General features: G+C 42.4%; 1 protein-coding gene across 1 annotated transcript; it reads left to right on the top strand.

Annotated features, from left to right (window-relative positions):
* The first annotated feature begins 8598 nt into the window (after nucleotides 1-8598).
* On the top strand, nucleotides 8599-189943 carry LOC126456739 (molybdenum cofactor biosynthesis protein 1-like). The gene is made up of 7 exons (XM_050092484.1): nucleotides 8599-8606; nucleotides 58447-58673; nucleotides 70381-70605; nucleotides 81746-81891; nucleotides 95180-95265; nucleotides 120713-120770; nucleotides 189870-189943. Exons 2-6 carry the CDS (start codon nucleotides 58485-58487, stop codon nucleotides 120766-120768), a joined length of 702 nt encoding a protein of 233 aa, XP_049948441.1. The 5' UTR covers nucleotides 8599-8606; nucleotides 58447-58484; the 3' UTR covers nucleotides 120769-120770; nucleotides 189870-189943.
* The last annotated feature ends 98415 nt before the right edge of the window (nucleotides 189944-288358 follow it).

A 288358-nucleotide genomic window follows, 5' to 3' on the forward strand; every position in this document is an offset into this window, starting at 1 on the left:
CGTCTCCGTGCTCAGGCACGGCGGCTCATCAAGAGGCGGAAACAGAAGTGCTGGGAGAGGTACGTTTCCACCATTGGTTCCCGTACTTCACCCTCCCAGGTGTGGATGAAGATTCGGCGCATCTTTGGAGTGCAGCACTCTACAGGTGTCCCAGGGCTTACCATCAAGGGGGCGGTATCCACCGATGCTGATGCAATCGCCGAGCATTTCGCACAGCACTATGTTCGGGCCTCTGCGTCGGGGAATTACCCGCCTGCGTTTCGCGCGCTTAAACGCCGGGAGGAAGGCAAACGGCTTTCTTTAGCTTCTCACCACCCTGAGACGTATAACGCCCCATTTAGTTTGTGGGAACTCCAAAGCGTCCTGGCACAGTGCCCCGATACAGCCTCTGGGCCAGATGGCGTCAACAATCAGATGCTCAAACACCTGTCCCCGGTCTGTCAGCGATGTGTTCTTGCCATCTTCAACCGCATATGGGGCGATGGTGTCTTTCCGTCGCAGTGGCGAGAAAGTACCATCATTCCGGTGCTGAAGCCTGGTAAGGACCCGCTTACTGTGGATAGCTATCGACCCATCAGCTTGACAAATACTCTGTGCAAGCTACTGGAACGTATGGTGTGTCGATGGCTGTGTTGGCTGCTCGAGTCTCGGGGTCTTCTGGCTCAGTGCTAGAGCGGCTTCCGTCAGGGCCGTTTCACCGCCGATACTTTGGTCTTTCTTGAGTCTGCAATCCGCACTGCTTTTTCCAGGCGCCAACACCTTGTCTCCGTCTTTTTCGACCTCTCCAGAGCATATGACACGACGTGGCGGCACCATATACTCGCCACGTTGCACGGGTGGGGTCTCCGGGGCTCTCTCCCCATTTTTATTCAGAATTTTTTATCTGTTCAGACATTCCGCGTTTTAATTGGCACATCCCATAGTTCACTTCATATCCAGGAGAACGGCGTTCCACAGGGCTCAGTATTGAGCGTGCCCCTTTTCCTTGTGGCCATTAATGGCCTTGCAGCAGCAGTTGGGTCGTCTGTCTCACCCACGTTATATGCTGACGATTTCTGCATCTTGTTCAGCTCCTCCACCATTAGTGTTGCAGAACGTAGGTTGCAGGGGGCCATACGCAAGGCGCAGGCATGGGCCCTAGCTCATGGGTTTCAATTTTCTCCTGCGAAGACTTTTTTTATGCACTTTTGTCGGTGTCGAACTGTCCATCCCCACCCTGAGCTCTATCTTCAGGATGCCATGCTCAGGGTTGTTGACACTTACCGTTTTCTGGGATTGCTGTTCGATGCCCGGCTTACTTGGCTTCCACATATTCGTCAACTCAAGCGTCAGTGCTGGCAGCATCTGAATGCCCTTCGCTGCCTCAGCAACACAACTTGGGGTGCCAATCGTAATACGCTGCTGCAGCTCTACAAAGCCCTTGTGCTGTCCCGGCTTGATTATGGGAGTGTGGCGTATGGCTCAGCGTCGCCCTCAGCGTTGCAACTGCTGGACCCCGTTCACCACTGTGGGGTTCGACAGGTGACAGGAGCATTCCGCACCAGCCCTGTGGACAGCATACTTGTGGAGGCAGGTGTCCCTCCACTGCGATTGAGGCGCCAACATTTACTGGCCGCTTATGCTGCCCATGTTTTTAGCTTGCCCGGGCATCCAAACTATCGTCTCCTGTTCCCGCAATCGGTCGTCCATCTTCCTGAACGTCGGCCCCGGTCAGGTTGTACGATCGCAGTCCACGTCAAAGGGCTTCTCTCCGGGCTTAGGGTTTTTACAGTTCCACCTCCTTTCCGGGCCACTTTGCGACACCCCCATGGTGTGTTCCTCAGCCTTGCCTTCGGCTCGACTTGGCACAGGGCCCGAAGGACTCCGTCCCTCCAGAGGCCTTCCGCTGCCGTTTTTATTCCATCTTGGCCACGTATCAGGGATCTGGCGTTGTATACACTGACGGTTCGATGGTTGCTGGTCGTGCCGGATATGCGCTTACTCTAGGGGACCATTCTGAACAACGTTCCTTGCTGGATGGCTGCAGCGTTTACACAGCTGAGCTGGTCGCCATCTTTTGTGCCCTAGAGTATATCCACTCCTGCTCAGGTGAGTCCTTTGTTATCTGTAGCAATTCCCGGAGCAGTTTACGAGCTCTCGACCAGTATTTCCCTCGTTCTCATCTGGTGATGGCTGTCCATGAGTCCCTGCATACTCTTGCACGTAGCGGCCGCTCTGTGGTCTTTGTGTGGACCCCAGGCCATGTTGGGATCCCCAGCAATGAGAATGTTGACCGCCTGGTGAAAGAGGCCATCAGTAAACCACCTCTGGAGATTGGCCTCCCGGCGACTGATTTGCGGGCACTATTACGCCGCAAAGTTTTCGATTTCTGGGACACTGAATGGCGCAACCTGCCCGTGCCAAACAAACTCCGTCATATCAAGGAGACGACGACTGTTTGGCGGTCATCCCTGCGAGCCACCCGCAGGGACTCAGTCGTCGTTTGTTGGCTCCGCATTGGTCACACCCGACTGACGCACAGTTATTTACTGTGTCGTGAGGATCCTCTTATTATGCGTTCAGTTAACTAAGTAGAAATTAGTATTATCTTATCTCAGTGAGGAACTTGAAACTTTCAGGACAGGTCAGGAGCATGTAGAGGTGCTCTTCCTCTACTTGAAAAGAACAGTTGACCATGCACTGAGTAGATAGGTTCCTAGTAGAACAGTTCATAATGGGATGGAACCTCCGTGGTATACAGTCACTGTAAAGAAAACGTCTAAAGGAACAGAGATTACTGCATAATAGGTGTAAAACAAAGTGTAGGATTATAGATTGAGAGACGCTGGATGAAACATGTTTGGCTGTCAAGAGAGCAATGCATGAAGCCTTCAATGGCTACTGTAGCAGAATACTGTCAAATGACATTTCACAAAATCCAAATAAATTCTGGTCGTATGTAAGGCCTGTTAGTGGCACAAAAGTTAGTGTCCAGTCCCTAGCAAGTGAGACAGGAACTGATATTGAGGGTAGCAAAGTAAAAGCTGAAATTATGAACTCGATTTTCAAATGTTCCTTTGCAAATAAAAACCCAGGAGAACTGCCCCAATTCAATCCTAGTACACTGAAAAAATGAATGAAATAGGTATTAGTGTCAGTTGTGTTGAGAAACAGTTGAAATCATTAAACAAAGCTCCAGACCCCGATGGAATCGCCGTCAGATTCTATATTGAATTTGTGGCTGAGTTATCCTCTCTTCTCACTGTAATCTATCCAAAAAACCTTATCCAGTTTTTGGAAAAAATTACAGATCACACCCGTCTACAAGAAGGGTTGTAGGAGTGACAAAACTACCATCCAGTAGCCTTGACATCGATTTGTTGTAGATTCTTAGAAAATATTTTGAGCTCAAACATAATGAGGTATTTCGAACGGAACTACCTTCTCAATATCAACCAGCATGGTTTTCAAAAACATAGATGATATGAAATCCAACTGTCACTTTTCTCACATAACTTGCTGAAAGCGTTGGATCAAGGCAACAGGTAGATAGTGTTTCTTGATTTCCTAACAGTATTTGATTCTGTTCCACACCTACACTGACTGTGAAAAGTACGATCATATGGGGTATCAAGTGAAATTCGTGACTGGATTGAGGACTTTTTGATAGGAAGGACACAGCATGTTACCTTGGATGGAGAGTCATCATCAGATGTAGAAGTAACTTCAGGTGTGCCCCAGGGAAGTGTGTTGGGGCCCTTGCAGTTCTTGTCCATTAATGACCTTGCTGTAAATCAGGATTTTTGCAGATGATGCAGTTATCTGTAATGAAGTGCTATTTCAGAGAAGCTGCATAAATATTCAGTCAGATCTTGATGAGATTTCAACATAGTGCAGTGATTGGCAACTTGCTGTGAATGTTTAGAAATGTATAAACTTAGTATCCTGTGACTATAATATGGGTGAGTCACTGTCGGAATCTGCCAACTCGTACAAATACCTGTGTGTAACACTTTGTAGGAATATGAAATGGCATGATCACATAGGTTCAGTTGTGGGTAAAGCAGGTTGTAGACTTTGGTTCATTGGTATAATAATGGGGAAGTGCAATCAGTCTACTAGAGAGATGCTTAAAAGTCATTCGTGTGACCCCCCCCCCCCCCCCCCCCCCACCATAGACTATTGCTAAAGTGTGTGGGACTTGTACCACATAAGACTAGGAGGAGACATTGAATGTATACAAAGAAAGGCAGCATGGTCAGAGGTTTGCTTAATCCATGGGAGAGTGTCGCAGAGATACTGAAGGAACTGAAATGGCAGACTGTTGAAGACAGGTGTAAACTATCCCAAGAAAGTGTATTAGCAAAGTTTCAAGAACTGTCTTTAAATGATTACTCTAGGGATATACTACAACCCCCCCACATATTGCTCTCACAGGGGTCGTGAAGATAAGATTAGAATGATTACTGCTCACACAGAGGCATTCAGACAAATTCAGACAATCATTCTTCCACGCTCCATACATGAATGAAACAGCAAGAAACCCTGATAACTGGTACAATGGGACTTACCCTGTACCATGCACCTCCTGGTGGATTGCAGATTATAAACGTAGATGTGAACTGACAGTCTCTTACATGTGCATGAGGGAAACAGCTAATCACCTTTATTTTACCAAGACAAAAATTATGATTTACTAAAGTTTCAAACCTTGACAGGAAATAATGGATTAGGCTGTCCATAAATTATAAACTAACATTATTGTGATGATGGAAAATCTCATATAAAGACGTGAAACAAATACTAACAAAGAGATAGAGGGGCTGGCCAGTACAGCCAATAGATACACAAAACATAACAGAAAATTTACGTATCCTAGCTTTTGGAACTTTGTTCCTTCATCAGGGAGGAGAGAGGGGAAAGAAGGGGAAGAAGAGAAAGTGGATTCAGTTACTCACAACCCAGGTTACGAAGCAACAGGGTAGAGGTAAACAGGGAGGGTAGCAAAGATGGAGGCATGGGTGTATACTCTACAGTACGTCAACATGTTGCCTTGACCTGTTTGATCACCAGGTCTGGCTCCAATTCAGTGCACACGGGACATCGTTGAACAACTCCAGTGTCTCCCAAAAACAGCATTAACCATCCCTGTTTCGATGACAATGTGAAACAGGCATGGAACTTCATCCCACAAACTCATATCCAGCACAATGCATGCACGTTTGCATGCTTACATTCGGGCAGTTACACTGGATTTCAATGTATTACTGTATCACATTTGCAATGGTGTATCTCGCACTTATATTATCCTGTGATCTTGCAACGTTAATCACTTAAATAAGTTACTTAGACATATATATTCCTGAAATTTCATTACTCTACGTTAATTACTTTTTGGTGTTGCAATTTTTTTTTTTTTTTTTTTTTTTTTTTTTTTTTTTTTTTTTTTTCAGTGTACATGATGACTACAATAATACATTATAATGTTTCTCCAGTGGTTTCAACATTAACTTTTTAACAGAAAAGATTTTGCTTACAGTTCATTTTTAAGTTAACATTTCTAAACTTTTTAACAATCCATATTAAAGCTAGCAATAGTAACTATATTAATAATTGCTACTGTAAACAGTTACACATATGGACATCAGTTTTGAATAATGGGTTTTGAGTGTAAATAATGTTTTATGTAAGTGTTTGTATTGATACTTAAAATTAAATGTCATGTAATGAATGTCGAGATACTCATATAAAAAGTTTTGTTGGATCAAGTTATTTACGAACGCGATGTACTGTGTTCTTCCATTAGAGAATGTGACTGTATTGTTTATCGGTTTCATTACAAAATGCTAATAAGCTTTTAGTTAGAAAACCTTCTATAACTAGAATTATTAATATGAGAAAAATAGGAACAATGAAAGAACGGAAGATCAGTTGCAGAAACAAGAGTAGCTCTGAATTGCAACAGTGGTTGCTTTTCCCACACATGTAATTAACTGGCATTATCGCCACTATTAACTTACCATGGTTTCACATCTCATCTGTTCATTGTTCCCCATGTCCTGCCCTTCTGTTCCCCCTTCCTATTAGATCATATATGCCTCTGTTACTGTAATCGATATGTAAACTATATTTATCACATGACCTTTTTTTGTTACAGGTTGTAATATTTGACATTGCAGCTTTTGAAAATGGAGCTGATGTTGTGCCCTCTTTCCTATTGGAGTGTTTCTCTGTGATCAGAATTGGAGGCAGACAATTCACTTGAACGTCCATTGCTGTTGTTGATGTCTTTGAATCATGTTGTTTCTTTGTGATTAATAAAAAAGTTATACAATCCAATGGTTTCTTCGCCTTGTCTTTAAAAATTCCAGACCTATTGTTCAAACACATATTTTGAGAGTTATGCATCTGAGCCTTTTTGTGGAAAGTGCGTTTCACACATACTTTCAAGATAAAATGAATAATGACCCCCATTTTGTGTGTTGGGGAAGATAATTTGATACAGCTAAATGCATATACGGGTACACACATTTGCTCGCGCCTGAGACTAAGTGAGAGTGATTCAAAGGAAGAATTCACTACTTTTTACCTACTTTCTGAATAACTCGTACTCTCGTCAGAAATCTCACACTGCAAAGTTGATTAGATAAAGGGACAAAAATGAGATTAAAATATAATTTGAAAATCAGAAAAAATAACCACTTAGTGTTTGTGTAATACTTTACGGCAAGTGTAAAATTAATTTTTAAACATTGGGAAATCTGGGATGGAATAACAATAATATGAAATAGGATAGCTTTCTGCTCCCCACCTAGAGGAGACACTGAGTGGCAGACTGGCACATTGAAGGAAGATTTTTAGATATTAGAAAGTATGGGACAGTCCTCATCAAGCAGGTGTGGTGGTGTGAGGCTGGGGTGGGAGCAGGTAAAGGCCTAGATATGTGAGACAGAGAGACTAGCAAAGGTTTAGGTAACGGGGTTTACAGGAGTGAAGAATATGTCGCAGCTAAAGTTTCTAGGCTTCGTTCCTGTGGCCCCACACCTCAATGCCCTCCACTGCTCCCATTCCAATCTCACACACTGTTACTGTCCCCCTAGTACACCTCTCTCTGTCTGTCCACCTCCACACTCCCAACCAGCAGAGACTCCCTATGCTGAGGTGGACTCTGTCCATTAGATTACACTCGTAAGATAAAAATAAACATTATGCAGCATGAAAGAATTATCTGTGTGGGATGGAAATATGTAGATGTGATGTACGTGCACAGACAAAAAAAAAAAAAAAAAAAAAAAAAAAATTACAATGTCAGAAAAATTGATTGATTTATTCAAGAGAAAGAGCTTCACAAATTGAGCAAGTTGGTCCACCTCTGACTCTTGAGCAAGCTTGGCATTGATAGATTTGTTGGATGTCCTACTGAGGGACATCAAGCCAAATTCTATCCAAGTGGCACATTGTATTGTCTAAATCATGAGCTGGTTGGGTGGCCCTGCCCATAATGCCCCAGACATACTCAGTTGGGGAGAGATCCCGTGACCTTGCTGGCAAAGATAAGGTGTGGCAAGTATGAAGACGAATTGTGTGTGGGCAGGCATTATCTTGCTGAAATGTAAGCAAATGATGGCTTGTCATGAAGAGAAACAAAATGGGGTTTATAATATCGTCAACAGATGTCTGTGTTGTAATGGTGACACAGATGACAACCAAAGGGGTCCTGTTATGAAAAGAAATGGCACAGTAGACCATCAGTCCTCGTTTGGCTGTATGGCAGCCAGCAGCCAGGTTGGTATCGCACTGCTATCTGGTGTGTCCCCAGGCACGTCCCTGGTCTGGAATTGCATTGACTGGAATATAATTGGCTTCAGTGATGAATCCCACTATGAACTGAGCCCCAATGATCAGCACAGATGTGTCTGAAGACCCCCCAGATGGTGGGATACCACCGTGAATGTCACATCCCATACGGTCCAACTACCAGGACTGATGATCTGGGGTGCGATTTCTTTTCATAACAGATCCCTTTTGGTCAACAGACGACTATGCTGTAGGGGTGACATGGATGTCACCCCTACAGCATAGTTGTCTGTTGACAATACTGCACATCCTATTTTGTTTCCCTTCTTGGCAAGGCATACATTGCTTACATTTCAGCAAGATAATACCTGTCCGCACACAGCTTGTCCTCATGCTTGTCAAACCCTACCTTGGCCAGCAAAGTTGCTGTATCTCTCCCCAATTGAGAATGTAAGGAGCATTATGGGCAGGCCGTTAGACCACCTCGGGATTTTGACTATCTACAGTGACATTTGAATAGAATTTGGCATGATGTCCCTCTGTTGGACATCCAACAACTCTATCAGCCAGAGCCAAGCTTGTATAAGGGCCAGAGGTGGACCATCTCATCCAATTTGTGATGCTCTTTCTCTTGAATAAATCATCCAGTTTTTTCTGAAACTGTAATTATTTTTCTGTCTTCACATGTATGTCACATTTACTGATTTCAGCCCTATTTGGTATTTGGATAATTCCTTCAGTACCTAAGTGTTTTTTTGAGTATATAATATCTGACAGTTTCTTTTTTTTTTTCAGTATGCTTGTCTGCTGCACATTGCCTGCTCTAACTGGTGAGTAGCAATCTGTCCTATTTCATATTGTTAGAATTAACTTTTGACACTCAATATTTATGATGCAAGCAAACTGTTATTGCCACTTGACATGATGGTGAATGGTACTCTGTTAGCCATTGGCACAAATGGATTGACATGATAAAACAAGGGTCCACAGCTTTTACAAACTTTTTGGATGTGATAAATACTGCTTACTGCTGACAATACTTTTGTTAATTACAATATTGATCGTTTGTTATTTTCAAGCATACGTGTCAGGTGCTACGACACCTTTGAACTACTGCAAATGGACAAAGATGACCAGACTCATTTCTCTTCAGTAGAAACAACTATCGACAAGAGAAGAAACTTGATGTCATTCAAATCTACTTTTTCATTGGTAGAGATCTTTCACTCATGGGATTAGCAGCAGAGATTAAAAAGAAGCAGCAGCAAACAGATCCAAGGCATCCATTGTTTGGAACTCATGTTCTTCCATCACAACTCCTTATAATAGTATCAGCTCTGGAGAACTAAGTCCCGATTCATTTTCTTGTAACAAAATAGACTGTCATTACCTAGCAGTTAAAAATGGGAAGCTTTACATGAATGTCCTACATGCAGTTTTTTTATACTTGTGCTCTTTGAGTTCCTGTCCTAGAATACATTAAAATAAAATATTAAAAAATGTGTAAATTAATCTTTGAAACAATCCAAACCTTTCAATGGAAACCAGGAAAGACTTAGAAACATTATAATTTAAAAAAAAAAAAAAAAAAAAAAAAAAATCAAGGAAAGGTAATGTAAGGAACAATCAGGGAAAGTCTGCTGTACCCTTCCTGTTGTGTACTGTGTTATTGTTATTCTTAATTTTTTAAAATTTGATAATGGCCATTAAAGACCACGCAGAATAGCAATTGCACATTACTAGAAGCTGCCTTTGCATTCTTCCTCCAACAGCCCGTTGTATTTGCTCAGTGTAGAAGCCTTTAAAGTTGTAACTCTGGTCGGTCTGAGATGCCGCTTAGATTTAATCTAGTCTGCCAAAGATCCCTTTGTCATTCCCCTGTAGTACGTCAGAAACTTTAGGGTTGTTTCCAAGAGTATTAAAAATCTGTTTTGTCAACCTGACCTTAAAACTTTAGTCTTCCTGACTCGACAGGTGCAGGCAGTATTTCTCGATTTCTGAACAGCTTTTGACTTAGTGCCAGATCGATGCTTATTATCAAAATTGCTACCGTGAGGGGTATCGAGTGAAATTTGTCACTGGAATTGAGGATATTTTGGTAGGAATGACTTAAATGTTATCTTGGCTGGGGAGTCATCATCTGATGTAGAAATAACCTCAGATGTGTCACAGAGAGGTATGTTCATGTACATTAATGACTTTGCAGACAATATTAATAGTAAAGCACTCTTTTCACAGATAGTGCATTTATCTAGAATAAAGTACAGTCTGAAAGAAATTGTACAAACATTCGTCAGATCTTGATAATTTCAAACTTTCTTTTAAATGTTCAGACATGGAAAATCGTGCATTTTGCAAAATGAAGAAAACGCAGTGTGGTATGACTACAGTATCAGGATGTCTTGCTTGGATTAAGTCTATTCGTACAATTACCTGGGTGAAGCACTTTGTAGGGATATGAAATGAACAGTCATATGGGCCTACTCAGGGGTAAGGCAGGCGAAAGAGTGAGATTTTTTTTTGTAGAATACCATAGAAATGCAGTCATTCTACAAATCGTTTGTGTGATCCATCCTAGAATATTGCTCAAATGTGTGGGACCTGTATCAAAATGGATTAATGGGGAATTGAATGCATGCAGAGAAGGGCAGATCAAATGGTCACAGGTTTGTTTGACCCAAGGGAGAGTGTCACAGAGATGCTGAAATAACTGAATTGGCAGACGCTTCAGGATAAGATGTACACTATCCTAAGAAAGTATGCTTACCAAAAGACGACTCTAGGAATATGTTACAACCTTGTAACTATTGCTCCCATAGGAACCGTGAGGACAATATTAGATTAATTACAGCATGCAGAGAAAGATTTAAATGGTCTTGAAACATGAACAAGCTTTAATATCTGGTACAGTGAGATGTACCCTCTGTCATACTCTTCATAGTGGTTTTCAGAGTGTGGATGAACATGTAGATAGCATCATCAAGAACGCAATCAATGTGTATCTGAAACTTGAGCTTCTCCTAGTGTGTAGTGTCACAAACGTTTTGACATTATTATACATACTTCTGCCACTGGGGCAATCATAGGTAATGACTAATTTGGCAGTAATATGCAGTGCTAGATTTGTTAAAAGAAAAAAAATAGACTTCTTAACATGTATTTATGGTAAGTAGCACTCTATCATTTCCTATATTTCTAAGTTCCTACCGAGAGTTACCATAGTTTGATTTAGACTTCTGAAAAAGTTATAACACTTTTCTGAGCTTTTTAAAAGTGTGAATACAACATTTGCATCTTACCGCTTCAACTAGAGCAAAAGTTCTATTGTACCACATCTCAAAATCTTTGGGTCCAATTTTTTTCGTCATCAGCGGTAGTATACTGTCACAAATCAAGCCTTGGTTATGTGTATTGTTAGATTTTGTTTATTATTATTTATGTGGGGTGCATGAGCAATGCAGCTGACTGGGATTCACCTGCTGCAAGTCATAGACTGACCGCTGCTGTGTTCACTGCCTGGGTCAAAGGTGCTGAAAGGATGTTCTCATTGATGCTATGGAGACACTGTTCTGTGTTTTATTTTAACAACAATTATTGTCAGTTTTTTCTTGTTTTGTTTATAAGAAAGGAATGAGGACATCATTAGATCTTTTGAAGAGTACACAACATAAATCACAAAATGTTATTTCTGTATTAGCAAAAAATTGGACTACATTGTATGATAGAGATGAAAAAGAAACCGTGATTAAATTCTTTCTGTGTTAGATTCCTGAACCTGCCGATCTTTGAGAGAGAGGGGGGGAGAGAGAGAGAGAGAGAGAGAGAGAGAGAGAGAGAGAGAGAGAGAGAGAGAGAGAGAGGGGGGGGGGGATGGGATTTAATTGTATCTCCCCATGCAGCCGTAGCATTTTGGCATGTCGTACATTGGTCAGATCATCAGTAGCTTGGAGGACTCGTATGTAGGGCATAAGCGACACACACACACACACACACACACACACACACACACACACACACTTAATAATAGTCAAGAAAATTTGCAACCGCAAAATATTGCCTTGGTACAGGTCATAGAATCTAATATACAACACAGATATTTCAATATGCATATCCAGTTACTGGAATAGTGTTATTAAGAAAGCTGTTGAGAGACAGAAGTTTTTGCTTAAATTCTTATAATTTACACCAGATGATGTACAAAATAAACTCCAAATTACTGTAACAACATAGTGCACAAGGCACACATTCATTTTCTAATTACAACAATCATACCCCAAACTATAACAATTAAAATATTGAAGACCAGCATTTAATTTTAGCTGCTACAAAATTATGTCACAGGTAACAATTATTTAATTCACTTCTTAAACATAACAATTTAATTTAAAAAAGACAACAAATAACATTTTTAAGTACAATATTCAAGTTTAGCTGCTGCAAAGATGCATAACAATCATCTATATTTCAACATTCTTATAAAAAATACAACATAAAAAGGAAGACCTGATTGTAGATCATGGGTGGGCTACGTAAAATAAATGACAAAAATCAGCAGCTGTAAAAGGCAGATTTTTTTTTTCAACTACAACCAATTCCTCCATTTTACAACAGCATAAATGAATGCAGCTCTTTTTCCCAAATTTGCTGCTTCAGAGTATTAGTGTCATAATGAAGTCTTTTAAGAATTAGGGGCACAAACAGATTAATAAATACAAACAAAATCAGGAATATTCAATTTGCTCGCGGCTACCAAATGAAAGAAGAAAGGGGGCTAGGGAGGAGAAAAAAGATCACGTAAGAAAGAAATAAACTGCTGATTGTTTGCATCATTCCTAGACTCAAAACCCTAAGCAAAAGAAACAGTGATGATAGCATTGATTTAAAATCATGTCAGAAAAGACGGCAGCTAATTCTAGGTGATGCTCCATAAAGCCATGGTCTCACGTTGTCAAACCCCTGCAGGATTGTTTGAGGGACAATGATTTGACACTGATTGTTAAGTCAAAAAGGCAATGCATCTTTGACTGAAGTAACAATCAAAAATATATTCTTTTAATGGAATATTTACATTGCAGTGTACTGATCTGAGAAACATACTGAAAAGAAACATGACTATGTTGAGAAATTTTCATTTTGTATTTTCTTATATTTGTAACCGCAGTACATGAAAAAAGTGACACTCGACATTTGAGTTAACTGAAAGATGAAAGATTAGGGTTTCATGCCCTGCCGATCCTTGTCCCAAACAGGGACAGCCCGCAAACAGAATTCTACCAGCCAGCTTGGACTGAAAACATAACACACAAGGATCGTGCCCGTGAGTGTAGATGGCTCTCGGAATATCACGCAACACGGATACCCGAGGATGGTGTCTGTCAGAGCAGATTGCAGATGAAGCAGGAAGGCAGAGGGAACAAATTACAGACCTGCTCCATTTGACGATCAGTCTCAAGTAGCACTTTGTAAAAGCAACGACTAATGTCACCGAAATATGCGAGGAAGACAATGATGTCCGACTGTGCAAAGGACAACTCGGGAATTTCAGCAAACTTCTGGAAAAACCTGAAGAATTAAATTGACAGAAACCTGTTCTGGATTGGTAACTTACAAAATAAAACATTTTCAATCTCTGGACAAGTCACACACAAGAAAGATAATAGGCCTTTAAAAAAGAGGATACCATACAGTGTAAAGCTGAAACATGTAAATTAGTCTGGCCAATATGCTCTACACCTGAGCAAAAGTGTCAATGAAGTGGTGCACATTTTAGGAACTGTTAAAAAAGTGTCATTTTACTTCAATGAACACAGCAATGACAACCTGATCCTAGGAGAAAAGAGCTGATACACACTATTTATTTAAGAATGAACACTTCACCTCAACTTTTCACAGCACGGGACCATCAAAAATTGAAACAATAGAGCAACACAGAGGACACTACCACACAGCTGGGGGAGGGCACAGAGAGAGAGAGAGAGTTTAATGACCTACTTACTCACTTTTTACTGGCAACAAGATAAGAGTGCAGGTGGTGTCATATCAAAATTGTAGAAAACATACACGAGATAAAGTTTTAACAATAGCAAATTAACGTACTTGCTAGTGCTTATTTTTTGTTTTAAATATCTCTCTCAAATTGATCAGGTATTGGAAAAAGAAAGATAAATATTTTGAATTAAGACTTAAAACAGGATGGAAACAGGTACCATACTGGCCTGAATATAAGATACACCATTTCTACAAAAAATCTCCAAAAAAATTAGAGTATACAGCACACCCCATAAAAACTGGGACTTTTATGAATCATAGAAACCTCAACTGTAGTGCTTCTTCTTAAGTATGAAATGAAACAAAAATATCACTACAGTTTGTAAATCAATTGTTGTGTATGAGGTAGCAATGCAAACATTCTCTTTGTTGATATCCCATTTAGGTAGTGACTACAGAGGGATCCAGAAAAATGTAGACATTCTCTGATAGTTATTACCTTTGGAACAATGTGTTATATGGCTGCAATTTTGAGTGGTAGCATAAACCACTGTTTTCCCAACAGATCTTGTCATGTAGGTTTCCAGCAGATGACAATGCAGCACTGAATGAAGTACAACTATTGTTTGAGCAATGCAAGGCTGTACTGAAACAACAATTTATTGTATTTGGTATAAATTTTAAGCCGACAATACTGTTTAAAATGTGCACAAGGAAAGGTCCTCCGAACAAGAACATCAACCTCCAGGTTCCAGCACTGCTGTATTGCAACATTTTTGTAGATCATCTCAAAAATCTATGAAGCAGGATGTATGGGGAAGTGGGGTAAGCTGATCAAGTGCATGATAAATTCTGAAGACTGCAAAGTGGAAAGCGTACATTCCAAGATTATTTCACACTATGAATGAGGACAACTCGAATCGAAGGATGGAGCACTACGAGTGGTCTGAAGGCATGCTTCACGAAGATGAATGGTTTGCAGGGAAGGTTATCTGGCCTAATGAGGCACAATTCAACCTGAATGGTAATGTAAACTGTCATAGCTGCGTGTATTGGGCTGCTGAAAATCCTCATGTTCACATGGACAAACATGTTACTTCACTTGGTGTTAATGTGTGGTGTGGTCCGTCATAGTATTGTTTCTCTGACCCATTCTTCTTTGAAGGTACATAACTGGTGAGGTGTATCATATGCTGCAAACATTGATTTTATTAGCCATCCAAGAGGTGTTTGGAAACAAAAGATTTTTACCTACAAGACTACTCCGCCTCACCACCACAGAGATATCAGATTCTACTTAGATGAAAATTTACCTGGACGACGGATAAGTCGAAGAGGAGCTGTCAAGTGCCCACCAAGGTTACGGGACCTTACAATTCTCGACTTCTACCAATGGGGGACCTCAACAAACAAAGTTTACCAACAGAACCCAGCTACACTGAATGAGATATGAGAAACCATCAAGACATCCTGTGCAGCTACCACACTGGCAACACTGACAGCTGTACTTCAGTCAACAATTCAGCAACATTGATGTTGCTTGGCTGCTAACAGGTGTCACTTTGAACACACAAAATGATCTTCCTCCCATGCAAGAATTTTTACACTATGCCATTTTGTTCCATCAATATTGACTATCAAAGAGAGTCTACATTTTTCTGGACCCCTCTGTATTACCATTCTCACAGTTTCACTATTTTAGACAATGGGACAGGCACAATTTTTCTCTAACTAAAGAATATAATTTATTCTTCACCAATGAAGCACAACATTGAGAGAAAATTTTGGAATTCGGTACAGTTACGTTGCAAATTTCAAACTCACAGTTCTTCATCTAACAGATGTGCTTTTTAAAGGTACGGTTCAAGAAATGCTGCACATGCAATGCCCGGGATTGTAGTGACGGCACTGTACTTTGGGAGGAGAGTGACAAAAATACTGACAGTGATAAAAGAATGAATGTTAGTGAAGTTAAGAGTGTCTTACATGATAACTGCAACTGAAAGGTTTGTTTTTGTGTGTAATTTATCTACAGTGTACTACAAAAAAAGTGGTTAAGGGTAAATCACATGTTGAAAAGCTTTTGTAAATGGGCAACTTGACAAATTATTTTTAATTAAGTTTCTCTCTTTTTCGAAATTAAAGGTGCAACTTATATTCAGTCCAATTCGATGTGTATATAATTTATGATAACTACGAACAGACTTTGAAATTTGCCTACATCACACCAGGTATACTTAACTTATTTCACTGACCCACACAGATGCTCATGTCCGGTGGAAGTCTCCTCTAGTTCCCCCACTTTTGGCCAGAAGCATTATTTCAGATATCACAATGTCATGACTCACAGCTTTGCACATATCGTACACTGTTAAGGCAGACACCGATACAGCAGTGAGAGCTTCCATCTCCACGCCCGTCTGCCCTCTACACTTTGCCGTGCCAGTTATAATCACACAGTTGAGAGCAGAGTCCAGTTCAATGTCCACAGCCTCAGAGGATAAAGATATATTATGACACAGAGGGATAAGGCTGGACGTCTGCTTGGCCCCCACAATTCCCGCCAGGCGAGCAACGCTAAGTACGTCACCTTTCTCGTACGAGTTTCATCAGTTCGGGTCCCACAAAAACCTTTGCTCGTGCTGTAGCAGTCTGTTCTGTCACCAGCTTCGAACCCACGTTGACCATTTTCGCCCTGCCGGTCCGGTCAACATGAGTCAGACTTCCGGACTGTGCTCCTGAACTGCAGAAACTGCAAGAGAAGACAGAGGGCTGTGCTCTGGGTGTTTGGCTTGTTAGGAGTCCTGCATTGCACATAATTCTTGGGGTACATGGAAGCAAAAGAAACTGTTTTCTAGATTCAGTCACTACACTCAAATTATGTGATAACAACTGAGACATCTGTGTATCCGACACAAACAGGGGCAAAATATTGGTATCTGAGAAGAAGTACTTTTGAAAATCTTGTTTCTGAAGGTTTAACAACTTCCAACTTTGTGCCTTCATGACATCACTACAGCCATCAAGTTCAGTGCCACCTGGAACAAAAATACAAGCTGTAACAAAGAACTCTTCATAATCTGAAAATAGGTTAACTACAAAAGAATTTTTAAGCATTCGTGTTGAAACATCCCTGATTAATTCCTTTACTGGATTTTGGGTAATTTACCGAAGCCACCAAACAGTTAATTATTATGATATATGACGGTATACTTAATGGATGAAAGGCTATTGGTTGTTCTGCGAATGCGGCTGTTCTGAGACAGAATAGCTAATGATTGAAAGTTTGTCTATTATTAAGTATCACAAAGGTTGCGATGTACAACTGATATATATTTCCTACTAACACACAAATTCTGAGGCAGTTGCTACCTTTGCCTTACACGTCTAATTGCGGTTATTTCTTTTTATTGATTGCTTATTTTCAGTACTTTGTCACACGCAATGCTGATGGTTAACATTCACAACAATCCTCACTGCAATCCATGGTTGTTGCTGGCCGATGCGGTTGATGCGAAACACGTAATTCGGCACTTGTCACTTTCTGTTTCATATCACTCGCGAATCGGCATTAGTGAGAGTCAACCCCACGATGATCAGGGGGACGTGCTCACTCGTCATACTCCAGTGAGTTTTACCGTTTACAACTCACTCGACCACCATTCTTGCCTGTCATTCCCGCACTACTTCTCACTCGACACTCTACCATACTACTGCGCACTCAGCACTAGTCTCACTGCCTACTACAGTGCTCGACAATCGACTCCTGTCCGCTATCGACCTGGGCGTCAGATACTAGCATCTATGTTTGTGGGATCACGGATCCCTTACAGTGTTCAAGACAAGTTCTTTGAACCTTAATGATCTGTGATGATTCTTTTCTTTCCTAAGCTAAGGTCGAAAATCTGTTTTGTCTGCAGAAGTGTGCAATATGAATATTACACAAAGTTGATAGGAACATCTCACATAAATCTCCTCAGTGGCTGTAGATTTCACAATCTTGCAGGAGTGGATACAAGGGGAGGTCGTGGCAATGGTGATAACTACCACCCACTTCCCAAACAACATATTATACTGGGGTGCACTTAAGAAGGCAGCAGTGTGGTGCATTCTGTGCAGAAAGAGATGGGGAATGCTTTATGGTGCTGTCTGTGTGTTCTCTCTCTCTCTCTCTCTCTCTCTCTTTCTCTCTGTCCCACGACTCACATTTCAGCCACTTCCAACCCTCGTATCTGGCACAGGCCACTGTGTCTGCTTCTGACTCTGCCTAGTAGAAATTATGCGGTCGGAAAGCTATCGCTGTTGCTTTCTAATGTAATACTTGTCATGTTTCCTTTATGCCAGCCGTTGTGAACACTAATTACTAAGTAACCTCACCATACCTAAATGCCTTGTATCGTACACGCACCCCAAAATGCACACTACAGACAGATGTGGCAGAATGACACGATGTCTTTATATTTTTTACTTCACCAATTTCCAAATGCACACATAACTTTTGGAGAAGGAGGTAGCGTGGAAACAGAAGTGTGTCAAAAATGCCAAGTTCTTCCAGCAATGACAAGCTACATTTAATAAACGACACTTTTCAGTTGCTCGTGCTAGGGTCTGCCCACAAGGACATGCTTTTGGTCTGATTGACAACATTCCAGCCGGGTAAAGCTGCACACCACTGGGTTGAACATACCAGCTGTCAACAGATCCGATACAACAACAACAGAAAGAATGACTTCCCGAACACAGTTGGAAATCACTGATAGAAACAGTATTCCCCTCATTCACATGTGTTTGCAGACCGCTGTTCAGTCATAATGTTTATTGAAATAATGATGGTGAGCACACACTCTGACAGAGTTCAACTTGGTTGGTACGTGATTGTTCAGCTTTTTCCTTCTTTCCTCCTCCCTTTTCTCTTCCCAAAATCTTTTCATTCTTAGACTGTGTTCTTGTTTCCTTTGATATGTACATATTTTCTCTGTTTTCTTCCTTCCCTTTACTTCAAGTTTTATGTTCATAATTTTGTTTCTGAATTTGTCTCTTTCATTCATCATTTCCATTCTGATTCCTGCTTGTTTGTAGCCTTCTTCTATTTCTTGAAACCAACTGGTTTTTTTTGATTAAGGCATTTACTACATCCTAAATCCCTTTGTGAATCTGTCGCTATTCATTGTGTGTATGTGTCCACAGAATGTTAGTCGGTGTTTTCTGATTGTGACTGAGTCTGCCTCTGTGTTCATATAATTCTCTGGTTGATCTCTTCATCCATCTCTGTGCACTGCTCCAAAAAATTTTCTGAGGATTTTGCATTGTATTCTTTCTGCTTTGTGGTGCCTGGTCCTCAGATTGTGGTCATTTCTGATGCGAAGAGTTCTTCTGATACTATAACTGTATTGTAGTGCATGTGTTTGCCTTGTACTGAAATGTTTCTTTTATTATAGTGTGTCCATGTCAGTTTGTACACTTTCTGAAGTTCTTTTGTTTGTTCTATGTTTTCTTCCTTCTTTGATCCACCTATTTGTATTGTTACTATTATATTGAATAATTTAATATATTTTTGTGTATTTATTATTGTTATTAAAATTGTAGATGTCTGTCGTATGCTAACAGCGAGGTTGCTAGCGAGTTGCATTTTTGAGGGAAGCTGGGCGAGGGGGGGTGGAAACAATAACAAACCGTCACTCCCCCCCCCCCCCCCCCCCCCCCCCAAATAACTAAACCCTGGATGCCAATACATTTGCTCTGTATAGGTGTTTGTGTCCAGAAGTAAGAGTCAATTTAGCAAAAAAAAAAAAAGCAAAGGAAAGCTTCATGTTCTGGCCCACGTCAAAACCATATGACCAACCACAGTGTAATCCTCTGCAATGGCATCACTGAAAGCAGAAAGGAGGGGGGGGGGGGGGGGGGGGCGTCAGCACACCCTGTTCTGGTCACTGCCAGCTTTCTTGACCTCAGAGTCACTACACCTCAGTCCAACAGTTCCTCAATGGGCATCACAAGGCTTGGTGCACCTCGTTCCAGTCCTCCCACCAAGGAAAACCACAGGCAGTACTACGGGTGAGTCACAGCTGAGCAGCTGCCTTCCCCCTGTACCTGCAGTAGCTGCGAGCGAGAGGAAATTTGTGTTACACATATGCTAAAACTGGCGTAGATGCCACAGGACACTGTTTGGAGTGTCACTAACAAGCACACGCTGCTACACACTTGACAGTGCTAGGTGGCCAATAGTTCTGGCTCAAAGTTCCTGCAACTGTGGTTGGAACTTCCCCAGTGTGACTCTCCCATTCTTTAATAGGGTATTTCAGTGTCCGGGGCACGTTCACATTGGACAACACTGTCCAGTACAGGCTGCTGTCTTCCACCCGTGCTCTCTTGCACTGTGCATTGCATCTTGCACAAGTGAGTCATAAGGACTCCCCTCTTCTTTATGTACACTAAAAAAGCAAAATTGTCGTTTCAGACGAAAAAGTAAAATTGTCTCATATCCACATTCTATCCTTAAAAGTATCCTTATGTCTGGGAGATGGCAGATCCACCGAGCAGATCCCACCCGACGACCCGTAGCAAGACTGCAGCACAAGAGGCAGGAGTGCCATCTGTTCCCTTCAACGTCTTGCTTTGCCACCTATCAGTAAGTGATGAACCAGCTAAATCTGAACTTCGCTGCCACAAATCAAGAAGCAATGGCTCGGAGACAGCATGAGCTCATTGTCCAACTGACGGGTGGAAGCAACACAACAGCAACAGCAACACCAACACCAGTCACACCACCAGTGAATACACTAGAGGCCCTCAATATCACCGCAGTAGTCGTCGAGCTGGAAGTGAGAGCTCCGTGGAACAAAGATGGACCTTGGAAGCTGGTGGGTCCAAAATGCAATCAGGAGCAACATACATGAACAACTGAGCCTACTGACTCACACGGCAAATGCAGCGTGCTTTTACCAACACCAGTTCCGAGCATCGGTAATATGAGGGACCATACAAACAATTCTGCAGCACCTCAACTACATAACACTACCCCAGCCGCTACGCAGAACACTACACCGACTGGCTTACGACTGGTCATAATACACAATTACACTTGCCTCGGCAAGCTAAACAAGACATTTGTAGAATGTCACTCCCCACCATATACCAAACACAAAACTCACAAGGGACCATGTATCACTGTATGTATGCAACAAAACAGATTGCACAAATCTCCTGAAATTCGTCAAAGCTGGGGGAATTGAGTATCATAAATATAGCACCCAAGGGGGGAAAACTCGAATGTACATCGTGAAAGGAGTTGACACCACAACCCTCAATGACATTCTTCATGGTATAATCACAGCTCTCAGCTGGGACTGTGAGAGCATGAGATGAATTCTGGGATTTGTGACACACAGACTGCAGCCAAACTATTTAGTGGAGTTGGATGACACAGCTTACTCCTGCAACTTTCTGACGCAGATGCTCCTGCTTCACATGGTCATAGTAGAAATATACACACCTCCGTGTGTCCCCCAACAGTGCCACCACTGCCAGCAGTTTGGCCGTGCGGCACCCGATGTGATCTGGCACACGGTGCCGCAAATGCACTGGTAACCGTGTAGCATGACACTTTAAACTTGGTACAACTATCAAATGTACCAAATGTGGAGGGGTCCATGTGCAAACTACAGATGGTGTGCAGCATACAAAGAAGCTCTAAGGTGCAAAAGTGCCAAAGACAGACAAGTGGTAACCAGAACAGCTCCAAGACACTTCCCACCCCCCAACCAGTAAGGTGTGGAATCTCTTTTACTGGCATTGTCAGTGGAAGTGGATGAACTGAGGATGCACAGAGCTCCACAAACTCATGGCACACTCCCACAACAACAGAACCACAACCCACACATGCAATGCTAGAAACTGCCCCTATACTGATGACAACACTGCCGGTCTCAGACAACACCAAGTCAACTCTGTCTGGGCCAGATTGTGACACTCGTGATATCACAGAAGACACACCCAAACTAGGGCAACCACAAACACACGAAATGAAACGGAGGTACCCAAAAAACAAAAGAGGGGACACTATCACACCACAACAAATACACCAACAACAGACCAGACAAACATAGGAACACATTCAAAGGAATAATGTAACCGTAACTCACACTCTTGCCCCCCTCACCACAGCAATAACACAGGTGACCCCAGATGAAATACGAACCATGAATAACACACAAGCCAGCCCATCCAGTACACCAACATAAGGACCAGCAGCCACCAACACCACCGCCAACACTTTGGCTGACATAACAAACATTCTCACCACAATCAGAGGCATAGTGGAGACACTATTCCCCACTCACGTGGCTTAAGATCCTCTTGAGGCTCTTCATCGTAACACATGCACAAACTCAAGACGGCTACACCCAGCCATTGCATGGCTGCTATACAAACTGCTATCACCACACTGCCCACACTCTTCCATAGATAATGCACCACAAAACACAAACAACAGTACTTTGACCCAGATGCTATTCTGGAATGCAGATGGGATTGGCAACAAAAGGGCAGAGGTAGCTGCATTTATGGAGGAGAAGGGAATCTGGATTGCTCTCATGAACGAAGCTGAGCTCCAGTCACACAAACAACTACTCTTTCCAAGATATTACATTTACTGTACTGACCACCTGAAGGCACAACTGTGGGTGGAACAGCAATCATCATATATTGAGACAAAGAATACACAAATATTAAGATCCCTGAACCTGAAAGACTAGAAGCCACAGCTGTTAGGGTCAAGTCAGCTGAGTGAACACTTCATTGATATCGATATACAATTGATGTGGTAACATCATAACAAGCGATATCAGCACAATACTCAACATAGCATAGTGACCAATAGCCACTGGTGATCTTAATGCTAAACACTCTGCTTGGAACTAACAAAGATCAAACACCAATAGCAAAAAAACTATGCGAACATGCACTGCGCCCAAACTACATTACACTAGTGCCAGCTGAGGTGACACTTAAAACAGGGAACAGAGACTAGATGTGATAGACATTAGATGTGATAGGCATTATAGTCACAATCAACATTGAAATTATACATGATTTGGCCTCACCAAACACCTGTAATACTTTACTCGGAAGAAACACAGCAGTATGATGAATCTCACAGGATACTGAGCTACAAGCGTGTGAATTGGGCATTGTTCAAGGAAATGCTTGAAAAGTCGTATCCCACAAATTCCCAAAATTACACAAAGCAGGAATCTTGTTGAAGCTGTCAAAGCCCTTACCACCGTAGTTCAGGATGCAATAGCATTTACCATTACAGTACTTATACCACAAGAATGCTCATTGGCCCTGCTCCCAGAAATACAGGGGCCGATGTCAATGAGAGATCATCTCGGGAGATACTGGCTGTACAAACAGCATATTAGCAGGCTCCAGGGGATCATACAGGCTAAATTAAAACTTTTAAAACCACAAACTGGGACAATACACTCGCAGGGCTGCACACCACATGACCTGGAGTGTGGCAAATAGCTGTCCACTCCACCAAGAAGAAATACTACACACCAAGTTTACAAATACCTTACAGACCAGCATACTCCATGGAGGAGAAGCATGAGCCGATGACCAGAACACTAGCAACATCATTCACACTGAATCAGGCTCCTTCCAATCCAGCACTGCTACTTGAAATGGACCAGGAGGTTACATGGCTTGTAACCCAGCCCAAGTGCAATGTAACAATACATACTGCTACACATGAAATTACACAGGCTATTAAGCACAAAACAGCTAGAAAAGCTCGTGGTCCCAATCACTTTCAAAACCGTGTCACCAAGGAGTTCACGAATAAAGCTATAGAGCATCTCACACACATGACGAATACCATTCTACAACATCAACACTTCCCTGTCCTGATGTTCAGGAAGCCAGGGAAATACCACTCCCTACCACAAAATTACGGAGCCGTTAGCCTGCTGAGCTCCCTGAATAAGATTGTTGAGAAGATGATTCTCAAACATCTTACTATGCACTGCATCACCAATGACTCGCTGAGACTGGAGCAATTTGGATTCAGCAATCACCACTCCACAACACAACAACTCCTCCGTGTAGTAGAACATATTACACACACCCCCAACACCAACAAAGCTACAGGAGCACTGTTCCTGGTCTTCAGTCATCAACGGCACAATCGTCTCATTCGCAAAATCTGCACTGCTAGTCTCTCCGATGAGCTCATACATCTTACACACTCATATCTCACCCACAGAAGCTTCAACACCGATGTTCAGGGCAAACAGTCAACACAACACAGTATACAAGTGGGAGTACCCCAAGGCAGCATCCAAGGGCCCCTCTTGTTTAATCTCTACGTCAATGACTTTCCAACTGAACAAAACACAATGGCAACCATCTACGCAGATGACACTACCATCCTAGTGCAAGACTGGAAACCATCAGGCATAGTTCGCAACGGCAAACAAAACTGCCTAGCTGGAACGACAGTGTGTTAAAGCAAATGCTGACAAGTGTGAAGCAGTTCTGTTCACTGACAAACCATAACAACTGCACAAACATTACGTGTTCTGGCATACCCACAAGCTCTGGAATGAAAATTAAGATCGCAGGAGCAAAGAAGGCAGTGAACACACCGTCAGCCAATAGCCCACTGGCAAGGACCACACCACGACGGAAGCAGGCCCCTAGACAAAGAGAATATAAGTGCCGCTCCTGCCAGCCTCGGCCACTCAGTATTTGGACAGGATTAGGACAGTATACGGACAGGCCTAGCGCAGAATGCTACAATAACAGTTATTAGTGATCCACAAGCTGTGTGTCAAACTTGCACGAACATTGTATATAGCAAAGGACTCGCATTTATACTGCATGTCGCCTGTTGCTTGCGACACCATTGTAAATTCCAGGTTAAGCATTGTCAAGCTTCTTATTTGTAATAAAATCTATGAATGTTGTTTGCTTGAATTGTTGTATAGCATTTTGAGAATGCAGCATCCTTTAGGCACCCTATATGAGATGAGTGGGTAGGACCCCACGTTAAGACTGCAGACAAATAACACTACACACATGCCCAATATGTTTCAGTGTGAAAGCCAAATACTTCAGTGACAGGCCAACTGAGCAAATGCAAGGCTCAAACAGTGTTACTCTAAGCTCAACAGGTAAAGCACACAAAATGGGAGTGTATCGAGGTCCGTGTACATGATACTGATTAGACCCATGATGATACATGCAGCTGCAGTCTGGGGTTACGTGGCTCTGACCGCCTGTGCCGCCTACAGGTGATACAGAACGAAGTGCACCACAGTCCACACACACTGTCGACCTTCACAGAGAATGCTGCCTTGAGACTCACACACAGATATTCAAAAAACTCACCACACGACTGTACAGGAACTTGAGACACTCTGACAATCACTTCATTCTTAACCTGGGAAACTATGACCACAACCACGGGTGAAAACACAACTGCTGAAAAACGCTTCTATCTAGGGACAATTAATCACCTGTGGACAGCACAAGCTCACAGACAAAATAAACACTGGTGAATCCCTGCATTACAGCAAAACTAAATGGCATTGCCAGCTGCAAATATCTAGCTGACCAACTGACAATACGGGAAAGCAGTATTGCACACTAAACATAAACATATCCAACCAAACCTCTTTATGGCCAATTGACCACTCGTATAACGACCTTGGCATGTTACAAGTACAGATGCTGCAGGTGGCCCCGGAGACACTCAGGTGCACAGCCCACTCCTCAATAGGACTGACACTCGTAAAGAGTGTTTTAAGCTGCGACAATGGTATCGAGCATCGCACGATACCCAAAACTAATGACAACCTCACCCTTGCAGACAGAAAGAAACTGCTACTGCTCTTACTATCTGTCCAGACTATTGCAGAAGTTCTTTGCCTTTGGTGCTTGCCTCGTCACTTTTCTCCCTCTGCCCTTAAAACTGCTACCTTCTGCTCACTTCTCGACCACTTCTATCGCCTCAAAGTGCCTGTAGTAGTGGGTAATCCTACGGACAACATCATGACCCCACATCCTGTGCACTTCTCAATTGTAACAAAGCAAACAGAGGTGATGGTAGAACTTCGGTGATGGTCACCATGTCAGTGTGGGTGTGGAGTAGCTTCGCTCTTTAAAGAAAAAGGCATTACCACGAATTGGACCTGGGTCCTCCACATAGCAGCAAGATATACTGACCTCTGAGCTGCTCAAATGGACAAGAGAGAATTTAGCATTAATTGCAATGCTTGCAACCATAACAATCACAATATAAATAATTTCCATAGAGAATATGCATTGAAGCTTAGGGTTAAGAAAACTGTTTTATATTCAGGTGCAACACCCTTTTAACATCTGCCAGCCAACATTAGGAGCAATCTGGAAATCCCCAAATATTCAAAATTGAAGTAAAAAATGTTTTATTAGCCAGTCCACCAATAATTTACCTGGATATGTGAATTTACCTACCTGTCCCACCTCAGATACACAACGCACAAACACTTTCTAACAGAAAACCATATTTAGCCATGCAACATATTCTCTAGGAGCAGACAGGAATGGTAGATGGTTTACTCCACGGAGGGAAGCTGGCAGCAGCTTTGGAATGCCTTTTGAAGTGGTGATTCCATCATAATAATAGCCTATGTGCAGGTACGGTTGGTTCTCCACGGAACAGAAACTACTGTACCGGTCCCAACGTGGCATTGACAGCATAAAGGGCATTGCACAGGAAGGAAGTATATGAATTTATCAGAATAAGTTTAGATGACAGTGTCCTGTGTAAAATTAAATGCCCATTTAGCATGAAGTATTAAATCAAGATAGTGGCAGAGCAGTTTAAGTAGCAGGGCATTGGCTTTTTGCAAGTAGTTGCTTCTCTGTATATTTATAAAAATAAAATGATGTAGAACTGATCCCCTTGAATAATGATTAATGTTAGCAGATTAGTAGTAGATGAAAATGGTTGTTAGTAGTTCAGTGGCACTTCTCACTTACTCGTTTTACACCCCTGAAGGCTCTCATCGATGATGGAGCTGTTGGAATATTACATGTGAATGAATGGCTGAACTCGATAATTTTCAAGGTATTCAGTATTCTTGTACAGTGCATTCAAAACAAAGTTATATAAAAATGAAGAGGGATGTGTACTTCATAAACTGGCTTGACAACAAGCACACAACAAAGCAGTGTGATGTAGCTTACTCAAGCACCTCAGTTTCGCAGGAGACCCTGAGGCAACAAGTACACACATCATGTTTGCTCACTGTTTTTTATTGCTTGTGCTCGAGCACAGTATGAAATGTATTAATTTTTATGGAGTCAGCTATCCGTCCAATTTCCTTCTCCAATCTTGGGCTGCTTCGCATCTCTAATTAATTTGTCATTAACAGGATGTTAATTGTAATATTCCCTTTAATGAACTCATTTTCAGCAAATTGCTAAGCTGGTAATCTTCCTTTCTGTATTGAATAATAATAGTAACTCTGACATTTACATGAAGAGGCATACCAGCAGCAGCAGTTAGCTGTCTTTTAAACTTCATTTGATGCATCCAGAACATTGGAGATATACTGCAACGTCAGTAGGACATATTTACTAAGAAAAATCATACACGACACACTTGCCTCCACTGAACGCATCCACACCCATTAATGTACAGGCAAAAATCCACAAAACCTAACATTCTAGAAGTGGAACAAAATGAATAATATTTTTCAAATACAGTGCTTAAAAAGTTTCACACTGCCCCCACAGCTTGCATACTTTGTTTTTAACCCATTTGTGGGCACATTTTTTGTAGCAGCCCTGTAAAGTTAATTGTTTTGGTATCATTTTAGAAGTGTCAACTACATTTAATTTTTGATTATTTTATTTTTGTGATTTAGGAGCAAAAAACTATAGTGGTAAGTATACTTGCCACTGTCTTTAGTAAGCTGTTATGAGTTACTACTACATGTGAAAAAAAGGAATTTTCTGTTTTTATTTGACTATCTATTTTACAATCCTAGAAACTTCATTTAACACTACATAAAGAAACCAGCTGAGACAAGTCACAATAGCATATATTGCAGAATGAAACAATGTGTTCTGTTGTAACAAGTGACAACAGCACTGATGTCATGACAAACAGACACCAGTTGTTTAGCATATTATCACAAAAGGTCAACCACATCCAGAGGAGGTAAAACATTTTCCCAAGAGCATAGTAAAACAACTAAATTAGTGGTAAGTATGGTCAGTTGGTGGTAAGTATCCTTTCTGCAGTCCAAAAAAGAAATTAATTTTGTGGTAAGTATATTCCCCTTGTATCATGGAAAAATTACTTTGGTAGTAAGCATACTTCCCAGTGGCCTTCAAAACAACATTATTTGGTGGCACATATATTTGCAACTGCTTCTGAAAGGAACAAGTGACATTTAATGACAATTAAAAGCTACATTTCATAACAGACAGAAAGTTCAGCTGGTGCAGCAAACTAACATCAGGTGCCAGGTGCATACAGAGCTCGTATGTTGTGTTCTCAGGAATACAGTAAAGAAATACAGTTGATGGTAAGTATACTCCCCACATCCTGTGAAATGGTTAAATCAGGAACTTCTCTCACAATATATCGAGTGAGGTGGCACAGTGGTGAGCTCACTGGACTCACATTCAGGGCGACTAACAGTTAAAGTCCATGCATTACTCTCCTGTGGCAACCTGTTCATCTCAGAGTAGCCCTTTCAACCTACAGCCTCAATTATCTGCTGGATGTATTCCAATCTCTGTTTTCCTCTACAGTTTTTGCTCTCTACAGCTCCATCAAGTCCACCCAGACTTGGGTTTCCTGACCTTTCTTTAAATCAGTACAGGCAAATGCCGAGATGGTTTCTCTGAAAGGGCACAATAAATAGCCTTCCCATCCTTGAAACAATCAGAGTTTGTGCTCAGACACTAAAGACCTCAATGTTTATGGGACATTAAACACTTATCTTCCTTCATTTCTCCTTTCTCAATATTCTTTTGTCTACCAGAAATCACTAAGTACAACTGACTGTGTAATGTAGGTGAAAGCGAATCTGCACTCTCATTTACCTTAGCAGAGTGCACTGTGTCTCCATTCGTTAATGGGACAGTGTGACTCACGTGGGCAGTACAGTCTGTCGACCTGCTGCAAAGAGTTACTTAAGGCTTTTACTGGTCATGAGAGATATACTTAGCAGTAGCTGTGTTTCTTTACTGCATTTATGGGAATACATTGAACTACTTCTGCATGCTCCTGGCATCCAGTGATAGTCCGCTGCACCAGTTTACTTTCTTTTTGTTATGAAATATAGCTTTTAGGGCTGTGAGAAGTATACAGCCCACCAAATAACAGTGTTTTAATGGCTCTTGGAAAATATGCTTTCCATCAAAATAGTTTCTCAAAATGGTTTGGGAAGTACACTTACTGTATTTACCCGAATCTAAGCCGCACTCAAATCTAAGCCGCACCTGAAAAATGAGACTCGAAATCAAGGAAAAAAATTTTCTCGAATCTAAGCCGCACTTGAAATTTGTGCCTCGAAATTCAAGGGGGAGAAACGTTTTAGACCACATCTCCAAACCGAAACAAAGTTGGTCCATTGTAATATGAGACAATTTAGGTCGAATGAATGATGATGCAGCTACAGTAGTTTGGTGCGTGTGGTAAACTTAGCAGTTAAGCTTTACCACGTAGTCATTGCTATGCGTCAGGCTCTCTGTCCGTATTTATACTAGAGAGCCTTTTTCACGTGCTTCGTCTGGTTTGAATTGATTGCTTATTTTTCTTTGATCTGATAAGTGCCGTTCTCTTTGTTATAGGTGTTTCCGTCACTCTAAGCTCAAAATGCATTATCATACTGTGCCATGCATTGTTTGTCGCATTCTGATTATGCGTGTTTACAGCCTGTCACTGCTCGTGGGATGGCTTGCTTTTGCGCACGCTACCGCTGCTTACAATTAAAAAAAAAAAAGAGAGAGAGGAATCGTCTCATCAGCGAAACAATGGCAAGAGACTGCTATTTGTTGTTTCTTACACTGCCGCTTTCTTTGATAATGATCAACAAGAACCATATAATGGACTGCATATGATAGATGTTCCAAACGAAAGTTTAGCGAAAAATTTTCTCCGTTTGAAAATTTTTGCAGACGCCTCTTTAGTGCATTACATTCTGCACAGAAATTAGAGCCATCTTAGGTTTAAAAATCTAGTCAGTTGCCGTGCTTCATTTCTGACTGTATCACTATTCAGCATAGGAATAATACCAATATAAACATGATATATATATTCTTCTGCGTTTGCTGTTGTCTCACTATAGTTTCGTAGTTTATTAGGAAGACAGGATTTACATGAGATAGCAGGAAAGACGTAGGAATACATGGCAAAATGTTTACATTCGTATTATTCTTATGGTGAAGAGAATACTGCATGTGATTCACAATTCATAAAAGTTGGTAATAACAACCATCTCTTGTCACAGGTAGGACAAAAATTCAGAATGTAGACTTGGCCATATTGACAAACATCCCAAACAGTCTTCCAGTCGGATTTTCGTAGCACATTGAAAGGCTGCAACATTCGGAGATGAAGAATATGGAATTTGTATTTACTTCGTTGGATAAAGTATGAAAATGCAGTGGTCGAAACTTGGGGCAGAGAAAAAAGCTCATCTTCCACCCCCCAGACCCGTTTTTTTTTAATTTGTTTACTGACGCAGAGGTTTTGGCGCCAGTATTTATCTATGTGCCTGCAAAGCATGCCTGTGTAGTGCTACATATATTCAATGGCAGAAGTTAGTTGTGGCAGCACCTACCAACATTTTTCAGAACTTCCGCTTACTTTGCACTTGATTCTAAGCCGCAGGTGATGTTTTGGATTACAAAAACCGGAAAATAGTGCAGCTTAGATTTGAGTAAATACGGTATTACACAATTATGTCTTTTGTGAATCTCGGGAAGCATACTTGCCAACCACTTAGTGGTTTTACAAAGCTTTTGGGAATATATATTACCATCTGTAGATGTACCTGGTATCTTGTGATAGTACACTGTACCAGATGCATAAAAATTGCTACATCAAACAGTTTGTGGCTATTCTAACAGATATACATAAGGCACTACATTCTAAAATATTTGCATCTTTAACTGAAAAGAAAGCAACTAGAGGTAAAGTTCTCTTGCCATTTGTAAAAACAGTCGCAGATCGCAACCTCCGAGTGCTATGAAGAGAAGGTATTGACGCAGTGCTTAAACCAAACTGAAGACCACAACAGCAGCCATACCCAAGTAAATTGCTATGCACTAGTTTCAGTGAATTTGACAATGATGTGGCTGCTTTCATGGTGGCCCAGTCATATTGTGGGGTAAAAATACGTTTTGTTTATAACAAGTTGTATACCAATAAAAACATCACACACAGATACTCTTTATAAAATTATTTAATTGTATAGATAAAAAATCTACTCACCAAGCAGTGGCAGAACACACACATAAAAGACTGTTGTGATAGGGAAGCGTTTGGAGCCAGTGACTCCTTCTTCAGGCTGAAGGGTTGCAGGGGAAGCAAGAAGGGTGAAGGAAAAGGACTGGAGAGGTCTAAGAAAAGGGGTAGATTTTGGGAAAGTTACCCAGAACCGTGGGTCATGGGTGACTAACCGTACAGGATGAGAAGGAAAGACTAATTGTTGGGGACTGCATCGGGCAAGATTCGGAAACCTGAGAGCTTAAAGGTGGAAGACAGGGTAATATGCAAGACAGAGATTACTACTAAAACTGTACGTGAGTTAATAAGAGTGAGAAGCTAAGTGTATTGTATGCAACAGCTGTTGGAGGGGGCAGTGAAAATAGATGGGAAAGACAATGAAAGATGTAGAAAGCTAAAACGGAGTGAAGCACAGAGTAATTACAGTGAAGAAAGGCTGAGACAGGAGAAATTAACGTAAATTAAGGCGAGGTGGGTGGTGAGAGCCAAGGACACGTTGTAGTGCTAGTTCCCACCTGCGGAGTTCTGAGAAACTGGTGTCTGGCAGAAGAATCCAGGTGGCATGTGTGGTGAAACAAGTGTCGAGGTCACGTATGCCATGTTGTAGAGCGTGCTCTGCAACAGGATATTGTGAGTTTCCAGTATATACACTATGCCTATGCCCACTTCTCCTAACTGATAATTTGGTGGTAGTCATGCAGATGTAGAAAGCTGAACAGTGTTTACATAATAGCTGGTATATGACATGTGTCGTTTCTATTTTTCGCCTGATCCGCAGTTCTGGGTGACTTTCCCAAAATCTACACCTTTTCCTGGAACTCTCCAGGCTTTTTCCATTACCCTTCTTCGTTCCCCTTCAATGCTTCTATCTGGAGGAGCCACTGGCTCCGAAAGCTTGCCAATCACAACAGTGTTTTATGTGTATGTTCTGCTGCCACTTGGTGAGTAAATTTTTTATCTATTCAATTAAATAATTTCAATATAATAGAAGGAAACATTCCACGTGGGAAAAATTATATATAAAAACAAAGATGAGGTGACTTACCGAACAAAAGCGCTGGCAGGTCGATAGACACACAAACAAACACAAACATACACACAAACAAACACAACCATACACACAAAATTCAATACATCACGTACCCTCCTCTCCACAATTCTTCGAACACATAGTTTTGCCTTTTGTAAAAAATCACTGCGTTTCTGTATAACATACTTGGAGTCAAAGTGTCCAACATCTATTACAATCATAAACAGAAGAAAGAAAGTCATTGTATTTATTGGCAGTATTACCCAATCAAATATTTTGAAAGAGTTCCAGTGGTATAAATTTACAAAATCTTACAAATAAATATATACGTTTATTCTTTAAATCAATTCTTAGCAATAACATAATAGTATAAATTGCAGAATCAATATAGCCAATTTTAATGTAATGACTGCAATACAAATACAAAATAACAGCGGTAAGTTATAACAAATGAGAGAGAGGCATTTAGACAATGTTTCATTACAGTGTGAAACTTATTAGAATTAAAATGAAGCCATAGTGAATTATTACATTCCAAAAATAATAATTATTGTGCTCTTTCACCCCAAAATAATACATTCATTAGGTAATATATACTTTTAATTTCAGAAATTTTTACAACAGCTCTGGACTTCACTGCCTCGATGAATTTATTACATGTGTCAATGAATGAGGGTTGATAACACTGCTTTAGTCATTCAGTTGTTCGTCATGTGATATTCGCAATGTTCTTAATAACTTCTTATGTAAAGTTCTATCATCAAAAAGATAATCTACGTAAGTTTTAAAAGTCGCGAATCTTTAAACAACAACTTGAAAATGGGTATATCAGTATTTTGTATACATTCTAGCATTGCTAGATTTACTTTTAAATTTTAAAGTATATGAGCAGATTGAGCTACTTTCCATCCAGAAAATTTGCTGTTGGCAAGACCTCACTACAACAAAAAATGGTCTTTCCGGAGTCAAATGCTAAAGAATTCATAAATACCAGCATTGTAAGTGATACAAACAGGTATTAAGCAACGGGCATAAATATCGTTCTGCTTGATGAGAAAAAAAGGTAGGTAGATGAAAGAGTAAATTGGGTGCAAGGATTGAACATAAACTCACCCAAATTGCAAAGGTTTTTTTTTTTAAAAAAAGAGAATTACAGATAAAGAGTTTTCTAGAATGAGATTTTCACTCTGCAGCATAGCGTGCACTGATATGAAACTTCCTGGCAGATTAAAACTGTGTGCTGGACCAAGACTCAAACTTGGTGATCGTAATGCCAGACCTGTGTTGCCATTTTTGGAGGTAAATCTCGTATCTGGAAAGAGATGACAGTTAGGGTACTATGGGCGAGCAGCTGCCATCAATTTTTGATGGTGCAGAACCCACAATAGTGCAACTGCTGCCTAGTCCAAAGGCACCTGTTACCAGTCTTACCCCACAATAGTGTATCGAATCCAGGCGTAATGTCGAAGCTATAAAAAGTCATATGAGAGATTCCTGTAATCTAGGTGTGACTGCACCAATGCTGCATACAGGCATATCAAACTAGAGTGGACCACACCGCGGTTGGTGTCGCTGAGGCATAGAAGAGCATTCAGGTGCGACCTACATGTCTGCTTTAGTTGACAAAGACGGGGAAGCCATGTCAACTAGGCATCAAAGACCGGTCCTAAAAAACACAATGACAGAAATGCATAACGTAAGTCATGGCAGCCAAAAAATGGATGCTATGAGTGAAAGCCCAGGATTGTGCTTGGTGTATTGCTCCGTGCATTCTGCCTCCAGCAATAGCCGTCGCGGACGAACAGAAAAGATGGGGACACCATATGTCATGCAGCTGCCGCCAGATCATTGATAGCCACAAAAAGGAGAGCGACACTCAAAACAGAACCTTGTTCAAGCCCCTTCTTCTGCAGGGGGGGATGCTACAGGAGGCACCAACATTTACCCAAAAAGTGAGACATGGAAGAAAGTTCTGGATACAAATCAGGAGTGGGCCATGGAGGCCCCACTCCTTTAAGGTGGCAAGGACGTTATGGCACCATGTGGTATCATAAGATATATACGCAGATCAATGAAAACTGCAACAAGGAACTGATGCTGAGCAAAAGCTGTTCAGATAGCACACTTCAAGTGGACTAAATTATCTTCAGTAGAGCGCCCTTGGCGAAAAGCACCCTGGATCGAAGCCAAAAGATCCGGGGATTCAAGGACACAATACAGCCTTCGACTAACCATATGTTCAAATAACTTGCAGGACACTGAGTAAACAATCTGGACGACAGCTGTCCGTTTGAAGAGGCAATTTATCTGATTTCAAAATTGGAATAACAGCATTTTCTCGCTACTGGGGAGAGAATTCTGCATTGCACCAGGAATGGTTAAAGAAAGGCCAGGTACACTGATGGAAAATTTTGCAACGCCAAAAAATAATTAATGTAGAGTAATGAAATACCAGGAATATATTTGTTGAGACAACGTATGTAAAGTGATTAATGTTGCAGCATCAGAGATCAATGTAAGTGTGAGATAAGCCACTGCAAATGTAAAAGTAAATGCTGGTATGCTGTTGTACTCGTGTCATGTGTCAGTTTGTGGGATGGAGTTCCATGCTTGTTGCACTTGGTTGGCCAATATAAGGACAGTTAATGATGTTTGTGGCTGGGTTGAAGCTGTCATCAGATAATGTCCAATATGTGCTCGATTGGAGGTAGAGCTGGTTAGTGTTGACACACTATAGCATGTTGGCTTACAACAGCAGTATGTGAGCAAGTGTTATCCTGTAGGAAAACACCTCCTGGAATGCTGTTTGTGAATGGCAGCACAACAGGTCAAATAACCAGACGGACATACAATTTTGCAGTCAGCGTTCGTGGGATTCATACAGACAGTTTTGTCAGTGGAAAAGCGAAAGCCATTGTCGATGCTCCAGGAGTAAAGACAATCAAGACATTGCTGAAGATGCCACTAAGTGAGACAGGTTCATAGAGAACTGCAATAGAATGCAAAATCGTCAAAAAAAGGGAGCGGGAGATGTCCAAGGAGGCAGACCCCATACGTACTTCGAAAACTCGTCTTTTAAAAGTTCCTCAAGGAGATGGGGCAGTTGGCCCCATGTGTAGAGAGTACAAACGATACTAGTCCTCCAACAAATGTCATAGACTTTCTCCAAATTGAAAAACACAGCCAGTCTGGGATTTCCACAGAAAACCATTCATGACATGGGTAAACAAAGTGGGTGATGGCCAGAAGGAAGTTGTTTGTCCTTACTGGGCTTAGGTGTGGGTATGACAGTGGCTTCATGACAGTGGCTGGAAAACATGCCCTCTGCCCAGGTCCGGTTGTATGTATTAAGCAAAAAGTGCTTGCCCACAAGAGAAAGGTGCTGCAACATTTGAAAGTTAACAGTGTCTGGTCCAGGGCGGAGGATTGAGATGAAGTGAGAGCGTGATCTAGCTTCCTCATAGTAAAGGCAGCACAGTAACACTCATGATTCTGAGAACAGAAGGGTATTGCCCGAGTCTTCTCTGCTCATTTCCAATAGAGGTAGGCAGGACAATAGTGGGAGGAGCTCAAAATTTCTGCAAAATGGCGACCCAAGGTGTTGGAGATAGCAATAGGGTACACGATGATATTGTCTGCTACTGTCAGGCCGAAAATTGGGGAATGGATCTTGCTCCCAGAGAACCGTCGGAGGTTGGTGCACACGAAGGTAGAGGGGGGGGTGAAACTGTTAAAAGAACTAGTGAATGAAGTTCAGCTACCTTTTTGGTTATCCTGAAGAATGCGAATTGCATCGCAGCAGGCTTCAGTCCACCACAGGACTGGGACACAGCATGGTAAAGAGGAAGTGTGAGGAATGGAATGTTCTGCGACGGTAAGGATAATGTTTGTAAGAAATTCCACCTGGTCTTGACAACTGCGGAAATCGTGTTCGTTGAAGGTCGCCAGGGAGGAGTAAAGTCTCCAGTCAGCCTTAGTGGGCTGCCATTTCGATGTGCACAGAGGTGGGGTAGGAGTCAGCAAATGGATAGCACACAGGAAATGGTCGCTCGAGTAGGTGTCAGAGAGTACGGACCGTTCAAGATGATGTGCAGGACGGGCAGTGAAGAAGGAAAGGTCCAAATGGGAATAGGTGTGTGACGAGTCTGAAAGCAACATGGGTGCTTCTGTGTTAAAGAAGACAAAGTTAAGTTGATTAAGAATGGCAGCGAAGAGTGCACCTCTCGGATAGGTTCTGGAAGAGCCCCAAATGGGATGGTGTGCATTAAAGTCCCCAAGCAGCAGAAATCGGCGAGGAAGCTGCCCAATAAGCTGGAGGAAGTCGAACCTGGTGACATCGAATGACGGAGGGATGTAAATGGTAGAAAGGGAAAAGCTCAAGTGAGGAAGGAAAAGACAAACTGCAACAGCTTGATGACTGGTAGTCAGGGAGATGGATGGGTTGACTATGAATGTCATCCCATATGAGCAGCATGACTCCCCCATGAGACAGAATGCCAACCTCGAACAGAAGGTCAAAACAGACCAGGAAGAAATGCGAAAGCTCAAAGCAGTCGTGAGGATGCAATTTTGTTTCCTGAAGGCAGAGTACAAGTAGAAGCTGCGATTCTAAAAGCAGTCATAAATCCTCTTTGTTGGATCAAAGGCTGCAAAAGTTCCATTGGAGGACAGTCACGATGAGGACAATACGAAGGGGTGTCACCTCGGCAGCTGCCGAGTGCCAGTCTGCAAAAACTCGCTGCTACAGGGCACAGAGGCAAGAGGATCCTGCTCCATGAGGTCCTACAGAAGTGTCGGCTTTCTTCTGCTGTTGAAATGAGGAATCCAGGGCATGTTGTCTGTAGTTCAACAATGTCTAGATGATCAATACTGCAGTTCGATTGCATCTGCGTTATTACTTTGTGCCAAGAAGGGCTCTCAGCAAGGGTAGTGTCCAGGCATCGTGGCGTGAACCGTGGCAATGTTGTTCGGACATGGAGGAGATACAGAGAGACAGGAACTGTCGGTGACATACCTTGCTCATGCCACCCGAGGGCTACTAATGCAGGGGGTGACTGCTACCAATGGATTATGGCTCTGAGGAACCCTGACAGCAATGCCACTGTGTCGAATAATGCTTTTCGTGCAGCCACCGGACGTCACGTTACGACTCAAACTGTGTGCAATACGCTGCATTATGTGCAGTTTCACTCCACACATCCATGGCGAGGTCCATCTTTGCAACTGCAACACCGTGCAGCACGGTACAGATGAACCCAATAACAAGCTGTATTGGACTGCTCAGGATTGGCATCATGTTCTCTGCACCAATGAGTGTCACATATGCCTTCCGACGATTGTCAGAGATGTGTTTGGAGGCAACCCCGTCACGTTGAACTCTTAGACACACTGTCAAATGAGTGAAGCAAGGTGGAGGTTCCCTGCTGTTTTGGGTGGGATTATGGGGGGCTGATGCACACTGTTGGTGGTCATGGTAGGCACCATGACAGCTGTGCTATAAGTGAATACCATCCTTATATTAGAACAAATAAGCCCTCGGTCACAAATATTAAGTCAAAATTGACCAGGTTTCGATGCTACTATGAGCGTCATCTTCAGAATAAGACTAACTGTTCTAAAATATATTAGGTATATAATACATTAATAAAATTAAAGTTTGTACTGACTGGAAAAGATGCAGTACAAACTTTAATTTTATTAATGTATTATATACTTAATATGTTTTAGAACAGTTAGTCTAATTCTGAAGACGACGCTCATAGTAGCGTCGAAACCTGGTCAATTTTGACTTAATATTTCTGACAGAGGGCTTATTTGTTCTAATATAATTCTGACATGGGCACTGAACCTTAGCAGCTATGTTCAAAGTTTTATGAATGCCATCCTCCGACCAATAGTGCAGTCATATTGGCAACATATTGGCGAGGCATTCGTCTTCGTGGATGACATTTCGCATCCCCATTGTGCACATCTTGTGAATGACTTCCTTCAAGATAATGACATCACTCGACTAGAGTGGCCAGCATGTTCTCCAGACATGAACCCTATCAAACATGCCTGGGATAAATTGAAAAGGGCTGTTTATGGGCAATGTGACTTGCCAACCACTCTGAGGGATCTACGCCGAATCGCCGTTGAGGAGTGGGACGATCTGGACTGACAGTGCCTTGATGAACTTGTGGATAGTATGGTACGACGAACACAGCCATGCATCAATCCAAGAGGACGTGCTACTGGGTATCAGAGGTACCCGTGTGTACAGCAGTCTGGACCAACACCTCTGAGAGTCTCGCTGTATGGTGGTACAACATGCACTGTGTGGTTTTCATGATCAATAGAAAGGGCGGAAACGATGTTGATCTCTATTGCAAATTTCTGCACAGGTTCAGGAACCGAGGAGATGCAAAACGTTTTTTGAAGTGTGTGTGTATGTATGGGATAGGCATCAGTTGTTTGGTAAGTGGTGCTTAGGTGTGTGTGTGTGTGTGTGTGTGTGTGTGTGTGTGTGTGTGTGTGTGTGTGTGAGAGAGAGAGAGAGAGAGAGAGAGAGAGAGAGAGAGAGAGAGAGAGTGGAGGGGGGGAAACCGTGGTTGGTAAGACCTTTTCCCTTTTTGTAAGAGTGTAGTGGATTTGTTTACGGTTCATTGAGGTAATTTATGTTTGATTAATTTGGTATTATTTTTTGGGGGTATTTATTTGCTTATATCGGTGGGTTTTATGGAGTGTGGTCTGGTGTTGTTGATTTGTGGCAGTTGGTAGTATTGTGCACCTTGGTTGAGCTATATAGGTCAAGTGAAATTTGCAGTACCAGGTTTTTGTGTCTGGTTTCATGGTATCTCTGGCTATGTTTGAGCGGTATAGACCAAGTGAAAGTTTCAGTGTATGTGTGGGTTTCTAGTATCACTGTCTTCATTGGAGCTGTTTAGTTCAGGCAAAATGTATGACACCAATAGCTGTTTTTTGCAGTTTTGGGGTGGGATGATTGTTGAGGGTTTGTTGAGGATTTTGTGTGCATAATTTTTGGTTTGATATTTATTTTGGAATGGTGTCATGATACTTATTGTTGTGTGTGCTGATTGACACTGCCCAAAACCCCTACTTCGAGCGGTTCCCCCATTAGTTTCACTTTATTTCTGGTGTTAAATATTCCACTTGTTAGGGCCTGTTTATGTTTGTTCATGGGTGTAGTGACAGATGTCGTGGTCTCCATATTGAAAATGCTTGAAATAGGAGTGTCAGCATCTTGAAGATGCCACGGGTTAAAGCAAATAAGAGAACAAGAACTTTTGGTAATCCCCTGCTGCCTATGTCTGTAAAATATGCTAACAACAAATTATGGCTAGTGCTTCTCTGCTCGAATTGATAATTATGAAATTACTTGTAGATTTGTTATGTCAGGGGTAAAACAGCGATTTTGAAAATATCCACTGCTTGTCCTATACTATTTAGCTGCTATTTTTATATAATACTTCAAACAAAACATTCATGTAATGGGACACAGACTACTGTCAGCTCTCTATATATGGTTAAAGTCAGGATCTATATAATAGTATTAGTATGCAGAATTTACCTTCTGGAGCCCAGGTATTCTTATAAATTATGGACACCTTGTCTCATGGGGTATTTTTTTACTTCATTTTTAAGGATTTGGGGATTTTTGTTTGCCTGTCCGTCTCTTGTCATACAGTTACACTTTTGTAGCAGAATATAAAGCTGTAATCTGAACCGTACGGAGAGGTGCACAGTCTACATGGAAATATGCCATTGGTACTTGAGGGAACATAGATATATTAATGCTTAAATTCACATCATTGATTTTCCACAATAGTATTTGTTTTATAGTCTGTTATAAACCAGCGTTTGGCATTCTGTGTCATCCTCAGACAATTTCTGATGATGTCCTAAAAAGCCAAAATCTGATTCATAACGAACTGTAAAATAAATGACTTTGATCATGCTGAGCACCACAGCTGAGACCAATATTAATGATTATATGTGTTATTACATATTTATCATGTTGCAGTTGGTTTCACTGATTGAACATCTTCAAATTGCCCATTTGTGTCATGACTTTACACATGTAGGCCACCTGAATATGTTCAGTGAACAAATCTGGTCATAACACAATAAATGTGTAATAATACAGCTTAGATGGTTATTAATATGAAATACATATTATTGTGGCACATCAATCATGTATATTTCCAGGGTTGCCGCATGTTCTGGAAATCAGGGAATTTCAAATGTATCAGGGAAATTTGAAAAGAGCACTGGAAAAATCTTGTTTTTGTCTCAGTAGATGAAATGGTTTATTTACTGAGATGTCATGTGTCATCACTGGCTGCATGCAGCTGAGTACGTGCGTAACTTCCCTACTCCCTTATTCTTACTGCTTTTCCCCTTTATACCACTCCCCTCGAATTGCAGTCAGTACCGCCACCACTTCTTGCCACTAGCCTAGCAGCTATCGATGAGAGACAGGGAGACAGGAGGAGTGGTTATTTGAATCTGATTCTCAGAGATTGTTGACGCATCAGCCAGAGGTGGTGATCACGTATACATGAGTTGTGTCTGGGTGAGTGTCTGAATATCTGTGTGCTCCTGTTTTGTGACAAAGGGTATGGCGGAAGTTTAGTTGTGAGAATGTTATTGTCTTTTTTACATGCCTGGATGTGGCTCAGCAATCATCTTTAGCGTGAGTTGCTACTATCCTCATTAGTGTTGATTCTCAGAGTATTTGTGCAACTCACCAGCTATACAACCGGCAGGCCGGAAAGGACAGAAGGAAGACTCCCTTGAAGACTTGCTACATCCCTCCAGCCAATCAACACATGAGTCTCCCTCTGCCAACTGGAAAGGCTCGAAAAAGTCCAACAAAGGCAAATGGTCTTCTCTTTCGCTGACCCAAAGATCCTCTTTGACGGTGTCGCCATGTGATACCTTCTCCTGGCCGGCCTCCATGTCGCCAGTGTGCCCCACCAACCTTTCTTGTGCCCTGGATTCCTCATGTCGACAGCAGAAGAAAGCCGACACTTCTGTAGGACCTCATGGAGCAGGATCCTCTTGCCTCTGTGCCCTGTAGCAGCGAGTTTTTGCAGACTGGCACTCGGCAGCTGCCGAGGTGACACCCCTTCGTATTGTCCTCATCGTGACTGTCCTCCAATGGAACTTTTGCAGCCTTTGAACCAACAAAGAGGATTTATGACTGCTTTTAGAATCGCAGCTTCTACTTGTACTCTGCCTTCAGGAAACAAAATTGCATCCTCGCGACTGCTTTGAGCTTTTGCATTTCTTCCTGGTCTGTTTTGACCTTCCGCTCGAGGTTGGCATTCTGTCTCATGGGGGAGTCATATGGGATGACATTCATAGTCAACCCATCCATCTCCCTGACTACCTGTCATCGAGCTGTTGCAGTTTGTCTTTTCCTTCCTCACTTGAGCTTTTCCCTTTCTACCATTTACATCCCTCCGTCATTCGATGTCACCAGGTTCGACTTCCTCCAGCTTATTGGACAGCTTCCTCGCCGATTTCTGCTGCTTGGGGACTTTAATGCACACCATCCCATTTGGGGCTCTTCCAGAACCTTTCCGAGAGGTGCCCTCTTCGCTGCCATTCTTAATCAACTTAACCTTGTCTTCTTTAACACAGAAGCACCCATGTTGCTTTCAGACTCGTCACACACCTATTCCCATTTGGACCTTTCCTTCTTCACTGCCCGTCCTGCACATCATCTTGAACGAACCGTTCTTTCTGACACCTACTCGAGCGACCATTTCCTGTGTGCTATCCATTTGCTGACTCCTACCCCACCTCCGTGCACATCGAAATGGCAGCTCACTAAGGCTGACTGGAGACTTTACTCCTCCCTGGCGACCTTCAACGAACACGATTTCCGCAGTTGTCATGACCAGGTGGAATTTCTTACAAACATTATCCTTACTGTCGCAGAACATTCCATTCCTCACACTTCCTCTTTACCATGCTGTGTCCCAGTCCTTTGGTGGACTGAAGCGTGCTGCGATGCAATTCGCATTCTTCGGGATAACCAAAAAGGTAGCTGAACTTCATTCACTAGTTCTTTTAACAGTTTCACCCCCCCTCTACCATCGTGTGCACCAACCTCCGACGGTTCTCTGGGAGCAAGATCCATTCGCCAATTTTCGGCCTGACAGTAGCAGACAATATCATCGTGTACCCTACTGCTATGTCCAACACCTTGGGTCGCTATTTTGCAGAAATTTTGAGCTCCTCCCACTATTGTCCTGCCTACCTCTATTGGAAATGAGCAGAGAAGACTCGGGCAATACCCTTCTGTTCTCAGAATCATGAGTGTTACTGTGCTGCCTTTACTATGAGGAAGCTAGATCACGCTCTCACTTCATCTCAATCCTCCGTCCTGGACCAGACACTGTTAACTTTCAAATGTTGCAGCACCTTTCTCTTGTGGGCAAGCACTTTTTGCTTAATACGTACAACCGGACCTGGGCAGTGGGCATGTTTTCCAGCCACTGTCATGAAGCCACTGTCATACCCACACCTAAGCCCGGTAAGGACAAACAACTTCCTTCTGGCTATTACCCACTTTGTTTACCCATGTCATGAATGGTTTTCTGTGGAAATCCCAGACTGGCTGTGTTTTTCAATTTGGAGAAAGCCTACGACATTTGTTGGAGGACTAGTATCGTTTGTACTCTCTGCACATGGGGCCAACTGCCCCATCTCCTTGAGGAACTTTTAAAAGACGAGTTTTCGAAGTATGTATGGGGTCTGCCTCCTCGGACACCTTTATCAAGGAAAATGGTGTACCTCAGGGTTCTGTCCTGAGTGTCGTCGTCTTTGCTGTCGCCATTAACCCTACAATGGCCTGTCTCCTGCTGGGCATCTCTGGCTCTCTTGTTGTTGACAATTTTGCTATCTACTGCTGCTCTCCATGAACCTGTTTCATTGATTGGTGTCTTCAGCAATGTCTCGATCATCTTTACTCACGGAGCATCGACAGTGGCTTCCGTTTTTGTACTGACAAAAACATTTGTATGAATTTCTGGCAGCACAGCTGGTTTCTCCCACCATTTTTACATCTTCGGCCTGTTGCTCTTCCATTCATTGAAACTACAAAATTCCTGAGGCTCCTGCTTTATACAAAACTATCTTGGTCCTCCCATTTCATGCTCCCTGCAGCTTTTTCGATGGGTGTGAACCCTTCACCATCTTGGCTTCGTGCGGCAGTCCATCTTCACCTTGACCTTCATTCACTTTCTAAAGACACTGCACCAGGCTCGCTCTATTGCCTTCAGTTTCACGACCTATGCATGGAATTTTGCAATAGTATCATTGTGTACACTGATGGCTCTTTGACTGACCATGGTGTCGGGTGTGCCTTCAACGTCAACCAACATTTTTTGGTACTGACTTCTGGCACATTGCTCAGTATTTACAGCAGAGCTCTTCACCCTGTATCAGATCATGGAGTACATCTGGTGACATACTCTTTTCAACTGTGTCACTGCTCAGACTCTCTCGGCACCCTTCAAAGCCTCTGTGCACTGTGGACTGTCCATCCCTTAATGCACCGGTTCCAGGAAAGCTTCCACTTGCTCACTTTTTATGGAGCCACTGTGATGTTTATGTGGGTTCCAGGTAATATCGGTCCAAGAGGTTGCTGACACTGCTGCCAAAGCTGCATTCCTCGTACTTCAGCCCAATAATTCTTGCATTCCCTCTGATGATCTCTTGTAGCTTTCTGTCAGGAGGTGGTGTCACTTTGACATCGACACTGGTCCTCCATTCATAGGAATAAGCTCTTGGCTATTAAGCCTCTCCCAGTGGCTTGGACAACCTCCTCTCAGTCCTCCTGCGGCGAGGTCATTTTAACTAGGTTGCATATTGGGCACTGCCTTTTTAGCCATCACCATTTGTTAATTGGTGCTCCCCCACTACTTTGTGCACATTGCACCCAACTTTTAACTGTCTGCCGTTTCCTGAGGGGATGCCCTTTTTTTTTTACCGTTTACGTTCCCGTTTGGGTTTGCCATCTGAGTTATTGGCCGTTTTAGTGAACAATGCGTGGGCTGTCGACCGTGTTTTACTTTTTATCAGTTGTAGCAATATGGTGAAGGCCATTTAATTTTTAGTTCGGGGCCTCCATTTCCCTATTGCGTACTTCGTAGACCTTTCTCCACGTCCCTGTTTATAGCTGTCCTCTCTTCTGTCATTAAACGTTGACATGTAATCATTTTTAACTCCTCTCTTCATCTTTGTGTTTCACAGTTTTGGCATGGACACATATGACCCTAGTTGTTTTTGCGCCCTAAAACAAAATGGGGGAGAAATACAAAGCCCTTACATTCTTTTGTTGACTTATGTCTTTACCTCTCCTCGAGACCTCAAAATTTGTCGGGGAAAAATTCTAAAATGTGTCTGTGGAATCAGAGAAATATCAGGGAATTTCACTTGGAGAAACTTGTGGCAACCCTGATTTTAGGTTTTTATATATGGAAATTATTTTTGCTTCTAGTATTGCAGTTCTGAATTGCTGAGTTCATCTTAAACCAACTCTTGTTATTAATCACAAATACCATTAGGGAATATAACTTCTATAGGCATGTAAGTGTGAGAATCCATGGGTCCCTGAAGAAGCTTTTTCAAGATGTAGAATAAATATTTTTTTCCGCTTAGCTGAAGTACCTCAGAAGATTATGCCATATGAGTAAACTGAGTGAAAGTGTGTTAGCAATCCTTTGTCCAGTTTCATACAGTAAGAGATTTCTAAGCACAAAATGGGCGGAACTGAGCTTCTCGGTTAACTGACCCACATGCTGGTCTCACACGTGATTGGTATCTGCATACCCAGGAACTTAGAACACGGGAGCCTAATTGCCCATTTATCCCCCCCCCATGAACCATGGACCTTGCCGTTGGTGGGGAGGCTTGCGTGCCTCAGCGATACAGATAGCCGTACCGTAGGTGCAACCACAACGGAGGGGTATCTGTTGAGAGGCCAGACAAACGTGTGGTTCCTGAAGAGGGGCAGCAGCCTTTTCAGTAGTTGCAAGGGCAACAGTCTGGATGATTGACTGATCTGGCCTTGTAACATTAACCAAAACGGCCTTGCTGTGCTGGTACTGCGAACGGCTGAAAGCAAGGGGAAACTACAGCCGTAATTTTTCCCGAGGGCATGCAGCTTTACTGTATGATTACATGATGATGGCGTCCTCTTGGGTAAAATATTCCGGAGGTAAAATAGTCCCCCATTCGGATCTCCGGGCGGGGACTACTCAAGAGGATGTCGTTATCAGGAGAAAGAAAACTGGTGTTCTACGGATCGGAGCGTGGAATGTCAGATCCCTTAATCGGGCAGGTAGGTTAGAAAATTTAAAAAGGGAAATGGATATGTTGAAGTTAGATATAGTGGGAATTAGTGAAGTTCGGTGGCAGGAGGAACAAGACTTCTGGTCAGGTGACTACAGGGTTATAAACACAAAATCAAATAGGGGGAATGCAGGAGTAGGTTTAATAATGAATAGGAAAATAGGAATGCGGGTAAGCTACTACAAACAGCATAATGAACGCATTATTGTGGCCAAGATAGATACGAAGCCCACACCTACTACAGTAGTACAAGTTTATATGCCAACTAGCTCTGCAGATGACGAAGAAATTGAAGAAATGTATGATGAAATAAAAGAAATTATTCAGATTGTGAAGGGAGACGAAAATTTAATAGTCATGGGTGACTGGAATTCGAGTGTAGGAAAAGGGAGAGAAGGAAACATAGTAGGTGAATATGGATTGGGGGACAGAAATGAAAGAGGAAGCCGCCTGGTCGAATTTTGCACAGAGCACAACATAATCATAACTAACACTTGGTTTAAGAATCATGAAAGAAGGTTGTATACATGGAAGAACCCTGGAGATACTAAAAGGTATCAGATAGATTATATAATGGTAAGACAGAGATTTATGAACCAGGTTTTAAATTGTAAGACATTTCCAGGGGCAGATGTGGACTCTGACCACAATCTATTGGTTATGACCTGTAGATTAAAACTGAAGAAACTGCAAAAAGGTGGGAATTTAAGGAGATGGGACCTGGATAAACTAAAAGAACCAGAGGTTGTACAGAGATTCAGGGAGAGCATAAGGGAGCAATTGACAGGAATGGGGGAAATAAATACAGTAGAAGAAGAATGGGTAGCTTTGAGGGATGAAGTAGTGAAGGCAGCAGAGGATCAAGTAGGTAAAAAGACGAGGGCTAGTAGAAATCCTTGGGTAACAGAAGAAATATTGAATTTAATTGATGAAAGGAGAAAATATAAAAATGCAGTAAGTGAAACAGGCAAAAAGGAATACAAACGTCTCAAAAATGAGATCGACAGGAAGTGCAAAATGGCTAAGGAGGGATGGCTAGAGGACAAATGTAAGGATGTAGAGGCCTATCTCACTAGGGGTAAGATAGATACCGCCTACAGGAAAATCAAAGAGACCTTTGGAGATAAGAGAACGACTTGTATGAATATCAAGAGCTCAGATGGAAACCCAGTGCTAAGCAAAGAAGGGAAAGCAGAAAGGTGGAAGGAGTATATAGAGGGTCTATACAAGGGCGATGTACTTGAGGACAATATTATGTAAATGGAAGAGGATGTAGATGAAGATGAAATGGGAGATACGATACTGCGTGAAGAGTTTGGCAGAGCACTGAAAGACCTGAGTCGAAACAAGGCCCCCGGAGTAGACAATATTCCATTGGAACTACTGACGGCCGTGGGAGAGCCAGTCCTGACAAAACTCTACCATCTGGTGAGCAAGATGTATGAAACAAGCGAAATACCCTCAGACTTCAAGAAGAATATAATAATTCCAATCCCAAAGAAAGCAGGTGTTGACAGATGTGAAAATTACCGAACTATCAGCTTAATAAGTCACAGCTGCAAAATACTAACACGAATTCTTTACAGACGAATGGAAAAACTAGTAGAAGCCAACCTCGGGGAAGATCAGTTTGGATTCTGTAGAAACACTGGAACACGTGAGGCAATACTGACCTTACGACTTATCTTAGAAGAAAGATTAAGGAAAGGCAAACCTACGTTTCTAGCATTTGTAGACTTAGAGAAAGCTTTTGACAATGTTGACTGGAATACTCTCTTTCAAATTCTAAAGGTGGCAGGGGTAAAATACAGGGAGCGAAAGGCTATTTACAATTTGTACAGAAACCAGATGGCAGTTATAAGAGTCGAGGGACATGAAAGGGAAGCAGTGGTTGGGAAGGGAGTAAGACAGGGTTGTAGCCTCTCCCCGATGTTGTTCAATCTGTATATTGAGCAAGCAGTAAAGGAAACAAAAGAAAAATTCGGAGTAGGTATTAAAATTCATGGAGAAGAAATAAAAACTTTGAGGTTCGCCGATGACATTGTAATTCTGTCAGAGACAGCAAAGGACTTGGAAGAGCAGTTGAATGGAATGGACAGTGTCTTGAAAGGAGGATATAAGATGAACATCAACAAAAGCAAAACAAGGATAATGGAATGTAGTCTAATTAAGTCGGGTGATGCTGAGGGAATTAGATTAGGAAATGAGGCACTTAAAGTAGTAAAGGAGTTTTGCTATTTGGGGAGCAAAATAACTAATGATGGTCGAAGTAGAGAGGATATAAAATGTAGACTGGCAATGGCAAGGAAAGCGTTTCTGAAGAAGAGAAATTTGTTAACATCCAGTATTGATTTAAGTGTCAGGAAGTCATTTCTGAAAGTATTCGTATGGAGTGTATCCATGTATGGAAGTGAAACATGGACGATAAATAGTTTAGACAAGAAGAGAATAGAAGCTTTCGAAATATGGTGCTACAGAAGAATGCTGAAGATTAGATGGGTAGATCATGTAACTAATGAGGAAGTATTGAATAGGATTGGGGAGAAGAGAAGTTTGTGGCACAACTTGACCAGAAGAAGGGATCGGTTGGTAGGGCATGTTCTGAGGCATCAAGGGATCACCAATTTAGTATTGGAGGGGAGCGTGGAGGGTAAAAATCGTAGAGGGAGACCACGAGATGAATACACTAAGCAGATTCAGAAGGATGTAGGTTGCAGTAGGTACTGGGAGATGAAAAAGCTTGCACAGGATAGAGTAGCATGGAGAGCTGCATCAAACCAGTCTCAGGACTGAAGACCACAACAACAACAACATCCCTACTTTTGATATTCGTATCTGTAAGTCGCTTTTATTTCTTTAGAACTGCACAATACAAGTTTTTAGGCCTTAAGCTGGTACCTGTGGATCAGTACAAGCCTGTTCTGTTATTCTCCTGAATGTTTCTGGTATGGATGAGTTTAGATCTTGCATCAATAAGTTTGTGACACTGCAAAACATTAGAGTTTTTCCAAAGCCCTCCAGTGCCCCAAGTAAATCATTTTTGTGGACTTGGCAGCAAACACTGTGTGCCACACCATATTTTATGTTTTCCCTTTTTGAGTTTAATCTTATTACTGTCTTATCATTTGTTAATGTGACCTTCCATTTTCTGTAGTTAAAGTACAACTCAATCCATGCAAGGGGAAGACTTTTAATGCCATACTATTTTAGCTCCCCCTCACAGAATTTTTTAATCTAAACAGTCAAAGGCTTTGGCAAGATGACAGGGGGGATAATTTCCACTATTTAATTCTACTGGAATTGAATTTTTGAGATATTATGTTGGATTCTCAGTATAGAACCTTTACAGAAGTCAAACTGTGTTGTTAAAAAGTTACTCTCTGAATGGTGGTTCACCATTCTAAGTGGATTTAGGTTGAAATACTATGCAGAGATGAAGAGGCTTACAAAGGCTGGAATAGGCTGGTGAGATGCACCAAAGCAGTAGTTGGATGAAGACCACAACAGCAGACTTCAACTCAGTTTATTGATGGAAATCCAGCTCTTGCCGAAATTAGCTCTCTCTCTCTCTCTCTCTCTCTCTCTCTCTCTCTTTCTCTCTCTCTCTGTCTCTCTCTCTCTCTCTCTCTCTCTCTCTCTGACACACACACACACACACACACACACACACACACACACTTCCTTCTAGCTACCACTCCATCTCTCTTACCAGTGTGTTCGCAAGGTGATGGGACATATGATTCATGCCCGGATGATATGGTGGCTCGAGTCTCACAATTTTTGATGAATGCACAGTGTGGCTTTCAACACGGCATTCTGCAGTTGACCGTCTCATTATTTTGCCCACCCATGTCATGAATGGTTTTCTGCAGAAATCCCAGACTGTCGCCGTGTTTTTCAATTTGGAGAAGGCCTATGACACCTGCTAGAGAGCTAGTACCCTCCATACTCTTCACATGTGGGGCTTCCGTGGCCACCTACCCTGTTTCCTTCAGACATTTTTAAAAGACTGAGTTTTCGAGGTGCATGAAGGGTCTCCCTTGTTGGACACCTTTATCCAGGAAAATGGTGTGTCTCAGGGTTCCATTCTGAGTGTCATTCTCTTTGCTATCACCATAAACCCTATAATGGCCTGTCTCCCACTGGGCATCTCCGGCTCCCTTTTTTTTGACGATTTTGCCTTCTATTGCAATTCTCTATGAACCTGTCTCACTTAGTGGCATCTTCAGCAATGTCTTGATTGTCTTTACTCCTGGAGCATCGACAATGGCTTTCGCTTTTCCACTGACAAAACTGTCTGTATGAATCCCACGAACGCTGACTGCAAATTTGTATGTCCGTCTGGTTATTTCACCTGTTGTGCTGCCATTCACAAACAGCATTCCAGGAGGTGTTTTCCTACAGGATAACACTTGCTCACATACTGCTGTTGTAAGCCAACATGCTATAGTGTGTCAACATATTGCCTTGGCTTGCTCGATAACCAGCTCTACCTCCAATCGAGCACATATTGGACATCATCTGATGACAGCTTCAACCGATCCACAAACATCATTAACTGTCCTTATATTGGCCAACCAAGTGCAACAGGCATGGAACTCCATCCCACAAACTGACACATGACACGTGTACAACAGCGTACCAGCATTTACATTTATATTTGCAGTGGCTTATCTCACACTCACATTGATCTCTGATCCTGCAACGTTAATCACTTTACATATGTTGTCTCAACAAATATATTCCTGGTATTTCATTACTCTACATTAATTATTTTTTGGTGTTGCAAATTTTTCCGTCAGTGTACCTGGCCTTTCTTTAACCACCCCTGGTGCAATGCAGAATTTTCTTCCCAGTAGCGAGAAAATGCTGTTATTCCAATTTTGAAATCAGATAAATTGCCTCTTCAAACGGACAGCTGTCGTCCAGATTGTTTACTCAGTGTCCTGAAAGTTACTTGAACATATGGTTAGTCAAAGGCTGTATTGTGTCCTTGAATCCTCGGATCTTTTGGCTTCGATCCAGGGTGCTTTTCGCCAAGGGCGCTCTACTGAAGATAATTTAGTCCACTTGAAGTGTGCTATCTGAACAGCTTTTGCTCAGCATCAGTTCCTTGTTGCAGTTTTCATTGACCTGTGTATATATCTTATGATACCACATGGTGCCATAACGTCCTTGCCACCTTAAAGGAGTGGGGCCTCCATGGCCCACTACAGATTTTTATCCAGAACTTTCTTCCATGTCACACTTTTTGGGTACAGGTTGGTGCCTCCTGTAGCATCCCCCCCTGCAGGAGAAGGGGCTTGCACAAGGTTCTGTTTTGAGTGCCGCTCTCCTTTATGCGGCTATCAATGATCTGGCGGCAGCTGCATGACATATGGTGTCCCCATCTTTTTTGTTCGTCCGCGACGGCTATTGCTGGAGGCAGAATGCAGGGAGCAATACACTAAGCACAATCCTGCGCTTTCACTCATAGCATCCATTTTTTGGCTGCCATGACCTACGTTATGCATTTCTGTCATTGTGTTTTTTAGGACTGGTCTTTGATGCCTAGTTGACATGGCTTCCCCGTCTTTGTCAACTAAAGCAGGCATGTAGGTCGCACCTGAATGCTCTTCTATGCCTCAGCGACACCGACCGCGGTGTGGTCCACTCTACTTTAATATGGCTGTGCAGTCACACCTAGATTACAGGAATCTCTCATATGACTTTTTATCAGCTTCAACATTACGTCTGGATTCGATACACTATTGTGGGGTAAGACTGGTAACAGGTGCCTTTTGACTAGGCAGCAGTTGCACTATTGTGTGTTCTGCACCATCAAAAATTGATGGCAGCTGCTCGCCCATAGTACCCTAACTGTCATCTCCTCTTTCCAGATACGAGATCTACCTCCGAAAATGGCAACACAGGTCTGGGGTTATGATCACCAAGTCTGAGTCTTGGTCCAGCACACAGTTTTAATCTGCCAGGAAGTTTCATATCAGTGCACACTATGCTGCAGAGTGAAAATCTCATTCTAGAAAACTCTTTAACTGGAATTCTCTTTACATATTGGCTATTTTCTTCACATATGTGGGACATGGTCTCATCTGAAAAGTGAAAGCAAGCCTGTAAAAGAAAGGGTGGGTAGTTCTCAATTCTTGAGCAGTGACCCTCTTTTTTTTTCTTTTTCTTTTTTTAAAAAAAAAAGATCCTTTGTAATTTGGGTGAGTTTATGTTCAATCCTTGCACCCAATTTACTCTTTCATCTACCTACTTTTTTTCTCGTCAAGCAGAACGATATTTATGCCCGTTGCTTAATACCTGTTTTGTATCACTTACAATGCTGGTATTTATGAATTTTTCTTTGTAGTGAGGTCTTGCCAACAGCAAATTTTCTGGATGAAAAGTTGCCCAATCTGCTCATATACTTTAAAATTTAAAAGTAAATCTAGCAATGCTAGAATGTATACAAAATACTGATATACCCATTTTCAAGTTGTTGTTTAAAGATTCGCGACTTTTAAAACTTATGTAGATTATCTTTTTGATGATAGAACTTTACATAAGAAGTTATTAAGAACATTGCGAATATCACATGACGAACAATTGAATGACTAAAGCAGTGTTATCAACCCTCATTCATTGACACATGTAATAAATTCATCGAGTCAGTGAAGTCCAGAGCTGTTGTAAAAATTTCTGAAATTAAAAGTATATATTACCTAATGAATGTAGTATTTTGGGGTGAAAGAGCACAATAATTATTATTTTTGGAATGTAATAATTCACTATGGCTTCATTTTAATTCTAATAAGTTTCACACTGTAATGAAACAATGTCTAAATGCCTCTCTCTCTCTCTCTCTCTCATTTGTTATAACTTACCGCTGTTATTTTGTATTTGTACTGCAGTCATTACATTAAAATTGGCTATATTGATTCTGCAATTTATACTATTATGTTATTGCTAAGAATTGATTTAAAGAATAAACGTATATATTTATTTGTAAGATTTTGTAAATTTATACCACTGGAACTCTTTCAAAATATTTGATTGGGTAATACTGCCAATAAATACAATGACTTTCTTTCTTCTGTTTATGATTGTAATAGATGTTGGACACTTTGACTCCAAGTATGTTATACAGAAACGCAGTGATTTTTTACAAAAGGCAAAACTATGTGTTCGAAGAATTGTGGAGAGGAGGGTACGTGATGTATTTTAAGTAGGTTATAAAGAGTAACTATAACAACAAAAACAATAAATTATTGATAAAATTATTTAATTGAATAGATAAAAAATCTACTCACCAAGTGGCAGCAGAACATACACATAAAACACTGTTGTGATTGGCAAGCTTTCGGAGCCAGTGGCTCCTCCAGATAGAAGCATTGAAGGGGAAGGAAGAAGGGTAATGGAAAAGGCCTGGAGAGTTCCAGGAAAAGGTGTAGATTTTGGGAAAGTCACCCAGAACTGCGGATCAGGCGAAAAATAGAAACGACACATGTCATATACCAGCTATTATGTAAACACAGTTCAGCTTTCTACATCTGCATGACTACCACCAAATTATCAGTTAGGATAAATGGGCATAGGCATAGTGTATATACTGGAAACTCACAATATCCTGTTGCAGAGCACGCTCTACAACATGGCATACGTGACCTCGACACTTGTTTCACCACACATGCCACCTGGATTCTTCTGCCAGACACCAGTTTCTCAGAACTCCGCAGGTGGGAACTAGCACTACAACGTGTCCTTGGCTCTCACTACCCACCTTGCCTTAATTTACGTTAATTTCTCCTGTCTCAGCCTTTCTTCACTGTAATTACTCTTTGCTTCACTCCGTTTTAGCTTTCTACATCTTTCATTGTCTTTCCCGTCTATTTTCACTGCCCCCTCCCACAGCTGTTGTATACAATACGCTTAGCTTCTCACTCTTATTAAGTCATGTACAGTTTTAGTAGTAATCTCTGTCTTGCATATTACCCTGTCTTCCACCTTTAAGCTCTCAGGTTTCCAAATCTTGCCTGATGCAGTCCCCAACAATTAGTCTTTCCTTCTCATCCTGTACGGTAAGTCACCCATGACCCACGGTTCTGGGTAACTTTCCCAAAATCTACCCCTTTTCTTAGACCTCTCCAGTCCTTTTCCTTCACCCTTCTTGCTTCCCCTGCAACCCTTCAGCCTGAAGAAGGAGTCACTGACTCCAAACGCTTCCCTATCACAACAGTCTTTTATGTGTGTGTTCTGCCACTGCTTGGTGAGTAGATTTTTTATCTATCCAATTAAATAATTTTATAAAGAGTATCTGTGTGTGATGTTTTTATTGGTATACAACTTGTTATAAACATAACTTATTTTTACCATTTAATATGTTTCCAGATATTTACCAGTGGTAAAGATGAAATTGGGTTGATTGTACTTGGTTCTGACAAGACACAGACTCCACTTGATTACCCAAATGTGAGTGTGGAATTTCCTCTTGCACTGCCTACATGGCAGATGATATCCATTGTGGAGAAATCTTTACATGAAAGAGAAATAAAAACAGATTGGATAGATGGTGTTGTTGTTGGCATGCAAGTCTTGAAAGATGAGCTAGATTAAGTATTTAAAGCTGTCTGTTTCATGACATTCCTGGAACATGTTCCAGAATGTGTGTTACACAAATCACAGTGACATAGTTGTGACTTTATAAACTTGAATCAATATGTTTTTGTAATGAAAAAGAAACAGAAGGCACAATACCTGCAGAAATAGGAAATTTGTTTGTGTGATCTTACTGTATGAATGTTTTTTACAGTTTTTCAGCTCAATAATTAAGGAGGTATTGATACAAGGCTTTGCCAAAAATCCATCTGTCACCTACAATTCCAGCCCTGTCACTGGCATTCCCTACCCCACAATATGACTGGGCCACCATGAAAGCAGCTACATCATTGTCAAATTCACTGAAACTACTGCATAGCAATTTACTTGAGTATGGCTGCTGTTGTGGTCTTCAGTTTGGTTTAAGCACTGCGTCAATACCTTCTCTTCATAGCACTCGGAGGTCGCGATCTGCGACTGTTTTTACAAATGGCAAGAGAACTTTTCCTCTAGTTGCTTGTTTTTCAGTGAAAGATTCAAATATTTTAGAATGTAGTGCCTTATGTATATCTGTTAGAATAGCCACAAGGTCTGAAAGTTATTTTCAAATGATTGAGCTCTTCTACACAGTATTGAAATTCACAGATTCTTCCAACCTGGTCCACCAATGTCTTACATACTCCTCTTCCTCCATGAATTGTTTCCAGCATTTGGAGATGAAACATTAGGCAGCAAAACGTGCCTTATAACCAAAATCTAATGAACATATAATTAAATTAACCAAAGATGTAATGTTGCACTCTCAGGTAAGACTGATCTTGAATGCAAAGCCAAAGTGGAAATTAAATGTACGCTGCAACATTCATCACACTTTTTGTTATTGAATTTATTCACAGTGCCATAAGGAGAACTGAGTTTATGTGTTTTATAGAGTCAGATACACGCTGTGGCACAGGGTGCTGTCCGTTATTCTCCTGACTATGATGTGCAGGAATGGTAGTCTTCCTTCTTCTTTGGTCTCCATAGTGAATTTGATTTTGTGGCGTGTGGAGTTCACATGTACAAAGAAGTCAAGAAGTTTGTCTCTTCCATGAGGCCAGATGACAAGTGTGTTATTTACATAACAGAAGAAGAAGAAGATGGATTTCCATTTGGATGACATCAGGGCCTCTTCCTCGAAGTGCACCGTAAACATATTCACAATCTCTGGTCAGAGTGGCCTGCCTATTGTGACTCCATCTGTTTGCGGGAGGGGGGTGTGCCACAAGTCAGTGAAGTGGGAAAGCTGACCAAGTAATATGCGTGACGTGTCATACCTCGACCGATATTGAGAACAGAATAAAAAATTCAGAGGCATTACTTTTCAGCACTCCCATGCATATTCTGTATGCAAGAAAAGCTTATGGAGCAGGTTTCTCATTCAGAAATTCTATTTCAGTGTTGGTTGTTTACACGAAGACCGTGTTAAGCATAATGGAAGAAGGAGAAATGTTTATCAGCATTCCAGATTTGGCAGTGGCAGGCTCATGGTCTGCTGAGACTCTGGTTTATTGTTTCACTATATTGCTGCTTGCATTGCTCAGAATCTCATTTTGTGCGAACATTGAATTGGTAGGTTCAGATGGGCCATGCTAAATGCCTTGCAGGGCCTCAGTAGTGCCACCCAACTAGCACCTGAGAGGGCAGACAAGTGTTCGCTCATGCGTACATGATCCTGCAGTGAAGTTGTGTACATTTAGTCAGGAAGTGGGCTTGTATACAGTGAGACAAGTATCCACACAGACAATGTGATGGCATCTGGAGCAGCACAGACTGTCAAGCCCTTAATGCAGCTCTAGAGAGAGGTGAACTGACAGCGGTGCAACTAACAACAATGCCAGACACAGGAATGGCACTGTGTCATCGTATCAGATGAGTCTCGGTTCTGCAACATCGTCACAATTGATGTACTTGTGTGTGGAGGCTCTGATGCCAACAGACCTGGCCAGATTGTACCTGTCATTCCCATGCGGGTCCAGCATGTGATGTGATGGTATGGGGTGCAACTGGATACATGTCACAACCTCTGGTTCGCATCGCCAATAATTTGGACAGCAGCCATTGCATTTGTGTTTTGTTAAGGCCTATCGCTGTGCCCTATTTTCAAGGGCTCCATGATGTTATCTTTTAACAAGATAATGCAAGACTACACATCACCTGAGCTGTACTGAGCTACCTCGATACAGAGAGTGTTCCACTGTTGCCATATCCAGCATTTTCTTCAAATCTGTCAAGTGTGGAGAACGTCTGTTCACAGAATGCCAAGAGATGGGTATGCCACCAGTCGCCAGCCACCAGTCGCCAACCACTACAGTTGATGAACTCTGACATATGACATACAGTTGAGTAGCATGAATTAATGTACCCATGGCTGTAATCCAACCTCGATTTGATATCCAGTGTGATGAGAGCTGTTCTGCTGTTCCAGTTTCAATACTGAAATTCATATATTATTTTTATGCTATCCTTACCAGATTGGACTGTGGTGTCATACAGCATAAAATATCTTACAACGTGTTGAATCAGTGATGAGAAGTGTAGAACAGCCAGCAGGGGAAAGATGTTGGCAATGAGACAGCTTTTATGTAGAACAGCAGTACAGTGTTTTACAGTGCATAATACTTCCACTGATTGAGAACAAAATGTGCAGTTTGCTGTCATCCATTTTCACAAACATAGCCTTGAAAAATAATGTTGACATTACTGTGCATTTCACTCTGAGGCATATTGCACTCTGAGAATGTTCATCGAATTCAGTTACTTTGTATTATATTTCAGTAACAGTGACATAATAGCAAATTGGACTGTATGAGTTTTTATTGATTTTTTTTCCAGAGACACACTACCATTTCTTCAGATTTATTTAATTTGGGTATAAATCCTTTCCAGCATATATGCTGTACACAAAATGTTGAACATAAAATATAGCTATCTGCTGATTTAACATCTTGCTGTTGTAACACATAGTTCAATGTATTTTACACACTTATAAACTTATTTATACAGTTATAGTAATTTATACCATTACATTAATGTTGTACCTTAATGTTCTGGAAGATGATATTATAAGGAACCTCATACTTTTCCTGGATGATAGAGTTGTCTATAATGAATTATTGCCTGAAAAAGATCTGCACAAATTTGAGTCAGATCATAACATTTCAAATTGGTCCAAAGATAGGCAACTGAGTTTAAGTTTTCAGAAATGTAAATTGGAGCACATCACAAAACAAATAAAAGACAGTATTGTATGACTACATTATCAAATAATCACAGTTTTAACTGGTCAACTCATACAAATATCTGGATGAAATGAAATGGTGACATAGACTCACTTGTAGGCAAAGCAGAATGCAGACTTCAATTCGTTGGTAAGATACTGGAAAATGCAATCAGTCTATAGAGGACATTGCTTACAAAATACTTGTGTGGCCCATTCTAGAATATTGCTTAAGTATGACCCATAACAAATAAGGCTAATGGCAGACATTGAATGTATACAAAATAGTGTAGCATGATTGATCATAGATTTATTTGATGCTTGGGAGAGCATCAAGAAGCTACTAAAAATTGGAAATGCCAGACAAGTGAAGATAGACGCCAAATATATGACAAAACCCAACTTATGAAATTTCAGGGACCTGTATTAAGCGAGGTATTTGGGGATTATACAATAACCACATATGTATCACTCCTATAGGGACCATGAAGGCAAGATTAATTACAGCATGCACAGAACCATTTAAAGAATCATTCTTCCCACACTCCACATGAGCATTGAATGGGGAAAAACCATAATAGGTGGTACAACAATGTACTGTGTCGGACAAACCCACAGTGGTTTATACAGTGTGCATGGAGACATGGAATCAGTTGACAGTAGCTGGGTAATGGTTCATATTGATTCCCATTTCCCTGTTGCAGTAGGTGATCTTATGCCTCTAATTATTTTTTCATTGCTATCTTAACTTGCATTCTTCAATTCAGTTTATTAACCCTTCTTATCTCTTTGTATTAGGGCAAATGTACAGTTAACTTTTAAGGAATTTGTATTTTCAATTTATCAACTGGAGTTTTGTTTCATATGCAACAGCAATGTTACAAATTATTTGTTTCAGTTTGTTTAGAATAATTTGCTGTTTCACAGGTGCCTTGAAGAAAATAAAAGATCTCGAAAGTGTCTTAATGACAACCGATGGCCTCATATTGACAAGACAGCTGGTTGCCTTGCAGAGGGCAGGCCTTGACGGTCTGAACATCAGCTTAGACACCCTGCAGTCCCAACGCTACAACCAGATCACGAGGAGGAAAGGCTGGGAGCGTGTCATGGCTGGCATAGATCTAGCCTTGCAACTTGAATACGACCCTGTGAAGGTATTACTAGTGCAGCTGTCATCGCATGCAGACTTTCATAAGCAAAAGATATAAATCTGTTGTTAAGAATATCAATACAAGAATCACCATTTTAAAGCAGTACGCCCTCACCCTCGCCCCCATCCCTGCTCCCACCCTCACCCCTGTCTCCACACTGCAGCTGTAAGTGAAGGAAGGTATATTAAGACAGAAGAAGTAAATTTTAGCTGACGATGCTAACAGTTTCGTAGTTTATACAACATAAAAAGTATGCCTTGCAAGTTTACCAATTAAATGTCTTATATTTTCCTCCAAAGAGAGTCTTATGAGACTCAAGATCTTTATAGTTTCTCTTTTTTTCTTTTGTGTCTTTAGTTTAAAGTAAGTTTCCTCTATTGTGGTGTTGTTTTGAAAAAAATACTCAATTGTTTGGAAAAATTATTCTTAATTCTATAGTCACACTTTTGTTGTGTCTAAGTACTACTGGTTTCAGTAGCAAGTACCAGCATCAGTTCATCTTATTATCAAAAATTTCTTTGCAAAATAAAAGCTGACCACTGTGGCCGAGCGGTTCTAGGCACTTCAATCCGGAACCGTGCTGCTGCTATGGTCGCGGGTTCGAATCCTGCCTCAGGCAGAGATGTCCTTATGTTAGTTAGGTTTAAGTAGTTCTAAGTCTGGGGGACTGATGACCTCAGATGTTAAGTCCCATAGTGCTTAGAGCCATTTGAACCATTTTGCAAAATAAAAAGCTTCTGTACAACTGCAAACTAGACATACCATTTTCAGGGTGCAGTTCACATCTATTGAAAGCACAACAGTGACCTTTACTTTTAGTAGATAAGACACCTACTGGGGTAAGTGACTTGATGAATGCACACAAGAAGTTGTCATTTATTCCACATGTAGCTGCCATGCAGAATCATATTTTGTATTAGTTTGTCCTTACTCTTCCAAAAGGTTAAACCTTGTCTCTGCAGCCACAGCTTCCTCTCTTCAGCAGTTGTCTTCATCTCCATGTGTGAAGAAAATCCCATTCATTGATCATATTGTTTAAGTAGGATGTTCTCAGTCATCCCCTTGTTTTCTTACCTACGATCTTGCCTTCAGAAATGTTTTTTAAAAGATTATCATCTCCCGTTAAGCGTCCAGTGTATTTTGCTTTCCTCTGGCCTATAACTTTCAGTGGTTCTTTCTTCTCTCCTATTTCCTTTAATTTTTCTGTCAATGCAGCTAGTTCTTGTACTTCTCCTCCAGAACCACATTTCAACAGGTTTGATGTGAGCTTCCTTTGGCTTTTCTAATGTACAGATTTTGCATCTGTGTGTCAGAACACTCCACACAAAGGTCTTTACAAATATTTTCTTAATGTGGGAGCTGATATGTTTATTCAGTTGCAGCTTCTTCTTATTTTGGAAGGAACTCTTCACCTGTGCTATTCTTTTCTTGAATGCCTTGAAATATTGGTTGTTTTCTTGCAAAATGCTACTGAGATAGTGAATTTCAGTTCCTTTCTTGAGTTGCTCATTGCCTGTTCTTGTGTCAGTCCTACCTCCACCTCCTTTCTTGTCTGTAGCCATAACTTTTGTCTTCTTTGTATTCATTTTTAGCTTTAGTTTTACCATTTCTTGATTTAAGGCCTGAAACATTTTATTTAGTTCCTACTCTGATTTACTATTGCGATGTCGTCAATCTGCAGTGTATATGCATGCAATTAAGTCTCCATATCGACATCATGCTCCAAAAACCACCTAACTGTGTGTGGCAGGGGGTACGTCTCATGCTACCAACTGATCCCCTCTGCCTTGTTCCATTTGTGAACAGTGCTTCGGAAGAATGACTGTCAGTACGCTTCTGTATTATCTCTAACTTCTCAAATTTCCTTCTCGTGATCATTTCGTGAATTTTATATGAGAGAAACTATTATGTTGTCAGACTCTTCTCGGAAACTACTCTCTCAAAATTTGGGTAGTAAATCTTTCCGTGATGCACAACTGCTATCTTATGGCATCTACCACTGGAGTTGCTGAGCATCTCTGTAATGATCTCACAGTGACTAAATGATCCTGTGACAAAACACTCCGCACTTCATTGGATCTTCTTTCTCTCTTCTGTCAGTCGTACTGGGTAAGGACACAGGGGTAATTTACATTCACTTAAGATTCTTCCTGTGAATCTTAGTCTGGCATCTGCTTTTCTATTGCTGTCTTATGTGGTCATTCCACTTTAAGTTTGCTCTGGATAGTTACTTCTAGATATTTTACGGTAGATTCTGTTTCCAGCAATTTGTCATTAATAGTGTAGTTGTACAGTATTGGATTTCTTTTCCTGTGTGTGTGTGTGTGTGTGTGTGTGTGTGTGTGTGTGTGTATGTGATATGTTACATTTATTTATGTGCAGGGTCAACTGCCAGAGCCTGCATCATTCACCAATCCTCTGCAGGTCATTGTGCAAATTGATGCTGTCTTCTGTTGTTGATACTTTCTTATGGACAAGTGTAATACCTGTGAACGATATTAAGGAGCCTCTGACACTTTCTACTGGATCATTTATATACATTGTAAATGTAATGGTCCTATCACATTTCCTTGGAGTATTCCAGAAATTACCTTTTGATTCTTGTCATCTTTTCTTTGTTGTTGTTATCACTTCCTTGATGAACATATTAAGGAAGTAAGGTGATAGAAGGCGCCCTTCTCTCACTGCCCTTCTGGTTTTCCTTCTTTCATATCCGGTTCAGTACTCTGACTTTTGTATATACTCAAAATTAATCATCTGTCCTTCCACTTTGGACATTACTTTAAGGAATGATGATATAATGGTAATCTGTTTATTAAACAATATTTTAATGATACACGATGCTTTCTGATCATATAGTGGCTTGATGATGGAATTTGATACTGAAATTAGTAATCATTAGACAAAATAAAAGTGAAGCTATAATAAAAGAAAGTAATATTTTGGATCATGTCAGTTGTTGTTCCAAACAACAGCACGTCAGGAATAGGTTCAAATTGCTCTGAGCACTATGCAACTTAACTTTGAGGTCATCAGTCACCTAGAACTTAGAACTAATTAAACCTAACTAACCTAAGGACATCACACACATCCATGCCCGAGGCAGGATTCGAACCTGCGAACGTAGCGGTCACTCGGCTCCAGACTGTAGCGCCTAGAACTGCACGGCCACTCCGGCTGTCCAGGAATAGGTACTAAATTATTTGTCCGCTGATGACCTCACAGCTTAGAACACTAAAACACAAATGTTAATTGTTTGTTATGTGCCCTGGTAGAGTGTACAACTGTTTACAGTTCACGATTGGTTGTTGGAGATTGGGCGTTACTCACATAGTGTATTTGGTGCACAGTGCAGAAAAAGGCAGTGTCCAGAAAAGTAAACAAGTGTAAAGGCAAAAGTTTCATGACAGGATGTTGTGTCACCATACTTGGAAGACAATTATAGCCAAAGACAGAAATTTAAAAGAAACTGGCTCATTTGAGCTGCGGAGACCTAGTCGAGGAATCTCAGTAGATAATTGTTAGCACAGTAGAATTTATAAAGAGACAATGTCAGTTCGTGTGAGGGAAGGTTGATTGGTAAGTACCTATCAGCTTTCTCATAAAACTCACAATTTGAAGAATACACATCAAGGAAAAGGTAGAAGTCCAACAGTGTCAAATCTAGACAATAATATCGATCATCCAACAGTTTTGCAAAATCCCCAGTTGTACTTACTTTACTTACTTACTACTAACTTACTCAGATTTGCTGTGTACCATACAAGGAACTGCTTTCAACTAGTTCACTCGATCAGCTGCCAAGTTCTCACCTTCCTCCAAGTTTGTGTCCGTGCATTGAAGATTCATTGCAAAAGTTCCAGGTGTTAAAAGGTCTTCCTGTACATCTGTATCTGTCCATTGATTTCAACAACAGTGGTGATTTTGGGATTCTTCCACCTTACATGCGTAGAACATAACGTGCAATCTTCAGTCTTCTTTCAACAATAATTTTGTGCAGGCTGTGTAGACCTCGTATTCTCAGCACTTCATCGTTTGTAACTTGGTTGGGTTAACATCTTCAGAATTCATCTCTAGCATTGTTGGTGAAAAATATGGAGACTGTGTGCTGATTTTACTGACATTTTCCAAGTCTCACACATATAAACGATAAAGGAGTACAGTCAAAGCTTTGTTGACATATTACAGACCTAATTGCCATATGGACTGATTTTCCAGTTCTGCTGGTGATTTCTGTATCTGTGACCTCATTATTACATATAAAGCTACCGAGATATGGCATCTGTCAACATCTTGTAGTATCTTCTATTGCAATGTAATCGGGGAAGAGACGAGTAATTTCCACTTACTTTGCACATTCTGTTTGCCTTATCTCTATTAATTTTTAGCCCTACACAATAGGGCATTTAATGAGAAAGCAGATAAAAATTAACTTGATGCCTTCAAAGGAGATGGTCTCTACTAAGTCTCTACTCCTTCAAGTCTGACTATGTAAGTGTAGACCAGAGATGGTTTGAATTCAGAGAAATAGTATCGACATCAATTAAGAGATATATACCAAATAAATTGAAAGGATACAAAATAAATTAAAAGGGTGGTGCACAAAATATGTCAAAACTCAGCTGCAGAAGCAATGAAAAAAAGCATGTCAAAATTTAAAAGAATGCAAAATCTCCAAGATTAGCGATGTTTTACTGAAGCTCGAAACTTAGGGTGGGTTTCAGTGCAAGATGTGTTTAATAGTTCCCATAGTGAAACTTCATTTTGAAATCTGGAAGAAAATCCAAAGAGGTTCTGGTTGCATGTATAGTACACCAATGGCAAGACACAACCAATACCTTCACTGCGCAATAGCTGTGGTAATGTTACTGATGACAGTGCTACTAAAGCAGGGTTACTAAACACGGATTTCTGAAATTTCTTCACCAAAGACAACAAAGTAAATATTGCAGTATTCAAATCAAGAACAACTGCAACTGTGAGTAACTTAGTAGTAGCTCTCCTCAGTGTCATAAACCATTTATGTTTCTTTCAGAGAATGTTGATACAATAGCTCCATTAGAAATCATATATAGCTGCTCATTTGATAAAGATCCATACCTAGAGACTGAAAAGTTGCTCAGGTCACACCAATGCTCAAGAAAGAAAAGAGGAGTAATCTACTAAATAACAGACTCATATCACTAATGTTGATTTGCATTAGGATTTTGGAACATAAATTGTGTTTGAATATTATGAATTATCTCAAAGATAATGATTCATTGATAAATAGCCAAGATAGAGTCAGAAATATTGACCTTTTAAAACACAGCTAGCTCTTTAGTCACACAAAGTAATAAGTGCTGTTGACTGGGGATCTCAAATTGATTCCATATTTGTAGATTTCCAGAAGACTTTTTGAAACAGTTCCTCACAAGCATTTTCTAATCATATTGTGTGCCTATGGAGTATTGTCTGAGTTGTACAACTGGATGTGTGGTTTCCTGTCAGAAAGGTCACAGTTCATAGTAATTGATGGAAAATCGTCAAGTAAAAGAGAAGTGATATCTGACATTCCTCAAGGAAGTGTTATAGACCACCTGCTGTTGCCGATCTACATTAACAATTTAAGAGAGAATCTGAGCAGTCCTCTTAGATGATGCTATCATTTACAGTCTTGCAAATCATTTACTGTCTTTTAAAGTGATCAGATGATCAAAATGAACTGCAAAATGATTTAGGCTACCTATCCATATGATGCAAAAAGTGGTAACTGACCTTAAATAATAAAAATTGTTATGTCTTCTGCATGAGTAGTAAAAGGCATCTACTAAATTTTGTTTACATGATAATTCACACAGATCTAAAGGCTGTGAAGTCTACTGAATACTTAGGAATTACATTTACAAATAACTTAAATTGGAATGCTCACATAGATAATGCGGTGGGAAAGCAAACAAAAGACTGTGATTTAATAGTAAAACATTTAGAAGATTAGGATTACTAAAGAGACTATCTACAACTATACCTGTCTGTCCGCTTTTGGAGTATTCTGCATGGTGTGGGATCCGTACCAGATAGGACTGACAGAGGACATCATTTAAAAGTTCAAAGAAAGGCAGCTCATTTTGTATTATTGGGAAACAGGAAAGTGCATGCCACAGATATCACATGTGAATTGGGGTGGCAGTCATTAAAGCAAAAGCATTTTGCTGGAGCAGGTTCTTAAAATTTCAATCATCAACTTTCTCCTCCGAATGTGAAAATATTTTGTTAGAGCCCTCTTACATAGGGAAAAATGATCATTGTAATAAAATAAGAGAAATGAGAGCTTGTATGGAAATATTGAAGTGTTTGTTTTTCCGCAAATGCTGTAGGGGAGTGTAATGGTAGATAAATAGGTTGAGGGTGGTTCTCTGAACCCTCTGCCAGCATTTAATTGTGAATTACAGACTAGTCATGCAGATATAGATAATGTAGATAGGCTTTCAATATTGTGCACCGATTCTCTAATTTTATACATTGCTCAAATACTTTCGTGGCGCTTTGGAGTGACCCCTTTAAAATAACAATTTACCAGTCTTCTTAATATGTATTTTGGTCACGAGGTTGATAAGAAGTTACAACAATACTCTCTTATTACTCCCCAGTTTTGGTTTTTATTAATGAACAAAATCGCCGCAGTGTTCCATAACAATTACGGGCTGAAGTTTCCTGCTGATGGAACCAATATGATTTTCTGTGTTTCTGAGCATACAGGTTGTGTACGCTGTTTGGAGTCTGGTGTATGCTGAATCAAATGTTTTTATTGTTTTGATCTTCCATCTGAAGATTGGTTTCATGGAGTTGCCCATGCTAGCCTATCCTGTGTGACCCTCTTCACCTCTGCGTAACTACTGCAGCGTACAAAAACTTGAACTTGCCTACTGCAGTCAGTTTTTGGTCTCCTACACTTGTTACCCCCATTATATTCACAGATGACCACATATTGTGGAAATTGCATATTGTAATGTAGGATGCAATAATAACGTACGGAAAGTTTCTGTTGAAAATTACGAATTATTTAGGAATAAAGCAGATGGCTCACCAAAAGGCAGAAGCACTGTCTCATCGATAGGCACACGAACAAAAGGTATGTAGAATGAGATTTTCACTGTGCAGTGGAGTGTGCACTGATATGAAACTTCCTGGCGGATTAAAAGTGTGTGCCGGACTAAGAGTCAAACTTGGGACCTTTGCCTTTTGTGGGCAAGTGCTCTACCATCTGAGCCATCCATGCACGACTCACGACCCGTCCTCACAGCTTTACTTCCACCAGTACCTCGTCTTCTACCTTCCAAACTAAAAGGTACGTTGCTTGGCGAGCTTCCAGAATGCACTTTCTTTTTCTAGCTGTAGGGAAAACATGCGCGCGCGCACACACACACACACACACACACACACACACACACACACACACACACACACACACACACACACGCATGCATGTCTCCTTATGTTGTGGTCGCTCAACTGCCAGCTCTTTACTGGCCCATGGTGAGTGTTCTGTAGTGAGGTGGGGCTTTAGAGTGGGGTAGGATGGGGTGGGTTGAGGCAATGTGAGGGATGGAGAGAGATGGAAGGGGTTTGGAGGGAAGCATTTAGTGGCTCGTGGGAGAGTGGGGAGCCATCTGTGGGCTAGCTAGGGGTGCAGGTAGAGGGGTCAGGCGACAGACAGCTGGGCACTCATAGACTAGGGTGTGACGTAAGATAACAGCACACAACTAGCTGATTGGTGGGGGGGGGGGGGAGGGGAGAGGGGTGGGGGAGTGGCATGTGTGTGGGGGGGGGGGGGTAGGGGGGCTGGTAGTTAACTTGGATTTAGGTCAGGAAGCAAAGGATGTGCTGTAAGTATGGCTACGAAAGTTGAGTATTCTTAAATAAGATCAGCTGGTGGCAATGTATTGGAAAGTAACTGGCACACAAAGTGCAATTGTGGCTCCTTTTTGTCTTTGTGAATTTTAAATAGTCTGCAGAGCAAATTGAATTAGGAGGATCAGGCATTTGTGTGGGTCTAGGAAAGTAAATTGTAGAGCCAGATAAAAGGCGCGCAAGACAGGAGGGGTACTACTGCTTATCACTGCTGTATCGTGCTACTAGTACGTGTCAGTGTGAGTGCACCGAGAGTGGTGTTGCCGTACATGCGTCTTTAAATTGGTCACCCACTGATCACTGCAGGCTGGCTGCTGGATGCCGTCTCTGGAAGCCAAGCATGTGGCGCGGTCCCTGCCGTGCCATCTGCTGGCGACTCGCACATATATAGGTGTGGAACAGTGCTGACTGTCTCTCTGTGTGATTCTAGTTTGTAATGTGCACATCAGTGTTCTGTCTTGTTGAGTCCTTAGAGGCATATTGTTCGGAGGTTATTATTAAAGCCATATTTGTGCGACTTGGATCACACTTCAGTATTACTTGGTTATTACATCACCACAAACATATGGACCGGGAATGTACATGCTTTGACAGTTTGCTACGTCTCTCTCTTCTAGGACTGACATGGTAGCTGCCTTGCATTTGTTAATGACTCTGACCTTGTCAACCAAAAACCAAATCTTAGTACAGTCATGATTTCCCTGAAGAGATTACATGACAGCAGAGACTTGTAAAATTGTGTTACCCATTTCTCTAGCCAGTGAAGATTCATTCTATACCTACAGATACAGTGTCATGTAGGAGTAGAACAGCAAGAAATACGTAGCTCCTCTAACCGTAATGACAGTTTATCACCTCCCAACACTACATGTGCCAATGTTTCAGTGCATTTTTGAATATGTTTGTTAACAGATTCATCAACACAACAAAAATTTACGATCTCAGTAGCATCTTATTTCTTAACTCATACTTTACTATTCATCAGAATCTTCATCGCTGCTCTTTGATTCGTCAGAGCTCCCTGCTGTACTTTGTTTTATTTCATAGTCAGAATTAGTTGAAATACCACCTACCGTATTTACTCAAATCTAAGCTGCACTCAAACCTGAAAAATGAGACTCGAAATAAAGGAAGGAAAAAAAAAAAATTCCCGAATCTAAGCCGCACCTGAAATTTGAGACTCAAAGTTCAAGGGGAGAGAAAAGTTTTAGGCCGCACCTCCAAATCGAAACAAAGTCAGTCCATTGTAATATGATACAAAATTTAGGTCGAATGAATGACGATACAGCTACAGTAGTTTGGTTCGAGTCGAAAGCTTAGCACTTAAGCTTTACCAGGTAGCCTTTGCTATGTGTCAGGCGCTCCGTCCGTATTTATACTGGTACCCTTCCTTTTTCACGTGCTTCGTCTGGTTTGAATCAATTGCTTATTTTGCTTTGATCTGATAAGTGCTGTTTTCCTTGTTATAGGCGTTTATGTCACTCTAAGCTGTAAATACATTACTGTACTGTGTCATGCATTGTTTGTCGCATTCTGATAGTGCGTGTTTGCGGCCTGTCGTCGCTCGCGGCATGGCTTGCTTTTATGCACGCTACCACCGTCTACAATTAAAAAAAAAAAAAAAAAGAGAGGGAAATCGTCTCATTAGCGAAACAATGGCAAGAGACTATTTGTTGTCACTTACATTGCTGCTTTCTTTGATAATGATCAACAAGAACCAAATAATAGACTGCGTATGATAGAACATGTTCTGAACGAGAGTTAGGCGAAAATTTATCTCCATTTGAAAATCTTTGCGGCCGCTTCTTTAGTACATCAAATTCTGCACAGAAATTAGAGTCATCTTGGATATAAAAATCTAGTCAGTTGCCGTGCTTCATTTCTGACTGTATCACTATTAGGCATAAGAATAATACGAATATAAACATGACACGATACGTATATTCTTCCGCATTTGCTGTTGTCTCACTCTAGTTTCGTAGTTTATTAGGCAGACAGGATTTAAATAAGATAGCAGCAAACACGAAAGAATACGTGGCAACATGTTTATATTCGTATTACTCTTATGATGAAGAGAATACTGCATGTGATTCACATTTCATCAGGTTCCTATAAGCAACCATCTCTTCTCACAGGTAGGAAAAAATTCAGAACGTAGAGTTGGCCATATTGGCAAACATCCGAAACAGTCTTGCCAGTCGGATTTTCGTAATACATTGAAGTTCTGCTACATTCGAAGATGAACAATACGGAATTTATATTTACTTCGTTGGATAATGTATGAAAATTGTCTTCCACCTTTTTTTTTAATCTATTTACTGACGCAGAGGTTTTGGCGCCAGTATTTATCTTTGTGCCTACGAAGCATGCCTGTGTAGCGCTACATATATTCGATGGCAAAAGTTAGTTGTGGCAGCACCTACCAAAATTTTTCAGAACTTCCACTTGCTTTGCACTCGATTCTAAGCCGCAGGCAGTTTTTTGGATTACAAAAACCGGAAAAAATGCGGCTTAGATTTGAGTAAATATGGTACATCCTCTCCTTTGGATTCAACTTCTTAAGTATTATCTTTCAAGTCAACACCTGCTAATCTGTGAGACCGAAATGATGAGCCATACTACTCTATTTCACTGTGCCTGTTTGTTTCATTTATATAACATTTTATTCCATCATAGACGCTGCACTTACAGTTTCATATATGCATTGCAGCAGCAGACACAATAAAAGTAGCAATCAGCAGTGCTTAGTTTGTTGAATGGGTAAAATATATGCCATTGTCCCAGTTCCACATATCCCCAAAATTTGATTCTCCCAAATTCTGTACTCTCTGAAATCGAATGTTTAATCCAAAGATGAAAGTGAACAAGTTTGATGCAGTATCACTAATATTGTTTATTACTCATCTTGCTAAATGAAGTGCATACTGTGTCTTTTCTGAAAGGTAAGTAGAAGTAATGCACATACCAGTTTTCTAAAAACTTACATTGAGATTGTGCTCTCCTTCCTCTTGTACAAATTAGTAGAGCCCTTCGGATTACTCCACGATATACCTCTTGGCAAGGTGGTAACGACAGTATTATGAAAAGGATAGATAGGCACTCACTGTATAGTGTAGATGTTGTGTTGCAGGCAGGGGGGGGGGGGGGGGGGGGGGAATACACCACCCATTAAACACGTAAGCTTTTGGTGCGTTGGAGTGGGGAAAAAGATTGGAGATGTATGTAGTTTAATTTTCGTAAGTTGTTAAGATGGTTAACAGCTTGGCATGCTAAGATAAATTCCCACATTCTCTAAAAAGAGAGAAAAAGATTAATTTTACAGAATCAGTGAGGTATACAAATATAACAGCAGACTTGTAGAACCATTATTTTGTAGGTTAGATTAGATTAGATTCAGCTTTTGTTCCAAGACCCAAAAAATGAGATGATTCTCGTAGGTGAGTAACATGCCAGAAAGTATAACATAAAAAATATAAAACATTTGAATACCCTGATCATTTGTCAGGAGATTGTCAAACTAGGTGAATACAATACAAACTGGAACAGCTAATATTTTCAGAATTGATACACTGTCAAACTGAAACATTGTTATGCACTATTAATAAATTTATCAAACAAAAAGTACATAATCTTGACTGTTATGACAAGGTGCTCTCAGAACTGAAATCTAACAGACATTCTTATTTAAGCTGGCCCAACAGCCACTGTTAAGATATTCATCTATAGAGTAGGATGAGTTGCCTATCAAAAAGTCTTTCAAACTCTGTTTAAATCATGCTTTATCTGATATCAAGTTTTTAATGGTGTCTTTCTTCCACAGATAAATTGTGTTGTAATGCGAGGTTTTAATGAAGATGAAGTGTGCAGTTTTGTGGAGTTAACAAAAGAGAAAAATGTTGATGTAAGATTTATCGAGTACATGCCTTCCAGCGGCAACAAATGGAATGATGGGAAGATGGTCTCATTTAGTGAAATGCTCCAAATAATTAGAAAGCAGTGGCCTGATTTTGATCCTCTTCCCAATGGGCCCAATGATACCTCAAAGGTACGTGCAGTATTACATATGAACATACATTGAAAATAATTTAATGTTTATGACTTACTACCAATCACAAGAATACTTCACATCTGCTGGTGGTATGAGAGATAGACTGGTTTAATTACATATTTCTCATCCCATTCAGTAAGTCTGTCCTGGCCTGGGTTTCTCTGCAGCTTTTCTGCAACTCTCCCCATTTCCTAAACCTTGACAATCCTTTTCTTTCTTCCCTTTTCCTTCCCCTTCATTGTTTCTGCCAGAAGAAGAAGCCACTGGCTCCGAAAGCTTGCACATTTCCATAACTTTAAGGGGAGTTAGAAGGGGAAAACATTCTTTTTCACTTTTTCGTGTTTTTATCTGATTATAAAATTTGCAATTTTCCAAATAAAATGATATGTATATTACTTATAAACTTGCGTGGGAAGTATTTTATTTTATTTTCTAAAATATAATCTACACCAGTTGAAAATGTTAAAATTTTTACATGCATTACTTCAAGACCTAATAAAATCGGTAATTTTTTATATAAGGGTAGTCCATTGATCGTGACCGGGCCAAATATCTCACGAAATAAGTGTCAAATGAAAAAACTACAAAGAACGAAATTTGTCTAGCTCGAAGGGGGAAACCAGCTGGTCCAATGGTTGGCCTGCTATAAGGCGCTGCCATTGCTCAAACTGATATCAACTGTGTTTTTTAAAATAGGAACCCCATTTTTTATTACATATTCATGTAATACGTAAAGAAATATGAATGTTTTAGTTGGACCACTTTTTTCGGTTTGTGATAGATGGCGCTGTAATAGTCACAAACATATGTCTCATAATTTTAGACAAACAGTTGGTAACAGGTAGGTTTTTTAAATTAAAATACAGAACGTAGGTACATTTGAACATTTTATTTCGGTTGTTCCAATGTGATACATGTACCTTTGTGAACTTATCATTTCTGAGAACGCATGCTGTTACGGCGTGATTACCTGTGAATACCACATTAATGCAATAAATGCTCAAAATGATGTCTGTCAACCTCAATGCCTTTGGCAATACGTGTAACGACATTCCTCTCAACAGTGAGTAGTTCGCCTTACGTAATGTTCGCACATGCATTGACAATGTACTGACGCATGTTGTCAGGCATTGTCGGTGGATCACGATAGCAAATATCTTTCAACTTTCCCCACAGAAAGAAATCCGGGGACGTCAGATCCGGTGAACGTGCGGGCCATGGTATGGTGCTTTGACGACCAATCCACCTGTCATGAAATGTGCTGTTCAATACTGCTTCAACCACATGCAAACTATGTGCCGGACATCCATCATGTTGGAAGTACATCGCCATTCTGTCATGCAGTGAAACATCTTGTAGTAACATTGGTAGAACATTACGCAGGAAATCAGCATACATTGCACCATTTAGATTGCCATGGATAAAATGGGGGATAAATAAACTTCCTCCCTTAATGCCACACCATACATTAACCTGCCAAGGTCGCTGCTGTTCCACTTGTCGCTGCCATCGTAGATTTTCCGTTGCCCAATAGTGCATATTATGGCGGTTTAGGTTACCGCTGTTGGTGAATGATGCTTCATCGCTAAATAGAAGACATGCAAAAAATCTTTCATCGTCTCGTAATTTCTCTTGTGCCCAGTGGCAGAACTGTACATGACATTCAAAGTCATCGGCATGCAATTCCTGGTGCATAGAAATATGGTACGGGTGCAATCGATGTTGATGTAGCATTCTCAACACCGACGTTTTTGAGATTCCCAATTCTCGCGCAATTTGTCTGCTACTGATGTGTGGATTAGCTGCCCCAGCAGCTAAAACACCTACTAGGGCATCATCATTTGTTGCAGGTCGTGGTTGATGTTTCACATGTGACTGGACACTTCCTGTTTCCTTAAATAATGTAACTATCCGGCGAATGGTCCCGACACTTCAATGATGTTGTCCAGGATACCGAGCAGCATACATAGCACACGCCCCTTGGGCATTTTGATCACAATAGCCATACATCAACACGATATTGACCTTTTCCGCAATTGGTAAACTGTCCATTTTAAAACGGGTAATGTATCACGAAGCAAATACCGTCCACACTGGCGGAATGTTATGTGATACCACATACTTATATGTTTGTGACTATTACAGCAGATGACCGGAGTGGCTGAGCGGTGCTAGGCACTACAGTCTGGAAACGCGCGACCGCTACGGTCACAGGTTCGAATCCTGCCTTGGGCATGGATGTGTGTAATGTCCTTAGGTTAGTTAGGTTTAAGTAGTTCTAAGTTCTAGGGGACTGATGACCTCAGAAGTTAAGTCCCATAGTGCTCAGAGCCATTTGAACCATTTTTGACTATTACAGCCCCATCTATCACAAAGTGAAAAAGTGGTCCAGCTAAAACATTCACATTTCTTTACGTACTACATGAATATGTAATAAAAAATGGGGTTCCTATTTTTTAAAAATGCAGTTGATATGAGTTTGACCTATGGCAGTGCCATCTAGCAGGCCAACCATAGCGCCATCTGGTTTCTCCCTTCAAGCTAGACGAATTTCGTTCTTTGTAGTTTTTTCATTTCATGCTTATTTCGTGAGATATTTGGCCCGGTCACTATCAATGGACTACCCTGTAGAAAGCTGTGGATTGCTGTGTTATAAAGGTTAAATTATGTGTTTGTATTGGTAGCACTGTCAAAAATAGTATCGTATCTTTTCATAGTATAAACATGCTTTGTATATCGAAGTGCTAACGTTTTTCCGAGGAAAAGTGACGAATAGACTGGTAAATCTCTCAAAAAGTATGACTCCAAAATGAAGTGTTTTTAAGAAATGTGGGTTTCATGGTAATAAATTTTTGAATAAAGAGAAACATTGTGTTCAGCATGTGGTGTGTGAAGTTACAGACAATGAAATACTGGCAAACTCATGAGTATCTAGAGAAACACCCATTAGTGCTTCGAAGATTAAAATAAAACATAGTGATAACACAGTTATCTCAAAACAAAACTCATGTAAACGGTAGGTTAGGTTATATTCTGATACATTTACACATCCTAACAGGGGTGTTATGTGAATGTGTATGCTGTATGTATGTGGAGGGCCAGTTAGTTTACATGAAGACATTAAGGTATCAAATGGACTAGCCAGGAAACTTATCATTAATTCTGCCAGTTGTAAATACACTCATTCATTTTGGAATTCTGATAAGTGTAAAGATAATTATTTTGACATAAATGTTAGGTGGTTTTATGGATTGAGAGCTATTGGCAAAGGACACACTGCAGCAGAAACAATGTGTTTCGTGATGTATATGCCACACCCACTTTGTAAAATGGACAAGTATGCAGGATTTATTGGAGCTGCTGTGAAATCCACTGCATGTGAGTCAATTAAGGGTGCTGCAAATGAAGCTGCTGAAATAAACGATGGTATGATTGACATAGCTTTTGGGGCACTTGGTAGAAGCGCAGCTGCAGTTCTAAGAATTCTGTTGCTACAGTGACCAGTGTGGATACTGGAAAGCTAATAGATTTCCAGATTTTAACCAAACATTGTTATAAGTATAAATCAGGGAATGAAGAAGGGCATATCTGTGACAGAAATTATGAAGGACAACTAGTCGTACGGAGGCCTGTGCAGCTGTTGAAATTTATAATCGATCTGTAAACTAAAGGGGAGTGTGTTACACTAAGTTCTTAGGTTATGCAGACTCAAATTCGTATAACAGTGTAGTAGCCACTCAGCCTTATGGTGAGAAGTTTATCACAGAACTGGAATGAGTTGGTCATGTCCAGAAGAGGATGGGTACCAGATTGAGGAAGTTGAAACAAAGTTTGAGAGACAAGAAACTTTCAGGTGGTAAGACCATAAGAAGCAGGCTGACAGACAAAATGATTGATGAAGTACAACAGTATTATGAGATTGCCATTAGAAATAATACTGAGGATTTGTTGAAAATGAAGCAGGCAGTATGGGCTACCTTCTTCCAGAGACTGTCAGCTGATGATAAACCACTACACCATCTTTGCCCTCCTAGATCTGGTTCATGGTGCAATTACCGCAATGCCCAGTACTCAAACAGGTCATACAGCCATAAACATTCTATCCCAGCAGCAGTTGTGGATATCATAAAACCTGTTTACAGAGACCTGGCAATCCTGAATTATTGAAGAAGTGTCTGCATTGTCAGACTCAAAATCCCAATGAGTCGTTCAATAATCTTATTGTGTCATGACAGAAGGTTGTATACATGGAAGAACCCTGGAGATACTAAAAGGTATCAGATAGATTATATAATGGTAAGACAGAGATTTAGGAACCAGGTTTTAAATTGTAAGACATTTCCAGGGGCAGATGTGGACTCTGACCACAATCTATTGGTTATGACCTGTAGATTAAAACTGAAGAAACTGCAAAAAGGTGGGAATTTAAGGAGATGGGACCTGGATAAACTAAAAGAACCAGAGGTTGTACAGAGATTCAGGGAGAGCATAAGGGAGCAATTGACAGGAATGGGGGAAATAAATACAGTAGAAGAAGAATGGGTAGCTTTGAGGGATGAAGTAGTGAAGGCAGCAGAGGATCAAGTAGGTAAAAAGACGAGGGCTAGTAGAAATCCTTGGGTAACAGAAGAAATATTGAATTTAATTGATGAAAGGAGAAAATATAAAAATGCAGTAAGTGAAACAGGCAAAAAGGAATACAAACGTCTCAAAAATGAGATCGACAGGAAGTGCAAAATGGCTAAGCAGGGATGGCTAGAGGACAAATGTAAGGATGTAGAGGCCTATCTCACTAGGGGTAAGATAGATACCGCCTACAGGAAAATTAAAGAGACCTTTGGAGATAAGAGAACGACTTGTATGAATATCAAGAGCTCAGATGGAAACCCAGTTGTAAGCAAAGAAGGGAAAGCAGAAAGGTGGAAGGAGTATATAGAGGGTCTATACAAGGGCGATGTACTTGAGGACAATATTATGGAAATGGAAGAGGATGTAGATGAAGATGAAATTGGAGATATGATACTGCGTGAAGAGTTTGACAGAGCGCTGAAAGACCTGAGTCGAAACAAGGCCCCCGGAGTAGACAATATTCCATTGGAACTACTGACGGCCGTGGGAGAGCCAGTCCTGACAAAACTCTATCATCTGGTGAGCAAGATGTATGAAACAGGCGAAATACCATCAGATTTCAAGAAGAATATAATAATTCCAATCCCAAAGAAAGCAGGTGTTGACAGATGTGAAAATTACCGAACTATCAGCTTAATAAGTCACAGCTGCAAAATACTAACACGAATTCTTTGCAGACGAATGGAAAAACTAGTAGAAACCAACCTCGGGGAAGATCAGTTTGGATTCCGTAGAAACACTGGAACACGTGAGGCAATACTGACTTTACGACTTATCTTAGAAGAAAGATTAAGGAAAGGCAAACCTACGTTTCTAGCATTTGTAGACTTAGAGAAAGCTTTTGACAATGTTGACTGGAATACTCTCTTTCAAATTCTAAAGGTGGCAGGGGTAAAATACAGGGAGCGAAAGGCTGTTTACAATTTGTACAGAAACCAGATGGCAGTTATAAGAGTCGAGGGACATGAAAGGGAAGCAGTGGTGGGGAAGGGAGTAAGACAGGGTTGTAGCCTCTCCCCGATGTTGTTCAATCTGTATATTGAGCAAGCAGTAAAGGAAACAAAAGAAAAATTTGGAGTAGGTATTAAAATTCATGGAGAAGAAATAAAAACTTTGAGGTTCGCCGATGACATTGTAATTCTGTCGGAGACAGCAAAGGACTTGGAAGAGCAGTTGAATGGAATGGACAGTGTCTTGAAAGAAGGATATAAGATGAACATCAACAGAAGCAAAACAAGGATAATGGAATGTAGTCTAATTAAGTCGGGTGATGCTGAGGGAATTAGATTAGGAAATGAGGCACTTAAAGTAGTAAAGGAGTTTTGCTATTTGGGGAGCAAAATAACTGATGATGGTCAAAGTAGAGAGGATATAAAATGTAGGCTGGCAATGGCAAGGAAAGCGTTTCTGAAGAAGAGAAATTTGTTAACATCCAGTATAGATTTAAGTGTCAGGAAGTCACTTCTGAAAGTATTCATATGGAGTGTCGCCATGTATGGAAGTGAAACATGGACGATAAATAGTTTGGACGAGAAGAGAATAGAAGCTTTCGAAATGTGGTGCTACAGAAGAATGCTGAAGATTAGATGGGTAGATCACATAACTAATGAGGAAGTATTGAATAGGATTGGGGAGAAGAGAAGTTTGTGGCACAACTTGACCAGAAGAAGGGATCGGTTGGTAGGACATGTTCTGAGGCATGAAGGGATCACCAATTTAGTATTGGAGGGCAGCGTGGAGGGTAAAAATCGTAGAGGGAGACCAAGAGATGAATACACTAAGCAGATTCAGAAGGATGTAGGTTGCAGTAGGTACTGGGAGATGAAAAAGCTTGCACAGGATAGAGTAGCATGGAGAGCTGCATCAAACCAGTCTCAGGACTGAAGACCACAACAACAACAACATTGTGTCAGTGTCATCGTAACTGCCATCTGGGTCACGTCTGCTGTGCAGCGAGCTATGCTAATTTAAGTATTAACTCTATTTTTCTTACTTGTCACTTCTTTTTCCGTGTGTTTTTGCTTTTAGGAAGCTTTAATTGTCGGGTGCTAGTAATAGTGTTCCATGGATTTCGTGTTCGTTTTGAATACAGTCAGAGAGAGTCCGTTTAGTCAGCCATAGTGCCAGTAGTGCTAGTGTTTGTTTTCAATACAGTCCAGAGACAGGTAGTGCTATTTTCATTGTTTTCTACAGGAAGTGTCTAGTAACCACAGTTTAGTCAACTATCAGCCGCCTTTAGTGAATTAGCAGTCTAGTTATAAGTTGATTAACTCTCTACAGTAAATTGATTTCTTAGGATGGATAGGATGTGTGACTGCTGTGTACGGACACAGGAGGAGCTGGCCACTGTTCGCGAACAGCTGAATGTATTGAAGCCGCGGTTAGCCATCTTCAGGCTGCTGCCTCAGAGTGTAGCAGCAGTGGGGAGTCTGGTGCATTGCATGGTACACCCCAGGTGTTACATGCTTCACCCACTGACCCTGCTGTCAAGACATCTTTGCGGGTACCGGGCGCAGTTGGGCCACCCTCTTCCCAAGGGGAGTGGCGGGTTCAGCGGCATTCGTGGCGCATGAGGCGGAGGGTCAGTGTGGAGGCTGGCCGTGTGGCATCGCCCGTTCTGCCTGTGAGTGGACATGTGGCCACTCCTTCAGCAAGGTCCGAGCAGGCACATGGGGGGAGGGGTATATTAGTTATTGGGAGCTCCAATGTTAGGCGGGTGATGGAGCCCCTTAGGGAAATAGCGGAAAGGTCGGGGAAGAAGGTCAGTGTTCACTCTGTCTGCTTGCCAGGGGTCTCATCCGAGATGTGGAGGAGGCCGTGCTGGCAGTGATAGAGAGCACTGGGTGCACCCGACTGCAAATTGTTGCTCATGTCGGCACCAATGACTCCTGCCGTCTGGGTTCAGAGGTCATCCTCAGTTCGTACAGGCGGTTAGAGGAGTTGGTGAAGGCGGAAAGCCTCGTGGGGTGGAATCTGAGCTAGCTATTTGTTGTATCATTCCCAGAACCGATAGTGGTCCTCTGGTTTTGAGCCGAGTGGAAGGCTTAAACCAGGGGCTCAGACAATTCTGCGGAGATCTGGGGTGCAAATTTCTCGACCTCCGCTATCTGGTGGAGAAATGTAGGGTCCCCCTGAATAGGTCACGTGTGCACTACATGCAGGAAGCGGCTACAAGTGTAGCGGAGTATGTGTGGAGTGCAGATGTGGGTCTTTTAGGTTAGAGAACTCCCTCCCTAGGCCCGACAAGACACCTCCTGAGATGCGGCAAGGTAGGAATAGACAAAATGCAGCAGGGAATAACAATATTAATGTGCTAATAGTAAACTGCAGGAGGGTCTATAGAAAGGTCCCAGAACTGCTCTCATTAATAAACGGTCACAATGCCCACATAGTACTAGGGACAGAAAGTAGGCTGAAACCAGATGTAAACAGTAATGAAATTCTAAACTCAGATTGGAATGTATACCGCAGAGACAGGCTGGACAGTGAAGGGGGAGGCATGTTTAAAGCGATAAGAAGTGCAATAGTATCAAAGGAAATTGACGGAGATCCGAAATGTAAAATAATTTGGGCGAAGGTCATGGTTAAAGCAGGCTCAGACATGGTAATTGGATGTCTCTATAGGCCCCCTGGCTCAGCAGCTGTTGTGGCTGAGCACCTGAAGGATAATTTGGAAAATATTTCAAGTAGATTTGCCCACCATGTTATAGTTCTGGGTGGAGATTTTAATTTGCCGGATATAGACTGGGAGACTCAAACTTTCATAACGGGTGGCAGGGACAAAGAATCCAGTGAAATTTTTTAAGAGCTTTATCTGAAAACTACCTTGAGCAGTTAAACAGAGAACTGACTTGTGGTGATAACATATTAGACCTTCTAGTGACAAACAGACCTGAACTATTTGAAACAGTTAACGCAGAACAGGTAATCAGCGATCATAAAGCGGTTACTGCATCGATGATTTCAGCCGTAAATAGAAATATTAAAAAAATGTACGAAGATTTTTCTGGTTAGCAAAAGTGACAAAAATCAGATATCAGAGTACCTAACGGCTCAACACAAAAGTTTTGTTTTAAATACAGATAGTGTTGAGGATCAGTGGACAAAGTTCAAAACCATCGTACAATATGCGTTAGATGAGTATGTGCCAAGCAAGATCGTAAGAGATGGAAAAGAGCCAGCGTAGTACAACAACCGAGTTAGAAAACTGCTGCGGAAGCAAAGGGAACTTCACAGCAAACATAAACATAGCCAACACCTTGCAGACAAACAAAAATTACGCGAAGCGAAATGTAATGTGAGGAGGGCCATGTGAGAGGCGTTAAATGAATTCGAAAGTAAAGTTCTATGTACTGACTTGGCAGAAAATCCTAAGAAATTTTGCTCTTATGTCAAAGTGGTAGGTGGATCAAAACAAAATGTCCAGACACTCTGTGACCAAAAAGATACTGAAACAGAGGATGATGGACTGAAGGCCGAAATACTAAATGTCTTTTTCCAAAGCTGTTTCACAGAGGAAGATTGCACTGTAGTTCCTTCTCTAGATTGTCGCACAGACGACAAAATGGTAGATGTTGAAATAGATGACAGAGGGATAGAGAAACAATTAAAATCACTCAAAAGTGGAAAGGCCGCTGACCTGATGGGATACCAGTTCAATTTTACACAGAGTATGCGAAGGAACTTGCCCCCCTTCTTGCAGCAGTGTACCGTAGGTCTCTACAAGAGCGTAGCGTTCCAAAGAATTGGAAAAGGGCACAGGTCATCCCCGTTTTCAAGAAGGGACGTCGAACAGATGTGCAGAACTACAGACCTATATTTCTAACGTCGATCAGTTGTAGAATTTTAGAACATGTATTATGTTTGAGTATTAAGACTTTTCTGTAAACTAGAAATCTACTCTGTAGGAATCAGCATGGGTTTCGAAAAAGACGATCGTGTGAAACCCAGCTCGCGCTATTCGTCCACGAGACTCAGAGGGCCATAGACACGGGTTCCCAGGTAGATGCTGTGTTTCTTGACTTCCGCAAGGCGTTCAATACAGTTCCCCGCAATCATTTAATGAACAAAGTAAGAGCATATGGACTATCAGACCAATTATGTGATTGGATTGAAGAGTTGCTAGATAACAGAACGCAGCCTGTCATTCTCAATGGAGAGAAGTCTTCCGAAGTAAGAGTGATTTCAGGTGTGCTGCAGGGGAGTGTCGTAGGACCGTTGCTATTCACAATATACATAAATGACCTTGTGAATGACATCAGAAGTTCACTGAGGCTTTTTGCGGATGATGCTGTGGTATATCGAGAGGTTGCAACAATGGAAAATTGCACTGAAATGCAGGATGATCTGCAGCGAATTGATGCATGGTGCAGGGAATGGCAATTGATTCTCAATGTAGACAAGTGTAATGTGCTGCGAATACATAGAAAGAAAGATCCCATATCATTTAGCTACAATATAGCAGGTCAGCAATTGGAAGCAGTTAATTCCATAAATTATCTGGGAGTATGCATTAGGAGTGATTTAAAATGGAATGATCATATAAAGTTGATCGTCGGTAAATCAGATGCCAGACTGAGATTCATTGGAAGAATCCTAAGGAAATGCAATCCCAAAACAAAGGAATTTCGTTACAGTACACTTGTTCGCCCACTGTTTGAATACTGCTCAGCAGTGTGGGATCCGTACCAGATAGGGTTGATAGAAGAGATAGAGAAGATCCAACAGAGAGCAGCATGCTTCGTTATAGGATCATTTAGTAATCATGAAAGCATTACGGATATGTTAGATAAACTCCAGTGGACGACTCTGCAGGAGAGACGCTCAGTACATCAGAGAATTTGAATGGATGGACACGGTTTGCAATGGTAAAGCAGAGTATGCAGCACAGTTGGCCACTACGGAGTCCAGAAAGAAGAAAACAAAAAAAACTTAAAAAAGATCAAGAGGATGATATACAGTATGGTGCAGGGTGCTTCTGAGTGACTAAAAATAAAATGTTAAGCATATATTGAGTTACAGTCTATTAAAACTTTAAAAACTCTTCCTGAAAATTTACATTTTCTCTTGCATTTTTCCCTAAATCTCAGAAACTAGTTCAAGTAGCGAATTCAAATTTTCAGGGAGTAATGACATACGTATCCTGAGTCTTCTGAACTAAAAGAAGAACATAATGTTATGTATAAATAAAATTATTTAGAATAACATACAAAAAAGTACACAAAATTTTAACTGTGTAATTAAAAAATTGTATTTCCAAAAGCAGTGGCTGAAATGCAATTATTGTAAGACTCAGAACATATAGTTTAATGTCCTGTAAAAGTTTCTTGTCAATGGCTACAGTTGTTCCTGAAGTACGGGGAAGTTAAGTCACTAAATTTAACATTGTCAGGATAGGGCGTTCAAACTCCCCTTAATGCACATTTTCTCCTTCCTCCACTTGGTGAGCAACACATTTATAGTATTTTCACAACAGCAGTAGCTATTTTCTTACAATTTCTTTTTGCAGGCATACCATGTCCCAGGCTTCAAGGGACGTGTGGGATTTATTACCTCAATGAGTGAACACTTCTGTGGCACGTGCAACCGTTTACCGATAACAGCTGATGGCAATTTGAAGGTGTGTCTCTTTGGGAATTCAGAGATATCTCTCAGGTGAGTGATGAAACATAGAATAATCATGTCCAAGTGAAAATTCATGCAAGGAAACCATAAAATTACTAGAAGACTGACAGACTGATCAGTATTTTACCTTCAGGAGGTGAAATTCCAAAACTTCTTATAGACACATTTGTTCCTCTTGTCCTCACATTAGTTGTGGAGTCCGAGTGACCTTTCAGACCTTCAGAAACTTATCCCTCTTTCCTCTCTCATGAAGGAACTGATAGTTCCAAATGCTGAGTATAGAATAATACTTTCAAACTGTTTGCCATGCACATTAGGTATGTGGTTGGTATATGGAAGAGATAAACTGCAGTTAAATCCAGCAGGTATGAAATGAGTAATCTTTTCTTGAAGTTTTCAGCTTGCACCCTCTTCCCTCCCAGACATACAAACCAGATACCTCTAGCTAAATAATTTGTGAGTATATATAATTTGCCTCTGTCAACATCATGTTACACTAACATATTTGTGAAATTAAATTAAAGGAAAGTAATCAGGACTGGAAATTATGTGAAGACATTTTTAGCTATGTCCCTAGGTTGTAATAAAGTTAACACAGTATTTCTGTCCATGTGATGGTAACTATGATTCGCCAGCCACCGTTGCCGAGCGGTTCTAGGCGCTTCAGTCCAGAACTGCGCGACTGCTACGGTCGCAGGTTTGAATCGTGCCTTGGCTCAGATGTTAAGTCCCATAGTGCCCAGAGCCATTTGAACTGTGATTCATGATTATCAGAGTCTATATGTTCCAAATAAAAATTGGAACGTCATGTGTATAAATGTACAAATTATTAGACAATGGGACCAACAACTGACACTTTTAAATTGATGACTAGACTAAGAGATTAATAATAGGAAAAAAACTGCAAGATACTTGGCGATAAGTTTGTTTCAGAACAAGGTAAGGGGGGTGGGGGGTGGGAAGAATCAGCTCTCTCTTTGTGAGCATACCAGAAATCCTTTATCAACCGAAGGTAAAATAAGATATAAAAATACAGGGTCAAACAATTAATTTAAGTATCTTAAAAACCAAATGACTAATAAAATTGGAAGCTAAGAAAAGTAAGTTCGTAGTAAGTAGGGTGAAACACAGGGGGCTGCAACATATTGCCATTGTTGTTTGACTTGTCTATCAAAGAAAAAAGAAATGGATCGAAACAAAATAAAAGTGAGAATGGAAATGTATCAGAAGCAGATAGGAATAAGCAAGGAACATATTCTTTAATAAAAAAAAAAAAAAAAAAAAACTGACATGTGAGGCAGATTTTCCTACAATTTTATGTTCAAAGCACAGCAGTCTGTGAAAGCAAAATATTTATGACATTGAAAAAAGAAAATCAGTGAGTGAAAAGTGTGTGTAGGTGAATTGTGGTGAAAGATTGGATATTGGAACTTCTGTTAGGCTGACCAGTATTAGTTAACTTGGTAGTAAAGGAGCAAGTTTGCAAGGGCAGATAACTGTTTGACTACGTAAAATAGAGTGGGAGTATGGAAAAGCTAGTCCAAGATAGGATGAAAAAGATAACAGCAACTTAAAAAATGAACTGATAAGTTACCATGAACCCCATTCCAATCTAGTGAATGCAGTGGTTGACAATATCTTGTGACATTCACCTATAAGGCTCAAACAATAATTCAATAATTGCTAAATAAAAATACAAAATGTTGACAAGACTGTATCTAAGCTGTCACTCTCTTTTGAAACAAGGGTGTTTAAACCAACAAACACGCAGGAAAGCAGGGACAACTCGCACACTAGAGAAGGATGGGCAGTATCATTGAAGGAGTGAGCATAAACCATGTGGAATATGTGTGGTACAAGAAGGGGGGGGGGGAAAAAAAAAAAAAAAAAAAAAAAAAAAAAAAAAAAAAAAAAAAAAAAAAAAAAAAAAAAAAAAAAAAAAAGAAGAAGAAGAAGAAGAAGAAGAAGAAGAGGAAAAATGTTGATCTGCAAACAAGGGAATAAAAATTTTCCATGTGAAGAGACAATATGGTACTGTGCTGATGAGTGTGTACAAGTGGTGATATACAATATACATTGATAAAGGAACTCTGCATTGGGCCCAGAAGACCACGCAATGCTCTTCGAGAGACGTCCTCTACTATATATCTATGGAGAGTTAGGGGGTCAGTATACAACTCTCCAGGCTGTTATCAACTTCCAGAAGTTGAAGACACTACTTCTCACTTGAGTATCTCCTCAGCTGGAACTACAAGCAGAGTGTACCCTATTCCAGTCTGTCCACCGAGCAGAATTTCCCGGCTCTACAAGGAATTGAACCTGATCCCTTTCTATGGCACGCCTGTGGCATACTGACTGCATGGCTGTGGCAAGAGTCATAATATATACTTGTGAACAATTGAGTTATAATTATTCTGTTTATTGGGGAGAGAGTATGTATATTGCCACTGTGAATGAAACAGTTTAGTGTATCATATCTGGAATGTATTCAGACCTCGTACTTGTTGTGTGAGAGCGCAGTGTCTTAGACACTTGTAGTGTTTGTCTTAGCATGTACTAACTGGTGTGCCTTACTTTCTAGTATTTTTAATTGTATATCATTACTGGTGCCTCTGGCACTTTTGTGTTGCAATAGCAATAGCTTGCAATAGCAAACATTGAGTAAACCATGGTTTTTGGATTAGAAGTAGAGGTCAGCTGGATTGACATTGGGAATAGAGTGATGGGAAGTGGACAATAAGCAGTTATATCGAAGGGTGCATTATTTGATATGTTAAGGTTAATTACAAAATGTGAATTGGAGAATTTTTCACGTTGAGCAGAAGTAAGTTTACAGGACCAGGTGTCAAATTACACATGATCAGTGTGAATCCCTATAGTCAGCATGAACACTGGCACACAGAATAATTTATAGGTAGCCTTGCTGTATATAAAAAATCAGATTTGTGCTGAACTGTCATAAACAAACTGTCACTTCTCTGGAATAAATAGACTCTGATTTGTTAATTACATCTGTGTAAATGAAAAATATAGGAAAACATAGATTGCTGCTTACTGTAAAGGAGACATGTTACACTGTAGACAGGCACAATTAAAAAGGCACTTACACAAAGCTTTCGGCCACAGCCTTCATCAGCAAAAGAGATACAGAGAAACACACACATTCATACACACAGGCAAGCACATGTCCCACACATATGACTGCCAACTCCAGCAGCTTGCCCCTAGCTGCTGGACTTGGCAGTTTTTTTTTCTCTGTGTGTGTGCAGGGAAAGATAGATCACTATTTACCATAAAGAAAACAAAGTTGCACCAGGCACAACACACAAGCATTCATTACGTATCCTGTTTCAGACCTCACACCCTCCATTTTTAACTTAGCGCGTGCCTTTCGGCTTCCTCTCATTGTGTCTAGGCTGCCTTGTCTAGACACAACAATTTTTGGCGACGAGTCAACGGAAAGGGTCTTGTCCTTTCTAATTGCTTACATTTACTTGTGTCATGTCTTCGCCAGATGTACTGTCCGAATTTTATCGCTTGCAGAATCAGCAGACGCAGGCGTTATTGGATGCCCTTGGACAGCTCGTCCAGGGTCAACGTGAACTGCACAACGATGCAGCAGCCGCCGCTCTACCACTACCGCAGCCACAACTCACAGTTGCACCGCCTTTTAGGCCATTTGACCCAGCTAAGGAAACATGGACGGAGTGGTCATGCCAGTTTGGATTTCATCTCGCCGCCTACAGAATTCAAGGTAACGAGCGGCAGCCTCATTTATTGGCATGTGTAGGGGTGCAAACGTACCGTGTGATAGTGAAATTATTTCCCCGACGCGACGTAGCAACTCTGTCCTACGGAGAACTTTTGTCTGCTTTAGATGCCTATTTCAAGGAAACAGTTAATGTAGTTGCAAAAAGGTATACGTTCTTTCGTACAAAATGTACGGCTGGTCAAACTAATAGGGAGTAGGTTGTAACATTGCAAGGCCTTACAAGGGATTGTGCTTTTGAGTGTGAATGTGGACTCCCTTATTCAGATACAATGGTCCGTGATGCAATTGCACAGAACGTTTCTGATGTTCGTATACGGGAACAGATTTTGAAACTAGTTAATCCCTCCCTTCAGCAAGTGATAGACATATTAGATAGACAAGACACGCTTGACTTTGCTCAGGAATCATTTGCAACTTCGTCAGCCGTGTGTAACATTAACCGGCCCGCCGGGCGCGCTGCACGGCCCGGTAAACTGCCCTCGCGCACGTCCACGCAGCTGCCGCTACGCTCTAAACCAGGTGTGCCGTGACAGCATACAACTGCAGTGAAATCATGCCCGCGGTGTGCTACTAGACATTCGCGTGAAAATTGCCCGTCACGTCAAGCTATTTGCTTTTTCTGTAATAAGAAAAGACATGTTCAAAGTGTTTGCCAGAAAAAGCTCAGATCAGACAATCACAACCATTCCAGGCCTTTTGCTTCGCGCTGGAATCGAACCAAGGACACTCGGGCTCGTGGACCTTCGCCCATGGACATTCATGTAGTGAATTCCACCCCGTCCAGTGCCACTTTCTCAAACAGTGACAGTGTTCGTCCCACACAAAGTGTGCGTCGACGTCGCCGGAAATCACGTCAATTAGCAAGTGATGCTGTACCTGTATAAGTTCAGATTGCACGAGACAGTCGCTCTTGTCGTCAGCAGGACAATAAACTTTTTGTAGATTTGGACTTTAATGGAATGGTCATACCATTCCAGCTCGATACTGGAGCTGCAGTTTCATTGCTCAATCACGACACGTACAAACAACTGGGCAAACCTCCGTTGCGTGCCGCAAATGTTAAGTTAAATAGTTATTCAGGTCAGAATATCCCAGTGTTAGGACAGTGCAGCCTTCTTGCAACATACAAGGGACAAACAAAACTTGTCTCATTTTACGTTCTTCGTTCTTCTACTGCAGTGAACTTGTTTGGTTTCGATTTATTTCAGTTGTTTAACATGTCTATAGTAAATCAGGTCCTATCAATGAATCAGACTGTGCCTTCAGACAATGTTTCTCGTCTGTGTGAAGAATTTGCAGACATTTTTTCACCGGGCTTAGGTTGCGCTAAAAACTATGAAGCACATTTGGAACTGAAAGTCAATGGGCAACCGAAATTTTTCAGAGCGCGCAATGTTCCTCACGCATTGCGTGATGAGGTCGCAAGAACATTACACGATTTAGAATCACAAGGTGTAATTGAACGTGTGCAGGCTTCTCTCTGGGCCTCACCATTACTAATTTTGCCCAAACCTTCCGGAAAACTGAGACTTTGTGTGGACTTCAAGGCCACTGTGAATCCACAACTAGTGATTGCAACTTTTCCATTACCCCGCCCGGAAGATCTTTTTGACAAACTGTGCCCGGGTAAATATTTTTCAAAGTTGGACGTCGCAGATGCGTACTTGCAAATACCAGTGGACGAAGAATCCCAGCGTGTCTTGGTGGTTAACACACATCTTGGTTTGTACCGATTCAAAAGACTGCCATTCGGGTGTGCATCCGCCCCTGCATTGTTTCAGCAATATTTACAAACTGTTTGTGTGTCGGTCCCTACTGCTGCGAACTATCTGGACGATATTGTGATCTCCGGAAAGACAGCAGACGAGCATTTAGCACACCTACGAACATTATTTCAGGTATTGCGACAAAATGGTCTTCACTTGCGGAAGGACAAATGTGTGTTTTTTGCTCGTGACTTACCATACCTGGGACATGTCATCAATGCCCAAGGCATACATCCGAGTCCAGAGCACCTCCGTGCCATACAAGACTTGCCTTCGCCGCAGAATTTGAAACAGCTACAGAGTGTGTTGGGTAAAATTAACTATTATCATCGCTTTCTGCGCAATGCCTCTTCCATTTCAGCTACGCTTCATAGCTTACGCCGTAAGGGTGTTCCGTTCGTCTGGATGACGGAATGCAAACGCGCCTTTCGCCAGTTGAAATCGGCGTTGCTTTCTAATACTTGCCTTATGCCATTCGATCCCCAGAAACCCCTTTTGTTGATGGTAGATGCATCAGATTTCGGGATCGGTGCTGTGCTTACGCACAAAGATGGGTCGCATGATCGCCCTATTGGCTTTGCTTCCAAATTGCTCTCGTCTGCGCAAAGAAATTATTCACAGATAGAGAAAGAAGCTTTGGCTCTCGTGTTTGGTGTTACTAAGTTCCATGATTTCTTGTATGGTCATCACTTTACCATCATCACAGACCACAAACCTTTGACGTTGCTTTTTCATCCGAACAAGCCTGTACCTACGCGTACAGCGCAGAAATTCATTCGCTGGTCTATTTTCCTCTCGCAGTACCGCTACGATATCTTGTATCAGTCCACTGCTAAGCACGGAAACGCCGATGCGTTGTCCCGTTTGCCTGTTGCTGAGGATAGAGCATTCGATTCTTCCGAACTTGCTTGCATGTTCATTGATTCGGAAACTGATGACGTGGTCGACTCATTTCCGATTGATTTTCGTCGTGTAGCTACAGCCACAGCTGCTGACCCGGTCCTTGCTACCGTTTTGCGTTTTGTTGCTACGCAATGGCCTTTGTCAAAGTCTCGGATCGAGGATCCGTTGGTTCGCCGATTTTTTGCTCACAAGGAGAGACTTTTTGTTCGACGTGGTGTTTTGTTGTTGCGTTCTGATAATCATCAGTCCAGAGTCGTGGTCCCACGTTCGTTACAGTCCTCTGTTTTACGGCTTCTTCACCAAGGACATTGGGGTATAGTGCGAACGAAACAACTTGCTCGTCAGCACTGTACTTAGTTCGGAATTGATGCTGCAATTACGAATATGTGTTCTTCTTGCATGGCGTGTGCCGAACAACAATCCGCACCGCCGCGGAAAGTCTTTGCATGGCCAAAAGCCACTTCCCCTTGGCAACGCTTGCACATCGATTTTGCTGGTCCATTCTGGAATGCTCGGTGGTTTGTTCTGGTAGATGCCTTCAGTAATTTTTCTTTTGAGGTCCGGATGTCTTCCACGACGTCAACTGCCACCATCCAAGCGTTGTCTGCTATCTTTTGCACTGAAGGTCTTCCGCAGACTATTGTTTCCGACAATGGCCCACAATTCATGTCCGCATAATTTCAGTCATTCTGCCAGGCCAATGGTATTCAACATCTGACATCCGCACCGTTTTCGCCTCAGTCAAACGGTGCCGCTGAACGATTGGTCCGGACTTTCAAGTCACAGATGTTGAAGTTGAAAGAGTCGCATTCTCGGGAGGACGCGTTGTTGCTCTTTTTGTCTTCGTATCGCTCTCAGCCCCGAGATGGTCGCTCGCCGGCTGAGTTGCTCCACGGTCGTCCTCATCAAACCTTGATGTCTTTGCTGCACCCGCCGCATCAGGTTCCTGTGCAGCAGCAGACTTCTGCTTTTGCTCCAGGCGATGTTGTATTTTATCGCAACTATCGAGGTTCACGGCGTTGGGTCGCTGGGCGCATTCTTCGCTGCCTTGGCCGCGCGATGTATTTGGTTTTGGGGGCCTCTGGTGAGGTGCGTCGGCATCTCAATCAGCTGCGCCTCTGTTGTCGCACGGGTTCTGCCGCTCCCCGTCTGCTTTCAGCGACGGTGCCATCCGGTCAGCGCCCTCGGGACCCATCTACTGGCTCGCCTCATCCCCAGGTGTTACCGACGATGCCTTCCATTTTGCCCCATGGCGACGCGCCGCTGCCGCCTCCGCCGCCGCCTGTCCTCCAGCTAGTGCCGCCCGCAGTGGATGCTTCGCTGCAGCCACCAAGCGCCTCCCTGGGTCATGCGCCACCGATCGCTTCCCGTGACCAGCTGTCCTCCACCATGGAACTCTTGCCCGCTCCGGACCACATGGCGTCTTCGCGCGTCGGGTACCCCGACGCAATGGAGGTCGACCCTTCGGCCCCTCCTGTCTCTTTACGGGCGCATACACCGCATGTTGACGTGCATCCTGGACTAGGTTTTCAGGTGTTTCCTAGCTCCCCTTGGACCGAATGGCCGGGTGCGGGTGGCACAGCCTCGCCTGTTGTTAGGCTCCCCACCTCATCGCATACGTCAACATGGGGTTCTCCCCACGGCGGGCGGAAGCCTTATAACACGACCGTTCGCCGATTTGCAGGGGAGGAATCTGGTGTCACCGCCAGACACCACACTTGCTAGGTGGTAGCTTTAAATCGGCCGGGGTCCATTAGTACATGTCGGACCCGCGTGTCGCCACTGTGTGATTGCAGACCGAGCGCCACCACAAGGCAGGTCTCGAGATACGGACTAGCACTCGCCCCAGTTGTATGGACGACTTTGCTAGCGACTACATGGACGAAGCATTGCTCATTAGCCGAGCCGATAGTTAGAATAGCCTTCAGCTAAGTCAATGGCTATGACCTAGCAAGGCGCCATTAGTAACATTGCATGTATATAAAGAGTCTCACTTGTATCACCACAATCTCCAGATGTACCAAAAGGATGGATTAAAGTTAAGTATTCCAGAAGCTACGTACTTTTCTTTATCGCATTCATTACGTATCCTGTTTCAGACCTCACGCCCTCCTTTTTTAACTTAGAGCATGCCTTTCGGATTCCTCTCATTGTGTCTAGGCTGTCTTGTCTAGACACAACACGAAGCATGCAGGAAGGTCTGATGATTTGCGGTACATATTGCCAAGGTGGCAGGGAGCAAAATAAGGAGTGATCAAAAAACTTCCATTTGAAGGTTGCATAGTTCAGATCAGATCACACACACACACACACACACACACACACACACACACACACACACACACACACACACACACACACCCTAAGGTAAGTCTTTCCACTCCCAGGATTGGAATGACTCCTTACCCTCTCCCTTAAAACCCACATCCTTTCGTCTTTCCCTCTCCTTCCCTCTTTGCTGATGAAGCAACTGTGGGTTGCGAAAGCTTGAATTTTGTGTGTGTGTTTGTTTGTGTGTCTATCAACATACCAATGCTTTCGTTTGGTAAGTTACATCATCTTTGTTTTTAGATATATTTTTCCCATTTGGAATGTTTCCCTGTATTATATTATATATCAGTGCTTTCCTCTCCCACAACTATCCTGCAGATCTTGTCCACAAACAGATCTCCCAAGCAATACATTCCTCCCCACCCAACAACAATGTTACTACCCCCAGACCACACAGAAGCATCCCCCTTGTCACCCAATATTATCCTGGCCTCGAGTACATCAACTAATTACTCCGCCAGGGATATGACTTTCTCAAGTCAAGCCCTGAAATGAGATCATCCCTTGACAATATTCTCCCCACACCACCCAGAGTTGCCTTTTGCCAACCCCCTAACCTCCGTATCATCCTTGTCAAACCCTACAATATTCCCAGACCACCTTCTCTACCCAGCGGTTCCTACCCCTGTAACCGACCCCGATGCAAAACCTGCCCCATGCATCCCCCCACAACCAACTACTCCAGCCCCGCTACTGGTATAACATACACAACTCAAGGCAGGGCGACATGTGAGACAACACGTCATTTATCAGCTGACATGCCTGCACTGCACAGCCTTTTACATTGGTATGACGACAACTAAACTGGCTGAGCGCATGAATGGGCACAGACGAACTGTCCACCTAGGAGATGTCCAATACCCAGTAGCGGAGCATGCCCTCCAGCATAATTCTAGCGACCTAGGAACCTGCTACACCATATGTGCCATTTGGCTTCTCCCACCCAACACCAGTACCTCGGAACTGCGGAGATGGGAACTTGCACTCCAACACATCCTTTCATCCCGCCATCCCCCTGGACTGAAACTATGTTAACCAACCTCACTCCCATTTACTCTTTAGTCTTCTCCTCTTTCCCTTTCCTCTTTAGCCATTCATGCATCTTTTCATCCTACATAGTTGCATTTATCTTTATACTATGTACCTCTTTACTTCTGTATTCATCCTCCTTGGTTTGAAGCTGGCAAAGTAATTACAGTAGAATATCTTTGGCTTCCCTCTGACATCCATGCCTCCATCTTTGCTACCCTCCCTGTTTACCTTTCCCCTGTTGCTTCATAACCTGGGTTGTGAATAACTGAATCCACTTTCCCTTCTTCCCCTTTTTTCCCCTCTCTCCTCCCTGATGTAGGAACGAAGTTCCGAAAGCTAGGATACGTCAATTTTCTGTTCTGTTTTGTGTATGTATCGGCTGTACTGAGCTGAGGTAAGTACTGGCCAGGCCCTCTATCTCTTTGTTAGTATTTGTTTCATATATATAAACACACACACACACACAAACACACACACACACACACACACACACACAGGGTGATGCGTATTAACATTTAAAAACCTCCAAAGCACTGTAGATGACCCTGAGACAAGTAATTTAATACAAGACACATGGGATCACAAATGTTGGATACAATACAAATGTTGGGAAATGTGTCAAAAGTGAATGATAAATGTCACCAGATGATGTACCTTGCCATGCTTGCAGTGGTAGAGCCTCTCGGTCTGTCACACTTGATCATCCCAACCCAAGTCAAGTATTCATATCATTGTGGCTACGGACACACATGTGCGACTTTAGTGATGGCGTTCAGGATTTGAGTCTTGCATCTGGCAGGCAGTATTTTTTCATTGTGTTAAACAATTATGTATTTATATTGAAGTTTATTATTTTATTTACCGATCTTGCAGTTTCCTTGATTTCTTGCAAAGTACAGTACAATGAAAACCTACCGTATTGCATAAAAAGTAGATGAGTATAAACTTCAGAATAGCATCATTGCCATTAAATGACCTATGTTTTCTTTACTAACTAATGTCTGTAAACAAAAAGAGGACAGAAGCAAAAAACACAAAATCAGAACTTGTTTTGCTTGATTACAGCAGGGACAATAATTTTGTAACATATACAATTACAACAGATCATATTTACAAAATGTTTTCGAAATTTGCTCTGTTTGCTCAAATGAAAGTGTTGCACTGCTCAATCATTCCTTTACACTCAGCCCTGACTGCTGCACATGCTGCGGGGTATGTCATCTGGTTATGTCATATGTTCAGTGTTTCTCACCAATTTTTGGGGTATTTTGAAATGTACAAAAAGGCAAATGTAGAAAATTATCACATTTTGCTGCACATTACATGCGTCACATAAAAATAATGTATACAAATCTTCTCAGATTTGCCACTGAATAACTTTGTGCAAGCCTCACAATATTTCACCAACACAACTGTTCATCATCTTCAGGTAGTGGTGGGTCCTGTCATCACTGCTGCAAGATGTGACTGGTGATATTTGCACAGCAGAATTGAAATTTGTCAGGCTAGAAGCAGGAGTACGAATGTGTGGACAGGCACTCCCAGTTGGATGGAAATGCTATTCATAGTAGCCTTCTGCTTATGTGTTGTGGGCAATGACTGCACTTCTGGACACTCATGTGGTTAAAAGCTGAATTAACTCTCTGCAAGGTGCTGCATCAGGTCATACATCGGAGGATCTGGTTTCTACTGTTTTAATTTCATGGCAGTCAGTGCTGGATTCTGGGCAGTGCTTAGTCAAAATTCCATATTCCTGTTGGTAAGATTGCCCACCGTGTGGATACATGCCTCATTCTTAAAAACACAATCCTAAAGTGATGATGCTGAGGATAAAATTTCAGTCCTCTTGGGAAATGTGTGGTGCCCTGTATTCAGGCAGTGCTCTGCTACCACTAATTTACTGGGTGGCATTTTTGTCAGCGCTGTTGAACACAGTGTTCTTGCACAATGTGAGGTGTCTGCCCTATATAAGATTTCCCATAATGGCATCAGATCTTATATATGATCTGTGTTTTCTAAGGTCAAGATTGTCTTTAACTGAACACAAACAATTCCTTAGTTTTGCTGGTAGACGAAAAACACACTTGATTCTGTTTCTCTTAGTGATTCTTTCTATTTTTGAAAACATGCCACTGAAATATGGTAGGAAAGCCATTTGTAGTGCTTGTCTAAGTATCTTCATTTACATCCCTACACTGAACTTGCTTTGCTCAGAACACATTGCAAATCTGTTTACAAGAATAAACATTCTGCTGGAACACTGTTCTTAGGTGTTACAGTTCACCAGGCAGACTGTCAGTATCTGAGATCACGTGTGCTCTATGTGCCAGGGAGTGTAAGACACTACCACATTGTGCAGGGTGATGGCAACATTTGGACTGCAAATATAACTCTGCATGTATCAGTTTGCAGTAGAGACTATGCCCCAGTGTTCTGTCAGCTTTTCTTCTAACCGTGACATCCAGGAATGGTAAGCTGCTATCTTTTTGTACTTCCACAGTGAACTGAATATCCGGATGGACCGAGTGCAAATGCTGCAGGAACATAGGTAGTGTCTGTATTATGTGGGCCACACCACAAATGTCTCTTCAGCATTCTGCCAGAAGGAGGAAAGTTGGATATTTACTAAGGGAAATAGAGGATCTCCCATGGGAACACTGTCCACTTGATCAAAGTAGTTGGTGTTACATAAGAAATAGGATGAGGTATGCACATGTTTAAACAGCACCACAATTTCTTTCTCAAACTTGCTGCTAATAACCTCTAATGAGGGCTGCAGGGCACTTGTGTAAGTAATGATATAACATTTGAGCTAACTAAAAGATCTGAAAGTTCTAGTTTAAGCATCTTCAGGTATTCTATGAAATCCTCTGAATTCTAAATATGACGGTCATAGTCATCCACATGATAAATTTCAAAGCTGTCATGTGGAAATTGCCAGTTCCATCTTGCAGCAGTGATGGTGGAAATCACCACCACCTGAAGATTCCAAAACGTTGTGTCACTGAAGTATTGAGGGAGGGACTTGCATAATGTTATCTGGTGGGGAACCCAAAGTGTTTTTGCAACAGATCTATCAGGCAAGCCTGAAAAGTCACATATACTCCAAGCAGTAAGTACCTGTTGTAAAATGGCCACATTAGTGAGCTTGGCAATTAATTAACAGTTTATCAATAAATTTGGCTTCATTTTGCAAGAAATTGTGCTGTGTTCCACTACTCCCTCTTCAACAAAACTAATGTCAGTTTCTGCTCCACCTCTTCAGCCCGAGATCCTATGTATACTCTTGAGCATTTGTGTAAGATACCTGTTTATTTATAAAAATAAAAGTAACTTCTATCATGACTTTCCCATTCTTGTCCAGTGGGTTTGTTATCCTGCTGTTGCCTACTGCAGACTACAAGATTACTGTTGAAGATTTCTGCAAAATTTTTCTTTCTTTTTAGTGTACCAACATTTCACTGTGTGGTAATTGCCTGGTACTGTTTAACGGGTGTTTTAACTGTTGTTTCAGAGATGCAATACGAAGCAAATGCAGTGAGGATGACTTGCTTGCCATGATTGGGGCAGCAGTGAGAAGAAAGAAGAAACAACATGCAGGTAAGATACATTACAGCAAATGTAACTCTATAGATAGAAAGAAAATTTCTGCTTAACAAGTCATAGCAAACATAAGAGCAAAATAGAACGAAAAACAACAGTGATAGAACCTGAGTTTTTTGTGTAAAATTGGATTTAATTTTTTATTTAGTATTCATTCTGATTAATGCCCATTGGTCAACAGTACATTTCAGCCCTAGAATTTGGTTCTGCAAGGTCCACCAGATAACCATATATGGCTGTTGTAACTCCTTTATTGGACTTCAGAAGTTTTCCAGCAACAAATCTTTTTTTTTCTTTCTTTCTTTCTTTTTTTTTCTTTTTTTAAAAATAGCTAAAATGCAGAAAACATCATAAAGGAAACACTCACAGAAAAGCATCAGTGTCCTTGAAACAATGGAAACTCCAGTAGGAATATCAACAATGTTGGAAAAGACAGATTACTACTTACTGATGAAGGCTGTGGCTGAAAGCTTTATGTAAGTGTCTTTTAATTCTGCCCATCTGCAGCCTAAGGTATTTTCTTTATGGTAAGTAACAGTCTGTCTTTTCCTTCATTATTCATTAGTGTTCTTTGTTTTTATTGCTGTTTAGCAAGCATCGTGTGGTATATAAGGGATGTGAATAGCGTCAGATGTTGAATCATCACTCTGGAGGATATGAAGGTGCTGCATATTGGTGTGAGACAGCATTATCTGATGAGAGTTTGAAAGAAACCTCATTGTGGATGTCCATTTGGTCGCCTGGTTAAACCTTGCAACATCTGTATTTTTGGAGTATTTGGATCTGGCAGTGGCCTGATGTTGGAAAGTAAGGGCATACTCATCATCAATCTTCCAGTTGACTACATCAGACCACTATAAGTGAGCATCACTGTGTAGTGTACTGAGTACATTGTAATCTGTACACGTCTGTGACTGCCATCTGAGAACAAGTACAGTAAACTCTCGTGCAGCTACACTTTTGGCTAGCTAGATTGACACTTGACAAGTTTCAATTTGCGTGCACCTGGAGCCAAGCATTTGCTGGTGTTTTTTGGCAATCTACTGCTAATCAGTGCACAGGTGCGTGTCAAAAGTCCAAGTATCGTCAATTTGTGCGTGTGTTGGTTGAAGCTCTAGTGTGTTTCTTATTCGTATTGCATGGTTTCATGCCACTGCCATCTATTGGAACTCCTTGGAAGTACAGTACATACAGTATTGTTCTGTGCAGTGCAACGTAGCCCTGTCGAAACCGACAATTAGAGTGCGCCGCCTAACACTTTCCACTTGTTGTCGGTACATCAAAGCTGAGTGTTTAACAGTGAATGTACAACACCCTGTTGTGTTGCCACATGGGCTTGGGTATAACAGAGGAAATGGCATAGATGTATCGAATGCTTTCATTTGATGGCTGCCACAGCCTGGTTTCAAAAGTCAAAAGTTTGTCTAGTGCATCTCGAGTGTTGTCAAGTTGTGCATCTGTGTGTTTCTGATTTGAGGTTTTGTGCTCCCACTATGTGCCTTAAAGTGTCCAGAGATAAAAGGGACCAAAAACCATAAAGGACTCAGTCGAGTGTCTGTAAAAAGAACACTGAACGTGACTACGGGCACAAAACATAAAACGAATGTGATCTTGTTGGAAAAAGAGCTTCACACTTTGCAGAGAATTGATGCTGGTGAGCCACCCACAAAAGTTGCTGCAGAGTAGGAGTACAATTACTGATCGGAAGACAAATCGATCAGGAATTGAAAAATTTTGTTCCATCCAAGCATTGGGCAGCGCAGTGAAATCTTGAAAAACAATGAGAAAAGGTGCACATCCTCAGTTAGAAGAGGCATTATTTTTGTGGCACGAATAAATAAGAGCCAAAGGTGTGTCAGTTTCAGGTCCTCTATTTTGTCAAAATGAGCTGATGAGTTGATTGAAGGAAAGAAGCAAGAATTCCTCGGAAGTAATGGCTGGCAGGATCGTTTCAAGAAGCGGCATGGCATTCATGAAATTGCCATCAGTGCCAAATCATTATCTGGGGATGAAGCTGCTACGCTGATTTTAAGAAGAAACTGCACACAATCATTGACAAAGGAGGTTATACTGGCAATCAACTTTACAAATGTGATGAAACTGAGTTGAATTACAAAGTGCTGCCAACGACAACCCTTGCCTCTAAAGAAGAAGAAATGGCTTCCGGATACAAAAAAATCAAAGAAAGATTTACTGTCCTCACTTGCAGTAATGCCACTGGTAATCATAAACTGTGTCTTACTTTAATTGGCAAATCCAAAACACCAAGAGCATTTAGACACCAACCAACCAGCTTTGCCACTGAGGTACACGAATCAGTCTTAAGGCATGTATGAACAGTGCCATCTTCAGAGAGTGGTTCCAGGCAGAGTTTGTTCCAGCTGTAGTAAATTACATGGAAGGAAATGGACTTCCTTGAAAAGCGCTACTTCTTGTGGACAATGCTCCTTATCACCCAGGTGATCTGCAAGATGGGGATATCAAAGTTGTATTTCTCCCACAAAATGTTACATCTCTATGTCAACCGATGGACCAAGGTATTCTTGAGGCGATGGAAAAACATTACAGACGCAAGATGCTGGAATACTTAATAGGTGTGATTGATGCTGCAGATGATTTTGTGGAAGCTCTTAAAAAAATCGATGTTTTAAGTGTCATTCATTGATTGCTGAAGCTTGGAATCTAATTCCTCCAGTTCCTCTTGTTAGGTCTTGGAAAAAACTCTTAGATCGTAAGGCAACCTAAGTGATGGGAAGGAGGAGGCAACACCGAAACTCAAGCTGACATAATTTTGGTGAATTTACTGGAGAAGCTGGTTGTAAAGACACACACTTCGAAGACATTGAAGAGTGGATGGAAAATGGCATTTTTTCATGTGACTGAGGATGAAATCGTCCAAATTGTGACCGTTCATAAAGTGTCAGAAGACTATGTTTCTGATGATGAATCAGAGAAAAATATTCCTCACACATTCTGTTACGAAGTGATCCAAACTGCCCTGGAGTACATCAGCCAACAGGAGGAGATGATTTATCCTGAAATAGTTTGATTTCAACGTTGGAGATGTATTGTTGCAGCAATAGTTTCTCAAGCAAAAAAACAAAAAAAAAGACATTCGTGACTTTGTTAGCAAAAAATAAACTCTAATGAAGCATCCTAGAACTTCTATGTCCATAACTTAAAAAGTTTTTTTTTTTTTTTTTACTTTTCTTGAAAGTTCCTCTGGACAGACTTTTCGTTCCTTTGAGTAATCTCTAGATTTGTTTCGTAATTTTGTTCAGTAGTTTATATTTTATTCAAAAGAGCAGGTAATAAAATTAAAACTCCTGTTTTTTCCTGCTGCCAAATAAGGGAGATTTTTTTTCTGTAAGAATGCAAAATAAACGAGCTTTGTTATACAGCATTTAAAAACTTTGAGTTTTCAATCATAGTTTGGTGCCTTTTTAACATGTCAACACAATTTTTTCAGTAAAAAAGTGCAGGGTTATTTGCAACCGTATCAGAAACGTTTTATATACCCTACACACGTTTTACGATCGTATTTCGCAATATTGACACAATTTGAAGTGTTCACATGTGAAAACAGGGGGACTTTGATTTATCTGAAATTTTCGTTATCGGAACCGGCCACCGTCCTGATCATTTTGGATAAACAGGAGTTCACTGTAATAGACTCCTTGCAACATGCTGTGTCATACAGCTAGGAGCAGCCAGACTGGAATTGCCATCCTGCGCATAGGCTGCCTTTAACACCCAAGCAAATGACTGCGTGTGAAGTGGTGCCATGATCGAGAAGTATGGACTGCTAATGAATGGTGTCACATTATGTTCACTAATGAGTCCCAGTCCTGCACTGCTCCAAATGACTATCGTGAAGTTTGACAGTGACCCGGGGAGATTGGGAGAGGTCCCATTCTTCCACATTTTGGGGGGGGGGGGGGTCACAAAGGAGTCCCATGGTGTGGGGAGCCATTGGGTATGACTTCAAGTCACGGCTTGTAATGGCCGAGGGAACTCTGATGGTACAGCAGTGTGTAATAGTATTGTGGTGCTATTTTTCAACAGGCCAGTGCTTGTCCACATGTAGTATGTGTCTCTTTAAATTGTCTGCGTGATGTTGATATACTCCTGTGGCCAGCAAAATCCCCATATCTGTCCCCGATAGAACATTATGGGACCAACATGGACGTCAACTCCGTCCCACTACCTGTATCCATGATTGCAATGTCCAGTTACAACAGTTGTGGATCACCTTTCTCAGGAGGGTATGCAGCAGCTTTACGACATCCTCCCGCACTGTCCAAGCCAGACGGGGTGCATTTCTGTATTGATAAGTGGGCTCAAACTGATAAGTTCTGTGTAAATTTGACTCTGTTTTGTTATCACTGAAATAACATCACATATCCTCTAAATTCGCTATGTTTAAATTTGTTTTCTCCCCACCTTCTGAGTGTCTCACTTTTTTTCAAGCAGTGTAATTTAAGACAGACATAAGAATATGAAAATGGGATGGCATATCACATTGCTATTCAACTATGCCCCTAAGAAAATTGTAAGGTAATGGAGAAGAGCAGGTGCACTATTACACTGACAAGAACGTAAACTTAAAGATAGAATTATATTGTGTAACCTATACCGATGACATAATACTAATTGACAAAAACATCACTGATGTGCTAAAGCAATTTGAAATATTAAGGGAGCAAGCTAGGAAAATTGGACTACTAATTTCACCTGGAGAAAAAATTCTTGGCTGATACCAAAATGGCACTAGTTGAACTTATATAGGCAACGACATAGTATTTGGTGTTAAAGAGTTTAAATAATTAGGTGAAAAAGACCACTGAACATCATAATGAAAAGAAGGCCATAGAATCCAGACTTCAGAAAATACAAACTGTCTCTCAGTTAACTAAAAGTGTTTTTCCTGGAACTTTAAAATCTAACATTGTACAACAGTGATCAAATTAGAATTTCTTTATGCATGAGAGAGACTCTTTGTCCAACACAAGACATGAAAACAGCAAACTGAATTAGAAGAATGTAAAACTGTAGTAAAAATCTTAGGTCCAAGAATAAAAGATGGAACACATCACACAGAACCCAGCGTGAAATCTCCAGGCAAATTCCAAAAAACTCTTGTTACAATGTGTCTCCAAAGACTCCAACTTGTGGGACATACAGAAAGAATGTATCCAAACAGGCAGCTCATTGGATTCCCACATACTTGAAAAATAAGATCCAACTGATGAAAACAAACAGGAAGAGACCTTAAGAAATTGGAATCACTACATTTCCAGTATTCTGATGTAGTGATGAGTCACACAGAGTGCAGTTTCACAGTAGCTTGATCGATGCTTGTACTTGTGTATGTAGTATATGCAAGTGTGTACAGCGTCTATTCTGGTGTACTCACAATATGCTAATTTAGTGGCTGAGCAGTAAACCGGATCCCTACTCGGTTCCAGTGTGCTGTGCTAATTATTCTTCTTCACTTGACATTTATGCTTGGAGCTGCAAGAGAGGTCATTTTTCAGATAGTGCCACAAAAACAACAAATTCTCAGATATCAGTTTAACTTACACTCTTCAACATCATAGACAACATTTCACATTAATATGTTGCAGAACACTAGATTAGTGTTAAAATTGCCAGAGTAAACATTGTTCTCCATGTGACAGATTGTCACCCAACGTCCAAAATAGATAAATTTTATATCTCTGCACAGAGAAGCAGCTGGTTGCTCATTGTCATCTGTGGTGCTAATCAATGGGTCGAGCTCGTTGCTGGCACAGTGCCACCACAGAGTAAGTGGCCCCTCATCCCAGCAGGTGGCGATGTTTTAACACCCGTATAGCTCCCCAGACTTACCACGTCTGTGGATAACTCCGTCTCTGCACAGAACTTCCCACATTTCCCACACAGTGGGCCATAGTGCCTTTTACACACAATAAATCTTCAAACTTATTTCATTGGCTAAGTTAAAATTCGAGTGTGACATGCTATTTCATAAAAAAATAGCAAACGGTAGACATGGATGTTATTGTGACTCTTTCCTAAGGCAACATTTGTGTATTACACTTGTAGAAGTGCACTGCAACATAAAACAGTAGACCGTAAGTTCAAACAATGGAAACTCCAGGTTGGAATATCAGCAGTGTAGGAAAAGATAGAGTGCTAATTACCATAAAGATGGCACGTTAAAATGCAGACAGGCACACTTAAGACACTTACACATAAGCTTTTGGTCACAACCTTCATCAGAAAAAGAAATAGAAATACACACCATTCATTCACACAAGCAAGCACACCTCACACACACATGACCGCCAACTCCGACAGCTCAGACCAGAATGCTAGTCTGTAAGTTTGCTACACAATAAAATAATTATTCTGAGCTACAAAAAAATGGATTCAAAGAACTAAACTGCTTGAAGAAAAAAAAGGGAAGCTCCCTGAAGCAACGTAGTTTCACGAGTGTGCATACCAGTGGTAAATTATGAGAGTCGCAACTCTCTGAAATGGATACAAAGGCCACCAGATTGCATTAGCTTTGTTTGTGTCTGGGATTGTTACCATGAATGGTAGGAGCTATAAGAGATGTGAAGAGTGTAAGATGTTGAGTGATCCCTGTGAAGGACACAGATGCCCTGTACTTCTGTGAGTCAGCATTATCAGCACATAACAAAATTTGAAGGGGCCTAATTGTGTGTCTCCATTTGCCAGGCTGATTGAATTATGCAATATGCAGATTTGTGAGACATTCAGACGTGGTAGTGGCCCCATGTTGGACTGCTTGGGAACGTAAGGGCGGCGTGCTTGTCAGCAAGCTTCCAGTTGACCGTGTCTGACGAGCCCATGGGAGAATCGCTGTAATGTACGCCGAGCACATTGTAACCCTTTCACACCTGCACCTGTCATGTGATCAGCAGTGAGTCACATTCTGCAAGACCCGCAATGACAGTTGTCAGTGAGTATGACAACGACATAGGGAGAGGGCGTGTGGGGCAGCATCGGATATGACTTCAGGTCACTCTGACAGCACAGCAGTATGTCATGGACATCCTACATCCTCATTTGCTACCTCCATGTCCAACGGAGTTACAAGAGACAGAGCAGTGAAAACATATCCAGTTGTTGACTCACAAAACGGTTTTGAGCTGTGACGCATGTAGTCTCAAGTGAATCATTCATACAAAAAGAAAAGAAGAAGAAGCTAAAGTCAGAATGTGAAAAAATTGGAGAATGGAATAGATATTTGAAGACTTCACACTTGAAACTCCCAGTTTTCCTATTGTGAAAGTACCTTTGTGACCATATGCATTTCACTGACGATAAACTTTCTTTCTCCCCCTGGGTCTTGGCTCCATATTTTTTCATCCAGTTGAGTCATAATACTTGCATAGTATTTGTGAGGTATTGTTTCAGTCTTGCAAGCTAATCTAAAATACAATCCCTTTTGCATCCTAGAAAACAATGACCACTCTTTCTCTCCGATGAAGTCACCTTGGCTATTTTTGTGCAACTGCTGTTTCATTTCATCCACGGGAACAGATTGGTGCATAGAATCAGTTGTGTGTCAGATTGTCCCAAATTGTTTTTCACATTAGGTTGTAGTCAGGCTTCAACAGACATGCCACTCACTTTCTGGTACAGCCACGGCATCAGCTGGTTTGCACATCTTTTTAATTACTGATCTTGCAATATCACACTGTGTTCTTTCTCAGCATTTTCATATTTGATTGTAATTCTAGGAAGTTTGTTCATGAGTCATCTTACAGACATATGCCACATATGAATTCAGCCACCCATTCCTTAACTGTTGACTATGAAGGAACTCCCCCCATGAACCATGGACCTTGCCGTTGGTGGGGAGGCTTAAGTGCCTCAGCGATACAGATGGCCGTACCGTAGGTGCAACCACAACGGAGGGGTATCCGTTGAGAGGCCAGACAAACATGTGGTTCCTGAAGAGGGGCAGCAGCCTTTTCAGTAGTTGCGGGGGCAACAGTCTGGATGATTGACTGATCTGGCCTTGTAGCATTAACCAAAACGGCCTTGCTGTGCTGGTACTGCGAACGGCTGAAAGCAAGGGGAAACTACAGCCGTAATTTTTCCCGAGTACATGCAGCTCTACAACTTGACTAGAAGAAGAGATCGGTTGGTAGGACATGTTTTGAGGCATCAAGGGATCACAAGTTTAGCATTGGAGGGCAGTGTGGAGGGTAAAAATCGTAGAGGAAGACCAAGAGATGAATACACTAAGCAGATTCAGAAGGATGTAGGTTGCAGGAGGTACTAGGAGATGAAGAAGCTTGCACAGGATAGAGTAGCATGGAGAGCTGCTTCAAACCAGTCTCAGAACTGAAGACCACAACAACAACAACATGAATGAACTGACTCCTAATAAGTAAGATGATGCCTGTAGAAAAGTACAGCAAAACAGTAATCTCAAAAAAGGACAGGATAGACAGTACATTCTGTAGGACATATTAAAAATGATTGGTAAAAGAGACTTGCCGTGTTAAATGCAGCTTTTGATTACATGATAATTGAATTGGATAGATAAACAATCTACTCGCTAAGTGGCGGCAGAACACACACATAAAAGAAGATTATTATTAGGCGAGCTTTCAGAGCCAGTAGCTCATTCTTCAGGCAGAAGGGTTGAAGTGGAAGGAAGAGGGGTGAAGGATAGGTCTAGGAAAAGGGTAGATTTTGAGAAAGTTACCCAGAACTGCAGATCAGGGGAGACTTTCCAGATGGGATGAGAAGGAAAGACTGATTCCACATCTACATACATACTCCACTAGCCACCATATGGTGCATGGCAGAAGATACCCTGTCTCACTACAATAGTCTGAATAAAATTACTTGACAGTTGACATCAATCACTTGCTGCAACAATGTTGCCACATTGGCTACCAGCTACCGTTTGGTTACAGGTGACAACAAACAAGCGGCTCACTTCACAAATTATGTTAAATGTTTAACACAGAGCAATTTTTCTGGTGGCTGGTGCAAGGTATGTCAGAAATGTTGGATACTCTGTCGACTATTGATTTAATGTGATCAGTGACTGAACTGGGGCAGACAACCCGTTTTGTATCCCTGACTGTAAACTTGTGTCCTAACCCAGCTGAGAAAATTGTGGTCAACAGTCTGCAGCAGTACTAATATCACTATCGCTTTGTTCATGGCGATTAAAGCTAACCCTTAAGGGTAAACTCAAGACAACAAAAACTCAGTTTCAGGGCTGAAAGCAAATTGAAATTTCTCCGTGTCATTTGTTACCTGTAACTATCCTTACACTAGCTGCACATGCTGCCATGTTAGAAACCAGTGAACAGTCCGTGTGGGCCCTTAGTCGTGGATTATAGATGACTGAGGCAGATTCCAAATGAAGAAATAATGACAGGACAAAAAATAAGACCAAATAGAACAGTCAAAACAATGATGAAAAATGATGCAGCAAAGTATTAAAAATAAAAAAATACATTTAAACCAATTAATTGAATGAAAATAATAATCACACTCATTTGGTTAGATTTAGAAATAAAAATTTTGCTACATTGATGAGATTCGAACCTACGACATGCTACACATTAGCTTAATCTGCCAACCATTGTGCTATGCCACAGCACTGCATGAAGTATTTATATATGTGAATGTAGTGACCCTAAAAATTTCAGTTTCACGCAGTGTAGTGAAAAGCTTATCTAATGTAACATGATCTCTGTGAATATGGTAACTATATGTATGATACTGAATTACACCTTGTGCTGATTTATTCGGTAATGTTTGGTTAGTGCTATGAATGAAATGTGTGTCTTTCATTAGCATTGTTAATGTGTGTTGTTTTTGGTGTAGTATCGCGTGTCATGAAATACATAATAAAAGTGTTGGGCTCATAATTCGGGATACAAATACATCAAGAAAGAATGCTGAACCAGGAATTGGAAGTGACTGGCCAATTTTGGTGGAGTTTGGCAACAGCAGACAGTTCAAGTGTGACGCTGACAACTCTTATTGACGTTTGAAGTGCCAACTATCAAGTAATTTTAATTCGACTGTAGTCAGTTCCTTTCCCGTTCCATCTGCCAATCGAGTGGGGAAAAAGTGAATGTCTATATGCCTCTCTATGAGTCCTAATTTCTCGTCTCTTATCTTCGTGGTCCTTATGCGTAATGTATGTTGGTGCAAGCAGAATTGTTCTGCAGTCAGCACAGTGTTCCTCAAAATCCCTCCAGGGATTCCCATTTGAGTTCCAGAAACGTCTCCATAATACTTGTATGTTGTTGTTTCAACCTACTGTTAACAAATCTAGTATCCTGCCTCTGAAATACCTCAATGTCTGCTTTAATTCGATCCCTTGTGGATCCCAGACACTCAAACTGTACTCAAGAAGAGATCACACTAGCACCCTATATGTGATGTCCATCACAGCTGAGCCACACAAGTAAAATCCACCCAACAAACGAAAGATGATTATTCACCTTCCCTACCATGACCCTCACAAGTTTGTTCCATTTCATATCACATTGCAAAGTTATGTCCAGATATTGAAACAATATGACTTCTTCATTCATGACACTACTAATGCTGGATTCTGGCACTATGGATTTGTTTTTCCGACTCATTTGCAGTAACTTATATTTTTCTACATTTAGGGTTCGCTGTCATTTATGGCACAAACTGGGAACTTTGTCCAAGTCATCTTTTATCCTCCTAAATCACTCAACAATGACACCTTCCATACACCACAACATCATCAGCAAACAACCATAGATTACTGTCCACTTTGTCCATCAGATCAGTTATGCACATAGAAAATATGAGTAATAGCGCTCCTATCACACATCCCTGGAACGATCCTAATGATACCCTAGTCACTGATGGACACTCACCATCGGGATAATGTAGTGGGTTCTATTACTTCAGAAGTCTTTGAGCCACTCACATATCTGGGAACCTATTCCATGTGCTTGTACCTTTGTTAAAAGTCTGCAGTGAGGCACTATGTCAAATGCTTCTCGGAAATCAAGAAATATGGAATCTGGGTTTGTGAATTTTGTGATGGCAAACTTAGAGGAGCAATGCATCTGCATTAAATTTTGCGTGAAACTCAAGAAAACCTTTACAGAGATACACCAAATGATGCAGGGAGCCAATAGCGATGAGTGCTTAAGCCATACTCGGTGTTACGTATTATTCACACATTTTAAAAATGGCTTTACAAAAGTCAAAAATGATCCTTGTTCAGGACACTCTTAGATGTCCTCTGATGACGCTTGTGTCAGGAACGTCGACGAAATTGTGTGTGCCAGTCAAAGATTCACTGTCCGAGAGATTGTAGAAGAATGTAACATTTCAATTGGATCATGTTATGAAATGACACAGCATCTTGGAATGCATTGTGTTGCCGCCAAGTTCATTCCACGGCTCATGAGTCAAGACCAAAAAAACTTTTTGGATCTCACAAAAGAGAATGAGATGTTCCGTGTGAGAATAGTATGACCCCTGCAGACTTCTTTTTATTTCCAAAGTTGAAAAGGATGAAGTTTTGCAATGGAAGATGAGATAAAAGAAAATTCGCAGACGGCACTTTATGCGACCCAGCAAAAGGTGTGTCAAGACTGCTCCTGGAAGTGGAAATGATATTGGGAGCAGTGTATCAATTGTGGAGGAGAGTATTTTGAAGGAGACAATCCGTAGTAACTAAAAGATAAGCATAGAAAATTTTGTGGACAAAGTTCTGGAATTTTTTGAACAGACGTCGTATGACAAAAGAGCATGCTGAGTTGCCCATGAGCGATGCTTTGTACTGATTTGTGGACATAAACTTATTGGTCTCTATGAAACTGATTAGATTCAAACCCAGAATATGTTCAAGAATTCTGCAGCAAACTGATGTTACGGGTATTGGTCTGTAATTTCGTGGGTCTGTTCTTTTGCCATTCATATATACAGGAGACGCCTCTGTATTTTTTTCCCCAGTTGCTTAGGTCTTTCTGCTGGGTGAGAGATTCACAATAAATACAAGCTAAGTAAGGGTCCAGTGCCATATAGCACTTTTTGTAAAACCAAATTGAGATTCCATCTGCAACTGGCGACTTATTTGTTTTTAATTATTTCAGGTGTCAGGGATGCTTACGAGGGTGGTTTGAAAAGTTCTTGAAACAGAATAGAAAAAAAGTACTTATGTCACTGAAACTTTTTTGTTTTCCAATGTACCCTGCTTGTAGATTAATTCACTTGGTCCAACAGTGTTCCAATACCTTGATCCCATCTCGACAATGATTTTCCTCCAGGCCTACAAAATAGTTGTCAACTCAGGCTACCAATTCTTCATTTAAGTGAATCTTCATCCACAAAGAAAAATTTTCTGTTTAGGGAAGAGGCATGTGTGGCAACAGTTCATACCTTAGTTTGTGTAATTTTACCATGGCGATGGCACACGCGTGCGAGCGTGCATTGGCTTGATGCTAGATGACTTTCTTCCTTATTAAACCTGGCCTTTTTCGTATACCTTTTGTTGTAATTTGTCCAGAAGGTTAGCACAATATTCTCCAGTAATTGTTTGCCCAGTGGGGAGACAATGTACAAACAGAATCCCCTTCTCATCCCAGAACACTGATGCCATGATCTTCCCAGCTGAAGGAATTTGGTGGCACATCCCAGAACACTGACGCCAAGTCCTTCCCCGCTGAAGGAGTTTGGCGGCAGAGATTCAGCATGTTTCCACTGCTTTGATTGTTGCTTTGTCTCGGGGCTTCCCCCATGAACCATGGACCTTGCCGTTGGTGGGGAGGCTTGCGTGCCTCAGCGATACAGATGGCCGTACCGTAGGTGCAACCACAACGGAGGGGTATCTGTTGAGAGGCCAGACAAACATGTGGTTCCTGAAGAGGGGCAGCAGCCTTTTCAGTAGTTGCGGGGGCAACAGTCTGGATGATTGACTGATCTGGCCTTGTAACATTAACCAAAACAGCTTTGCTGTGCTGGTACTGCGAACGGTTGAAAGCAAGGGGAAACTACAGCCGTAATTTTTCCCGAGGACATGCAGCTTTACTGTATGATTAAATGATGATGGCGTCCTCTTGGGTAAAATATTCTGGAGGTAAAATAGTCCCCCATTCGGATCTCCGGGCGGGGACTACTCAAGAGGACGTCGTTATCAGGAGAAAGAAAACTGGCATTCTACGGATCGGAGCGTGGAATGTCAGATCCCTTAATCGGGCAGGTAGGTTAGAAAATTTAAAAAGGGAAATGGATAGGTTAAAGTTAGATATAGTGGGAATTAGTGAAGTTTGGTGGCAGGAGGAACAAGACTTTTGGTCAGGTGATTACAGGGTTATAAATACAAAATCAAATAGGGGTAATGCAGGAGTAGGTTTAATAATGAATAGGAAAATAGGAATGCGGGTAAGCTACTACAAACAGCATAGTGAACGCATTATTGTGGCCAAGATAGACACAAAGCCCATGCCTACTACAGTAGTACAAGTTTATATGCCAACTAGCTCTGCAGATGATGAAGAAATTGATGAAATGTATGACGAGATAAAAGAAATTATTCAGGTAGTGAAGGGAGACGAAAATTTAATAGTCATGGGTGACTGGAATTCGTCAGTAGGAAAAGGGAGAGAAGGAAACATAGTAGGTGAATACGGATTGGGGGGAAGAAATGAAAGAGGAAGCCGCCTTGTAGAATTTTGCACAGAGCATAATTTAATCATAGCTAACACTTGGTTCAAGAATCATAAAAGAAGGTTGTATACCTGGAAGAATCCTGGAGATACTAAAAGGTATCAGATAGATTATATAATGGTAAGACAGAGATTTAGGAACCAGGTTTTAAATTGTAAGACATTTCCAGGGGCAGATGTGGATTCTGACCACAATCTATTGGTTATGAACTGCAGATTGAAACTGAAGAAACTGCAAAAAGGTGGGAATTTAAGGAGATGGGACCAGGATAAACTGAAAGAACCAGAGGTTGTAGAGAGTTTCAGGGAGAGCATAAGGGAACAATTGACAGGAATGGGGGAAAGAAATACAGTAGAAGAAGAATGGGTGAAGTAGTGAAGGCTGCAGAGGATCAAGTAGGTAAAAAGACGAGGGCTAATAGAAACCCTTGGGTAACAGAAGAAATATTGAATTTAATTGATGAGAGGAGAAAATATAAAAATGCAGTAAATGAAGCAGGCAAAAAGGAATACAAACGTCTCAAAAATGAGATCGACAGGATGTGCAAAATGGCTAAGCAGGGATGGCTAGAGGACAAATGTAAGGATGTAGAGGCTTGTCTCACTAGGGGTAAGATAGATACTGCCTACAGGAAAATTAAAGAGACCTTTGGAGAGAAGAGAACCACTTGTATGAATATCAAGAGCTCAGATGGCAACCCAGTTCTAAGCAAAGAAGGGAAGGCAGAAAGGTGGAAGGAGTATATAGAGGGTTTATACAAGGGCAATGTACTCGAGGACAATATTATGGAAATGGAAGAGGATGTAGATGAAGATGAAATGGGAGATAAGATACTGCGTGAAGAGTTTGACAGAGCACTGAAAGACCTGAGTCGAAACAAGGCCCCGGGAGTAGACAACATTCCATTAGAACTACTGATGGCCTTGGGAGAGCCAGTCCTGACAAAACTCTACCATCTGGTGAGCAAGATGTATGAGACAGGCGAAATACCCTCAGACTTCAAGAAGAATATAATAATTCCAATCCCAAAGAAAGCAGGTGTTGACAGATGTGAAAATTACCGAATTATCAGTTTAATAAGTCACAGCTGCAAAATACTAACGCGAATTCTTTACAGGCGAATGGAAAAACTGGTAGAAGCAGACCTCGGGGAAGATCAGTTTGGATTCCGTAGAAATGTTGGAACACGTGAGGCAATACTAACCTTACGACTTATCTTAGAAGAAAGATTAAGAAAAGGCAAACCTACGTTTCTAGCATTTGTAGACTTAGAGAAAGGTTTTGACAACGTTAACTGGAATACTCTCTTTCAAAGTCTGAAGAGGGCAGGGGTAAAATACAAGGAGCGAAAGGCTATTAACAATTTGTACAGAAACCAGATGGCAGTTATAAGAGTCGAGGGCCATGAAAGGGAAGCAGTGGTTGGGAAAGGAGTGAGACAGGGTTGTAGCCTCTCCCCGATGTTATTCAATCTGTATATTGAGCAAGCAGTAAAGGAAACAAAAGAAAAATTCGGAGTAGGTATTAAAATTCATGGAGAAGAAATAAAAACTTTGAGGTTCGCCGATGACATTGTAATTCTGTCAGAGACAGCAAATGACTTGGAGGAGCAGTTGAACGGAATGGACAGTGTCTTGAAAGGAGGATATAAGATGAACATCAACAAAAGCAAAACAAGGATAATGGAATGTAGTCAAATTAAATCGGGTGATGCTGAGGGGATTAGATTAGGAAATGAGACACTTAAAGTAGTAAAGGAGTTTTGCTATTTAGGGAGTAAAATAACTGATGATGGTCGAAGTAGAGAGGATATAAAATGTAGACTGGCAATGGCAAGGAAATCGTTTCTGAAGAAGAGAAATTTGTTAACATCGAGTATAGATTTAAGTGTCAGGAAGTCGTTTCTGAAAGTATTTGTATGGAGTGTAGCCATGTATGGAAGTGAAACATGGACGATAACCAGTTTGGACAAGAAGAGAATAGAAGCTTTCGAAATGTGGTGCTACAGAAGAATGCTGAAGATAAGGTGGGTAGATCACGTAACTAATGAGGAGGTATTGAATAGGATCGGGGAGAAGAGAAGTTTGTGGCACAACTTGACTAGAAGAAGGGATCGGTTGATAGGACATGTTTTGAGGCATCAAGGGATCACAAATTTAGCATTGGAGGGCAGTGTGGAGGGTAAAAATCGTAGAGGGAGACCAAGAGATCAATACACTAAGCAGATTCAGAAGGATGTAGGTTGCGGTAGGTACTGGGAGATGAAGAAGCTTGCGCAGGATAGAGTAGCATGGAGAGCTGCATCAAACCAGTCTCAGGACTGAAGACCACAACAACAACATTGTCTCTGGGGTATAGTAGTAAACCAAAGTTTCTTCGTGGTCACAAACCAGCACAAAAGATCTTGTTTGTTTCTCCTAAAACAGGCCAAACATTGTTGTGATATGTCCATTCTCATGCGTTTTTGACCCAGCGTCAAGAGTCGCGGCACCCATCTTGTGAATACCTTTCAGATACATCTGGCAAGCGTGAGCAATTTCATGCCCTCTAAATTGGTGATCCTCCTTGATCATTATGCGCACTTTTGCAATGATTTATAGAGTAGTGACTCATCTTGGCTGACCTATTCATGGATGATCATCATCTAAGCTCTCCTGACCAAATTTAAATTCATTTATCCACTTGGCAACAGTTGAAGACAAAGGAGCAGATTCCCCTGGTGTATTCTGGAAATCGGCATGAATGTCCTTCACTTTCATACCTTTCTTTATGAAGTAATTAATCACTGCTTGAATCTCGACCCCCCCCCCCCCCCCCCCCCCCCCGTGTACTGTCACGTCTTTGCAGATCACTACACAGGAACAACAACAGAGCCGTGTCACTGCCACAGCTCTCTTCCAAGAGCACTGACATGGCACGTGTTTACAGGCAACAGTCCAACGAATATCATGTGAACAACTTGTGCTAGCGCTGGCCTCTTGTGGTGATTGTTGTTAGGTGTCTTTGTGCTATTGTCAAATGACGGTATGTTTATATGATTCTCTTGCATGAATGATTTCTTGAATGCAAAATTTAAAACATTTATCTCCTACTGCCACACCAGACTGGTCAAGTGACTTGATGGAAAACTTTGACTCACTTAGTGATTTTACATAGGACAATAATTTCCCCTGCTTCTCAGCCAGATCTTTTGCTGAGGTATGACAGTGGTAGTAACCTTTCCTTGTTGGCATTTGGCATTCTCTTTTGAACTAAGAGTGCAGTAGCTTTTCCTTCCTCAGTATTTTCTGAATTTCATTGTTAAACCACAGTGGCTGTTTTGCATCCATAATTCGTTTACTAGGTACAGACTTGTTGAGAGTGCAATTCACGAACTATTTAAGCTTTGACCATAATCTCTCTACGTCCATCTTAATGGATCTAAGTGATGTCAGTTCTGTCTAAGTGAGATGCTAACATCTGCTTATCTGCTCTTTCTGGCATGAACATTTTCCTAGCTTTCTTGACTGATTTATTAATTTTTGTAATCTTAGTTGTTATGATGTTATCATGATTATTAATCCCCATCTCTATGCTGAAGTCATTGATGATATGTGGCCCGTTTGTAACTACAAGGTCTAAGATATTTCCATTGCATGTGGCGTGCCAAACTAGGTGCTCAAGACAATTTTCGAAAACCACATTCAAAAGTGCTTCACAAGATTGACTGCACCCCCTGTAATAAAGGCATAGGCTACCATCTATACTCAGTAGGCTAAATTCACCTCCAACCAGTATTGCATGATCTAGGTATTTACATGCTACTGTCTGTAGACTTTCTTTGAATGGCTCCAAAACTGTCATAGCAGAACCGGGTGGCTGATTAAAACATCCATTAATTAACGTGATTTCACATAGACTTGTTATAGGCAACCAGATAACTTCACTGTCACAATCAGCTTTGACCTCAATAGAGACAATGGACACTCCCTCTCCTACAGTGTCTAACCTGCCTTTCCGATATACATTCCATTAATCACTAAATATGTCAGAGCTTTCTACTCTGGGCTTCAGCCAGCTCTCAGTCTCTGAGAATAATTTGAGTTGGAGACTTCCCTGGATGGCAGTAAATTCGGAAACTGTGTTACAAGTACTTTGACAACTGATAAAATTTTGACAATCTACACTGGAGTGAATTCAAAAGATAAACCTCAACCAACATTGAATGTATCTTGGTGATAAAGAGCCAAAATAAATAAATTGATGATTTTATTCCATTTCATCTGATTGAATGAAACACACACAGCATAACTACTCAGAAAACAACTATAGTGCGGATTACATTTACTATCATACATGTAGCACTCTGAGAACATTTCACCTTGTCATAGTAGTCCTGTGTTTTGGAACTAGGCAGTGCTTCATTTCACAAAGCGAAAGGAATGGCTTGTGTAAAAAAAAAAAAAAAAAAAAAAAAAAAAAAAAAAAAAAAAAAAAAAAAAAAAAAAAAAGAGGAAATAGTGGTTGCTGGTGTTTTTAACACTATCATTCAATTTAGTTCCTATTGTGAACTTTGCAGCTGGGATATGTAAATGCTCTGAGACTGCTATTGATAATATCTTTATGAACAAATCTAGGGGAAAAACATCATATCACAAAACCAATAGTAAATGGACTATCTGATCACGACATGCAGCATCTTGTGTTAAATGTTGAAACTTGTCAGGATAAAAAAATATTAAATCTGAGTACAGGAGGATAATGAATAAGCCAGAAATTGAGGAATCCAGGAAATTGCTCAAAGACATGAACTGGAGAGATATTTACCTGACTCAAATGGAAAATACAAAGCATTTATTAATAAAGTTACCTCCTCTTTTGAAAATTGTTTTCCCCTAAAGGTAACTCAAATCACACAGAAAAGTCAAAAGATAAACCATGGATTACACAAGGAATAAAGATATCATGTGGGGCAAAAAGGAGACTGTATCTACTATCTAGGAACATTTCTGATATTAGCATTGTAATGCATTACAAAGAATACTGCAAAATATTGAATCAAGTAATCCAGAAATCGAAGTAGCTTTATTAAGAGAAAAAGATAATTGTATCGGGCAACAAAATAAGAACTGTATGGGATATAGTGAAGACAGAGAGAAGTGGGGCCAAAAAGGAAGTGGAACAGATAGCTCTAAAAGTAAATGAGACTTTGGTAACAAGTGCATGTAGTGTTGTAAATCTCTTAAGCAGCACTTAATTTTTGTTACTGACAGCTCGGGGTTATCAGGTTTGGTGAATGGTGCAATGGAGTATCTGGGATCAGTCTTTGAAGAACATCGTGTAGAACCTATTCGAGGAACTTTGAATTCCAACCATTGCTTCTCAGTATACTTACTCCTTAATGAAATTTGTTGCAAGTTATATATCTATATTTCCAACAAATAGCTCAATACATATTATCAATACTAGGAATAAGAAAAATCTACATAAAGACCTAAAATCACTTATGTTGGTCCAAAAGGGGGTCCAATATTCAGGAACACACATTTTCAATAAATTACCAGCAACCATTAAAAACTTGGTTTCAGATAAAGCACAGTTTAAACAGAGTTTGAATGACTTTTTGATAGGCAATGCCTTCTACTGTATAGATGAATATCCTAACAGAGACTGTTAGGCCAGCGTAAGTATAAATATGTTAGATTTAAGTTTTGACAGCACTTGGTTGCAACAGTCAATATTAGGTATTTTGTGTATGCTAAATTTATTAATAGTGCATAACAATGTTTCATTCTGACAGCGTATTAATTCTGTAAATATTAGCTTTCCCAGTTTACTGTATTGTATTCACCTGTTTTGACAATCTCGTGACAAATGATCAGGGTAGTATTCATTATATTAAAATGTTTTGTGTTATACATTCTGACATGTTCCACACCCTCGAGAATCATCTCATTTTTTCGGTGTATGTAACGAAAACTGAATCAAATCAAATCCAATCACCATCTCTCGTCATGTAATAACTTCACTTCTTCTTCTTTTCTTGTCATCTCCTGTTTTTCCAGTACTCGTCCATCTCCTCCTCATGTTTTCCCCCTTTATTCTATTTGTGTTGTTCTCAATCCCCTATTTCTTCTGCATCGAAAGCCTTTTATTTTTATTTATTTATTTTTTTTATCGAGGTGAGTCTCTATGGACTGCGTGGTAACAACCGACTTCACTCTAGTGTCCAGGTCTTGTACTTGCTCCAGCTTTGACTTCCTGCCAGTATCTTCTGAGTCCCTCCAAGAAGTGCCTTTTTATGCCCTTCAGATAATGGTCCTCACTGTCTTTCGGATGTTGATGCCATGTTAAAACCTTGGTAGTTCGTCACCAATCTTCTAAATTTGTTCCTTTCAGGAATTTCTCTCTGAGACACCAATCTGCTTAAGATCTTTTTCACATTCTTTGAACCATCTCGGCCTCGTTTTCTTAGATAGGATGAAACTCTGTATTCTTTTTGTTAGTCGATCACCGTCCATTTTCATGAGATGACCATAAAATAACAATCATTTCTTCGTAATGGCTGCTGTGATAGGTTCTGTCTTGCTGCACGAGTCCTCATTTGCTCTCATTCGCCATTGTCCATCGACCCATCTATTACCTTAGGATTTTCCTTAATATCCTACACTCACGCTTTTCCAGCCGCTCAGCTTGACCTTGTCTATTTGTGGTCAAAGTTTTGGATGCTTATAAGCCCTCAGGTTTTACAACTGTATTATAATGTTGGAACTTGGCCCATATACTCATAGACTTTTTGTTATAAGTATTCTTTGTCAGTTGGTATGCTTGGTCTAACTTCCTCATCCCGACAATTGCTTCTTCTTTTAATCCATTCTCCTGGTGGATGACTTCACCGAGATACCTGAAATTCTTAACTCATCCGATTTTTTCCCAGGTTGGTTATCATCCATTCAGGTCCGTTACAGATGTTCATCATATATTTTGTCTTTTGAATAGAGATCTGGAGTCTAACTTTTTTCAGCAATTTCTGACAGCCTATTTATCTTGTTGACTGCTGACTCTATGTTGTTAGCAAAAATGGCCAGGGCAGCCGCAAAATCTAAGCAGTCAATGCACACCCCTTTGTTCTTAGGACCAAGTCTGAACCACTCTTCATTTGTTTCTTCTTGGGCTAATAACTTTCTCCACTCTCGAATGACCTTTTCCAAGACACAATTGAAAAGGAGAGGTATAGTCCATCTCCTCGTTCTATGTCCGTTCTGGTTGTAAAGGGTTCAGATACCTCACCCATAAATTTAATTTTTGACACTGTGTTAGTAAGAGTTTGTTTGATCAGCTTTCTTGATGTATTATCCATCCCAAACTTTTCCAAAATATTCATTAATGCCTGTCAGTCGATGGAGTTATATACTTTTTGAAAATCAACAAACATTACCACATAGTTATTTCTTCCAGTTTTTTGGACCTGATGATGTTCTTCAGGCTAAAGATCTGTTCTGCGCAAGAATCGCCCTTTCGGAAACCAGCTTGATAGTCCCCAATCAGTTGGTTACAATGACCTTCTATTCTATTCTGTATCACTTTGGAGAGAATCTTATATGGAACAGATACTAATGAGGTACCCCTATAGTTATTGACATTCAATTTATCACCTTTTTTGTGTAGACGATGGATTAAAGCTGACTGCCATTCAGTTGGTATCATCCCAGCTCTCCAGATCTCCTCAAAAAGTTGGACTAGTATATCTAGAGTTTCATTATTTGCCAGCTTCAGTAGTTCCACCACTATTGAATCCTCTCCAGCTGCCTTATTATTCTTAAAGTTGTTGATGATCTCTTTGGTCTCCTCTTTACTAGATGGAGATGAGGGGTAGTTTGTGGATTGGGGCACATACACGGAATCTTTCTTTTGGTTCATCACAATTAAGTAGGTTTTCAAAGTAACAAGACATGATCTTGCAGTTTTCTTTGTTGGTCAGGCCGAGTGTGGTGTGCGTACTGTAAGACCTTCAGTACACACACCATCAGATTATTTGACTTGTTGCTCTAACGAAGTAAGCGAGTGTCAGCAATATGTCTCGTGGTCTTATCATGGTGTGTTTATCTTCTGCCATTAGGTCAGATGATAGAAATGCCACTTGCACGCTTAGAGTAGCAGATTGACGGTGACCAACTTTAAACAGAACTTGATTAATTTTCACACACATTTATTAAAATAATAACAAATATAAAAATTACTTAACTTGGTTCTGGATGCTATTTACAATTGACAATCTGAAGTTCTTTGGGATTGGTACGTTAATCTTAGTCTCACATATATCTCAGATACTTGACAAAAGTGTCTATACATTTATCTTCATGGCTATGTACAGGAATATGGTAATCTTATTAGGCGCAGACTGAATCTTGACTATGGACTGGTACAGACAATTGTAGAACTCGACAGACTGGTACAGACTAATGCAGACTGGTACAGACTAATGCAGACTGGTACAGACTGGTGCAGACAAATGCAGACTGACTGATCGAAGGTCTTTACACTCGTTATAATACCTCGCACGTTCATGTATCACTGCGCGAGTGTTATGCGCAAGGAGAAAATGTTCTATGTTAGCAGAAATCTCATTGGCTGCGCTACATATTAATAAGTGGATCGGCGGAAGCAGAATTTGGTCCGTCTCTATGGGAGCGCCATCTCATAGTGCGGAGATGGACGAGCGCTGCGCCTGCGCTGTTGTGCTTAGCGGGGCGCACTCTAGTGGGAAATTTGTGTACGCGCTGAATATGCGGAACTATGTACACAACACTGAGCTTTCAATTTTCGTCTCTAAAACAAAAGCTAGGGGCTTGGTATCCTTTCAAATTCGATTTGAACGTCTGATAGAAGTCTCTGACATTGTTTATCTGAAAACGCTGATCGATCTGTTCTAACTGCGGTTTCTCATGCAATTGCTTAGACCTTCATAGAGTTCTGGCTGCATATTTTCGAACTTCATGGAATACATCAAAATCATCAGGTCTCCTGGTAGAGTTCCACTTTTTCCATGCACTTGCTGTTTGGGCCACCACCTCGCCACAAACCTCATTCCTGATTCCTCTTTTTAGCTGTCAGGATTGTAGTATTAGCTGCTTGTTGGATCATGGAGGCAATGTCTGCCCATTTATGGGATTCAACTGTCAGTTACTGGTGGCATTGTTCCAATATGTTTTGATTGATTTTGAGCTTCGCAATATCATATTTATGAATTTTATTTCCGGTTTTCACGGTCTTATTGAGAGGGATGAAATTAATTTTGATCTTGGAGAGGTGATGATCCTTTTAAATTCAGTATTTTATCTGTAAAAAGGTTTCTTTCTATTATTTCTGATTGTTTGATGTTGTTTCTTTCTTATTTCTGTAATCCATGCTATCATTGATTCCTTCTTCCAGAACTACTCATTCAGTATAGGTCTCTAAAAAAAGATTAATCTTCTTTTAGCCATTACTTCTGATATTTTCTCAAAATTTTTGTAGATCTCCTCATTACTTCTCATTTTCCAGCCATCTGTAGCTTGTATTGCAACCATTATTTTCTAATAATCCTCCTTTGAGGATCCTCTGTTCTGTCCAGCTTATAGTTCATCATTAGGCATCCTCATCCATATAAACATCCTGGTCATACCACTGTGGGATAGTGTTTTAGTTTTGTTTTTTTAGTTGTGCATTTCTTGTTGTAAATATCCTTTGTCAAACGATTTGCTCTCTCCAGTTTGCTGACTCTTGCATCTACTGTTAATTCTTCTAGTCCATTTTGTTGTACAGTTTGTCCAATATATTTAAATTTACTTACTAATGCTATTTTACATTTTTGTTTTTCTAAGAATGTTGATGCATTGTTTGAAATTGTCATCAATGTTGTTTTTTCAGCTGAAATTTTGGGACCAGCTCTCTTTGCTATTTCTTCCAAAAGATTTCTTTCAATAACTGTCTGTCAGATTTTTTGAAAGTATATCAGAATCATCTGCAGAAGCCAGGCAGTTTACCTTAATTCCACTTGTTATTCGTCCTAAAATTATTGGTTCAATTTTGTGATTTTTTTTTCTCCAAATTCCAGATACTTTCTATTTTTTCTAGAATGTAGTGTTACAGTAAAGGTGATAAACTGTCCCCTTGTCTAACACCAGTTTTTATTTCAAATGGTTGAGATACTTCTCCCATAAATTTAGCTTCAGTCATCCTATTTGCTATTGTTTTGAGGATTATGTTTGCTTTAACACAAAATTCTTTGATGATTTTACCTATAGTTTCTCTGCCTACCAAATCAAATGTTTTCTTGAAACCAATACATGATACTATTATAGGTTTGGTTATTAGCAGTCTGTGGAGGATTATCGATTTTCTAATAAACATCTGCTCTGTGCAGGGTCTTCCCTTTCTAGAGCTCCTCGAGATTCTCCCAGTTATTTGTCTAAAGTTTCTACAACTCTGTCCAGAGAATTTTTGATAATATTTTGTATACCACTGGCAGAAGTGAGGCATCTCTGCCATTGTTGACATTTTGTGTGTCCCCTTTTTTCCATAGCTGTGGATTAATGCTTTCCATAATCTCTTCAGCTTTCCAAATGTTCTCAAACAGCAGTTGTAGATCATTTGTGTGTTCTGACTATTTCAATAATTTTGCTGTAGTGGAGTCTTCATTTGTTGCTTTGAAGTTTTGGAAGATTTGATGGCTTCATGAATTTATTGCTCTGTTAGTGGAAAATCTTCCTCCAGATGTTGTGGGACTGCTATTATATATTGCTACAATGTGCTGTTATTATTATTGTTGTTGTTGTTGTTGTTGTTGTTGTTTGGTTGCCTGTTCTTCAGCACTTTCTTTCTGTTTCGTTTATCTATTTGCCGCCATTTTAGCCCATTTACCGGTATTTTCAGCTTGTTCTTTACTTATTTGACCTTTTGGTGGCTCCTCTTGAAGAGATCTTATTTCTCGGCATTTAAAATTACATCATCTGCTGCTCTTTCGCAACTGAATTTCATCATGTCCATCTTCCTTGACTCAAGATCCTGAATTTTCATCCTTAATTCTTGAACAGTCTCATTTCTCTTTTTACGTTTTCCAGATGAAGAAACTTTTGGTCCTCAAAGCTAAGATTAGTATCAGTTTTTTTATTTGTTTCTGCCTATGGCTGCTATATCTCTTTAGTTAGAATATTTTCTCTCTCTGTATTTGATTATAGTCTAAGTCTGAATATTTTTATAAGTACATTTATTGCTGTAGCATTGAGTAAAATAAATTGTATTGCACTGCCTGTAGCATGTAGCACCATTTTGACTGTTAGTCCTCTTGCTGTGCAAAAAGTAGCTTTGATGATTACTTAATGCAAGTATTTTGTAAGAGCTGTGGAACGGTTAGTATCTGTTTATATTTTTCTGATTAATTCAAGCTCGTCAATGCACATCCTGTGTTAAGGAAATATTTGAACTGAATTTACTGTGTGTTAAATATAAGCAGTGGATCCATTGCGGTAGTCTTTTTGGTAGAAATATGTCAAGGTGAACAAAACAGGAGATGGTGAAGGAAGAGAGGGAAAAGATCAACATTTGCTTCTCATCAGCAATATAACTGGGTTGCAACATTCAGTGAAAATTATCTGTGACAGGAAGTTGTCAGAAATACATTTTTTGAAGAAACTTTATGTTTGTATAAGCATTTATTAAATTTAAAAAGTTGGATTTCATCTGTTAATACAAAAGATAATGTTTTGCATTGCAGGCATGATGAACCTGTCAAAGATGAAGAATCGGCCAATGATTCTTATTGGAGGATAACAGTATGTATAACTTAAACTTGAGATTCTTGAAAATAAAGCTAGTCAGTATTTCTTAACAGTACTGATTTAAATATATCTAAAAGATCGCTGTTACCTAAATGAAAGTTGACGAGCAAAGTCTTAGTGGACATTTGTATAAAATTGTCATAGGTGTTATTTACAAGAAGAGTAAATAGTTTCAATAGGAATGTGGTGAGACATTTAACAAATGTCATGACCACACATTAATAGGACCTTATAACACTACCATTATGATATTAGTATGCTTTTACGTAAATAACAGAAACCCTGTCTCTATGTTGCCACGTATAACCCTCTTACTAAAATTTAGTTTAGTTTCCAAATAAAATACACTATGGAAGGATAGTCCTGTTTATAGGAAAAGATAATCAATAGAGTTATCCTTCTTACAGGATTTACCATGTGTTGCGTCTAATGGACTATTCACTTCTTTTCCTAAGATCTTACCCAGTGGCTAGATAGGAACACAGTATGAATAATAATATACTGAAGCTAGGACAACTCATTTCCAAGTTCATTTAGTGATTTAAAACATGTACTTAATGGTCACCAACCTATCCTGGCAATGAAATAGTGAAGTATTGGAGAAGCAGAAATGTGAATTTTGCCTACTTTCTTGCTACTGTTTAGTTTGGCTCTTCAAATAAATTACCCCACTTAAACAATTTTGGGCTACATCTTTATACATTATGTTTTTAAAAAAGAAAAAACCCAGTAGATAACTTCAAGGAAGGTAAAAAAAATTAGCCGGGGTGGGGGGGACTACCTTTAGAAAAGCACTTTCCATAATCAAGAAACTTAAATACTTAGACACTAAAGCACACACTTTTTAACTGAACATTTCACTTAAAGAAAACCTCTTTCTTGGTGGAATTTACTTTCAGAAGCTATTATTCTTTGAACTAATTCTGTATAGCCATCTAACAGGTTCTAGTAACTTGGCTTCACTCTGATTGAATTTTATGTAAGCAAACCATAACACTTTGCAATAGTTAAGAAAACTTTTTTATTATTTACACTAAAGCAATTTAAATGGTGCCTCTTTATATTAACTTGGCACTTCATAAGTCTGTAAAACAGGACACTCGGATTAATCAAACACCAGGAAGGAATCCTATACAGATGTATGATTAGGATGAAATAACAGGGTGAGCCAGTTTCCGTAAAGTTCAAGAATGATTATTAAAACACAGTTTAAATTAATGGTTCATGCTGTACAAAGGTAAAAATAGAAAAAAATATTATCTGGTGGCTGTAGGCTTGGGTGTGGCGAACAGTTATGATGGCTACACTACCCACACTACGGCCTGCAAGTTTCTTGCTGTACGGGCTCAATTTATCTTCTTGGCTTCATTCAGTTTTACATACAGTAGCTCAACAACTCGCAGCTATGCTGTAAGCTGTTTGCAGTCTTCAACCGAGGCATTTTTATGAAAATTTGCAGGCAAAGCTTCTGCTCCACAAAGGAGTTACCTCAATCACTGCTGCCTTCAGACTGTGTGACTTACTTCCCGAACTTGCTCAAGGTAGCACGCCAATTCGCCTTTCGCACCTTTTCCACTCGCCACAGCCATTTTCGTTTCAAACAAAAGCACACTGGCTTTTACATAACACCTATTTCTTACATTTTTCAAAAGCATGACCATTTCTTAAATTGTCAAATTTACAACAACATGAACAATTTATACACACACATATTTTTAAATACAAAATGTTATCAAAACATTATTTAGACACTTGGTATCCTTTGTAGAGGACTTGGGCAGGTTTGTCCCATCCTAGTACACATTATTTTGTTACTACCCTTCAGATATTCCATTTAGCTACATCTACAATAATTCCCAATGTTCTGCCTTTTGAGGTGTCCAGTGTGGGTTGCTCTCCACTTCCTGGGTGTATTGTATCGAGTTACCTTTTTCAAATTTCCATGAGGGTTTATCAATGTATTTTGTAACTGATATTTCAGCACCAATGATAACTTTTGTGAGCCAATGTACACTCCTTGAAAAATGTTTCAGTACTACTATTGAGTGATTCAGTGGTAATTTGTTCTCATCAGTGGAAAATATGGATGGGTCAGGTTTTGTATCAGTTTCCATCTGCCTGCCCAAAACGTTTTAAATTCCTTGGCATCAAACTTAGATAATTTCTTGTGTGTTGATCCATTCGAACAATGGTTCTCTATTTTTGTCTCTATTTATGTATCTCCGGGTTGTGTTTTGGAATTAAAATCTTAAACATATACGTGCTGTCTAGTTGCTGTGTGTAAGACTAGTGTCAGACACTTTCCGTTAGGTGATTTGTGGACTGATGTAATAACCAGGCCTTTGAGTTTTATCCTAATTACTTCTACATCACTAATTTTCTGACAGCTTAAGCCAGCATAATCCAAGAGCTGTTTCTTTTTTCATTTATTGTGGATGCACCTAACAATTGAGAGGAGTATTGATATTGCTTTATATTGCGTAATCTTGCATGTAGCTGCTGAATTATCACCTAAATGCATTTCCTATAGAGCTATAATACTGATGGCATGCTCATCATTTAATTTGTTTTGGTAACTGCATTTGTCACTTGTTAATCCTACATTAATTTGCATAATATGGACACCTTGCCTGATAATTTTTGACTGTAAGCTCTGAGAAGTGCTGGACCATCTTTTGTGTAGAGTTTTTGCTGTCTGCTCCTGCAGTCACACAGCCTTGGTGCACCATCTCGGGGGTTGTCTACATGCCCCACAACAGTCTTTTTGGTGTCCAGTGTGAATGATTCACTGGTAAATATCCTGTCCCATACACTTTTGTTTGTAGACAATACTTCTGTGTTAGCTGAAAATAGAAACCCTGGGCCCGGAAGCAGTAGTCTCAGTACCTCAGAGAATTAGTTTCAGGTAAAGTATATGGATCTAACATATCTAAAATGCACATGGTTTAATTTGGAAACCACACAAACACCCAAATGTACACACCTGCAGTAGCTGCAGGGGGGGGGGGGGGGGGCAGAGTGATTGGAGAAGACAGTACATGGTCTGAATGGGAAAAGATTGGTGGGTACAGAAGATAGAAGGGAAAAGGTAAAGTGATACAGTGGGAAAAAAATTAGCAGAGGTTTCGGTCAGGTGGATGGCACTAGATGTGCAGGAGAGACAATTTCCACCTGCATAGTTCAGAAAAACTTGCACTGGAAGGGAATATCCAAATGGTATGTCTAGTGAAGCAGTTGTTCAAGTGGTGTACAGCCTCTTGGCAACTGGAATGTGAAGTCTCTGGTTTGCCACAGTTTGGTGCTAGACATTACTGCGAGTGAACAGTTGGTTACTTGTCATCCCTACATGGAAAATTTTATGGTAATTGCAGCATAGCAGATTTTTAACAGGTTGCTTTTGCACATGATCGTGCCTTTTATATGGTGGGAGATGCCTGCGACTGGACTGCTGTAGGAGGTGGTGGGTGGATTTGTGGGACAGGTCTTGCACCTGGGTCACTCACAGGATTAGTGGCGGACAAGTATGTTCTCTAGATTGTGCGGGCTGTGGAACACTACTTTGCAGGACATTGACCGTGAAACACAGAGATTGCATCGGGATTGAATAGAATAGGCACTATGCCCACTTAAGTACAAGAAGAGTGAATCTTTTAAGATTTTGTGCTTTGAGTGGCTCCTGGGTGACCAGTATTAGATTCATATACACCAGTGCAGGTTTACTGTATCCCTTGGACTTTCAGATTGACATGGAACACAGAAATTGCATCGGGGCTGAATACAAAAGGCAGAATGCTGACTTAAACACAAGAAGAGTGAATCTTCTAAGAGTTAGTGCTTTGAGCGGCTCCTGGGAGACCAGTATTAGATTCTGTTTCACCAGTGCAGGTTTGCTGAATCCCTTGGACCTTCACATTGACAATGAGACACAGAAATTGCATGGGGATTGAATACAAATGGCACAATGCCGACTTAAGTACAAGAAGAGTGAATCTTCTAAGAGTTTCTGCTTTGTACAGATCCTGGGAGGCCAGTATTAGATTGCGATGCACCAGTGCAGGTCTGCAGAATCCCTTGGACGTTCACATTGACCATGAAACTCCGAAATTGCATCGTGATTGAATACAATAGGCTCTATGCCGACTTATGTACAAGAAGAGTGAATCTTCTAAGAGTTTGTGCTTTGAGCGACTCCTGGGGGTAAAGTATTAGATTCCAATGCACCAGTGCAGGTTTACTGTAAACCTTGGACCTTCACATTGACCATGAAACAGAGAAAATGCATCGGGATCGAATACAAAATTCACAATGCCGACTTAAGTACAAGAAGAGTGAAACTTCTAAGATTTTGTGTTTTGAGCTGCTCCTGGCAGACCAGTATTAGATTCTGATGCACCAGTGCAGGATTACTGTGTCCCTTGGACTTTCACAGTGACCGTGTAACACAGAAATTGCATTGGGATTGAATACAAATGGCACATTTACGACTTAAGTACAAGAACAGTGAAATGTCTATGAGTTTGAAGTTTGAGCGTCTCCTGGGAGACTAGTATTAGATTCCGATGCACCAGTGCAGATTTACTGAATCTCTTGGACCTTCACATTGACCATGAGACACAGAAATTGCATCGTGATTGAATAAAACAGGCACACTGCCGACTTAAGTACAAGAAGAGTGAATCTTCTAAGAGTTTGTGCTTTGAGCGGCTCCTGGGAGACCAGTAATAGATTTCGATTCACCAGTGAAGGTTTACTGTATCCCTTGGACCGTAACATTGACCATGAAATACAGAAATTGCATGGGGATTGAATACAAATGGCACAATGCCGACTTAAGTACAAGAAGAGTGAATCTTCTAAGAGTTTCTGCTTTGAGCGGCTCCTGGGAGACCAGTATTAGATTCCGATGCACCAGTGCAGGATTACTGTATCCCTTCGACATTCACATTGACCATGAAACGCAGAAATTGCATCGGGATTGAATACAAAAGGCTTAATGCCGACTTAAGTGCAAGAAGAGTGAATCCTCTAAGAGATTGTGCTTTGAGCGGCTCCTGGGAGACCAGTATTAAATTCTGATGCACCAGTGCAGTTTTACTGAATCCCTTGGACCTTAACATTGAGCATGAAACACAGATATTGCATCGTGATTGAATACAAAAGATAGAATGAAGACTTAAGTACAAGAAGAGTGAATCTTCTAAGAGTTTGTGCTTTGAGTGGTTCCAGGGAGACCAGTATTAGATTTCGCTGCATCAGTGCAGGTTTACTGTATCCCTTGGACCTTCATATTGACCGTAAAACACAGAAATTGCATCGGGATTGAATACAAAGGCACAATGCCGACTTAAGTACAAGTAGAGTGAATATTCTATGAGTTTGTACTTCGAGCAGCTCCTGGGAGACCAGTATTAGATTCTGATGCACCAGTCCAGGTTTACTGTATCCCTTGGACATTCACACTGATCATTAAACTCAGAAATTGCATCGTGATTGAATACAAAAGGCACAATGCCGACTTAAGTACAAGAAGAGTGAATCTTCTAAGAGTTGGTGCTTTGAGCGGCTACTGGGGGTTAAGTATTAGATTCCGATGGACCAGTGCAGCTTTACTGTAAACCTTGGATTTTCACATTGACCATGAAACACAGAAATGCATCGGGATTGAATACAAAAGGCACAATGCCGACTTAAGTACAAGAAGAGTGAATCTTCTACGAGTTCGTGTTTTGAGCTGCTCCTGGTAGACCAGTATTAGATTCCGATGCACCAGTGGAGATTTACTGAACCCATTGGACCTTCACATTGACCATGAGACACAGAAATTGCATCGTGATTGAAAAAAAATGCCGACTTAAGTACACGAAGAGTGAATCTTCAAGAGTATCTGCTTTGAGTGGCTCCTGGGGGTTATGTATGTGATTCCGATGCACCAGTGCAGGTTTACTGTATACCTTGGACCTTTGCATTGACTGTGAAACACAGAAACTACATCGGGATTGAACACAAAAGGCACAATGCCGACTTAAGTACAAGACGAGTGAATCTTCTAAGATTTGTGCTTTGAGGGGCTCCTGGGATACCACTATTAGATTCCGATGCACCAGTGCAGATTTTCTGTATCTCTTGGACCATCACATTGACCAAGAAACACAGAAATTGGTTCAGGATGCAATACAAAAGGCACAATACCGACTTAAGTACAAGAATAGTGAATCTTCTAAGAATTTGTGCTTTGAGCGGCTCCTGGGAGACCAGTATTAGATTCCAATGAATCGGTGCAGATTTACTGTAGTGCTTGGACATTCACATTGTCCATGAGACACAGAGAATGCATCCGGATTGAATGCAAAAGGCACAGTGCCGACTTAAGAACAAGACGAGTGAACCTTGTAAAAGATTCTGCATTGAGCGTCTCCTGGGAGACCAGTATTAGATTCCGATGGACCAGTGCAGGTTTACTGAATCCCTTGGACCTTCATATTGACCATGAGACACAGAAATTGCATCGTGATTGAATAAAAAACGCCGACTTAAGTACAAGAAGAGTGAATCTTCAAGAGTTTGTGCTTTGAGTGGCTCCTGGGTGTTACGTATGAGATTCCGATGCACCAGTGCAGGTTTACTGTGTACCTTGGACCTTCACATTGACCATGAAATACAGAAAATGCATCGGGATTGAATGCAAAAGACAGAATGCCGCCTTAAGTACAAGAAGAGTGAATCTTCTACGACTTTGTGCTTTGAGCGGCTCCTAGGAGACCAGTATTAGAATCCGATGCACTATTCTACCTTTACTGTATCTCTTGGACCTTCACATTGACCATGAAACACACAAATTGCATCGCGATTGAATACAAAAGCACAATGCTGACATAAGTACAAGAAGAATGAATCTTCGAAGAGTTTGTGGTTTGAGCGTCTCCTGAGAGACCAGTATTAGATTCCGATGCACCAGTGGAAATTTACTGAATGTCTTGGACCTTCACATTGGGCATGAAACACAGGAATTGCATTGCAATTGAATACCAAAGGAACAATGCTGACTTATGTACAATTATTGTTAATCTTCTAAGTGTTTGTGCTTTGAGCGGACCTGGGGGACAAGTATTAGATTCCGATGCACCAGTGCAGGTTTACTGAATCTCTTGGACCTTCGCATTGAACATGAAACACAGAAATTGCACCGGGATTGGATACAAAATCACAATGCCGACTTCAGTACAAGACGAGTTAATCTTCTAGGAGTTTCAGCTTTGAGCGGCTCCTGTGAAACTACTATTAGATTCCGATGCACCAGTGCAGGTGTACTTTATCCCTTGGACGTTTACATTGACCATGAAACACAGAAATTGCATCAGGATAGAATACAAAGTTCACAATGCCAATTTAAATACAAGAAGAGTGAATCTTCCAAGAGTTTGTGCGTTGAGCGGCTCCTCGGAGACCAGTATCTCATTCCGATGCACCAGTGCAGGTTTACTGTATCCCTTAGACCGTCACATTGACCATGAAACACAGAAATTGCAACGGGATTGAATACAAAAGGCACAATGCCGAATTAAGTACAAGAGGATTGAATCTTCTAAGAGTTTGTGCTTTGAGCGGCTCCTGGCAGACCAATATTAGAATCCGACTCACCAGTGCTGGTTAACTGCATCCCTTTGACTTTCACATTGACCATGAAACACAGAAATTGTATCGGGATTGAATACAAAATGCACAATGCCAACTTAAGTACAAGAAGAGTGAATCTTCCAAGAGTATGTGCGTTGAGCGGCTCCTGGGAGACTAGTATTAGATTCCGATGCACCAGTGGAGGTTTACTGAATCGCTTGGACATTCACATTGACCATGAGACACAGAAATTGCATCGGGATTAATTCAAACGGCACAATGCCGACTTAAGTACAAAAAGACGGAATCTTCTAAGAGTTTGGGCTTTCAGCGGATCTTGGGGGACCAGTATTAGATTCCAATGCACCAGTGCAGGTTTACTTTTTCCCTTGGACCTTCACATTGACCATGAAACCCCGAAATAGCATCAGGATTGAAAACAAAAGGCACAATGCCGACTTAAGTACAAGAGGATTGAATCTTCTAAGAGTTTGTGCTTTGAGTGGCTCCTGGGAGACCAGTATTAGATTCCGATTCACCAGTGCTGGTTAACTGTATCCCTTTGACTTTCACATTGACCATGAAACACAGAAATTGCATCGGGATTGAATACAAAATACACAATGCCAACTTAAGTACAAGAGGAGTGAATCTTCTGAGAGTTTTTGATTTGAACGGCTCCTGGGAGATCAGTATTAGATTCCGATGCACCAGTGGAGGTTTACTGAATCCCTCGGACGTTCACATTGACCAAGAAACCCAGAAATTGCATCGGGGTGAATACAAAATGCACAATGCCGACTGAAGTACAAGAAGAATGAATTTTCTAAGAGTTTGTAACTTGAGCGGCTCCTGGGACACAAGTATTAGAGTCCGATGCTGCATTGCATGTTTACTGTATCCCTTGGACCCTCACATTGACCATGAAACACAGAAATTGCATCCGGATTGAATACAAAAAGCCCAATGCCGACTCAGGTACAAGAAGAGTGAATCGTCTAAGAGATTGTCCTTTGAGCGGCTCCTGGGAGACCAGTATTAGATTCCGATGCAATAGTGCAGGTTTACTGTATCGCTTGGGCCTTCACATTGACCATGAAATACAGAAATTGCATTGGGATTGAATACAAAAGGCACAATGCCGACTTAAACACAAGAAGAGTGAATCGTCTAAGAGATTGTGCTTTGAGCGCCTCCTGGGAGACCAGTATTAGACTCCGATGCAATAGTGCAGGTTTACTATATCGCTTGGACCTTCACATTGACCATGAAACACAGAAATTGCATTGGGATTGAATACAAAGGCACAATGCCGACTTAAGTACATGAAGAGTGAATCTTCTAAGAGTTTCTGATTTGAGCGGCTCCTGGGAGACCAATATTAGATATCGATGCACCAGTGCAGGTTTACTGTATCCCTTGGGCTTACACATTGACCATGAAACACAGAAATTACTTTGGGATTGAATACAAAAGGCACAATGCCGACTTAAACACAAGAAGAGTGAATCTTCTAAGAGTTTGTGCATTGACCGGCTCCTGGGAGACCAGTATTAGATTCCGATGCACCAGTGCAGGTTTACTGTATCCCTTGGACCTTCACATTGACCATGAAACACAGGAATCGCAATGGGATAGAATACAAAAGTCACAATGAGGACTTAAGTACAAGAAGAGTGAGTCTTATAAGAGTTTGTGCTTTGAGCGGCTCCTGGGAGACCAGTATTAGATTCCGATGCACCAGTGCAGGTTTACTGTATCAATTTGACCTCCACATTGACCATGGAATCAGAAATCGCATCGCGATTGAATACAAAAGGCACAATGCCGACTTTAGTATTAGAAGAGTGAATCTTCTAAGAGTTTGTGGTTTGAGCGGCTCCTGGGAGACCAGTATTAGATTCCGATGCACCAGTGCAGGTTTACTGTCTCAATTGGACCTTCACATTGACCATGAAACACAGAAATTGCATCGGGATTGAGTACAAAATGGACAATGCCGACTTAAGTACAAGAAAAGTGAATATTCTAAGAGGTTGTCGTTTGAGCGGCTCCTGGGGGACTAGTATTAGATTCCGGTGCGCCAGTAAAGGTTTACTGTATCCCTTGGACTTTCACATTGACCATTAAACACAGAAATTGCATCGGGATTGAATACATAAGGCACAATGCAGACTTAAGTACAAGATGAGTGAATCCCCTAAGGGTTTGTGTCATGAGCGTCTTTTGGGACACAAGAATTATATTCCGACGCACCAGTGCCGGTTTACTGTATCCATTGGACTTTCAATTTGGCATGTAACACAGAAATTGCATCGGGATCAGATACAAAAGGCACAATGCCGACTTAAGTACAAGAAGAGTCAATCTTCTAAGGGTTTGTGCTTTGAGTGGCTCCTGGGAGACCGGTATTAGATTCTGATGCACCAGCGCAGGTTTACTGTATCCCTTGGACCCCCACATTGACTATGAAACTCAAAAATTGCATCGGGATTGAATACCAAAGGCACAGTGCGGACTTAAGAACAAGATGAGAGAATCTTCTAAGAATTTGTGCTTTGTGCGGCTCCTGGGAGGCCAGTAATTGATTCCGATGGTACAGTGCAGGTTTACTGTATCCCTTAGACCTTAACATTGACCATGAAACACAGAAATTGCATCGGGCTAGAATATAAAACGCACTATTCCGACTTAAGTACAAGAAGAGTGAATCTTCTAAGACTTTGTGCATTAAGCCGCTCCTTGGAGACCAGTATTAGATACCGATGCACCAGTGCAGGTTTACTGTCTCAACTGGACCTTCACAATGACCATGAAACACAGAAATTGCTTCGGGATTGAGTACAAAATGGACAATGCCGACTTAAGTACAAGAAAAGTGAATATTCTAAGAGGTTGTCGTTTGAGCGGCTCCTGGGAGACCAGTATTAGATTCCGGTGCGCCAGGAAAGGTTTACTGTATGCCTTGGACTTTCACATTGACCATTAAACACAGAAATTGCATCGGGATTGAATACATAAGGCACAATGCCGACTTATGTACAAGAAGAGTGAATCTTCTAAGAGTTTATGCTTTGAGTGGCTCCTGGGAGACCCGTATCAGATTCTGATGCACCAGTGCAGGTTTACTGAATCCCTTGGACCTTCACATTGACAATGAATCACAGAAATTGGATCGGGATTGAATACAAAAGGCACAATGCCGACTTAAGTACAGGAAGAGTGAGTCTTTCAAGAAATTGTGCTAGAGCGGCTCCTGAGAGTCCAGTATTACATTCCGATACACCAGTGCAGGTTTACCGTATCCCTTGGACCCTAACATTAACCATGAAACACAGAAATTGCATCGGGATTGAATACAAAATGCACAATGCCGACTTAAATTGAAGAAGAGTGAATCTTCTAAGAGTTTGTGCGTTGAGAGGCTTCTGGAAGACCAGTATTAGATTCCGATGCATCAGTGCAGGTTTACTGAATCCCTTGGTACTTCACATTGACCATGTAACACAGAAATTTCATTGGGATTAGTTCAAACGGCACAATGCCGACATGAGTACAAGGAGAGTGGATCTTCTAAGACTTGAGCATTGAGCGGCTCTTGGGAGACCAGTATTAGATTCCGATGCACCAGTACATGTTTAATGTATATCCTGGACCATCACATTGACCATGAAAGACCGAAATTCCATCGGGATTGAATATAAAAGGCACAATGCCGACTTAAATAAAAGAAGAGTGAATTTTATGAGAGTTTGTGTTTGAGCGCCTCCTGGGAGACCAGTATTAGATTCCGATACACCAGTGCAGGTTTACTGTATTGCTTGGACCTTCACATTGACCATGAAACACAGGAATCGCAATGTGATAGAATACAAAATTCACAATGAGGACTTAAGTACAAGAAGAGTGAGTCTTATAAGAGTTTGTGCGTTGAGCGGCTCCTGGGAGACCAGTATTAGATTCCGATGCAACAGTGCAGGTTTACTGTATCAATTTGACCTCCACATTGACCATGGAAAACAGAAATCGCATCGCGATTGAATACAAAAGGCACAATGCCAACTTAAGTACAAGAAGATTGAATTTTCTAAGAGTTTGTGCTTTGAGCGGCTCCTGGGAGACCAGTATTAGATTCCGATGCTCCAGTGCAGGTTTACTATATCCCTTGGACTTTCACATTGACCATGAAAAACAGTAATCGGAATGTGATAGAATACAAAATTCACAATGAGGACTTAAGTACAAGAAGAGTGAGTCGTATAAGAGTTTGTGGTTTGAGCGGCTCCTGGGAGACCAGTATTAGATTCCGATGCACCAGTGCCGGTTTGCTGTATCAATTTGACCTCCACATTGACCATGGAAGACAGAAATCGCATCGCGATTGAATACAAAAGGCACAATGCCGACTTAAGTATTAGAAGAGTGAATCTTCTAAGAGTTTGTGGTTTGAGCGGCTCCTGGGAGACCAGTATTAGATTCCAATGCACCAGTGCAGGTTTACTGTACCCTTGGACCTTCACATTGACCATCAAACACAGAAATGGCATCGGGATGGAATACAAAATGCACAACGCAGACTTAAGTACATGAAGAGTGAATCGTCTAAGAGATTTTGGTTTGAGCGGCTCCTCGGATACCAGTATTAGATTCCGATGCAATAGTGCAGGTTTACTGTATTGCTTGGACCTTCACATTGACCATGAAACACAGAAATTGCATTGGGATTGAATACAAATGCACACTGCCGACTTATGTACATGAAGAGTGAATCTTCTAAGAGTTTCTGATTTGAGCGGCTCCTGGGAGACCAGTGTTGGATATCGATGCACCAGTGCAGGTTTACTGTATCCCTTGGGCTTTCACATTGACCATGAAACACAGAAATTGCTTCCGGATTGAATACAAAAGGCACAATGCCAACTTAAATAAAAGAAGAGTGAATTTTATGAGAATTTGTGATTTGAGCGGCTCCTGGGATACCAGTATTAGATTCCAATGCACCAGTGCAGGTTTACTGTATCCCTTGGACCTTCACATTGACCATGAAACACAGGAATCGCAATGTGATAGAATACAAAATTCACAATGAGGACTTAAGTACAAGAAGAGTGAGTCTTATATGATTTTGTGCTTTGAGCGGCTTCTGGGAGACCAGTATTAGATTCCGATGCTACAGTGCAGGTTTACTGTATTAATTTGACCTCCACATTGACCATGGAAAACAGAAATCGCATCGCGATTGAATACAAAAGGCACAATGCCTACTTAAGTACTAGGAGAGTGAATCTTCTAAGATTTTGTGGTGTGAGCGGCTCCTGGGAGACCAGTATTAGATTCCGGTGCGCCAGTAAAAGTTTACTGTGTTCCTTGGACTTTCACATTGACCATTAAACACAGAAATTGCATCGGGATTGAATACAAAAGGTACAATGCCGACTTAAGTACAAGAAGAACGAATCCTCTAAGGGTTTGTGCTTTGAGCGGCACCTGGGACACCAGTATTATATTCCGATGCACCAGTGCAGGTTTACTGTTTCCCTTGGACTTCCAGTTTGACCATGTAACACAGAAATTGCATCGGGATCAGATACAAAAGGCGCAATGCCGACTTAAGTACAAGATGTGTGAATCTTCTAAGAGTTTGTGCTTTGAGTGGCTCCTGGGAGACCGGTATTAGATTCTGATGCACCAGTGCACGTTTACTGAATCCCTTGGACGTTCACATTGACCATGAAACACAGAAATTTGATCGGGATTGAATACAAAAGGCACAATGCCGACTTAAGTACAAGAAGAGTGAAACTTCGAAGAAATTGTGCTAGAGCGGTTCCTGAGAGTCCAGTATTAGATTCCGATACACCAGTACAGGTTTACTGTATCCTTTGGACCTTCACATTGACTATGAAACTTAAAAATTGCATCGGGATTGAATACCAAAGGCACAATGCGGACTTAAGAACAAGATGAGAGAATCTTCTAAGAATTTGTGCTTTTTGCGGCTCCTGGGAGACCAGTATTAGATTCCGATGGATCAGTGCTGCTATACTGTATCCCTTGGACCTTAACATTGACCATGATACACAGAAATTGCATCGGGCTAGAATGTATAACGCACTATTCCGACTTAAGTACAAGAAGAGTGAATCTTCTAAGACTTTGTGCATTAAGCGGCTCCTGGGAGACCAGTATTAGATACAGATGCACCAGTGCAGGTTTACTGAATCCCTTGGACCTTCACATTGATCATGAAACACAGAAATTGCATCGGGGTGAATACAAAAGGCACAATGCCGAGTTAAGTACATGAAGACTGAATCGTCTAAGAGATTTTGGTTTGAGCGGCTCCTCGGGGACCAGTATTCGATTTCGATGCAATAGTGCAGGTTTACTGTATTGCTTGGACCTTCATATTGACCATGAAACACAGAAATTGCATTGGGATTGAATACAAAGGCACAATGCCGACTTAAGTACAAGAAGAGACAATCATGTAAGAATTTGTGATTTGAGCGGCTCCTGGGACACCATTTTTAGATTCCGATGCACCAGTGCAGGTTTACTGTATCCCTTGGCCCCTATCATTAACCATGAAACACAGAAATTGCATCAGTATTGAATACAAAAGGCACAATGCCGACTTAAATACAAGAAGAGTGAATCTTCTAAGAGTTTGTGCGTTGAGCGGTTCCTCGAAGACCAGTATAAGATTCTGATGTATCAGTGCAGGTTTACTGAATCCCTTGGAACTTCACATTGACCATGAAACACAGAAAAGGCATCGGGATTAGTTCAAACGGCACAATGCCGACTAGAGTACAAGAGGAGTAACTCTTGTAAGACTTTGAGCTTTGAGCGGCTCCTGGGAGACCAGTATTAGATTCCGATGCACCAGTACAGGTTTAATGTATCCCTTGGAGCTTCACATTGACCATGAAACACCGAAATTCCATCGGGATTGAATACAAAAGGCACAATGCCGACTTAAATAAAAGAAGAGTGAATTTTATGAGAGTTTGTGATGTGAGAGGCTCCTGGGAGACCAGTATTAGATTCCGATGCACCAGTGCAGGTTTACTGTATCCCTTGGACTTTCACATTGACCATGTATCACAGAAATTGCATTGGGATTGGATACAAATGGCACAATGCCGACTTAAGTACAAGATGAGTGAATCTTCTAAGATTTTGTGGTGTGAGAGGCTCCTGGGAGACCAGTATTAGATTCCGGTGCGCCAGTAAAGGTTTACTGTGTCCCTTGGAGTTTCACATTGACCATTAAACACAGAAATTGCATCGGGATTGAAAACAAAAGGTACAATGCCGACTTAAGTACAAGAAGAACGAATCCTCTAAGGGTTTGTGCTTTGAGCGGCACCTGGGACACCAGTATTATATTCCGATGCACCAGAGGAGGTTTACTGTATCCCGTGGACCTTCATATTGACCATGAAACACAGAAATTGCATCGGGATTGAATACAAAATGCACAATGCCGACTTAAGTACAAGAAGAAAGAATCTTCTAAGAGTTTGTGGTTTGAGCGGCTTCTGGGAGACCAATATTAGTTTCCGATGCACCAGTGCACGATTTCTGTATCCCTTGGACATTCACATGGACCATGAAACACAGAAATTGCATCGGGATTGAATACAAAAGGGACAATGAAGACTTAAGTACTAGAAGAGTGAATCTTCTAAGAGTTTGTGGTTTGAGCGGCTCCTTGGAGACCAGTATTAGATTCCGATGCACCAGTGCTCGTTTACTGTGTCACGTAGACCTTCACATTGACCATGAAACACAGAAATTGCATCGGGATTGAATACAAAAGGGACATTGCCGAGTTAAGTACAAGAAGAGTGAATCTTCTAATACATTGTGCTTTGAGCGGCTCCTGGGAGACCAGAATTAGATTCCGATGCAACAGTGCAGGTTTACTGTATCACTTGGAAATTCGCATTGACCATGAAACACAGATATTGCATTGGGATTAAATACATAAGGGACAATGCCGACCTAAGTACAAATTGAGTGAACCTTCTAAGGGTTTGTGCATTGAGCGGCTCCTGGGACACGGGAATTAGATTCCGATTCACCAGTGCAGGTTTACTGTATGCCTTGGACCTTCACATTGACCATGAAACACAGAAATCGCATCGGGATTGAATACAAAAGGCACAATGCCGACGTCAATACAAGAATAGTGAATCTTCTAAGAGTTTGTGCTTTGAGCGGCTCCTGGGAGAACAGTATTAGATTCTGATGCACCAGTGCAAGTTTACTGTATCACTTGGACCTTGACATTGACCATGAAACACAGAAATCGCATCGGGTTTAAATTCAAAACCACAACGCCGACTTAAGTACATGAAGAGTGAATCTTCTAAGAGTTTGTGCTGTGAGCGGATCCTGGGAGAACAGTATTAGATTCCGATGCACGAGTGCAGGTTTACTGTACCACTTGGTTCATCATATTGACAATGAAACACAGAAATCGCATCGGGATTGAATACAAAATGCATAATGCCGACTTAACTACAAGAAGCGTGAATCTTCGAAGAGTTTGTGGTTAGAGCGGCTTCTGGGAGACCAGTATTAGATTCTGATGCACCAGTGCAGGTATACTGTATCCCTTGGAAATTCACATTGACCATGAAACAGAAATTGCATCGGGATTGAATAAAAAAGGGACAATGCCGACTTAAGTACAAGATGAGTGAAACTTTTAAGATATTGTGCTTTGAGCGGCTCCTGGGAGTCCAGTATTAAATTCCGATTCACCAGTGCAGGTTTACTGTATACCTTGGACGTTGGCATTGACCATGAAAAACAGAAATCGCATTGGGATTGAATACAATATGCACAATGCTGACTTAAGTACAAGAAGAGTGTAACTTCTAAGAGATTGTGGTGTGAGCGGGGCATGGGAGACCAGTATTATATTCCAATGCACCAGTGCAGGTTTACTGCATCCCTTCGACTTCACATTGACCATGAAACACAGAAATTGCATCAAGATTGAACACAAAAGGGACAATGCTGACTTAGGTACAAGAAGAGTGAAACCTCTAAGACATTGTGGTTTGAGCGGCTCCTGGGAGACCAGTATTAGATTCCGTTTCACCAGTGCTGGTTAACTGTATCCCTTGGACTTTCACATTGACCATGAAACACAGAAATTGCATTGGGATTCAATACAAAAGGGACAATGCCGACTTAAGTACAAGAAGAGCAAATCTTCTAAGAGTTTGTGGTTTGAGCGGCTCCTGGGAGACCGGTATTAGTTTCCGATGTACCAGTGCAGGCTTACCGTATCCCTTGGACCTTCTCATTGACAATGAAACACAGATATCGCAGCGGGATTGAATACAAAAATCACACTGCCGACTTAAGTATAAGAAGAGTGAATCTTCTAAGATCATGTGCTTTGAGAGGCTACTGGGAGACCAGTATTAGATTCCGATGCACCAGTGCAGGTTTTCTGTATCCCTTGAACCTTCACATTGACCAAGAAACACAGAAATCGCATCGGGATCGAATACCGAAGGCACAATGCCGACTTAAGTACAAGAAGAGTGAATCTTCTATGAGATTATCACTTGAGCTTCTCCGGGGAGACCAGAATTAGCTTCGGATGCACCAGTGCAGGTTTACTGTATCCCTTGGACCTTCACATTGAACATGAAACACAGAAATTGCTTCGGGATTGAATACAAAAGGCACAGTGCCGACTTAAGTACAAGAAGAGGGAATCTTCTAATATTTTCGGGTATGTGCGGCTCCTGGGAGACCAGTATTAGATTCCGATGCACCAGTGCAGGTTTACTGTATCCCTTAGACCTTCACATTGACCATGAAAAACAGAAATTGCATCGGGATTGAATGCAAAAGGGACAATGCCGCTTCAAGTACAAGAAGAGTGAATCTACTAACAGTATGTGCTTTGTGCGGCTTCTGGGAGACCAGTATCAGATTCCGATGACCAGTGCAGGTTTAGTGTATCCCTTGGACCTTCACATTGACCATGAAACACAGTAATCGCATCGAGATTGAATCCAAAAGGCACAATGCAGACTTAAGTACAAGGAGAATGATTCTTCTAAGAGTTTGTGCATTGATCGGCTCCTGGTAGCCGGGTATTGCATTCCGAATCATCAGTGCAGCTTTACTGTATCCCTTGGACCTTCACATTGACCATGAAACACAGAAATAGCATCAGGATTAAATACAAAAAACACAACGCCGACTTAAGTACAAGGAGAGTAAATGTTCTAAGAGTTGATTGAATACCGAAGGCACAATGCCGACTTAAGTACAAGAAGAGTGAATCTCCTATGAGATTGTCACTTGAGCTTCTCCAGAGAGACGAGAAATAGCTTCGGATGCACCAGTGCAGGTTTACTGTATTCCTTGCATCTTCACATTGGCTATGAAACACAGAAATTTTTTCGGGATTGAATACAAAAGGGACAATGCAGTCTTAAGTACAAGAAGAGTGAATCTTCTAAGAGCTTGTGGTTTGAGCGGCTCCTGGGAGAATATTATTATAATCCGATACACCAGTGCAGGTTTACTGTACCCCTTGGACCTTCACATAGACCATGAAACACAGATATTGAATCGGAATTGAATACAAAAGGGACAAAGCCAACTTAAGTACAAGAAGAATGAATCTTCTAAGAGTTTGTGGTTTGAGCGGCTCCTGGGAGACCAGTATTATATTCCGATGCACCAGTGCAGGTCTACTGTATCCTTTGAACCTTCACATTTAAAATGAAACACAGAAATAGCATCGGGTTGAATACAAAAGGGACAATGCCGCCTTAAGTACAAGCAGAGTGAATCTTCTTGGAGTTTGTGGATTGAGCGACTCCTGGGAGACCAGTTTTTTATTCCGATGCACCAGTGCAGGTTTACTGTATCCCTTGGAATTTCACATTGACCATGATACACAGAAATCGCTACGGGATTGAAAACAGAAGGGACAATACCGCCGTAAGTACAAGAAGAGTGAATCTTCTGAGAGTTTGTGCTTTGAGCGATTCCTGGGAGACCAGTATTTGATTCCGATGCACCAGTGCAGGTTTACTGTCTCCCTTGGACCTTCACATTGACCATGAAACACAGAAATCGCATCTGGATTGAATACTGAAGGCACAATGCCGACTTAAGTACAAGTAGAGTGAATCTTCTAAGGGTTTGTGGTTTGAGCGGCACGTGGGAGAATAGTATTAGATCCCGCTGCACCAGTGATGGTTTACTGTATCCCTTGGAACTTCACATTGACCATGAAACACAGAAATTGCATCGGGATTGAATACAAAAGGGACAATGCCGACTTAAGTACAAGATGAGTGACACTTCTAAGAATTTGTCCTTTTAGCGGCTCCTGGGAGGCCAGTAGTAGATTCCGTTGCACCAGTGGAGGTTTACTGTATCCCTTGGACCTTCACGTTGACCATGAAACACAGAAATCGCATCGGGATTGAATACAAAAATCACAATGCCCACTTAAGTACAAGAAGAGAGAATCTTCTAAGAGTTTGTGGTTTCAGCTGCTCCTGGGAGACAAGTATTCGATTCCGATGCACCAGTGAATGTTAACTGTATCCCTCGGACCTTTAGTGACCATGAAACAGAGAAATCTCAACGCGATTAAATACAAAAGGGACAATACCGACTTAAGTACAAGAAGAGTGAGTCTTGTAAGAGTTTGTGGTTTGAGCGGCTCCTGAGAGACCAGAATGCGATTCTGATGCATCAGTGCAGGTTTACTGTGTCCCTTGGACCTTCACATTGACCATGAAACACAGAAATCGCATCGGGATTGAATGCAAAATGGACGATGCCGACTGAAGTATAAGAAGAGTGAATCTTCTAAGAGTTTGCGGTTTGAGCGGCTCCTGGGAGAATAGTATTAATTCCGATGCACCAGTGGAGGTTTACTGTATCCCTTGGATCCTCACATTGACCATGAAACACAGAATTTGCATCGGGATTGAATACAAAAAGACAATGCCGACTTAAGTACAAGAAGAGTGAATCTTCTAAGAGTTTGTTGTTTGAGCGGCTCCTGGGAGACCAGTATTAGATTCCGATGTACCAGTGTAGGTTTACTGTATCCCTTGAACCTTCACATTTACAATGAAACACAGAAATTGCATCAGGTTGAATACAAAATGGACAATGCTGATTTAAGTGCAAGAAGAGTGAATCTTCTAATAGTTTGTCGTTTGAGCGGCTCCTGGGAGACCAGTATTAGTTTCCGATGCACTAGTGCAGGTTTACTGTACCCCTTGGACCTCACACTGACCATGAAACACAGAAATCACATCGGGATTGAGTACAAAATGCACAATGCCGACTGAAGTACAAGGAGAGTGGATCTTCTAAAAGTTTGTGTATTGAGTGGCTCCTGGGAGACCAGTATTAGATTCCGACTCACCAGTGCAGGTTTACAGTATACCTTGGACCTTCACATAGACCATGAAACACAGAAATCGCATCGGAAATGGATACAAAGTGGAAAATGCAGATTTAAGTACAAGTAGTGTGAATCTTATAAGAATTTGTCTTTTAGCGGCTCCTGGGAGACCAGTATTAGTTTCCGTTGCACCAGTGGAGGTTCACTGTACCCCGTGGACCTTCACGTTGACCATGAAGCACAGAAATCACATCGGGATTGAGTACAAAATGCACAATGCCGACTTAAGTACAAGAAGAGTGGATCTTCTAAGAGTTTGTGTTTTAATGGCTCCTGGGAGACCAGTATTAGATTCCGACTCACCAGTGCAGGTTTACAGTATACCTTGGACCTTCACATAGACCATAAAACACAGAAATCGCATCGGAAATGGATACAAAGTGGAAAATGCAGACTTAAGTACAAGTAGTGTGAATCTTCTAAGAGTTTGTAGTTTGAGCGGCTCCTGGGAGAATAGTATTAGATTCCGATGCACCAGTGCAGGTTTACTGTATCCCTTGGACCTTCAAATTGACCATGAAACACAGAATATGCATCGGGATTAAATACAAAATGGAAAATGCCGACTTAAGCACAAGAAGAGTGAATCTTCAAATAGTTTGTGGATTGAGCACCTCCTGGGAGACCAGTATTAGATTCCGATGCACCAGTGCAGATTTACTGTATCCCTTGAACGTTCACAATTACAATGAAATACAGAAATCTCATTGTATTGAATACAAAAGGGTCAATGCCGACTTAAGTACAAGAAGAGTGACTCTTCTACGAGCTTGTGGTTTGAGCGGCTCCTGGGAGACCAGTGTTAGATTCCGATTCACCAGTGTGGGTGTGCTGTATCCCTTGGACCTTCACATTGACCATGAAACACAGAAATCGCATCAGGATTGAATACAAAAGGCACAATGCCGACTTAAGTACAAGAAGAGTCAATCTTCTAAGAATTTGTGGTTTGAGCGGCTCCTGTGAGAAGAGTATTGGATTCTGATGCACCAGTGCAGGTTTACTGTATCCCTTGGACCTTCACATTGACCGCGAAACAAATGATTTGCATTGGGATTGAATACAAAGTGCACAATGCCGACTTAAGTACAAGAAAATTCGATCTTCTAAGAGTTTGTGCTTAGAGCGGCTCTTGGGAGATCAGTATTAGATTCAGATGCACCAGTGCAGGTTTACTGTATCCCTTGGACCTTCATATTGACCATGAAACATAGAAATTGCATCGGGATTTTAACACAAAAGGGACAGTGCCGGCTTAAGTACAAGCAGAGTGAATCGTCTAAGAGTTTGTGCTTTGAGCGGCTCCTGGAGGACCAGTATTAAATGCCGATGCACCAGTGCAGGTGTACTGTATCCCTTGGACCTTCACATTGACCATTAAACACAAATATCACATCAGGGTTGAATACAAAAGGGACAATGCCGACATAAGCACAAGAAGAGTGAATCAACTAATAGTTCGTGGTTTGAGGGGCTACTGGGAGACCAGTATTAGATTCGGATGCGCCAGTGCACGATGACTGTATCCCTTGCATCTTCGCATTGACCATGAAACACAGAAATTGCATCGGGATTGAATACAAAAGGGACAATGCCGACTTAAGTACAAGAATATGAAATCTTCTAAGAGTTTAAGGCTTGATCGGCTCCTGGGAGACCAGTATTAGATTCCAATGCACCAGTGCAAGTTTACTGTATACCTAGGACCTTCACATCGACCATGACACAAAAATCGCATCGGGATTGAATACAAGAGGCACAATGTCGACTTAAATACAAGAAGAGTGATTCTTCTAAGATTTTCTGCTTTGAGCGGCTCCTGGGTGACCAGTATTAGATTCCGATGCACCAGTGCAGGTTTACTGTATCCCTTGGACCTTCACATTGTCCATCAAACACAGAAATTGCATCAGGATTGAATACAAAAGGGAAAATGCCGACTTAAGTACAACAATATGAAATCTTCTAAGAGTTTGAGGTTTTATCGCCTCCAGGGAGACCAGTATTAGATTCCGATGCACCAGTGCAGGTTTACTGTATCCCTTAAACGTTCACAATTACAATGAAATACAGAAATTGCACCGGATTGAATACAAAAGGGACAATGCAGACTTAAGTACAAGAAGAGTGATTCTTCTACGAGATTGTGGTTTGAGTGGCTCCTGTTAGACCAGTGTTAGATTCCGACTCACCAGTGCAGGTTTGCTGTATCCCTTGTACCTTCACATTGACCATGAAACACAAAAATCGCATTGGGATCGAATACAAAATGCACAATGATAACTTAAGTACAAGAAAATAGGATCTTCTAAGAGTTTGAGTTTAGAGCTTCTCCTGAGAGATCAGTATTAGATTCCGATGCACCAGTGCAGGTTTACTGTATCCCTTGGACCTTCACATTGACCGTGAAACATAGAATTGCATCGGGATTGAACACAAAAGGGACAATGCCAACCTAAGTACAAGTAGAGGGAATCGTCTAAGAGTTTGTGCTTTTAGGGGCTCCTGGGAGACCATTATTAGATTCTGATGCACCAGTGCAGGTGTACTGTCTCACTTGGACATTCAGATTGACCATTAAACACAAATATTTAATCGGGGTTGAATACAAAAACTACAATGCCGACATAAGTACAAGAAAAGTGAATCTTCAAATAGTTTGTGGTTGTGGGGCTCCTGGGAGACCAGTACTAGCTTCCGATGCACCAGTGCAGGTTTACTGTATCCCTTTAACCTTCACATTGACCATGAAACCCAGATATTGTATCGGGATTGAATACAAAAGGGGCAATGTTTATTTAAGTACAAGAATATGAAATCGTCTAAGAGTTTGAGGTTTGATTGGCACCTGAGAGACCAGTATTAGATTCCGATGCACCAGTGCAGATTTACTGTATCCCTTGGACCTTCACGTTGACCATGAAACACAGTAATCGCATCGGGATTGGATACAAAAAGCACAATGCCCACTTAAGTACAAGAAGAGAGAATCTTCTAAGAGTTTGTGTTTTCAGTTGCTCCTAGGAGACCAGTATTAGATTCCGATGCACCAGTGCATGTTAACTGTATCCCTTGGACCGTTAGTGACCATGAAACAGAGAAATCTCAACGCGATTGAATACAAAAGGGACAATACCGACTTAAGTACAAGAAGAGTGAATCTTGTAAGAGTTTGTGGTTTGAGCGGCTCCTGAGAGACCAGAATGCGATTCTGATCCATCAGTGCAGGTTTACTGTATCCCTTGGACCTTCACATTGACCATGAAACACAGAAATCGCATCGGGATTGAATGCAAAATGGACGATACCGACTGAAGTTTAAGAAGAGTGAATCTTCTAAGAGTTTGCGGTTTGAGCGGCTCCTGGGAGACCAGTATTAAGTTCCGTTGCACCAGTGTAGGTTTACTGTATTACGTGGACCATCACACTGACCATGAAGCACAGAAATCGCATTGGGATTGAGTACAAAATGTACAATGCCGACTTAAGTACAAGAAGAGTGAATCTTTTACGAGTTAGTGTTTTGAGTGGCTCCTGGGGGACCAGTATTAGATTCCGACACACCTGTGCAGGTTTACAGTATACCTTGGACCGTCATATTGACCATGAAACATAGAAATTGCATCGGGATTGAACACAAAAGGGACAGTGCCGACTTAAGTACAAGCAGAGTAAATCGTCTAAGAGTTTGTGCTTTGAGCGGCTCCTGGAAGACCAGTATTAGATTCCGATACACCAGTGCAGGTGTACTGTATCCCTTGGACCTTCACATTGACCATTAAACACAAATATCACATCAGGGTTGAATACAAAAGGGACAATGCCGACATAAGCACAAGAAGAGTGAATCATCTAATAGTTTGTGGTTTGAGGGGCTCCTGGGAGACCAGTATTAGATTCCGATGCACCAGTGCAGGATGACTGTAAACCTTGGACCTTCGCATTGACCATGAAACACAGAAATTGCATCGGGATTGAATACAAAAGGGACAATGCCGACTTAAGTACAAGAATATGAAATCTTCTAAGAGTTTAAGGCTTGATCGGCTCCTGGGAGACCAGTATTAGATTCCAATGCACCAGTGCAGGTTTACTGTATCCTTTCAACCTTCACATTTAAAATGAAACACAGAAATTGCATCGGTTTGAATAAAACATGGACAGTGCTGAATTAAGTACAAGAAGAATGAATCTTCTGAGAGTTCGTGGTTTGAACGGCTCCTGGGAAACCAGTATTAGATTCCGATGCACCAGTGAAGGTTTACTGTATTCCTTGGATATTCACATTGACCATGAAACACAGGAATCGCATCGGGATTGAATACAAAAGGCACAATGCCGACTTGAGTACAAGAAGTGTGAATCTTCAAAGAGTTTGTGGTTTGAGCGGCTCCTGGAAGACCAGTATTAGATTCCGATGCACCAGAGCAAGTATACTGTATCCCTTGGAAATTCACATTGACCATGAAACAGAAATTGCATCGGGATTGAAAACAAAAGGTACAATGCCGACTTAAGTACAAGAAGAACGAATCCTCTAAGGGTTTGTGCTTTGAGCGGCACCTGGGACACCAGTATTATATTCCGATGCACCAGAGGAGGTTTACTGTATCCCGTGGACCTTCATATTGACCATGAAACACAGAAATTGCATCGGGATTGAATACAAAATGCACAATGCCGACTTAAGTACAAGAAGAAAGAATCTTCTAAGAGTTTGTGGTTTGAGCGGCTTCTGGGAGACCAATATTAGTTTCCGATGCACCAGTGCACGATTTCTGTATCCCTTGGACATTCACATGGACCATGAAACACAGAAATTGCATCGGGATTGAATACAAAAGGGACAATGAAGACTTAAGTACTAGAAGAGTGAATCTTCTAAGAGTTTGTGGTTTGAGCGGCTCCTTGGAGACCAGTATTAGATTCCGATGCACCAGTGCTCGTTTACTGTGTCACGTAGACCTTCACATTGACCATGAAACACAGAAATTGCATCGGGATTGAATACAAAAGGGACATTGCCGAGTTAAGTACAAGAAGAGTGAATCTTCTAATACATTGTGCTTTGAGCGGCTCCTGGGAGACCAGAATTAGATTCCGATGCAACAGTGCAGGTTTACTGTATCACTTGGAAATTCGCATTGACCATGAAACACAGATATTGCATTGGGATTAAATACATAAGGGACAATGCCGACCTAAGTACAAATTGAGTGAACCTTCTAAGGGTTTGTGCATTGAGCGGCTCCTGGGACACGGGAATTAGATTCCGATTCACCAGTGCAGGTTTACTGTATGCCTTGGACCTTCACATTGACCATGAAACACAGAAATCGCATCGGGATTGAATACAAAAGGCACAATGCCGACGTCAATACAAGAATAGTGAATCTTCTAAGAGTTTGTGCTTTGAGCGGCTCCTGGGAGAACAGTATTAGATTCCGATGCACCAGTGCAAGTTTACTGTATCACTTGGACCTTGACATTGACCATGAAACACAGAAATCGCATCGGGTTTAAATTCAAAACCACAACGCCGACTTAAGTACATGAAGAGTGAATCTTCTAAGAGTTTGTGCTGTGAGCGGATCCTGGGAGAACAGTATTAGATTCCGATGCACGAGTGCAGGTTTACTGTACCACTTGGTTCATCATATTGGCAATGAAACACAGAAATCGCATCGGGATTGAATACAAAATGCATAATGCCGACTTAACTACAAGAAGCGTGAATCTTCGAAGAGTTTGTGGTTAGAGCGGCTTCTGGGAGACCAGTATTAGATTCTGATGCACCAGTGCAGGTATACTGTATCCCTTGGAAATTCACATTGACCATGAAACAGAAATTGCATCGCGATTGAATAAAAAAGGGACAATGCCGACTTAAGTACAAGATGAGTGAAACTTTTAAGATATTGTGCTTTGAGCGGCTCCTGGGAGTCCAGTATTAAATTCCGATTCACCAGTGCAGGTTTACTGTATACCTTGGACGTTGGCATTGACCATGAAAAACAGAAATCGCATTGGGATTGAATACAATATGCACAATGCTGACTTAAGTACAAGAAGAGTGTAACTTCTAAGAGATTGTGGTGTGAGCGGGGCATGGGAGACCAGTATTATATTCCAATGCACCAGTGCAGGTTTACTGCATCCCTTCGACTTCACATTGACCATGAAACACAGAAATTGCATCAAGATTGAACACAAAAGGGACAATGCTGACTTAGGTACAAGAAGAGTGAAACCTCTAAGACATTGTGGTTTGAGCGGCTCCTGGGAGACCAGTATTAGATTCCGTTTCACCAGTGCTGGTTAACTGTATCCCTTGGACTTTCACATTGACCATGAAACACAGAAATTGCATTGGGATTGAATACAAAAGGGACAATGCCGACTTAAGTACAAGAAGAGCAAATCTTCTAAGTGTTTGTGATTTGAGCGGCTCCTGGGAGACCAGTATTAGATTTCGATGCAACTGTGCAGGTTTACTGTATCCCTTGGACCTTCACATTGACCAGGAAACACAGAAATTGCTTCGGGATTGAACACAAAAGGCACAATGCCGACTTAAGAACAAGAACGGTGAAACTTCTAAGAAAATGTGGTTTAAGCGGCTCCTGGGAGACCCGTATTAGATTCTGATGCACCAGTGCAGGTTTACTGTAACCCTTGGATCTTCACATTGACCATGAAACACAGAAATTTTTTTGGGAGTGTATACAAAAGGGACAATGCAGACATAAGTACAAGAAGAACGAATCTTCGTAGAGTTTGTAGTTTGAGCGGCTCCTGGGTGAATAGTATTAGTTTCCAATGCACCAGTGCAGGTTAACTGTATACTTTGGACCTTCACATTAACCATGATACGCAGAATTTGCATCGGGATTGAATACAAAAGGGGCAATGCCGACTTAAGTACATCAAGAGTGAAACTTCTAAGAGTTTGTGATTTGAGCGGCTCCTGGGACACCAGTATTCGATTCCGATGCACCAGTGCCGGATTGCCGTATCCCTTGAACATTCACATTTACCATGAATCACAGAAATTCCATCGGGTTGAATACAAAAGGGACAATGCCGACTTAAGTACAAGAAGATTGAATCTTCTAAGAGTTTGTGGTTTGAGCGGCTCCTGGGAGACCGGTATTAGTTTCCGATGTACCAGTGCAGGCTTACCGTATCCCTTGGACCTTCTCATTGACAATGAAACACAGATATCGCAGCGGGATTGAATACAAAAATCACACTGCCGACTTAAGTACAAGAAGAGTGAATCTTCTATGAGATTATCACTTGAGCTTCTCCGGGGAGACCAGAATTAGCTTAGGATGCACCAGTGCAGGTTTACTGTATCCCTTGGACCTTCACATTGAACATGAAACACAGAAATTCCATCGGGATTGAATACAAAAGGCACAGTGCCGACTTAAGTACAAGAAGAGGGAATCTTCTAATATTTTCGGGTATGTGCGGCTCCTGGGAGACCAGAATTAGATTCCGATGCACCAGTGCAGGTTTACTGTATCCCTTAGACCTTCACATTGACCATGAAAAACAGAAATTGCATCGGGATTGAATGCAAAAGGGACAATGCCGCTTCAAGTACAAGAAGAGTGAATCTACTAACAGTATGTGCTTTGTGCGGCTTCTGGGAGACCAGTATCAGATTCCGATGACCAGTGCAGGTTTAGTGTATCCCTTGGACCTTCACATTGACCATGAAACACAGTAATCGCTGCGGGATTGAATGCAAAAGGGACAATGCAGATTAATGTACAAGAAGAGTGAATCTTCTAAGAGTTTGTGGCCTGAGCAGGTCCTCAGGGGACTAGTATTAGATTCAGATGCACCAGTGCAGGTTTACTGTATCCCTTGGACCTTCACAATGACCATGAAACAGAGAAATCGCATCGAGATTGAATCCAAAAGGCACAATGCAGACTTAAGTACAAGGAGAATGATTCTTCTAAGAGTTTGTGCATTGATCGGCTCCTGGTAGCCGGGTATTGCATTCCGAATCATCAGTGCAGCTTTACTGTATACCTTGGACCTTCACATTGACCATGAAACACAGAAATAGCATCAGGATTAAATACAAAAAACACAACGCCGACTTAAGTACAAGGAGAGTAAATGTTCTAAGAGTTGATTGAATACCGAAGGCACAATGCCGACTTAAGTACAAGAAGAGTGAATCTTCTATGAGATTGTCACTTGAGCTTCTCCAGAGAGACCTGAAATAGCTTCGGATGCACCAGTGCAGGTTTACTGTATTCCTTGCATCTTCACATTGGCTATGAAACACAGAAATTTTTTCGGGATTGAATACAAAAGGGACAATGCAGTCTTAAGTACAAGAAGAGTGAATCTTCTAAGAGCTTGTGGTTTGAGCGGCTCCTGGGAGAATATTATTATAATCCGATACACCAGTGCAGGTTTACTGTACCCCTTGGACCTTCACATAGACCATGAAACACAGATATTGAATCGGAATTGAATACAAAAGGGACAAAGCCAACTTAAGTACAAGAAGAATGTATCTTCTAAGAGTTTGTGGTTTGAGCGGCTCCTGGGAGACCAGTATTATATTCCGATGCACCAGTGCAGGTCTACTGTATCCTTTGAACCTTCACATTTAAAATGAAACACAGAAATAGCATCGGGTTGAATACAAAAGGGACAATGCCGCTTTAAGTACAAGCAGAGTGAATCTTCTTGGAGTTTGTGGATTGAGCGACTCCTGGGAGACCAGTTTTTTATTCCGATGCACCAGTGCAGGTTTACTGTATCCCTTGGAATTTCACATTGACCATGATACACAGAAATCGCTACGGGATTGAAAACAGAAGGGACAATACCGCCGTAAGTACAAGAAGAGTGAATCTTCTGAGAGTTTGTGCTTTGAGCGATTCCTGGGAGACCAGTATTTGATTCCGATGCACCAGTGCAGGTTTACTGTCTCCCTTGGACCTTCACATTGACCATGAAACACAGAAATCGCATCTGGATTGAATACTGAAGGCACAATGCCGACTTAAGTACAAGTAGAGTGAATCTTCTAAGGGTTTGTGGTTTGAGCGGCACGTGGGAGAATAGTATTAGATTCCGCTGCACCAGTGATGGTTTACTGTATCCTTTGGACCTTCACATTGACCATGAAACACAGAAATTGCATCGGGATTGAATACAAAAGGGACAATGCCGACTTAAGTACAAGATGAGTGTCACTTCTAAGAATTTGTCCTTTTAGCGGCTCCTGGGAGGCCAGTATTAGATTCCGTTGCACCAGTGGAGGTTTACTGTATCCCTTGGACCTTCACGTTGACCATGAAACACAGAAATCGCATCGGGATTGAATACAAAAATCACAATGCCCACTTAAGTACAAGAAGAGAGAATCTTCTAAGAGTTTGTGGTTTCAGCTGCTCCTGGGAGACAAGTATTCGATTCCGATGCACCAGTGAATGTTAACTGTATCCCTTGGACCTTTAGTGACCATGAAACAGAGAAATCTCAACGCGATTAAATACAAAAGGGACAATACCGACTTAAGTACAAGAAGAGTGAGTCTTGTAAGAGTTTGTGGTTTGAGCGGCTCCTGAGAGACCAGAATGCGATTCTGATGCATCAGTGCAGGTTTACTGTGTCCCTTGGACCTTCACATTGACCATGAAACACAGAAATCGCATCGGGATTGAATGCAAAATGGACGATGCCGACTGAAGTATAAGAAGAGTGAATCTTCTAAGAGTTTGCGGTTTGAGCGGCTCCTGGGAGAATAGTATTAATTCCGATGCACCAGTGGAGGTTTACTGTATCCCTTGGATCCTCACATTGACCATGAAACACAGAATTTGCATCGGGATTGAATACAAAAAGACAATGCCGACTTAAGTACAAGAAGAGTGAATCTTCTAAGAGTTTGTTGTTTGAGCGGCTCCTGGGAGACCAGTATTAGATTCCGATGTACCAAAGTAGGTTTACTGTATCCCTTGAACCTTCACATTTACAATGAAACACAGAAATTGCATCAGGTTGAATACAAAATGGACAATGCTGATTTAAGTGCAAGAATAGTGAATCTTCTAATAGTTTGTCGTTTGAGCGGCTCCTGGGAGACCAGTATTAGTTTCCGATGCACTAGTGCAGGTTTACTGTACCCCTTGGACCTCACACTGACCATGAAACACAGAAATCACATCGGGATTGAGTACAAAATGCACAATGCCGACTGAAGTACAAGGCGAGTGGATCTTCTAAAAGTTTGTGTATTGAGTGGCTCCTGGGAGACCAGTATTAGATTCCGACTCACCAGTGCAGGTTTACAGTATACCTTGGACCTTCACATAGACCATGAAACACAGAAATCGCATCGGAAATGGATACAAAGTGGAAAATGCAGATTTAAGTACAAGTAGTGTGAATCTTATAAGAATTTGTCTTTTAGCGGCTCCTGGGAGACCAGTATTAGTTTCCGTTGCACCAGTGGAGGTTCACTGTACCCCGTGGACCTTCACGTTGACCATGAAGCACAGAAATCACATCGGGATTGAGTACAAAATGCACAATGCCGACTTAAGTACAAGAAGAGTGGATCTTCTAAGAGTTTGTGTTTTGAATGGCTCCTGGGAGACCAGTATTAGATTCCGACTCACCAGTGCAGGTTTACAGTATACCTTGGACCTTCACATAGACCATAAAACACAGAAATCGCATCGGAAATGGATACAAAGTGGAAAATGCAGACTTAAGTACAAGTAGTGTGAATCTTCTAAGAGTTTGTAGTTTGAGCGGCTCCTGGGAGAATAGTATTAGATTCCGATGCACCAGTGCAGGTTTACTGTATCCCTTGGACCTTCAAATTGACCATGAAACACAGAATATGCATCGGGATTAAATACAAAATGGAAAATGCCGACTTAAGTACAACAATATGAAATCTTCTAAGAGTTTAAGGCTTGATCGGCTCCTGGGAGACCAGTATTAGATTCCAATGCACCAGTGCAAGTTTACTGTATACCTAGGACCTTCACATCGACCATGACACAAAAATCGCATCGGGATTGTATACAAGAGGCACAATGTCGACTTAAATACAAGAAGAGTGATTCTTCTAAGATTTTCTGCTTTGAGCGGCTCCTGGGTGACCAGTATTAGATTCCGATGCACCAGTGCAGGTTTACTGTATCCCTTGGACCTTCACATTGTCCATCAAACACAGAAATTGCATCGGGATTGAATACAAAAGGGAAAATGCCGACTTAAGTACAACAATATGAAATCTTCTAAGAGTTTGAGGTTTTATCGCCTCCAGGGAGACCAGTATTAGATTCCGATGCACCAGTGCAGGTTTACTGTATCCCTTAAACGTTCACAATTACAATGAAATACAGAAATTGCACCGGATTGAATACAAAAGGGACAATGCAGACTTAAGTACAAGAAGAGTGATTCTTCTACGAGATTGTGGTTTGAGTGGCTCCTGTTAGACCAGTGTTAGATTCCGACACACCAGTGCAGGTTTGCTGTATCCCTTGTACCTTCACATTGACCATGAAACACAAAAATCGCATTGGGATCGAATACAAAATGCACAATGATAACTTAAGTACAAGAAAATAGGATCTTCTAAGAGTTTGAGTTTAGAGCTTCTCCTGAGAGATCAGTATTAGATTCCGATGCACCAGTGCAGGTTTACTGTATCCCTTGGACCTTCACATTGACCGTGAAACATAGAATTGCATCGGGATTGAACACAAAAGGGACAATGCCAACCTAAGTACAAGTAGAGGGAATCGTCTAAGAGTTTGTGCTTTTAGGGGCTCCTGGGAGACCATTATTAGATTCTGATGCACCAGTGCAGGTGTACTGTCTCACTTGGACATTCAGATTGACCATTAAACACAAATATTTAATCGGGGTTGAATACAAAAACTACAATGCCGACATAAGTACAAGAAGAGTGAATCTTCAAATAGTTTGTGGTTGTGGGGCTCCTGGGAGACCAGTACTAGCTTCCGATGCACCAGTGCAGGTTTACTGTATCCCTTTAACCTTCACATTGACCATGAAACCCAGATATTGTATCGGGATTGAATACAAAAGGGGCAATGTTTATTTAAGTACAAGAATATGAAATCGTCTAAGAGTTTGAGGTTTGATTGGCACCTGAGAGACCAGTATTAGATTCCGATGCACCAGTGCAGATTTACTGTATCCCTTGGACCTTCACGTTGACCAGGAAACACAGTAATCGCATCGGGATTGGATACAAAAAGCACAATGCCCACTTAAGTACAAGAAGAGAGAATCTTCTAAGAGTTTGTGTTTTCAGTTGCTCCTAGGAGACCAGTATTAGATTCCGATGCACCAGTGCATGTTAACTGTATCCCTTGGACCGTTAGTGACCATGAAACAGAGAAATCTCAACGCGATTGAATACAAAAGGGACAATACCGACTTAAGTACAAGAAGAGTGAATCTTGTAAGAGTTTGTGGTTTGAGCGGCTCCTGAGAGACCAGAATGCGATTCTGATCCATCAGTGCAGGTTTACTGTATCCCTTGGACTTTCACATTGACCATGAAACACAGAAATCGCATCGGGATTGAATGCAAAATGGACGATACCGACTGAAGTTTAAGAAGAGTGAATCTTCTAAGAGTTTGCGGTTTGAGCGGCTCCTGGGAGACCAGTATTAAGTTCCGTTGCACCAGTGTAGGTTTACTGTATTACGTGGACCATCACACTGACCATGAAGCACAGAAATCGCTTTGGGATTGAGTACAAAATGTACAATGCCGACTTAAGTACAAGAAGAGTGAATCTTCTACGAGTTAGTGTTTTGAGTGGCTCCTGGGAGACCAGTATTAGATTCCGACACACCTGTGCAGGTTTACAGTATACCTTGGACCGTCATATTGACCATGAAACATAGAAATTGCATCGGGATTGAACACAAAAGGGACAGTGCCGACTTAAGTACAAGCAGAGTAAATCGTCTAAGAGTTTGTGCTTTGAGCGGCTCCTGGAAGACCAGTATTAGATTCCGATACACCAGTGCAGGTGTACTGTATCCCTTGGACCTTCACATTGACCATTAAACACAAATATCACATCAGGGTTGAATACAAAAGGGACAATGCCGACATAAGCACAAGAAGAGTGAATCATCTAATAGTTTGTGGTTTGAGGGGCTCCTGGGAGACCAGTATTAGATTCCGATGCACCAGTGCAGGATGACTGTATACCTTGGACCTTCGCATTGACCATGAAACACAGAAATTGCATCGGGATTGAATACAAAAGGGACAATGCCGACTTAAGTACAAGAATATGAAATCTTCTAAGAGTTTAAGGCTTGATCGGCTCCTGGGAGACCAGTATTAGATTCCAATGCACCAGTGAAGGTTTACTGTGTCCTTTCAACCTTCACATTTAAAATGAAACACAGAAATTGCATCGGTTTGAATAAAACATGGACAGTGCTGAATTAAGTACAAGAAGAATGAATCTTCTGAGAGTTCGTGGTTTGAACGGCTCCTGGGAAACCAGTATTAGATTCCGATGCACCAGTGAAGGTTTACTGTATTCCTTGGATATTCACATTGACCATGAAACACAGGAATCGCATCGGGATTGAATACAAAAGGCACAATGCCGACTTGAGTACAAGAAGTGTGAATCTTCAAAGAGTTTGTGGTTTGAGCGGCTCCTGGAAGACCAGTATTAGATTCCGATGCACCAGAGCAAGTATACTGTATCCCTTGGAAATTCACATTGACCATGAAACAGAAATTGCATCGGGATTGATTAAAAAAGGACAATGCCGACTTAGGTACAAGATGAGTGAAACGTTTAAGATTTTGTGCTTTGAGCGGCTCCTGGGAGACCAGTATTACATTCCGATGCACCAGTGCAGCTATACTGTATCCCTTGGACCTTCACATTGTTCATGAAAAAGAGAAATCGGCACGGGATTGAATACAAAAGTGGCAATGCCGACTTAAGTACAAGCTGAGGGAATCGTGTAAGTGTTTGTGTTTTCAGCGGCTCCTGGGAGACCAGTATTAGATTCCGATGCACCAGTGCAGGTGTACTGTATCCCTTGGAACATCAGATTGACCATTAAACACAAATATTACATCGGGGTTGAATTCAAAAGGGACAATGCCGACATAAGTACAAGAAGAGTGAGTCTTCTAATAGTTTTTGGTTTGAGAGGCTCCTGGGAGACCAGCATTACATTCCGATGCTCCAGTGCAGGCTTACTGTATAACTTGGACCTTCACATTGACCATGAAACACAGAAATTGCATCGGGATTGAATACAAAAGGGACAATTCGGAGTTAAGTACAAGAATATGAAATCTTCTAAGAGTTTGAGGTTTGAATGGCACCTGGGAGACCAGTATTTGATTCCGATGCACCAGTGCAGATTTACTGTATCTCTTTGAGCTTCACATTTACCATGAAGCCCAGAAATAGCATCGGGATTGAATACAAGTCGGACAATGCCGACTTAAGTACAAGATGAGTGTATCTTCTAGGAGTTTGCGGTTTGATCGGCTCCTGGGACACCGGTATTAGTCTCCGATGCACCAGTGCAGGTTTACTGTATCCCTTGGACCTTCACATTGACCACGAAACAAAGATTTTCCATTGGGATTGAATACAAAGTGCACAATGCCGACTTAAGTACAAGAAAATTCGATCTTCTAAGAGTTTGTGCTTAGAGCCGCTCCTGGGAGATCAGTATTAGATTCCGATGCACCAGTGCAGGTTTACTGTATCCCTTGGACCGTCATATTGACCATGAAACATAGAAATTGCATCGGGATTGAACACAAAAGGGACAGTGCCGACTTAAGTACAAGCAGAGTAAATCGTCTAAGAGTTTGTGCTTTGAGCGGCTCCTGGAAGACCAGTATTAGATTCTGATACACCAGTGCAGGTGTACTGTATCCCTTGGACCTTCACATTGACCATTAAACACAAATATCACATCAGGGTTGAATACAAAAGGGACAATGCCGACATAAGCATAAGAAGAGTGAATCATCTAATAGTTTGTGGTTTGAGGGGCTCCTGGGAGACCAGTATTAGATTCCGATGCACCAGTGCAGGATGACTGTACACCTTGGAACTTCGCATTGACCATGAAACACAGAAATTGCATCGGGATTGAATACAAAAGGGACAATGCCGACTTAAGTACAAGAATATGAAATCTTCTAAGAGTTTAAGGCTTGATCGGCTCCTGGGAGACCAGTATTAGATTCCAATGCACCAGTGCAATTTTACTGTATCCCTAGGACCTTCACATCGACCATGACACAAAAATCGCGTCGGGATTGAATACAAGAGGCACAATGTCGACTTAAGTACAAGAAGAGTGATTCTTCTAAGATTTTCTGCTTTGAGCAGCTCCTGGGTGACCAGTATTAGATTCCGATGCACCAGTGCAGGTTTACTGTATCCCTTGGACCTTGACATTGTCCATGAAACACAGTAATTGCATCGGGATTGAATACTAAAGGGACAATGCCGACTTAAGTACAAGAAGACAGAATCTTCTAAAATTTTCTGCTATGTGCGGCTCCTGGGAGACCAGTATTAGATTCCGAAGCATCAGTGCAGGTTCACTGTATCCCTTGGACCTTCACATTGACCATGAAACACAGAAATCTATCGGGATTGAATACACAAGGCACAATGCCGACTTAAGTACAAGAAGAGTGAATCTTCTAAGAGTTGGTGGTTTGGGCGGCTCCTAGGAGACCAGTATTAGAATCCGAAGCACCAGTGCAGGTTTACTGTATCCTTTGACCTTCACATTGATCATGAAACAGAGAAATCGCAACGGAATTTAATACAAAAGAGACAATGCCGTCTTAAGCACAAGCAGAGGGAATCGTCTAAGAGGTTGTGATTTGAGCGGCACCTGGGAGACCACAATTAAATTCCGATGCACCAGTGCAGGTGTACTGTATCCTTGGACCTTCACATTGACCATGAAACACAGAAATTACATCGGGATTGAATACAAAAGGGACAATGCGGACTTAAGTACAAGAATATGAAATCTTCTAAGAGATTGAGGTTTGATTGGCACCTGGGAGAACAGTATTAGATTCCGATTCACCAGTGCAGATTTACTGTATCCCTTGGACCATCACGTTGACCATGAAGCACAGAAATCGCATCGGGATTGGATACAAAAAGCACAATGCCCACTTAAGTACAAGAAGAGAGAATCTTCTAAGAGTTTGTGGCTTCAGCTGCTGCTAGGAGACCAGTATTAGATTCCGATGCACGAGTGCATGTTAACTGTATCCCTTGGACCTTTAGTGACCATGAAACAGAGAAATCTCAACGCGATTGAATACAAAAGGGACAATACCGACTTAAGTACAAGAAGAGTGAATCTTGTAAGAGTTTGTGGTTTGAGCGGCTCCTGAGAGACCAGCGATTCTGATCCATCATTGCAGGTTTACTGTATTCCTTGGACCTTCACATTGACCATGAAACACAGAAATGTCATCGGAAATGGATACAAAGTGGAAAATGCCGACTTAAGTACAAGTAGTTTGAATCTTCTAATAATTTGTGGATTGAGCACCTCCTGGGAGACCAGTATTAGATTCCGATGCACCAGTGCAGGTTTACTGTATCCCTTGAACGTTCACAATTACAATGAAATACAGAAATTTCATTGGATTGAATACAAAAGGGACAATGCCGACTTAAGTACACGAAGAGTGAATATTCTACAAGTTTGTGGTTTGAGCTGCTGCTGGGAGACCAGTGTTAGATTCCGATTCACCAAAGCGGGTTTACTGTATCCCTTGGAGCTTCACATTGACCATGAAACACAAAAATCGCATCGGGATTGAATACAAAAGGCACAATGCCGACTTAAGTACAAGAAGAGTCAATCTTCTAAGAATTTGTGGTTTGAGTGGCTCCTGGGAGACCAGTATTAGATTCCGATGCACCAGTGCAGCTATACTGTATCCCTTGGACCATCACATTGTTCATGAAAAAGAGAAATCGGCACGGGATTGAATACAAAAGTGGCAATGCCGACTTAAGTACAAGCAGAGGGAATCGTGTGTTTGTGTTTTGAGCGGCTCCTGGGAGACCATTTTTAGATTCCGATGCACCAGTGCAGGTGTACTGTATCCCTTGGACCTTGAGATTGACCATTAAACACAAATATTACATCGGGGATGAATTCAAAAGGGACAATGCCGACATAAGTACAAGAAGAGTGAAACTTCTAATAGTTTTTGGTTTGAGAGGCTCCTGGGAGACCAGCATTAGATTCCCATGCACCAGTGCAGGTTTACTGTATCCCTTGGACCTTCACATTGACCATGAAACACAGAAATTGCATCGGGTTTGAATACAAAAGGGACAATGCCGACTTAAGTACAAGAAGAGTGAATCTTCTAAGAGTTTGTGGTTTGAGCGGCTCCTGTGAGAAGAGTATTGGATTGTGATGCACCAGTGCAGGTTTACTGTATCCCTTGGACCTTCACATTGACCACGAAACAAAGAATTTGCATTGGGATTGAATACAAAGTGCACAATGCCGACTTAAGTACAAGAAAATTTGATCTTCTAAGAGTTTGTGCTTAGAGCGGATCCTGGGAGATCAGTATTAGATTCCGATGCACCAGTGCAGGTTTACTGTATCCCTTGGATCTTCATATTGACCATGAAACATAGAAATTGCATCGTTATTGAACACAAAAGGGACAGTGCCGACTTACGTACAAGCAGAGTGAATCGTCTAAGAGTTTGTGCTTTGAGGGGCTCCTGGAAGACCAGTATTAGATTCCGATGCACCAGTGCAGGTGTACTGTATCCCTTGGATCTTCACATTGACCATTAAACACAAATATCACATCAGGGTTGAATACAAAAGGGACAATGCCGACATAAGCACAGGAAGAGTGAATCATCTAATAGTTTGTGGTTTGAGGGGCTCCTCGGAGACCAGTATTAGATTCCGATGCACCAGTGCAGGATGACTGTATCCCTTGGACCTTCGATTGACCATGAAACACAGAAATTGCATCGGGATTGAATACAAAAGGGACAATGCCGACTTAAGTACAAGAATATGAAATCTTCTAAGAGTTTAAGGCTTGATCGGCTCCTGGGAGACCAGTATTAGATTGCAATGCACCAGTGCAAGTTTACTGTATCCCTAGGACCTTCACATTGACCATGAAACCCAGATATTGTATCGGGATTGAATACAAAAGGGACAATGCTTACTTAAGTACAAGAATATGAAATCCTCTAAGAGTTTAAGGTTTGATTGGCACCTGGGAGACCAGTATTAGATTCCGATGCACCAGTGCAGGTTTACTGTATCCCTTGGACCTTCACATTGACCTGGAATCACAGAATTTGCATCGGGATTGAATACAAAAGGGACAATGCCGACTTAGGTACAAGAAGACAGAATATTCTAAAATTTTCTGCTATGTGCGGCTCCTGGGAGATCAGTATTAGATTCTGAAGCATCAGTGCAGGTTCACTGTATCCGTTGGACCTTCGCATTGACCATGAAACACAGAAATCTATCGGGATTGAATACAAAAGGCACAATGCCGACTTAAGGACAAGAAGAGTGAATCTTCTAAGAGTTGGTGGTTTGGGCGGCTCCTAGGAGACCAGTATTAGAATCCGATGCACCAGTGCAGGTTTACTGTATCCTTGGACCTTCACATTGATCATGAAACAGAGAAATCGCAACGGGATTTAATACAAAGGAGACAATGCCGACTTAAGCACAAGCAGAGGGAATCGTCTAAGAGTTTGTGATTTGAGCGGCACCTGGGATACCACAATTAAATTCCGATGCACCAGTGCTGGTGTACTGTATCCCTTGGACCTTCACATTGACCATGAAACACAGAAATCGCATCGGGATTGAATGCAAAATGGACGATGCCGGCTGAAGTATATGAAGAGTTTATCTTCTAAGAGTTTGCGGTTTGAGCGGCTCCTGGGAGACTAGTATTAGATTCCGATGTACCAGTGTAGGTTTACTGTATCCCTTGAACCTTCACATTTACAATGAAACACAGAAATTGCATCAGGTTGAATACAAAATGGACAATGCCGCTTTAAGTACAAGAAGAGTGAATCTTCTAATAGTTTGTCGTTTGAGCGGCTCCTGGGAGACCAGTATTAGTTTCCGATGCACCAGTGCAGGTTTACTGTACCCCTTGGACCTCACACTGACCATGAAACACAAGAATCGAATCGTGATCGAATACAAAAGGCACAAAATGCCGAAGTAAGTACAAGATAAGTGACTCTTCTAAGATTTTGTCGTTGAGCGGCTCCTGGGCGACCAGTATTAAATTCCGTTGCACCAGTGTAGGTTTACTGTATTACTTGGACCATCACATTGACCATGAAGCACAGAAATCGCATCGGGATTGAGTACAAAATGCACAATGCCGACTTAAGTACAAGAAGAGTGGATCTTCTAAGAGTTTGTGTTTTGAGTGGCTCCTGGGAGACCAGTATTAGTTTCCGACTCATCAGTGCAGGTTTACAGTATACGTTGGACCTTCACATTGACCATGAAACACAGAAATCGCATCGGAAATGGATACAAAGTGGAAAATGCCGACTTAAGTACAAGTAGTGTGAATCTTCTAATAATTTGTGGATTGAGCACCTCCTGGGAGACCAGTATTAGATTCCGATGCACCAGTGCAGGTTTACTGTATCCCTTGAACGTTCACAATTACAATGAAATACAGAAATTTCATTGGATTGCATACAAAAGGGACAATGCCGACTTAAGTACACGAAGAGTGAATATTCTACGAGTTTGTGGTTTGAGCCGCTGCTGGGAGACCAGTGTTAGATTCCGATTCACCAGTGCGGGTTTGCTGTATCCCTTGGACCTTCACATTGACCATGAAACACAAAAATCGCATCGGGATCGAATACAAAACGCATAATGCCGACGTAGGTACAAGAAGAGTGACTCTTCTAAGAGTTTGTCCTTGAGCGGCCCCTGGGAGACCAGTATTAGATTCCGTTGCACCAGTGCAGGTTAACTGTATCCCTTGGACCTTCACATTGACCATGAAACACAGAAATCGCAGCAGGATTGAATACAAAAGGCACAATGCCGACTTAAGTACAAGAAGAGTCAATCTTCTAAGAATTTGTGGTTTGAGCGGCTCCTGGGAGACCAGTATTAGATTCCGATGCACCAGTGCAGCTATACTGTATCCCTTGGACCTTCACATTGTTCATGAAAAAGAGAAATCGGCACGGGATTGAATACAAAAGTGGCAATGCCGACTTAACTACAAGTAGAGGGAATCGTGTGTTTGTGTTTTGAGCGGCTCCTGGGAGACCAATATTAGATTCCGATGCACCAGTGCAGGTGTACTGTATCCCTTGGACCTTCAGATTGACCATTAAACACAAATATTACATCGGGGTTCAATTCAAAAGGGACAATGCCGACATAAGTACAAGAAGAGTGAATCTTCTAATAGTTTATGGTTTGAGAGGCTCCTGGGAGACCAGCATTAGATTCCGATGCACCAGTGCAGGTTTACTGTATCCCTTGGACCTCCACATTGACCATGAAACACTGAAATTGCATCGGGATTGAATACAAAAGAGACAATGCGGACTTAAGTACAAGAATACGAAATCTTCTATGAGTTTGAGGTTTGAATGGCACCTGGGAGACCAGTATTTGATTCCGATGCACCATTGCAGATTTACTGTATCCCTTTGACCTTCACATTTACCATGAAACCCAGAAGTAGCATCGGGATTGAATACAAGTCGGACAATGCCGACTTAAGTACAAGATGAGTGTATCTTCTAGGAGTTTGCGGTTTGAGCGGTTCCTGGGACACCAGTATTAGTCTCCGATGCACCAGTGCAGGTTTACTGTATTCCTTGGACCTTCACATTGACCATGAAACACAGAAATTGCATCGGGTTTGAATACAAAAGGGACAATGCCGACTTAAGTACAAGAAGAGTGAATCTTCTAAGAGTTTGTGGTTTGAGCGGCTCCTGTGGGAAGAGTATTGGATTCTGATGCACCAGTGCAGGTTTACTGTATCCCTTGGTCATTCACATTGACCACGAAACAAAGAATTTGCATTGGGATTGAATACAAAGTGCACAATGACGACTTAAGTACAAGAAAATTCGATCTTCTAAGAGTTTGTGCTTAGAGCGGCTTCTGGGAGATCAGTATTAGATTCCGATGCACCAGTGCAGGTTGTTCTGTATCCCTTGGACCTTCATATTGACCATGAAACATAGAATTTGCATCGGGATTGAACACAAAAGGGACAGTGCCGACTTAAGTACAAGCAGAGTGAATCGTCTAAGAGTTTGTGCTTTGAGCGGCTCCTGGAAGACCAGTATTAGATTCCGATGCACCAGTGCAGGTGTACTGTATCCCTTGGACCTTCAGATTGACCATTAAACACAAATATCACATCAGGGTTGAATACAAAAGTGACAATGCCGACATAAGCACAAGAAGAGTGAATCATCTAATAGTTTGTGGTTTGAGGGGCTCCTGGGAGACCAGTATTAGATTTCGATGCACCAGTGCAGGATGACTGTATTCCTTGGACCTTCGCATTGACCATGAAACACAGAAATTGCATCGGGATTGAATACAAAAGGGACAATGCCGATTTAAGTACAAGAAGAGTGATTTTTCTAAGATTTTCTGCTTTGAGCGGCTCCTGGGTGACCAGTATTAGATTCCGATGCACCAGTGCAGCTTTACTGTATCCCTTGGACCTTCACATAGACCATGAAACACAGAAATTACATCGGGATTGAATACAAAAGGGACAATGCGGACTTAAGTACAAGAATATGAAATCTTCTTAGAGTTTGAGGTTTGATTGGCACCTAGGAGACCAGTATTAGATTCCGATGCACCAGTGCAGATTTACTGTATCCCTTGGACCTTCACTTTGACCATGAAACTCAGAAATCGCATCGGGATTGGATACAAAAAGCACAATGCCGACTTAAGTACAAGAAAATAGGATCTTGTAAGAGTTTGAGTTTAGAGCGGCTCCTGAGAGATCAGTATTAGATTCCGATGCACCAGTGCAGGTTTACTGTATCCCTTGGACCTTCACATTGACCATGAAACATAGAAATTGCATCGGGATTGAACACAAAAGGGACAATGCCAACCTAAGTACAAGTAGAGGGAATCGTCTAAGAGTTTGTGCTTTGAGGGGCTCCTGGGAGACCAGTATTAGATTCTGATGCACCAGTGCAGGTGTACTGTATCAATTGGACATTCAGATTAACCATTAAACACAAATATTTAATTGGGGTTGAATACAAAAATTACAATGTCGACATAAGTACAAGAAGAGTGAATCTTCAAATAGTTTGTGGTTGAGGGGCTCCTGGGAGACCAGTACTAGATTCCGATGCACCAGTGCAGGTTTACTGTATACCTTTAACCTTCACATTGACCATGAAACCCAGATATTGTATCGGGATTGAATACAAAAGGGCCAATGCTTACTTAAGTACAAGAATATGAAATCCTCTAAGAGTTTGAGGTTTGATTGGCACCTGGGAGACCAGTATTACATTCCGATGCACCAGTGCAGGTTTACTGTATCCCTTGGACCTTCACATTGACCTGGAATCACAGAATTTGCATCGGGATTGAATACAAAAGCGACAATGCCGACTTAAGTACAAGAAGACAGAATCTTCTAAAATTTTCTGCTATGTGCGGCTCCTGGGAGAACAGTATTAGATTCCGAAGCATCATTGCAGGTTCACTGTATCCCTTGGACCTTCACATTGACCATGAAACACAGAAATCTATTGGGATTGAATACAAAAGGCACAATGGCGACTAAAGTACAAGAAGAGTGAATCTTCTAAGAGTTGGTGGTTTGGGTGGCTCCTAGGAGACCAGTATTAGAATCCGATGCACCAGTGCAGGTTTACTGAATCCTTGGACCTTCACATTGTTCATGAAACAGAGAAATCGCAACGGGATTTAATACAAAAGAGACAATGCCGACTTAAGCACAAGCAGATGGAATCGTCTAAGAGTTTGTGATTTGAGCGGCACCTGGGAGACCACAATTAAATTTCGATGCACCAGTGCAGGTGTACTGTATCCCTTGGACCTTCACATAGACCATGAAACACAGAAATTACATCGGGATTGAATACAAAAGGGACAATGCGGACTTAAGTACAAGAATATGAAATCTTCTTAGAGTTTGAGGTTTGATTGGCACCTAGGAGACCAGTATTAGATTCCGATGCACCAGTGCAGATTTACTGTATCCCTTGGACCTTCACGTTGACCATGAAACTCAGAAATCGCATCGGGATTGGATACAAAAAGCACAATGCCGACTTAAGTACAAGAAGAGAGAATCTTCTAAGAATTTGTGGTTTCAGCTGCTCCTAGGAACCAGTATTAGATTCCGATGCACCAGTGCATGTTAACTGTGTCCGTTGGACCTTTAGTGACCATGAAACAGAGAAATCTCAACGCGATTGAATACAAAAGGGACAATACCGACTTAAGTACAAGAAGTGTGAATCTTGTAAGAGTTTGTGGTTTGAGCGGCTCCTGAGAGACTATAATGCGATTCTGATCCATCAGTGCAGGTTTACTGTATCCCTTGGACCTTCACATTGACCATGAAATACAGAATTCGCATCGGGATTGAATGCAAAATGGACGATGCCGACTGAAGTATAAGAAGAGTGAATCTTCTAAGAGTTTGCGGTTTGAGCGTCTCCTGGGAGACCAGTATTAGATTCCGATGTACCAGTATAGGTTTACTGTATCCTTTGAACCTTCACATTTACAATGAAACACAGAAATTGCATCAGGTTGAATACAAAATGGACAATGCCGTTTTAAGCACAAGAAGAGTGAATCTTCTAATAGTTTGTCGTTTGAGCGGCTCCTGGGAGACCACTATTAGTTTCCGATGCACCAGTGCAGGTCTACTGTACCCCTTGGACCTCACACTGACCATGAAACACAAGAATCGAATCGTGATCGAATACAAATGGCACATTGCCGAACTAAGTACAAGATAAGTGACTCTTCTAAGATTTTGTCGTTGAGCGGCTCCTGGGAGACCAGTATTAAATTCCGTCGCACCAGTGTAGGTTTACTGTATTACTTGGACCATCAGATTGGCCATGAAGCACAGAAATCGCATCGGGATTGAGTACAAAATGCACAATGCCGACTTAAGTTCAAGAAGAGTGGATCTTCTAAGAGTTTGTGTTTTGAGTGGCTCCTGGGAGACCAGTATTAGATCCCGATGCACCAGTGCAGGTTTACTGTATCCCTTGAACGTTCACAATTACAATGAAATACAGAAATTTCATTGGATTGAATACAAAAGGGACAATGCCGACTTAAGTACACGAAGAGTGAATATTCTACGAGTTTGTGGTTTGAGCTGCTGCTGGGAGACCAGTATTAGATTCCGATTCACCAGTGCGGGTTTGCTGTATCCCTTGGACCGTCACATTGACAATGAAACACAAAAATCGAATCGGGATCGAATACAAATCGCATAATGCCGACGTAAGTACAAGATGAGTGACTCTTCTCAGAGTTTGTCCTTGGGCGGCCCCTGGGAGACCAGTATTAGATTCCGTTGCACCAGTTCAGGTTTACTGTATCCCTTGGACCTTCACATTGACCATGAAACACAGAAATCGCATCAGGATTGAATACAAAAGGCACAATGCCAACTTAAGTACAAGAAGAGTCAATCTTCGAAGAATTTATGGTTTGAGCGGCTCCTGGGAGACCAGTATTAGATTCCGATGCACCAGTGCAGCTATACTGTATCCCTTGGACCTTCACATTGTTCATAAAAAAGAGAAATCGGCACGGGATTGAATACAAAAGTGGCAATGCCGACTTAAGTACAAGCAGAGGGAATCGTGTAAGTGTTTGTGTTTTCAGCGGCTCCTGGGAGACCAGTATTACATTCCGATGCACCAGTGCAGGTGTACTGTATCCCTTGGACCTTCAGATTGGCCATTAAACACAAATATTACATCGGGGTTGAATTCAAAAGGGACAATGCCGACATAAGTACAAGAACAGTGAATCTTCTAATAGTTTTTGGTTTGAGAGGCTCCTGGGAGACCAGCATTAGATTCCGATGCACCAGTGCAGATTTACTGTATCCCTTGGACCTTCACATTGACCATGAAACACAGAAATTGCATCGGGATTGGATACAAAAAGCACAATGCCCACTTAAGTACAAGAAGAGAGAATCTTCTAAGAGTTTGTGGCTTTAGCTGCTGCTAGGAGACCAGTATTAGATTCCGATGCACGAGTGCATGTTAACTGTTTCCCTTGGACCTTTAGTGACCATGAAACAGAGAAATCTCAACGCGATTGAATACAAAAGGGACAATACCGACTTAAGTACAAGAAGAGTGAATCTTGTAAGAGTTTGTGGTTTGAGCGGCTCCTGAGAGACCAGCGATTCTGATCCATCATTGCAGGTTTACTGTATTCCTTGGACCTTCACATTGACCATGAAACACAGAAATGTCATCGGAAATGGATACAAAGTGGAAAATGCCGACTTAAGTACAAGTAGTTTGAATCTTCTAATAATTTGTGGATTGAGCACCTCCTGGGAGACCAGTATTAGATTCCGATGCACCAGTGCAGGTTTACTGTATCCCTTGAACGTTCACAATTACAATGAAATACAGAAATTTCATTGGATTGAATACAAAAGGGACAATGCCGACTTAAGTACACGAAGAGTGAATATTCTACAAGTTTGTGGTTTGAGCTGCTGCTGGGAGACCAGTGTTAGATTCCGATTCACCAAAGCGGGTTTACTGTATCCCTTGGAGCTTCACATTGACCATGAAACACAAAAATCGCATCGGGATTGAATACAAAAGGCACAATGCCGACTTAAGTACAAGAAGAGTCAATCTTCTAAGAATTTGTGGTTTGAGTGGCTCCTGGGAGACCAGTATTAGATTCCGATGCACCAGTGCAGCTATACTGTATCCCTTGGACCTTCACATTGTTCATGAAAAAGAGAAATCGGCACGGGATTGAATACAAAAGTGGCAATGCCGACTTAAGTACAAGCAGAGGGAATCGTGTGTTTGTGTTTTGAGCGGCTCCTGGGAGACCATTTTTAGATTCCGATGCACCAGTGCAGGTGTACTGTATCCCTTGGACCTTGAGATTGACCATTAAACACAAATATTACATCGGGGATGAATTCTAAAGGGACAATGCCGACATAAGTACAAGAAGAGTGAAACTTCTAATAGTTTTTGGTTTGAGAGGCTCCTGGGAGACCAGCATTAGATTCCCATGCACCAGTGCAGGTTTACTGTATCCCTTGGACCTTCACATTGACCATGAAACACAGAAATTGCATCGGGTTTGAATACAAAAGGGACAATGCCGACTTAAGTACAAGAAGAGTGAATCTTCTAAGAGTTTGTGGTTTGAGCGGCTCCTGTGAGAAGAGTATTGGATTGTGATGCACCAGTGCAGGTTTACTGTATCCCTTGGACCTTCACATTGACCACGAAACAAAGAATTTGCATTGGGATTGAATACAAAGTGCACAATGCCGACTTAAGTACAAGAAAATTTGATCTTCTAAGAGTTTGTGCTTAGAGCGGATCCTGGGAGATCAGTATTAGATTCCGATGCACCAGTGCAGGTTTACTGTATCCCTTGGATCTTCATATTGACCATGAAACATAGAAATTGCATCGTTATTGAACACAAAAGGGACAGTGCCGACTTAAGTACAAGCAGAGTGAATCGTCTAAGAGTTTGTGCTTTGAGGGGCTCCTGGAAGACCAGTATTAGATTCCGATGCACCAGTGCAGGTGTACTGTATCCCTTGGATCTTCACATTGACCATTAAACACAAATATCACATCAGGGTTGAATACAAAAGGGACAATGCCGACATAAGCACAGGAAGAGTGAATCATCTAATAGTTTGTGGTTTGAGGGGCTCCTCGGAGACCAGTATTAGATTCCGATGCACCAGTGCAGGATGACTGTATCCCTTGGACCTTCGATTGACCATGAAACACAGAAATTGCATCGGGATTGAATACAAAAGGGACAATGCCGACTTAAGTACAAGAATATGAAATCTTCTAAGAGTTTAAGGCTTGATCGGCTCCTGGGAGACCAGTATTAGATTGCAATGCACCAGTGCAAGTTTACTGTATCCCTAGGACCTTCACATTGACCATGAAACCCAGATATTGTATCGGGATTGAATACAAAAGGGACAATGCTTACTTAAGTACAAGAATATGAAATCCTCTAAGAGTTTAAGGTTTGATTGGCACCTGGGAGACCAGTATTAGATTCCGATGCACCAGTGCAGGTTTACTGTATCCCTTGGACCTTCACATTGACCTGGAATCACAGAATTTGCATCGGGATTGAATACAAAAGGGACAATGCCGACTTAGGTACAAGAAGACAGAATATTCTAAAATTTTCTGCTATGTGCGGCTCCTGGGAGATCAGTATTAGATTCTGAAGCATCAGTGCAGGTTCACTGTATCCGTTGGACCTTCGCATTGACCATGAAACACAGAAATCTATCGGGATTGAATACAAAAGGCACAATGCCGACTTAAGGACAAGAAGAGTGAATCTTCTAAGAGTTGGTGGTTTGGGCGGCTCCTAGGAGACCAGTATTAGAATCCGATGCACCAGTGCAGGTTTACTGTATCCTTGGACCTTCACATTGATCATGAAACAGAGAAATCGCAACGGGATTTAATACAAAGGAGACAATGCCGACTTAAGCACAAGCAGAGGGAATCGTCTAAGAGTTTGTGATTTGAGCGGCACCTGGGATACCACAATTAAATTCCGATGCACCAGTGCAGGTGTACTGTATCCCTTGGACCTTCACATTGACCATGAAACACAGAAATCGCATCGGGATTGAATGCAAAATGGACGATGCCGGCTGAAGTATATGAAGAGTTTATCTTCTAAGAGTTTGCGGTTTGAGCGGCTCCTGGGAGACTAGTATTAGATTCCGATGTACCAGTGTAGGTTTACTGTATCCCTTGAACCTTCACATTTACAATGAAACACAGAAATTGCATCAGGTTGAATACAAAATGGACAATGCCGCTTTAAGTACAAGAAGAGTGAATCTTCTAATAGTTTGTCGTTTGAGCGGCTCCTGGGAGACCAGTATTAGTTTCCGATGCACCAGTGCAGGTTTACTGTACCCCTTGGACCTCACACTGACCATGAAACACAAGAATCGAATCGTGATCGAATACAAAAGGCACAAAATGCCGAAGTAAGTACAAGATAAGTGACTCTTCTAAGATTTTGTCGTTGAGCGGCTCCTGGGCGACCAGTATTAAATTCCGTTGCACCAGTGTAGGTTTACTGTATTACTTGGACCATCACATTGACCATGAAGCACAGAAATCGCATCGGGATTGAGTACAAAATGCACAATGCCGACTTAAGTACAAGAAGAGTGGATCTTCTAAGAGTTTGTGTTTTGAGTGGCTCCTGGGAGACCAGTATTAGTTTCCGACTCATCAGTGCAGGTTTACAGTATACGTTGGACCTTCACATTGACCATGAAACACAGAAATCGCATCGGAAATGGATACAAAGTGGAAAATGCCGACTTAAGTACAAGTAGTGTGAATCTTCTAATAATTTGTGGATTGAGCACCTCCTGGGAGACCAGTATTAGATTCCGATGCACCAGTGCAGGTTTACTGTATCCCTTGAACGTTCACAATTACAATGAAATACAGAAATTTCATTGGATTGCATACAAAAGGGACAATGCCGACTTAAGTACACGAAGAGTGAATATTCTACGAGTTTGTGGTTTGAGCCGCTGCTGGGAGACCAGTGTTAGATTCCGATTCACCAGTGCGGGTTTGCTGTATCCCTTGGACCTTCACATTGACCATGAAACACAAAAATCGCATCGGGATCGAATACAAAACGCATAATGCCGACGTAGGTACAAGAAGAGTGACTCTTCTAAGAGTTTGTCCTTGAGCGGCCCCTGGGAGACCAGTATTAGATTCCGTTGCACCAGTGCAGGTTAACTGTATCCCTTGGACCTTCACATTGACCATGAAACACAGAAATCGCAGCAGGATTGAATACAAAAGGCACAATGCCGACTTAAGTACAAGAAGAGTCAATCTTCTAAGAATTTGTGGTTTGAGCGGCTCCTGGGAGACCAGTATTAGATTCCGATGCACCAGTGCAGCTATACTGTATCCCTTGGACCTTCACATTGTTCATGAAAAAGAGAAATCGGCACGGGATTGAATACAAAAGTGGCAATGCCGACTTAACTACAAGTAGAGGGAATCGTGTGTTTGTGTTTTGAGCGGCTCCTGGGAGACCAATATTAGATTCCGATGCACCAGTGCAGGTGTACTGTATCCCTTGGACCTTCAGATTGACCATTAAACACAAATATTACATCGGGGTTGAATTCAAAAGGGACAATGCCGACATAAGTACAAGAAGAGTGAATCTTCTAATAGTTTATGGTTTGAGAGGCTCCTGGGAGACCAGCATTAGATTCCCATGCACCAGTGCAGGTTTACTGTATCCCTTGGACCTCCACATTGACCATGAAACACTGAAATTGCATCGGGATTGAATACAAAAGAGACAATGCGGACTTAAGTACAAGAATACGAAATCTTCTATGAGTTTGAGGTTTGAATGGCACCTGGGAGACCAGTATTTGATTCCGATGCACCATTGCAGATTTACTGTATCCCTTTGACCTTCACATTTACCATGAAACCCAGAAGTAGCATCGGGATTGAATACAAGTCGGACAATGCCGACTTAAGTACAAGATGAGTGTATCTTCTAGGAGTTTGCGGTTTGAGCGGTTCCTGGGACACCAGTATTAGTCTCCGATGCACCAGTGCAGGTTTACTGTATTCCTTGGACCTTCACATTGACCATGAAACACAGAAATTGCATCGGGTTTGAATACAAAAGGGACAATGCCGACTTAAGTACAAGAAGAGTGAATCTTCTAAGAGTTTGTGGTTTGAGCGGCTCCTGTGGGAAGAGTATTGGATTCTGATGCACCAGTGCAGGTTTACTGTATCCCTTGGTCATTCACATTGACCACGAAACAAAGAATTTGCATTGGGATTGAATACAAAGTGCACAATGACGACTTAAGTACAAGAAAATTCGATCTTCTAAGAGTTTGTGCTTAGAGCGGCTTCTGGGAGATCAGTATTAGATTCCGATGCACCAGTGCAGGTTGTTCTGTATCCCTTGGACCTTCATATTGACCATGAAACATAGAATTTGCATCGGGATTGAACACAAAAGGGACAGTGCCGACTTAAGTACAAGCAGAGTGAATCGTCTAAGAGTTTGTGCTTTGAGCGGCTCCTGGAAGACCAGTATTAGATTCCGATGCACCAGTGCAGGTGTACTGTATCCCTTGGACCTTCAGATTGACCATTAAACACAAATATCACATCAGGGTTGAATACAAAAGTGACAATGCCGACATAAGCACAAGAAGAGTGAATCATCTAATAGTTTGTGGTTTGAGGGGCTCCTGGGAGACCAGTATTAGATTTCGATGCACCAGTGCAGGATGACTGTATTCCTTGGACCTTCGCATTGACCATGAAACACAGAAATTGCATCGGGATTGAATACAAAAGGGACAATGCCGATTTAAGTACAAGAAGAGTGATTTTTCTAAGATTTTCTGCTTTGAGCGGCTCCTGGGTGACCAGTATTAGATTCCGATGCACCAGTGCAGCTTTACTGTATCCCTTGGACCTTCACATAGACCATGAAACACAGAAATTACATCGGGATTGAATACAAAAGGGACAATGCGGACTTAAGTACAAGAATATGAAATCTTCTTAGAGTTTGAGGTTTGATTGGCACCTAGGAGACCAGTATTAGATTCCGATGCACCAGTGCAGATTTACTGTATCCCTTGGACCTTCACTTTGACCATGAAACTCAGAAATCGCATCGGGATTGGATACAAAAAGCACAATGCCGACTTAAGTACAAGAAAATAGGATCTTGTAAGAGTTTGAGTTTAGAGCGGCTCCTGAGAGATCAGTATTAGATTCCGATGCACCAGTGCAGTTTTACTGTATCCCTTACCTTCACATTGACCATGAAACATAGAAATTGCATCGGGATTGAACACAAAAGGGACAATGCCAACCTAAGTACAAGTAGAGGGAATCGTCTAAGAGTTTGTGCTTTGAGGGGCTCCTGGGAGACCAGTATTAGATTCTGATGCACCAGTGCAGGTGTACTGTCTCAATTGGACATTCAGATTGACCATTAAACACAAATATTTAATTGGGGTTGAATACAAAAATTACAATGTCGACATAAGTACAAGAAGAGTGAATCTTCAAATAGTTTGTGGTTGAGGGGCTCCTGGGAGACCAGTACTAGATTCCGATGCACCAGTGCAGGTTTACTGTATACCTTTAACCTTCACATTGACCATGAAACCCAGATATTGTATCGGGATTGAATACAAAAGGGCCAATGCTTACTTAAGTACAAGAATATGAAATCCTCTAAGAGTTTGAGGTTTGATTGGCACCTGGGAGACCAGTATTACATTCCGATGCACCAGTGCAGGTTTACTGTATCCCTTGGACCTTCACATTGACCTGGAATCACAGAATTTGCATCGGGATTGAATACAAAAGCGACAATGCCGACTTAAGTACAAGAAGACAGAATCTTCTAAAATTTTCTGCTATGTGCGGCTCCTGGGAGAACAGTATTAGATTCCGAAGCATCATTGCAGGTTCACTGTATCCCTTGGACCTTCACATTGACCATGAAACACAGAAATCTATTGGGATTGAATACAAAAGGCACAATGGCGACTAAAGTACAAGAAGAGTGAATCTTCTAAGAGTTGGTGGTTTGGGTGGCTCCTAGGAGACCAGTATTAGAATCCGATGCACCAGTGCAGGTTTACTGAATCCTTGGACCTTCACATTGTTCATGAAACAGAGAAATCGCAACGGGATTTAATACAAAAGAGACAATGCCGACTTAAGCACAAGCAGATGGAATCGTCTAAGAGTTTGTGATTTGAGCGGCACCTGGGAGACCACAATTAAATTTCGATGCACCAGTGCAGGTGTACTGTATCCCTTGGACCTTCACATAGACCATGAAACACAGAAATTACATCGGGATTGAATACAAAAGGGACAATGCGGACTTAAGTACAAGAATATGAAATCTTCTTAGAGTTTGAGGTTTGATTGGCACCTAGGAGACCAGTATTAGATTCCGATGCACCAGTGCAGATTTACTGTATCCCTTGGACCTTCACGTTGACCATGAAACTCAGAAATCGCATCGGGATTGGATACAAAAAGCACAATGCCGACTTAAGTACAAGAAGAGAGAATCTTCTAAGAATTTGTGGTTTCAGCTGCTCCTAGGAACCAGTATTAGATTCCGATGCACCAGTGCATGTTAACTGTGTCCGTTGGACCTTTAGTGACCATGAAACAGAGAAATCTCAACGCGATTGAATACAAAAGGGACAATACCGACTTAAGTACAAGAAGTGTGAATCTTGTAAGAGTTTGTGGTTTGAGCGGCTCCTGAGAGACTATAATGCGATTCTGATCCATCAGTGCAGGTTTACTGTATCCCTTGGACCTTCACATTGACCATGAAATACAGAATTCGCATCGGGATTGAATGCAAAATGGACGATGCCGACTGAAGTATAAGAAGAGTGAATCTTCTAAGAGTTTGCGGTTTGAGCGTCTCCTGGGAGACCAGTATTAGATTCCGATGTACCAGTATAGGTTTACTGTATCCTTTGAACCTTCACATTTACAATGAAACACAGAAATTGCATCAGGTTGAATACAAAATGGACAATGCCGTTTTAAGCACAAGAAGAGTGAATCTTCTAATAGTTTGTCGTTTGAGCGGCTCCTGGGAGACCACTATTAGTTTCCGATGCACCAGTGCAGGTCTACTGTACCCCTTGGACCTCACACTGACCATGAAACACAAGAATCGAATCGTGATCGAATACAAATGGCACATTGCCGAACTAAGTACAAGATAAGTGACTCTTCTAAGATTTTGTCGTTGAGCGGCTCCTGGGAGACCAGTATTAAATTCCGTCGCACCAGTGTAGGTTTACTGTATTACTTGGACCATCAGATTGGCCATGAAGCACAGAAATCGCATCGGGATTGAGTACAAAATGCACAATGCCGACTTAAGTTCAAGAAGAGTGGATCTTCTAAGAGTTTGTGTTTTGAGTGGCTCCTGGGAGACCAGTATTAGATCCCGATGCACCAGTGCAGGTTTACTGTATCCCTTGAACGTTCACAATTACAATGAAATACAGAAATTTCATTGGATTGAATACAAAAGGGACAATGCCGACTTAAGTACACGAAGAGTGAATATTCTACGAGTTTGTGGTTTGAGCTGCTGCTGGGAGACCAGTATTAGATTCCGATTCACCAGTGCGGGTTTGCTGTATCCCTTGGACCGTCACATTGACAATGAAACACAAAAATCGAATCGGGATCGAATACAAATCGCATAATGCCGACGTAAGTACAAGATGAGTGACTCTTCTCAGAGTTTGTCCTTGGGCGGCCCCTGGGAGACCAGTATTAGATTCCGTTGCACCAGTTCAGGTTTACTGTATCCCTTGGACCTTCACATTGACCATGAAACACAGAAATCGCATCAGGATTGAATACAAAAGGCACAATGCCAACTTAAGTACAAGAAGAGTCAATCTTCGAAGAATTTATGGTTTGAGCGGCTCCTGGGAGACCAGTATTAGATTCCGATGCACCAGTGCAGCTATACTGTATCCCTTGGACCTTCACATTGTTCATAAAAAAGAGAAATCGGCACGGGATTGAATACAAAAGTGGCAATGCCGACTTAAGTACAAGCAGAGGGAATCGTGTAAGTGTTTGTGTTTTCAGCGGCTCCTGGGAGACCAGTATTACATTCCGATGCACCAGTGCAGGTGTACTGTATCCCTTGGACCTTCAGATTGACCATTAAACACAAATATTACATCGGGGTTGAATTCAAAAGGGACAATGCCGACATAAGTACAAGAACAGTGAATCTTCTAATACTTTTTGGTTTGAGAGGCACCTGGGAGACCAGCATTAGATTCCGATGCACCAGTGCAGATTTACTGTATCCCTTGGACCTTCACATTGACCATGAAACACAGAAATTGCATCGGGATTGAATACAAAAGGGACAATGCGGACTTAAGTACAAGATGAGTGTATCTTCTAGGAGTTTTATGTTTGAGCGGCTCCTGGGACACCAGTATTAGTCTCCGATGCATCAGTGCAGGTTTACTGTATCCCTTGGACCTCCACATTGACCATGAAACATAGAAATTGCATCGGGATAGAACACAAAAGGGACAGTGCCGACTTAAGTACAAGAAAATTGGATCTTCGAAGAGTTTGTGCTAAGAGGGGCTCCTGGGAGATCAGTATTAGATTCCGATGCACCAGTGGAGGTTTACTGTATCCCTTGGACCTTCATATTGATCATGAAACAAAGAAATTGTATCGGGATTGAACACAAAAGGGACAGTGCCGACTTAAGTACAAGCAGAGTGAATCGTCTAAGAGTTTGTGCTTTGAGCGGCTCCTGGAAGACCAGTGTTAGATTCCTATGCACCAGTGCAGGTGTACTGTATCCCTTGGACCTTCAGATTGACCATTAAACACAAATATCATATCAGGGTTGAGCACAAAAAGGACAATGCCGACATAAGGTCAAGAAGAGTGAATCTTCTAATAGTTTGTGGTTTGAGGGGCTACTGGGAGACCAGTTTTAGATTCCGATGCACCAGTGCAGGATGACTGTATCCCTTGGACCTTCGCATTGACCATGAAACACAGAAATTGCATGGGGATTGAGTACAAAAGGGACAATGCCGTCTTAAGTACAAGAATATGAAATCTTCTAACAGTTTACGGCTTGATCGGCTCCTGCGAGACCAGAATTAGATTCCAATGCACCAGTGCAAGTTTACTGTATCCCTAGGACCTTCACATTGACCATGACACAGAAATCGCATCGGGATTAAATACAAGAGGCACAATGGCGACTTAAGTACAAGAAGAGTGAATCTACACAGATTTTCTGCTTTGAGCGGCTCCTGGGAGACCAGTATTTGATTCCGATGCACCAGTGCAGGTTTACCGTATCCGTTGGACCTTCACATTGTCCATGAAACACAGAAATTGCATCGGGATTGAATACTAAAGGGACAATGCCGACTTTAGTACAACAATATGAAATCTTCTAAGAGTTTGAGGTTTTATCGCCTCCAGGGAGACCAGTATTAGATTCCGATGCACCAGTGCAGGTTTACTGTATCCCTTAAACGTTCACAATTACAATGAAATACAGAAATTGCATCGGATTGAATACAAAAGGGGGCAATGCAGGCATCAGTACAAGAAGAGTGATTCTTCTACGAGTTTGTGGTTTGAGTGGTTCCTGGGAGACCAGTGTTAGATTCCGACTCACCAGTGCAGATTTGCTGTATCCCTTGGACCTTCACATTGACCAAGAAACACAAAAATTGCATCGGGATCGAATACAAAATGCACAATGCTGACATAAGTACAAGAAAATAGGATCTTCTAAGAGTTTGAGTTTAGAGCGGCTCCTAAGAGATCAGTATTAGATTCCGATGCAGCAGTGCAGGTTTACTGTATCGCTTGGACCTTCACATTGACTATGAAACATAGAAATTGCATCGGGATTGAACACAAAAGGGACAATGCCAACTTAAGTACAAGTGGAGGGAATCGTCTAAGAGTTTGCGCCTTGAGGGGCTCCTGGGAGACCAGAATTACATTCCGATGCACCAGTGCAGGTGTACTGTCTCACTTGGACCTTCAGATTGACCATTAAACACAAATATTTAATCGGGGTTGAATACAAAAATTACAATGCCGTCATAAGTACAAGAAGAGTGAATCTTCAAATAGTTTGTGGTTGAGGGGCTCCTGGGAGACCAGTACTAGATTCCGATGCACCAGTGCAGTTTTACTGTAACCCTTTAACCTTCACATTGACCATGAAACCCAGATATTGTATCGGGATTGAATACAAAAGGGACAATGCGGACTTAAGTACAAGAATATGAAATCCTCTAAGAGTTTGATGTTTGATTGCACCTGGGAGACCAGTATTAGATTCCGATGCACCAGTGCAGGTTTACTGTATATCTTGGATCTTCACATTGACCTGGAATCACAGAATTTGCATCGGGATTGAATACAAAAGGGACAATGCCGACTTAAGTACAAGAAGACAGAATCTTCTAAAGTTTTCTGCAATGTGCGGCTCCTGGGAGACCAGTATTAGATTCCGAAGCATCAGTGCAGGTTCACTGTATCCCTTGGACCTTCACATTGACCATGAAACACAGAAATCTATCGGGATTGAATACAAAAGGCACAATGCCGACTTAAGTACAACAATATGAAATCTTCTAAGAGTTTAAGGCTTGATCGGCTCCTGGGAAACCAGTATTAGATTCCAATGCACCAGTGCAAGTTTACTGTATCCCTAGGACCTTCACATCGACCGTGACACAGAAATCGCATTGGGATTGAATACAAGAGGGACAATGTCGATTTAAGTACAAGAAGAGTGAATCTTCTAAGATTTTCTGCTTTGAGCGGCTCGTGGGAGACCAGTATTAGATTCCGATGCACCAGTGCAGGTTCACTGTATCCCTTGGACTTTCACATTGTCCATGAAACACAGAAATTGCATTGGGATGGAATACAAAATGGTCAATGCCGACTTAAGTTCAGGAGGAGAGAATCTTTTAAGAGTTTGTGCTTTCATCGGTTCCTAGGAGACCAGTATTAGATTCCGAAATACCAGTGCAGCTTTACTGTATCCCTTGGACCTTCACATTGACCATATAACACAGAAAATGCATCGTGATTGAATATTAAAGGAACAATGCCGACTTATGTACAACAATATGAAATCTTCTAAGAGTTTGAGGTTTTATCGCCTCCAGGGAGACCAGTATTAAATTCCGATGCACCAGTGCAGGTTTACTGTATCCCTTAAACGTTCACAATTACAATGAAATACAGAAATAGCACCGGATTGAATACAAAAGGGACAATGCAGACTTAAGTACAAGAAGAGTGATTCTTCTACGAGTTTGTGGTTTGAGCGGCTCCTGGGAGACCAGTGTTAGTTTCTGACTCATCAGTGCAGGTTTGCTGTATCCCTTGGACCTTCACATTGACCATGAAACACAAAAATCGCATCGGGATCAAATACAAAAGGCATAATGCCGACGTAAGGACAAGAAGAGTGACTCTTCTAAGAGTTTGTCCTTGAGCGGCCCCTGGGAGACCAGTATTAGATTCCGTTGCACCAGTGCGGGTTTACTGTATCACTTGGACCTTCACATTGACCATGAAACACCGAAATTTCATCGGGATTGAACACAAAATGCACAATTCTGACTTAAGTACAAGATAATTGGAACTTCTAAGAGTTTGAGCTTAGAGCGGCTCCTGGGAAATCAGTATTAGATTCCGATGCACCAGTGCAGGTTTACTGTGTCCCTTGGACCTTCACATTGACCATGAAACACAGAAATTGCATCGGGATTGAACACAAAAGGGACAATGCCAACTTAAGTACAAGTAGAGGGAGTCGTCTAAGAATTTGTGCTTTGAGCGGCTCCTGGGAGACCAGTATTAGATTCCGATGCACCAGTGCAGGTGTAGTGTCTCACTTGGACCTTCAGATTGACCATTAAACACAAATATTTAATCGGGGTTGAATACAAAATGGACAATGCCGACATAAGTACAAGAAGAGTGAATCTTCTACTAGTTTGTGGTTTGAGGGGCTCCTGGGAGACCAGCATTAGATTCCGATGCACCAGTGCAGGTTTACTGTATCCCTTGGACCTTCACGTTGACCATGAAACACAGAAATTACATAGGGATTGAATACAAAAGGGACAATGCGGACTTAAGTACTAGAATATGAAATCTTCTAAGAGTTTGAGGTTTGATTGGCACATGGGAGACCAGTATTAGATTCCGATGCACCAGTGCAGATTTACTGTATCCCTTTGACCTTCACATTTACCATGAAACCCAGAAATAGCATCGGGATTGAATACTAAAGGGGCAATGCCGACTTAAGTACAAGAATATGAAATCTTGTAAGAGTTTGAGGTTTGATCGCCTCCAGGGAGACCAGTATTTGATTCTGATGCACCAGTGCAGGTTTACTGTATCCTTGGACCTTCACATTGACCATGAAACACTGAAATTGTATCGGGTTTGAACACAAAAGGGACAATGCCGACTTAAGTACAAGACGAGTGAATCTTCTAAGAGTTTGTGGTTTGAGCGGCTCCTGGGAGAATAGTATTAGATTCCGATGCACCAGTGCAGGGTTACTGTATCCCTTAAATGTTCACATACAATGAAATACAGAAATTGCATCGGATTGAATACAAAAGGGACAATGCAGACTTAAGTACAAGAAGAGTGATTCTTCTACGAGTTTGTGGTTTGAGCGGCTCCTGGGAGACCAGTGTTAGATTCCGACTCACCAGTGCAGGTTTGCTGTATCCCTTGGACCTTCACATTGACCATGAAACACAAACATCGCATCGGGATTGAACACAAAATGCACAATGCTGACTTAAGTTCAAGAAAATTGGATCTTCTAAGAGTTTGAGCTTGGAGCGGCTCCTGGGAAATCAGTATTAGATTCCGATGCACCATTGCAGGTTTACTGTATCCGTTGGACCTTCAAATTGTCCATGAAACACAGAAATTTGAATCGGGATTGAATACAAAACGGTCAATGCCGACTTAAGTACAAGAGGAGGGAATCTTCTAAGAGTTTGTCCTATGATCGGTTCCTAGGTGACCAGTATTAGATTCCGATGCACCAGTGCAGGTGTACTGTCTCACTTGGACCTTCAGATTGACCATTAAACACAAATATTTAATCGTAGTTGAATACAAAAGTTACAATGCCGACATAAGTACAAGAAGAGTGAATCTTGTAATAGTTTTTGGTTTGAGGGGCTCTTGGGAGACCAGCATTAGATTCCGATGCACCAGTGCAGGTTTACTGTATCCCTTGGACCTTCACGTTGACCATGAAACACAGAAATTACATAGGGATTGAATACAAAAGGGACAATGCGGAATTAAGTACTAGAATATGATGTCTTCTAAGAGTTTGACGTTTGATTGGCACCTGAGAGAACAGTATTAGATTCCGATGCACCAGTGCAGATTTACTGTATCGCTTTGACCTTCACGTTTACCATGAAACCCAGAAATAGCATCGGGATTGAATACTAAAGGGACAATGCCGACTTAAGCACAAGCAGAGGGAATCGTCTAAGAGTTGATGCTTTGAGCGGCTCCTGGGAGACCAGTATTAGATTCCGATGCACCAGTGCAGGTGTACTATATCCCTTGGACCTTCAGATTGACCATTAAGCAAAAATATTACATCGGGGTTCAATACTAAAGGGACAATGCCGACTTAAGTACAAGAATATGAAATCTTCTAAGAGTTTGAGGTTTGATCGCCTCCAGGGAGACCAGTATTAGATTCCGAAGCACCAGTGCAGGTTTACTGTATCCTTGGAACTTCACATTGACCATGAAACACAGAAATTACATCGGGTTTGAATACAGAAGGGACAATGCCGACTTAAGTACAAGAAGAGTGAATCTTCTAAGGGTTTGTGGTTTGAGCGGCTCCTGGGAGAATAGTATTAGATTCCGATGCACCAGTGCAGGTTAACTGTATCCGTTGGACCTTCACATTGTCCATGAAACACAGAAATTGCATCGGGATTGAATACAAAATGGACAATGCCGACTTAAGGACAAGAGGAGGGAATCTTCTAAGAGTTTGTGCTTTGATCGGTTCCTAGGAGACCAGTATTAGATTCCGAAGCACCAGTGAGCTTTAGTGTATCCCTTGGACCTTCTGATTGACCATATAACACAGAAATTGCATCGGGATTGAATACTAAAGGGACAATTCCGACTTAAGTACAACAATATGAAATCTTCTAAGAGTTTGAGTTTTTATCGCCTCCAGGGAGACCAGTATTAGATTGCGATGCACCAGTGCAGGATTACTGTATCCCTTAAACGTTCACAATTACAATGAAATACAGAAATAGCATCGGATTGAATACAAAAGGGACAATGCAGACTTAAGTACAAGAAGAGTGATTCTTCTAAGAGTTTGTGGTTTGGGCGGCTCCTGGGAGACCAGTATTAGATTCTGATGCACGAGTGCAGGTTTACTGTATCACTTGGAGCTTCGCATTGACCATGAAACACAGAAATCGCATCGGGATTGAACACAAAATGCACAATGCTGACTTAAGTACAAGAAAATTGGAACTTCTAAGAGTTTGAGCTTAGAGCGGCTCCTGGGAAATCAGTATTAGACTCCGATGCACCAGTGCAGGTTTACTGTGTCCCTTGGACCTTCACATTGACCATGAAACGCAAAAATCGCATCGAGATCGAATACAAAAGGCATAATGCCGACGTAAGGACTAGAAGAGTGACTCTTCTAAGAGTTTGTCCTTGAGCGGCCCCTGGGATACCAGTATTAGATTCCGATGCACCAGTGCAGCTGTACTGTCTCACGTGGACCTTCAGATTGACCATTAAACATAAATATTTAATCGGGGTTTAATACAAAAGGGACAATGCCGACTTTAGCACAAGCAGAGGGAATCGTCTAAGAGTTTGTGCTTTGATCGGTTCCTAGGAGACCAGTGTTAGATTCCGACTCACCAGTGCAGGTTTGCTGTATCCCTTGGACTTTAACATTGACCATGAAACACAAAAATCGCATCGGGATCGAATACAAAAGGCATAATGCCGACGTAAGAACAAGAAGAGTGACTCTTCTAAGTGTTTGTCCTTGAGCGGCCCCTGGGAGACCAGTATTAGATTCCGTTGCACCAGTGCAGGTTTATTGTATCACTTGGACCTTCACATTAACCATGAAACACAGAAATCGCATCGGGATTGAACACAAAATGCACAATGCTGACTTAAGTACAAGAAAATTGGAACTTCTAAGAGTTTGAGCTTAGAGCGGCTCCTGGGAAATCAGTATTAGACTCCGATGCACCAGTGCAGGTTTACTGTGTCCCTTGGACCTTCACATTGACCATGAGACACAGAAATTGCATCGGGATTGAACACAAAAGGGACAATGCCAACTTAAGTACAAGTAGAGGGAGTCGTCTAAGAATTTGTGCTTTGAGCGGCTCCTGGGGGACCAGTATTAGAGTCCGATGCACCAGTGCAGGTGTACTGTCTCACTTGGACCTTCAGATTGACCATTAAACATAAATATTTAATCGGGGTTGAATACAAAAGGGACAATGCCGACATAAGTACAAGAAGAGTTTATCTTCAAATAGTTTGTGGTTGAGGGGCTCCTGGGAGACCAGTACTAGATTCCGATGCACCAGTGCAGGTTTACTGTATCCCTGTAAACTTCACATTGACCATGAAACCCAGATATCGTATCGGGATTGAATACAAAGGGGACAATGCGGACTTAAGTACAAGAACGTGAAATCTTCTAAGAATTTGAGGTTTGATTGGCACCTGGGAGACCAGTATTAGATTCCGATGCTCCAGTGCAGGTTTACTGTATCCCTTGGATATTCACATTGACCTGGAATCACAGAATTTGCATCAGGATTGAATACAAAAGGTACAATGCCGACTTAAGTACAAGAAGACAGAATCTCCTAAAATTTTCTGCTATGTGCGGCTCCTGGGAGACCAGTATTAGATTCCGAAGCATCAGTGCAGGTTTACTGTATCCCTTGGACCTTCATATTGACCATGAAACACAGAAATGGCATCGGGATTGAATACAAAAGTCACAATGCCGACTTAAGTACAAGAAGAGTGAATCTCCTAAGTGTTTGTGGTTTGGGCGGCTCCTGGGAGACCAGAATTAGATTCCGATGCACCAGTGCAGGTGTACTGTATCCCTTGGACCTTCAGATTAACCATTAAACACAAATATTACATCGGGGTTGAATACAAAAGGGACAATGTCGACATAAGTACACGAAGAGTGAATCTTCTAATAGTTTGTGGTTTGAGGGGCTCCTGGGAGACCAGCATTAGATTCCGATGCACCAGTGCAGATTTACTGTATCGCTTGGACCTTCACATTGACCTTGACACAGAAATCGCATCGGTATTGAAAACAAGAGGCACAATGTCGACTTTAGTACAAGAAGAGAGAATCTTCTAAGATTTTCTGCTTTGAGCGGCTCGTGGGAGACCAGTATTAGATTCTGATGCACCAGTGCAGGTTTACTGTATCCCTTGGACCTCCACATTGTCCGTGAAACACAGAAATTGCATCGGGATTGAATACAGAAGGGTCAATGCCGACTTAAGTACGAGAGGAGAGAATCTTGTAAGAGTTTGTGCTTTGATCAGTTCCTAGGAGACCAGTATTAGATTCAGAAGCACCAATGCAGCTTTACTGTATCCCTTGGACCTTCACATTGACCATATAACACAGAAATTGTATCGGGTTTGAATAGAATAGAGACAATGCCGACTTAAGTACAAGAATATGAAATCTTCTAAGAGTTTGAGGTTTGATCGCCTCCACGGAGACCACTATAAGATTCCGATGCACCAGTGCAGGTTTACTGTATCCCTTGGACCTTCACATTGACCATGAAACACAGAATTTGCATCGCGTTTGAGTACAAAGGGACAATGCCGACTAAAGTACAAGAAGAGTGAGTCTTCTAAGAGTTTGAGCTTAGAGCGGCTCCTGGGAGATGAGTATTAGATTCCGATGCACCAGTGCAGGTTTACTGTATCCCTTGCACCTTCACAATGACCATGAAAAATAGAAATTGCATCGGGATCGAACACAAAAGGGACAATGCCAACTTAAGTACAAGTAGAGGGAATCGTCTAAGAGTATGTGCTTTGAGCGGCTCCTGGGAGACCAGTATAAGATTCCGATGCTCCAGTGCAGGTGTACTGTCTCACTTGGACTTTCAGATTGAACATTAAACACAAATATTTAATCGGGGTTGAATACAAAAGGGACAATGCCGACATAAGTAGAAGAAGTGAGAATCTTCAAATAGTTTGTGGTTGAGGGGCTCCTGGGAGACCAGTACTAGATTCCGATGCAACAGTGCAGGTTTACTGTATCCCTTTAACCTTCACATTGACCATGAAACCCAGATATTGTTTCGGGATTGAACAGAAAAGGGACAATGCGGACTTAAGTACAAGAATATGAAAGCTTCTAAGAGTTTGAGGTTTGATTGGCACCTGGGAGACCAGTATTAGATTCCGATGCACCAGTGCAGATTTACTGTATCCCTTTGACCTTCACGTTTACCATGAAACCCAGAAATAGCATCGGGATTGAATACTAAAGGGACAATGCAGACTTAAGCACAAGCAGAGGGAATCGTCTAAGAGTTGGTGTTTTGAGCGGCTCCTGGGAGACCAGTATTAAATTCTGATGCACCAGTGCGGGTGTACTGTATCCCTTGGACCTTCAGATTGACCACGAAACTAAGAATTTGCATCGGGATTGAATACAAAATGCACAATGCCGACTTAAGTACAAGAAAATTGGATCTTCTAAGAATTTGTGCTTAGAGCGGCTCCTGGGAGATCAGTATTAGATTCCGATGCAGCAGTGCAGGTTTACTGTATCCTTTGGACCTTCATATTGACCATGAAACATAGAAATTGCATCGGGATTGTACACAAAAGGGACAGTGCCGACTTAAGTAGAAGCAGAGTGAATCGTCTAAGAGTTTGTGCTTTGAGCGGCTTCTGGAAGACCAGTATTAGATTCCGATGCACCAGTGCAGGTGTACTGTATCCCTTGGACCTTCACATTAACCATTAAACACTAATATTACATCAGGGTTGAATACAAAAGGGACAATGCCGACATAAGCACAAGAAGAGTGAATCTTCTAATAGTTTGTGGTTTTAGGGGCTCCTGGGAGACCAGTATTAGATTTCGATGCACCAGTGCAGGATGACTGTATCCCTTGGACTTTGGCATTGACCATGAAACACAGAAATTGCATCGAGATTGAATACAAAAGGGACAATGCCGACTTAAGTACAAGAATAGCAAATCTTCTAATAGTTTAAGGCTTGATCGGCTCCTGGGTCACCAGTATTAGATTCCAATGTACCAGTGCAAGTTTACTGTATCCCTAGGACCTTCACATCGACCATGACACAGAAATCGCATCGGGATTGAATACAAGAGGCACAATGTCGACTTAAGTACAAGAAGAGTGAATCTTCTAAGATTTCCTGCTTTGAGCGGTTCGTGGGAGACCAGTATTAGATTCCGATGCACCAGTGCATGTTTACTGTATCCCTTGGACCATCACATTGTCCACGAAATACAGAAATTGCATTGGGATTGAATTCAAAATGGTCAATGCCGACTTAAGTACAAGAGGAGAGAATATTCTAAGGGGTTGTACTTTGATCGGTTGCTAGGAGACCAGTATTAGATTCCGAAGCACCAATGCAGCCTTACTGTATCCCTTGGACCTTCACATTGACCATATAACACAGAAATTGGATCGGGATTGAATACTAAAGGGACAATGCCGACTTAAGTACAACAATATGAAATCTTCTAAGAGTTCGAGGTTTTATCGCCTCCAGGGAGACCAGGATTAGATTCCGATGCACCAGTGCAGGTTTACTGTATCCCTTAAACGTTCACAATTACAATGAAATACAGAAATTGCATCGGATTGAATACGAAAGAGACAATGCAGACTTAAGTACAAGAAGAGTGATTCTTCTACGAGTTTGTGGTTTGAGCGGCTCCTGGGAGATCAGTGTTAGTTCCGACTCATCAGTGCAGGTTTGCTGTATCCCTTGGACCTTCACATTGACCATGAAACACAAAAATTGCATTGGGATGGAATACAAAAGGCATAATGCCGACGTAAGAACAAGAAGAGTGACTCTTCTAAGAGTTTGTCCTTGAGCGGCCCCTGGGAGACCAGTATTTGATTCCGTTGCACCAGTGCAAGTTTACTGTATCACTTGGACCTTCACATTGACCATGAAACACAGAAATCGCATCGGGATTGAATACAAAATGCACAATGCTGACTTAAGTACAAGAAAATTTGATCTTCTAAGAGTTTGAGTTTAGAGCGGCCTTTGGGAGATCAGTATTAGATTCCGATGCACCAGTGCAGGTTTACTGTATCCCTTGGACCTTCACATTGACCATGAAACATAGAAATTGCATCGGGATTGAACACATAAGGGACAATGCCAACTTCAGTACAAGTAAAGATAATCGTCTAAGTGTTTGTGCTTTGAGCGGCTCCTGGGAGACCAGTATTAGATTCCGATTCACCAGTGCAGGTGTACTGTCTCTCTAGGACCTTCAGATTGATCATTAAACAGAAATATTTGGTCGGGGTTGAATACAAAAGGGACAATGCGTACAAGAATATGAAATCTTCTAAGAGTTTGAGGTTTGCTTGGCACCTGGGAGACCAGTATTAGATTCCGATGCACCAGTGCAGGTTTACTGTATCCCTTGGACCTTCACATTGACCTGGAATCACCGAATTTGCATCGGGATTGAATACAAAAGGAACAATGCCGACTTAAGTACAAGAAGACAGAATCTTCTAAAATTTTCTGCTATGTGCGGTTCCTAGGAGACCAGTATTAGATTCCGAAGCATCAGTGCAGGTTTACTGTATCCCTTGGACCTTCACATTGACCATGAAATGCAGAAATCGCATCGGGATTGAATACAAAAGGCACAATGCCGACTTAAGTACAAGAAGAGTGAATCTTCTAAGAGCTTGTGGTTTGGGTGGCTCCTGGGAGACCTGTATTAGATTCCGATTCACCAGTGCGGGTTTACTGTATCCTTGGACCTTCAAATTGATCATGAAACACAGAAATTGCATCGGGATTGAATACAAAATGGTCAATGCTGACTTAAGTACAAGAGGAGAGAATCTTCTAAGAGTTTGTGCTTTTGATCGGTTCCTAGGAGACCAGTATTAGATTCCGAAGCACCAGTGCAGCTTTACTGTATCCCTTGGACCTTCACATTGACCATATAACACAGAAATTGCATCGGGATTGAATACTAAAGGGACAATGCCGACTTAAGCACAAGCAGAGGGAATCGTCTAAGAGTTGATGCTTTGAGCGGCTGCTGGGAGACCAGTATTAGTTTCCGATGCACCAGTGCAGGTGTACTATATCCCTTGGACCTTGAGATTGATCATGAAACAGAGAAATCGCAACGGGATTGAATACAAAAGGGACAATGCCGACTTAAGCACAAGCAGAGGGAATCGTCTAAGAGATTGTGTTTTGAGCGGCTCCTGGGAGACCAGTATTAAATCCCGATGTACCAGTGCAGGTGTACTGTATCCCTTGGACCTTCAGATTCACCATTAAGCAAAAATATTACATCGGGGTTGAATACTAAAGGGACAATGCCGACTAAAGTACAAGAAGACAGAATCTTCTAAAATTTTCTGCTATGTGCGGCTCCTTGGAGACCAGTATTAGATTCCGAAGCATCAGTGCAGGTTTGCTGTATCCCTTGGACCTTCACATTGACCATGAAATACAGAAATCGCATCGGGATTGAATACAAAAGGCACAATGCCGTCTTAAGTACAAGAAGAGTGAATCTTCTAAGAGCTTGTGGTTTGGGCGGCTCCTGGGAGACCTGTATTAGATTCCGATGCACCAGTGCGGGTTTACTGTATCCTTGGACCTTCAAATTGATCATGAAACGGAGAAATCGCAACAGGATTTAATACAAAAGAGACAATGCCGACTTAAGCACAAGCAGAGGGTATCGTCTAAGAGTTTGTGATTTGAGCGGCTCCTGGGAGACCAGAATTAGATTCCGATGCACCAGTGCAGGTGTACTGTATCCCTTGGACCTTCAGATCGATCATTAAACACAAATATTACATCGGGGTTGTATACAAAAGGGACAATGCCGACATAAGTACAAGAAGAGTGAATCTGCTAATTGTTTGTGGTTTGAGGGGCTCCTGGGAGACCAGCATTAGATTCCGATGCACCAGTATAGGTTTACTGTACCCCTTTTACCTTCACATTGACCATGAAACACAGAAATTACATAGGAACTGAATACAAAAGGGATAATGCCGACTTAAGTACAAGAAGAGTGAATCTTCTAAGAGTTTGTGGTTTGAGCGGCTCCTGGGAGAATAGTATTAGATTCCGATGCACCAGTGCAGGTTTACTGTATCCGTTGGACCTTCACATTGTCCATGAAACACAGAAATTGCATCGGGATTGAATACAAAATGGTCAATGCCGACTTAAGTACAAGAGGAGAGAATCTTCTAAGAGTTTGTGCTTTTGATCGGTTCCTAGGAGACCAGTATTAGATTCCGAAGCACCAGTGCAGCTTTACTGTATCCCTTGGACCTTCACATTGACCATATAACACAGAAATTGCATCGGGATTGAATACTAAAGGGACAATGCCGACTTAAGCACAAGCAGAGGGAATCGTCTAAGAGTTGATGCTTTGAGCGGCTGCTGGGAGACCAGTATTAGTTTCCGATGCACCAGTGCAGGTGTACTATATCCCTTGGACCTTGAGATTGATCATGAAACAGAGAAATCGCAACGGGATTGAATACAAAAGGGACAATGCCGACTTAAGCACAAGCAGAGGGAATCGTTTAAGAGATTGTGTTTTGAGTGGCTCCTGGGAGACCAGTATTAAATTCCGATGTACAAGTGCAGATGTACTGTATCCCTTGGACCTTCAGATTCACCATTAAGCAAAAATATTACATCGGGGTTGAATACTAAAGGGACAATGCCGACTTAAGTACAAGAAGACAGAATCTTCTAAAATTTTCTGCTATGTGCGGCTCCTTGGAGACCAGTATTAGATTCCGAAGCATCAGTGCAGGTTTGCTGTATCCCTTGGACCTTCACATTGACCATGAAACACAGAAATGGCATCGGGATTGAATACAAAAGGGACAATGCTGACTTTAGTATGTGCAGGGAGGAGACCCCCAAGAGGGATCATTGCCGACAAAATTTTATTTAAATAAATTTTCAATGCATAATGTTCGGCCGTAGCCGGCTTGGGCATACTGTGGTGGAAGGTGCTGGCCGGAAGACCATGGTCGGCACATTCCTGCCACGTGCTCCTCGGTCAGACTCAAGTCCCACGGGTTGGTTGCGCTGACGGGAGCACGCTACTAGCAAGCCGCGTTGGCGGAATCAATCCTCCAATCAGAGACTAATCGTGTGATCACGTGGGGACGCGGCCGGGAGCGGCGAGGGCGACTTGGAAACAGCTCCGCGCTCTCTTAGCTTCTGACCTCGGCCCCGAGTAGTCGCTCCTCTAGCCTCTGCCTCTCTGATGAGCAGACGGCAACCCCTCTTGGGGCTGCTCAGCCCTACGTAGGCACTACTGTACCATCATTACAAGAATAAACTGGGTCCATTCCACTCAATTAATTTTCATTTTACAACGCCCTCCGCTCCTGACTTCTATCCTGACGAACAAATGGTGTCAGAAGTGGGATGCGACCCACCTTACGGTTGTAAAATCAACTCATCAGTTGAGTATGAGTACTACGAAGGGGCCGAGTTTGAGCAATTAAGGGAAACTAGACCGAACGTGGCGAGGCTGCAGCGCGCCATGCACGTGCCAGCCGGGCGCCTGCGTTCCAGAATGTGCGTGGCCGCGCACTAGCGCGCCACAAGCGTGACGCAGTTCGCCGCCGGACGCGAGCCGAGGAGGGTCCGCGATGCAGTCACGCTCGCCGCCACCGCCGCCGCCGCTGTCCGTAGCTGCCACGGGTCACCGCCTGCGCCAGGGTCCGGAGTGTGGCCCTCGCGCCGCCCCGCCGTCGCAGCTGTCCGTGCTGTCGCCCGCCGCCTGCTGCGCCCACGCGTGATCAACGCGCCTGCCGCCGCTCGTCGACACCGCCGCCGTCCGTCGTCTGCACGCCACCAAATAATGTAAGTCGCTAGCGACGCTACGGTGGTGTAGATGCCCACACTATTGTAACATGCCGATCACCAGGCAGCAATCGGAGGCAGGAGCAGCCGGAGCGGATGAGGATCCCCTCTTGGCGCTGCAGTCCCAGTTAAATCAATTAATTCTGACTAACGCGGAGCTTAAGCAACAGATAGATGATCTCAAAATGGCTTCTCCGCAATCTAATGTTGCTAAGCCAGTGCTAGTGGAAGAACAGCCGAAGCAGGTGATTCCACCACTCACTAGTGCAGAATCACCTGTGGCAGTAGCCACCTCAACTTTGGTGCAGAGCTTCCCAGCAGTAGCGTTTATTCCGGCGTTCGCTGGAAAGCCGCACGAGGATATTCAAACGCTTGTCCAGAATATCCAGGACATCGGAAAGCTTTGCGGTTGGCCAGATGAATTTCTCTTAAACGTGATGAAAATGAAACTCACTGGCGAAGCGCGGAACTACGTGCAGTCGGTCGAGAGCTTGAAAAATGCCCCTACCTTCCAGTCCCTTGCAACAGGGTTGATTGAAAGGTATACAGACAAACGTGGTACTAGTTACTATCGCGACTTGCTTTCCACCCTCAAGCAAAAAACGGGTGAAGATTTAGAAGCATTCGCGGACAGGATTCGAAGCGTTGCATGCCACACGTACGCACGAAGTGCCAGTTCTGCTCGTAACGAAGTTCTGTTGGAAGAATCAGAATGTCGTGCGATAGACGTGTTTATTCGTGGCATAAACCCTCAAATAGGGGGCGAAATCAAGGTAGCTTCCCCCCGCACCTTACACGAAGCCGTGCGATTAGCACTCTTGAGAGAGGAGGCGAGCCGATTTGTGGCCGTCTCCGCGCGGCAAAGTGAGCCCCGACGTGTCTTTTCGAACGATACTAAGTGTGGGCGCTGTAATAGACAAGGACATGTGGCAGAGCAATGTCGCGTGCCATATTGTCATCAGTGCAGGAACATGGGCCACCAAAGCGTGCATTGTCCAAATAGTAGGCCACAACCGCCTGCAAATTCCAGGCGAAATGCAAACCAACCACAGAATTCGGGAAACGGCCGCGGGGCAGGAAGTGCCACCCCTCCCGGCCCCCGTTAAAAATAGTGACCCCCCTAGTTGATAAGGGAATCACGCAGGTGGCAAGCGTGGTTGTCGATGGTGTTAGAGGCCGCAAACCAATACGCGTGCTAATTGACACAGGCGCACAGATCAGCTTGGCATTTTTATCGAAGAGAGATAAAAGAACATTGCAACTGTCGCGGTACCATATCAGTGGTATTGGTCCCGGCATAGTGAAACCTGATGGAAGCTGTTGCGTTGAGTTCATGTTGGACTCCACAGAATATGCTTTTACGATGGAGGTTGTACGAAACAGGCGCATGGATTACGACATCATCCTAGGAAGTGACTTTCTGCGTCATTTCCAGGGGGTTATTGACTATAGGTTAATACCGTCCAATTCGGCGACAACGTGCACCGTTTTGGACGTGACTGCACGTTGCGGGCGAGCGGAACTGGGAAAAAAGGATCCGTTTCCCAAGTTTCAGAGTCTCCCGTAACGATGCTAAAAGCCGATAATCCCGTGGAGATACCAGAAGGCACAGGAAAGATCCTTTGGGTGCCTGTCGGGATACGTAAATCCGAAGAGGTTCATTTCTTGGTAGATCCACTCTGCCAGAATGAAACTCTTGACCAGATGCAGGTCCACGTAAAACGTAGCCTGTGCAAAACGCAGCAAGTACAGAAAGAAAATTGCGTACCCGTGTGTTTAGACAATTTTAGTCACAAGCAAGCTTTCATACCGCGTGGTACAGTATTAGCCAGCTTACAGGTTATCCCAGAAGATGAGTTGTCAAAGAGAACCCCTTCTCTGAAAAAGAAAAAGACTGCTGCCGCCTCTCAACACCTTTTGACAATCACGTCACATCTGACAGATAAGTTTAAAGCTAAGCTTAGTCACCTCCCATTGCATGAACAAAAGCTAATAAATGAAGTATTGAATGAGTATTCATGGTTGTTTGAAGACAGGAAATATTTACCAGCAACAGATCTAATCCAACATGAGATTCCAACCGGAAATGCTAGGCCAATAGCTCAAAAAGGGTACCGAATTCCCTACCATCTTCAGTCAGTGGTAGAGGAAACTATACAACAGCAACTAGAAGCAGGAATAATACAACCCTCTTCTAGTGCGTGGTCTAGCCCAATTGTAGTCGTTCCAAAGAAATCTATAGACGGAGAAAAATCCTATCGCCTCTGTGTAGACATGCGAGCAGTAAACAAAGTTACTACTCCAGATCATTATCCATTACCCCGGATCGATGAAACACTCGATCGTCTGGGCAATTGCCGGTACTTCACAACATTAGACATGCGCAGTGGGTATCATCAAATTCCAATTGCCCCTGAAGATCGAGCTAAGACAGCTTTTGTAGTTCCTGGCGGCTTATATGAATTCTTAAGGATGCCTTTCGGGCTTCGCAACGCACCAGCAACCTTTCAGCGATTTGCAGATCTGCTATTACGTGGGTTGAAACCTACTATGTGCCTTGTGTATCTTGATGATATAATTATATTTTCAAAATCCATTGCTGAACATGCTGAACATCTACGCAGTGTACTGTTGCGCTTGCAAAATGCTAATTTAAGCTTAAAATTAGAAAAATGTTCTTTTGCTCAATCACAAGTGCAGTATTTAGGTCATGTCATCAGTTCCAGCGGAGTCAAACCAGATCCACGATTAACTGAAGCATTAGACACTTTTTCTATTCCAACAAATTTAAAGGAATTACAATCCTTCCTTGGCCTTGCAAATTATTACCGCCGTTTTGTTAAAGATTATGCTACTATTACCAAACCACTTACTAAATTGTTGAAAAGGGATACTCCTTTTGTTTGGACGGATGAATGTTCGACCGCCTTTCAAACAGTGAAAACTATTTTAACTAGTTCACCTCTACTTGTTTACCCAGACTTCGCTGAACCTTTTATTTTATCTTGTGACGCATCTGATTTTGCTGTAGGATGTGTCCTAAGCCAAGTGCAAGATGGTGAGGAAAAACCCGTTGGGTATGCCTCTCGTCAACTGAATAAAGCAGAAACTAATTACAGTACTACAGAAAAGGAATTGCTTGCCCTTCTTTTTGGAATTAATTATTTTAGATGTTACCTCTATGGTCGCAAATTTACAGTTCTTACCGATCACTCTGCTCTGCAGTGGTTATTGAATCTTAAAGACCCTAGCAGCAAACTTATGCGCTGGGCCATGAAACTGTCAGAATATGATTTTGAAGTTCGGCACAAGCCTGGTCGGTTGCATCAAAATGCTGATGCGTTAAGTAGAAAAGTGCGTGTCATTGAATCAGATGAGGTATCAATTGAAGAGTTAAAAGAAGCACAGCAGGTGGACGTTCAATGTCAAAGATACGCCACCTCCCCAGAATTTGAAGTAATAGACGACCTTTTGTATCGAAGAACTCCACATGGGAATCGTTTGGTAATACCGGAATGCTTGCAGCAACGTATAATACGGCAATGCCATGATACCATCCAAGCATGTCACAGCGGAAAACGCGCTACGAACGCTCGAATTGCGACACGTTATTGGTGGCAATACCGACAACGTGATGTGGACAGGTATGTAAGATCTTGCCTGCCGTGTGCACAACGAGCACAAAATAGGCATCCGCGAGTGCCGCTGCAAACACTTCCTCAGGCATCTTCACCCTTCGAAATTCTTGCTTTAGATTTCCAAGGTCCTTTTCCACAGTCGCAACAAGGTAACAAATACATTTTGTCTATTATTGATCACTTTTCACGTTATCTAATTTTGGTTCCCCTCCCCGACATGACAGGTGAAACTGTGGCGAGAGAGTTTGTAAATCGTGTGATACTACCTTTTGGAAGTCCTGATACCATTTTAACGGATCAAGGAACCAATTTCATGTCTGCTTTATTTGTACAAGTTTGTAAACTATTAAGAATCAAAAAATGGCGTACAACTCCCTTCCATCCTAAAGCCAACGGTCGCGTTGAACGCGTACACCGTACAATTTGTAAAATGTTATCCTATTATGTTGCAAAAACGCACGCTGATTGGGACAGATATGTACCGTATATTTCTTCGGCATACAACACCCGAATACATGAATCCACAGGGTATACCCCTTACGAAGCTGTGTTTGGACCCCCGATGAATTCGCCGTTCGAAATAGACAAACTACCTCAAGGTGTAGAAATAAAGGAAGTATGAGGTTTAGCCCGCCGGCTAAAAGCGATCTGGTATAAGGTAAAGAGGAATAATATCAAAGCTACTAATAAACTGTTGCACAGGCAGAACAAAAATGCTGTTTTACCGACTTATCAGACAGGTGATTTAGTGTTACTACGAAACCCGGCAATCAAAAAGGGACGAACTAAAAAGTTCTCTCCCCGCTTTGAAGGCCCGTATCGGATTGTACGGTTGACCTCACCAGTCAATGCAGAACTGCAATTAACCGATCGTACGGTGATAGTGCACTTTGACCGCCTGCAACCTTACCACGGTAGGGCTGTGTCACCACAACAGCTCGCAGCCCCCGATCCTCCTGTGTCACCTCCACCTCAAGTAGAACAAAAACGAAATAAAAAACGGAGGAGATTACCTCCACAGGGTTGTAGATACCCTCTGCGGAATCGACACCCTTATGGGTTGAGGTCGCGTGATTAATCACGCCTAGTTAGAGTTTTATGATATGTTCTATTGCAGCTTAGTTTAAGTCATTTTCTCCAGGGACTTGGAAGCAAGATGTGCCTGCCCACCACGGAGTTCCCAGCCATTCTCAATTGTCAGTTTCCAGTCCGGTCATGTATTTTTGCTCATTTTTATATGTATGATTATGTTTTATGTTTTGCAAGCAATGCCACGCATTAGACGTCACGCAACTGACTTGCTTCAAATGCAACCATTACACTTGGTGTTGGCAGAACCGCGGCTGCTAACTCCGAATAATATTCTTCAATGTCCTCTATTGCCATCTATTTGGCAAACCAGTACATGTGGAGTATTTTTACTCCGAGCTTTTCTTAATACTTGTTACGTTGACGTCTAGTGTATTGAACTATATGTACTAGTTCTGTATTTGCTGCAGCTATTCGTAAGTAATCGGAACAGATAAAGCCAGGACTTGAAATGCATACGCCTCGTACGCTTTGTTTACGGGACCAGCTGTTGACGGGGCAAAACATCAGCTGTCGCCTCCCCTCCTCTTCAGCGCTGTCCCGTCTCCTCGCCAAGAACTGGCCAGCGGCCATCATTCCTTCTCAGCCAGTAACAGCGCTCCGCGCGATGACGTATCTTATCACCACGTGCGCTGCCGCCTCCAGCGTCTCAACACGCAGCGCGTCCGAGTAGTTACAAAAACAAACCGCAAATTACTGCCCTATCCTCCGTGTATGACAGACTACAATGCACTTACCATCAGTTTATGTAACTAACAGCCTTTTTTTTTTTTTAAAAAAAACTCTTATGCTAGATAATTAGCAATTTCTAATTCATCGTTATTTCTGGTACACGCTAAGCGCGTGATATTTGTCGCTGCAGTAGCGACCGGTCTCTCGCGGCTACACGCCTTCTCACATAACCGCTGACGTGCCGTTGCCTACTCCGCACCTACGCCTGCGCTGCGCGCTCGCTAACAGCTCCAGGCTGGTTTCTTTCATGCAGCCGGAAGCCACGGCAAACAAAATTCATTCAAACATCCCAATAAATCTTAACATAAATATTAAATAGATGTGATTCATTGTTTAAATTCTTTTCCTCGTTTTGTTTCACATTAGCTGGATAAATCACACGAAGTTCTTAACGATTTACATTATTCTGCATACCTTAGTCTGCCAATCCTATAAGTGAAATTTCACTACTGCTTTGATTCATTGTATGAGTTACAAACTATAGCCCTAACCCTCTTACACATCGAACTGCCTTGGACAAGGCCAGATATGGGCAAACCAATACAATGCCACGGGTTTTTCACGCTACTGACGAGGCACAAACGACCAATCGTCCGGGCTGCCGTATATGGGTGGACGATTGTTCCTTGGTTGCTACGCAGTTATTTTTGCCCTCCCCATTTATTTTACTCTACCGCCGTGGTTATTGTTCTATCCTGTTTTCCTTCTTCTGTCGATGAGGAGGCCCCTACAACATGTTAGGTACCCTCTTCCGACAGTACCGGTCTTTTAGTCTTACCACCATTTACACCGAGATATTGCTCTCCCTTGTTGCAGTCTTGCCCCAAAATATCGGCCGATGATCCATTGTGAGATACGTACTTTGCCTCTAATTAGCCGGTGATGTAAGCGCTACGGGAACTGTGCCTAGTTGTCCTTTCAGTTCAATCTGTTATCGTCAGTTTTAAAACTAACACACACGCAGCCTAGCAGCCAGCCCCAGGTGGCCAGTGTTACATGTTAACGTTGAGCGTTCCGACTACTTACAGCATTATTATTATACATCATTGTGTTTTTATTTTCCTGTCAATATATATCATTGTGTTTAATTATGTCATTATGCTAGCGCTAGTGATTTATAGTTCATGATTTTCATTTTATGTAGTGTTATGTACTGCGCGCACAAAAAGTGACGCTATTTATGCATGTATGCTATTCTAGCTTCAGAGCTATTTTTATTGCTTGAACAGTCGACATTTCCCTAGTACAGCAGGTCGCTAATAACGCCGCTGATACTTTTATTACATGTATCGCAGGAAACCCACGCGTGCAAAGCAGGAAACCCATGTGCCTACACTAATTCTTAGTAAGTCAGACGGACGCCCTTAGGCCCGCTGAACCACGGTATCGCAGATAGCTCCAATGCACTGCCTACCCCTCAATTATTAGACAGGTTGCCTTAGCACTGTCCGCAGGTTGCCCCATTGCCCTGCAAATTATATAATCATCAATCCAAGTCTGCAGATTGCACTAATGCACTGCTGAACCTAATAGTCGAGTCACTCGCAGGTAGCTCATAGGCACTGCGAACTTGTACTTACACGTCACCGAATCCTAGGCTCCTCGGTTGACCACAAAACAATTCATACATCAATTACCGTGAGACAATTTGCGCTCACACTACGCCTTTGGCACTCAACCACAAATGAACTGAGCCCCAGACGCTCTTTTATTACATTTTACACAACGCCACCTTCTTCTAGATGGCAATTCCATTGCAAAATCATCGGATTCTGCCAAAGATTCAGATACCGTTCCCCAGATGGCAGCCTTTTCCGTTGCTGAACGGATTAGTTGCTTTTCACCATCTGACAGTGCAAACTGCACTTTTAAGAACGATGTTGTTATATACACACACTGTCGGATTTTACTGACGTAGTCCCTTATGCACTTCGTCAACTTCCCCTGGCGGATTTCGTATCCGATTCGGAAGTTTATGTTCGGGAAATATTCCCTTTATCTTATTTCTTGTCAATTATTATTACTTCAATGTCATGTTTTATTGTTATCAATTTATAGTTATGATTAATGTTAGTACCCTTTATGGTTATACGCTATTTTTGTGTCATATTCGGTATTCCCTTTTAAGTTTCATTGTTTCTCGACTGGAAGTATCTCTGATAGCACCTATTGGCCTTCAATTCGTATCCACCATCAGCTACCATTAGTCACACATTTACACAACACTTCATACGCCCAATAACAACTTACAACACACTCACACTGTTCATATCCACACAACCTTGGTGTAACTCGTTGATGTTACCAGAACTCTATTGTCATATACTAAGTACATGAACAAGGCTTTTATGGTTCATGCCCTCTGCTCTTCGGAAGGGGAAAGGGAAGTACGTACGTATGTACGTTATGTTCAGTAGCAGTTTCTTTTAATCAACAACGTAGTCAATTTACCTGTTGAACACTTAAGTTGTTCTGTTAAAATGGAATCAAACGTCTTTGTGACATCAGCTATTTGTGTATTATTGCTTTGCAATAAACTGTTACTTTTAAGTTGCACTTACAATGTCTTAGTCTCGGACGCAGAGCCACTAGCGCTCTCTGACGCTGTTATCTGAGCTCAGCACTCTGCCGGCTCAGCGCTGATAAAGCTGCGCTGCGCCGCCTCCACTGCTTCACACCCAGCCTCTGTATTCACGAGCAACAGACTCGCTCTCGCTAACATTCATTTCCGACTTCTATTGACCACTTCTGTAAGTAAAGATCCTTTGATTATTGAGTTAACTTGAGTTGTCCTACCCTCATTCGGGTTTTCTACAGCTGAAAAACCACTCAATATTATTTCTGAAATTTATGAAGTACTTCACCTGTTTCGCCGTGTCGAACCTTAGCGGGGTGGGTGCCCCTGCGTAGTGGCCAATGCGTGGGAGGTGCCTAGGCTGTGCAGGTTTACACCGCGATCACAGGATTCCTTCTCATTTTATTCATTCAAAAAAAAAAAAAGAAAAAAAAACTTTCTTCGTACAAAATCTCAAATTAATTGATGACACTTGGCCTTCGTCCCATAGCAGGTAGAAAAATTTTTCCAGCGAGTTACGCTTAGTCTGCGCTGTGTAGTACTGCCTCCGCGTTCAGCGTCTTTTTTTGCTGACGCGTGATTGATCAGCGGATACTCGGTGTCGCATTACACCATTGTCTTGCCGCCTTGCTACCCCCACGGCTGCCAAACTGTTGGTTGCCTGCCGTGATTCTACTTCGTGGCCTTCTTCATCAGTGAGCGTGACTGAACGGGTCCATCGTCGCTACTTGCCAGGTAATTATTGCTACAACGTTGTACCCCCTCTGTCATCTCTGAATTACTCATCAAGTAAGCCAGGAAATTTTTACTTGTAGGGTCACTAATACTTTCTCTCGCAGTCGACCGTTATCAACATTGGAAGCTGAAAGCAACCTCCCCTTTTACTATGCTGCGTTGGAGGTCCGACTTACCCGTAATTCGGACGGTATTCGGATGCGAATGAGGTTGCCAATCACGTGCGCAAATTGCGAATACGAGTGCTATCAAATATACACTTTTCCAGTCTCTTGGGCTACCCTTCATCACCATGTTGTTTGGCAGACTCAAGAATTTTTAATAGTTAGTCGGAATCGACAAACTCACGCCACTCTCACTCGCGCTGAACTATCCAGTTGCTTCCATACAACACATTACTTATGCTCCACGCTAATTTTACACACTAACACTACTGAGTGCGAGATGTCACTGTTTTTAGCTGAAACTACTACCCCTCCATGTCCTCGTGTTCTAGTCTCACTTCGTCAACCAATAATTCAGCCTGTTGGCAACAGTTTTCTGTTCGCTGTTCCACAGACTGTCACCGCCAACCTGGTGTGCCACCGTTCAATGTCAGAGACTGAATCGTACCGGATAACACTGAATAATAGTGGCCTAGTGTATAATAGTTCAAAATGTGACGTATACGCTGCTTCTATGAGGATATCAGCTCAATTGCACTCCACCTTTCATGTCACCATTCCCACATTTACCTTATACCTTCCTGAACTCTCTTTTAAAATCCATCGCCATGAGAAGCTGAAGAATTTACCGAATACCAATGATTCAGATCTACTCCAATCGATCAATCATCTCCTTACCCAGGAACACAACCAAGTTGCTCTTGACCGAGTGGCCTCACATATTGCTGATTGGCACCAAACCAAGCGATTAACCACCGTTGTATTACCCAGCGCTGGTTCGGTAATCATCACTGTAATAATTCTGATTATAGTATCCTGGATACTCTGTAAAAGAGGGTTTTGCAAATGTTTCACTTCCTTCCGAGAAGTAGTACCACCCCCACAACCTGAAGGTGAATATCACACCTGAAACTACCTGCCAACCTTGGTGCATGCGATCAGGCATGACCCCCCCCCCCCCCTTAGAATTAAGTTGTAGTCTAGGTGTCAGGTCAATGAACTAATTTTGTAATGGATTTGTATTTCTATGTAAAGTCTATGGAATCACAATTTAACTGTCGAGTTTTAACCCTCATGTAAGTTATTTTGTTTTCTCTTTAAATTTTTGTCATTTTGTAATGTTCTCATTCACCCACTTGGGCAATTACCATTGTAATCCTAGATTTAAGAACTCAAAGTAATATTACGGGGAAAACCCCCTTGTGACTATTAGGCCTGGGAGCATTCTCTCACCCCCACGAGGGTGGAGTGTTTCAGTGTGCTGTGCTCCGGTGCCCCTCATCATCGCCTGGGTACCCACCACCACCGATACCGCTGACACACATTCACAGCATGGCGCCGCCCCACTGCCGTTGCACCAACTTCACAAGTTTGTTATTCAAGAGCCTTCCTTCAGGCCCTTCAGGCCACTTTGTAACATTTGCACATATTAATATCACTATGTTATGCGACCCTTCATAATGATCATATATTTTTTAAATGGAATAATCGATTAGAATAAGCTCATTCATTTTCATCCAGAGAGCCTTCTTCGGAAGGGGAAAGGATGTGCAGGGAGGAGACCCCCAAGAGGGATCATTGCCGACAAAATTTTATTTAAATAAATTTTCAATGCATAATGTTCGGCCGTAGCCGGCTTGGGCATACTGTGGTGGAAGGTGCTGGCCGGAAGACCATGGTCGGCACATTCCTGCCACGTGCTCCTCGGTCAGACTCAAGTCCCACGGGTTGGTTGCGCTGACGGGAGCACGCTACTAGCAAGCCGCGTTGGCGGAATCAATCCTCCAATCAGAGACTAATCGTGTGATCACGTGGGGACGCGGCCGGGAGCGGCGAGGGCGACTTGGAAACAGCTCCGCGCTCTCTTAGCTTCTGACCTCGGCCCCGAGTAGTCGCTCCTCTAGCCTCTGCCTCTCTGATGAGCAGACGGCAACCCCTCTTGGGGCTGCTCAGCCCTACGTAGGCACCACTGCACCATCATTACAAGAATAAACTGGGTCCATTCCACTCAATTAATTTTCATTTTACAACGCCCTCCGCTCCTGACTTTTATCCTGACGAACAAGTACATGAAGAGTGAATCTTCTAAGAGTTTCTGTTTTGGGCGGCTCCTGGGAGACCAGTATTAGATTCCGATCCACCAGTGCAGGTTTACTGTATCCTTGGACCTTCACATTGATCATGAAACAGAGAAATCGCAATGGGATTTAATACAAAAGAGCCAATGCCGACTTAAGCACAAGCAGAGGGAATCGTCTAAGAGTTTGTGATTTGAGCGGCTCCTGGGATACCAGAATTAGTTTCCGATGCACCAGTGCGGGTGTACTGTATCCCTTGGACCTTCAGATTGAACATTAAACACAAATATTACATCGGGGTTGAATACAAAAGGGACAATGCCGACATAACTACAAGAAGAGTGAATCTTCTAATAGTTTGTGGTTTGAGGGGATCCTGGGAGACCAGCATTAGATTCCGATGCACAAGTGCAGGTTTACTGTATCCCTTGGACCTTCACATTGACCATGAAACCCAGAAATAGCATCGGGATTGAATACTAAAGGGACAATGCCGACTTAAGCACAAGCATAGGGAATCGACTAAGAGTTGATGCTTTGAGCGGCTCCTGGGAGAACAGTATTAAATTCCGATGCACCAGTGCGGGTGTACTGTATCGCTTGGACCTTCAGATTGACCATTAAGCACAAATATTACATCGGGGTTGAATACTAAAGGGAAAATGCCGACTTAAGTACAAGAATGTGAAATCTTCCAAGAGTTTCAGGTTTCATCGCCTCCAGGGAGACGAGTATTAGATTCCGATGCACCAGTGCAGGTTTACTGTATCCCTTGGACCTTCACATTGACCATGAAACACAGAAATTGCATCGGGTTTGAATACAAAAGGTACAATGCCGACTTAAGTACAAGAAGTGTGAATCTTCTATGAGTTTGTGGTTTGAGGGGCTCCTGGGAGACCAGTATTAGATTCCGATTCACCAGTGCAGGATGACTGTATCCCTTGGCCCTTCGCATTGACCATGAAACACAGAAATTGCATCGGGATTGAATACAAAAGGGACAAAGCCGACTTAAGTACAAGAATATGAAATCTTCTAAGAGTTTACGGCTTGATCGGCTCCTGGGAGACCAGTATTAGATTCCGATGCAACAGTGCAAGTTTACTGTATCCCTAGGACCTTCACATTGACCATGACACAGAAATCGCATCGGTATTGAAAACAAGAGGCACAATGTCGACTTAAGTACAAGAAGAGTGAAACTTCTAAGATTTTCTGCTTTGAGCGGCTCATGGGAGACCAGTATTAGATTCCGATGCACCAGTGCAGGTTTACTGTATCCCTTGGACCTCCACATTGTCCATGAAACACAGAGATTGCATCGGGATTGAATACAAAAGGGTCGATGCCGACTTAAGTACAGGAGGAGAGAATCTTCTAAGAGTTTGTGATTTAATCAGTTCCTAGGAGACCAGTACTAGATTCCGAAGCACCAGTGCAGCTTTACTGTATCCCTTGGACCTTCACATTGACCATATAACACAGAAATTGCATCGGGTTTAAATACTAAAGAGCCAATGCCGACTTAAGTACAAAAATATGAAATCTTCTAAGAGTTTGAGGTTTGATCGCCTCCACGGAGACCAGTATTAGATTCCGATGCACCAGTGCAGGTTTACTATATCCCTTGCACCTTCACATTGACCATCAAACACAGAAATTGCATCGGGTTTGAATACAAAAGGGACAATGGCGACTAAAGTACAAGAAGAGTGAATCTTCTAAGAGTTTGCGGTTTGAGCGGCCCCTGGGAGAATAGTATTTGATTACAATGCTCGAGTGCAGGTTTACTGTATCCCTTGGACCTTCGCATTGACCATGAAACACTGAATTTTAATCGGAATTGAATACAAAAGGAACAATGCCCACCTATGTACAAGAAGAGTGAATCTTTAAAGAGTTTGTGGTTTGAGCGGCCCCTGAGATAATAGTATTAGATTCCGATGCACAAGTGCAGGTTTACTGTATCCCTTGGACCTTCGCATTGACCATGAAACACTGAATTTGCATCGGAATTGAATACAAAAGGGACAATGCCCACCTGAGTACAAGAAAAGTGAATCTTGTAAGAATTTGTGGTTTGTGCGGCTCCTGGGAGACCAGAATTAGATTCCGCTGCACTAGTGCAGGTTGACTGTAACCCTTGAACCTTATCATTTACCATGAAACACAGAAATTGCATCGGGATTGAATACAAAAGGGACAATGCAGACTTAAGTACAAGAAGAGTGAATCTTGAAAGAGTTTGTGGTTTGAGCTGCTCCTGGGAGAATAGTATTAGATGCCGATGCACCAGTGCAGCTTTACTGTATCTCTTGCACCTTCACATTGACCACGAATCACAGAATATCCATCGGGATTGAATACAAGAGGGACAATGCCGACTTAAGTACAAAAAGAGTGAATCCTCTAAGAGTTTGTGCTTTGAGCGGCTCCTGGGAGACCAGTATTAGATTCCGAGGCACCAGTGCAGGTTTACTGTATCCCTTGCGCCTTCCCGTTGACCATGAAACGCAGAGGTTGCATCGGGATTGAATACAAAAGGGACATGCCGACTTAAGTACAGGAAGAGTGTATCTTCTAAGATATTGCTGTTTAAGCGGATCCTGGGACACCACTATAAGACTCCGATGCACCAGTGCAGGTTTACCGTATCCCTTGGACATTCTCATTGACCATGAAACACAGAAATTGTATCGGGATTGAATACCAAAGTGTCAATGCCGACGTAAGTACAAGAAGAGTGAATCTTCTATGAGACTGTGATTTGATCGGTTCCTGGCAGACCAGTATTAGATTCCGATGCACCAGTGCAGGTTTACCGTATCCCTTGGACCTTCACACTGACCATGAAACACAGAAATTGCATGGGGTTTGAATACAAAAGGGACAATGCCGACTTAAGTATAAGAAGAGTGAATCTTCTAAGAGTTTGTCGTTTGAACGGCTCCTGGGAGACCAGTATTAGATTCCGATGGACCAGTGCTGGTTTACTGTATCCCTTGGACCTTCACATTGACCATGAAACACAGAAATTGGATCGGGATTGAATACAAAGGGTCAATGCCGACTTAAGTACAAGAAGGGTGAATCTTCTAAGAGTTTGTGGTTTGAACGGCTCCTGGGAGATCAGTATTACATTCCGATGCAGGAGTGCAGGTTTACTGTATCGCTTGGACCTTCACATTGACCATGAAACACAGAAATTGCATCGGGATTCAATACAAAAGGGTCAATGCCGACTTAAGTAGAAGGGGAGAGAATCTTCTAAGAGTTTGTGTTTTGATTGGCTCCTGGGAGACCAGTATTAGATTCCGAAGCGCCAGTGCAGCATTACTGTATCCCGTGGACCTTCATATTGACCATGAAACACAGAAATTGCATTGGGATAGAATACAAAAGAGCCATTGCCGACTTAAATACAAGAAGAGTGAATCTTCTAAGAGTTTGTGGTTTGAGCGGCTCCTGGGAGACCAGTGTTAGATTCCGATGCACCAGTGCAAGGTTACTGTATCCCTCGGACATTCGCATTGACCATGAAACACAGAAATTGCATCGGGATTAAATACAAAAGGGACAATTCCGAGTTAAGTACAAGAAGAGTAAATCTACTAACTGTTTGTGTTTTCAGCGGCTCCTGGGAGACCAGTATTAGATTGCGATGCACCAGTGCAGGTTAACTGTATCCGTTGGACCTTCACATTGACCATGAAACACAAAAATTGCATCGGGATCGAATACAAAAGGAACAATGCCGACTTAAGTACAAGAGGAGTGATTCTTCTAAGAGTTTGTGGTTTGGGCGGCTCCTGGGAAACCAGTATTAGATTCCGATGCACCAGTGCAGGTTTACTATATCCCTTGGAGCTTCACATTGATCATGAAACAGAGAAATTGCATCGGGATTGAATAATAATGGACAATGCCGACTTAAGTTCAAGAAGAGTGAATCTTCTACGCGTTTGTGCTTTGAGCGGCTCCTGGGAGACCAGTACTATATTCCGTGGCACCAGTGCAGGTTTTCTGTATCTCTTGGACTTTCACATTGACCATGAAACAGAGAAATTGCTTCGGGATTGAATACAACAAGGACAATGCCGAAATAAGTACAAGAAGTGTGAATCTTCTAAGAGTTGTTGGTTTGAGCGGCGCCTAGGGGGCCAGTATTAGATTCCGATGCTTCAGTGTGGGTTTACTGTATCCCTTGGACCATCATATTGACCATGAAAAACAGAAATTACATCGGGATTGAATACAAAAGTGTCAATTCCGACTTAAGTAGAAGAAGAGTGACTCTTCTTAATGTTTGTACTTGAGCGGCTCCTGGTTGACCAGTATTAGATTCCGTTGCACCAGTGCAAATTTACTATATCACTTGGACCTTCACATTGACCATGAAACACAGAACTCGCATCGGGATTGAATACAAAATGCACAATGCAGACTTAAGTACAAGAAAAGTTGATCTTCAAAGAGTTTGTGCTTAGAGTGGCACCTGGGTGATCAGTATTAAATTCCGATGCACCAGTGCTGGTTTACTGTATCCCTTGGTCCTTCACATTGACCATGAAACTCAGAAGTCGCATCTGGATTGAATACAAAGGGCACAATGGCGACTTAAGTACAAGGAGAGTGAATCATCTAACAGTTTGTGGTTTGAGCGACTCCAGGGAGACCATTATTAGATTCCGATGCACCAGTGCAAATTTACTGTATCACTTGGACCTTCACAATGACCATGAAACACAGAAATTGCATCGGGTTTGAATATAAAAGGGACAATGCCGACTAAAGTACAAGAAGAGTGAATCTTGCAAGAGTTTGTGGTTTGAGCGGCCCCTGGGAGAATAGTATTAGATGCCAATGCACGAGTGCAGGTTTACTGTATCCCTTGGACCTTCGCATTGACCATGAAACAATGAATTTTAATCGGAATTGAATACAAAGGGCACAATGGCGACTTAAGTACAAGGAGAGTGAATCTTCTAAGAGTTTGTGGTTTGAGCGACTCCTGGGAGACCATTATTAGATTCCGATGCACCAGTGCAAGGTTACTGTATCCCTTGGACCTTCACATTGACCATGAAAGACGGAAATTGCATCGGGATCGAATACAAAATGGACAATGCCGACATAAGTAGAAGAGGATTGATTCTTCTAAGAGTTTGTGCTTTGAGCGGCTAGACGGATACCGGTATTACATTCCGAAGCACCAGTTTAGGTTAATTGTATCCCTAGGACCTTCACATTGACCATGAAACACAGAAATTGCATCGGGATTGAATACAAAACGGACAATGCCGACTTAAGTTCAAGAAGAGTGTATCTTCTAAGATTTTGCTGTTTAAGCTGATCCTGGGACACCAGTATAAGACTCCGATGCACCAGTGCAGGTTTACTGTATCCCTTGGACCTTCACACTGACCATGAAACACAGAAATTGCATGGGGTTTGAACACAAAAGGAACAATGCCGACTTAAGTACAAGAAGAGTGTATCTTCTAGGAGCTTGCTTTTTGAGCGGCTCCTGGGAGACCAGTGTTAGATTCCGATACACCAGTGCAGGTTTACCGTATCCCTTGGACATTCTCATTGACCATGAAACAAAGAAATTGCATCGGGATTGAATACCAAAGTGTCAAAGCCGGCTTAAGTACAAGAAGAGTGAATCTTCTAGGAGATTGTGATTTGTGCGGCTCCTGGGAGACAAGTATTAGTTTCCGATGCACCAGAGCAAGTTTACTGTATCCCTTGGACCTTCACATTGACCATGAAACACAGAAATCGCAACGGGATGGAATACAAAAGGCACAATGTCGACTTAAGTACAAGAAGAGTGAATCATCTAAGAGTTTGTGGTTAGATTGGCTCCTGGGAGACCGGTACTAGATTGCGATGCACCAGTGCAGGTTTACTGTATTCCTAGGACCTTCACATTAACCATGAAACACAGTAATCGCTTCGGGATTGAATACTAATGGGCAATGCCGACTTAAGTAGAAGAAGAGTGTATTTTCTAAGATTTTGTGGTTTGAGCGGCTCCTGGAAGAGCAGTGTTAGATTCCGATGCAGCAGTGCTGTTTTACTGTATCCCTTGTACCTTCACATTGACCATTATGAGCAAAAACTACATCGGGGTTGAATACAAAAGGGACAATGCCGACTTAAGAACAAGAAGAGTGAATCTTCTAAGAGTTTGTGGTTTGAGCGGCTCCTGCGAGACCAGTATTAGATTCCGATGGACCGGTGCAGGTTTACTGTATACCTTGGACCTTCACATTAACCATGATACACAGAAATTGCATCGGGATTGAATACTAATGGACAATGCCGACTTAAGTACAAGATGTGTGTATCTTCTCTGAGTTTGTGTTTTGAGTGGCTCCTGGGAAACCAGTATCGTATTCCGCTCCACCAGTGCAGGTACTGTATCACTTGGACCTTTACTTTGTCCATGAAACACTGATATTGCATCAGGATAGAATACAAAATGGTATATGCCGCCATAACTACAAGAAGAGTGAATCTTCTAAGAGTTTGTGGTTTCAGCGGCTCCTGGGGGACCGGTATTGGATTCTGATGCACCAGTGCAGGTTTACTGTTTCCCTTGGACCTTTACATTGACCAAGAAATACAGAAATTGCATCGGAATTGAATACAAAAGTGTCAATGCCGACTTAAGTAGAAGAAGAGTGAGTATCCAAAGAGTTAGTGGTTTGAGCGGCTAATGGGAGACCAGTATTAGATTCCAATGCACCAGTGCAGGTTTACTGTATCGCTTGGACCTTCCCATTGACCATGAAACACAGAAATAGCATCGGGATCGAATACTAAAGGGACAATGCCGACTTAACTACAAGAAGAGTGAATCTTCTAAGAGTTAGTGCTTTGAGCGGCTAGTGGGAGACCATTACTAGATTCCGATGCACCAGTGCAGGTTTACTGTATCGCCTGTACCTTCACATTGACCATGAAACACAGAAAATGCATCGGGATCGAATACAAAAGGGACAATGCCGACTTAAGTACAGGAGGAGTGAATCTTCTTAGAGATTGTGCTAAGAGCGGCTCCTGGGAGATCAGTCTTAGATTCCTATGCGCCAGTGCAGATTTACTGTATCCCTTGGATCTTCACATTGACCATGAAACACAGAAATTGCATCGTGTTGAATACAAAAGGAACAATGCCGACTCAAGTAGAAGAAAAGTGAATTTACAAAGAGTTTGTGGTTTGGGCGGACCCTCGGAGACCAGTATTAGATTCCGATGCACCATTGCAGGATTACTGTATCCCTTGGAGCTTCACATTGAACATGAAACACAGAAACTGCATCGGGATAAAATAATAATGGACAAAGCTGACTTAAGTAGAAGAAGAATGAATCTTCTAAGAGTTTGTGTTTTGACTGGCTCCTGGGAGACCAGAACTATATTTCGCTGCACCGGTGCAGGTTTACTGTATCCCATGGTCCTTCACATTGACCATGAAACACAGAAAATGCATCGGGATTGAATACAACAAGGACAATGCCAATATAAGTTCTAGAAGAGTGAATCTTCTAAGAGATTGTGGTTTGAGCGGCGCCTAGGGGGCCATTATTTGTTTCTGATGCACCGGTGCAGGTTTACTGTATCCCTTGGACCTTCACATTGACCATGAAACACAGAAAATGCATAGGGATTGAATACAAAAGGGCCAATGCCGACTTAAATAGAAAAAGAGTGAGTCTCCTAAGAGTTTGTGGTTTGAGCGGCTAATGGGAGACCAGTATTAGATTCCGAAGCACCAGTGCAAGTGTACTGTATCCCTTGGACCTTCACAATGACCATGAAACACAGTTATTGCATCGGGATCGAATATCAAAGGGTCAATGCCGACTTAAGTACAAGAAGAATGTTTCTTCTAATATTTTGTGGTTTGACCGGCTCCTGGGAGACCAGTATTAGATTCCGATGCACCAGACTCTGTTTACTGTGTCCCTTGGACCTTCACATTTACCATGAAACACAGAAATTGTTACGGGATATAATGCAAAATGCACAATGCCGACTTAATTACAAGAAGAGTGAATCATCTAAGAGTTTGTGGTTTGATCGGCTCCAGGGGGACCGGTCCTATATTGCGATGCACCAGGCAGGTTTACTGTATTCCTAGGACCTTCACATTGACCATGAAACACAGAAATCACATCGGAATTGAATACAAGTGGCACAATGCCGACTGAAGTACAAGAAAGGTGAATCTTCTAAGAGTTTGTGCGTAGAGAGGCTCCTGGGAGATCAGTATTAGATTCCGATACACCAGAGCTGGTTTACTGTATCCCTTGGAACTTCACATCTATAATGAAAAATAGAATTTGCATCGGGATTGAATATAAAAGGGACAATGCCGACATAAGTACAGGAGGAGTGAATCTTCTAAGAGTTTGTGCTTTGAGCGGCTAGTTGGAGACCAGTAATAGATTCCGATGCGCCAGTGCAGATTTACTGTATCCCTTGGACCTTCACATTGACAATGAAACACAGAAATTGCATGGTGTTGAATACAAAAGGAACAATGCCGACTGAAGTAGAAGAAAAGTGAATCTACTAAGAGTTTGTGGTTTGGGCGGATCCTGGGAGACCAGTATTAGATTCCGATGCACCATTGCAGGATTACTGTATCCCTTGGAGCTTCTCATTGAATATGAAACACAGAAATTGCATCAGGATAAAATAATAATGGACAATGCTGACTTAAGTACAAGAAGAGTGAATCTTCTAAGAGTTTGTGTTTTGAGCGGCTCCTGGGAGACCAGTACTATATTCCGTTGCACCGGTGTAGGTTAACTGTATCCCTTGGTCCTTCACATTGACCATGAAACACAGAAATTGCATCGGGAATGAATACAAAAGGCACAATGCCGACATAAGTACAAGAAGAGTGAATCTTCTAAGAGTTTGTGCTTTGAGCGGCTAGTGGGAGACCAGAATTAGATTCTGATGCACCAGTGCCGGTTTACTGTATTCCTTGGACCTTCACATTGACCATGAAACACAGAAATTGCAACAGGGTATAATACAAAAGGCACAATGCCGACTTAAGTACAAGAAGAGTGAATCTTCTAAGAGTTTGTGGTTTGATCGGCTCCTGGGAGACCGGTCCTAGATTGCGATGCACCAGGCAGGTTTACTGTATTCCTAGGACCTTCACATTGACCATGAAACACAGAAAGCACATTGGGATTGAATACAAGAGGCACAATGCCGACTTAAGTACAAGAAAGGTGAATCTTGTAAGAGTTTATTCGTAGAGAGGCTCCTGGGAGATCAGTATTAGATTCCGATGCACCAGTGCTGGTTTACTGTATCCCTTGGAACTTCACATTGATAATAAAAAATAGAATTTGCATCGGGATTGAATATAAAAGGGACAATGCCGACATAAGTACAAAAAGAGTGAATCGTCCACGAGGTTGTGCTTTGAGCGGCTCCTGGGAGAACAGAATTAGATTCCTATGCACCAGTTTAGGTTTACTGTATCCCTTGGACATTCACATTGACCATGAAACACAGAATTCGCAATGGGATTGTATACAATAGGCACAATGTCGACTTAAGTACAGGAAGATTGAATCTTCTAAGATTTTCTGATTGGAGCGGTTCCTTGGAGACCAGTAATAGATTCCGATGCACCAGTGCAGTTTTACTGTATCCCTTGGAACTTCACATTGATAATGAAAAATAGAATTTGCATCGGGATTGAATATAAAAGGGACAAGGCCGACATAAGTACAAAAAGAGTGAATCGTCCACGAGTTTGTGCTTTGAGCGGCTCCTGGGTGACAAGAATTTGATTCCGATGCACCAGTGCAGTTTTACTGTATCCCTTGGACCTTCACATTGACCATGAAACACAGAAATAGCATCGGTATTGAGTACAAAATGGAGAATGCTGACATAAGTACAAGAAGAGTGAATCTTCTAAGAGGTTGTGCTTTGAGCGGCCGCTGGGAGACCTGTATTGGATACCGATGCACCAGTGCAGGTTTACTGTATCCCTTGGACCTTCACAGTGACCATGAAACACAGACATTGCATCGGGATTGAATACTAAACGGACAATGCCGACTTAAGTACAAAAAGAGTGAATCGTCTAAGAGTTGGTGTTTTGAGCGGATCCTGGGAGACCAGTTTTAGATTCCGATGCACCAGTGCAGGTTTACTGTATCCCTTGGAATTTCACGTTGACCATGAAACACAGAAATTGCATCGGGATTAAATACAAAAAGACAGTGCCAATTCAAGTACAAGAAGAGTGAATATTCTAAGAGTTTGAGGTTTGATCGGCTCCTGGGAGACCAGTACTACATTCGATGCACCAGTGCAGGTTTACTGTATCCCTTGGACCTTCACATTAACCATGAAAGACAGAAATTGCATCACGATTGAATACAAAAGGGACAATGAACGACTTAAGTACAAGAAGAGTGAATCTTCTAAGAGTTTGTGGTGAGAGCGGCTCCTGGGAGACCAGTATTAGACTCTGATTCACCAGTGCAGGTTTACGGTATCCCTTGGACCTTCACATTCACCATGAAACACAGAATATGCATCGGCATTGAGTACAGAAGGGACAATTCCGACTTAAGTACAAGAAGAGTGAATCTTCTAAGAGTTTGTGTTTTATCGGCTCCTGTGGGACCAGTATTAGATTCCGATGCACCAGTGCAGGTTTACTGTATCCCTTGGACCTTCACATTGACCATGGAATATAGAAATTGCATCGGGTTTGAATACAAAAGGGACAATGCCGACTTAAGTACAAGAAGAGTGAAACTACTAAGAGTTTGTTGTTGAACGGCTCATGGGAAGCCAGTATTAGATTCCAATGGACCAGAGCAGGACCTTCACATTGCCCATGAAACACAGAAATTGCATCGGGATTGAATATAAAAGGACAATGCCGACTGAAGTACAAAAAGAGCGAATCTCCTAAGAGTTAGTGCTCTGAGCGTCTCCTGGGACACCAGTATTAGATTGCGATGCACCAGTGCAGGTTTACTGTATGCCTTGGACCTTCACATTGACCATGAAACACAGAAATTGCGCAGGGATTGAATACAAAAGGCACAATGCCGACTTAAGTACAAGAACAGTTAATCTACTAAAAGTTTGTGGTCTGAGCGGCTCCTGAGAAACCAGTACTAGACGCCGATGCACCTGTGCAGGTTTACTGTATACCTTGGACATTCGCATTCACCATTAAACACAGAAATTACATCGGGGTTGAATACATGATGAACAATGCCGGGTTAAGTACAAGAAGAGTGAATCTTCCAAGAGTTTGTGGTTAGAGGGGCTCCTGGGAGACCCGTACTATATTCCGTTGCACCTGTACAGCTATACTGTATTCCTTGCACCTTCCCATTGTCCATAAAACACAGAAATTGCTTCGGGATTGAATACAAAAAGGACACTGCCGATTTCAGTACAAGAAGAGTGGATCTTCTAAGAGTTTGTGGTTTGATCGTCTCCTTGGAGACCAGTACTAGATTCCGATGCACCATTGCAGGTTTACTGTATCCCTTGGACCTTCACATTAACCATGAAACACTGAAATTGCATCGCGATTGAATACAAAATGGACAATGAACGACTTAAGTACAAGAAGAGTGAATCTTCTAAGAGTTTGTGGTGAGAGCGGCTCCTGGGAGACCAGTATTAGACTCTGATTCACCAGTGCAGGTTTACTGTATCCCTTGGACCTTCACATTCACCATGAAACACAGAATATGCATCGGCATTGAGTACAGAAAGGACTATTCCGACTTAAGTACAAGAAGAGTGAATCTTCTAAGAGTTTGTGTTTTATCGGCTCCTGTGGGACCGGTATTAGATTCCGATGCAACAGTTCAGCTTTACTGTATCCCTTGGAACGTCACAATGACCATGAAACACAGAAATTCCATCGGGATTGAATACAAAAGGGACAATCCCGACTTAAGTACAAGAAGAGTGTTTCTTCTAAGAGCTTGTGGTTTGAGCGGCTCCTGGGACACCAGTATTAGATTCAGATGCACCAGTGCAGGTTTACTGTATCCCTGGGACCTTCACATTAACCATGAAACACAGATATTGCATCGGGTTTGAATACAAAAGGGACAATGCCGACTTAAGCACAAGAAGAATGAATCGTCTATTAGTTTAAGGTTTGAGGGGCTCATGAGAGAGCAGTATTAGATTCCGATGCACCAGTGCAGGTTTACTGTATCCCCTGGACCTTCACATTGTCCATGAAACACTGAAATTAGATCGGGATTAAATACAAAATGGTCAATGCCAACTTAAGTACAAGAAGAGTGAATCTTCTAAGAGTTTGTGCTTTGATTAGCTCCTGGGAGACCAGTATTAGATTGCGATGCACCAGTGCAGGTTTACTGTATCCCTTGGACCTTCAGATTGACCACGAAACACAGAAGTTGCATCGGGATTGTATACAAAAGGGACAATTTGACTTAAGTAAAAGAAGAGTGAATCTTCTAACAGCTTGCGGATTGAGCGGCTCCTGGGACACCACTATTAGATTCCAATGCACCAGTGCAGGTTTACTGTATCCTTTGGACCCTCACATTGACCATAAGAAACTGAAATTGCATCGGGATTGAATACAAAAGGGACAATGAACGACTCACTTACTACAAGAGTGAATCCTCTAAGAATTTGTGGTTTGAGCGGCTCCTGGGAGACCAGTATTAGATTCCGATGCACCAGTGCATGTTTACTGTATCCCTTGGACTTTTACATTGACCATGAAACACAGAAATTGCATCGGGATTGAATACAAAAGGACAATGCCGATTCAAGTACAAGAAGAGTGAATCTTTTAAGAGTCTGTGGTATGATCGGCTCCTGGGAGACCACTACTAGATTACGATGCTCCAGTGCAGGTTTACTGTATCCCTTGGACCTTCACATTAACCATGAAACACTGAAATTGCATCGCGATTGAATACAAAATGGACAATGAACGACTTAAGTACAAGAAGAGTGAATCTTCTAAGAGTTTGTGGTGTGAGCGGCTCCTGGGAGACCAGTTTTAGACTCCGATTTACCAGTGCAGGTTTACTGTATCCCTTGGACCTTCACATTCACCATGAAACACAGAATATGCATCGGCATTGAATACAAAAGGGACAATGCCGAGCTAAGTACAAGAAGAGTGAATCTTCTAAGAGTTTGTGCTTTTTTCGGCTCCTGTGGACCAGTAATAGATTCCGATGCACAAGTGCAGGTTTACTGTATCCCTAGGACTTACACATTGACTATGAAACACAGAAATTGCATCGGGATTGAATACGAAACGACAATGCCGATTTAAGTACAAGAAGAGTGTATCTTGTAAGAGTTTGCGGTTTGAGCGGCTCCTGGGACACCAGTATTATACTCCGATACACCAGTGCAGGTTTACTGTATCCCTTGGACCTTCACATTGACATGAAACACAGAAATTACATCGGGATTGAATACAAAAGGCACAATGCCGACTTAAGTTCAAGAACAGTGAATCCTCTAAGAGTTAGTGTTTTGAGCGGCTCCTGGGAGACCAGTTTTAGATTCCGATGCACCGATGCAGGTTTACTGTATCCCTTGGAATTTCACGTTGACCATGGAACACAGAAATTGCATCGGGATTAAATACAAAAAGACAATGCCAATTCAAGTACAAGAAGAGTGAATATTCTAAGAGTTTGAGGTTTGATCGGCTCCTGGGAGACCAGTAATACATTCGATGCCCCAGTGCAGGTTTACTGTATCCCTTGGACCTTCACATTAACCATGAAAGACAGAAATTGCATCACGATTGAATACAAAAGGGACAATGAACGACTTAAGTACAAGAAGAGTGAATCTTCTAAGAGTTTGTGGTGAGAGCAGCTCCTGGGAGACCAGTATTAGACTCTGATTCACCAGTGCAGGTTTACTGTATCCTTGGACCTTCACATTCACCATAAAACACAGAATATGCATCGGCATTGAGTACAGAAGGGACAATTCCGACTTAAGTACAAGAAGAGTGAATCTTCTAAGAGTTTGTGTTTTATCGGCTCCTGTGGGACCAGTATTAGATTCCGATGCACCAGTGCAGATTGACTGTATCTCTTGGACCTTCACATTGACCATGGAATATAGAAATTGCATCGGGTTTGAATACAAAAGGGACGATGCCGACTTAAGTACAAGAATAGTGAATCTTCTTAGAGTTTGTTGTTGAACGGCTCATGGGCAGCCAGTATTAGATTCCAATGGACCAGTGCAGGTTTACTGTATCCCTTGGACCTTCAAATTGATCATGAAACACAGAAATTGCATCGGGATTGAATACAAAAGGGTCAATGCCGACTTAAGTACAAAAAGAGTGAATCTTCTAAGAGCTTGTGCTTTGAGTGTCTCCTGATACACCGGTATTAGATTCCGATGCACCAGTGCAGGTTTACTGTATCCCTTGGACCTTCACATTGACATGAAACACAGAAATTACATCGGGATTGAATACAAAATGGCACAATGCCGAATTAAGTTCAAGAACAGTGAATCTTCTAAGAGTTAGTGTTTTGAGCGGCTCCTGGGAGACCAGTTTTAGATTCCGATGCACCAGTGCAGGTTTACTGTATCCCTTGGAATTTCACGTTGACCATGAAACACAGAAATTGCATCGGGATTAAATACAAAAAGACAATGCCAATTCAAGTACAAGAAGAGTGAATATTCTAAGAGTTTGAGGTTTGATCGGCTCCTGGGAGACCAGTAATACATTCGATGCACCAGTGCAGGTTTACTGTATCCCTTGGACCTTCACATTAACCATGAAAGACAGAAATTGCATCACGATTGAATACAAAAGGGACAATGAACGACTTAAGTACAAGAAGAGTGAATCTTCTAAGAGTTTGTGGTGAGAGCGGCTCCTGGGAGACCAGTATTAGACTCTGATTCACCAGTGCAGGTTTACTGTATCCCTTGGACCTTCACATTCACCATGAAACACAGAATATGCATCGGCATTGAGTACAGAAGGGACAATTCCGACTTAAGTACAAGAAGAGTGAATCTTCTAAGAGTTTGTGTTTTATCGGCTCCTGTGGGACCAGTATTAGATTCCGATGCACCAGTGCAGATTTACTGTATCCCTTGGACCTTCACATTGACCATGGAATATAGAAATTGCATCGGGTTTGAATACAAAAGGGACAATGCCGACTTAAGTACAAGAAGAGTGAAACTTCTAAGAGTTTGTTGTTGAACGGCTCATGGGAAGCCAGTATGAGATTCCAATGGACCAGTGCAGGACCTTCACATTGCCCATGAAACACAGAAATTGCATCGGGATTGAATATAAAAGGACAATGCCGACTGAAGTACAAAAAGAGCGAATCTCCTAAGAGTTAGTGCTCTGAGCGTCTCCTGGGACACCAGTATTAGATTGCGATGCACCAGTGCAGGTTTACTGTATGCCTTGGACCTTCACATTGACCATGAAACACAGAAATTGCATCGGGATTGAATACAAAAGGCACAATGCCGACTTAAGTACAAGAACAGTTAATCTACTAAAAGTTTGTGGTCTGAGCGGTTCCTGAGAAACCAGTACTAGACGCCGATGCACCTGTGCACGTTTACTGTATACCTTGGACATTCGCATTCACCATTAAACACAGAAATTGCATAGGCATTGAATACAAAAGGGACAATGCCGACTTAAGTACAAGAAGAGTGAATCCTCTAAGAGTTTATGCTTTGAGCGGCTCCTGGGAGACCAGTATTGAATTCCGATGCACCAGTGGAGGTTTACTGTATACCTTGGAACTTCACATTGACCGTGAAACACAGAAATTGCATCGGCATTAAATACAAAAGGGACAAAGCCAACTTAAGTACAAGAAGAGTGAATCTTCTAAGATTTTCTGGTTTGAGCGGCCCCTGGGAGACCAGTATTAGATTCCGATGCACCAGAGCAGGTTTACTGTACCGTTTGGAATTTCACATTGACCATGAAACACAGAAATTGCATTGAGATTGAATTCAAAAGGGTCAATGCCAACTTAAGTACTAGAGGAGTGAATCTTCTAAGAGTTTGTGTTTTGATCGGCACCTGGGAGAACAGTATTAGATTCCGATGCAGCAGTGCAGGTTTACTGTATCCCTTGGACCTTCAAATTGATCATGTAACACAGAAATTGTATCGGGATTGAATACAAAAGGGACAATGCTGACTGAAGTACAAGAAGAGTGTATCTTTTAAGGGTTACTGCTTATAGCGGCTCGTAAGCGACCAGTATTAGATTACGATGGACCAGTGCAGGTTTACTGTATCCCTTGGACCGTCACATTGACCATGAAACACAGAAATTACATCGGGATTGAATACAAAACGGACAGTGACGGCTCAAGTACAAAAAGAGAGATTTTTCTAAGAGGTTGTGGTTTGAGTGGCTTCTGGGAGACCAGTATTAGATTCCGATGCACCAGTGCCGGTTTACTGTATCCCTTGGACCTTCACATTCACCATGAAACACAGAAATTGCATAGGCATTGAATACAAAAGGGACAATGCCGACTTAAGTACAAGAAGAGTGAATCCTCTAAGAGTTTATGCTTTGAGCGGCTCCTGGGAGACCAGTATTGAATTCCGATGCACCAGTTCAGTTTTACTGTATCCCTTGGAATTTCACATTGACCATAAAACAGAGAAATTGCATCGGGATTGAATAGAAATTGGTCAATGCCCTCTTAAGTACAAGAGGAGTAAATCTTCTATTAGTTTGTGCTTTGATCGACTCCTGGGAGAGCAGTATTACAGTCCGATGCACGAGTGCAGGTTTACTGTATCGCTTGGACTCTCACATTGACCATGAAACACAGAAATTGCATCGCGATTGAATACAAAAGGTACAATGCCGACTTAAGTACAATAAGAGTGTATCTTCTAAGAGTTACTGCTTAGAGCGTCTCTTTTGCGACCAGTAATAGATTCCGATGCACCAGTGCAGGTTAACTGTATACCTTGGACTTTCACATTGACCATGAAACACAAAAATCGCATCGGGATTTAATACAAAAGGCACATGCCGACGTAAATACAAGAAGAGTGAATCTTCTAAGAGATTGTGATTTTAGTGGCTCCTGGGAGACCAGTATTAGTTTCCGCTGCACCAGTGCAGGTTTACTGTATCCCTTGGACCTTCACATTGACCATGAAACACAGAAATTGCATCGGCATAGAATATAAAATGCACAATGCCGACTTAAGTACACGAAGAGTGAATCTTCTAAGAGTTTGTGCTTTGAGCGGCTCCTGGGTGACCTGAACTACATTCAGATGCACCATTGCATGTTTACTGTATCCCTTGGACCTTCACATTGACCATGAAACACAGAAATCGCAACGGGATAGAATACAAAAGGCACAATGCCGACTTAAGTACGAGAAGAGTGAATCTTCTAAGAGTTCATGATTTGAGCGGCTCCTGGGAGACCATTATTAGAATCGGATGCTCCAGTGCCGGTTTACTGTATCCCTTGGTCCTTCGCATTGACCATGAAACACAGAAAATGCATCGGCATTGAATACAAAAGGGACAACGCCAACTTAAGTACAAGAAGAGTGAGTCTTCTAAGGGTTTGTGGTTGGAGCGGCTCTTGGGAGATCAGTTTTAGGTACCGATGCACCAGTGCAGGTTTACTGTATCCCTTGGAACTTCACCATGACCATGAAACACAGAAATTGCATCGGGATTGAATACAAAAGGGACAATGCCGACTAAAGTACAAGAATAGTGTATGTTCTAAGAGTTTTCGGTTTGAGCGGCTCCTCAGCCACCAGTATTAGACTCCGATGCACCGGTGCAGGTTTACTGTATCCCTTGGACCTTCACATTGACCATGAAACACAGAAATTGCATCGGGATTGAATACAAAAGGTACAATGCCGACTTAAGTACAATAAGAGTGTATCTTCTAAGAGTTACTGCTTAGAGCGTCTCTTTTGCGACCAGTAATAGATTCCGATGCACCAGTGCAGGTTTACTGTATCCCTTGGACCTTCACATTGACCATGAAACACCGAAATTACTTCGAGATTGAATACAAAACGGACAATGCCGACTTAAGTACACAAAGGGTGAATCTTCTAAGGGTTTGTGCTTTGAGCGGCTCCTGGGTGACCTGAACTAGATTCCGATGCACCAGTGCATGTTTGCCTTATCCCTTGGACCTTCACATTGACCATGAAACACAGATGTCGCAACGGGATAGAATACAAAAGGCGCAATGCCGACTTAAGTGTAAGAAGAGTGAATCTTCTAAGAGTTCGTGTTTTGAGCGGCTCCTGGGAGAACAGTATTAGAATCCGATGCACCAGTGCCGGTTTACTGTATCCCTTGGAACTTCACGTTGACCATGAAACACAGAAATTGCATCGGCATTGAATACAAAAGCGACAATGTCGACTAAAGTACAAGAATAGTGTATGTTCTAAGAGTTTTCGGTATGAGCGGCTCCTCGGCCACCAGTATTAGACTCCGATGCACCGGTGCAGGTTTACTGTATCCCTTGGACCTTCACACTGACCATGAAACACAGAAATGGCATCGGGATTGAATAGAAAAGGTACAATGTCGACTTAAGTACAAGAAGAGTGTATCTTCTAAGAGTTGCCGCTTAGAGCGGCAACTAAGCGACCAGTATTATGGTCCGATGCACCAGTGCAGGTTTACTCTATCCCTTGGACATTCACATTGTCCATGAAACACAGAAATTCCATCGGGATTGAATACAAAACAAACAGTGACGACTTAAGTACAAAAGGAGTGAATATTCTAAGAGTTTGTGGTTTGAGCTGCTCCTGGGAGACCAGTATTAGATTCCGATACACCAGTACAGGTTTACTGTATCCTTTAAACCTTCACATTGACCATGAAACACAGAAATTGCATCGGAATTAAATACAGAAGCGAAAATGACGACATAAGTACAAGAACAGTGAATATTCTAAGAGTTTGTGCTTTGAGCGGCTCCTGGGAAACCAGCATTAGACTCCGATGCACCAGAGCAGGTTTACTGTATCCCTTGGACCTTCACATTGACCATTAGACACAGAAATTACAGCGGGGTTGAATACATAATGAATAATGCTGATTTATATACAAGAGGAGTGAATCTTCTAAGAGTTTGTGGATTGAGGGGCTCCTGGGAGACCAGTATTTGATTTCGTTGCACCTGTGCAGCTTTACTGTATCCCTTGCACCTTCCCATTGACCATGAAACACAGAAATTGCTTCGGGATTGAATACAAAAGGGACACTGCCGATTTAAGTACAAGAAGAGTTGATCTTCTAAGAGTTTGTGGTTTGATCGTCTCCCGGGAGACCAGTACCAGATTCCGATGCACAAGTGCAGATGTACAGTATCCCTAGGACCCTCACATTGACCATGACACTCAGAAATCGCCTCGGGATTGAATACAAGAGGCACAATGCCGACTTAAGTACAAGAAGAGTGAATCTTCTAAGATTATCTGCTTCAAGAGGCTCCTGGGAGGCCAGAATTAGATTCCGATGCACCAGTTCTGGTTTACTGAATCCCTTGGTCCGTCACATTGACTATGAAACACAGAAATGGCATTGGGATTGAATACAAAAGGCACAAAGCAGACTTAAGTACAGGAAGTATGAATCTTTTAAGAGTTTGTGCTTTGAGCGGCTCCTGGGTGACCAGTATTAGATTCCGATTCACCAGTGCAGGTTTACTGTAACCCTTGGACCTTCAAATTGACCATGAAATACAGAAATTGCATCGGCATTGAATACAAAAGGGACAATGCCGACTTCAGTACAAGAAGAGTGTATCATCTAAGAGTTTTTGATTTGAGCGGCTCATGGGAGACCAGTATTAGATTCCGATGGACCAGTGCAGGTTGACTGTATCCCTTGGACCTTCACATTGACCATGAAACACAGAAATCGCATTGGGATTTAATTGAAAAGGCACAAAGCAGATTTAAGTACAGGAAGAGTGAATATTTTAAGAGTTTGAGCGTTGAGCGGCTCCTGGGAGACCAGTATTAGAGTCCGATTCACCAGTGCAGGTTTACTGTATACGTTGGACCTTCACATTGACCATGAAACACAGAAATTGCATCGGCATAGAGTACAAAGGGACAATGCCGACTTAAGTACTCGAAGAGTGAATCTTAAAAGAATTTGTGCTTTGAGCGGCTCTTGGATGAGCTGAACTAGACTCTGATGCACCAGTGCATGTTTACTGTATCCCCTGGACCTTCACATTGACCATGAAACACAGACATCGCAACGGGATAGAATACAAAATGCACAATGCCGACTTAAGTACAAGAAGAGTGAATCTTCTAAGATTATCTGCTTTAAGAGGCTACTGGGAGACCAGTATTAGATTACGATGCACCAGTTCAGGTTTACTGTAACCCTTGGACCGTCACATTGACCATGAAACACAAAAGTTGCATCGGGAATGAATACCAAAGGCACAATGCCGACTTAAGTACAAGAAGAGTTAATCATCTAAACGTTTGTGCGTTGTGCAGTTTTTGGGAGACCAGTATTAGATTCCGATGCACCTGTGCATGTTTACTGCCTGCCTTGCACCTTCACATTGTCCATGAAATACAGAAATCGCAATGGGATAGAATACAAAAAGGACAATGCTGACTTAAGTACAAGAAGAGTGAATCTTCTATGGATTTGTGGTTTGAGCGGCCCCTCGGAGATCAGTATTAGGAATCGATGCTTCAGTGCAGTTTTATTGTATCCCTTGGAACTTCACATTGACCATGAAACACAGAAATTGCATCGGCATTGAATACAAAATGGACAATGCCGACTTAAGTACAAGAAGAGTGAATCTTCTAAGATTTTCTGCTTTGAGCGGCTCCTGAGAGACCAGTATTAGATTCCGATGCACCAGTGCAGGTTTACTGTATCCCTTGGAATTTCACATTGACCATGAAACTCAGAAATTGCATTGATATTGAATACAAAAGGGTCAATGCCATCTTAAGTACCAGAGGAGTGAATCTTTTAAGAGTTTGTGTTTTGATTGGCTCCTGGGAGACCAGTATTGGATGCCGATGCAGCAGTGCAGGTTTACTGTATCCCTTGGACCTTCAAATTGATCATGAAACACAGAAATTGCATCGGGATTGAATACAAAAGGTACAATGTCGACTTAAGTACAAGAAGAGTGCATCTTCTAAGAGTTACTCCTTAGAGCGGCTATTAAGCGACCAGTATTATAGTCCGATGCACCAGTGCAGGTTTACTGTATCCCTTGGACCTTCACATTGACCATGAAACACAGAAATTGAATCGGGACTGAATACAGAAGCGAAAATGCCGACATAAGTACAAGAACAGTGAATATTCTAAGAGTTTGTTCTTTGAGCGGCTCCTGGGACACCAGCATTAGACTCCGATGCACCAGAGCAGGTTTACTGTATCCCTTGGACCTTCACATTGACTATTAAACACAGAAAATACATCGGGCTTGAATACATAATGAACAATGCCGACTTATATAGAAGAAGAGTGAAACTTCTAAGAGTTAGTGGTTTGAGGGGCTCCTGGGAGGCCAGTATTAGTTTTCGTTGCACCTGTGCAGCTATACTGTATTCCTTGCACCTTCCAATTGGTCATGAAACACAGAAATTGCTTCGGGATTGAATACAAAAGGGACACTGCCGATTTAAGTACAAGAAGAGTTGATCTTCTAAGAGTTTGTGGTTTGATCGTCTCCTGGGAGACAAGTACAGGATTCCGATTCACCAGTGCAGGTGTACAGTATCCCTAGGACCTTCACATTGACCATGAAACACAGAAATCGCATCGGGATTGAATACAAGAGGCACAATGCCGACTTAAGTACAAGAAGAGTGAATCTTCTAAGATTATCTGCTTTAAGAGGCTCCTGGGAGACCAGAATTAGATTCCGATGCACCAGTTGTGGTTTACTGTATCCCTTGCACCGTCACATTGACTATGAAACACAGAAATCGCATTGGGATTGAATACAAAAGGCACAAAGCAGACTTAAATACAGGAAGTGTGAATATTTTACGAGTTTGTGCTTTGAGCGGCTCCTGGGAGACCAGTATTAGAATGCGATTCACCAGTGCTGGTTTACTGTATCCCTTGGACCTTCAAATTGACCATGAAATATAGGAATTGCATCGGATTTGAATTCAAAAGGGGTAATGCCGACTTAAGTACAAGAAGAGTGAAACTTCTAAGAGTTTGTGATATGAGTGGCTCATGGGAGACCAGTATTAGATTCCGATGCCCCAGTGCAGGTTTACTGTATCCCTTGGACCTTCACATTGACCATGAAACACAGAAATTGCATCGGCATAGAATACAAAATGGACAATGCCGACTTAAGTACACGAAGAGTGAATCTTCTAAGACTTTGAGCTTTGAGCGGCTCCTGGGTGACCTGATCTAGATTCCGATGCACCAGTGCATGTTTACTGTATCCCTTGGACCTTCACATTGACCATGAAACACAGAAATCGAAACGGGATAGAATACAAAAGGCACAATGCCGACTTAAGTACAAGAAGAGTGAATCCTCTAAGAGTTCGTGCTTTAAGCGGCTCGTGGGAGAACAGTATTAGAATCCGATGCACCAGTGCCGGTTTACTGTATCTCTTGGACCTTCACATTGACCATGAAACACAGAAAATGCATCGGCATTGAATGCAAAAGGGACAACGCCGACTTAAGTACAAGAAGAGTGAATCTTCGAAGAGTTTGTGGTTTGAGCGGCTCCTGGGAGACCAGTATTAGATTCCGATGCACCAGAGCAGGTTTACTGTATCCCTTGGAATTTCACATTGACCATGAAACACAGAAATTGCATTGAGATTGAATTCAAAAGGGTCAATGCCAACTCAAGTACTAGTGGAAGGAATCTTCTAATAGTTTGTGTTTTGATCGGCTCCTGGGAGAGCAGTATTGGATTCCGAAGGAGCAGTGCAGGTTTACTGTATCCCTTGGACCTTCAAATTGATCTTGAAACACAGAAATTGCATCGGTATTGAATACATAAGGGACAATGCTGACTTAAGTACAAGAACAGTGTATCTTATAAGAGTTTTCGGTTTGAGCGGCTCTTCGGCCACCAGTATTAGGCTCCGATTAAGCAGGGCAGGTTTACTATATCCCTTGGACCTTCACAATGACCATGAAATACTGAAATGGCATCGGGATTGAATACAAAAGGTACAATGCCGTCTGGAGTACAAGGAGAGTGTATATTCTAAGAGTTACTGCTTAGAGCGGCTCTTAGCCGACCAGTATTAGATTCCGATGGACAAGTGCAGGTTTACCGTATCCCTTTGACGTTCACATTGACCATGAAACACAGAAATTACATCGGGATTGTATATAATACGGACAGTGACGACTTACGTAAAAAAAAGAGTGATTCTTCTAAGAGGTTGTGGTTTGAGTGGCTCCTGGAAAACCAGTATTAGACTCCGACGCACCAGTGCAGGTTTACTGTATCCCTTGGACCTTCACATTGACCATTAAACACAGAAATCACTTCGGGGTTGAATACATAATGAACAATGCCTACTTAACAACAAGCAGAAGGGAACCTTCTAAGAGTTTGTGGTTTGAGGGGCTCCTTGGAGACCAGTACTAGATACCGTTGCACCTGCACAGCTATACTGTATCCCTTGCACCTTCCCATTGACCATGAAACACAGACATTGCTTCGGGATTGACTAGAAAAGGTACACTGTCGATTTCAGTACAAGAAGAGTGAATCTTCTAAGAGATTGTGATTTTAGCGGCTCCTGGGAGACCAGTATTAGATTCCGATGCACCACTGCAGGTTTACTGTATCCCTTGGACCTTCACATTGACCATGAAACACAGAAATTACATCGGCATAGGGTACAAAAGGTACAATGCCGACTTAAGTACTCGAGGAGTGAATCATCTAAGAGTTTGTGCTTTGAGCGGCTCCTGGGTGACCTAAACTAGACTCTGAAGCACCACTGCTTGTTTACTGTATCCCTTGGACCTTCATATTGACCATAAAACACAGAAATCTAAGAGTTTGTGCTTTGAGCGGCTCCTGGGTGACCTAAACTAGACTCTGATGCACCAGTGCTTGTTTACTGTATCCCTTGGACCTTCATATTGACCATAAAACACAGAAATCGCAACGGGATAGAATACAAAACGCACAATGTACAAAAGGTACAATGCCGACTTAAGTACTCGAGGAGTGAATCTTCTAAGAGTTTGTGCATTGAACGGCTCCTGGGTGACGTAAACTAGACTCTGATGCACCACTGCAGGTTTACTGTATCCCTTGGACTTTCACATTGACCATGAAACACAGAAATTACATCGGCATAGAGTACAAAAGGTACAATGCCGACTTAAGTACAAGAAGAGTGAATCTTCTAAGATTATCTGCTGTAAGAGGCTCCTGGGAGACCAGTATTAGATTCGGATGTGGCATTTCAAGTTTACTGTATCCCTTGGACCATCACACTGACCATGAAACACAAAAGTTGGATCGGGAATGAATACCAAAGGCACTATGCCGACTTAAGTACAAGAAGAGTAAATCATCTCAGAGTTTGTGCGTTGTGCAGTTATTGGGAGACCAGTATTAGATTCCGATGCACCTGTGCATGTTTACTGTATCCCTTGGACCTTCACATTTTCCATGAAACACAGAAGTCGCAACGGGATGGAATACAAAAGGGACAATGCCGACTTGAGTACAAGAAGAGTGAATCTTTTAAGAGTTCGTGCTTTGAGCGGCTCCTGGGAGAAAAGTATTAGAATCCGATGCACCTGTGCAAGTTTACTGTATTCCTTGGACCTTCACATTGACCATGAAACACAGAAAATGCATCGGTATTGAATACAAAAGGGACAACGCCGACTTAGGTACAAGAAGAGTGAATCTTCTAAGATTTTGTGGTTTGAGCGGCTTCTGGGAGATCAGTATTAGGTACCGATGCACCAGTGCAGGTTTACTGTATCCCTTGGAACTTCACATTGACCATGAAACACAGAAATTGCATCGGCATTGAATTCAAAAGGGACAATGCCGAATTAAGTACAAGAAGAGTGAATCTTCTAAGATTTTCTGGTTTGAGCGGCTCCTGGGAGACCAGTATTAGATTCCGATGCACCAGTGCAGTTTTACTGTATCCCTTGGAATTTCACATTGACCATGAAACACAGAAATTGCATTGAGATTGAAAGCAAAAGGGTCAATGCCAACTGAAGTACTAGAGGAGTGAATCTTCTAAGAGTTTGTGTTTTGATCGGCTCCTGGAAGACCAGTATCAGATTCCGATGCAGCAGTGCAGGTTTTCCGTATCCCTTGGACCTTCAAATTGATCACTAAACACAGAAATTGCATCGGCATTGAATACAAAATGGACAATGCCGACTTAAGTACAAAAGGAGTGAATCTTCTAAGAGTTTGTGGTTTGAGCGGGTCGTGGGAGACCAGTATTAGATTCGGATACACCAGTACACCCCCCCATGAACCATGGACCTTGCCGTTGGTGGGGAGGCTTGCGTGCCTCAGCGATACAGATAGCCGTACCGTAGGTGCAACCACAACGGAGGGGTATCTGTTGAGAGGCCAGACAAACGTGTGGTTCCTGAAGAGGGGCAGCAGCCTTTTCAGTAGTTGCAAGGGCAACAGTCTGGATGATTAACTGATCTGGCCTTGTAACAATAACCCAAACGGCCTTGCTGTGCTGGTACTGCGAACGGCTGAAAGCAAGGGGAAACTACAGCCGTAATTTTTCCCGAGGGCATGCAGCTTTACTGTATGATTACATAATGATGGCGTCCTCTTGGGTAAAATATTCCGGAGGTAAAATAGTCCCCCATTCGGATCTCCGGGCGGGGACTACTCAGGAGGATGTCGTTATCAGGAGAAAGAAAACTGGCGTTCTACGGATCGGAGCGTGGAATGTCAGATCCCTTAATCGGGCAGGTAGGTTAGAAAATTTAAAAAGGGAAATGGATAGGTTGAAGTTAGATATAGTGGGAATTAGTGAAGTTCGGTGGCAGGAGGAACAAGACTTCTGGTCAGGTGACTACAGGGTTATAAACACAAAATCAAATAGGGGTAATGCAGGAGTAGGTTTAATAATGAATAGGAAAATAGGAATGCGGGTAAGCTACTACAAACAGCATAGTGAACGCATTATTGTGGCCAAGATAGATACGAAGCCCACGCTTACTACAGTAGTACAAGTTTATATGCCAACTAGCTCTGCAGATGACGAAGAAATTGAAGAAATGTATGATGAAATAAAAGAAATTATTCAGATTGTGAAGGGAGACGAAAATTTAATAGTCATGGGTGACTGGAATTCGAGTGTAGGAAAAGGGAGAGAAGGAAACATAGTAGGTGAATATGGATTGGGGGACAGAAATGAAAGAGGAAGCCGCCTGGTCGAATTTTGCACAGAGCACAACATAATCATAACTAACACTTGGTTTAAGAATCATGAAAGAAGGTTGTATACATGGAAGAACCCTGGAGATACTAAAAGGTATCAGATAGATTATATAATGGTAAGACAGAGATTTAGGAACCAGGTTTTAAATTGTAAGACATTTCCAGGGGCAGATGTGGACTCTGACCACAATCTATTGGTTATGACCTGTAGATTAAAACTGAAGAAACTGCAAAAAGGTGGGAATTTAAGGAGATGGGACCTGGATAAACTAAAAGAACCAGAGGTTGTACAGAGATTCAGGGAGAGCATAAGGGAGCAATTGACAGGAATGGGGGAAATAAATACAGTAGAAGAAGAATGGGTAGCTTTGAGGGATGAAGTAGTGAAGGCAGCAGAGGATCAGGTAGGTAAAAAGACGAGGGCTAGTAGAAATCCTTGGGTAACAGAAGAAATATTGAATTTAATTGATGAAAGGAGAAAATATAAAAATGCAGTAAGTGAAACAGGCAAAAAGGAATACAAACGTCTCAAAAATGAGATCGACAGGAAGTGCAAAATGGCTAAGCAGGGATGGCTAGAGGACAAATGTAAGGATGTAGAGGCCTATCTCACTAGGGGTAAGATAGATACCGCCTACAGGAAAATTAAAGAGACCTTTGGAGATAAGAGAACGACTTGTATGAATATCAAGAGCTCAAATGGAAACCCAGTTCTAAGCAAAGAAGGGAAAGCAGAAAGGTGGAAGGAGTATATAGAGGGTCTATACAAGGGCGATGTACTTGAGGACAATATTATGGAAATGGAAGAGGATGTAGATGAAGATGAAATGGGAGATATGATACTGCGTGAAGAGTTTGACAGAGCACTGAAAGACCTGAGTCGAAACAAGGCCCCCGGAGTAGACAATATTCCATTGGAACTACTGACGGCCGTGGGAGAGCCAGTCCTGACAAAACTCTACCATCTGGTGAGCAAGATGTATGAAACAGGCGAAATACCCTCAGACTTCAAGAAGAACATAATAATTCCAATCCCAAAGAAAGCAGGTGTTGACAGATGTGAAAATTACCGAACTATCAGCTTAATAAGTCACAGCTGCAAAATACTAACACGAATTCTTTACAGACGAATGGAAAAACTAGTAGAAGCCAACCTCGGGGAAGATCAGTTCGGATTCCGTAGAAACACTGGAACACGTGAGGCAATACTGACCTTACGACTTATCTTAGAAGAACGATTAAGGAAAGGCAAACCTACGTTTCTAGCATTTGTAGACTTAGAGAAAGCTTTTGACAATGTTGACTGGAATACTCTCTTTCAAATTCTAAAGGTGGCAGGGGTAAAATACAGGGAGCGAAAGGCTATTTACAATTTGTACAGAAACCAGATGGCAGTTATAAGAGTCGAGGGACATGAAAGGGAAGCAGTGGTTGGGAAGGGAGTAAGACAGGGTTGTAGCCTCTCCCCGATGTTGTTCAATCTGTATATTGAGCAAGCAGTAAAAGAAACAAAAGAAAAATTCGGAGTAGGTATTAAAATTCATGGAGAAGAAATAAAAACTTTGAGGTTCGCCGATGACATTGTAATTCTGTCAGAGACAGCAAAGGACTTGGAAGAGCAGTTGAATGGAATGGACAGTGTCTTGAAAGGAGGATATAAGATGAACATCAACAAAAGCAAAACAAGGATAATGGAATGTAGTCTAATTAAGTCAGGTGATGCTGAGGGAATTAGATTAGGAAATGAGGCACTTAAAGTAGTAAAGGAGTTTTGCTATTTGGGGAGCAAAATAACTGATGATGGTCGAAGTAGAGAGGATATAAAATGTAGGCTGGCAATGGCAAGGAAAGCGTTTCTGAAGAAGAGAAATTTGTTAACATCCAGTATTGATTTATGTGTCAGGAAGTCATTTCTGAAAGTATTCGTATGGAGTGTAGCCATGTATGGAAGTGAAACATGGACGATAAATAGTTTGGACAAGAAGAGAATAGAAGCTTTCGAAATGTGGTGCTACAGAAGAATGCTGAAGATTAGATGGGTAGATCACATAACTAATGAGGAAGTATTGAATAGGATTGGGGAGAAGAGAAGTTTGTGGCACAACTTGACCAGAAGAAGGGATCGGTTGGTAGGACATGTTCTGAGGCATCAAGGGATCACCAATTTAGTATTGGAGGGCAGCGTGGAGGGTAAAAATCGTAGAGGGAGACCAAGAGATGAATACACTAAGCAGATTCAGAAGGATGTAGGTTGCAGTAGGTACTGGGAGATGAAGAAGCTTGCACAGGATAGAGTAGCATGGAGAGCTGCATCAAACCAGTCTCAGGACTGAAGACCACAACAACAACAACACCAGTACAGGTCTACTGTATCCGTTAAACCTTCACATTGATCATGAAACACAGAAATTGCATCGGGATTGAATACAGAAACGAAAATGCCGACATAAGTACAAGAACAGAGACTGTTCTAAGAGTTTGTGCTTTGAGCGGCTCCTGGGAAACCAGTATTAGACTCCGATGCACCAGTGCAGGTTAACTGTATCCCTTGGACCTTCACATTGACCATTAAACACAGAAATTACATCGGGGTTGAATACATAATGAACAATGCCGACATATATACAAGAAGAGTGAATCTTCTTAGAGTTTGTGGTTTGAGGGGCTCCTGGGAGACCAGTATCAGATTCCGTTGCACCTGTGCAGCTATACTGTATCCCTTGCAGCTTCCCATTGACCATGAAACACAGAAATTGCTTCGGGATTGAATACAAAAGGGACACGGCCGATTTAAGTACAAGAAGAGTGGATCTTCTAAGAGTTTGTGGTTTGATCGTCTCCTGGGAGACCAGTACCAGTTTCCGATGCACCAGTGCAGGTGTACTGTATCCCTAAGACCTTCACATTGACCATGAAACACAGAAATCGCATTGGGATTGATACATGAGGCACAATGCCGACTTAAGTACAAGAAGAGTTAATCTCCTAAGATTATCTGCTTTAACAGGCTCCTGGGAGACCAGAATTAGATTCCGATGCACCAGTTCAGGTTTATTGTATCCCTTGGACCGTCACATTGACTATAAAACACAGAAATTGCATTGGGATCGAATGCAACAGGGACAATCCCGACTTAAGTACAAGAAGATTGTATCTTCTAAGAACTTGTGGTTTGATCGGCTCCTGGGACACCAGTATTAGATTCCGATGCACCCGTGCAGGTTTACTTTATCCCTTGCACCTTCACCTTCATCATGAAACACAGAAATTCCATCGCGACTATAAATAAATGGGACAATGAACGACTTAAGTACAAGAAGAGTGAATGTTCTGAGAGTTTGTGGTTTGAGCGGCTCCTGGGAGACCAGTATTAGAATCCGATGCACCAGTGCAGGTTTACTGTATCCCTTGGACCTTCACATTGACCTTGAAACACAGAAATTCCATCGGGATTGAATACAAAAGGGACAATGCCAACTTAAGTACAGGAAGAGTGAATCTACTATAAGTTTGTGGTTTGAGCGGCGCCTGGGAGACCAGTATTAGATTCCGATGCACCAGTGGAGGTTGACTGTATGCCTTGACCTTCTTATTGACCATGAAGTACAGAATTTGCATCGGGATTGAATACAAAAATGTCAATGCAAACTTAAGTACAAAAGGAGTGAATCTTCTAAGAGGTTGTGCTTTGATCGTTTACTGGGAGACCAGTATTACATTCCGATGCACCAGTGCAGGTTTACTGTATTTCTCGGAGTTCCATATTGACCATGAAACACAGAAATTGCATCGGGATTGATTACAAAAGGCACAATTCCGACATAAGTCCAAGAAGAGTGAATCTTCTAAGAGATTGTGATTTCAGCGGCTCCTGGTACACGAATATTAGACTCCGCTGCACCAGTGCAGGTTTACTGTATCCCTTGGACCTTCAAATTGACCATGAAATACAGAAATTGCATCGGGTTTGTATACAAAAGGGACAATGCCGAATTAAGTACAAGAAGAGTGAAACTTCTAAGAGTTTGTGATTTGAGCGGCTCATGGGAGACCAATATTAGATTCCGATGCACCAGTGCAGGTTCACTGTATCCCTTGGACTTTCACATGGACCATTAAACACAAAAATCGCATCGGGATTGAATACCAAAGGCACAATTCCGACTTAAGTCCAAGAAGCGTGAATCTTCTAAGAGATTGTGATTTTAGCGGCTCCTGTGAGACCGGTATTAGATTCCGATGCCCCAGTGCAGGTTTACTGTATCCCTTGGACCTGCACATTGACCATGAAACACAGAAATTGCATCGGCATAGAATACAAAAGGGACAATGCCGTCTTAAGTACACGAAGAGTGACTCTTCTATGAGTTTGTGCTTTGAGCGGCTCCTGGGTGACCTGAACTAGATTCCGATGCACCAGTGCAGGTTTACTGTAGTCCTTGGACCTTCACGTTGACTAGAAACACAGAAAATGCACCGGCATTGAATACAAAAGGGACAACTCCGACTTAAGTACAAGAACAGTGAATCTTCTAAGAATTTGTGGTTTGAGCGGCACCTGGGAGATCAGTATTAGATACCGATACACCAGTGCAGGTTTACTGTATCCCTTGGAACTTCACATTGACCATGAAACACAGAAATTGCATCGGCATTGAATACAAAAGGGACAATGCCGACTTAAGTACAAGAACAGTGAATCTTCTAAGATTTTATGCTTTGAGCGGCTCCTGGGAGACCAGTATTAGATTCCGATGCACCAGTGCAGGTTTACTGTATCGCTTGAAATTTCACATTGACCATGAAACACAGAAATTGCATTGAGATTCAATACAAAATGGTCAATGCCAACTTAAGTACTAGAGGAGTCAATCTTCTAAGAGTTTGTGTTTTGATCGGCTCCTGGGAGACCAGTATTAGATTCCGACGCAACAGTGCAGGTTTACTGTATCCCTTGGACCTTGCCCCCAGGGGCTCGGCATTCATTTGCTGAGTACGGGCTTGGCGACCCCGGGGTCCTGAGCTGGGGACTGGTCGGCGCCGCCAGTCTCCTGTCACGGTAACCCCCGGACATGGCGCGGCGGTGGAATGTTGTGTGCTGCGGGGAATGGTAATCTTGGCTTGACCGCCTGGATTGCGAGGAAGGCCGACCTCTCTAAAAACCCCTCAATCTTCCGGTGTGCTCCGCGCCTATGAGATGCATGGCTGTTGAGGTGGAACAGTCGCAAGCGGGCAACCTCTGGGGCACATGCCGCACCCCAGTTGTATAAGGCTTACTCAGGCATGCGGGGCTCTGTCTGAGCGGACCTTTAGTTCCCTAGCTGCTCGTGGTACCGCAATGGACCCTTCGACCTCTACATTTCCCCCTACCAGTGGCTTGGGTGGGCCAACACACCCCATCGAAGAAACGACTTCGTGCTGCGAGTCCTCCAGCGCCTAGTGTTGATCGAGATTTGTCAGACTGTCGTAACAGAGCACATGCTGATAATCAGAATTAAACGGAAGGAGGGTAGCTTTGAGAGGGTTTCTCCCTTTTACATCCACAAGGGTCTTGAGGGAATTGCAGGAACACTTAAATCTGTGAAGCGACTGCCCAATGGGACTCTGTTAGTTGAGACATCTAGTTCCCGTCAAGTCGCTTCTCTTCGGAAAGCAACCTGTCTCGGTGAGTACGCTATCGAGACCGTGCTTCACTCCACTCTGAACTACAGTAAGGGTGTTGTGACATGTAGGGACCTGGTGGATATCCCCACAGACGAGTTAAAATCTGAATGGGCTGATGAAGGTATTGTTGACGTGCAGCATATTATGAAACGAGTCGATGGGGACCTAGTCAAATCCGACTCGTTTATTCTCACGTTCAGTTGCCCACGACTCCCAGAGCATGTTAAAGCAGGGTTCTTACGTTTGCCAGTAAGGCCATATTTCCCCAACCCAATGCGCTGCTTTAAATGTCAGCGCTTTGGGCATACTACGTTGGGGTGCAATGGGATAGCCACTTGTGGTAAATGTGGTCAGCCTGCCCATGAAGGAGCTGATTGTTCATCGCCTGTGAAGTGCGTGAATTGCTCTGGGAGTCATCTTGTTTGGAGCCGGGTCTGCCCCATCTATCTCGACGAACGGAAGATACAGGAGATTAAAACATCTAAGCGCATCCCCTATGGTGAGGCCAAGAAGCTCTTTAAGGCCATGCAACCTCCTGTGTTTACTACATCTTTCGCTTCCGTTCTGAAAAAACCCGTACAAATGGCCACTGTTGCTATGCAAACGGAGGTTGCTAGTGTTAGCACTAATACCTGCATTTGCCAGTGCACTTGTGCTGCTGCGGTTGTTTTGCAACCTGCAGCTCTCCCCGCAATGTTGGACAAGGCTGTGGTTGCTGACATTGGGGTACTTCCTCCCTCTCCCCATATGGGGCCTTCTGCCCAGGCGAGTAATGCTCTGCCTGTTGACAAGGCTCTGCCTTCTAAGCCCCCCAAGACGAAGACGCCGAAGCTGAGGGTTTTGCCACCTGCGGAGCCATCGTACTGTCTGACGTCTCCCGTGGGTCGTCATCGGAGCTGATGGACATTGACGTCGACCGGGATCGATCTTCTCGCCCCAGGAATAAATCTCCGGCCAGTGCGGGCTCTCCTCCAAAGCCCAGAGGCAGGGTGAGAGTTCAGCCCCCCTGATCACTGGCTCCCATATTACAGTGGAACCTGAATGGGTTCAGGACGCATGTGGCCGAATTACAGCTCCTTGTACGAGAGTGCCCTTTGTGCTTATGTCTCCAAGAGACACATTTTCGGGCCACTGATGCTCCTTCTTTACGGGGCTATACCGTCTATCGGAAAGATGATCTGACGGGGGAAAGGACAAAGGGTGTTGTTGCGGTTTTTGTCCGTGACATGCACCCCTCCTCTGAGCTCCCTCTCGTTACAGACTTGCAAGCAGTTGCAGTTGACCTTCTTGTGGGTCGGAGGCTCACAGTCTGTTCACTTCACTTACCACCTCAGGATGCGATAGACTCTGAAGCTCTCGCAGACCTTATTAGCCAACTCCCCTGCCCATTTCTTCTTCTGGGGGACTTCAATGCTCATAATGTCTTATGGGGCTCTTCGACTACTTGCCCCAGGGGTCGCATTCTGGAAAGCCTCATGATGTCTGAAGAACTGTGCATCAACTGTGCGTCAACTCTGGTGCTCCCACTCATTTCTGTACTGCTTCTGGGTCGTCATCAGCTATTGACCTTTCTTTTTGCTCTCCAGCACTCGCGGATTCTGCTCTGTGGGAGGTTGCTGCTGACCTCCATTCTAGTGACCACTTTCCCCTTTGGATTCGCCTCCTGAATGAGGCTATGGCATTTCCGGTACCGCCCCGGTGGCACCTCTGCAGGGCTGACTGGACACTTTTCAGCCAACTGGCTGTTTTGGAACACCGTGCCAGCGTCCACGAATGGGTAGACCATGTTACAGCCGTGATCTCCCATGCTGCTGAATTGTCAATCCCACGGTCATCCGGTCATCCCAAGAGGCGTCCTGTCCCTTGGTGGACCACTGAGTGCCGCTCAGCTATCCGAGCCCGCCGTGCAGCTCTGCGCCGCTTCAGGTGCCGTCCCTCAGCTGACAATCTTGCGGCCTTTCGGGTGGCAAGGGCCAAGGCGCGGCGAGTGGTTAAAGAGAGCAAACGACGGTCCTGGCAATCGTTCTTGAACTCCATCTCCCGCTCCACTAGTTCTACGAAAGTATGGGAAGCCATCAGGAGAATTTCCGGGAAACTCGGCCAGCTACCTGTCACGGCATTGCTGCATCAGGGAAGTCTCCTCACGGCGCCGAGAGACATTGCCCAGACACTGGCCATGCATTTTGCGGAATCTACCTCTACTATTAACTGTGATCCGGATTTCTGCCGGTACCGCACTGCCATCGAGAGGGGTTACTTGGACTTCCGGTCTCCAAATTCTGAACCCTACAACTGCCCCTTCACAATGTGGGAACTGGATTCGGCTCAGTCTGAGGCTCATGATACTGCGCCTGGCCATGATCAAATCCGGTACAGCATGCTGCAGCACTTCTTACTGCCTTCCAAGGAAGTTCTCCTGACTTTTTTTTAATATGATATGGTTATCTGGCACGTACCCTGACTCGTGGAAGGAGGCGATTTTGATCCCCCTCCTCAAACCGGGGAAGGACCGAACGCATCCCAGCAGTTACCGAAGTATTGCTTTGACGAGCTGTGTCGGGAAGACGTTAGAACGCATGGTCAACCGTCGCCTGGTTTGGCTGCTCGAAACCAGGCAGCTCCTGAGCCCCTTGCAGTGTGGCTTTCGGAGATGTCGTTCAACTATAGACAACTTGACCCTGCTTGAGGCGGCCATCCAGCAGGCCTTCCTCCGTAACCAGCATTGTCTCGGTGTCTTCTTTGACATTCATAAGGCGTATGACACTACTTGGCGCCGCCATATCCTCAATCAACTCCATGAGTGGGGTTTTCGTGGCCGTCTCCCCATCTTCCATCGGTCCTTTCTTTCCCACCGCCTCTTCCGATATAGGGTTGGTAATGTGCTATCTGATTTGTATGTGCAGGAGAATGGTGTTCCTCAGGGAAGCGTTTTAAGTGTCACCCTCTTTGCCGTCGCCATTAACAGTATCACGTCCACTATCCGGAGTCCTGCCCAATGCTCCTTGTTTGTGGACGATTTTGCTGTTTTCTGTTCTTCCTCCAGCCTTGTCACTGCTAGTCAGCAGTTGCAGCTTACGATACAGCGATTAGAGGCATGGACTGCGAAGACAGGTTTTACCTTTTCTGCCGACAAATGTGTGTGTGTTCATTTTAATCGTTCTCGACGTCTTTTTACCTCCCCTGAATTGCGTCTGAGGGACATCAATCTTCCTTTTAGCGACACTGTGCGGTTCCTGGGCCTCACTTTTGATTCCAAACTGTCGTGGTTGCCTCACCTTAAAGACCTCAAGGTGCGGACCCTGAAGGCACTGAATATTTTGAAGTGTCTGAGCCATCGGTCCTGGGGAGCAGATCGGGCACGTCTGCTGCAGTTTTATAGGGCTTTCGTCCGATCGCGTCTTGACTATGGTTGCACCGTGTATGGGTCAGCAAGGCCTTCGTATCTGAAGATACTTGACGCAGTACACCATGAGGGTATCAGGCTGGCCACTGGTGCCTTCCGTACCAGTCCCATCCCCAGCCCTTGTGCTGAGGCAGGGGAACCGCCGCTCGCCATCCGGCGGAAACTCCTCATGGTGCGACGGGTGTGTCAATTCCTTGCCTGTCCTACATCCCCTGCGTACCCTACCGTTGCCCGACCGCCTATGGAACGTCTCTTTTCCAGTCGTCCCAGGGCAACGAGACCACTTGGGATTCGTGCCAAGCATTTGCTTGAGTCCCTTGGTGTGGAGCGTGTGGCCCCCCAACGACAAGGTTTTACTCGCCTGCCTCCCTGGTTGCTCCAGAGGCCCAGCGTCCTTTTAGACTTGTCGGAGTACCGGAGGAGCTGCACTCCTGCGTTTGTTTTTACCGCCTTATTTTATGACATTTTAAACCAGTATCCCGACCATGTACCAGTATTTACGGATGGCTCTAAACAGGGGGACTCTGTTGGTTGTGCTGTTGTTTTCCCTGTTCGACTCGTCAAGTTACGGCTTCCTGCGGCGTTTACCATCTTTGATGCCGAATTGTTTGCGATCTTGCGGGCATTGGAGCAGATGAGATGTGTTCCCAGTCGTAAGTTCCTAATCTGTTCTGACTCCATGAGTGCCCTTCAGACAATGCAACACTTGTACCCAGCGGATACGGTCGTCCAGAACATCCATGATGCCCTACTCCACCTGCAGCGGCAGGGGAAGGAGGTTTCCTTCTGCTGGGAGCCGGGGCACGTGGGTATTAGGGGAAACGAGCTGGCGGATGTGGCTGCCAAAGATGCATGTTCCCTCCCTCACGTTGTTGACTGTGCCGTCCCCCTCCATGCTGTTACCTCCCTCCTGCGTTTTCGCGTTATGCGTCAGTGGGAAGAGGAGTGGCTGGCAGTCGGTGAAAATAAGCTGCGTCTGGTCAAGGCCACCACGCGGCCATGGCGTACGTCCTACCAGTCATGCAGGCGGGATGAGGTTCTCCTCACTCGCCTCCGCATCGGGCACAGTCCCTTCACACATGGTTCTTTACTCCGGCGGGAGGATCCCCCCCTCTGCAGTGCTTGTGGCGTCCAGATTGCTGTCCGCCACATTTTACTTGACTGTCTTTTATTCTCTGACCAGAGGGCGGTGGTTTCTTTGCCACCGGATTTGCCCTCTATTTTGAAAGACGACGCAACGTCTGTGTTTAAGGTTTTACGGTTTTGTGTCCTGTCCAATTTGTTGCCACGGCTTTTAGGGAGAGGTTTTTAATGTGCTGCTGGATGCCTGGCTCACCCAGATTTTAGGTAAGAGGTCAACCAGTCATGTCTACCTCCTTGTTTCCCTTCGGTTTCTGTCCTCCCTTCCTTGTGTTTACTTTCCTTTTATAGTGCACTCCTTCTCCTCTTGTTTTGCCTCTGTATGTGAGGATTTGGAACTGCATCAGGTCTGTGTCTTTTAGCTGTCCCCCTGTTCGTTGTTCGTCTTAGTCCCTTCACTGCATGTGTTCCTGTTTTTATGCGTTTGCGCGCTGATGACCCCGCTGTTTAGCGCCCGTAAACCTCAAACACACACACACACACACACACACACACACACCTTGGACCTTCAAATTGATCATGAAACCCAGAAATTGCATTGGGATTGAATACAAAAGGGACAATGCCGACTTCAGTATAAGAATAGTGTATCTTCTAAGAGATTCCGGTTTGAGCGGCGCCTCGGACACCAGTATCAGACTCCGATGCACCAGTGCAGGTTTACTGTCTCCCTTGGACCTTCACATTGACCATGAAACACAGAAATTGCATCGGCATTGAATACAAAAGGTACAATGCCGACTTAAGTACAAGAAGAGTGAATCTTCTAAGAGTTTGTGATTTCTGCGGCTCCTGGGAGACCAGTTATAGATTCCGATGCACCAGTGCAGGTTTAACGTATCCCCTGGACCTTAACATTGAACATGAAACACAGAAATTGCATCGTCATTGAATACAAACAGCACAATGCCGACATAAGTACAAGAAGAGTGAAACTTCTGAGAGTTCGTGCCATGAGAGAATCCTGGGAGCCCAGTATTAGATTCCGATGCACCAGTGCAGGTTTACTGTATACTTTGGACCTTCACATTGACCATGAAACACAGAAATTGCATCGGGATTGAAAACTAAAGGGACAATGGCGACTTAAGTAAAGAAGAGTGAATCTTCTAAGAGTTTCTGATTTCAGCGGCGCCTGGGAGCCCAGTTATAGATTCCGATGTACCAGTGCAGGTTTACTGTATCCCCTGGACCTTCACATTGACCATGAAACACAGAAATTGCATCGTCATTGAATACAAAAGGCACAATGCTGACTTAAGTACAAGAGGAGTGAAACTTCTAAGAGTTCGTGACATGAGCGAATCCTGGGAGCCCAGTATTAGATTCCGATGCACCAGTGCAGGTTTACTGTATCCCTTGGACCTTCACATTGACCATGAAACACAGATATCGCAATGGGATAGAATACAAAAGGCACAATGCCGACTTAAGTACAAGAAGAGTGAATCTTCTAAGAGTTCGTGCTTTGAGCGACTCCTGGGTGACCAGTATTAGATTCCGATGCACCAGTGCAGGTTTACTGTATCCCTTGGACCTTCAAATTGACCATGAAACACAGATATCGCAACGTGATAGAATACAAAAGGCACAATGCCGACTTCAGCACAAGAGGAGTGAATCTTCTAAGAGTTCTTCCTTTGAACGAATCCTGGGAGACCAGTATTAGATTCCGATGCACCAGTGCAGGTTTACTGCATCCCTTGGACCTTCACATTGACCATGAAACACAGAAATTGTATCCGGAGTGAATACAAAATGGACAATGCGGACTTAAGTACAAGAAGAGTGAATCTTCTAAGAGTTTGTGGTTTGAGCGGCTCGTGGGAGACCAATATTAGATTCCGATACACCATTGCTTGTTTACTGTATCGGCTGGGACTTCACATTCACTATGAAACACAGAAATTGCATCGGGATTGAATACAAATGAGACAATGCCCACTTAAGTACTAGAAGAGAGAATCTTCTAAGAGTTTGTGATTTGAGCGGCTCCTGGGAGACCAGTATTAGATTACGATGCACCTATGGAAGTTTACTGTATCCCTTGGACCTTCACATTGACCATGAAACATAGAAATCGCAACGGGATAGACTACAAAAGGCACAATGATGACTTAAGTACGAGAAGAGTGAATCTTGTAAGAGTTCGTGCTTTGAGCGGCTTGTGGAAGACCAGTATTAGATTCCGATGCACCAGTGCAGGTTTACTGTATCCCTTGCCCTTAACATTGACCATGATACACAGAAATTAAATCGGGATTGAATACAAATGGACAATGCTGACATAAGTACAAGAAGAGTGAATCTTTTAAGAGTTTGTTCATTGAGCGCCTCCTGGGAGAATAGTATTAAATTCCGATGCACCAGTTCAGGTTTCCTGTATCCCTTAGACCTTCACATTGTCCATTAAACATAGAAATGACATAGGGATTGAAAACAAAAGGCACAATGCCGACTTAAGTACAAGAAGATTGAATCTTCTAAGAATTTGTGGTTTGAGCGGCTCCTGGGAGACCAGTATTAGATTCCGATGCACCAGTGCAGGTTTAAAGTATCCTTTTGACCTTCCCATTGACCATGAGACACAGAAAACGCAACGGGATAGAATACAAAAGTCACAATGCCGACTTATGAGCAAGAAGAGTGAATCTTCCAAGAGGTTGTGCTTTAAGCGACTCCTGGGAGAGCAGTATTAGAATCCGATGCACCAGTGCAGGTTTACTGTATCCCTTGGACCTTCACGTTGACCATGAAACACAGAAATTCCATCGGGATCGAATACAAAAGGGACAATGCCGACTTAAGTACAAGAAGAGTGAATCTACTATAAGTTTGTGGTTTGAGAGGCGCCTGGGAGACCAGTGTTAGATTCCGATGCACCAGTGCAGGTTCACAGTATCCCTTGACCTCCTTATTCACCGTGAATCACAGAAATTGCATCGGGATTGAATAGAAATGGACAGTGCCGACTTAAGTACAGGAAGAGTGAATCTTCTATGAGTTCGAGCTTTGAGCGACTTCTGGGAGACCAGTATTTGATTACGATGCAGCAGTGCAGGTTTATAGTTTCTTTTGGGCCTTGGCATTGACCTTGAAGCACAGAAATTGTATCGGGATTGAATACAAAAGGGACAATGCCGACTTAAGAACAAGAAGAGTGAATCTTCTAAGAGTTTGTGATTTGAGCGGCTCCTGGGAGAATAGTATTAGATTCCATTCCACCAGTGCAGGTTTACTGTATCCCTTGGACCTTCACATTGACCATAAAACACAGAAATATCATCGGGATTGAATACAAAAAGGACATTGCCGACTTAAGTACAAGAAGAGTGAATCTTCTAAGAGTTTGTGATTGCAGCGGCTCCTGGGAGACCAGTTATAGATTCCGATGCACCAGTGCAGGTTTACTGTATCCCTTGCCCTTTACATTGACCATGATACACAGAAATTGCATCGTCATTGAATACAAACAGCACAATGCCGACATAAGTACAAGAAGAGTGAAACTGCTAAGAGTTCGCGCCATGAGCGAATCCTGGGAGCCCAGTATTAGATTCCGATTAACCAGTGCAGGATTACTGTATCCTTTGGACCTTCACATTGACCATGAAACACAGAAATTGCATCGGGATTGAAAACAAAAGGGACAATGGCGACTTAAGTAAAGAAGAGTGAATCTTCTAAGAGTTATTGATTTCAGCGGCGCCTGGGAGACCACTTATAGATTCCGATGCACCAGTGCAGGTTTACTGTATCCCCTGGACCTTCACATTGACCATGAAACACAGAAATTGCATCGGGATTGAATACAAATGTGACAATGCCCACTTAAGTACTAGAAGAGCGAATCTTCGAAGAGTTTGTGATTCGAGCGGCTCCTTGGAGACCAGTATTAGATTACGATGCACCTATGGAAGTTTACTGTATCCCTTGGACCTTCACATTGACCATGAAACACAGAAATTGCATCGGGATTGATAAAAAAGGGACAATGCCGACTTAAGTACAAGAAGAGTGAATCTACTAAGAGTGTATGGTTTGAGCGGCTCCTGGGAGACCAGTATTAGATTCCGATGCACCAGTGCAGGTTTACTGTATCCCTTGCCCTTTACAATGACCATGATACACAGAAATTAAATCGGGATTGAATACAAATGGGCAATGCTGACATAAGTACAAGAAGAGTGAATCTTTTAAGAGTTTGTGCTTTGAGCGCCTCCTGGGAGACCAGTATTAGATTCCGATGCACCAGTGCAGGTTTCCTGTATCCCTTAGACATTCACATTGACCATTAAACATAGAAATGACATAGGGATTAAATGCAAAATGGACAATGCCGACTTATGTGCAAGAAGAGTGAATCTTCCAAGAGGTTGTGCTTTAAGCGTCTCCTGGGAGAGCAGTATTAGAATCCGATGCACCAGTGCAGGTTTACTGTATCCCTTGGACCTTCACATTGATCGTGAATCACAGAAATTGCATCGGGATTGAAAACAAAAGGCACAATGCCGACTTAAGTACAACAAGAGTGAATCTTCTAAGAGTTCGTGCTTTGAGCGACTCCTGGGAAACCAGTATTAGATTCCGATGCACCAGTGCAGGATTACTGTATTCATTGGCGCTTCACATTGACCATGATACACAGAAAGTAAATCGGGATTGAATGCAAATTGGCAATGCTGACATAAGTACAAGAAGAGTGAATCTTTTAAGAGTTTGTGCTTTGAGCGCCTCCTGGGAGACCAGTATTAGATTCCGATGCACCAGTGCAAGTTTACCGTATCCGTTTGACTTTCCCATTGACCATGAGACACAGAAAACGCAACGGGATGGAATACAAAAGTCACAATGCCGACTTATGTACAAGAAGAGTGAATCTTCCAAGAGGTTGTGCTTTAAGCGACTCCTGGGAGACCAGTATTAGATTCCGATGCACCAGTGCAGGTTTACTGCATCCCTTGGACCTTCACATTGACCATGAAACTCAGAAATTGCATCGGGATTGAATACAAAAGGGACAATGCCGACTTGAGTACAAGTAGAGTGAATCTACTATGAGTTGTGGTTTGAGCGGCTCCTGATAGACCAGTAGTAGATTCAGATGCACCATCGCAGGTCTACTGTTTCCCTTGGACCTCCACATTGACCATGAAACACAGAAATTGCATCGGGATTGAATACAAATGGACAATGCCGACTTATGTACAGGAAGAGTGAATCTTCTTAGAGTTTATGCTTTGAACGTCTCCTGGTAGACCAGTATTAGATTCCGATGCACCAGTGTAGGTTTACTGAATCCCTTGAAACACCACATTGACCACGAAACACAGAAATTGCTTCGGGATTGAATACAAAAGGCACAATGCCTTCTTAAGAGCAAGAAGAGTGAATCTTCTAAGAGTTTGCGGTTTGAGCGGGTGCTGGGAGACTAGTATTAGAATCCGATGCACCCGTGCAGGCTTACTGTATACTTTGGACCTTCAATTGACCATGGAACATAGAAATTGCATCGGGATTGAATACAAAAGTGATAATGCCGACTTAAGTACAAGAAGAGTGAATCTTCTAAGAGTTTGTTATTTGGGCGGCTCCCGGGAGACCAGTATTATATTCCGATCTACCAGTGCATTTGTACTGAATCCCTTGGACCTTCACATTGACCATGGAACACAGATAATGCATCGGGATTGAATACAAAAGGGATAATGCCGACTTAAGTGCAAGATGAGTGAATCTGCTAAGAGTTTGTGCTTTGAGCGCCTCCTGGAAGACCAGTATTAAATTCCGATACACCAGTTCAGGTTTACTGCATCCCTTGTACCTTCACATTGACCATGAAACACAGAAATTGCACCGGGATTGAATAAAAAATGGACAACGCCGACTTAAGTGCAAAAAGAGTGAATCATCTAAGAGTTTGTGATTTCAGCGTCTCCTGGAAGACCAGTATTAGATTCCGGTACACCAGTGCTGGTTTACTGTATCCCCTGGACTATCCCATTCACCATGAAACACAGATATAGCATCGGGACTGAATACAAAAGGGGCAACGCCGACTTGAGTACAAGAAGAGTGAATCTACTATGAGTTGTGGTTTGAGCGGCTCCTGGAAGACCAGTACTAGATTCAGATGCACCAACGCTGGTATTCTGTATCCCTTGGACCTTCACATTGACCATGAAACACAGAAATTGCATCGGGATTGAATACAAATGGACAATGCCGACTTACGTACACGAAGAGTGAATCTTCTTAGAGTTTATGCTTTGAACGGCTCCAGGGAGACCAGTATTAGATTCCGATGCACCAGTGCAGGTTTACTGTATCCCATTTACCATCACATTGACCATGAAACACAGGAATTGCATCGGGATTGAATACAAAAGGGACAATGCCGACTTAAGGACAAGAGGAGTGATCCTTCTAAGATTTTGTGGTTTGAGCGGCTCCTGGGAGACCAGTATTAGATACCGATGCACCAGTGGAGGTTTTCTGTATCCCTTGGAACTTCACATTGACCATGTATCACAGATATAGCATCGGGATTGAATTCAAGAGGGACAATGACGACTTAAGTACAAGAAGATTGAATCTTCAAAGAGTTAGTGATTTGAGCGGCTCCTTGGAGACCAGTATCAGATTCCGATGCACCAGTGCAGGTTTACTGTATCCCTTGCACCTTCACATTGACCATGAAACACAGAAATTGTATCGGGATTGAATACAAAAGGGACAATGCCGACTTAAGTACAAGAAGAGTGAATCTTTTAAGAGTTTGTGCTTTAAGCGCCTCCTGGGAGACCAGTATTAAATTCCGATGCACCAGTTCAGGTTTCCTGTATCCCTTAGACCTTCACATTGACCATTAAACACAGAAATTACATAGGGATTGAATACAAAAGGGACAATGCCGACTTAAGTACAAGAAGATTGAATCTTCTAAGAATTTGTGGTTTGAGCGGCTCCTGGGAGACCAGCATTAGATTCCGATGCACCAGTGCAGGTTTGCCGTATCCTTTCGAGCTTCCCATTGACCATGAGACACAGAAAAAGCAACGGGATGGAATACAAAAGTCACAATGCCGACTTATGTACAAGAAGAGTGAATCTTCCAAGATATTGTGCTTTAAGCGGCTCCAGGGTCACCAGTATTAGATTCCGATGCACCAGTGCAGGTTTACTGCATCCCTTGGACCTTCACATTGACCAAGAAACAGAAAATTGCATCGGGATTGAATACAAATGTACATTGCCGACTTATGTACAGGAAGAGTGAAACTTCCTAGAGTTTATGCTTTGAGCGGCTCCAGGGAGACCAGCATTAGAATCCGATGCGCCAGTGCAGATTTACTGTATCCATTGAAACACCACATTGACCATGAAATACAGAAATTGCTTCGGGACTGAATACAAAAGGGACAATGCTGACTTAAGTACAAGAAGAGTGAATCTTCTAAGATGTTGTGGTTTGAACGGCTCCTGATAGACTAGTATTAGAATCCGATGCACCCGTGCAGGCTTACTGTATACCGTGGACCTTCACATTGACCATGGAACACAGAAATTGCATCGGGACTGAATACAAAAGGGGCAATGCCGACTTAAGTACAAAATGAGTGAATCTTCTTAGAGTTTGTGGTTTGAGCGGCTCCTGGGTTTGCAGTATTAGATTCCGATGCATCAGTGCAGGTTTACTGTATCCCTTGGACCTTCACATTGACCATGAAACACAGAAATTGCATCGGGATTGGATACAAATGGACAATGCCGACTTATGTACAGGATGAGTGAATCTTCTTCGAGTTTATGCTTTGAACGGCTCCTGGGAGACCAGTATTACATTCCGATGCACCAGTGCAGGTTTAATGTATCCCTTGGAACACCACATCGACCATGAAACACAGAAATGTCTTCGGGATTGAATACAAAAGGGACAATGCCGACTTAAGTACAAGAGAGTGAATCTGCTCAGAATTTGTGGTTTGAGCGGCTCCTGGGAGACCAGTAATAGAATCCGATGCACACGTGCAGGTTTACTGTATACCTTGGACCTTCGTATTGACCATGGAACACAGAAATTGCAACGGGATTGAATACAAAAGTGACAATGCCGACTTAAGTACAAGAAGAGTTAATCTTCTAAGAGTTTGTGATTTGAGCGGCTCCCGGGAGACCAGTAGTAGATTCCGATGCTCCAGCGCAGGTTTACAGTTTCCCTTGGACCTTCACATTGACCATGACACACAGAGTTTGCATCGTTTTCAATACAAATGTACAATGCCGGCTTATGTACAGGAAGAGTGAATCTTCTTAGAGTTTGTGCATTGAACGGCTCCTGGGAGACCAGTATTAGATTCCGATGCACCAGTGCAGGTTTACTGTATCCCTTGAACCACCACATTGTCCATGAAACACAGAAATTGCTTCGGGATTGAATACAAAAGGGACAATGCCGACTTAAGTACAAGAAGAGTGAATCTTCTAAGTTTTTGTGGTTTGAGCGGCTCCTGGGAGACCAGTATTAGAATCCGATGCACCAGTGCAGGTTTACTGTATCCCTTGTACTTTCACATTGACCATGAAACACAGAAATTGCATCGGGATTGAATACAAAAGTGACAATGCCGACTTAAGTACAAGAAGAGTGAATCTACTAAGAGTTTGTGCATTGAGCGGCTCCTGTCAAACATGTATTATTTTCCGATTCACCAGTGCAGGTTTACTGTATCCCACGCACCTTCACATAGACCATGACACACAGAAATCGCAATGGGATAGAATACAAAAGGGACAATGCCGACTTAAGAACAGGAAGAGTTAATCTTCTACGAATTTGTGGTTTGAGCGGCTCCAGGGAGAGCAGTACTAGATTCCGATGCACCAGTGCAGGTTTAATGTATCTCTTGGACCTTCACATTGACCATGAAACACAGAAATTGCATCGGGATTGAATACAAAAGGGACAATGCCGACTTAAGTACAGGAAGCGTGAATCTTCTAAAAATTTGTGGTTTGAGGGGCCCCTGGAAGACCAGTATTATATTCCGATGCACCAGTGCAGGTTTACTGTATCCTTTTGACCTTCCCATTGAGCATGAAACACAGAACTTTCATCGGGATTGAATACAGAAGGGACAATGCCGACCTAAGTACAAGAAGAGTGAATCTCCTAAGAGGTTGTGATTTGAGCGCCTATTGGGAAACCAGTATTAGATTCCGATGCACCAGTGCAGGTTTACTGTATCCATTGGACAATCACATTGACGATGAAACACAGAAATTCCATCGAGACTTAATACAAAAGTGACAATGCCGACTTAAGTACAAGAAGAGTGAATCTTCTAAGAGTTTCTGGTTTGAGCGGCTCCTGGCAAACCAGTATTAGATTTCGAAGCACCGACGTACGTTTACTGTATCCCTTGGACCGTTTCATTGACCATGAAACACAGAAATTGCATCGGGACTAAATACAAGAGGGACAATAACGACTTAAGTACAAGAAGAGTGAATCTTTTAAAAGTTCTTGATTTGAGCGGCTCCTGGGACACCAGTATTAGATTTCGATGCACCAGTGGAGGTTTACTGTATCCCTTGGACCTTCACGTTGACCATGAAACACTGAAATCGCAACGGGATGGAATAAAAAAGGCACATTGCCGACTTAAGTACAAGAAGAGTGAATCTTCTAAGAGATCGTGCTTTGATCGGCTCCTGGGAGACCAGTATTAGATTGTGATGCACCAGTGCAGGTTTACTGTATCCCTTGGACCTTCTCATTGACCATGAAATACAGAAATTGCATCGGCATTGCATGCAAAAGGGACAATGTCGACTTAAGAAAAAGAAGAATGAATCTTCTAAGAGTTTCTGGTTTGAGTGGGTCCTGGCAAACCAGTATTAGATTCCGATGCACCAGTGCAGGTTTACAGTATCCCTTCGACCTTCACATTGACCATGATACACAGAAATTGTATCGGGATTGAATAGAAAAGGGACAAGGCCTACTTAAGTACAAGAAGAGTGAATCTTCTAAGACTTTGTAATTTGAGTGGCTCCTTGGAGGCCAGTATTATCTTCCGATGCACCAGTGTAGGTTTACTGTATCCCTTGGATCTTCACATTGACCAAGAAAGAAAGAAATTACATAGTGATTGAATACATAAGGGAAAATGACGACTTAAGTACAAGAAGAGTTAATCTACTAAGAGTTTGTGGTTTGAGCGGCTCCTGGGAGACCAGTATTAGATTCCGATGCACCAGTGCAGGTTTACTGTATCCCTTGGACCTTCACATTGACCATGAAACACAGAAATTGCATCGGGATTGAATACAAATGGACAATGCCGACATAAGTACAAGAAGAGTGAATCTTCTAAGAGTTTGTGCTTTGTGCATCTCCTGGGAGACCAGTATTAGATTCCGAAGCACCGACGTAGGTTTACTATATCCCTTGGACCGTTACATTGACCAAGAAACACAGAAATTGCAACGGGATTGAATACGTAAGGGACAATGCCGACTTAAGTACAAGAAGAGTGAGTCTTCTAAGAGTTTGTGATTTGAGCGGCTCCTGGGAAACCAGTATTAGATTCCGATGCACCAGTGCAAGTTTACTGTATCCCTTGGACCTTCCCATTAACCATGAAACTCACAAATTGCATTGGGATTGAATACTAAAGGTACAATGCGGACCTAAGTACAAGAAGAGTGAATCTCCTAAGAGGTTGTGATTTGAGCGCCTACTGGGAGACCAGTATTAGATTCCGATGCACCAGTGCAGGTTTACTGTATCCATTGGAAATTCACATTAACCATGAAACACAGAAATCGCAACGGGATAGGATACAAAATGCACAATGACGACATAAGTACGAGAAGAGGGAATCTTCTAAGAGTTCATGCTTGAGCGGCTTCTGGAAGACCAGTACTAGATTCCGATGCACCAGTGCAGGTTTACTGTATTTATTGGACTTTCACATTGATCATGAAACACAGAAATTGCGTCGGGACTGAATACAAAAGGGACAATGCCGACTTAACTACATGAAGAGTGAATCTTCTAAGAGTTCGTGATTTGAGCGGCTCCCGGGACTACAGTATTAGATTTCGATTCACCAGTGCAGGTTTACTGTACCCTTGGACCATCACATTGACCATGAAATACAGAAATTGCATCGGCATTGAATGAAAAAGGGACAATGCCGACTTAAGAACAAGAAGAGTGAATCTTCTAAGAGTTTGTGCTTTGAACGGCTCCTGGGAGACCAGTAGTAGATTCCGAAGAACCGGTGCAGGTTTACTGTATCCCTTGGATCTTCGCATTGACCATGAAACACAGAAATTTCATTGGGATTGAATACAAAAGCGACAATGCCGACTTAAGTACGAAAACAGTGAATCTTCTAAGAGTTTGTGGTTTGAGCGGCTCCTGGGGGACGAGTAATAGATTACGATGCACCAGTGCAGGTTTGCTGTATCCCTTGGACGTTCACATTGACCATGAAACACTGAAATAGCTTCGGGATTGAATACAAATGTACATTGCCGACTTATGTACAGGAAGAGTGAAACTTCCTAGAGTTTATGCTTTGAGCGGCTCCAGGGAGACCAGCATTAGAATCCGATGCGCCAGTGCAGATTTACTGTATCCATTGAAACACCACATTGACCATGAAATACAGAAATTGCTTCGGGACTGAATACAAAAGGGACAATGCTGACTTAAGTACAAGAAGAGTGAATCTTCTAAGATGTTGTGGTTTGAACGGCTCCTGATAGACTAGTATTAGAATCCGATGCACCCGTGCAGGCTTACTGTATACCGTGGACCTTCACATTGACCATGGAACACAGAAATTGCATCGGGATTGAATACAAAAGGGACCATGCCGACTTAAGTACAAGAAGAGTGAATCTTCTAACAGTTTGTGGTTTGAGCGGCTCCTCGGACATCAGTATTAGATTCCGAAGCACCAGTGCAGGTTTACTGTATCCCTTGGAACTTCACTTTGACCATGAAACACATAAATTGCATCGGGATTGAAACCAAAGGGACAATGCCTACTTAACTACAGGAAGAGTGAATCGTCTAAGAATATGTGGTTTGAGAAGCTCCTGGGAGAGCAGTATTAGATTCCGATGCACCAGTGCAGGTTTACTGTATCCCTTTGACCTTCCCATTGACCATGAAACACAGAAATTGCATCAAGACTGAATACAAAAGGGGCAATGCCGACTTAAGTACAAAATGAGTGAATCTTCTTAGAGTTTGTGGTTTGAGCGGCTCCTGGGTTTCCAGTATTAGATTCCGATGCATCAGTGCAGGTATACTGTATCCCTTGGACCTTCACATTGACCATGAAACACAGAAATTGCATCGGGATTGGATACAAATGGACAATGCCGACTTATGTACAGGATGAGTGAATCTTCTTCCAGTTTATGCTTTGAACGGCTCCTGGGAGACCAGTATTACATTCCGATGCACCAGTGCAGGTTTAATGTATCCCTTGGAACACCACATCGACCATGAAACACAGAAATGTCTTCGAGATTGAATACAAAAGGGACAATGCCGACTTAAGTACAAGGAGAGTGAATCTGCTCAGAATTTGTGGTTTGAGCGGCTCCTGGGAGACCAGTAATAGAATCCGATGCACACGTGCAGGTTTACTGTATACCTTGGACCTTCGTATTGACCATGGAACACAGAAATTGCAACGGGATTGAATACAAAAGTGACAATGCCGACTTAAGTACAAGAAGAGTTAATCTTCTAAGAGTTTGTGATTTGAGCGGCTCCCGGGAGACCAGTAGTAGATTCCGATGCTCCAGCGCAGGTTTACAGTTTCCCTTGGACCTTCACATTGACCATGACACACAGAGTTTGCATCGTTTTCAATACAAATGTACAATGCCGGCTTATGTACAGGAAGAGTGAATCTTCTTAGAGTTTGTGCATTGAACGGCTCCTGGGAGACCAGTATTAGATTCCGATGCACCAGTGCAGGTTTACTGTATCCCTTGAACCACCACATTGTCCATGAAACACAGAAATTGCTTCAGGATTGAATACAAAAGGGACAATGCCGACTTAAGTACAAGAAGAGTGAATCTTCTAAGTTTTTGTGGTTTGAGCGGCTCCTGGGAGACCAGTATTAGAATCCGATGCACCAGTGCAGGTTTACTGTATACCGTGGACCTTCACATTGACCATGGAACACAGAAAATGCATCGGGATTAAATACAAAAGTGACAATGCCGACTTAAGAAGAAGGAGAGTGAATCTCCTAAGAGTTTGTGGTTTGATCGCCTCCTGGGAGGCCAATATTAGTTTCCGATGCACCAGTGCAGGTTTACTGTATCCCTTGTACTTTCACATTGACCATGAAACACAGAAATTGCATCGGGATTGAATACAAAAGTGACAATGCCGACTTAAGTACAAGAAGAGTGAATCTACTAAGAGTTTGTGCATTGAGCGGCTCCTGTCAAACATGTATTATTTTCCGATTCACCAGTGCAGGTTTACTGTATCCCACGCACCTTCACATAGACCATGACACACAGAAATCGCAATGGGATAGAATACAAAAGGGACAATGCCGACTTAAGAACAGGAAGAGTTAATCTTCTACGAATTTGTGGTTTGAGCGGCTCCAGGGAGAGCAGTACTAGATTCCGATGCACCAGTGCAGGTTTAATGTATCTCTTGGACCTTCACATTGACCATGAAACACAGAAATTGCATCGGGATTGAATACAAAAGGGACAATGCCGACTTAAGTACAGGAAGCGTGAATCTTCTAAAAATTTGTGGTTTGAGGGGCTCCTGGAAGACCAGTATTATATTCCGATGCACCAGTGCAGGTTTACTGTATCCTTTTGACCTTCCCATTGAGCATGAAACACAGAACTTGCATCGGGATTGAATACAAAAGGGACAATGCCGACCTAACTACAAGAAGAGTGAATCTCCTAAGAGGTTGTGATTTGAGCGCCTATTGGGAAACCAGTATTAGATTCCGATGCACCAGTGCAGGTTTACTGTATCCATTGGACAATCACATTGACGATGAAACACAGAAATTCCATCGAGACTTAATACAAAAGTGACAATGCCGACTTAAGTACAAGAAGAGTGAATCTTCTAAGAGTTTCTGGTTTGAGCGGCTCCTGGCAAACCAGTATTAGATTTCGAAGCACCGACGTACGTTTACTGTATCCCTTGGACCGTTTCATTGACCATGAAACACAGAAATTGCATCGGGACTAAATACAAGAGGGACAATAACGACTTAAGTACAAGAAGAGTGAATCTTTTAAAAGTTCTTGATTTGAGCGGCTCCCGGGACACCAGTATTAGATTTCGATGCACCAGTGGAGGTTTACTGTATCCCTTGGACCTTCACGTTGACCATGAAACACTGAAATCGCAACGGGATGGAATAAAAAAGGCACATTGCCGACTTAAGTACAAGAAGAGTGAATCTTCTAAGAGATCGTGCTTTGATCGGCTCCTGGGAGACCAGTATTAGATTGTGATGCACCAGTGCAGGTTTACTGTATCCCTTGGACCTTCTCATTGACCATGAAATACAGAAATTGCATCGGCATTGCATGCAAAAGGGACAATGTCGACTTAAGAAAAAGAAGAATGAATCTTCTAAGAGTTTCTGGTTTGAGTGGGTCCTGGCAAACCAGTATTAGATTCCGATGCACCAGTGCAGGTTTACAGTATCCCTTCGACCTTCACATTGACCATGATACACAGAAATTGTATCGGGATTGAATAGAAAAGGGACAAGGCCAACTTAAGTACAAGAAGAGTGAATCTTCTAAGACTTTGTAATTTGAGTGGCTCCTTGGAGGCCAGTATTATCTTCCGATGCACCAGTGTAGGTTTACTGTATCCCTTGGATCTTCACATTGACCAAGAAAGAAAGAAATTACATAGTGATTGAATACATAAGGGAAAATGACGACTTAAGTACAAGAAGAGTTAATCTACTAAGAGTTTGTGGTTTGAGCGGCTCCTGGGAGACCAGTATTAGATTCCGATGCACCAGTGCAGGTTTACTGTATCCCTTGGACCTTCACATTGACCATGAAACACAGAAATTGCATCGGGATTGAATACAAATGGACAATGCCGACATAAGTACAAGAAGAGTGAATCTTCTAAGAGTTTGTGCTTTGTGCATCTCCTGGGAGACCAGTATTAGATTCCGAAGCACCGACGTAGGTTTACTATATCCCTTGGACCGTTACATTGACCAAGAAACACAGAAATTGCATCGGGATTGAATACGTAAGGGACAATGCCGACTTAAGTACAAGAAGAGTGAGTCTTCTAAGAGTTTGTGATTTGAGCGGCTCCTGGGAAACCAGTATTAGATTCCGATGCACCAGTGCAAGTTTACTGTATCCCTTGGACCTTCCCATTAACCATGAAACTCACAAATTGCATTGGGATTGAATACTAAAGGTACAATGCGGACCTAAGTACAAGAAGAGTGAATCTCCTAAGAGGCTGTGATTTGAGCGCCTACTGGGAGACCAGTATTAGATTCCGATGCACCAGTGCAGGTTTACTGTATCCATTGGACCTTCACATTAACCATGAAACACAGAAATCGCAACGGGATAGGATACAAAATGCACAATGACGACATAAGTACGAGAAGAGGGAATCTTCTAAGAGTTCATGCTTGAGCGGCTTCTGGAAGACCAGTACTAGATTCCGATGCACCAGTGCAGGTTTACTGTATTTATTGGACTTTCACATTGATCATGAAACACAGAAATTGCGTCGGGACTGAATACAAAAGGGACAATGCCGACTTAACTACAAGAAGAGTGAATCTTCTAAGAGTTCGTGATTTGAGCGGCTCCCGGGACTACAGTATTAGATTTCGATTCACCAGTGCAGGTTTACTGTACCCTTGGACCATCACATTGACCATGAAATACAGAAATTGCATCGGCATTGAATGAAAAAGGGACAATGCCGACTTAAGAACAAGAAGAGTGAATCTTCTAAGAGTTTGTGCTTTGAACGGCTCCTGGGAGACCAGTAGTAGATTCCGAAGAACCGGTGCAGGTTTACTGTATCCCTTGGATCTTCGCATTGACCATGAAACACAGAAATTTCATTGGGATTGAATACAAAAGCGACAATGCCGACTTAAGTACGAGAACAGTGAATCTTCTAAGAGTTTGTGGTTTGAGCGGCTCCTGGGGGACGAGTAATAGATTACGATGCACCGGTGCAGGTTTGCTGTATCCCTTGGACGTTCACATTGACCATGAAACACTGAAATAGCTTCGGGATTGAATACAAATGTACATTGCCGACTTATGTACAGGAAGAGTGAAACTTCCTAGAGTTTATGCTTTGAGCGGCTCCAGGGAGACCAGCATTAGAATCCGATGCGCCAGTGCAGATTTACTGTATCCATTGAAACACCACATTGACCATGAAATACAGAAATTGCTTCGGGACTGAATACAAAAGGGACAATGCTGACTTAAGTACAAGAAGAGTGAATCTTCTAAGATGTTGTGGTTTGAACGGCTCCTGATAGACTAGTATTAGAATCCGATGCACCCGTGCAGGCTTACTGTATACCGTGGACCTTCACATTGACCATGGAACACAGAAATTGCATCGGGATTGAATACAAAAGGGACCATGCCGACTTAAGTACAAGAAGAGTGAATCTTCTAACAGTTTGTGGTTTGAGCGGCTCCTCGGACATCAGTATTAGATTCCGAAGCACCAGTGCAGGTTTACTGTATCCCTTGGAACTTCACTTTGACCATGAAACACATAAATTGCATCGGGATTGAAACCAAAGGGACAATGCCTACTTAACTACAGGATGAGTGAATCATCTAAGAATATGTGGTTTGAGAAGCTCCTGGGAGAGCAGTATTAGATTCCGATGCACCAGTGCAGGTTTACTGTATCCCTTTGACCTTCCCATTGACCATGAAACACAGAAATTGCATCGGGACTGAATACAAAAGGGGCAATGCCGACTTAAGTACAAAATGAGTGAATCTTCTTAGAGTTTGTGGTTTGAGCGGCTCCTGGGTTTCCAGTATTAGATTCCGATGCATCAGTGCAGGTTTACTGTATCCCTTGGACCTTCACATTGACCATGAAACACAGAAATTGCATCGGGATTGGATACAAATGGACAATTCCGACTTATGTACAGGATGAGTGAATCTTCTTCGAGTTTATGCTTTGAACGGCTCCTGGGAGACCAGTATTACATTCCGATGCACCAGTGCAGGTTTAATGTATCCCTTGGAACACCACATCGACCATGAAACACAGAAATGTCTTCGGGATTGAATACAAAAGGGACAATGCCGACTTAAGTACAAGGAGAGTGAATCTGCTCAGAATTTGTGGTTTGAGCGGCTCCTGGGAGACCAGTAATAGAATCCGATGCACACGTGCAGGTTTACTGTATACCTTGGACCTTCGTATTGACCATGGAACACAGAAATTGCAACGGGATTGAATACAAAAGTGACAATGCCGACTTAAGTACAAGAAGAGTTAATCTTCTAAGACTTTGTGATTTGAGCGGCTCCCGGGAGACCAGTAGTAGATTCCGATGCTCCAGCGCAGGTTTACAGTTTCCCTTGGACCTTCACATTGACCATGACACACAGAGTTTGCATCGTTTTCAATACAAATGTACAATGCCGGCTTATGTACAGGAAGAGTGAATCTTCTTAGAGTTTGTGCATTGAACGGCTCCTGGGAGACCAGTATTAGATTCCGATGCACCAGTGCAGGTTTACTGTATCCCTTGAACCACCACATTGTCCATGAAACACAGAAATTGCTTCAGGATTGAATACAAAAGGGACAATGCCGACTTAAGTACAAGAAGAGTGAATCTTCTAAGTTTTTGTGGTTTGAGCGGCTCCTGGGAGACCAGTATTAGAATCCGATGCACCAGTGCAGGTTTACTGTATACCGTGGACCTTCACATTGACCATGGAACACAGAAATTGCATCGGGATTAAATACAAAAGTGACAATGCCGACTTAAGAAGAAGGAGAGTGAATCTCCTAAGAGTTTGTGGTTTGATCGCCTCCTGGGAGGCCAATATTAGTTTCCGATGCACCAGTGCAGGTTTACTGTATCCCTTGTACTTTCACATTGACCATGAAACACAGAAATTGCATCGGGATTGAATACAAAAGTGACAATGCCGACTTAAGTACAAGAAGAGTGAATCTACTAAGAGTTTGTGCATTGAGCGGCTCCTGTCAAACATGTATTATTTTCCGATTCACCAGTGCAGGTTTACTGTATCCCACGCACCTTCACATAGACCATGACACACAGAAATCGCAATGGGATAGAATACAAAAGGGACAATGCCGACTTAAGAACAGGAAGAGTTAATCTTCTACGAATTTGTGGTTTGAGCGGCTCCAGGGAGAGCAGTACTAGATTCCGATGCACCAGTGCAGGTTTAATGTATCTCTTGGACCTTCACATTGACCATGAAACACAGAAATTGCATCGGGATTGAATACAAAAGGGACAATGCCGACTTAAGTACAGGAAGCGTGAATCTTCTAAAAATTTGTGGTTTGAGGGGCTCCTGGAAGACCAGTATTATATTCCGATGCACCAGTGCAGGTTTACTGTATCCTTTTGACCTTCCCATTGAGCATGAAACACAGAACTTGCATCGGGATTGAATACAAAAGGGACAATGCCGACCTAAGTACAAGAAGAGTGAATCTCCTAAGAGGTTGTGATTTGAGCGCCTATTGGGAAACCAGTATTAGATTCCGATGCACCAGTGCAGGTTTACTGTATCCATTGGACAATCACATTGACGATGAAACACAGAAATTCCATCGAGACTTAATACAAAAGTGACAATGCCGACTTAAGTACAAGAAGAGTGAATCTTCTAAGAGTTTCTGGTTTGAGCGGCTCCTGGCAAACCAGTATTAGATTTCGAAGCACCGACGTACGTTTACTGTATCCCTTGGACCGTTTCATTGACCATGAAACACAGAAATTGCATCGGGACTAGATACAAGAGGGACAATAACGACTTAAGTACAAGAAGAGTGAATCTTTTAAAAGTTCTTGATTTGAGCGGCTCCCGGGACACCAGTATTAGATTTCGATGCACCAGTGGAGGTTTACTGTATCCCTTGGACCTTCACGTTGACCATGAAACACTGAAATCGCAACGGGATGGAATAAAAAAGGCACATTGCTGACTTAAGTACAAGAAGAGTGAATCTTCTAAGAGATCGTGCTTTGATCGGCTCCTGGGAGACCAGTATTAGATTCTGATGCACCAGTGCAGGTTTACTGTATCCCTTGGACCTTCTCATTGACCATGAAATACAGAAATTGCATCGGCATTGCATGCAAAAGGGACAATGTCGACTTAAGAAAAAGAAGAATGAATCTTCTAAGAGTTTCTGGTTTGAGTGGGTCCTGGCAAACCAGTATTAGATTCCGATGCACCAGTGCAGGTTTACAGTATCCCTTCGACCTTCACATTGACCATGATACACAGAAATTGTATCGGGATTGAATAGAAAAGGGACAAGGCCTACTTAAGTACAAGGAGAGTGAATCTTCTAAGAGTTTGTGTTTTGTGCATCTCCTGGGAGACCAGTATTAAATTCCGAAGCACCGACGTAGGTTTACTATATCCCTTGGACCGTTACATTGACCAAGAAACACAGAAATTGCATCGGGATTGAATACGTAAGGGACAATGCCGACTTAAGTACAAGAAGAGTGAGTCTTCTAAGAGTTTGTGATTTGAGCGCCTCCTGGGAAACCAGTATTAGATTCCGATGCACCAGTGCAAGTTTACTGTATCCCTTGGACCTTCCCATTAACCATGAAACTCACAAATTGCATTGGGATTGAATACTAAAGGTACAATGCGGACCTAAGTTCAAGAAGAGTGAATCTCCTAAGAGGCTGTGATTTGAGCGCCTACTGGGAGACCAGTATTAGATTCCGATGCACCAGTGCAGGTTTACTGTATCCATTGGACCTTCACATTAACCATGAAACACAGAAATCGCAACGGGATAGGATACAAAATGCACAATGACGACATAAGTACGAGAAGAGGGAATCTTCTAAGAGTTCATGCTTGAGCGGCTTCTGGAAGACCAGTACTAGATTCCGATGCACCAGTGCAGGTTTACTGTATTTATTGGACTTTCACATTGATCATGAAACACAGAAATTGCGTCGGGACTGAATACAAAAGGGACAATGCCGACTTAACTACAAGAAGGGTGAATCTTCTAAGAGTTCGTGATTTGAGCGGCTCCCGGGACTACAGTATTAGATTTCGATTCACCAGTGCAGGTTTACTGTACCCTTGGACCATCACATTGACCATGAAATACAGAAATTGCATCGGCATTGAATGAAAAAGGGACAATGCCGACTTAAGAACAAGAAGAGTGAATCTTCTAAGAGTTTGTGCTTTGAACGGCTCCTGGGAGACCAGTAGTAGATTCCGAAGAACCGGTGCAGGTTTACTGTATCCCTTGGATCTTCGCATTGACCATGAAACACAGAAATTTCATTGGGATTGAATACAAAAGCGACAATGCCGACTTAAGTACGAGAACAGTGAATCTTCAAAGAGTTTGTGGTTTGAGCGGCTCCAGGGAGAGCAGTACTAGATTCCGATGCACCAGTGCAGGTTTAATGTATCTCTTGGACCTTCACATTGACCATGAAACACAGAAATTGCATCGGGATTGAATACAAAAGGGACAATGCCGACTTAAGTACAGGAAGCGTGAATCTTCTAAAAATTTGTGGTTTGAGGGGTTCCTGGAAGACCAGTATTATATTCCGATGCACCAGTGCAGGTTTACTGTATCCTTTTGACCTTCCCATTGAGCATGAAACACAGAACTTGCATCGGGATTGAATACAAAAGGGACAATGCCGACCTAAGTACAAGAAGAGTGAATCTCCTAAGAGGTTGTGATTTGAGCGCCTATTGGGAAACCAGTATTAGATTCCGATGCACCAGTGCAGGTTTACTGTATCCATTGGACAATCACATTGACGATGAAACACAGAAATTCCATCGAGACTTAATACAAAAGTGACAATGCCGACTTAAGTACAAGAAGAGTAAATCTTCTAAGAGTTTGTGGTTTGAGCGGCTTCTGGGGGACGAGTAATAGATTACGATACACCAGTGCAGGTTTGCTGTATCCCTTGGACGTTCACATTGACCATGAAACACTGAAATAGCTTCGGGATTGAATACAAAAGGGTCAATGCCGACTTAAGTACAAGAAGAGTGAATCTACTATGAGTTTGTGGTTTGAGCGGCTCCTGGGAGGCCAGTATTAGATTCCGATGCACCAGTGCTGGTTTACTGTATCCCTTGGATCTTCACATTTACCATGAAACACGGAAATCGCAATGGCATAGAATACAAAACTCACAATGCCGACTACAGTAGAAGAAGAGTGAATCTTCTAATAGATTGTGCTTTGAACGGCTCCTTCGTATCAGTATTAGATTCCGATGCACCAGTGTCGGTTTACTTAATCCCTTGGAACTTCACATTGACCATAAAACACAGAAATTGCATCGGCATTGAATACAAAATGACAATGCCGACTACAGTAGAAGAGGAGTGAATCTTCTAAGAGTTTGTGGTTTGAGCGGCTCCTGAGAGGCCGGTATTAGATTCCAATGCACCAGTGCAGGTTTACTGTATCCCTTTGGACCTTCACATTGACCATGATACACCGAAATTAATCGGGATTGAATACAAAAGGCATAATGCCGGCTTAAGTACAAGAAGAGTGAATCCTCTAAGAGTTTCTGGTTTGAGCGGCTCCTGGCAGACCAGTATTAGATTCCGATGCCCCAGTGCAGGATTACTGTGCCCCTTAGACCTCCACATTGACCATGAAACACAGAAATTGCATCGAGATTGAATACAAGTGGACAATGCGGAAATAAGTACAAGAAGAGTGAATCTTCTAAGAGTTTGTGCATTGAGCGGCTCCTGGGAGACCAGTTTTAAATTCCGCTACACCGGTGCAGGTTTGCTGTATCCCTTGGACCTTCACATTGAGCATGATAGACAGAAATCACAAATAGAAAACAAAAGGCACATTGCCGACTTAAGTACAGAAAGAGTGAATCTTCTAAGAGTTCGTGCCTTGAGCTGCTACTGGGAGACCAGTATTAGATTCCGATGCACCAGTGCAGGTTTACTGTATCCTTTGGACCTTCACATTAAACGTGATACACAGAAATTGCATCGGGATTGAATACAAAAGGGGCAATGCCGACTTATGTACAAGAAGAGTGAATCTTCTACGAATTTGTGCTCTGAGCGGCTACTGGGAGGCCAGTATTAGATTGCAATGCACCTGTGCAGGTGTACTGTATCCCTTGGACTTTCACATTGACCATGAAACACAGAAATCGCAAATAGAATACAAAAGGCACATTGCCGACTTAAGTACAGAAAGAGTGAATCTTCTAAGAGTTCGTGCCTTGAGCTCCTCCTGGGAGACCAGTATTAGATTCCGATGCACCAGTGCAGGTTCACTGTATCCCTTGTACCTTCACATTGACCATGATACACAGTAATTGCATCGGCATTGAATGCAAAAGTGACAATGCCGACTTAAGAACAAGAAGAGTGAACCTTCTAAGAGTTTGTGCTTTGAACGGCTCCTGGGAGATCAGTATTAGATTCCGAAGCACCGGTGCAGGTTTACTGTATCCCTTGGATCTTCGCATTGACCATGAAACACAGAAATTGCATCGGGATTGAATACAAAAGCGACAATGCCGACTTAAGTACGAGAAAAGTGAATCTTCTAAGAGTTTGTGGTTTGAGCGGCTCCTGGGGGACGAGTAATATATTCCGATGCACCAGTGCAGGTTTACTGTATGCCTTGGACGTTCACATTGACCATGAAACACAGAAATAGCATCGGGATTGAATACAAAAAGGACAATGCCGACTTAAGTACAGGAAGAGTGAATCTTCTAATAGTTTGTGGTTTGAGCGGCTCCTCGGAGTCCAGTATTAGATTCCGACGCACCAGTGCTGGTTTACTGTGTCCCTTGGATCTTCCCATTGACCAAGAAACACAGAAATTGCATCGGGACTGAATACAAAAGAGACAATGCGGACTTAAGTACAAGAAGAGTGAATCTTCTAAGAGTTTCTAATTTGAAGGCTCCTGGGAGACCAGTATTAGACTCCGATGCACCAGTGCAAGTATACTGTATCCCTAGGACCTTCACATTGACCCTGAATCTCAGAAATCGCAACGGGATAGACTACAAAAGGCACAATTCCGACTTAAGTACTATAAGAGTGATTCTTCTAAGAGTTCGTGATTTGAGCGGCTCCTGGGAGACCAGTATTGGATTCCGATGCACCAGTGCAGGTTTACTGTATCCCTTGGACCTTGACATTGACCATGAAATACAGAAATTGCATCGGGATTATATACAACCGGGACATTGCCGACTTAAGTACAAGAAGAGTGAATCTTCTAAGAGTTAGTAGTGTGTGCGGCTCCTGGGAGACCAGTATTAGTTTCCGATGCACCAGTGCAAGTTTACTTAATCCCTTGGAACTTCACATTGACCATGAAACACAGAAATTGCATCGGGATTGAATACAAAATGACAATGCCGACTACAGTAGAAGCGGAGTGAATCTTCTAAGAGTTTGTGGTTTGAGCGGCTCCTGGGAGGCCAGTACTAGATTCCGATGCACCAGTGCAGGTTTACTGAATCCCTTGGACCTTCACATTGACCATGAAACACAGAAATCGCAACGGGATGGTATACAAAACGCACAATGCCGACTACAGTAGAAGAGGAGTGAATCTTCTAAGAGTTTGTGGTTTGAGCAGCTCCTGGGAGGCCAGTATTAGATTCCGATGCACCAGTGCTGGTTTACTGTATCCCTTGGATCTTCACATTTACCATGAAACACGGAAATCGCAATGGCATAGAATACAAAACTCACAATGCCGACTACAGTAGAAGAAGAGTGAATCTTCTAATAGATTGTGCTTTGAACGGCTCCTTCGAGATCAGTGTTAGATTCCGATGCACCAGTGACGGTTTACTTAATCCCTTGGAACTTCACATTGACCATGAAACACAGAAATTGCATCGGCATTGAATACAAAATGACAATGCCGACCACAGAAGAAGAGGAGTGAATCTTCTAAGAGTTTGTGGTTTGAGCGGCTCCTGAGAGGCCGGTATTAGATTCCGATGCACCAGTGCAGGTTTACTGTATCCCTTTGGACCTTCACATTGACCATGAAACACCGAAATTAATCGGGATTGAATACAAAAATGACCATTCTGCCTTAAGTACTTAAGAACAAGAAGAGTGAATCTTCAAACAGTTTGTGGTTTTAGCGGCTCCTGGGAGGAAAATATTAGATTCCGATGCGCCAGTGCGGGTTTACTGTATCCCTTGGACCCTCACATTGACCATGAAACACAGAAATCTCAACGTGATAGAACACAAAAGGCACAATGCCGACGTAAGTACAAGAAGAGTGAATCTTCTAAGAGTTTGTGCTTTGAGCGGCTCCTGGGAGACCAATACTACATCCGATGCTCGATGCCGGTAATTTCTATCACCAGGAAACACAGACTTTGCATCGGGATTGAATAGAAAAGGGACAATGCCGACTTAACTACAAGAGGAGTGAGTCTTCTAAAGGTTTGTAGTTTGAGCGGCTCGTGGGAGACCAGTATTACTTTCCGATGCACCAGTGCAGGTTTAGTGTATCCCTTTGACCTTTACATTGACCATGAAACACAGAAATCGATATGGGATAGAATACAAAAATCACAATGACGACTTAAGTACAAGAAGAGTGAATCTTCTTATAGTTGGCGCTTTGAGCGGCTCCTGGGAGACCAGTATTAGATTCTGATGCACCAGTGCAGGTTTACTGTATCCGTTGGATCTTCACATTGACCATGAAACACAGAAATCGCAACGGTATTGAATACAATTGGCAGAAAGCCGACTGTAGTACAAGAAGCGTGAATCTTTTAAGAGTGTGTTGTTTGAGCGGATCCTGGGTGACCAGTATTAGATACCGATGCAGGAGTGCAGGTTTACTGTATCAATTGGACATTCACATTGACCATGAATTACCGAAATCCCATCGGGATTGAATACAAAAGACACAATGCCTACTTAAGTACAAGATCAGTGAATCTTCTAAGACTTTGTAATTTGAGCGGCTCCTTGGGGACCAGTATTAGATTCGGATGCACCAGTGCAGGTTTACTGTATCGCTTGGGCCTACACATTGACCATGAAACGCAGAAATTACATCGGGATATAATACAAAAGGGACAATGCAGACTTAAGGACAAGAAGAGTGAATCTTCTAAGAGTTTGTGGTTTGAGCGGCTCCTGGGAGACCAGTATTAGATTCTGATGCACCAGTGCTCGTTTAGTGTATCCCTTGGATATTCACATTGACCATGAAACACAGGAATCGCATCGGGATTGAATACAAAAGGGACAATGCCGACTTAAGTACAAGAAGAGTGAATCTTCCAAGAGTTTGTGTTTTAAGCGGCTCCTGGGAGACCAGTATTAGATTCCGAAGCACCAGTACAGGTTTACTGCATCCCTTGGACCTTCACATTGACCATGAAACACAGAATTTGCATAGGGATTAAATACAAATGGGACAATGCTGACTTAAGTACAAGAAGGGTGACACTTCTAAGAGTTTGTGGTTTGAGCGGCTCCTGGGAGACCAGTATTAGATTCCGATGCACCAGTGCAGTTTTACTGTATCTTTTGGACCTTCACAGTGACCATGAAACACGTAAGTGTCATCGGGATTGATTACAAAAGGGACAATGCCGACTTAAGTACGAGAAGAGTGAACCTTCTAAGAGGTTGTGATTTGAGCGGCTCCTGGGAGATCAGTATTAGATTCCGATGCACCAGTGCAGGTTTACTGTATCCCTTGGACCTTCAACTTGACCATGAAACACCGAAAGTACATATGGATTGTATACAAAAGAGACAATGACGACTTAAGTACAAGAAGAGAGAATCTTCTAAGTGTTAGCGGTTTGAGCGGCTCCTGGGAGGCCAGTATTAGATTCCGATGCACCACTGCAGGTTTACTGTATCCCGTGGACCTTCACATAGCCCATGAAACACAGAAATCTAAACGGGATAGAGTACAAAAGGCACAATACCGACTTAAGTACAAGAAGAGATAATCTTGTATGAGTTTGTGCTTTGAGCGGCTTTTCGGAGATCAGTATTAGATACCGATGCAACAGTGCCGGTTTACTGTTTCAATTGGACCTGCACATTGACCATGAAACAGAGAAATCGCATCGGGATTGAATACATAAGACACAATGCCTACTTAAGTACAAGAAGAGTGAATCTTCTAAGAGCTTGTGGTTTGAGCGGCTCCTGGGAGACCAGGCTTGGGCCTACACATTGACCATGAAACACAGAAATTACATCTGGATATAATACAAAAGGGACAATGCCGACTTAAGCACAAGAAGAGTGTATCTTCTAAATGTTTGTGGTTTGAGCGGTTCCTGGGAGACCAGTATTAGATTCCGATGCACCAGTGGAGGTTTTGTGTATCCCTTGGATATTCACATTGACCAAGAAACACAGAATTTGAGTCGGGATTGAATACAAATGGGACAATGCCGTCTTAGACACAAGAAGAGTGAGTCTTCTAAGGGTTTGTGGATTGAGCGGCTCGTGGGAGACCAGTATTAGATTCCGATCCACCAGTGCATGTTTACTGTATCCGTTGGATCTTCACATTGACCATGAAACCCAGAAATTGCATCGGGATTGGATACAAAAAGGACAAAGCCGACTTAAGTTGAAGAAGAGTGAATGTTCTAAGATTTTCTGCTATGTGCGGTTCCTGGGAGACCAGTATTAGATTCCGATGTACGAGTCCAGGTTTACTGTATCCCTTGGACCTTCACATTGACGATGAAACACAGAAATTGCATCGGGATTGAATACAAATGGGACAATGCCGACTTAAGTAGAAGAAGAGTGAATCTTCTAAGAGTTTGCGGTATGAGCGGCTCCTGGGCGAATGGTATTTGATTCCGATGCACCAGTGCTGGTTTACTGTATCCCTTCGACCTTCACATTGACCATGAAACACAGAATTTGAATCGAGATTGAATACAAAATGGACCAAGCCAACTTAAGTACAGGAAGAGTGAATCTTCTAATAGTTTGTGGTTTGAGCGGCTCCTCGGAGCCCAGTATTAGATTCCGACGCACCAGTGCTGGTTTACTGTGTCCCTTGGATCTTCCCATTGACCAAGAAACACAGAAATTGCATCGGGACTGAATACAAAAGAGACAATGCGGACTTAAGTACAAGAAGAGTGAATCTTCTAAGAGTTTCTAATTTGAAGGCTCCTGGGAGACCAGTATTAGTCTCCGATGCAATAGTGCAAGTATACTGTATCCCTAGGACCTTCACATTGACCATGAATCTCTGAAATCGCAACGGGATAGACTACAAAAGGCACAATTCCGACTTAAGAACTAGAAGAGTGATTCTTCTAAGAGTTCGTGATTTGAGCGGCTCCTGGGAGACCAGTATTGGATTCCGATGCACCAGTGCAGGTTTACTGTATCCCTTGGACCTTGACATTGACCATGAAATACAGAAATTGCATCGGGATTATATACAACAGGGACATTGCCGACTTAAGTACAAGAAGAGTGAATCTTCTAAGAGTTAGTAGTGTGTGCGGCTCCTGGGAGACCAGTATTAGTTTCCGATGCACCAGTGCAAGTTTACTTAATCGCTTGGAGCTTCACATTGACCATGAAACACAGAAATTGCATCGGGATTGAATACAAAATGACAATGCCGACTACAGTAGAAGAGGAGTGAATCTTCTAAGAGTTTGTGGTTTGAGCGGCTCCTGGGAGGCCAGTATTAGATTCCGATGCACCAGTGCAGGTTTACTGAATCCCTTGGACCTTCACATTGACCATGAAACACAGAAATCGCAACGGGATGGTATACAAAACGCACAATGCCGACTACAGTAGAAGAGGAGTGAATCTTCTAAGAGTTTGTGGTTTGAGCGGCTCCTGGGAGGCCAGTATTAGATTCCGATGCACCAGTGCTGGTTTACTGTATCCCTTGCATCTTCACATTTACCATGAAACACGGAAATCGCAATGGCATAGAATACAAAACTCACAATGCCGACTACAGTAGAAGAAGAGTGAATTTCTAATAGATTGTGCTTTGAACGGCTCCTTCGAGATCAGTATTAGATTCCGATGCACCAGTGACGGTTTACTTAATCCCTTGGAACTTCACATTGACCATGAAACACAGAAATTGCATCCGCATTGAATACAAAATGACAATGCCGACTACAGTAGAAGAGGAGTGAATCTTCTAAGAGTTTGTGGTTTGAGCGGCTCCTGAGAGGCCGGTATTAGATTCCGATGCACCAGTGCAGGTTTACTGTATCCCATTGGACCTTCACATTGACCATGAAACACCGAAATTAATCGGGATTGAATACAAAAGGCATAATGCCGGCTTAAGTACAAGAAGAGTGAATCCTCTAAGAGTTTCTGGTTTGAGCGGCTCCTGGCAGACCAGTATTAGATTCCGATGCCCCAGTGCAGGATTACTGTGCCCCTTAGACCTCCACATTGACCATGAAATACAGAAATTACATCGGAATTCAATACAAAAATGACAATGCTGCCTTAAGTACAAGAAGAGTGAATCTTCTAACAGTTTGTGGTTTTAGCGGCTCCTGGGAGGACAATATTAGATTCCGATGCGCCATTGCGAGTTTACTGTATCCCTTGGACCCTCACATTGACCATGAAACACAGAAATCGCAACGGGATAGAACACAAAAGGCACAATGCCGACGTAAGTACAAGAAGAGTGAATCTTCTAAGAGTTTGTGCAATAAGCGTCTCCTGGGAGACCAGTAATAGATTCCGATGCACCAGTGCAAGTTTACTGTATCCCTTGCACCCTCACATTGACCATGAAACACAGAAATCGCAACGGTATTGAATACAATTGGCAGAAAGCCGACTGTAGTACAAGAAGCGTGAATCTTTTAAGAGTGTGTTGTTTGAGCGGCTCCTGGGAGACCTGTATTAGATTCCGACGCACCAGTGCAGAATTTACTGTATCCCTTGGACCTTCACATTGACCATGAAACACAGAAATCGCATCGGGATTGAATAAAAAAGGCACATTGCCTACTTAAGTACAAGAACAGTGAATCTTCTAAGAGTTTGTGACTTGAACGGCACCTGGGAGACCAGTATTAGATTCCGATGCACTAGTGCAGGTTTACTGTATCCCTTGGACCTTCACATTGACCATGAAACACAGAATTTGCATCGGGATTGAATACAAAAGGGACAATGCTGATGTAAGTACAAGACGAGTGAATCCTCGAAGAGTTTGTGGTTTGAGCGGCTCCTGGTAGACCAGTATTAGATTCCGATGCAGCAGTACAGTTTTGCTGTATCTTTTGGACCTTCACAGTGACCATGAAACACATAAGTTGCATCGGAATTGATTACAAAAGGGAAAATGACGACTTAAGTACGAGAAGAGTGAATCTTCTAAGAGGTTGTGATTTGAGCGGCTCCTCTGAGAACAGTATTAGATTCCGATGCGCCAGTGCAGGAAGACTGTATCCCTTGGACCATCACATTGACCATGAAACAAAGAAATTACATCTGGATTGTATACAAAAGAGACAATGACGACTTACGTACAAGAAGAGAGAAACTTCTAAGAGTTGGCGGTTTGAGCGGCTCCTGGGAGGCCAGTATTATATTCTGATGCACCACTGCAGGTTTACTGTATCGTTTGGACCTTCACAGTGACCATGAAACACGTAAGTGTCATCGGGATTGATTACAAAAGGGACAATGCCGACTTAAGTACGAGAAGAGTGAACCTTCTAAGAGGTTGTGATTTGAGCGGCTCCTGGGAGACCAGTATTAGATTCCGATGCACCAGTGCAGGTTTACTGTATCCCTTGGACCTTCAACTTGACCATGAAACACCGAAAGTACATATGGATTGTATACAAAAGAGACAATGACGACTTAAGTACAAGAAGAGAGAATCTTCTAAGTGTTAGCGGTTTGAGCGGCTCCTGGGAGGCCAGTATTAGATTCCGATGCACCACTGCAGGTTTACTGTATCCCGTGGACCTTCACATTGACCATGAAACACAGAAATCGCAACGGGATAGAATACAAAAGGCACAATGTCGACTTAAGGGCAAGAAGGGTGAATCTTCTAAGAGTTTGTGGTTGAGCGGCTCCTGGGAGACCAGTATTAGATTCCGATGCACCAGTGCTGGTTTACTGTATCCCTTGGACCTTCACATTTACCATGAAACACAGAATTCGCATTTGAATTGAATACAAAAGGCACAATGCCGACAAAAGGACAAGAAGAGTGAATCTTCTAAGACTATATGCTTTGAGCGGCTCCTGGGAGACTGGTATTAGATCCGATGCTACAGTGCAGGTTTACTGTATCTCTTGGACCTTCACAGTCACCATGAAACACAGAAATTGCATCGGGAGAGAATACAGAAGTCATAATGGCGACTAAAGTATAAGAGGAATGAATCTTCTAAGAATTTGTAGTTTGAGTGGCTCCTGGGAGACCAGTATGAGATTCCGATGCACCAGTGCAGGTTTACTGTATCCCTTGGACCTTCTGATTGACCATGAAACACAGAAATTGCATTGGGATTGAATGCAAAAGCACAATGCTGACTTAAGTACAAGACGAGTGAATCTTCTAAGAGTTTATGGTTTGAGCGGCTCCTGGGAGTCGAGTATTAGATTCCGATGCACATGTGGAGAATTTACTGTATCCCTTGGAACTTCACATTGACCATGAATCACAGAAATCGCATCGGGATTGAATACAAAAGGCACAATGCCGACATAAGTACAAGAAGAATTAATCTTTTAAGGGTTTGTGGTTAGAACGGCCCTGGGAGACTAGTATTAGATTCCGATGCACCAGTGCAGGTTTACTGTGTCCCTTGGACCTTCTCATTGACCATGAAACACAGAAATGTCATTGGAATTGAATACAAAAGCACAATGCTGACTTAAGTACAAGAAGAGTGATTCTTCTAAGAGTTTGTGGTTTGAGCGTTTTCTGGGTGACCAGTATTAGATTCAAAAGCACTAGTGCAGGTTTAGTGTATCCCTTGGACATTCACATTGACAATGAAACACAGAAATCGCATCAGGATTGAATACAATGGGGACAATGCCAACTTAAGGACAACTAGAGTGTATCTTCTAAGAGATTGTGATTTGAGCGGCTGCTGGGAGACCAGTATTAGATTCCTATGCACCAGCGCATGTTTACTGTATCCCTTGGACCTTCACATTGACCATGAAACACAGAATTTGCATCGGGATTGAATGCAAATGGGACAATGCCGACTGAAGTACAAGAACAGTGAATCTTCTAGGAGTTTATGGTTTGAGCGGCTCCTGGGAGACCAGTATTAGATTCCGATGCACCAGTGCAGTTTTACTGTATCCCTTGGATTTTCACATTGACCATGAAACACAGAAATTGCATAGGGATTGAATATGAAAGGGACAATGCTGACTTAAGTACGAGAAGAGTGAAACTTCTAAGAGATTATGGTTTGGGCGGCTCCCGGGAGACCAGCATTATATTCCGAAGCAACAGTGCTGTTTTACTGTGTTCTTGGACCTTCACATAGACCATGAAACACTGAAATTTCATCAGGATTGAATACAAAAGGGACAATGCCGACATAAGTTCAAGAAGAGTGCATCTACTAGGAGTTTGCGGTTTGAGCTTCTCCTGGGAGACCCGTATTAGATTCCCATGCACCAGTGCAGGTTTACTGTGTCCCTTGAACCATCACATTGACCATGAAACACAGATTCAGATACACCAGTTCAGGTTTACCGTATCCCTTGGACCTTCACATTGACCATGAAACACAGAAATTACATCGGGATTGTATACAAAAGGGATAATGACGACTTAGCTACAAGAAGACTGAATAATCGAAGAGTTTGTGGTTTGTGCGGCTCCTGGGAGACCAGTATTAGATTCCGTTGCACCAGTGCAGAATTTACTGTATTCCTTGGACCTTCACATTGACCATGAAACACAGAAATCGCAATGGGATTGAATACATAACGGAGAATGCCGACTTAAGGACAAGAAGAGTGAATCCTCTAAGTGTTTGTGCTTTGAGCATCTCCTGGGAGACCAGTATTAGATCCCGATGCACCAGTGCCGGTTTACTGTATCCCTTGCACCTTCACATTGACCATCAAACACAGAAATAGCATCGGTAATGAATGCAAAAGGACAATGCCGACTTAAGTACATGAAGAGTGAATCTTCTAAGTGTTTGTGGTTTGAGCGGCTCCTGGCAGACCACTATTAGATTCCGATGCACCAGTGCAGGTTTACTGTATGCCTTGGACTATCACATTGATCATGAAACAAAGAAATCACATTAGGATTGAATACAGAGTACACAATGCCGACTTAAGTACAAGAACAGTGTATCTTCTAAGAGTTTGTGCCTTGAACGGCTCCTGGGAAACCAGTATTAGATTCCGATGCACCAGGGCACTTTTACTGTATCACTTGGACCTTCACATTGACCGTGAAACACTGAAAACGCATTGGGATTGAATACAAAAGACACAATGCCGACTTAAAGACAAGAATAGGAAATCTTGTAAGAGTTTGTGGTTTGATCGGCTTCTGTGAGATTAGTATTAGATTCCGATGCACCAGTGCAGGTTTACTGTATCCCTTGGACCTTCACATTGACCATGAAACACAGAAATCGCAACGGGACAGATTACAAAAAGCACAATGCCGACTTAAGTACAAGAAGATTGAATCCTCTAAGTGATTGTGCTTTGAGCGGCTCCTGGGAGACCAGTATTAAAAACCGATGCACCAAAGGAGTTTTAGTGTATCCCTTGGACATTCACATTGACAATTAAACACAGAAATCGCATCGGGATTGAATGCAATAGGGACAATGCCGACTTAAATAGAAGAAGAGTGAATCATCTAAGATATTCGGATTTGAGCGGCTTCTTTGAGACCAGTATTAGATTCCGATGCACCAGTGCGGGTTTACTGTATCCCTTGGACTTTCACATTGACCATGAAACACAGAATTTGCATCGGGATTGAGTACAAATGGGACAATGCCGACTTAAGTACAAGAAGAGTGAATCTTCTAAGAGTTTGTGCTTTGAACGGCTCCTGGGAGACCAGCATTAGATTACAATGCACCAGTGCAGGGTTACTGCATCCATTGGAACTTCAGATTGACCATGAAACACAGAAATTGCATCGGGATTGAATACAAAAGTGAGAATGCTGACTTTAGTACGAGAAGGGTGAATCTTCTAAGAGATTTTGGTTTGAACGGCACCTGGGATACCAGTATTAGATTCCGATACACCAGTGCAGGTTTACCGTATCCCTTGGACCTTCACATTGACCATGAAACACCGAAATTACATCGGGATTGTATACAAAAGGGATAATGACAACTTAACTACAAGAAGAGTGAATCTTCGAAGAATTTGTGGTTTGTGCGGCTCCTGGGAGACCAGTATTAGATGCCGTTGCCCCAGTGCTGGTTTACTGTAACCCGTGGACCTTCACATTGACCATGAAACACAGAAATTGCATCGGGATTGAGTAGAAAAGGGACAATGCCAACTTAAGTACAAGAAGAGTGAATTTTCTAAGTGTTTGTGTTTTGAGCTTCTGCTGGGAGACCAGTATTAGATTCCGATGCACCAGTGCAGGTTGACTGTATCCCGTGGACCTTTACATTGACCATGATACACAGAAATTGCAAGAGATTGAATACAAAAGGCACAGTGCCGACATAAGTACCTAGTAGAGTGAATCTTCTAAGAGATTGTGGTTTGAGCGGTTCCTGGGAGGCCAGTATTAGATTCCGTTGCACCAGTGCAGGTTTACTGTATCCATTGGAACTTCACATTGACCATGAAACACAGAAATTGCATGGGGGTTGAATACAAAAGGGAGAAAGCCGACTTAAGTACGAGAAGAGTGAATCTTCTAAGATATTGTGGTTTGAGTGGCTCCCGGGATACCAGTATTAAATTCCGATACAGCAGTGCAGGTTTACCGTATCCCTTGGACCTTCACATTGACCATGAAACACGGAAATTACATCGGGATTGTATACAAAAGGGATAATGACGACTTAGCTACAAGAAGACTGAATCTTCGAAGAGTTTGTGGTTTGTGCGGCTCCTGGGAGACCAGTATTAGATTCCGTTGCGCCAGTGCAGAATTTACTGTATCCCTTGGACCTTCACATTGACAATGAAACACAGAAATCGCAAAGGGATTGAATACATAACGGAGAATGCCGACTTAAGGACAAGAAGAGTGAATCCTCTAAGTGTTTGTGCTTTGAGCATCTCCTGGGAGACCAGTATTAGATTCCGATGCACCAGTGCTGGTTTACTGTATGCCTTGCACCTTCACATTGAACATCAAACACAGAAATTGCATCGGGAATGAATACAAAAGGACAATGCCGACTTAAGTACATGAAGAGTGAATCTTCTAAGTGTTTGTGGTTTGAGCGGCTCCTGGCAGACCACTATTAGATTCCGATGCACCAGTGCAGGATTACTGTATCCCTTGGACCTTCACATTGATCATGAAACAAAGAAATCGCATTAGGATTGAATACAGAGTACACAATGCCGACTTAAGTACAAGAACAGTGTATCTTCTAAGAGTTTGTGCCTTGAACGGCTCCTGGGAAACCAGTATTAGATTCCGATGCACCAGAGCACTTTTACTGTTTCTCTTGGACCTTCACATTGACCATGAAACACAGGAAACGCATTGGGATTGAATACAAAAGACACAATGCCGACTTAAAGACAAGAATAGGAAATCTTGTAAGAGTTTGTGGTTTGATCGGCTCCTGTGAGATTAGTATTAGATTACGATGCACCAGTGCAGGTTTACTGTATCCCTTGGACCTTCACATTGACCATGAAACACAGAAATCGCAACGGATTGAATACAAAAGGCACAATGCCGACTTAAGTACCTAGTAGAGTGAATCTTCTAAGAGATTGTGGTTTGAGCGGTTCCTGGGAGGCCAGTATTAGATTCCGTTGCACCAGTGCTGGTTTACTGTAACCCGTGGACCTTCACATTGACCATGAAACACAGAAATTGCAGCGGGATTGAGTAGAAAAGAGACAATGCCAACTTAAGTACAATAAGAGTGAATCTTCTAAGTGTTTGTGTTTTGAGCTCCTCCTGGGAGACCAGTATTAGATTCCGATGCACCAGTGCAGGTTTACTGTATCCCTCGGACCTTCACATTGACCATGACACACAGAAATTGCATCAGGATATAATACAAAAGGGACAATGCCGGCTCAAGTACAAGATGAGTGAATATTGTAAGAGTTTGTGGTTTGAGGGGCCCCAGGGAGACCAGTATTAGAATCCGATGCACCAGTGCAGAATTTACTCTATCCGTTGGACCTTCACATTGACCATGAAACACAGAAATCGCAGTGGGACTGAATACATAACGGAGAATGCCGACTTAAGGACAAGAAGAGTGAATCCTCTAAGTGTTTGTGCTCTGAGCATCTCCTGGGAGACCAGTATTAGATTCCGATGCACCAGTGCCGTTTTACTGTATCCCTTGCACCTTCACATTGACCATCAAACACAGAAATTGCATCGAGAATGAATACAAATGGACAATGCTGACTTAAGTACATGAAGAGTGAATCTTCAAAGTGTTTGTGGTTTGAGCGGCTCCTGGCAGACCACTATTAGATTCCGATGCACCAGTGCAGGTTTACTCTATCCCTTCGACCTTCACAGTGATCATGAAACACAGAAATCGCATTGGGATAGAATACAGAGTACACAATGCCGACTTAAGTACAAGAACAGTGTATCTTCTAAGAGTTTGTGCGTTGAACGGCTCCTGGGAAACCAGTATTAGATTCCGATGCACCAGAGCACTTTTACTGTATCAATGGACCTTCACATTGACCGTGAAACACAGAAAACGCATTAGGATTGAATACAAAAGACACAATGCCGACTTAAAGAGAAGAATAGGAAATCTTGTAAGAGTTTGTGGTTTGATCGGCTCCTGTGAGATTAGTATTAGATTCCGATGCACCAGTGCAGGTTTACTGTATCCCTTGGACCTTCACATTGAACATGAAACACAGAAATCGCAACGGGACAGATTACAAAAAGCACAATGCCGACTTAAGTACAAGAAGAGTGAATCCTCTAAGTGTTTGTGCTTTGAGCGGCTCCTGGGAGACCAGTATTAAAAACCGATGAACCAAAGCAGTTTTAGTGTATCCCTTCGACATTCACATTGACAATTAAACACAGTAATCGCATCGGGATTGAATGCAATAGGGACAAAGCCGACTTAATTAGAAGAAGAGTGAATCATCTAAGAGATTCGGATTTGAGCGGCTCCTCGGACACCAGTATTAGATTCCGATGCACCAGTGCGGGTTTACTGTATCCCTTGGACTTTCACATTGACCATGAAACACAGAATTTGCATCGGGATTGAGTACAAATGGGACAATGCCGACTTAAGTACAAGAAGAGTGAATCTTCTAAGAGTTTGTGCTTTGAACGGCTCCTGGGACACCAGCATTAGATTACAATTCAGCAGTGCAGGTTTACTGCATCCATTGGAACTTCACATTGACCATGAAACACAGAAATTGCATCGGGATTGAATACAAAAGTGAGAATGCCGACTTAAGTACGAGAATGGTGAATCTTCTAAGAGATTTTGGTTTGAGCGGCTCCGGGGATACCAGTATTAGATTCCGGTACACCAGTGCAGGTTTACCGTATCCCTTGGACCTTCACATTGACCATGAAACACCGAAATTACATCGGGTTTGTATACAAAAGGGATAATGACGACTTAACTACAAGAAGAGTGAATCTTCGAAGAGTTTATGGTTTCTGCGGCTCCTGGGAGACCAGTAGTAGATGCCGTTGCACCAGTGCTGGTTTACTGTAACCCGTGGACCTTCACATTGACCATGAAACACAGAAATTGCATCGGGATTAAGTAGAAAAGGGGCAATGTCAACTTAAGTACAAGAAGAGTGAATCTTCTAAGTGTTTGTGTTTTGAGCATCTGCTGGGAGACCAGTATTAGATTCCGATGCACTAGTGCAGGTTTACTGTATCCCTTGGACCTTCACATTGACCATGAAACACAGAAATTGCATCAGTATATAATACAAAAGGGACAATGCCGGCTTAAGTACAAGATGAGTGAATTATCTAAGAGTTTGTGGTTTGAGGTACCCCTGGGAGACCAATATTTGATTCCGATGGACCAGTGCAGAATTTACTGTATCATTTGGACCTTCACATTGACCATGAAACACAGAATCGCAATGGGATTGAATACATAACGGACAATGCCGACTTAAGGACAAGAAGAGTGAATTCTCTAAGAGTTTGAGATTTGAGCGTCTCCTGGGAGACCAGTATTAGATTCCGATGCACCAGTGCCGGTTTACTGTATCCCTTGCACCTTCACATTGACCATCAAACACAGAAATTGCATCGGGAATGAATACAAAAAGACAATGCCGACTTAAGTACATCTAGAGTGAATCTTCTAAGTGTTTGTCGTTCGAGCGGCTCCTGGCAGCCCAGTATTAGATTCCGATGCACCAGAGCACTTTTACTGTATCACTTGGACGTTCACTTTGACTGTGAAACACAGAAAACGCATTGGGATTGAATACAAAATACACAATGCCGACTTAAAAACAAGAATAGGAAATCTTGTAAGAGTATGTGGTTTGAGCGGCTCCTGTGAGACCAGTATTAGTTTCCGATGCACCAGTGCAAGTTCACTGTATCCCTTGGACCTTCACATTGACCATGAAACACAGGAATCGCAACGGGACCGATTACAAAAGGCACAATGCCGACTTAAGTACAAGAAGAGTGAATCTTCTAAGTGTTTGTGCTTTGAGCGGCTCCTGGGAGACCAGTATTAGAAACCGATGCACCAAAGCAAATTTAGTGTATCCCTTGGACATTCACATTGACCATGAAACACAGAAATCGAATCGGGGTTGAATGCAATAGGGACAATGCCGACTTAAGTAGAAGAAGAGTGAATCATCTAAGAGATTCTGATTTGAGCGGCTCCTCGGAGACCAGTATTAGATTCCGATGCACCAGTGCGGGTTTACTGTATCCCTTGGACTTTGACATTGACCATGAAACACAGAATTTGCATCGGGATTGAGTACAAATGGGACAATGCCGACTTAAGTACAAGAAGAGTGAATCTTCTAACAGTTTGTGCTTTGAACGGCTCCTGGGAGACCAGCATTAGATTCCGATGCACCAGTGCTGGTTTAATTTATCCCTTGGACCTTCACATTGGCCATGAAACATAGGAATTGCATCAGGATATAACACAAAAGGAACAATGCCGACTTAAGTACGAGAAGAGTGAATCATCTAATGGATTGTGTTTTAGGCTTCTCCTGGGAGACAAGTATTAGATTCCGATGCAGTGGTGCAGGATTACCGTATCCCTTGGCCCTTCACATTGACCATGAAACACAGAAATTGCATCGGGATTGAATACAAAAGGGACAATGCCGACATAAATACAAGAAGAGTGAATCTTCTAAGAGTTTGTGTTATGGGCTTCTCCTGCAAGAACTGTACAAGAAGAGTGAACGTAATAAGAGTTAGTGTTTTCGGCTTCTCCTGGGAGACAAGTATTAGATTCCAATGCACTAGTGCAGGATTACTGTATCCCTTGGACCTTCACATTGACCATGAAACACAGAAATTGCATCGGGATGAATACAAAAGGGACAATGCCGACATAAATACAAGAAGAGTGAATCTTCTAAGAGTTTGTGTTATAGGCTTCTCCTGCAAGACCAGTATAAGATTCCGATGCACTAGTGCAGGTTCACTGAGTCCCTTGCACCTTCACATTGACCATGATACACAGAAATTGCATCATAATATAATACAAAAGAGCAATGCCGACTTAAGCACAAGAAGAGTGAAACTTCTAAGAATTTGTGTTTTGAATGGCTCCTGGGAGACCAGTATTAGATTTCGATGCACCAGTGCAGATTTACTGCATCCCCTTGACTTTCACATTGACCATGAAACACAGAAATCGCAACGGGATAGATTACCAAAGGCACAATGCGACTTAAGTACAAGAAGAGTGAATCTTATTAGATTTTGTGATTTGAGCGGCTCCTGGGAGACCAGTATTAGATTCCGATGCACCAGCGCAGGTTTACTGTATCCCTTGGACCTTCATATTGACCATGAAACACAGAATTTGCGTCGGGATTTAATACAAATGGGACAATGCCGACTTAAGTAAAAGAAGAGTGAGTCTTCTAAGGGTTTGGGGCTTGATCGGCTCGTGGACGACCAGTATTAGATTCCGATGAACCACTGCTGGTTTACTGTATCCCTTGGACCTTCATATTGACCATGAAACACAGAAATGGCACCGGGATTGAATACAGAAGGCACAATGCCGACTTAAGTACAAGAAGAGTGAATCTTCAAGGAGTTTGTGGTTTGTGCGGCTCCTGGGAGACCAGTATTAGATTCCGATGCACCAGTGCTGGTTTACTGTATCCCTTGGACCTTAACATTGACGATGAAACACAGAAATAGCATCGGGATATAATTAAAAAGGGACAATGCCGACTTAAGTACAATATGAGTGAAACTTCTAAGACATTGTGGTTTGAGCGGCTCCTGGGAGTCCATTATAAGATTCCGATGCAGGTTTACTGAATCCATTGGAACTTCACATTGACCATGAAACATAGTAATTGCATCGGGATTGAATACTAAAGGGAGAATGAAGACTTAAGTACGAAAAGAGTGAATCATCTAAGAGATTGTGGTTTGAGCTTCTCCTGGGATACCAGTATAAAATTCCGATACACCAGTGCAGGTTTACCGCATCCCTTGGACCTTCACATTGACCATGAAACACCGAAATTACATCGGGATTGTATATAAAAGGGATAATGACAACTTAACTACAAGAAAAATGAATCTTCTAAGATCTTGTGGTTTGTGCGGCTCCTGGGAGACCAGTATTAGATTCCGTTGCACCAGTGCTGGTTTACAGCAACACGTGGACCTTCACATTGACCATGAAGCACAGAAATTGCATCGGGATTGAATAGAAAAGGGACAAAGCCGATTTAAGGACAAGAAGAGTGAATCTTTTAAGAGTTTTCGCTTTGAGCTTCTCCTGGGAGACCAGTATTAGATTCCGATGCACCAGTGCAGAATTTACTGTATCCCTTGGACCTTCACATGGACCATGAAACACAGAAATCGCAATGGGATTGAATACATAACCGACAATGCCGACTTAAGGACAAGAAGAGTGAATCTTCTAAGAGTCTGTGCTTTGAGCATCTCCTGGGAGACCAGTATTAGATTCCGATGCACCAGTGCCGGTTTACTGTATCCCTTGCACCATCACATTGACCATCAAACACAGAAATATCATCGGGAATGAATACAAAAGGACAATGCCGACTTAAGTACAAGAAGAGTGAATCTTGTAAGTGTTTGTGGTTTGAGCGGCTCCTGGCAGACCAGTATTAGATTCCGATGCACCAGTGCCGAATTTACTGTATCCCTTGGACCTTCACATTGTCCATGAAACACAGAAATCGCATCAGGATTGAATACAAAAGGCACAATGCCGACTTAAGTACATGAAGAGTAAATGTTCTAAGGGTTTGTGATTAGAACGGCTCATGGGAGACCAGTATTAGATTCCGATGCACCAGTGCAGGTTTACTGTATCCCTTGCACCTTCACATTGACCATGAAACACATAAATTACATCGGGATTGAATACAAAAGGGACAATGCCGACATAGGTACAAGAAGAGTAAATCTTCTAAGAGTTTGTGCATTAGGCTTCACGTGGGAGACCAGTATTAGATTTCGATGCACCAGTGCAGGTTTACTGTATCCCATAGACCTTCATATTGACACTGAAACACAGAATTTGTATCGGGATTGAATACAAAAGGGACAATGCCGACATAAGTACGAGAAGCGTGAATCTTCTAAGAGATTGTGGTTAGAGCGGCTCCTGGGAGACCAGTATTAGACTCCGATGCACCAGTGCAGGTTTACTGCATCCCTTGGACCATCACATTGACCATGAAACACCGAAATTACATTGGGATTGTATACAAAAGGAACAATGACGACTTAAGTACAAGAGGAGTGAATCTTCTAAGAGTTTGTGGTTTGAGCGGCTCCTGGGAGACCAGTATTGGATTCAGATGCACCAGTGCAGGTTTACTGTATCACTTGGACCTTCACATTGACCATGGAACACCGAAATTACATTGGGATTGTACACAAAAGGGACAATGACGAATTAAGTGCAAGAAGAGGGAATCTTCTAGGAGATTGTGGTTTGAGCGGCTCCTGGGAGACCATTATTAGATTCCGATGCACCACTGCAGGTTTACTGTATCTCTTGCACCTTCACATTGTCCATGTAGTACAGAAATCGCAACGGGATACGAAGGCACAATGCCGACTTAAGTGCAAGAAGAGTGAATCTTCTAAGAGTTTGTAGTTTGAGCCACTCCTGGGAGACTAGTATTAGATTCTGATGCAACAGTGCAAACATACTGTATCCCTTGGTCCTTCACAGTTACCATGAAACAGAGAAATTGCATCATGATTGAATACAGAAGGCACAATGCCGACTTAAGTACAAGAAGAGTGAATCTTCTAAGAGTTTGTGGTTTGAGGGGCTCCTTGAAGACTAGAATTAGATTGCGATGCAACAGTGCAGTTTTACTGTATCCCTTCGACCTTCACATTGACGATGAAACACAGAAATCGCATCGGGATTGAATGCAATAGGGACAATACCGACTTATGTACAAGAAGAGTGAATCATCTAAGAGATTGTGATTTGAGCGGCTCCTCGGAGACAAGTATTAGATTCCGATGCACCAGTGCAGGTTTACTGTATCCCTTGGATATTCACATTGTCCATGAAACACAGAAATTACATTGGGATTGAATACAAGAGAAACAACGCCGACTTAAGTACAAGAAAATTGAATCTTCTAAGTGTTTGAGGTTCGAGCGGCTACTGGGGACCAGTATTAGATTCCGATGCACTAGCGCAAGTTTACAGTATCCCTTGAACCTTCACATTGACCATGAAACACAGAAATTGCATCAGGATATAATACAAAAAGGACAATGCCGACTTAAGTACAAGAAGAGTGAATCTTCTAAGTGTTTGTGATTTGACCGGCTCCTGGGAGACCAGTATTAGATTCCGATGCACCAGTGCATCTTTACTGTATCCCTTGGACCTTCACATTGACGACGAAACACAGAAATTGCATCGGGATTGAATACAAAAGGGACAATACCGACTTAAGTACGAGAAGAGTGAATCTTCTAAGAGATTGTGGTTTGAGCAGCTCCTGGGAGACCAGTATTAGACTCCGCTGCTCCAGTGCAGGTTTACTGTATCCCTTGGACCTTCACATTGACCATGAAACACTGAAAATACATCGGGATTGTATACAAAAGGGACAATCACGAGTTAAGTACAAGAAAAGTGAAACTTCAAAGAGTTTGTGATTTGAGCGGCTCCTGGGACACCAGTATTAGATTCAGATGGACCAGTGCAGGTTTACTGTATCTCTTGCACCTTCACATTGACCATGTAACACAGAAATCGCAACGGGATAGAAAGGCACAATGCCGACTTATGTACAAGAAGGGCGAATCTTGTAAAAGTTTGAGGTTTTAGCGGCTCCTGGGAGACCAGCATTTGATTCCAATGCAGCAGTGCACGTTCACTGTATCAAATGGACCTTCACATTGACCATGAAACACCGAAATCCCATCGGAATTTAATACAAAAGACACAATGCTGACTTAAGTACAAGAAGAGTGAATCTTCTAAGAGTTTGTGGTTTGAGCGGGTTCTGGGAGACCAGTATTAGATTCCGATGCACCAGTGCAGGTTTACTGTATCCCTTGGACCTTCACATTGACCATGAAACACAGAAATTGCATCGGGATTGAATACATAACGGACAATGCCGACTTAAGTACAAGAAGAGTGTATCTTCTAAAAGTTAGTGGTTTGACCGGGCCCTGGGAGAGCAGAATCAGATTCAGATTGTCCAGTGCAGGTTAACTGTATCCCATGGACCTTCACATTTACCATGAATCACAGAAATCGCATTTGGATTTAATACAAAAGGCACAATGCCGACATAAGGACCAGAAGAGTGAATCTTCTAAGAGTTTGTGATTTGTGCGGCTCCTAGGAGACTAGTATTAGATTCCGATGCAACAGTGGAGGTATACTGTGTCACTTGGTCTTTCACAGGTACCATGAAACACAGAAATTGCATCGGGATTGAATAAAGAAGGCACAATGCCGACATAAGTACAAGAAGAGTGAATCTTCTAAGATTTTGTGGTTTGAGCGGCTCCTGGGATACCAATATTAGATCCCGATGCACCAATGCAGGTTTACTGTATCCCTTGGACCTACACATTGACGATGAAACACAGAAATTGCATCGGGATATAATGTAAAACGGACAATGCCGACTTAAGTACAAGAAGAGTGAAACGCCTAAGAGTTTGTGGTTTGAGCGGCTCCTGGGTGACCAGTATTAGATTCCAATGCACCAGTGCAGGTTTACTGTATCCCTTGGACCTTCACATTGACGATGAAACACAGGAATTGCATAGGGATATAATACAAATGGGACAATGCCGACTTAAGTACAAAAAGAGTGACTCTTCTAAGAATTTGTTGTTTGAGCGGCTCCTGGGAGACCAGTATTACATTCCGGTGCCCCAGTCCTGGTTTACTGTATCCCTTCAACCTTCACATTGACCATGAAACACAGAAATCGCTTTGGGATTGAATACAAAAGGGACCATGCCGACATAAGGACAAGAAGAGTGAATCTTCTAAGAGTTAGTGCTTTGAGCGGCTCCTGGGAGACCAGTATTAGAAACCGATGCACCAAAGCAGTTGTAGTGTATCCCTTGGACATTCACATTGACCATGAAACACAGAAATTGCATCGGGATTGAATGCAATACGGACAATGCCGACTTAAGTACAAGAAGAGTGAATCATCTAAGAGAATGTGATTTGTCCGGCTCCTCGGAGACCAGTATTTGATTCCGATGCACCAGTGCAGGTTTACTGTATTCCGTGAACTTTCACATTGACCATGAAACACAGAATTTGCATCTGGATTGAGTACAAATGGGACAATGCCGACTTAAGTACAAGAAGAGTGAATCTTCTAAGAGTTTGTGGTTTGAGCGGCTCCTGGGAGACCAGCATTACAACCCGATGCACCAGTGCAGGTTTACTGTATCCCTTGGACCTTCACATTGACGAAGAAACAGAGAAATGGCATCGGGATGTATTATAAAAGGGACAATGGCGACTTCAGTACAAGATGAGTGAATCGCCTAAGAGTTTGTGGTTTGAGCGGCTCCTGGGAGACCAGCATTAGACCCCGATGCTCCAGTGCAGGTTTACTGTATCCCTAGGACCTTCACGTTGACCATGAAACACTGAAATTACATCGGGATTGTATACAAAAGGGACAATGACCAGTTAAGTACAAGAAGAGTGAATCTTCAAAGAATTTGTGATTTCAGCGGCTCCTGGGAGACCAGTTTAAGATTCAGATGCAGCAGTGCAGGTTTACTGTATCCCTTGGACCTTCACATTGACCATGAAACACCGAAATCCCATCGGGATTGAATACAAAAGACACAATGCAGACTTAAGTACAAGAAGAGTGAATCTTCTAAGAGTTTGTGGTTTGAGCGGGTTCTGGGAGACCAGTATTAGAATCCGATGCACCAGTGCAGGTTTACTGTATCCCTTGGACATTCACATTGACCATGAAACACAGAAATTGCATCGTGTTTGAATACATAACGGACAATGCCGACCTAAGTACAAGAAAAGTGAATCCTCTAAAGGTTTGTGGTTTGAGCGACCCCTGGGAGACCAGTAACAGATTCAGATTGACCAGTGCAGGTTTACTGTACCCCAAGGACCTTTACATTGACCATGAAACACACAAATCGCATTTGGACTTAATACAAATGGCACAATGCCGAAATAAGGACCAGAACAGTGAATCTTCTAAGAGTTTGTGATTTGAACGGCTCCTGGGAGACCAGTATTAGATTCCGATGCACCAGTGCTGGTTTACTGTATCCCTTGGACCTTCACATTGACAATGAAACACAGAAATGGCATCGGAGTATAATATAAAAGGGACAATGCCGACTTGAGTACGAGAACAGCGAATCTTCTAAGAGATTGTGGTTTGAGCAGCTCCTGGGAGACCAGTATTAGACTCCGATGCTTCAGTGCAGGTTTACTGTATCCCTTGGACCTTCACATTGACCATGAAACACTGAAATTACATCGGGATTGTATACAAAAGGGACAATCACGAGTTAAGTACAAGAAGAGTGAATCGTTTAGTAGATTGTGGTTTGAGCGACTCCTGGGAGGCCAGTATTAGATTCCGATGCACCACTGCAGGTTTACTGTATCTCTTGCACCTTCACATTGTCCATGTAACACAGAAATTGCAACGGGATAGAAAGACACAATGCCGACTTATGTACAAGAAGAGTGAATCTTGTAAACGTTTGTGCTTTGAGCGGCTCCTGGGAGACAAGTATTGGATTCAACTGCAGCAGTGCAGGTTCACTGTATCAATTGGACCTTCACATTGACCATGAAACACCGAAATCCCATCGGGATTGAATACAAAAGACACAATGCTGACTTAAGTACAAGAAGAGTGAATCTTCTAAGAGTTTGTGGTTTGTGCTGTTTCTGGGAGAGCAGTATTAGATTCCGATGCACCAGTGCAGGGTTATTGCATTCCTTGGACCTTCACATTGACGATGAAACAGAGAAATTGCATCGGGATATATTATAAAAGGGACATTGGCGACTTAAGTACAAGAAGAGTGAATCTCCTATGAGATTGTGGTTTGTGCGGCTCCTGGGAGACCAGTATAAGACCCCGGTGCTCCAGTGCAGGTTTACTGTATCCCTTGGACCTTCACATTGACCATAAATCACTGAAATAACATCGGGATTGTATACAAAAGGGACAATGACCAGTTAAGTACAAGAAGAATGAATCTTCAAAGAATTTGTGATTTGAGCGGCTCCTGGGAGACCAGTATAAGATTCAGATGCACCAGTGCAGGTTTACTGTATCCCTTGGACTTTCAAATTGACCATGAAACACCGAAATTACATTGGGATTGTATACAAAAGAGACAATGACGACTTAAGTACAAGAAGAGTGAATCGTCTAGTAGATTGTGGTTTGACCGGCTCCTGGGAGGCCAGTATTAGATTCCGATGCACCACTGCAGGTTTACTGTATCTCTTGCACCTTCACATTCTCCATGTAACACAGAAATTGCAACGGGATAGAAAGACACAATGCCGACTTATGTACAAGAAGAGTGAATCTTGTAAACGTTTGTGCTTTGAGCGGCTCCTGGGAACAAGAATTGGATTCAACTGCAGCAGTGCAGGTTCACTGTATCAATTGGACCTTCACATTGACCATGAAACACCGAAATCCCATCGGGATTGAATACAAAAGACACAATGCTGACTTAAGTACAAGAAGAGTGAATCTTCTAAGAGTTTGTGGTTTGAGCGGGTTCTGGGAGAGCAGTATTAGATTCCGATGCACCAGTGCAGGTTTACTGTATCCCTTGGACATTCACATTGACCATGAAACACAGAAATTGCATCGTGTTTGAATACATAACGGACAATGCCGACCTATGTACAAGAAAAGTGAATCTTCTAAAAGTTTGTGGTTTGAGCGACCCCTGGGAGACCAGTATCAGATTCTGATTGACCAGTGCTGGTTTACTGTACCCCATGGCCCTTTACATTGACCATGAAGCACACAAATCGCATTTGGACTTAATACAAATGGCACAATGCCGAAATAAGGACCAGAACAGTGAATCTTCTATGAGTTTGTGATTTGAACGGCTCCTAGGAGACTAGTATTAGATTCCGATGCAATAGTGCAGGTATACTGTATCCCTCGGGCCTTCACAGTTACCATGAAACACACTAATTGCATCGGGATTGCATACAGAAGGCACAATGCCGACTTAAGTAAAAGAAGAGTGAATCTTCTAAGACTTCGTGCTTTGAACGGCTCCTGGGTGACCAGTATTTGATTCCGATGCACCAGTGCAGGTTTACTGTATCCCTTGGACCTTCACATTGACGATGAAACACAGAAATTACATCGGGATTGTATACAAAAGGGACAATCACGAGTTAAGTACAAGAAGAGTGAATCGCCTAAGAGTTTGTGGTTTGAGCGGCTCCTGGGTGACCAGTATTAGATTCCAATGCACCAGTGCAGGTTTACTGTATTCCTTGGACCTCCAAATTGACGGTGAAACACAGAAATTGCGTCGGGATATAATTCAAATGGGACAATGCCGACTTAAGTAAAAAAAGAGTGACTCTTCTAAGAATTTGTTGTTTGAGCGGCTCCTGGGAGACCAGTATTAGATTCCGCTGCCCCAGTGCTGGTTTACTGTATCCCTTGGACCTTCACATTGAACATGAAACACAGAAATCGCATTGGGATTGAATACAAAAGGAACCATGCCGACATAAGGACAAGAAGAGTGAATCTTCTAAGAGTTAGTGCTTTGAGCGGCTCCTGGGAGACCAGTATTAGAAACCGATGCACCAAAGCAGTTTTAGTGTATCCCTTGGACATTCACATTGACCATGAAGCACAGAAATCGCATCGGGATTGAATGCAATAGGGACAATGCCGACTTAAGTACAAGAAGAGTGAATCATCTAAGAGAATGTGATTTGAGCGGCTCCTCGGAGACCAGTATTAGATTCCGATGCACCAGTGCAGGTTTACTGTATTCCGTGAACTTTCACATTGACCATGAAACACAGAATTTGCATCGGGATTGTGTACAAATGGGACAATGCCGACTTAAGTACAAGAAGAGTGAATCTTCTAAGAGTTTGTGGTTTGAGCGGCTCCTGGGAGACTAGTATTAGATTCCGATGCAACAGTGCAGGTTTACTGTATCCCTTGGACCTTCACATTGACCATGAAACACAGAAATTGCATTGGGATTGAATACAAGAGAAACAATGCCGACTTAAGAACAAGGAGAGTGAATCTTCTAAGAGTTTGTGGTTTGAGCGTCTCCTGGGAGACCAGTATTAGATTCCCATCACCAGTACAGGATTACTGTATCCCTTTTACCTTCACATTGACGATGAAACACAGAAATTGTATCAGGTAATACAAAAGGGAGAATGCCGACTTAAGTAGAAGAAGAGCGAATCTTCTAAGAGTTTATGGTTTGAGCGGCTCCTGGGAGAGGAATATTAGATTCCGATGCATCAGTGCAGGTTTACTGTATCCCTTGGACCTTCACATTGAGCATGAATCACAAAAATTGCCTTGGGAATGAATACAAAAGATACAGTGCCGACTTAAGTAAGAGAAGGGTGAAACGTCTAAGAGTTTGTGGTTTGCGCGGCTCCAGGGAGACCAGTATTAGATTCCGATGCATCAGTGCAGAATTTACTCTATCCCTTGGTCTTTCACATTGTCCATGAAACACAGAAATCGCATCAGGATTGAATACAAAAGGGACAATGCCGGCTTAAGTACGAGAAGAGTGATTCTTCTAAGAGATTGTGGTTTGAGCGGCTCCTGGGAGACCAATATTAGATTCCGATGCACCAGTTCAGGTTTACTGTACCCCTAGGACCTTCACATTGACCATGAAACACAGAAATTGCATCATGATTGAATACAAAACGGACAATGCCGACATAAGTACAAGAAGAGGGAATCTACTAAGAGATTGTGCTTTAGGCTTCTCCTGGGGAACCAGTATTAGATTCCGATGCACTAGTGCAGGTTTTCTGTATCCCTTGGACAATCACATTGTCCATGAAACACAGAAATTGCATCGGTATTGGAAAAAAAAGGGACTATGCTGACATAAGTACTAGAAGAGTGAATCTTATAAGAGTTTGCGTTTTAGGATTCTCCGTGGAGACCAGTATTTGATTCCGATGCACTGGTGCAGGTTTACTGTGTCCCTTGGACCTTCACATTGACCATGAAGCACAGAAATTGCATCAGGATATAATACAAAAGGCACAATGCGCCTTAAGTACAAGGAGAGTGAATCCTCTAAGAGTTTGTGGTTTGAGCGGTTCCTGGGAGACCAGTATTAGATTCCGATGCACCAGTGCAGGTTTAGTGTATCCCTTGGATATTCACATTGACCAAGAAACACAGAATTTGAGTCGGGATTGAATACAAATGGGACAATGCCGTCTTAGACACAAGAAGAGTGAGTCTTCTAAGGGTTTGTGGATTGAGCGGCTCGTGGGAGACCAGTATTAGATTCCAATGCACCAGTGCACGTTTACTGTATCCCCTGGACATTCACATTGGCGATGAAACACAGAAATTGCATCGGGATATAATACAAAAGGGACAATGTCGACCCAAGTTTAAGAAGGGTAAATCTTCTAAGAATTTGTTGTTTGAGCGGCTCCTGGGAGACCAGTATTAGATTCCGATGCAACAGTGCAGGGTTACTGTATCCCTTCGACCATCACATTGACAATGAAATACAGATATTGCATCGGGATATATATTATAAAAGGGACAATGCCGACTCAATTATAAGAAGAGTGAATATTCATAGAGTTTGTGCATTGAGCGGCTCCTGGGAGACCAGTATTAGTTTCCTATGCACCAGTGCAGGTTTACTGTAGCCCTTGGACCTTCAAATTGACCATGAAACACAGAAATTGCATCGGGTAATACAAAAGGGACAATGCCGACTTAAGTACAAGAAGAGTGAAGCTTCTAAAAGTTTGTGATTTGAGCAGCTCCTGGGAGACCAATATTAGAATCCGATGCACCAGTGCAGGTTTCCTGTATCCCTTGGACCTTCACATTGGCATTAAACACAGAAATTGCATTGGGATTGAATACAAAAGAAACCATGCCGACTTACGTACAAGAAGAGTGAATCTTCTGAGAGTTTGT

Source organism: Schistocerca serialis, chromosome 2 (assembly GCF_023864345.2).
Source record: "Schistocerca serialis cubense isolate TAMUIC-IGC-003099 chromosome 2, iqSchSeri2.2, whole genome shotgun sequence".
NCBI classification, from domain to species: domain Eukaryota; kingdom Metazoa; phylum Arthropoda; class Insecta; order Orthoptera; family Acrididae; genus Schistocerca; species Schistocerca serialis.

Coding starts and splice junctions, on each gene's coding strand:
- LOC126456739 (XM_050092484.1), top strand. CDS start 58,485: ATGACAACCGATGGCCTCATATTGACAAGACAGCTGGTTGCCTTGCAG. Junction 70,606..81,745: donor GGCCCAATGATACCTCAAAG/GTACGTGCAGTA, acceptor TTCTTTTTGCAG/GCATACCATGTCCCAGGCTT. Junction 95,266..120,712: donor AAAGAAGAAACAACATGCAG/GTAAGATACATT, acceptor TTTGCATTGCAG/GCATGATGAACCTGTCAAAG.